The following is a 288,358-nucleotide window of genomic DNA, read 5'->3' on the forward strand; positions in this document are numbered from 1 at the left end:
GACATCACACCTCTGGCTGGGGTGCAATGTTCCTGTGGCAACGGAAGCCTCAGGGGCGCCACACACCTCTCCATCACCTTTACTGAAACAGGACATTATCAAAAGATGGCAGTGAAAGTCACTGTGATAAGGGACCTAAGCACATCTACTTTATTATACTTAGCTTCAGTGGTGAAAAGGAAGCAGAGTGTAAGCAACCTCAGCCCCAGATTAATATCCATTTGAAATTCCCCAATATATGCTCGGAGGCTCAAACAAATCATTAAAGAAATAAAGAAAAAAAGAAAAAAAAATTGTTGACCGTAAGTTAGAGTACAGCGGTTAATGGTAACAGTAGAGAAGTTTAAACTGAAGAGCATTAGAAAAGAGGTTAGATTATTGAATTAAATATTATGTCATACAGATAGAAATTCACTTAGTTTCTGACTACCCCTCTTCCATCCTTACATGACTCAATAGCATTCCATAAAGGAATTCATATAAAACAACCCAACGTTGTAATGTCTTCTCTATCCTTAGTGGATTATTTTTCATCACTCTTGCCTTTTACTGCCTGTATGGTAATTCTATGGAATAACTTTTAAAATATTTTTTTTTTCTTAATAAAATATCAGGATAATTTTTATACTCATTAGCTCGCTTTTTTCTATATCTGAATTGTTGGTCTCCCACAGAATTGTTTAATGAATTATTCATAGAATCATAGAATGGTAGAGCTTGAAGGAACCTCAAGGGCCATTGTGTCCAACCCCCCTGCGAGTGCAGGCTTTCCTAAATCATTCCAGCTATATGTTTATCTAGTTTCCATTTGAAGATTTCCATTGATGGAGAGCTCATTACCTCCTGTGGTAGCCTGTTCCACTCCCTGACTGCCCTCATTGACAGAAAGTTTTTCCTAATGTCTAATCTGAATCTCCTTCCTTTAAGTTTAATCCCATTGCTTCTTTTATTTCCTTGTGTAATGAGAATAGGGTAGTTCCCTCTGTACTGTGACTTCCTTTCAGATATTTGTAGATCGCTATTAAGTCTCCTCTCAGCCTTCTCTTTTTCAAACTAAGCATTTCTAGTTCTTTTAGCTTTTAGTCGTCATAGGTTAGATATGGTTTGCAGACATTCTACCATCTTGATTGCTCTTCTCTGGACGTTTCTCCAATATATCAATGTCTTCTTGAATTGGAGCACCCAGAACTGTATACAGTATTCCAGGTGGGGTCTGCCCAGGGCAGAGTATAGGGGAATAAAGACCTCTCTTGATCTAGATTCAATGCTTGTCTTGATACATCCCAGAATTTTGTTGGCCTTTTTAGCTGCAGCTCCATGTTGAATCTGGGATCCACTATTATGCCCAAGTCCTTTTCCTCTGTGCTATCACCTAGTTCTATTCCTCCCATACTATATATGCTTTTTACATTTCTTTTACCCAGATGTAGGACTTTGAATTTGTGCCTGTTAAAAACCATTCTGTTCTCCTCAGTCCATTGTTCGAGTGTGTCTAGATCCTTTTGAATACGCTCTCTTTCCTCTCTGGTGCTGGCTACTCCTTCTATCTTAGTATCATCTGCAAATTTTATGAATATCCAATAATTCCATTATACAGATCATTTATAAAGATACTAAACAGCACTGGCACCAGGACAGAGCCTTGAAGCACCCCAGTTTTGACTTTCCTCCAGTTTGATGTGTAGCCATTTAATATTACTCATTGCGCCAGATCATTAAGCCAGTTGTGAATCCATCCAACAGATTTTTTGTCAATTCCATACTTGATCATTTTTTCAATTCCAAACAAGGCGATACATCTATAATGGTAAGCTGGCTTTTCCAAATGATTTTCTTATATTTTTTAATGGGTACCCATGAAAAAAAATTGATTCTTTAATAGGAAAGGGTTTTTTTTTAATAGGAAAGGGTTCTTTACAGTTAGAGTAGTCAGAATGTGGAATGCTGTAATGCAAGAGGCAGTAATGGCAGAAGCTATAACAGCTTTTAAAAAAAAGGGCTGGATGATTTCCTCAGTACACAACAATGTTGGTTATAAATGAATTAATGACAAAATATAATATTGGTGGAAGAAGGTTGAACTAGATGCACCTAGGTCTTTTTTCAACCTATGTAACTATGTAACTATACGTACTGGAAATATGGATATGTGAAGGAGGCCTTAGAGTGATATGAGGAGTGCTCAGCCAACTCTGGAGGCAGTTATCACCTCCAGTAATATACTGCAGAGAAATAACAACCAGCATCTATTAATAAAAGTAAGTGTGAACAGGTGCAAGCTGCAGTGAGTGTACTATAAACCATCCAAAGAGAGCAGCACTACACTGTATAAAGTAGATGTGTGCACATATTGAATTTGTGAACATCTTTATGCATGCAGTGTGTACGCTTTAGTTTGTTCACAGCATTCCATAACATAAACAATATAATGTAAATAAAAATACTGCAAATGTGATAAAATGACTACTGATAACTCAGTCCAATGTTGGTAATTTATAATTGAAGAATTACATTAGAGACTTTGTTACAGGCCTTTGATATTGCTATGCTTGTGGTTAGAATATGATATCTTGAATCATTCTCTCAATGAACAGGTGAATGGAAATCAATGAAATGTGAATGTTTTATGTTAAGAATGAGTGACAATATATATGCAGTATAGGATTGCATCAGACTTTTACTTTAAACAGCTGTAATAAACAGATCCCCCACTGACAGCATCATTACTGCCTACGGTGGAAGAAATCAGAAGGCATTAGGCTGGCTGTGACAATTTCTGCTAATTCCAAGAAAATGACTACATTTTCAATGTAATGATTTCTGTGAATTGATCTGACAACTAAAAGAGACTTATACTCTCCTAGATAGCTCTATTTCAGCGTGATATGGAAAGTGATGAATACTGTAGATAAGTGGTATGTACAATGACCTAAATCACTAAGTGGAAGGGTATTGAGTACATCACCAGACTACACATTATGTTAAATTAAGGCTTTAGAAACATTTTTTATATCTAAGGTTCTTAGCAATAAAAAATACTCATGCACACACAGCAAACAAAAAAAAGTTTTGTAGATATTTAAAATTCTAAAGTTATTTGTTCATATGACTGAATTTGTATTCTATAACTGCATTTATTTCTCAACATACATTACAATTGTAACAGTGCTCCCAGCATGTGGAACACACCGAAACAGAGGCACACACCTCAAAAATATTCGTTATTGGTCTAGGTGCAGGAAATGTCTTCAGAGAAAACCACATATATCAGCAGTTTTCACCCACTGCACATTGCACATACCGACAGGTGTGCTGGCCCATGTTTTTGCTTTAGTTCTTTGTACATAGGTGTTGTGCTCCCTCCCTTCTTTGGACTCTACACCTTGTCTATTTTAACTTTCCACAGGCAGCTGTAAGACTTAGGGCTGCTTTACACGCTACGACATAAAGCATTGTCGTTGGGGTCATGAAATTTGTGACGCATATCCGGCCGCGTTAGCAATGTCATTGCGTGTGACACCTATGAGCAATTTTGAATCATTGCAAAAACATTCAAAATCGCTAATCGGTGTCATGGGGTCCATTCCCAATTATAGTTGCAGCTGCAGGTATGATGTTGTTTGTCGTTCCTGCGACAGCACACATCGCTATGTGTGACACCGCAGGAACGAGGAACCTCACCTTACCTGCGTCCGCCGGCAATGAGAAAGGAAGGAGGTGGGCAGGATGTTGCATCCCGCTCATCTCCGCCCCTCCGCTTCTATTGGCTGGCCGCTTAATGATGTCACAGTGATGCAGAACTCACTTCCCCCTTGAGGGAGAGATTTTTCGGCAGTCACAGCAACGTCGCTGAACAGGTATGTGCATGTGACGCTGCCGCAGCGATAATGTTCGCAACGGTAGCGATCACCACATATCGGCCGTACGACGGGGGCGGGTGCTATCGCGCTCAACATCGCTAGCAATTGCTAGCTATGTTGCAGCGTGTAAAGCGGCCCAAAGTTAGGCTAAGGTTCTTGTCAGTGTCCATTGATTTTTAGACCTGCTGTCACATAGTTAGGCAAATTACTAGTTAGTAACCAACTTAATTGGGTATGCCTTGTTAAAATGGGATGAATTTTTCACATTTTTGATAAAAAAAAATTTCAATTAAGTATTGTATATTAATTTCATGAATTACAACTATCTAATTCCTTACTGCGTGGTTTTGTATACTGTCTTTATTTATAACAGGGAAAAGGGAAAAGAGAAACATAAAATGAGGTGTAACAAACATTGAAATTACTTATTGTACAAATTTTGACAATGTTTAACAAACAATAGGCTTTAGATATAATTTGAAAGGTACAATTCAACAAAAAAAGAAGGAAAATCTAAGCATAGAAGAAACCAGGTGAAGAAAAAAAAATACAACTCCAGAATTCCTAGCAACTATTACTATGCCAAAGAATCAAACTGCAAATATAAGGCAAAATTTGCAAACAGTAAGAAAATTCAAACAACTAATATATGTAAAAAAAACAAACAAGAGAATAACATCAATGGTCGTAGATCTTAAGGATTGCGTTAAATTTAAGAGACCACAGATACCACCTCTCAGCATACAGTCATATGAAAAAGTTTGGGCACCCCTATTAATGTTAACCTTTTTTTTATAACAATTTGGGTTTTTGCAACAGCTATTTTTATATATCTAATAACTGATGGACTCAGTAATATTTCTGGATTGAACTGAGGTTTATTGTACTAACAGAAAATGTGCAATCCGCATTTAAACAAAATTTGACCGGTGCAAAAGTATGGGCACCCTTATCAATTTCTTGATTTGAACACTCCTAACTACTTTTTACTGACTTACTAAAGCACTAAATTGGTTTTGTAACCTCATTGAGCTTTGAACTTCATAGGCAGGTGTATCCAATCATGAGAAAAGGTATTTAAAGTGGCCACTTGCAAGTTGTTCTCCTATTTGAATCTCCTATGAAGAGTGGCATCATGGGCTCCTCAAAACAACTCTCAAATTATCTGAAAACAAAGATTATTCAACATAGTTGTTCAGGGGAAGGATACAAAAAGTTGTCTCAGAGATTTAAACTGTCAGTTTCCACTGTGAGGAACATAGTAAGGAAATGGAAGAACACAGGTACAGTTCTTGTTAAGCCCAGAAGTGGCAGGCCAAGAAAAATATCAGAAAGGCAGAGAAGAAAAATGGTGAGAACAGTCAAGGACAATCCACAGACCACCTCCAAAGACCTGCAGCATCATCTTGCTGTAGATGGTGTCAATGTGCATCGGTGAACAATACAGCGCACTTTGCACAAGGAGAAGCTGTATGGGAGAGTGATGCGAAAGAAGCCATTTCTGCAAGCACGCCACAAACAGAGTCACCTGAGGTATGCAAAAGCACATTTGGACAAGCCAGTTACATTTTGGAAGAAGGTCCTGTGGACTGATGAAACAAAGATTGAGTTGTTTGGTCATACCAAAAGGCGTTATGCATGGAGGCAAAAAAACACGGCATTCCAAGAAAAGAACTTGCTACCCACAGTAAAATTTGGTGGAGGTTCCATCATGCTTTGGGGCTGTGTGGCCAATGCCGGCACCGGGAATCTTGTTAAAGTTGAGGGTCGCATGGATTCAACTCAGTATCAGCAGATTCTTGAAAATAATGTGCAAGAATCAGTGACGAAGTTGAAATTACGCAGGGGATGGATATTTCAGCAAGACAATGATCCAAAACACCGCTCCAAATCTACTCAGGCATTCATGCAGAGGAACAATTGCAATGTTCTGGAATGGCCATCCCAGTCCCCAGACCTGAATATCATTGAACATCTGGGGGATGATTTGAAGCGTGCTCTCCATGCTCAGCGACCATCAAACTTAACTGAATTGGAATTGTTTTGTAAACAGGAATGGTCAAAAATACCTTGATCCAGGATTCAGGAACTCATTAAAAGCTACAGGAAGCGACTAGAGGCTGTTATTTTTGCAAAAGGAGGATCTGCAAAATATTAATGTCACTTTTATGTTGAGGTGCCCATACTTTTGCCCTGGTCAAATTTTGTTTAAATGCGGATTACACATTTTCTGTTAGTACAATAAACCTCATTTCAATCCAGAAATATTACTCAGTCCATCAGTTATTAGATATTTGAAACTGAAATAGCTGTTGCAAAAACCCAAATTGTTATAAAGAAAAAAGGTTAACATTAATAGGGGTGCCCAAACTTTTTCGTATGACTGTATCTAGAAAAGTTACCGTCCTTCAGGGCTATGTTGTACTCATAGATGTTATATAAGGAAACCCTATCTATTACTTCTTTTATTAAGGGGACATCTGTTTCCTTCCATTTGGACGCTAGTAAAGATTTAGTGACCAAAAGAATATGGCAAGTAATTTGTCTACACCGCTTTTTCAACTCCTCCAAATCAATAGATAGGAGAACTAGCTGAGAGGTCAAATGAATTCTAACCGAGGTCACCATATATATATAAGATGTTCTGTGTCTTTTCATAGGGTACCCAACAAAGGACAATTCCAAAAAATATGGGAAAAAGAGCCAGTACAGCCACAACCCCTCTAACAAAGACTTGAATTAGAACATAAGATGACATTCACTCTCTAAGGCATATAATACCATCTACTAAGTAATTTATAGTGTGTTTCCTGCAAATTGGCACATGCACAATTCGTATGAGTGTGTTTCAAGGTAGTTTGCCATTGTTTTAGCAAGAATAAGCAACCCAGATCTCTTTCCCAAGATTTTAAAATGCTATGTTAGGCACCAAACCAACACAACTGATTACCCCAAGAACACCCTCCTCACAGTAAAACATGATAGTGGCAGCATCTTTCTATGAATGTTTTTTTACAGAAGGGGTAGGCAAAATAATCCGAGTAGAGGGGAAGATAGATGGTGCAAACTGCAAGGTCAGTTTTATCATATAGTGAACATAGTAAATTAAAAAACTTAAAAAATAATTGTGGAATTGCACTATTTATTTTGCAATTTCTTTGGATTTGGATTTTTTTTTCCCATTCTTCAGTACAATATGTGGCAGAATAAATGGTGTCATTCAAAACTACAAATTGTCACAGAAAAAAAAAAGTTATCACATGGCTATATTGATGGAAAAAAAAGTTATGGCTCTTGGAAGAAAGGCAGGGAAAAAAAGAAAATGAAAAATGGAAAATTGTTGGATGATGAAGGAGTTAAAAATCCTCTTTACGTTATCCAAATTCACCTTTGAAAATTTTTATATTAACTATATTTTTAAACTCATTAACACCAGAAACTGATTTACAATCACTGACTTATTGTGTACCGCTTTCATAAATTTGCTTTATTATAGCTACATGAGTCATAAGAACCTGTAGATTGGTGATGATTTATTGACTTCTATAGCAAAGTTTTCTGGGCATGCTCTGAGGCCTCTCCAGAATTAATTGTGCAGGGACGGGGAGGATTTCTGCTTTGACAAACAAAAATTCTGGGTGTTGTATTGAACAGAAATAAGTTAACGTTTAGTGCTTAAATCCATCAGGACACCACCAGCAGCACTAACAACACGTTCTGAGAGAATTGTGGCTGCAGGGCATGGCAAAACCTCCATGGCATGACAGGCGATCTCAGGCTACTTTTCCATTTTTGAGACCAAAATACTAAAGGGTTCCCCCCTAATGGCATCGATATTGACCTCTAGATACTCCAGCACCATCCTCTCTATTTCTTCACTCTATTTCAGACTTGTACTATGTTCTGTTGATGCATGAGATCCTCTAAAAACTGTGTGCCACATCTGACAGATATAGCTTCTGCCACTTAAGCTGGTGCTGTTAATATTTCTAAGATCATGACTTTACGTTCCTGTGGTTAGAAGTGTAGAACTGCAATGCACACTGTGTGCCTCACTGCTGTCTTGGGGAAAACAACCATTAAGATTGTGTAAAAGCTTGTTTTGATACTACAGCATGAGCATATCCCTTTGTAAATCCTAGATGATATGATTAATGAGCGCAAAAGCGTCGTTATTGTATCATCGGTGTAGGCTCTGACTTTTTCATAATTACGCTGCCGTGACAGGTACGATGTTGTTCCTCGTTCCTGCGGCAGCACACATCGCTGTGTGTGAAGCCGCAGGAGCGAGGAACATCACCTTACCTGCCGCCGGCGGCTATACGGAAGGAAGAAGGTGGGCGGGATGTTTACATCCTGCTTATCTTCACCCCTCCGCTTTGATTGGCCGCCTGCCGTGTGACGTCGCTGTGATGTTGTACGACCCGCCCCCTTAGGAAGGAGGCGGGACGCCGGCCAGAGCGACGTCGCAGGATAGGTGAGTGCATGTGAAGCTGGCGTAGCAATAATGTTTGCTACGCCAGGAATCACAAGATATCGCTGCTACGACAGGCGCGGGGACTATCGCGTGCGACATCGCAGCATCAGCTTGCAATGTCGCAACGTGCAAAGCCCGCCTAACAGAGTGGTAACCCAGTAGTCAGCACTATTTCTAATCATAGCAATTCTGGAATTATTTTGCAGATAATTCAGCAAGAAAGCACTCATGTGTCGGGTTCTTCAATGAGGTCAAAGTCCATGGTGTGTTGATGGTGAAGTAAAACTCAAGCTTGCTTCCTCCATCCCTCTCCACCAACTACAAACAACAGAGACGGTACAAATATTTTTTTCAACCCCTGACTGTTGCATGCCCTTCACCTCTTCCTCCTTATCCTCCTCCATTTCTTTCTCTACTCCGGCACTTCTTCTAACAGTATACGAGATACCATGAACCTCCTTCGATTGCTGTACTCCATCCTCCCATTTTAACTACCTATGCAACGCCAGTCTGGACCTTAGAGATATTGGTATCCTTCTGCATCTACCTCTGCTTCCTCCTTTTACTCTGTGACCACAATCTCCTCTCACAGATCATTCAAAGTATGCTCCAACATGTAGATGACTGAAATAGTAATGTTGATGATGGCATTGTCAGATCTAACCATCTTAGTAGCCTTTTCAAAATTCTCACAAATGGACTGCGTTGGCCTAGGCTATTAATCATACTGCACCATTTCTTGTCACTGCTGCCACACTTGCTGCAACATGTGCAGAGTGGAATTACACCATGTCGGCGCATTGCATATCAACCAGTAAACCAGAAAGCAGAAATACTTCTGTAGCGACGTCAGTCAAATAGCTGCGAGGTGCAAACGATGGAAGTGAGCTCGCAGCGACCATGCCTTATGTGGTAGCACATCCAGGACAGGGTAGTGGCTTAGAAATTGCTGCACAACAAGGTTGAGGATGTGAGAGCTATGTAAGGCATGGTTGAGGTTACGTGTATAGGTGTATAGGGCTGCCACCAGGTTATTACTGTTATTGCACATGGCCTTTCTAGCTCCAGATTCAATGGAGACAGCCATTGCTCAAACTCAGTCTGGATAGCCGTCCACAACTCAGCAGCTGTGTGACTGTGTTCTCCAATGCATTTTAATTTCAACACTGCCTGATTGAGTTGAGCCCTGGCAGCACTGTACGGAGGTGGGGGATTCTCTCTGTACTGTTGGAATGCATCTTACATTACAGGAGAAGTTGAGGGCACAGGTGGAGACTTTTGAGGAGGTAGAGGAGGCAAAAGCAGTAGATGAAGTGGTAGATATAGAGGTTGTCCCGCAAACCTTGGGGATTCAAAGACTTGTGGAGCAGCTGCTTGCCCATCTGCCCCCGCAGCCACCAATGTTACCCAATGCCCAGTTAGCAAGATGTAACACCCCTGGCCATGCTTTCTCATCCAGATGTCAGTGGTGAAGTGCACCCAGAGAGACACAGAGGTTTTCAAGCAAAGGGTGATGTTGTTGGTAATGTGCTGGTGTAGCACAGGCAAAGCTTTACTGGAGAAATAATGCTGACTGGGAAGCTGGTGCTGGGGAACTGCCACAACCATAACGTTTTGAAAATAGGATTTATATGGCCAACAGTTTAGATATGGTGAAGTTCAAGTGCTTAACTTTCGCATGTGTAATAGGAAATCTTTCATGTTTATGACAACTGCTGGAATGAGGGCTAGCTACTGTGCTGAGAGAGGGTGGAGTAGGGTGTACACAGCAAGAGATGAGCAAGCCTGTTCGATAAAGTTTTGCCAATTTCAAATTCGGTATAAGCCTTACCCTCCTTTGTCTCAGGATCAGTAACACGAGCACTTTCCCCAGAAGTCAGCAATGTTCAGTTTTGATTGATAACTGCTCGTATTTTCCAAAAATGTTTTAATAATATCATAGCAACAACCCAATTTATCGGCATTAGGCTAATGGGTACAAAGAGACTCATGCAAAAAAGTAAAATTTATTTTTTTAATTAATCATCTCATTAGTTAAAACAACAAATACATGCATTTAAAATAACAGGGGGAAAAAATCCTACGAGGAAGCACCAAAATAATTGATGCCAGGAGAAGCTAAATAATTACAATACAAGGCAATGCTCTTATTAGGTGCAAATATAAAGAATGTACAAAAGTATGTTCATATTTCATAACAAAGCATTAATTCCTTACAATACTGCTGCAAAATGTGCAGAATTACAAGAATTTGTATTTATATGGGTAATATCCCTTTAAAGTGCACCTGTATATAAAGTGCCAAACATATATTTTTATGAGGACAATATTCCTCTAAAGTGTAGCTGCATATAAAGTGCCATCTATATAGACAATATTCCTTAGAGGTACAGTATAAGGAACAGCATGTACATTAGCAAAGAGATAAATGCAGTCTAAACGGGCAGTATTTCTTTAAGACACAATTTGTATATGAAGAATAATATATAGTAATAACAACTGTACAAACTGTATTAAATTAGATGAACACCCCCAATGGCTATGTAGCTCCTAAAAAACAAAAATGGCAGTTTAAAAGCAGTACATGCCTGTCAGAATGTATAACAATACCTTGATATAGATGAAATAAAGAGCTCCTGGCTAGTGATGGGTGCACTTCCCCACGATGTTTGTGTTTGGGAGACTCGCCCAAACTGTTTATAAAGTTCGAGTTCGGGTTCTGAGATAATGCAAACTTGTGTTCGAACCCCGAGCTTGAACTTTATAGTTATGGGATGGGGCAGGGAGTCTGTAAAATAAAGAATATAGTTAATAATAAAGATTGTCATATACTTACCGCTCCCATGACGCATATTGCAGACCCGCTCAGCCGAAGTTTCCCGGCGGCCTCTGCTATCGAGTCCGATCATTAACTTCCAGGGATATTCACTGCACTGCTCATCACTCAGTAGTCTATGGCTGTTTTTAGCCGTGTTCGCAGTGACGTCAGGGTTCACTCGAGACCATGAGCTATGGACTCGATTGAACTTTACCTGTCACTGTGTGAGTCTCGCATCGATATCACCTGCACAGAGCACAATCTCCTGACAGGAGTGGGTTGGCCGCATGTATTTCCATACAACTGAAGCGCTCCTGTCAGGACAGTGTGTGCCGTGCTGGGTGATACCCTCAGTGTTAGCCTGCTTCTCACTCTGTAAAGAGCGATGAAGCAGAACTGGCATGGCTCTCCTTGTTTCTCGCTCTGTATAGATGTTTGTCTGCACACTGCAATGAAGAAGAGCTGACATTGCTCTCTCTGTGGACTACGTCAGACTAAGGAGTTTTTTTATAATAAAGATGGAGTCTCTAATTTTTTTTTTATTTCAAATAAAAAAATCTGTGTTTTTTTTTTTTTTTTACTGTTTAGACATAGTCCATAGGGAGAGCCATGTCAGCTCTGCTTCATCGCTCTGTGCAGACAAGCATCTATACAGAGCAAGAAGCAAGGAGAGCCATGTCAGCTCTTCTTCAATGCTCAGTACAGAGCAAGAAGCAGGAAAAGCCATGTCAGCTCTGATTCATCACTCCGTACAGAGCGAGAAGCAGGGAGAGCCATGTCAGTTCTGCTTCATCACTCTATACAGAGCGAGAAGCAGGCTGACAGTGGGGGTATGATTCCACTTGGGTATGACTCCTGCAAGTCTCACATCGGTATCACCCAGCGTGGCGCACAATCTCCTGACAAGAGCACTTCAGCTGCATGGAAATACATGCAGCCGACCAACTCCTGTCGGGAGAGTGTGTGCTGTGCAAGGTGATACCGAAGTGAGTCTCGCATAGTGACAGTCAAAGTTCAATTGAACCCATGGCTCATGGACTCAGGAGAACCCTGATGTCACCGCGAACACGGTCGAACACAGCCGAAGACTGCCGAGTGATGAGCAGTGCAGTGAATACCACTGAAAGTTAATGATCTGACCCAAGAGCAGAAGCGGCCGGGAGACAGGGGCTGAGCAGGTCTGCAGAACACGTCACGGGACCTGTAGGCATAATCATAATGTTTTTTAATAATGTGCTTTTTTTCCAGCCCCTGGACCCGAACTGGATCCGAACTGTAACACAAGCTTTCCAGCTGAGACGCACATGTACGGTTATGTAATGTCAGGTCAGAAAGAGGAGGAGTGGGACAACATAGATCCTGATAATGAAGTTGTAGATCCCACTTGGTGTGAACCCAGAGGCACACAGCTGTGTGGTTCAGCAGAAGAGGAGGAGAAGGAGTAGGGGGAGGAGAAAGAAGATGGGGAGGTTAAGTTGGTGATTCCAGCACAAAAATCTAGTGATGAAACCTTATGAAACCATGAGAAGCACTGCAACCTCAACCACAACTCTGGCTCTGGCCAGCAGCAGCCACAGGTCTACATTTCGCAAAGATCACAAAGGATGACTCAACTTTTGCGATCTGCCAACATTGTAAACCATGACTCAGTAGAAGCAAAAATTCAACTAATTTGACTACTCCATGCATGAACAGGGACATGTGCAATCAACATGCATTGCTGTGGGAATCTTACTGCACTTAAATGTGGACTACTGCTGGGTCTACCCAACCACTGGCTACCAAATCAACTGCATCTGCTGCGTCTTCCTCCTCCGGCATCACTGTCAAAAGTATACCCACACAGGTCTCTGACCACAGAACCTCCACTTGTTTACCTGCTACAGTTAGGGTGAGTGAGAGCCTGTCAGCTGTTACTGAAGTGACCGTGCCTGGTGTTTTTGACCCATGTGAGACACCAAGGCCACATTGTGTGTTTTGTATGGACCATACCACCCCTTTGTGCAAAGATACTCTAGGCAAATAGGGGAGGGCAATTGACTTACTGCCTGCCTGCAATTTTTTACATACCAAAACTCCAAGATGGTCTCAAAGTTATGTCTTCTCTGTAGTGCCAGGGATCTGCACGCAAAATGCCTATACCTGTCACTCATGCATCACTAGATTTTTAAAATGAAAATGTCAGGCCACATTCTGTATGTTGCATGGACCATACATCACTGCTGTGCAAACACACTATGGGGAAATGAGGGGAGGGGGGCAATTGGTGCCACTGTCCCACTGTCTGCCTGAAAGGTTTTTAAATCAAAATACTCTAAGAAGGGTCTCCAGGTTTTATCTTGTTTGTACTGGCAGGGGTATGGGAGCAGCAGCCCTACACCTGTCTCTCATCCACCTCTATATTTATTTTGTCAATAGTCTAGGAAGCTAATGGCTATGCCAAATCACAGTGGGGCTGCACTGTAAAATATATTTTTGCTCTTTATTGGAAGCTCTTCCACCCAAGTAAAGGTGTTTTCTCTGCCTTACGTATGGCCTCCCATTGAATTCAATTGGGTTCTAAAGGTTCATTGAACGGCATGTGGTAGTGACGCTTTTTTTGCTAGGAGGTGTAGATTGGGTGCAGGAATATAGTGTAAAATTTCAGCACCAAATCTGCGTCTCTTGGCAACTAAATGCAGTTTTCTGCCAGAAATGCAGGTCTGTGAAGTCTGTTAGAGTTCATTGACGTCCCCTGAGGTTAGGTTACCTGTGGTAACAGGTGAAGAACCATGTACTGTCACATCTAATGGATGCGGCAATTCTGGTCAGCTACAGACTGCTATTTTTAGGCTGGGGAGAAATAACAATGGGTCTCCCCAGCCTGAGAATACCAGCCCCCAGTTGTCGGGTTTTATCTTGGCTGAGTATCAAACTTGGGGGACAGAACACCATTTTTTAAAATTATTTATTTAAATAATTTTCAAGAAAAGCCACATGCGCATTCCTTTTTTTGATACACAACCAAGATAAGCACACGGCTGGGGTCTGCAGCCTATAGCCATGGGCATTATCTGTTCTGGTATCAATGGGGGATCCTAAGCCAATTTTATTTATTTATTTTATACCATAATAGACCCATAGACAGGGTCTGTGATTCCAACCAATCACAGACACTGTTTGGGAGTGGAGTATGACTGTAGCCAATCAGAGGCGCTGATGGGCAGGTAAAGCAGTGAATATAGATGAGGGATAATCAGCGGCCCCGGAAATACTGCCACTGGATCAGTTACAGCCGTGAGAGACTTGGTAAGAATGTCGTACTTTAACCCTTTTGCTTCCTTTTTCCAGGGATTTCCCTGGTCAATTACAGCCAAGCAAATACTTTACATTGCTGTGATGGGGTCGTGAGTAGGTTTTCTGCAAACGAGCACTTGCCGAACATTGCCAACTTTTGAGCAAAGCGTGTGGTAAGCCGAGTCAGAATGAACTGGCTAAGGCTCTGAAATTGGTGAACGCGAACTGAACAGGTTCGCTCATTTCTACTACCCTGTTCTCCTCCTCCTGGACCTCTCCTCTGCTTTAGCACTGTGAACCATTCCCTCCCACTACAGATTCTCTAATCTCTCAGTATTGGTCATATCTTTGAACTTTTTATACCTTCCTGACCGGACATTCAGCATCTTCCTTTCTCACACAACTTTCTCATCTTGTCCACTATCTGTCAATGTCCCCCAAGGTTTCATTCTTTGACCCTTCCTCTTTTCCTCTACACCTTCAGCCTGGGAGACCTAAAAGAGTCCTATGGTTTTCAGTATCATCTCTATGCTGATGATCAACCTCTCTGGACCCACTATCACCTCCTTATTAACCTGAATCCCTCAATGTCTGTCTGTTATTTCATCCCTTTTTATCTGCTCAACTTCTAAAACTTAATGTGGACAAAATAGAATTCATCATCTTTCCTCCATTTCACTCATCCCCCCTCAATATACCTACTTATAGTAGTCAAGGGCTGCTCACTCTCTTCAGTTCCCAAATCTCGCTGCCTAGGGGTTACCCTTTACTCTGTTCCCTCCTGCAATCCACATTTCCAAGCCCTTTCAACCTCCTGTCAACTCCAATTCACAAATATTTCACTGATACCTTTACCAAGATTCTGCAAAAATATTAGTGCATGCCCTCATCATCCTCCGGCTTGACTACTGCAATCTACTGCTCTGTGCAGTCCCTTGTAACACTGTTGAGCTGTTCCAATCTACCTTAAACTCTGCTATCTCACGAATCCACCTCTTCCTCCGCTATTGCTCGACCTCTCCACTTTGCCAATCTTTTCACTGGCTTCCCATTGCCCAAAGACTACATGTCAAAACCCTAACCATGTCATCCAAAGCCATCCACAACCTGTCTCCTCCATATATCTGTGACCTAGTCTCTTAGTACTTACCTCCACGCAACCTCCGATCCTCACAAGATCACCTTCTTTACTCCCCTCTTATCTCCTCTTCCCACAATTACATACAATAGTTCTCCCATGAATCCCCCATATTCTGAAACTCTCTACCCTAACATATTAGACTCGTGCCTACTGTTGAATCCTTGAAAAGGAAGCGGAAGACCTACCTCTTCCAACCAGCTTACAATCTGAAGTAACCCTTAGTCCACTATATCGCTCTACCATCACCTGGCGTATCCTCATCCCCACCCATCCCCTATAGACTGTGAGCTCTCACAGGCAGGGTCCTCTTTCTTCCTTTACCAGTCTGTGTCTTATATTGTTCATGATCATTTTACATGTTTTTTTATTATGTATACTCCTTCTCACATGTAAAGCATAATGAAATAAATGGCACTATAGTAATTTATAATATAAATAATAATATATATATACGTTTTAAAACTCTTGGCTGATTAATAAAAAATACACGTAGCCACATTGGCAGTATGTTACTTTCTGTCAAAATCCCAAAGCTGCATCTGTCAGCTTGGGTAATCATTAATGATGATAGCTAGAGTTAATGTGTTATGAATTAAATAAGATTCACTGAATGCATTTCTCTCAACTAGAAAGTAATGCCAAGTTATACTTTGTCAGCTGAACAAGGGATGGTAAAGAGAGGAGGCATACATCAGCAACAAGGTCACACAATGTTCTTGAACTATATAAGAGCTTGATGCATCACAGCTTGACCAAGAATAATTTTCTCCTGTGGCAAAATATTTCTGGCTTTAGATGTGACCTGAGTTCTGTGTCATCAAAATCATTTGTGGTGTTTTATACAGAATCTCAATTCCATACATTAACCTATGTGCTCTAGGTCTCTATGGAGCAATGTGTTGCCAACTTGTGTTGCAAGTGAACAGTGATAGAAAACTTGTACAACAAGACTAAAAGTCCTTTGGGTCACAACAACTTTATTCTATTGATGTTCTAGAAAATATCAGTGTTTTCACTCCCTCCAACCCAATATTATATTACTTTTATGTCTATGAAGCATTTTCAAGTAATGTGCTTAGTTATTTGTGAGTTCTTGTGTTGATAGGCAAATCTCTCTCATTTTTCTGTAATTCACAAATACTCTAATATCTCATTTTGTATGTGCAACTGTCATCCATTGGGTACTGTATCTGCAAGCTATTTTTAATTGATTGAAAAAAAGAAAAACACTTTTGTTAGTAAATGAAACTGGTCAACCAAAAATAACTATGATAATGGAAATTAAAATATAGAATTATTTACTGAACATAAAGAGGCTGTCCAAGAAAATGCCTGAACAAAGGCAATATGTATATATAAACTAAATGTTGTGGTTAATCTTTCACTCCTTTCAATTCCTCCAACACCATCCAATGCTACTTGACTGCTGTTTTTCATTTCCTCCAGATGTGAAATTCCAAATACCCCCAAAAATCCATGCAACCAATCACTGGCTGCAAAGGAAAGTGATTGGCTACAGCAGTCTGTGGGGTACTTGGGATATCATTAGTCATGAGATACGTGAAGGATTGAAATCAAGGCAATCATTCAGAAATCGGTGGTCTACAGCAAACTCAAATAGACTGCAATTAATCTTGATCAAGGATCTGCAAAAAAACAACAAAAAACCCAGCGTGGACAATCAGGAGGGGCAGTCACAAGAAGTATAAAGGCCCCGTCACACTAAGCAACATCGCTAGCAACATCGCTGCTAACGAACAACTTTTGTGACGTTGCTAGCGATGTTGCTGTGTGTGACATCCAGCAACAACCTGGCCCCTGCTGTGAGGTCGTTGGTTGTTGCTGAATGTCCTGGGCCATTTTTTAGTTGTTGCTGTCCTGCTGTGAAGCGCACATCGCTGTGTGTGACAGCGAGACAGCAACAACTAAATGTGCAGGCAGCAGGAGCCGGCTTCTGCGGAGGCTGGTAACCAATGTAAACATCGGGTAACCAAGAAGCCCTGTCCTTTGTTACCCGATATTTACCTTTGTTACCAGCCTCCGCTGCTCTCACTGTCAGTGCCGGCTCCTGCTCTGTGCACATGTAGCTGCAGGACACATCGGGTTAATTAACCCGATGTGTGCTGTAGCTAGGAGAGCAGGGAGCCAGCGCTCAGTGTGCGCTGCTCCCTGTTCTCTGCACGTGTAGCTCCGTGCACTGGTAACCAAGGTAAATATCGGGTTGGCTACCCGATATTTACCTTAGTTACCAAGCGCAGCATCTTCCACGCGGCGCTGGGGGCTGGTTGCTGGTGAGCTCACCAGCAACTCGTGTAGCGACGCTCCAGCGATCCCTGCCAGGTCAGGTTTCTGGTGGGATCGCTGGAGTGTCGCAGTGTGACAACTCACCAGCAACCTCCTAGCAACTTACCAGCGATCCCTATCGTTGTTGGGATCGCTGGTAAGTTGCTTAGTGTGACTGGACCTTAAAACAAAGAGGCCAGCTAAGCAATGCATTATAAGCTTGTATTCTTAAAACAAAAGTGTGATCCCTGTATTTTGGGATAGACTATTTAAAAAAATAAATAAATAAATCAAATGAAATAATTTAAAGCACACAGCACTTTTCAAATAGTCTGATATTATACATGTACACATTAATACAACAACCAGTTGCAGGAGCTTGTTACTAGGTAAAGATTCACCCTAGATTTTCTGTTCCCATCCTATTTTATCAAGACATTTTTTTAAAGTGAAATTTACAAGATCGCAAAATTTAAGTTGCTCCATAAAGTACTGCAGCGATTTGATCACTTGGTGAAGCAAAGCCAGTCAGGGGCCTATCACTGGCAATATAAAACACAGGAGCCAGGCAAGGAACGCTATTTTTATTCTTGTACTGTGTGTGGATAAAAGGGCACAGAGCACACAGGATAGGGATAGAAAAATACATAATTTGATTGTGGTGTACTAATTCACAGCTGATTTACCAGACTGAAAATTGTAGTGATAGACCTAGTCTATGAAGAAAATTCTAAGATTCTAAAGATTTACAGTGAACTCTTGTAGTGTTTCATCATCACCACTTAGTGTGTGACTATGAATTAATACAGCTGTGTATCTGGCAGCATCAGAAATAGAGATGAGCTATTAAATTCAAATTCTCCAACTTAGTTGAATTGTCCAAGAAATTCCCAATACTTGAAAGATTACAATTTCTCTTAAAATACACGGGTGGAAGAGGAGACTGAGAACCTTGCTGAAAATACGGGCTTACACTTTACAGGTAGGAAACAGAGAGAGGACCCTGCTTACCCGTAAAGTTCACATTCTACAGAAGAGGGAGCGTTTACACTGCACAAGCAAAAGAGAAAGGACCCCACAGGTTAGAGATGAGCAGATTTTTTTTAATTTAAATTTGCTGACTTTGCCAAATTTTTCCCTAAAATATTATTTGCAGTGAACACATTTTTATCATGTTCTTTATTTGGTGTCGTATTTGTTAATAAAAACTGGGTGGAATCCTGCCCACAGCAATAATTGATGGCTTTCAGGGTACACTGTGCTTAAAGTGCACCAATCACAGGATTTTCCTATATAAACTAGAGCCAGTGCTATACTGGCACCATTGGGCTGATTCTATACATATCTTTAAGCCAGCTTTACACCTTACAATTAGGTGTGCAATCTCGTATGCGATGTGACACGCCCAGGTTGCATATGGGATCTTATGAGATTGCACGTAGGTCGTTCATTTGCTGTCACACGTGCGTTAGTAGTCTATGTTAAATTGATCAATTTTGTGTGCGATCCTTTAGATCATGTGTTCTGTGACGTATGCATTGGGCACCCTTTTTTTTTTTTTTTTTTTTATTGACTTGCCAAGCGTGTGTAATGTGTAGGGATGCGTTTTTACTATGTCATCTGCCATTCAGCTCTGCTACTTGGCCGCTGACAGCAGACACAGACAACCATGTAGCAGAGCTGAATGGCAGATGACAGCAGACACAGAAAGAGCCGCACGATCAGAATGAACTCAGGTTAACTTCACCCGACTTCATTGTCATGCTGCGGCTCTGTCTGTGTCGCATCCTGATTAGGAAGGACTCACCGGTGACCGCTAAACTCCTGAGTAACTGAATTGAGCAGCCCTCTCTCATATACTCACCGATCCCCGATCACCGGCGCGGAGCTGCATGGCTTTCTCACTGCTCCGGCGGCTTTTACTATTTTGAAAAAGCCGGCCGCTCATTAAACAATCTCGTATTCCCTGCTTTCCCTGCCCACCGGCGCCTATGATTGTTTGCAGTGAGACACGCCCCCACGCTGAGTGACAGGTGTCACACTGCACCCAATCACAGCAGCCGGTGGGCGTGTCTATACTGTGCAGTGAAATAAATAATTAAGTAATTAAAAAAAACGGCGTGCGGTCCCCCCCAATTTTAAAACCAGCCAGATAAAGCCATACGGCTGTAGGCTGGTATTCTCAGGATGGGGAGCTCCACGTTATGGGGAGCCCCCCAGCCTAACAATATCAGTCAGCAGCCGCCCAGAATTGCCGCATACATTAGATGCGACAGTTCTGGGACTTGTACCCGGCTCTTCCCGATTTGCCCTGGTGCGTTGGCAAATCGGGGTAATAAGGAGTTATTGGCAGCCCATAGCTGCCAATAAGTCCTAGATTAATCATGTCAGACATCTCCCCGAGATGCCTTCCATGATTATTCTGTAAGTGACAGTAAATAAACACACACACCCGAAAAAATCCTTTATTAGAAATAAAAACACAAACCTATACCCTGGTTCACCACTTTAATAAGCCCGAAAAAGCCCTCCATGTCCGGCGTAATCCAGGATGCTCCAGCGTCGCTTCCAGCTCTGCTGCATTGAGGTGACCGGAGCTGCAGCAGACACTGCCGGTCCTGTCACCTCCACGCAGCAAATGAAGACAGCCGCGCGATCAGCTGAGCTGTCACTGAGGTTACCTGCTGTCACTGGATCCAGCGGTGGCCGCGGGTAACCACAGTGACACCTGTCACCCAGCATGGGAGTGTGTCTCACTGCAACCAATCATAGGCGCCGGTGGGCGGGGAAAGCAGGGAATACGAGATTGTTTAATGAGCGGCCGGCTTTTTCAAAATAGTAAAAGCCGCTGGAGCAGTGAGAAAGCCGTGCAGCGCCGCGCCAGTGATCGGGGATCAGTGAGTATGAGAGAGGGGGTAAGAGGGATAGCCTGACATGGACAGAAAGAGAGGGACAGAGATAGTGACCGACTGACAGAGATTAGTGAATGACAGACATTGTGAGGCGCTTCAGAACGCAGCTTTTCAGCTGCGCTCTGAAGCGGACCTTTTTTAAGCTGCGGTGCAGAGCGCACACCTGCGCACATAGTCTCAGACATCACAATCGTATGAGGGATGTCACACGTTTCAATTGACTAGGTTCATACAACAAAACGTCCAATGTGTGAGGAATAAACGACGTGTATGCGATCACTGTATTTTCGTTCAATCTTGATTGCACGTAGGTGTCACACGCTAAAGCCCACTTTACACATTGCAATTAGTTGTACAATCGCATTTGCGATGTGACACGCCCAGGTTGCATACGGGATCTATGAGATTTCACGTTGGTCGTTCATTTGCTGTCACACGAGCGTTAGTAGTCTATGTTAAATTGGTCAATTGTGTGTGCGATCCTTTAGATCATGTGTTCTGTGACGTATGCATTAGGCACCTTATTTTTTTTTTTTATTTATTGACTTGCCAAGCGTGTGTAATGTGTAGGGATGCGTTTTTACTATGTCATCTGCCATTCAGCGCTGCTACATGGCCGCTGACAGCAGACACAGACAGCCATGTAGCAGAGCTGAATGGCAGATGACAGCAGACACAGACAGAGCCGCAATGTCAGAATGAACTCGGGTGAACCTCACCCGACTTCATTGTGATGCTGCGGCTCTGTCTGTGTCGCGTCCTGATTAGCGGTCACCAGTGAAGACTCACCGGTGACCGCTAATCTCCTGAGTAACTGAAGTTACCAGCCCTCTCTCATATACTCACCGATCCCCGATCCCCGGCGCTGCACGGCATTCACACTGCTCCGGCGGCTTTTACTGTTTTGAAAAAGCCGGCCGCCCATTAAACAATTTCGTATTCCCTGCTTTCCCCGCCCACCAGCGCCTATGATTGGTTACAGTGAGACACGCCCCCACTCTGAGTGACAGGTGTCACACTGCACCCAATCACAGCAGCCGGTGGGCGTGTCTATACTGTGTAGTGAAATAAATAATTAAATAATTAAAAAAAACGGCGTGCGGTCCCCCCCAATTTTAAAACCAGCCAGATAAAGCCATACGGCTGAAGGCTGGTATTCTCAGGATGGGGAGCTCCACGTTATGGGGAGCCCCCCACCCTAACAATATCAGCCAACAGCCGCCCAGAATTGCCGCATACATTAGATGCGACAGTTCTGGGACTGTACCCGGCTCTTCCCGATTTACCCTGGTGCGTTGGCAAATCGGGGTAATAAGGAGTTATTGGCAGCCCATAGCTGCCAATAAATCCTAGATTAATCATGTCAGGCGTCTATGAGACACCTTCCATGATTAATCTGTAAGTTACAGTAAATAAACACACACCCGAAAAAATCCGTTATTAGAAATAAAAACACACACATATACCCTGGTTCACCACTTTAATCAGCCCCAAAAAGCCCTCCTTGTCCGGCGTAATCCAGGATGATGCAGCGTCGCTTCCACCGCAGCTGCATGGAGGTGACCGAAGCCGCAGCAGACACAGCCGCTCCGGTCACCTCCACACAGCAAATGAACACAGCCGCGCGATCAGCTGCTGTCACTGAGGTTACCCGCGGCCACCGGTGGATGCAGCGGTGGCCGCGGGTAACCTCAGTGACAGCAGCTGATCGCGCGGCTGTCTTCAGTTGCTGTGTGGAGGTGACAGGAGGGGCGGTGTATTCTGCAGCTTCGGTCACCTCCATGCAGCTGCGGTGGAAGCGACGCTGGATCATCTTGGATTACGCCGGACAAGGAGGGCTTTTTGGGGCTGATTAAAGTGGTGAACCAGGGTATATGTGTGTGTTTTTATTTCTAATAAAGGATTTTTTCGGGTGTGTGTTTATTTACTGTAACTTACAGATTAATCATGGAAGGTGTCTCATAGACGCCTGACATGATTAATCTAGGACTTATTGGCAGCTATGGGCTGCCAATAACTCCTTATTACCCCGATTTGCCAACGCACCAGGGTAAATCGGGAAGAGCCGGGTACAGTCCCAGAACTGTCGCATCTAATGTATGCGGCAATTCTGGGCGGCTGTTGGCTGATATTGTTAGGGTGGGGGGCTCCCCATAACGTGGAGCTCCCCATCCTGAGAATACCAGCCTTCAGCCGTATGGCTTTATCTGGCTGGTTTTAAAAATGGGGGGAACCGCACGCCGTTTTTTTTAATTATTTAATTATTTATTTCACTACATAGTATAGACACGCCCACCGGCTGCTGTGATTGGGTGCAGTGTGACACCTGTCACTCAGAGTGGGGGCGTGTCTCACTGTAACCAATCATAGGCGCTGGTGGGCGGGGAAAGCAGGGAATACGAAATTGTTTAATGGGCGGCCGGCTTTTTCAAAACAGTAAAAGCCGCCGGAGCAGTGTGAATGCCGTGCAGCGCCAGGGATCGGGGATCGGTGAGTATATGAGAGAGGGGGATAGACTGACATGGACAGAGAGTGAGGGACAGAGATAGTGACGGACTGACAGAGATTAGTGCATGACAGACATTGTGAGGCGCTTCAGAACGCAGCTTTTCAGCTGCGCTCTGAAGCAGACCTTTTTTAAGCTGCGGTGCAGAGCGCACACCTGCGCACATAGCATCAGACAACAACATCGTATGAGGGATGCCACACGTTACAATTGACTAGGTTCTTGCAACAAAACGCTCAATTCTAGAGAATGATACGATGTGTTTGCGATCAACGGTTTTGCGTTCAATCCTGATCGCATGTAGCTGTCACACGCAGATACGTCACAAACGATGCCGGATGTGCGTCACTTACAACTTGACCCCAACGACGGATTGTGAGATATATTGAAGCGTGTGTAGCGGGCTGAATACGTCACGAGCGATGCCGGATGCGCGTCACTTACAACTTGACCCCGACGACGGATTGAAAGATTTATTGAAGCGTGTAAAGCAGGCATTAGTTGACAGGATGTATAGTTTTTGAAATACAGGCAAGTAAATTTATAGAAATGCACTGCTTTTTGATTGGCAGCAGCTGCCAAATAGGTAATATGTGGGTGTGTTTTTTCTCTCTATTCCTGCCCCTGTGTGCTGCCTAACCTCTGTAGATGCTAGACAGTATGGGCTCCTTCCAGGTATGAATCATTTTTGTCATGTGATAGAGGCACGTTAGAAATGCAGCTCATATGGTCTAATATCTACAGAGGCCAGGCAGACAAACAGGGGCAGGAATAGATAGCAAAACCCGACCCATATATTAGCTCGGCAGCTGCTGCCAATCAAAAAGCTGTACATTTCTGTAACTTTACTTGCCTGTATTTCAGAAACTATACATCCAATCTCACAACTAAAGGTATGTATAGAATCAGCATGATAGTGTCAGTATAGCACTGGCTTTACTTTATAAAGGAAAATCCCAATGATTGGTGTGCTTTACACAGAAAGATGCCTATTAGAGTTGAGTATTGGGTTATACTAAGCTAATAATTATGGTGAATTAAAGGGCAGAAGATTGACTTGTCCTCTAGTGATAATTTGCTGATAAAAAAGGGATTTAAATAAAAATAAAGCAAGCAGCCTAGTAAGTGTCACTTTATTGGGAGTAAGCTCTCTCCAACTACATTGTCCTGTTTTTGGAACAAGTGAGAAGAAATCTGATGACAGATTCTCTTTAAATTCCACTAAGTCTGAATTTTACTGAATAAACATTTTTCTAATTTGGAAATATATATTTGTATGCTTAGTGGGTTTAAGAGTAGTCAGTAATTAGTAGAGTTGAGCGCGGTTCGTGGTTTGCGGTTCTCCAGTTCACGGGTCGAGTGATTTTGGGGGGTGTTCTAGTTAGAACTCAAACACCAGCTTTTTAGTAAAAGTTCAGCAGTTCGAGTTACATTCGAGAACGGTTCTATCAGCAAAAGCAGGGCTTTTTACAGCTACAGTGTGCAGGGAGCCATCGCTGGCAGCCTGCGGTAAGCTAGTAACCAAGATAAATATCGGGTATCCAAGCAAAGCGCTTTGTTTAGTAACCCGATATTTATCCTAGTTACGTGTGCAGGGAGCCGACACTTCCCCGCTCAGCTCGCTCCGCCCCTCCTGCACTCGGCATGTACACACACACTCACACACACACACACACACACTCACCTGTCCCCAGCCATACAGTCCCCGGCACTGAGGTCCTCAGCGCACATGGCCCCAATAGCTCCACCTACTTCGAACTCCGCCACCCACACACATGGCCCCGCTAGGCTCCACCCACTTCGCACTCCGCCGCCCGCACACATGGCCCCGCTAGGCTCCACTGACTTGCACTCAGCACACATTACCCCACTTGGCTCCGCCCACCTGGCACTCTGCACACATTATACCCCGCTTGGCTCCTCCCACCTGGAACTCTGCACACATTACCCCACTTGGCTCCACCCACCTGCACTCTGCAAACATTACCCCACTTGGCTCCACCCACCTGGCACTCCTCACACATTACCCCGCTTGGCTCCACCCACCTGCACTCTGCAAACATTACCCCACTTGGCTCCACCCACCTGGCACTCCTCACACATTACCCCGCTTGGCTCCACCCACCTGGCACTTTGCACACATTACCCTGCTTGGCTCCGCCCACCTGGGACTCTGCACACATTACCCCGCTTGGCTCCACCCACTTGGCACTCTGCACACATTACCTCGTTTGGCTCCATTCACCTGCACTCTGCACACATTACCCCGCTTGGCTCCACCCACCTGCACTCCGCACACATTACCCCGCTTGGCTCCACCCACCTGGAACTTTGCACACATTACCCTGCTTGGCTCCGCCCACCTGGGACTCTGCACACATTACCCCACTTGGCTCCACCCACCTGGCATTCCACACACATGACCCCGCTTGGCTCCACCCACCTGGCACTCTGCACACATTACCCCGTTTGGCTCCATTCACCTGGGACTCTTCACACATCACCCCGCTTGGCTCCGCTCACCTGGCACTCTGCACACATGGCCCCGCTTGCCTCCGCAAACCTGGCACTCCACAGACATAGCCCCGCTTGGCTCCGCCCACCTTGCACTCCGCACAGATGGCCTCGCTCGACTTACCTGCGGTGATGAAGTCCTGCCCTCCCGACCTCAGCTCTGTCACTGTCCTCCATTGCCGCCGCTTGTCACATCTCCTCCTCTCGCTGCCGACCAGGGACTGTCACTAGCAGTGACGTCACAGGCTCCCGCAATACTTGGCTGTGAAGGTCGTTGAAGTTAGTGACAGCTCTGCTATCAGCAGTGCAGGAGATCATCACCGCAGGTGTACCTCGCTCCTGACAGCAGCACTTGTCATGCCCTGCAGTGACCTGGGCTGACCTATTGATGTTAGCTCAGGTCACTGCATTGCTCTCCCAGCCAATGAAGAACATTCTGTTCTTCATTGACTGGGACAGTGTGGATCGTCATGGGAACCCCTTGGATTACAGCAGAACTGGATTTGTTTTTCTTTCTAATAAATTGGTGAAAGAGGGAATGTTTTGGGCAGTGTTTTTTCAAGTAAAAATGTGTTTGTCGTCTATTTTTTTTTTGTTACTGACTGGGTTGGAGATGTCGGGTATCTGATAGACGCCAGACATCACGAACCCCAGGGCTTGATGCCAGGTGACATTACACATTTGGTATTAACCCCATATATTGCCCCGTTTGCCACCCCACCAGGGCATGGGATGAGCTGGGGCAAAGCACCAGGATTGGTGCATCTAAAGGATGCGCGACTTCTGGGGCGGCTGCGACCTGCTATTTTTAGTCTGGGGAGAGTCCAATAACCATGGACCTCCCTCGTCTGAGAATATCAGACCCCAGCTGTCCGCTTTACCTTGGCTGGTGATCCAATTTTGGGGGGACCCCCACGTGTTTTTTTTTTATTATTATTTATTTAATTTAAAATAACAGCGTGGGGTGCCCTCAGTTTTGGATTACCAGCCAAGGTGAAGCTGCCAGCTGTGGTCTGCAGCCTGCAGCCATCTGATTTACCCTAGCTGGCTACAAAAATAGGGGGAACCCCACGTAATTTTTTTTCATTTTTTTGGCTAAATACAAGACTAAGCACATGAAAGGCACCAAAGGGTGCAAAATTACAAAATGCAGGAGAGTGGGACATGATGTGTCTTTCTGCCATTATAATGACAGAAAATACTGATATGAAGTGTACAAGCAAAAGAAAATCACCAGAGCGCTCTACGCTGTGAAAAGCAGTAGAAAATGGCACTGGAGTGAACATGTGACTGCCTCATGTAGGTTGAAGCTATGGATCTGTACCGCCCTGGGGGATCGGCTGCTGTCCGCCGAGCCGCTCGGATCCGGGCTTGGGTTGTCGGTGGCTCGAGCGCCTCCAGACCGGGGGCCACATCGCTCTGGAAAGGGGGTGGGGGTTGGTTGTTTGGTTTGGGGTGGACCAGTTTAATGGTCGGAGCCGCAGTGACCGGTAACAGTTTGTGACGCCACCAACGGGTCATGGTGAGGTGATGGGCACCACCGCTGCGGTGAGGGTGCGGGGGCTCGTCTTGGATCGGTGGTGGGTCGCAGCTAGGTGTTGACCCCTCCGTGGGTAGGGGGTTTGTTGGTCCCGGGGCCAGGTGGCAGGAGCGGGGGTTGTAGGACGCAGGGGCTCGCTTGCGGGACGGTACCTGATGGCACTGGTGTACTCACGATTAAACCACACAGAGTCAATAGTAAACCAAGTTCGATGTAGATCGGTGCCCGCAGCCAGCTGCGTGTGTCCCCAGTGAGGTTGGTGATGTCGCTTTTCTCCTGCACCTTTAAATTTGCTATAGTGACTCCTGTGCTTCAGAAATGGTAGTGCGCTCCCCAGCTTTTGGGTACCGGAGGAGCCCTTTTGCCCGCAGTCGCTGGCCCTTTGGATCTCTGGCCCTTGGCGGTGGCTCTTATCCGGAATCGGTGGGCTGTTGCCGTCTATCGGGACTTTGGGTGGAAATGAACCCCTGAGATCCAGACCACAATCAGTAGATTTGTCTGTGCCCAGTTGCTTCTGGGCTAAAAAGGGGTCTGAGTACCCTGCCTGGTGCTCCGGTTGACTTGTTAGATTCACGGTTCGGGTCCGAAGGGTCACCACCCTCTTCTCGATCCCTACGGTTCCGCAGTTCAGTCCCTAACCGGACTCCTGCAGACGACCACCACCATCTGCCTGCCTGACCGTTCCAAGGGGTCCTAGGCTCCGTCCCAGGTCCCTGACTCTCAGCTCGTCACTTTAACTCCTCTCACTACTCCTCTCTCCACTCGACCCACTTGTCCTTTCCCTGCCTCAGGCCAGCAGACTCCTCGGAGGGCGTGCCTATCCACCTGGCTCCGCCCACCTGGTGTGCCTGGCTAGACCTGAGGGAGGCGGTCAGGACTTGTTGGCTGCTGGTGCCTCACTGAGGTGGGGGTGTGTGTGGTGCTGTGTTGTTACCTGTGACCCCTGGGGGTCCAGGGCGTAACAGATCCTGGGTAAATTTATGTATTTTCCCTTCTTCAGTTTTTTTGCAGTACACAAACAAACGGAAGGCATACGGATGACATACGGACCGTATATGGAACAGAAACGGATACCACACTGATGCACCAGTAAAAAAAACAAACAGTTTTTTTGCGGACTGCAAAAATGGATCGGTCATTTGAATGAAGCGTTATTCTGGTCTGCCGTTTATAAACAGCAGGCAGAAATAAGTGAATAGCGCCCCCCAGCGTCAGAAAATCTTCGGGGTTTCAGGGGGTAGCTGAGACCCTGGAGATCATGTTTTAGGCGGATTTTTCCGGTTGCCGCTCACATGGTCACCGGTATACAGTGTATGGCGTTGATCACGTTACAGTAAATGACAGCGTCGGTAAAAAATTATTTATCTCCCATCTGGCATGAACAAACATGATAAATCTCCTCCCCGGTCCCCTCCGGTCCCCCGGTGTCGCCAAAGTGCCCCCCTGACCCCCTCCCGGAAATCCAAGATGGCCGCGGGCACAGCAGCACGCCGGCCGCATTCATTCTACTCCTCTGATTTCTGTCTCATGTGCCATGACACATGCGACAGAAAACTCCTCCCCAGGCCCTGCCAGGTCACCCCCCTATAACGCCAACCGGTGTTCCCCGATGTCCCACGGTACCTGTGCAGCGTTGATGCCGCACGGCCTTCTCCTTAACAATAGACGCTGCCGCATGCACAGAGCGGCTGTCAGCTGAGCTTCCTGTGTTCAGACAAAGTGAGTGGTGGTTATGCATCTGTAAGCTAAATGGGCGGCACAGTGGCTCAGTGGTTAGCACTGCAGTCTTGCAGTGCTGAAGTCCTGGGTTCAATTCCCACCAAGGACACCATCTGCAAGGAGTTTGTATGTTCTCACCATGTTTGTGTAGGTTTCCTCCGGGTACACTGGTTTCCTCCCACACTTCAAAGACATACAGATAGGGAATTTAGATTGTGAGCCCCAATGGGGACAGTGTTCCCAATGTATGTGAAGTGCTATGGAATTAATAGCGCTATATAAATGAAGAAATTATTATTATTATTATTACTGCTATGCCCTGCTCATGAGGTAAGGAACATAGTTGATCAAGAGAGCTATACTACATTTCCAAATGGAGGTATGTGCTATTTCTGCTGCCCTGCTGAACGACTACCAAACATGAGAGTCCGTTATACGCCACAAGAAAACACATCTCAATAGCGAGCTCTGTTGTTTAGTATTCATTCAGCTGGATAACTGGACTTAAAGGGGTATTCCATCTCCAAGATCCTATCCCCAATATATAGTAGGTGGAAGAGAAATAATATCAGCAAATACTAATATTTGGAAATGTAGAATAGTTCTCCTGATTAGGCATGCCCTTACCTCATGAGCAGGGCATTGCAGCTTTGGTAGCAACACTTACGACATGGACTCTGCTGCTGTTGACCCGGGGAGAGTGGGTGCCAATTCATTGCACCCACACTCCTCACATGGAGGGTCTACACTCCTAGAAAATGGGGGATACGTTCCCTGAGCGTGTCCCCCCACATTCTAGACGGTCCAGAGTCGTCGTGGGACCCCCTTATTTTTTTTCTTACAATAAATTGGTGAAAGAGGGAATGTTTTGAAGAGTGTTTTTTCAAATACTTTTTTTGTCTATTTTTTTTGTTAGTACTGACAGCTTGTGATGTCGGGTATCCGACAGATGCCATGACATCACAAACTGCTGGGCTTGATGTCAGGTGACCTTACAGCTAGTATCAACCCCATTTATTACCCCGTTTGCCACCGCACCAGGGCACGGGATGAACTGGGGTGAAGCGCCAGGATTGGCGCATTTAGTGGATGCACCACTTCTGGGGCACCTGCGGCCTGCTATTTTTAGGCTGTGAAGGGCCAATAACTATGGACCTTCCAACCCTGAGAATACCAGACCACAGCTGTTCGCTTTACCTTGGCTTGTGATCCAATTTGGGGGGGACCCTACTTTTTTTATAAATATTATTATTTATAAAAATAATTATAAAAAGAGCCTGGGGTGACCTCCACATTGGATCACCAACCACGGTAAAGCTGCCAGCTGTGGTTTTCAGGCTACAGGCTTCTGCTTTACCCTAGCTGGCCATCAAAAATGGGGGGACCCGACGTCATTTTTTTAAACTATTTTTTTAAATAAAATATGTATTTTTATTGCCAGCCAAGGTAATGCTAGGCAGATGGGGGTGGCATCCCGTAGCTGTCTGCTTTATCTGCGCTGAGAATCAAAAATACCACGGGGCGCTACGTCATTTTTTAATGATTTTTTTTTACAGTTCTGTCATGTCAGGCAATCAAAATACAGGAAAGCCCCTTTTTTTTTTAGTTATTTAAATAAATAATTAAAAACATATATATATATGGGCTCTTGCTGCATTTTTTGTATTGCTAGCTTTGGGTAATCCAAGCAGCTACTGGCTGCTAACCGCCACTGCTTGGTGTTACCTTCACTGGTAATGGAAAATCCAGGGAAGCATTTTTTACTTTTTTTTGCCAAAAAACTAAAAAAAAAAAAATGACGTGAGCTTCGCCATATTTTTGTACGCTAGCCAGGTACAGCAGGCAGGTACGGGCTGCCCCCAACCCCCAGCTGCCTATTTGTACCCGACTGGGAACTTAAAATATAGGGAAGCCCTTTTTTTAATTATTTCATGAATTTCATGAAATAATTAAAAAACAAATGAACTTGGGCTTCGCCATATTTTTCTGTCCAGCCAGGTACAACTAGGCAGCTGGGGATTTGAATCCGCAGCACAGGATAGCCCGAGGTTTCTGGATTCCTCTGCTGCGAATTGCAAACCGCAGCTGCCCCAGAAAATTGCGCTTTCATAGAAGCGCCATCATCTGGCACTGTATCCAACTCTTCCATCAGCCCTTGAGCCGGGTGGCTTGCTGGGTAATTATCATGAGTTAATACTGGCTTTGTATTACTAGCTAGTATTAAGCCAGAGATTCTTAATGTCAGGCAAGTTTGACCCGGCCATTAAGAATCTCCAATAAAGGGTTAAAAAAAGACACCACACACAGTTAAAATACTTTAATAGAAATAAATACACAGACACATTAGAGCCTCCATGTGTATTACTCCCTCTTATCCCTCCACGATCCATGGTCTTCTGTCTTCTTTCTCCTTCAACACATTCAGCTCTGCTACGTCAGCAGCGGTGCATGTGAGAAAGGACGCTACTTCCCATGCAGCCTGAGTGATCAGAGGCTCCGTGCTGAATAGCGGTGACGTCACTACTGACAGGTGCGTTGCTATAGCAACGGTGATCTCCGTTATTAACCAGCTGTGGCAGCCGGTGAATAAGGGAATGGGGAAGCACACCGGGAATCCGACCGTGTGCCAGAGCATCTCGCCAGTACACGGAGATACACAAACGATCACCGCGTACTGGAGAGATGCACTGACAGGACCTAGGACAGGACATGACGTCTAGTCATGTGACCAGTCTGTAGCCAATGAGATAACAGACACGTGACTGGTCACATGCTATTTTGATGACATCACGTAGGTCCTGTCAGTGCTGCTGGTTACCGGGAGGATGCAGCGATTATCGGGAGGAATAGCGGCAGGAGACAGAGTGCAGGACGCATCAAGGGGACCGGTAAGTGTTATGGCAATGTTTATTAACTGTATGTGTACATTTATAATGTGTTTTTATGTGTTTGTGATTGCCTCTCATTGTTTCCTATGGGTTCGAGTGGTTCGCTGAACCGAACTCGAACGAGACCTCCTTTCGGCGAACTAAGCTTGACCCGAACCGCGACCGATTCGCTCATCTCTAGTATTTAGTGCTGCCAATTTTTTTCTTGTTTGTTGTGGTTCGAAGGTCTTACGTGTATATAATATATAATGGAAAGAGTCAAGATATGGTTTGAACTTTTACTGTAATATACTATAATAAATTGTGAATTTTCGGGTTTCACGGTCAGACAGCAAGCAAAAAAATAATAAAAGGAGACTAATTATTTTTCATTTTTATAATTGGATGAGTATAACCCCATCAATGCACACTGTGCCTTCAGAATTTACAATAGTCACAAACCATCCAGCCTCCAGCTTGAATTGAAGGTTAAAATTGGCATTTATTGGAATAATTATAACATGCTATTGCAATACAACAAATATTTAACCAAAATAAGTTTCCAACGTAACAAATATTCTTTATTCTGGCATAGAAAATGAGTGAAAAGTCGTTCCCAAATACATAAATATGAAACTGTGATTTGGAATAGGGCAGTAGGAACATGTCTCAACAAAAAGGAGTACAGGAAACCCTAATGGGTGAAACATATGAGCTTTAATATGCAACACTTAACATTATCATTAACATATCTTAAAACCATTAGTAAATTAACTCAAAGAAATACTATTAATGTGGCATTACAGTTATTTTTAATTCAAACATAATGAAACACTAGTATTGAAGGTGAAAATCTAATATGCTTCTCTATTGTGTATGGTTGGTTTTCTATTAGCTCCATGAATGTGAATGGGTGTTTGTTCAATTGCATATATCATGAAAGTGGAGAGGTTTCTTTGTGTGTGAATGAAATGTTGAGCTGCATTAGATACTGTATGTTGGATATTAGATAACAGAGAAATGTAATTTAAATGTTCCCTTTTAGATGTATTGCTGCCTGGGTGCAGGTTTTTCATTATCTTTTTACAGCAACTTCAATGTTGCTTTTTTATCCTACTGAAGGAAAGGACTGTCTGCAAGTAAAAACTGTCAATTACACGAGCTTCATGAAGGGTTCATTATGATTTAAGTTGATAAAAAATGAGTTCACTAAGCCAAGCAATTTAAGCAATAACAATTAATTTAATGAAGAGGTAATAAAACAATGCAGCGGGAAGGAGCAGCAATAAGGTTAAAATAATCAATAAGATACAATAAATCTCAAGTACAAAACAGTATTACTAAGCTTCAAGTATCTGGAGTGTTCGCATTACCAAGCAGAAAGGATTCAGGAGATGGAATGAAGATAAAGCATATCTGTCTACTCACTTCCACCAGAGATGTTCAAAAATTAGTCAATTACATTAAAAGTTTCATGACTACAATCTTAGCTTTGCATTCAGTTGGATGTTAAAGGGGTTGCTTGGTCTAACTCCACAAGTCTGCAGTCGCTCTATGTGTCACTCTTTGTGACTACAGACTTGAGATCCCTCACATCGCCCACACTGTGCACTCTGAGCATTTTCCGATGTCAGAGCAGGGAATGGTGATCACGTGGCCACGTGTGTGCGATATGCACACTCCTGGTCAGAATCTAACTACAGGAGCATGGTCTTTGTTATTGCATTTGTATTGATAACCTATCCATAAAATATAAGATTGATGGGGGTCCAACACCCAGCAACCCAACCGATTAGCTTTATACCACCTTCAAATAAGGGCTATATTGTAGTACCAGAGCATGGCCACTACATATTGTTGTTCTTTGTAGCTCCATTCCATTTGTTTACATCTGCCTGTGTTATATTGGTAGATAGGTTAGAAAAACATTTACTTTATTATTCAAAAAAACACTATTAAAAAATATTAATATTGCAAGATACCGATGTACCCTTTAACTTTACTCTTGGTTTCATGTAACCCATATCTCCGATATGACGCCCTTCCCTTCTGAGCTTTGCACTGTACCTCAAAAGAAGTTTCTGACTACATATAGGATATTCAAAACAAGAATGCCGCGGAGACACCATCACATGTTTCTCAACGCTGGCAGGACCTTCCTGGTGAAAGACCTGGCTAGTTTCCTGCCAGCATTGAGAAACATTTGATGGTGTCTCCGCAGCATTCTTGTTTTGCATATTTTCCCAGGGGCCCTTGTTCTAGTGTCACTGCATTGAGAAACACATGATGGTGTCTCCGCGGGGTTGGATTTTGATCTCCCTGAGGTCAGCCATCCTTACCTATGTATACAAATAGGATATTAGTGAAAACTGTGGAAAAAGAAAGCGCAATAGGGTCTTACCCCAATATATATAGGGTGAAGCAAAGAATAATCCTACTCACCAATTCGGGTTGTGACAGTCACAACACCTATAGCAGCATGTAACACCAAGTCCCGGCAGCGGTCCCCATGAGGCAGATAACAGAGAGTAGTAGAGAATGGGTTTCACAGTCGCGCCAAAAGACTACTGGATTCTTCTCAGATTAATGTTTCTTTTATTTCATAACAGGTCAAGTCTACGCGTTTCAGGAGAACACAGCTCCCTTCTTCAGGACAAACCAGCAAAGAATCATCAAATCCCTTTTGATTTGATGATTCTTTGCTGGTTTGTCCTGAAGAAAGGAGCTGTGTTCTCCTGAAACGCGTAGACTTGACCTGTTATGAAATAAAAGAAACATTAATCTGAGAAGAATCCAGTAGTCTTTTGGCGCGGCTGTGAAACCCATTCTCTACTACTCTCTGTTATCTACAAATAGGATATTGACATACTCAGGAGAAATTGCAAGACAAAAATTATAGTTCATTTTCACCTATTATCCTTGTAAAAATAAAAAATATGTTCCCTCAGCATATTTTTTGTGAATATAAATATGCAAAATATATATATATATATATATATATATATATATACACTGCAGTTGAAAAGTTTGGGGTCACTTAGATATTTCCTTATTTTTGAATGGAAAGCACATTTTTTTTCAATGAAGCTAACATTAAATTAAACAGAAATACACTCTATACATTGTTCTTGTGGTAAATGACTATTCTAGCTTCAAACGTGTGGTTTTTAATACAGTGTTTACATATGTGTATAGAGGCCCATTTCCAACAACCACCCCTCCAGTGTTCTAATGGTATATTGGGTTTGCAAATTATGTTAGAAGGCTAATGGATGTTTAGAAATCCCTTGAAAACCCTTGTGCAAGTATGTTTGCACAGCTGAAAACAGATTTGCTGATTAGAGAAGCTATAAAACTGACATTCCATTGAGCTAGTTGAGAATCTGGAGCATTGCATTTATTGGTTCCATTAAACTCTCAAAATGGCCAGAAAAAAGAACTTTCATGTGAAATTCGACAGTCTATTCTTGTTCTTAGAATCAAAGGATATTCCATGCAAGAAATTGCCAAGAAACTGAAGATTTCCTACAACGGTGTGCACTACTCTCTTCAGAGGAGAGCACAAAAAGGCTCTAACCAAAGTAAAAAGAGAAGTAAGAGGCCAAGTAGACAAGTATATTAGAGTCACTAGTTTGATAACTCGACACCTCACAAGTCCTCAACTGGCAGCTTCATGAAATAGTACCTTCAAAACGTCAATGTCAACGTCTACTGTGAAGAGGCGACTTCGGGATGCTGGCCTTCAGGGCAGAGTGACAAAGAAAAAGCTATATCTGAGACTGGCTAATAAAAGGAAAAGATTAATATGGGCAAAAGAACACAGACATTGGACAGAGGAAAATTGGAAAAAAGTGTTATGGACAGACGAATCAAAGTTTGAGGGGTTTGGGTCACTCAGAAGAACATTTGCGAGACGCAGAACAACTGAAAAGATGCTGGAAGAGTGCCTGATGCCATCTGTCTAGCATGGTAGAGGTAATGCGATAGTCTGGGGTTGCTTTGGTGCTGGTAAAGTGGGAGATTTGTACAAGGTAAAAAGGATTTTGAATAAGGAAGGCTATCACTCCATTTTGCAACACAATGCCATACCCTGTAGACAACACTTGGTTTTTACGGCCCAATATTATAAAATTCTGTGTAGCTCCAAAGATTTCAAGATGCTCCATACACCCTTAAATAAATTCCTTGAGGGGTGTAGTGTCAAAAATGGTGTAACATGTGGAGTAAATTTCTGCTGGTTTGAAACCTTGGCAGCTCTGCAAATGCAACATGGTGTCCACAATTTATTGAAGACAGTTAAGCATTCCAAAAATCAAATAGCACTCCTTCCCTTCTGAGCCCGGCCATGCGCCCATACCAGAGTTTCAAATGATTGATTGTTCTCAGTGAGAGAAACAAAATTAAAATTTTGCAGTTGTGATACCTTTTAATGACTAACTAAAATAATTTTAGTTAGCCATTAAAAGGTATCACAATTACAAAATTGTATTTTTGTTTCTCTCACTGAGAGCAATCAATCATTTTTCAACTGGCTAACATGGTACCAAAACATTTTTCTTTTAAGAGTTTCAAATCACACATGAGGTATCACTGTACTCAAGATAACTTGCACAACAAATTATGTGGTCCATTTTTTACTTTTCAGAGACCAATTTTTTAAAATTCTGTATAGCAGCTACGGGATCAACATGCTCTCCACGCCCCTAGATAAATTCCTCAAGGGGTGTAGCTTTCAATGTGGGTTACACATGGGGGTTTCCACTATTTAGGCACATTAGGGTCTCTGCAAAGTTGACATGTTATCCGCTATCTATTCCAGCAACTTTTACTGTTTAAAAGTCAAATGGCGCTCTTTTCCTTCTTAGCCCTGCCATGCTCACAAACAGAAATTGCCCATAAATTGGATATCAGTGTACTATTGTACTATTGTGTTACTGTCTATTTAGTTTTTTCCTGTTACCCTTGAGAAAATGCAAAATTTGGGGCTAAATCAATATTTTTTTCACGACGCAAAGTTATAAAATTCTGAGAAACACCTCTGGGTTCAAAATGCTTACCACACCTGTATATAAATACCTTTAGGGGTGTAGTTTACAAAATGTTGTCATTCTGTGAGGTTTCCAATGTTTAGGCACATCAGGGGCTCTGCAAACACTACATGGTGTCCACTATCTATCACAGCCAATTTTGCTTTACAAAAGTCAAGTGGCGCTCCTTTCCTTCTGAGCTCTGCCATGTGCCTAAATATTATTTCCATCACATATGGGGTATCAATGTACTCAGGAAAAATTGCACAACAAGTTGAATTTTTTTCCTTCCACAATGCTGTAATTCCTATGAAGCACCTGAAGGATGAATAAACTTATTAAATGTGTTTTTAAGCACTTTAAGTGGTGTAGATTTTAAAATGGTGGTTTTACAATAATGTCACTTTGGGGGGGGAAGTTGTCACACAAGCTCCCCCAAGATACTTCCAATTTGATGTGGACCCTAAAAAATGTGTTTGTAAATTCTGTTGGATAAATGAGTAATTGTTAAAAAACCTTTAACTTTTGTAACGTCCTAGCAAAAAAATAAAAAATATATATCAAAAAGGATGCTAATGTAAAGTAGACATGTGGGAAATGTAAGTTCTTAACTATTTTTGTGGTATAGCTATCGAGTTTAAGGGCATAAAATTAAAAGTTTTAACATTGTGAAATTTTCAAGTTTTGGGTAAATGTTTTGATATTTTTATATTTAAATGATATCATCCAAAATTTACCACTAACAATGTGAATTACAATGTGTCACAAAAAATTCTCAGAATCACTGTGATATGTGTGAGCATTCCAGAGTTGCAACCACATAAAATGACTCTGGTCAGATTATGAAAATGAGGGTTGGTCATGAATAGAGATGAGCAAACCAGCCACGGTTCGGCTCGAGCTCGGTTCGGCGAACCGAGGTCCCGTTCTAGTTCGGCGAACCGAGGTCCCGTTCGAGTTCGGTTCGGCAAACCACTCAAACCAATAGCAAACAATGGGAGGCAATCACAAACACATATAAACACATTATAAATGTACACATACAGTTAATAAACATTGCCATAACACTTACCGGTGCCCGCGATGCGTCCTGCACTCTGTCTCATGTCACTATTCCTTCCGATGATCGCTGCGTCCTCCCGATAACCAGCACTGACAGGACCCTCTGTGACGTTGTCAAAATAGCCATGTGACCAGTTACGTGGCTTTTTATCTCATTGGCTACAGACTGGTCACATGGCTTTGACGTCATGTCCTGTCCTAGGTCCTGCCATTGCACTCTCTGGTACACGGTGCACGTTTCTGTATCGCCGTGTACTGGCGACATGCTCTAGCACACGGTCGACTCCCCATTCTGATTCCCCATTCCGTTAGGGACCGGCTGACACAGCCGGTCATTAACGGAAATCACCGTTGCCATAGCAACGCAGTTAGCGGTGATGTCACCGCTAACCGCGGCTCCGGGAATCACATGATCGGAGCACCATTGCTATGGTAACGCGTCTGTCAGCGTTACCGCTGTTACCGCTAACAGCCAGCAGCACTGATCACTCACGGAGTGAAGGCTGCACGGGAAGCAGTGTCTTCCCCCATGCAGCAGTAATGGAGCAGAGCTGCATTTGTTGAACGAGAAAGACAAAAGACCATAGATCGTGGAGGGCTGACAGTGAGTAATAAACATGGAGTCTCTAATGTGTCTGTGTATTTATTTCTATTAAAGTTTTTTTTCTCTGTGTGGTGTCTTTTTTTAACCCTTTATTGGAGATTCTTAATGGCCGGGTCAAACTTGCCTGACATTAAGAATCTCTGGCTTAATGCTAGCTAGTAAAACAAAGCCAGTATTAACTCATTATTACCCAGCAAAGCCACCATCACCAGGGCTGTTGGAAGAGTTGGTTACAGCGCCAGATGATGGCGCTTCTATGAAAGTGCCATTTTCTGGGGCGGCTGCGGACTGCAATTTGCAGCAGAGGCGCCCAGAAACCTCGGGCTAAGCTGTGCTGCGGATTCCAATCCCCACCTGCCTAGTTGTAACTGGCTGGACACAAAAATGGGGCGAAGCCCACGTCATTTGTTTTTTAATTATTTCATGAAATAAGTGAAATAATTAAAAAAACGGGCTTCCTTATATTTTTGGTTCCCAGCCGGGTACAAATAGGCAGCTGGGGGTTGGGGGCAGCCTGTTTCTGCCTGCTGTACCTGGCTAGCATACAAAAATATGGCGAAGCCCATGTCATTTTTTGGTGGGTAAAAAACTCCTGCATACAGTCCTGGATGGAGTATGCTGAGCCTTGTAGTTCCGCAGCTGCTGTCTGCTCTCCTGCATACACTAGTGAATATGCATACTGAGCCTTGTCGTTCTGCAGCTGCTGTCTGCTCTCCTCCATACAGACAGACAGCAGCTCCAGAACTACAAGGCTCAGCATACTCCATCCAGGACTGTATGCAGTAGTTTTTTGCCCCCTGAAAAAATTATGTGGGCTTCGCCATATTTTTGTATGCTAGCCAGGTACAGCAGGCAGCTACGGGCTGCCCCCAGCCCCCAGCTGCCTATTTGTACCCGGCTGGGAACCAAAAATAAAGGGAAGCCCTTTTTTTATTATTTCATGAATTTCATGAAATAATTAGAAAACAAATGACGTAAGCTTCGCCATATTTTTGTGTCCAGCCAGGTACAACTAGGCAGCTGGGGATTGGAATCCGCAGCACAGGTTGTCCTGAGCTTTCTGGCCCCTCTGCTGCGAATTGCAGTCTGCAGCCACCTCAGAAAATGGCACTTTCATAGAACCGCCATCTTTTGGCACTGTATCCAACTCTTCCAGCTGACCTGGTGAAGGGTGGTTCATAGGGGTAGCTGAGACCCTACGCTGGGGGGCGCTATTCACTTATTTCTGCCTGCTCTTTATAAATGGCAGATCAGAATAAGGCTACATTAACACGACCGATCCATTTTTACGGTCTGCAAAAAAACCAGTCCTTTTTTTCACGGGTGTATCTGTGTGGCATCCGTTTCCGTTCCGTAGACGGTCCGTATGTCATCTGTTTGTCATCCGTGTGCCTTACGTTTTTTTTGCGTACTGCAAAAAAACTGAAGGAGGGAAAATACATAAATTTACCCAGGATCCATAGCTTCAACCTACATGAGGCGGTCACATGTTCACTCCAGTGCCATTTTCTACTGCTTTTCACAACGTAGAGCTCTCTGGTGATTTTCTTGTGCTTGTACACTTAATATCAGTCTTTTCTGTCATTATAATGGCAGAAATACACATAATGTCCCACTCTTCTGCATTTTGTAATTTTGCACCCTTTGGTGCCTTTAATGTGGCACTAAGGGGTGCTTAGCTTTGTATTTAGCCAAAAAATGAAAAAAATGACGTGGGGTTCCCCCTATTTTTGTAGCCAGCTAGGGTAAAGCAGATGGCTGCAGCCTGCAGACCACAGCTGGCAGCTTCACCTTGGCTGGTAATCCAAAACTGAGGGCACCCCACGCTGTTATTTTAAATTAAATAAATAATTTAAAAAAAAAACACGTGGGGGTCCCCCCAAAATTGGATCACCAGCCAAGGTAAAGCAGACAGCGGGGGTCTGATATTCTCAGACTAGGGAGGTCCATGGTTCTTGAACTCTCCCCAGCCTAAAAATAGCAGCCCGCAGCTGCCCCAGAAGTGGCGCATCCGTTAGATGCGCCAATCCTGGTGCTTCGCTCCAGCTCATCCCGTGCCCTGGTGTGGTGGCAACCTGGGTAATATATGAGGTTAATACCAGATGTGTAATGTCACCTGGCATCAAGCCCTGGGGTTCGTGATGTCTGGCGTCTATCAGATACCCGACATCACCAACCCAGTCAGTAATAAAAAAAAATAGACGACAAATATTTTATTTGAAAAAACACTCCCTCTTTAACCAATTTATTAGAAAGAAAAACAAATCCAGGTCTGCTTTATTCCAAGGGGTTCCCATGACGATCCACACTGTCCCAGTCAATGAAGAGCAGGATGTTCCCCATTGGCTGGTAGAGCAGTGCAGTGACCTGAGCTAACATCAATAGGTCAGCCCAGGTCACTGCAGGGGATGACAAGTGCTGCTGTCAGGAGCGAGGTACATTACCTGTACTGATATCCTGCACTGCTGACAGCACCTGTCACTGACTTCAATGACCGCCACCTTCACAGCCAAGTATCGCGAGCGGCCCGTGACGTCACCGCTAGTCAGTCTCGGGTCGGAAGCGAGAGAAGGTGATGTGACAAGCGGCGGCCATGGAGGACAGTGACAGCGCTGAGGTCGGGATGGCAGGACTTCATCACCGCAGGTAAGCCGAGCGGGACCATGTGTGCGGAGTGCCAGGTGGGCGGAGCCTAGCGGGGTAATGTGTGCAGAGTGCCAGGTGGGCAGAGCCTAGCGGGGTAATGTGTGCAGAGTGCCAGGTGGGCGTAGCCTAACGGGACCATGTGTGCAGAGTGCCAAGTGGGCGGAGCCTAGCGGGACCATGTGTGCAGAGTGCCAGGAGGGCGGAGACCAGCGGGGTAATGTGTGCAGAGTGCCAGGTGGGCGGAGCCTAGCGGGGTAATGTGTGCAGGGTGGCAGGTGGGCAGATCCTAGCGGGCTTATGTGTGCAGAGTGCCAGGTGGGGAGAGCCTAGTGGGACCATGTGTGCAGGGTGGCAGGTGGGCGGAGCCTAGCGGGCTAATGTGTGCAGAGTGCCAGGTGGGCGGGGCCTAGCGGGACCATGTGTGCAAAGTGCCAGGTGGGCGGAGCCTAGTGGAGCCATGTGGCGCTGAGGACGTCAGTGTCGTGGACTGCATGGCTGGGGACAGGTGAGTTTGAGTGTGTGTGTGAGTGTATGTGTGTGTACATGCCACATGCAGGAGGGGCGGAGCGAGCTGAGCGGGGAAGTGTCGGCTCCCTGCACACGTAACTAGGATAAATATCGGGTTACTAACCAAAGCGCTTTGCTTGGATGCCCGATGTTTATCTTGGTTACCAGCTTCTGGCAGGCTGCCAGCGATGGCTCCCTGCACACTGTAGCTGTAAAAAGCCCTGCTTTTTGATGCTAGAACCGTTCTTGAACGTAACTAGAGCTACCGAACTTTAGCAAAAAGCTCGAAATCTAGTTCGATCTAGAACAGCCCCCAAAATCACTCGAACCGCGAACTGGAGAACCGCGAACCGCGCTCAACTCTAGTCATGAACATCCAAAGTAGCTTGAGCTTTAAAGGGTTAATCAAGGACATGTGAGGCAAAGCTGTCTAGACTGACAGAAAGTAAGTTCTCTGGACCATCTGGTCCTGCCCACAGTACATCAATGTTACAAAATTTAGGAAAGAAGGATTATTAGTGGTTGTATTGCACTAGCGGTCAAAAGTTGATGCTGTGCGTAATTCCAGAAACATGGTTGACTCATTCAATGCATTTTGCGGCTCCCTCGCTTCTTTATTAGAAAAAAGGAAAACCAAGAACTGTGTGTTTTTCTTATTTCTCATGAAGGAGTGAGATAGCTTTGAAATGTGTTAAAATAATAAACCACATTTTCTGGAATAACACACAGCATCATCTTTGACTAGTAGTGCAGTACAACCACTAATCATCTTTCCTTCTTACTCATTGGCTTTCTGAACTTATGGATCTGAATCAGCAGTCAGTTATATGCCTTATTTCATCCACCAAGGTGAGCACGTATGATAATCTAGTTTCCCCTTTTTTTCTCAGATAAAACCCATCTCTAAGTTTCTCTCTCCTAGTTAAAACAAAATTAATTATTATTATTAATTATTTTGAAGGAAAGGTTTAAAAAATTGGTCAATAAGTTGAATGTTATAATGTTTTTTTGTCCAGAAAGACTACCGTCTAAGGTAATAATGTGGACACATTGGTAACATGACTTTATCAAGTCACAAGTAACTAGAATCTTTAAAGCTATAATGTAAAAATAACACAACTCCATATTGAATGCCAATATCATATACAAAGGAAATTATTTTCTTTAGTAACTGACATATGACAAACCCTTCAAATATGTTGTGACTACCAGAGCCAGATTGCATTCTCAAGTTCTGAAAGGTTTAAATGATTTCTGTCAACAATATATTTATACAATTTCAACTTACATGCATTTTTACCTGGTAGCTTATGTTATTACAAAATCATGCAGGGACATTTCACTAAAAACGATAATAATAATAATTATAACAATAATGTTAAATAGTAAATTGTACGATAGTTAATAAATATTTTAAAATGTGTGGTCTATTCTCTTCACCATTTCAAAAGTATGTAAATACAAATATTTCAATAGAAATATGAGCAACAGCAAAATTCAGACTTTTTCCTTTGTTAGAATGTAAACTAATTATTATATTGTGATTAAACCTGAAAGGGTTATGGCATGGACTGAAATGCACTTACAGCTTCCTCTAGGAAATACACAGTGTCCACCAGGCAGAAACAGCAGCATGGCTGCTAGATAGTATCATTTGTTCTCAATGGATATGAGTAGTGATAAGCAATCCTGTGGATATTCAGTTTCGCAGAACCAGCACGGACCAAAAAAAACAAAACAGGTTCAGAAGCCAAATGTGACCCCAAACTTGACCCAAAACAACGAACCTCATACAAGCCAATAGGGAGCCCAAGTTCGGGGCTGTAAAATGGTCGTAATAAGATCTAGGGGGCTGAAAAAGGAATATAAATGGGGGTAAGAGCATGCGTATTGCCCTGCAAACAAATGTGGATATGTAATTGACTTAAAGGGCTTCTGTCACCAAAGCAATTAGCTACATAGCATGTAAATGAAGAAACTAAAAATTTTAACAGTGTCTCCACAGAGATGGATTTCAGAGATTCTCCACAGACCAACAATTTAAATAAATGCCCTTACAAAGCCTGTATTCCCGGTTCACCCACACAGTCAAGAAATAGGGATAGCTACTTGTCAGTGACTAATAAAGAGTTGCTAGTGAATGATCTAAATTGCTATTGCTACTTGTTACAGCCTGTTCTCAATTTAAGGATAGCGATAAACCTGGCTCAACTATATTCTAAAGTTGGGGTGCTCTGGAGGAAGTAGTACAATATTAGAAAAAGAGCTCCGGCACACCACAAGAAAAGGCAAAACAAGATCCAGGATGATGCAAAAAAATGGTTTATTGAAACAAAGGAGTTTTTTTTCACTCAAGTCTGTCTCCAATGTTTCAGTCCCTGTAGGACTTTTCTCAAGGACTAGTTCAGACTGATGACATAAATAAGAAAAAAGGACATGATGTTACAGAAAGCAAAATAAACATGATTACATAAAGACAATTGTACAAAAATAAATAAAAACATATATTACAAAGAAGGATATTACATCTCATAGAGGGTGAAACAATGTCTACAATTATTTGCATTGGTGTCCCTATACATTATATGGCAATATTCTTCAAAATGAGACCACTTAGAAAAATTACGTATCAGGTGGTATGATAGAAATGACAAGATACAATGTTATGAATAAAACGTACCTAAATGTCAAATATGATATTAAGGCTACACCAATAGGAACAGCGTACAGACATCTATGGGTAGGGGGAGACTATACTCACAGTCTAAATGAAAAAAAAGAAGATTATAAAACCATATCAAGATAATCCTGTCAGTATACACATGACATTGAAAAAGAGGGCTGGATATCTGTCTATGCATATATATGAAGATGCGAACGATTTCGCCTATCATTGGTAGTGCATGGGGTCCATAAATTGGCATAGTTTAGAAATATGCATAAATACGTTTTCATTATGATGAAAAAGGGGGACTTAATGTATAAATATGTAAGTCAATTATGAAGGTAAGTACCTTAAGTCATGAGATGAATTATTGTCGCTGTGTTTCACACTCGTTAATCTTTATCAAGAGAGTATATATGGCATGAGAGGAACCTTATGTTAAAGGATAGGAGGGGAACAGTATAAGGACATGATGATATAACAGGTACAACATGATCATGCATAAAAAGAAAAAATTAAGGACACATTACCCTCTGATCAGATATACCAGTCTAATTAACAATGGAATATAGGTTTATAGGTTATTCTTAAAAAGAAATCTGTGTAAGGAAAGGAAGACTTTTAGATGTGAGTTAAAGCATAAGATCAGTAAGAACTAAGCAGGTGAAATACCTTGTAATAAGTCAGTATCAGGGCTGGTGCAAGGAGATGGTGTGATCTGCAAGCATGGAACAGGGAATTTGCTGTCTATAATAAGCATACTGTGCAGAAAAGTGCTGAAAAAACGGGCATACCTCTAATGAATACAGGAGGAAGGTCCAGGCTGGTGTGAGCACTTGTGCTGTGGTGGCCGTTTGCTATATAGTGAAGCTGCTGCACAGCTGCGTCTACTTCCTTGTTAGGAAGTGGAACGCAGTGTGACAAGGTGGAACGTACGACCGCGCATGCGTAGACGCGATCCGGATCGCGCCTGCGCATAGCGCGGAGACGCAGTAATGTTCACATGGAGACAGGAGGTATGGCAGGAGGTGGCATCTATGAAGCGCTGGCCCGCGCTTGCGCAGAGGGGATGCTATGGGAGATCCAGGTGCTGGGAGGCAATACAAACACACATACTGACCAAGGGTGCAGACTCTACGTGGAACTATAGTGGTGATCTATAGTCTAATGTAGAGAAGGTGAATCAGTGAGTCTACTGTGCAGGATAGGCAAATCACGTGGTAAAGGGAACCTAAAAAAATAAAAAGAGGAATTAATAATTGAATTGAAAAATGGAGGAGCAGAATAGTAACATGAATATTGAAAGTTGTGACCTTGTCACTACAAGTAAAAAATATAACATGGTATAATGATGTAAGAACAAGACTGAATAACATATAGAATTATATAAAATGATGTCAGAAATGATAGTCATAACAAGATGTTTATAGAATCCAGAAGTCTGGGGGTAACCACCTACGTACATACAATTTATAACTGAACCTCATACTCACGGTTTAACCCCTTGGGTTCTAATGTGCCAAGAGTATGGATCCAAAAAGCTTCTCTTTCCTTCAGTTTATGAATCCTATCACCACCCCTATGCATACTGGGGATATGATCAATGACTTGAAATCTTAATTGGGCCACTGTATGATTGGCAGCTATAAAATGGTGTGGAATCGGAAGAAGGGTCTGTCCGCATCGTATGGTGGATTTGTGTTTGCTTATGCGGTCTCGGACATGCTGGGTGGTCTCTCCAAGATATCCGAGACCGCACGGGCATTTGATAAGATAAATGACAAATGATGATTCACAGGTGAAGAATTCCTTGATGTGAAAAACCTTCCCTGTATGTGGGTGTGTGAATGTTAGACCCTTAGTGAGGTTGTTGCATTGGAAGCAATGTAGGCAAGGAAAGTTGCTCACTTTGGGAGTACCCAAAAAAGTCTGGTGTGAACGGGTTGCGATTGACTCAATGTCTGCCCTGACCACGTTGTCCATAAGGTTTCTGGGTCTTTTATGGCAAAAAAGCGGAGGTGTAAAAAATTCAGTAATAGATGGATAAGCTTTCTGCAAGAGTGGCCAATGTTTAGAAATGATGCCCTTAACTCCTTCACGACCATGGATGGAAAGATCCGTCATGGTGCCTGGGCCTTAACGACCAAGGACGGCTCTTTCCGTCATGGCGGAATCGCGGCACCGGAGCCTCCAGTGACTGCAATCGGCTAACACAAACCGCAGATTCGGGGAGGAGGGGACCTGTTCCTGACCTCAGGAGGGGTGGTGCCTCCTCCCCGGACCTACGGAGGCTGTGATTGGCTGACGAACGCCGCTCAACCAATCACAGCCACTGTAATGTTCCAGCCATTTAAAGTGACTGAAACATTGAAATCCAGCCCTGACCAGTGCAGCTGTAGCACTGGCCATTGGCTGGAGCTGGGTGACCTCACTGGATCACCCTCCCCCAGCTCCAGTAGCTCTGATTGGAGAGATCGGCCTTGTGACCGATCTCTCTAATCACAGTGGACCTGTTGCCGGTGACCGCCCCCATCAGCTTCACTTCCCTGCAGCACGCCAGCACAGTGAGTGTATACAGTGCAATGGCAATAAGACAATCTCCGGTCCCATGCTGTTATGTGACCGGAGCATGGGACCCGGAAGTTGCCGCGCTGCCATTCCACTGTATGAAACCGGCGAAAAGCCTCCCGATCCGCCGCCGCCGCCACCCTCCATCTGCCACAGTGCCACTGCTCCCCCCGATCTGCTGCCCGGCCCCTCCCACTCGTGACCGGTGTCCGTTCCGTCCCCTCCGTGGTGTGCTGCTCGCCCCCTCCCCTATGTGATGTGCTGCACGCTCCCCCCATCTCTCACCCCCGTGGTCAGCTACTTGCCCCCTCCCCTGTCACCCCCATGATGTGTGCTCCCTCACCTGTCACCCCCGTGATGTGTGCTCCCTCACCTGTCACCCCCGTGATCTGTGCTCCCTCACCTGTCACTGCCGTGATCTGTGCTCCCTCACCTGTCACTGCCGTGATCTGTGCTCCCTCACCTGTCACCGCCGTGATCTGTGCTCCCTCACCTCTCAACCCCATGATCTGTGCTCTGCTCACCTGTCTCTCCGGTGATCTGCGCTGCGCTCCCTCACCCACCTCTCACCCTCCCCGATCTGCTGCCTCCTTCATCTCCTGTGATCCTGCTGCCTAGATCCATCCAGTAGGGTAACTATCCCCAATCTCACCTCCCACTCTCCTTCCCTCCCATCCCCCTTCCCCCCATCCTCTGCCGCTCCTGCATCCACTGCACCCTCTCCCATCCGCCCCCACCCGATCCCAGACGCCGCTGTCTCACATTCACAGACGCTCCCTTTATATGCCGCTGCCCCCCCATCTGCCGCCACCCCATCTCCCGCGTCCCCAATCTGCCGCTGTTCTGATCCATCCTGTAAGTATTGTTCGTGGCTCTTTTCTAACTATCCCCAATCGCATCTCCCACTTCCTCTCCCCCCTCCCCCACCCGCTTGCCGTCAAGTGCTGATCAGGTACGTAATTGTTGCTCTAGTTTTTGCTTTTTTTTGTGCACCCCAAATAAAAAAACAAAACAAAACTTGAACAATTAGGTACCTGATCAGCAATCGTCCTGCAGTTGTACTCTACTTTGGACAGGACATCTTTTTTCCATCCCACCTAGTCCCCCCCCCCCTTTTTTGCAGAACATTTGTGCGTGCGTGCGCCCTATTTTTTTTTCTATGCCATGGTGGTCTAGTTTCCAAAATGGGGTCACATGTGAGGGAGCTCCACTGTTTCGGCACATCAGGGAGTCTCCAAACACAACATGGAATACGCTAATTATCCCAGACTATTTTGCGTTTGAAACGTCAAATGGCGCTCCTTGCATTCTGAGCCCTGCTGTGCGCCCAAACATTTGATTTACACCATATATGATATGTCTGTGTACTCAGGAGTAATTGCACAATACATTTTATGGTGCAATTTTTCCTGATACCCTTGTGAAAAAAAAACTACCTGGTTGAAGTAACAATTTTATGGTAAAAAAAGATTTTTTTATTTGCCCGACTCAACTCTATTAACTTTTGTGAAGCCCACAGAAGTTCAATAAACATCTAAATAAATTCCATGAGGTGTCTAGTTTCCAAAATGGGGTCACATGTGGGGGAGCTCCACTGTTTCGGCACCTCAGGGGAAGTCCAAAGGCAACATGGTGTGGCTAACGATTCTAGCTAATTTTCTGTTCAAAAAGTCAAATGACGCTCCTTCCCTTCCGAGTCCTACCGTGCGCCCAAACAGTGTTTTTTCGCCACAAATGAGGTATCTGCGTGCTCAGAATAAATTGACCAACAAATTTTGGGGGTTCATTTAATCCTGCTACCCTTGTGAATATGCAATATTTGAGGCTAAATTAACATTTTTGTTGCAAAAAGTAAAATGTTCATTTTTTCCTTCCATATTGCTTTAGTTACTGTGAAGCACCTGAAGGGTTAATAACCTTCTTGAATGTGGTTTTAAGTAGCCTGAGGGGTGCCGTTTTTGGAATGGTGTCACTTTTGGGTGTTTTGTGTCATGTAGACCTCTCAGAATTGCTTCAAATGTGATGTGGTCTCTAAAAAATGTGGCTTTGTAAATTTTGTTGTAAAAATGAGAAATTGCTCATAAACTTTGAACCCCTATAACTTCCTTAATTTTTTTTTTTTTTCCCCCAAATTGTTCTGATGTAAAGTAGACATGTGGGAAATGTTATTTATTAATTATTTTGTGTCATATGTCTTGTTGGTTTTAGAGCATAAAAATTAAATGTTTGAAAATTACAAAATGTTCAAAATTTTCGCAAAATTTCCATTTTTTTCACAAAGAAATGCAAAAAATACCTGCCAAAATTTACCACTAACGTGAAGCCCAATATAACACAAGAAAACAGTGTCAGAATCACCGGGATCCGTTGAAGCATTCCAGAGTTATAACCTCATATAGTGATATTGGTCAAAATTGCAAAAAATGTCCGGGTCTTTAGGGTCAAAATAGGCTTGGGGCTGAAGGGGTTAAAGATGGGTGAAAAGGGATGATATGTTTGAACACATGCAATGTGAGGTTAGTTGTCATCAAATCGATTAGTGGGGGTGGTGGGGGACCAGTTGTGTGCAATGGAGTGAGGATAGCCCCTCTATGTGAACTTATTGCCCATCTCCTGGAACTGTGAGATACGTTTGTTAGGGTCCGAGACTATTCGTTCTATCCTCCTATGGTGGGAGATGGGTACTGCCTTTTTGGTATGAGAAGGATGGCAGCTAGAGTAGAGTAGCAGGCTATTTCTATCCGTGGGCTTGACAAACAAATCTGTGCTGATCTTATTCTCAGGTGATAATATGATCATAGTGTCCAGGAAATTAATCTGGATAGGATCACTATGCATAGTGAAGAATAAACCTGGTCTATAAGAGCAGATATCATGGTAAAAATGGTTAAGGGAGTCAATGTCACCATGCCATACGACAAAAATGTCATCAATAAATCTTTTCCAGATGATGTTATGTTGTGCCCATAGGGGATGATTGTAGATGTACCTGTGCTCAAAATATGCCATATAAATATTCACATAAGCAGGCGCCATATTCGAACCCATCGCTGTGCCCCACTGCTGCATATAGAACTGATCCCCAAAAAGGAAAAAAATGTGACCTAATACTATATGGAGTAGGTCCATACAGAAGGAATGCTGAGCTGGAGGAAGGGTACCTTGTTGTTCTAAGAACCAGTCTACTGATTGAATGCCATCGGTGTGCTCAATGCTGGTGTAAAGGCTATTTACATCCAAGGTAGCCAATAGGCAACCAGATGGAATAAAAGTCAAACCCCTTATTTGTGTCAAAAATCGGACGTGTCTTTAAGGTAAGATGGTATCAAAGGAATCAATGGTGTGAGAATCCTGTCAATCGTGATAGCTAGGGGAGAAAGGATGGATTCCGTCGAGGCCTCAATGGGGTGCCCGGGAGGTCTCTGGAGATCCTTATGAATTTTTGGCCATATATAAAAGACCAGTGTTACTGGGTTAACTTTCATGAGGAATTCTGCCAACTTGTTGTCAATGTTGCCATGAAGAAGATGATAATCAACCTTGTCTTTAATGAGGCTACGTATGCTAGTAGTGGGATCTCGTGGAATGGGTAGATACGTGGATCTATCGCTAAGTTGTCTCTGTATCTCTGATGAGTAGTATGATTTATCCAGCACAACAATGAAACCGCCCTTATCGGTGGGTTATATTACAATCTCATTGTTGCTCTTTAGTACCTGGATGGCCATGTGTTCTTCATTCGTGATGTTGTTCCTAGTTTTGTATGTACCCTTCTCTATATCCTTAAGCATGGTGTTGATGTCTTGAGAGACTAATGATATATAGGTCTCTATAGGGTGGTACATTTTTGGGGGGCTGAAAGTACTAGGTAATCTTAGATCAAGGTTACGAAGTTGTAGAGTGTTGGAATTCTGAGTGGTGCTAATAGGTATAGTAACCTCATTAGGAGATGCAAAGTGTGCCTTCAGACGTAATGTTCTGAAAAAATGCCTCATCTCTTGGTCAAGTTGAAAGGAATTGAATTTGGGAGTGGGGCAAAATGACAAACCTTTTTGTAAAACACGGGATTCAATGTGTGACAAGTTGTTGGAAGAGATATTATACACCAAGTTTTGTGTACCTGAGACCGCGTCTGTATGCGGTTCGGTGGGCCTGATTTTCCTCTTGCCTCTCCTCGTTTTTCTCCTATAGGTTGGCGATTTTCTAAAAAATTGGAGGAGTAGGTGGAATGAAAGTCACTGTCAGAGCTGGAGGAGGCCGAGTATCTGTAATAGTTTGTGCGGCGTGAGGGATTCCTGTCCAAAAAGCGCCACCTGTATACTCTGTCTCTAATGTAGTCTTCTTGGTCTCTAAGAAACTTGAGTCTCTTTTCTTGTAATGTTTTTTGGAATCCCTCGATGGTTTCTTTCGATTTTTGTTTGAGTCTTTCCCACTCAGTATTAGGTAGAGTGTTGGACAGTTGATCCTCGATGGATTTAATCTTGGGTTCTAGTTCGGTGATTTCTTTCTGGAGATATTCAATGGTTAGGACTATGATGTCCATAGAGCACTTGTTCAAAATACTCTCGTCTTTGGAGCAGTATTCAGGATTATCTGAAAAAATCGTGGGTCGTAGAGATACCCTCAGAACTCTTGGGATTCTCTGTACCTTGTGATATTCAGCCAGAGGGGCACAATGTAGATTCAATGCTGTGTGTTATCTCAGCTCCTTCTCATAGTCGCGTGTATGCAGTTCTTCAGATGGTACCGGCAAAAAAGAGCGAGGTGTGGTTACTCTGGAGAAAATACTTGTCACTTCGTCCTTATCATAAGAAAAAGTCGTGAACGACATATGTGCAGCAAAAATTGGGTTTATAGGAGCACAGGAAAAAATTATACCAAGGATAGCGATGAACCTGGCTCAACTATATTCTAAAGTTCGGGTGCTCTGGAGGAAGTAGTCCAATATTAGAAAAAGAGCTCCGGCACACCAGAAAAAAAGGTAAAACAAGATCCAGGATGATGTAAAAAAGTGTTTTATTGAAACAAAGGAGTTTTTTTCACTCAAGTCTGTCCCCAATATTTCAGTTCCTGTAGGACTTTTCTCAAGGACTAGTTCAGACTGATGACATAAATAAGAAAAAAGGAGATGATGTTACAGAAAGCAAAATAAACATGATTACATAAAGACAACCATCTGGTTGCCTATTGGCTACCTTGGATGTAACTAGCCTTTACACCAGCATTGAGCACACCGATGGCATTCAATCAGTAGACTGGTTCTTAGAACAACAAGGTACCCTTCCTCCAGCTCAGCATACTTTCTGTATGGACCTACTCCATATAGTATTAGGTCACAATTTTTTTCCTTTTTGGGGATCAGTTCTATATGCAGCAGCGGGGCACAGCGATGGGTTCGAATATGACGCCTCCTTATGCGAATATTTATATGGCATATTTTGAGCACAGGTACATCTACAATCATCCCCTATGGGTACAACATAACATCATCTGGAAAAGATTTATTAATGACATTTTTGTCATATGGCACGGTGACATTGACTCCCTCAACAATTTCTACCATGATATCTGCTCTTATAGACCAGGTTTATCCTTCACTATGCATAGTAATCATATCCAGATTAATTTCCTGGATACTATGGTCATATTATCACCTGAGGGTAAGATCAGCACAGATTTGTTTGTCAAGCCCACGGATAGAAATAGCCTGCTACTCTACTCCAGCTGCCATCCTTCTCATACCAAAAAGGCGCTACACATCTCCCAACATAGGAGGATAGAATGAATAGTCTCGGACCCCAACAAACGTATCTCACGGTTCCAGGAGATGGGCAATAAATTCACATCAAGGGGCTATCCTCACTCCTTTGCACACAACTGGTCCCCCACCAACCCCACCGATCGATTAGATGTCAACTAACCTCGCATTTCATGTTTTCAAACATATCATCCCTTTTCACTCATCTTTAAGGGCATCATTTCTAAACATTAGCCACTCTTGCAGAAATCTTATCCATCTATTATTGAATTTTCCACACCTCCGCTTTTTTGCCATAAAAGACCAAGAAACCTTATGGACAACCTGGTCAGGGCAGACATTGGGTCAATCGCAACCCATTCACGCCAGACTTTTTTGGGTACTCCCAAAGTAGGCAACTTTCCTTGCCTACATTGCTTCCAATGCAACAACCTCACTAAGGGTCTAACATTCACACACCCACATACAGGGAAGGTTTTTCACATCAAGGAATTCTTCACCTGTGAATCATCATTTGTCATTTATCTTATCAAATACCCGTGCGGTCTCGGGTATGTTGGAGAGACCACATAGCATGTCCGAGACCGCATAAGCAAACAAATCCACCATACGATGCGGACAGACCCTTCTTCCGATTCCACACCATTTTATAGCTGCCAATCATACAGTGGCCCAATTAAGATTTCAAGTCATTGATCATATCCCCAGTATGCATAGGGGTGGTGATAGGATTCATAAACTGAAGGAAAGAGAAGCTTTTGGATCCATACTCTTGACACATTAGAACCAAAGGGGTTAAACCGTGAGTATGAGGTTCAGTTCTAAATTGTATGTACGTAGGTGGTTACCCCCGGACTTCTGGATTCTACAAACATCTTGTCATAATTTTATATAATTCTATATGTTATTCAGTCTTGTTCTTACATCATTATACCATGTTATATTTTTTACTTTTTTACTTGTAGTGACAAGGTCACAACTTTCAATATTCATGTTACTATTCTGCTCCTCCATTTTTCAATGAAATTAATAATTCCTCTTTTTATCTTTTTAGGTTCCCTTTGCCACGTGATTTGCCTATCCTGCACAGTAGACTCACTGATTTACCTTCTCTACATTAGACTATAGATCACCACTATAGTTCCACGTAGAGTCTGCACCCTTGGTCAGTATGTGTGTTTGTATTGCCTCCCAGCACTTAGATCTCCTATAGCATCCCCTCTGCGCAAGCGCGGGCCAGCGCCTCATAGATGCTACCTCCTGCCACACCTCCTGTCTCCATGTGAACATTACTGCGTCTCCGCGCGGTGCGCATGCGCGACCTGGAACGCGTCTGCGCATGCGCGATCCGGAACGCGTCTGCGCATGCGCGGTCGTGTGTTCCACCTGGTCACACTGCATTGCACTTCCTAACAAGTAAGTGGACGCAGCTGTGCAGCAGCTCCACTATATAGCACACGGCCACCACAGAACAAGTGCTCACACCAGCCTGGACCTTCCTCCTGTATTCATTAGAGGTATGCCCGTTTTTTCAGCACTTCTCTGCACAGTATGCTTATTATAGACAGCTAATACCCTGTTCCATGCTTTCAGATTACACCATCTCCTTGCACCAGCCTTATACTGACCTATCACAAGGTATTTCACCTGCTTAGTTCTTACTGATCTTTTGCTTTAATTCACATCTAATAGCCTTCCTTTCCTTACACAGATTTCCCTTTGGGAATAACCTATAAACCTATATTCCATTGTTAATTAGACTGGTATACCTAATCAGAGGGTAATGTGTCCTTAAATTTTTCTTTTTTATGCATGATCATGTTATACCTGTTATATCATCATGTCCTTATACTGTTCCCCTCCTATCCTTTAACATAAGGTTCCTCTCATGCCATTTATACTCTTTTGATAAGGATTAACGAGTGTGACACACAGCGACACTAATTCATCTCATGACTTAAGGTACTTACCTTCATAATTGACTTACATATTTTTACATTAAGTCCCCCTTTTTCATCATAATGAAAATGTATTTATGCATATTTCTAGACTATGCCAATTTATGGACCCCATGCACTACCAATGATATGCGAAATCGTATGCATCTTTATATATACGCATAGACAGGTAGCCAGCCCTCTTTTTCAATGTCATGTGTATACTGACAGGATTATCTTGATATGGTTTTCTAATCTTCATTTTTTTCATTTAGACTATGAGTATAGTCTCCCCCTACCCATAGATGTCTGTACGCTGTTCCTATTGGTGTATCCTTATTATCATATTTGACATTTAGGTACGTTTTATTCGTAACATTGTATCTTGTCATTTCTATCATACCACCTGATATGTAATTTTTCTAAGTGGTCTCATTTTGAAGAATATTGCCATATAATGTATAGGGACAACAATGCAAATAATTGCAGACATTGTTTCACCCTCTATGAGATGTAATCTCCTTGTTTGTAATATATGTTTTTATTTATTTTTGTACAATTGTCTTTATGTAATCATGTTTATTTTGCTTTCTGTAACATCATGTACGTTTTTCTTATTTATGTCATCAGTCTGAACTAATCCTTGAGAAAAGTCCTATAGGGACTGAAACGTTGGGGACAGACTTGAGTGAACAAAACTCCTTTGTTTCAATAAAACACTTTTTTGCATCATCCTGGATCTTGTTTTACCTTTTCTTGTGGTGTTGCGGAGCTCTTTTTCTAATATTGCTCCCAATTTAAGTGAAACACATTTGTAAATATTGTTAGTTATAAGTGCCTGCTAAAAATTTGCTAGTGAACTAGATAAAAAGGTCTTGGCAGTTTTCATCGCCTGCTCAAAATTACGCAGTCAATCTCATTTGTAGTTATTTTTTAGTTAGTACTGCCCGCTGTCAATTTGCTAGTGAAGTAGGTAAAAAGGTCTTGGCAGTTTTCATTGCCTTGCCAAAATTATGTAGTTAATCACAGTTCTAGGTACTTTAGTTAGTAGTGCCTGCTATAAATTTGCTAGTGAACTAGGTAAAAATTTCTTGTCACTTTTCAGTGTCTGCTCAAAAAACGCAGTGAACAAAATTTCGAGTTATTGTTACTTTCAGTGCCTTCACAATATTGCCAACTCAGGCAGGAAATAAATGAATTATCTTTTGTGTCAGTTGTCTGACAGGTGTGGTGTAGGGTTGTGAAACATCTGTTTGAAAGGAGAAGGGTACATTAACCATGGAAAATCATGATGAGGTTGTGGTGGAAAAGTAAATAGGCGATATGTTCGATGTGCATGTGTGGGAAGTTCTGTTAGTTAAAGCTCTAGCATGCAAACACCAGCTCATCCTATCCCAAGAGAAATGAAAACAACTTTTGTTACTGGACAGCCTACTCCACTAGAAGTCTTTGGCAGCTGCACATAGTATCAACTTTTAAATAAGGCTTATAAACAACATGTGCTAGAGTGGATGGCATGAGCTGCATCAAGTGGCCTCTCGTCCTCTTCCTGCACCTAAACATCACACACAGTTCATTCCTCAGATGTGCCAGCCCAGTTACACTTGTTTGTGCCCGCATCATAAATCTCTAACCAGTAAACTGAGTGTGATGAACCACACATAAGTGAGTCTGCAGCGCTGTTCACACATTCTATCCCATGGGCATCAGAGGTCTACTCCCAACTTTTGCAGACTCAAGAGGAGGAAAGCATCTGCACAGATGCCCAAAATCTTTGTCAGTTGTATAGTGGACTGAACGAGGTAGGGTCCCAGCAGGATCCCGACCCTTATCAACTAACATTAACTCCAAGGGATAGAGGGGATGATGATGAGACTCAGATACCTGAGGCATATGCCTATTGTCCTGTGATGTCAGCTCAGGAAGAAGAGGACTGGGACAACATAGAGCATGATGATGATGTTCTAGATCCCACTTGGTGTGAACCCAAAGGCATGCAGCTGAGTAGCTAGGTAGATGAAAAGGAGGAAGACGAGGATGATACGTTGGCGATTCACACACAAACATGTAGTGATGCAATCATGAGATGCACTGCATCCTAATCTGGCTGTGGCTTTGGCCAGCAGCGGTTACGGGTCTGCAGTTTGCAGGAAAGGTTGACTAACCTAGGCCTTTTTTGAGACCTCAAAAGATGACCCAACTTTTGTTATCTGCCAACATTGTAAACAATGGGGAGATAAGGTATGCAACACCAGTGACTATGTAAGGGGAATACATGAAATAGCAGAAACTGCTGTGTGAATACTGACTTGAAAAATCCAATAGCTACATGTAAGAGTGAAAATGTGAAAAATGGAATCTGCATTACTGCCATGAACATATGAATAAAGAGAAATGTAGCTACTGAATTGATCAATGCAATAGAGCCCCAACACTACGCCAAAGTATTTCTCTACGTTGGGGTCCCTAGCTTGTGTGTGTCCTCTCATGCAGTTAAAAAACTTACCGTGTATGGGAAGCTGAGACCCAGGCTATATATGCGTATGATATGGATTGGCAATAGGTGTGTGGGGAGGGTTCACAAACGAAAAAAACTACTAACAATAACAAATAACGTTTGGAACACCATTCTAAGTCTGAACTGGGTGCAAAAACCTAAAAAAACATCACTATGGGGAGATAAGGTATGCAACACCAGTGACTATGTAAGGGGAATACATGAAATAGCAGAAACTGCTGTGTGAATACTGACTTGAAAAATCCAATAGCTACATGTAAGAGTGAAAATGTGAAAAATGGAATCTGCATTACTGCCATGAACATATGAATAAAGAGAAATTTAGCTACTGAATTGATCAATGCAATAGAGCCCCAACACTACGCCAAAGTATTTCTCTACGTTGGGGTCCCTAGCTTGTGTGTGTCCTCTCATGCAGTTAAAAAACTTACCGTGTATGGGAAGCTGAGACCCAGGCTATATATGCGTATGATATGGATTGGCAATAGGTGTGTGGGGAGGGTTCACAAACGAAAAAAACTACTAACAATAACAAATAACGTTTGGAACACCATTCTAAGTCTGAACTGGGTGCAAAATTCAATATTCACACAGCAGTTTCTGCTATTTCATGTATTCCCCTTACATAGTCACTGGTGTTGCATACCTTATCTCCCCATAGTGATGTTTTTTTAGGTTTTTGCACCCAGTTCAGACTTAGAATGGTGTTCCAAATGTTATTTGTTATTGTTAGTAGTTTTTTTCGTTTGTGAACCCTCCCCACACACCTATTGCCAATCCATATCATACGCATATATAGCCTGGGTCTCAGCTTCCCATACACGGTAAGTTTTTTAACTGCATGAGAGGACACACACAAGCTAGGGACCCCAACGTAGAGAAATACTTTGGCGTAGTGTTGGGGCTCTATTGCATTGATCAATTCAGTAGCTAAATTTCTCTTTATTCATATGTTCATGGCAGTAATGCAGATTCCATTTTTCACATTTTCACTCTTACATGTAGCTATTGGATTTTTCAAGTCAGTATTCACACAGCAGTTTCTGCTATTTCATGTATTCCCCTTACATAGTCACTGGTGTTGCATACCTTATCTCCCCATAGTGATGTTTTTTTAGGTTTTTGCACCCAGTTCAGACTTAGAATGGTGTTCCAAACGTTATTTGTTAACATTGTAAACAATGACTCAGTAGAGGGAAAAATTCAAATAATTCAAAACATTGTTACGCTTTTGCTCGTCACTGTCTTTATTTGCTGCACTTGCCATGATTAGAAGTTTGAAGATGAAGCAATATTTTTGTTGAAAAAAAGTCAAATTTAATTCTCAGGATCCAATAATTTAAAATTATGTGAAGCCCCTGTAGATTCAAGATGGTCTTCACACTCATCAAAGAATTCCTTAAGAGGGGTAGCTTCCAAATTGGGGTCACATGTGGGAGTTTCTGCTGTTTTTGCACCTCATGGACTCTGCAAATGCAACATGACATTCACCATGTATTTCAGCCAAATTTAGGGTCCAAAAATCAGACATCGCTACTTCCTTTCAAAGTCCTGATGTGTGCCGTAACACATTTCCAACCACAAATAGAGTATCTGTGAATGCAATTGCACATCAAGCTATGCTGTCTACTTTTTCCTTTTACCCTTAAAAAATGTAAAATGTGGGGATTAAGTGAAATTGTAGTAAAAAAACATTTTTTCTAATTTCTTATTTCCTGGTTGAACTATTTCATCTGAAACACCTAAAGAGTTAAATACAGTTGAACCTTGCTTAACGAGTAACCCACTTAATGAGAATTTCGCTTAACAAGCAAAGCTTTCTGCAAATTTGTAACCCACTTTACGAGAAAGCTTTGCTGTATGAGCAAAATCCTCACCGCACTCACTTCCGGTTTCGTACATCCACTGCGTTCTAACCCACACTTGCAGTCCACACAAACACACACATGTACGCACAAACACACACAAACACACACGCATGCACACACATACAGTATTATGCTCACCTTACCTTCCGTTCCACCGTCGGCCTCATGGTTCTTGTAGTTCCCGGGTACATCGCGATGTCCTCGCGGCGAACTACAAGTACCATGAGGCCGGCGGTGGAACGGAAGGTAAGGTGAGCATATAATATGTGTACCTTCCGTTTCATCGCCGGTCTCCTGGGTCCTGTAGTGCGCCGCTCCACTCCAGCACTCCAGGCATCCAGGCATCGGCATCCATAGCGACGAAGCAGGAACTTCCTGGTTCCTGTCACCGCCACTCAAAGGCAGTGCGCTGGCTAATAAGAGGCAAGCGGCTCTGCCTTTGATGTCAGCGCTCTGGCAGAGGAAGTTCCGCCCTCGTCGTTATGGTTACCCGATACACAGCCTGCACCGGAGAACAGCAAGTCCCAGGAGACCGGCGATGAACAGAAGGTAAGGTGAGTATATAATATGTGCATGTGCATGCGTGCTTGTGTGTTTGTGTGAGTTTGTGTGTGTTTGTGTGAGTTTGTGTGTGTTTGTGTGAGTTTGTGTGTGTTTGTACGTGTTTGTACGTGTTTGTATGCGTTTGTGCATGTGTGAAATGATAGAATAGGGGACCAGGAAGGGACATTTAACAAGTTGTGGAACGAATTATCTGCATTGCAATGATTTCCTATAGGAAATCTTGCTTTGCTGAATGAGTAACTTGATTAACAAGCACAGTCCCAGAACGGATTGTTCTCGTTAAGCAAGATTCCACTGTAAGCACTTTCTGAATGTGGTTTTAAATCCATTTTGGGGATTGCATATGTTAAAGTGCTATCTTGTTTGCCAGTTCTCTGACATATAAAAATCTCAAAGTCAGTTCAAGTGAAGTGGTTCCTAATAGGTTTTATAAATTGGAAAAATGAAATATTGCTGATTAAGTGTTAAGCATTGTAATAAATTAACAAAAATAATAATTTAAAAATGATGCTGATGTAAAGAAAACATTTTATATGGTACTTATTAACTAGTTTGCGGGTTTAGACTATTAGTTTGAAAAGCATAAATATTAAAAATTGGCAAAAATATTTTTTTTGTAATTTTTGTCAAATTTTAGATATTTTTATAAACGCAAATCATATTAACCAAAATTTATCACTAACATGAAGAACACTGTGTCATGAAAAATCAGACTCAGAATTACTCGGATATTTTGAAAAACTCCAGAGGTACTACCACATAAAGTTACACTGGTCAGATTTGAGAACTGAGGTTTGGTCATTAACGTACAAAATGGCTTGGCCCATAAAGGGGTATTCCCATCTCCAAGATTCTATCCTAATATATAGTAGATGTAATAATAATAATAATAATAATAATAATAATATTAGCAAATACATTCAATTAAAAATGTAGAATAGCTCTTCTCATTCACTATGTTGTTACCTCATGTTCAGGGAATTGCAGGACCTTAGGTATTCATAGTTAAGACCACGCATATAGTCACATCCAGTTAATTGCTAGTGGTCATAACCATGGATATCAAAGTCCTTCAATGCCATGAACATGAGGTAAGTGACAATGAAACAGAAGAACTATACTACATTTCTAATTGGAGATATTTGCTATTATTATTATTATTATTATTATTATTACACCATTTACATATTTGGATAGGAGCTTGGAGATGGGAATACCCCTTTAAGGAGTTAAGAATACTTATCACAAAATGTTTTCCCTACTCTCTGCTTTTTTAAAAGGTTTTATATGTTTATTTATTCATCCATTTTTTTGAGAGAGGGTGAGATACTTATGTGCAGTCTATACTTTCTAATATGTTTGTAAACAGTAAAAGTTTTTTTCTGGTGTTTATAGAATGAGTGTGATGGGATAAGCATGTTTTAGACATTTTTCTCCTTAGACTTTTCAGCATTACTTAAAAACAGAGTGAAAATGCTTGTGGCAAAATATCAAGAACGTCACTCTTTTTTAAACACTTTAAATAAAGGTTTTAAAATAGTATTAGAAAGTCCTACAGTATTCATAACTTTTTTACTGTTAAGTGCAAATATTACATATTTTTTATTATTTAAATAGAATTGTAAGTGCCATATAATAGCATAATGGTAAAAAATGCAGAAATATGCACCACAGAGTTGTCAAAAACCAATATATGTAAAATTAAATTGATTTACAAGTCGGGAAAATTATAATAAATTAAATATTTACAACAGTGACAAACATAATCATGTGCATATTTTCCAAGAGAATAATCGCAATTTTAAAATCTATTAAGTTTAAAATTAATTTTCTTTATAATTGAAAATGCCTATGGGATTTGTAAGTTACTAATGTCTTTTTTTTAGATTGCAATAAATATACAAAGAATAGAATTGACGAATAGAAAATCAACAAAGTCAAGAAAATTAGTTTTACAGTTTTCTTTTTTTTAACATTTCAAACTCTGAATGACCTTTAAGAAGTATTACGTTTTGAAGCATAATAAAATTCAATAAATTACATAAAATGCCATAATTGAATATAATTGTTTTTCTGAATATTGAAAAAATTCATGTTCATTTGCAAAGAAAACCATTTCTTGGATTATGATGCTACCCAATGCCTTTATCATGGAAAAGTCATAGTTATCTGTAAATATTATTTTGGTCCTAATCAGAAAATCTTTAGGATTGCACTGATTATAGAGGCGTAGCTAGGGGTTCCGCTCAGGGAAACATCTGAATGGGCCGCTAACCGGTAACACTAATTACAACTACAGTGGCGCAGCCTAATAGTGGGTACAGGAAAACATCAGCAGTTGGCCTCACTGTTACTGGAAATAAATCTCTACTCAAAGGCTAACACTGATATTACCACCATAAGGTGACCATATAGATACCAGTCCCAATTTTAGATAGAGACGTACAGCTGACATTCTTTCCTATTGAGTAGTTCACTCTTTCCATCTTTTATTTATCTAATCCAGACCGACATTACAACTGCTTCTAGCCATGATTCACCTACAGAGATTACAAAAAAGACACATTTGACTTCTGTTATTTCCAGCATCATCCCCATCTATTCTCAACCTGCACAAACTCCTCATCCTGGGGAGTTGCTTCTATATGTATCCCTATAAATACATCTGCTATTTGGCACAACAACAGGGTTCCTGCTACTGCACCACATAGTAATGTCATCCATGTGACCCTTAAAAAGTAATAATGTGTTATTTGTGCCTTCTAGATGGTAAAATTAACTCTTGGAAAATAGTAATGCCTTGTTCAAATGCCCTGGAAAACAATTCCCACATTTTACCTCTAGAAGATAATAATGCCCCCAGTGTGCCTTTGACTGTCACAATACCCTCAGAGACCCTATGTCAATAATGGTTCTTAATTATCCACTTAACATTTAACAATGTCAACGTGAGTCCACCTCATTTACTGCTCTCTCATACAAAGTATGATGCCCCTATACCTCCCCAATACACAGCATGATTGGCACACCTATACACAGTACAATGCGCCCACAGCTCCCCGATGCAAAGCATGATTTCCCTTTAGCTCTGTTTGCCCAGTATTATGGCCTACAGCTCTCTATATACAGTATAATGTCCCTACATATCCTCTATCTACAGTATAATGAGCCCACAGCTCCACTATACAGTGTATGGTGAGCCCAAAGCTCCCCTATACACATTATAATGTCCCCAAATCTCCCATATACACAATATAATGAACTCACATCTCCCCTATAAACAGTATGATGGGCCCACAACTCCGCTAAACACAGTAAGATGAGCCCACATCTCCCCTATACACAGTATAATGAACCCACAGCTCCCCTATGCAGAGGATAATGTTTCCTCAGCTCTCTATGAACAGTATGATGGGCCCACAGCTCCACGATACATAGTAAGATGAGCTCACATCTACCCTATACACAGTATAATGAGCCAACAACTCTCCTATACACAGTATAATGAGTTTTGCTATATAATGATAATTATATAATATAATGAGCTCTACTCTAAACAGTGTAATGAGTCCACAAATCCTCTACACACAGTACGGTGGGCCCACAGCTCACCGATGCATAGTACGATGTTCCAACTGCTCCCCCTCTTCACTGGATAATTACCCCACAATTTATAATGCTCCCAAGAGGAGGTGTGCCGCCCCCGTGCCAGCAGCCGGGCTGCTCGGATCCGCGATGGCTCGAGGAGTCTCCGGACCCGGGGGTCGTGCGGCCACTCAATGAAAGGGGGACTATGTACAGGGGGATTAGAAGTTTGTGACGCCACCCACGGTGCATGGTAAGATGGTGTACCACCGCTGCTGTTGGTGGGGAAGCCCGGTGGCGATGGTATAGCAGCAAGGTGTTTAACCCCTCCGTGGGTAGGGTGTTGTGCCCCGGGGCCCGGTGATGGTGGAGAAGGGGAGCCGTGGGCTGTAGGCCTGGGAGACAGGGAGCAGAGAAACGTACAGTGGTTGTCAAGGTGCTGGATGAGGCTGTGCTGATTTGTGAGGCCAATGAGCACACAGGCTGTGATTTAACCAAATGTCCTGCAGTACCACTGCCGCTGAGGGGGAGCATGTCCAGGTGACTGTTCCCAGTGATGTTACTAGTGTGCTTTGGTCTAGTCCGACCCTCGGGGAGCCCCCACTTCCACTTCCACTTGCTGTCTGGGAGCTCCAACTCCCCAGCCTGCTCTCCTCCTAAGAGCTACTTGAGAGCCACCACTCTCCCTGCTCCCCAGCCGACGATTAACTAGTCACCTCCCACCCAGTCTGCTTAACCCTTCGGTGGATACTAGAGGTGGGGAGAGAAAAGGCGCAATAGGGTCTTACCCGGTATACCAGGGGTAATATGAAGAAAATAGGTACACTCACCTGATGGGGTTGTGCCAGTCACAACTCCTTAAAACGCATGTGAGTGTCCGCGTGGTTCAAGCAGCGGCCCCGTGAATACATAGTAAAAATATACATGCGAAGAGAAAACGGGTATATGCCACGCTTAAAAACCACTGAGGCAGAACTGATATAAAAATGTCTGTTTTATTACAGCATTCCAACGCGTTTCAGAGACAAGGACCGTCTCTTTCTTCAGGGAAAAAGAAATCATGATGAATCGTGATGATTTCTTTTTCCCTGAAGAAGGAGACGGTCCTTGTCTCTGAAACGCGTTGGAATGCTGTAATAAAAAAGAAATTTTTATATCAGTTCTGCCTCAGTGGTTTTTAAGCGCGGCATATACCCATTTTCTCTTTGCATGTATATTTTAACCCTTCAGTGGGCAGCCCTTTCCTCACTGGACCTGCCCCCTGTTGTGTGTGTGTGGGATTTGCATGCTGGTCTTAGCACATCACTGGGTGACACCTGGAAACAAGGGAGAGATGGATGCTGCACGGAAAGGAAAATTGTGCAACACCCTGTGATGGCCTGATAGGCCAGGGCATCACATTCCCCCTTGGTAAAACGTAGCTCATCCCCGAGCTACAGGACACATCAGGGTTTATTTAAAACTGCTCCTGTAAGGAGGAAAAAAAAGGATAACATGGTATAAACAGTTTCCATCCCTCACAGGGGAGGCACAATTCCCAACACTGCAAAAATACCTAGAGTCCACACTCCCAATATCCCGGATCCCGTTAACCCGCAACACAAACAACCTGACCCACTGCATACCTATGGTAGGTCTGTGAACAGGCTAAGATCCCAGACTACTTTGGTAACAGTCCTGAGCAACCTGGTAGCCGTTGACCCTTCCACCGACACTTACCGGGGTCTCCTGGTGCCGTCTACCAGTACAGCACCGTCCAAGGCCCTGGCAGTCTTTCTCCTGTAACAACGGGTGGAAAAAGGTTCAACAAGGAGGGAACAGTTTACTTGTAAAATAACTTGTCTGTCACTTTCCATCAGGAACCTTTCAGCCGGTCCCTGACAGCCTCCTGCATTTGAACACTGGAGAACGTTCAACAAAGGTGGCAGTCCATATACAACTTTTAAAACTTTTTATGAACTTGCGGGTAGATGTACCGACTGCTCCGCAGCTGGGTTGCAGGGCCCGGGAGCTCCACCTCTGAGGATGGGCCCGGTGAGGCGGCCAGGTCTGGTCTGGCTAGTGTCTGGATGATCGCTGCCGTGACTGGAATGAGGGTCATAGTCTGGATTTCTGCAGCTGGAGCTTCTTGTTGATGCACTGAAGGTTCCGCTGTCGGGGTTGGTGTGGGCAGCTCGGCATCCGCCAAGGATGGGGTAGTTGATGGTGGAGCGCTCACTGTGAGCGGAGACGGTCCGGATCCCTCAGCTGCTTTGGCCAGATTTGGGCAATCGATAGGGACTGGGAGTGAGAGTTCAATCTCACGGGCTCGCACTGCCACCGCCAGGCTCCTCATCTCTTCCCTCCAGTGGTTCAGTATAAAAAGGAGCTGCGTCCGCATTCTCCTGCACAGCTGTTGCATCTCCTCCTCTATCCATGTCGCGGTCCCAGGGACAGCATGTTCTGGGGACCAATCTTACTCCACCATCTTGCCACTGCATTTTCCAGGAATCTTGTTGCTGAGTTCTGGCATCCCTGCTCCACTTCCGCTCTCTTTACATTCCTTCACCCTGGTCGGGTGGAGGCAGCGCCACCGTGCTTCCATCGCCTGATGCCTACATCTTCGCGCGCCCCCTCGGTCTTTTTGCAGCACTCTCTCGTGTGCTGTGGCGCTCTGGGAACTTCCGGTTCTTGCCTCACATGTAAGATAAAGGGCGGAGCTTAGGCTTCACGCGCTTTCTTGGAGAAGACAACATTTTGGCGAGAAAAGATGGCGCACAATGGCGGAATTGGCAGGAAAAGGACTCTTGAATCACAGTTTTTGGCTTTCAAGGCGCACGTCACCCAGGTAAGTGGGTCCTGCTCATATCCTGTTCTTGATGCCAGATTTTGAGGTGTGCCGCCCTCGTGCCTGCAGCTGGGCTGCTTGTATCTGGATCCAAAGTGGCTCAAGGGGTCTCTGGACCCGGGGGTTATGTGGCCACTCAATGAAAGGGGGACTATGTACAGGGGGATTAGAAGTTTGTGACGCCACCCACGATGCGTGGTAAAATGGTGTATCACCGCTGCTGTTGGTGGGGAAGCCCGGTGGCAGTGGTATAGAAGCAAGGTGTTTAACCCCTCCTTGGGAAGGGTGTTGTGCCCCGGGGCCCGGTGATGGTGGAGAAGGGGAGCCGTGGGCTGTAGGCCTGGGAGACAGGGAGCAGAGAAACTTACAGTGGTTGTCGTGGTGCTGGATGAGGGTGTGCTGATTTGTGAGGCCAATGAGCACACAGGCTGTGATTCAACCAAGTGTCCTGCAGTACCACTGCCACTGAGGGGGAACACGTCCAGGTGACTGTTCCCAGTGATGTTACTAGTGTGCTTTGGTCTAGTCCAACCCTCGGGGAGCCCCCACTTCCACAGCCCCTCACTCTCTGAGGCTGCTCTCTCAGGCTGTCTGGGAGCTCCAACTCCCCAGTCTGCTCTCCTCCTGAGAACTACTTGAGGGCCACCACTCTCCCTGCTCCCCAGCTGATAACTAATTAGTCACCTCCCACCCAGTCTGCTTAACCCTTCGGTGGGCAGCCCTTTCCTCACTGGACCTGCCCCTGGTGTGTGTGCGTGGGATTTGCATGCTGGTCTTAGCACATCACTGGGTGACACCTGGAAGCAAGGGAGAGATGGATGCTGCACAGAAAGGAAAATTGTGCAACACCCTGTGACGGCCTGGTAGGCCAGGGCGTCACATAACCCTCAAACTTTAAAATGACCTTGCCTTAGTTTTAAAATGGCATAATTGCCCGACATTTTGAGACCCTCAGAGATGTTTCTACAATGAATGAAAGGCCCATCTAGAGTACGAGTGCCCGCCCCACACACTATATGAGATATGAGGACCCCACAAAGTAGTAACGGAATGGTATAATGGTCCCACATTGGCTCTTAAATTGCATAATGGCCCATTATTAGTTCTATACTCTATAATGGCCCCACATTAGCCCTCAAAGTTTATAATTGCCTCTGCATTAGCCCCCAAACTGTATAACGGTATAATGTTATCCCCCAAACTCTATAATGACTCCTATATTAGCCTGCAATCTCTATAATGGTCCCTAAATTAGCCCCCAAACTGTATCATGGCCCCATATTATCCTCCAAATTGTATAATGGTGCCTATATAAGCCCCCAAACAACATAATAGCAACACATTGGCCCCCAAAATATTTAATGGCCCAACATTAGCTCCTAAATTGTAATATGGCTGCAGAATAGTTCCAAATTCTATAATGGCCCCACATTAGCCCCATAACTTTTTAATTGGTCCCTATATTAGGCCCCAAACGTTATAATGGCCCTCTCATTACCCCCAAAATGTAAAATGGCCCCATTTTAGCCTCTACTCTATAATGGTCCCCTATTAGCCCCAAAACTATTATTGACCACTTTAATAGCTCCAAACATTATACTGGCCTCCATATTAGCCCCCAAAATTTATAATGACTTGACATTGGTCCCTAAACTGTATAATGCCCCAATATTAGCTTCCAAACTCTATAATGGACCAATATTAGCCTGCCAAAACTATATAATGCCCCCATACTCTATGAGGGCCCCAAATAGACATCCTTACAATGTATGAGGGCCTCTTCCACATTTTTAAGGGCCCCTACAGTAGCTCCCACACTACTTGTTGGTGCTCCATTGTTTTTTATGTCCCAACAGTCGACCACAAGTTTTAGTTAAAATAAAAAACATCATATACTTACTTAATCCAGGATCCTGATGAGTCCATAGGCACTGCAACACGCTGTCATAGCTGTCACAGTGCTGACACATATACAGGATATCAGAGAACCTATGTGTAATTATGTCAGGAGTCTGACATCCTGTGTGTGCTTTGGTGTCTTATCTGCATTTCCTTCTGGTCTATAGACTGTAGGTTTAAAGTGCCCTGTGGTCTGTTGAATTGATAGTGTAGTGCAAGAAGATTCTGCCTCACTGCTCTTTCACAGAGCTTAAGTATAATGATGCTTTGCATGCTGATATAGTTAAGGATAGTGGTAGCTCCAGGTGGGCCAGTCCAAGTGTAGGACCTGGAATGACTGAACCCTCTGCCCCCTAGTAGCTACACTACTGACTGATTATGTAAGTGCATATAACTTAGTCAAAGATTTTTTTGGAGAGAGCAAATGGGGAGGTTTTTTTGGCATGACTAGTTTGCTATCACTCTCGCTCTGTTGTAGACAAATTTCTTCTGAAATGAGGAGAGGTAGGAATAATGATAATATAATATAAAGCTTTTTCAAGCCTGGTCAATAAAGCGTTAACTTTCTATAATACTTTCAGAAAGCTGTGTTACTGAGAGAAACTTGATATTCTATGCCTAACCAAGAAAAGTTTGTCAGGTGTCAAGACTAATCTGTGTTTAGCGAGGATTTGGCATCATGGTTTATACAGCTTGCTCCATGGATTGGATATATTGACAATGTTGTGCATATTCACAAAATCCAGATTTTCTGAGATGGCAATGAAAAATCTCCATAAATGGTAGGGATGCATAGTCAATTGCAGTTGCACACAATCTTAAAGTCGCCTCTCAGAAGACATTAAAGCAATTGAGAGCAGGCTCAACTATATCCCCAAAAATCTGCAGATATAGAAACTCATTGACTCAATGTCAAGCACAGCGAGGACAGAGGCATCTCAACTATCTTTTAAAAGGTACTTAATTTGTTTTGTACTAATTGATAAAAATGTAAAGTTTGATACATAGTAGAAAAAGAAATAAAGTTCAATATATCTACATTTAAAATTATTTAAACTGTGCAAAAAAACAAAACAAAAAGCAACAACATTTTGTGAGAAAAGTTAGATGTCCAGTTTTACCTCTCTGTTTTATTATTTAATATAATTCCCCTATTTCACCCCCACACCCCCGAAAAAAATCTAAAGTAACACTAGGTACAACCCCAAAAAAACAGTAGGAGTAGCAATAGGACACAGTATTGGCGTGGATTGTTTGTCCATTAAATTTAAGTGATTCAATTGGTATGTAAAAAAAATAGTCTGTGGCATACACGTTATGTGAGACCTATTATTGTAATTTTTTTACTTCTGTATTTTTCATCAAAAATCCCACTTTCCTTAAAACAATCTACACAAAACTGCTATGTAAAGCTAAAAAACAACAGCAAAAGGTCACAGTATTGGTGTTGCATGCATGTATGGCAAATTAGAATATAATAGATGTGAAAAAAAATCAGAAGATTGTGATCAGTAATATTATTATTACATTGCCTTTCATTCCGTGTGAATAAAAAATAGGTGTAATTGAAATACAGCAGGCCAGCCTCCATATAATCCTACTGATCAAACAAAAGCAGCTGGCAACAGGCAATTGCCCTATTTACAGTATCCCTTTCAATTAAATCTGTATTATTCTCTTCACACATTATTGTTCTTCACTTCCATACTATCACATATACTATCTATAAGAATAAAATCAGAATTTTATGGCTTTTCCTCACTATTCTTTCATTGTCCACATTCAACACGAATTGGCAGCTACATTCCTTGCTTCTGCTTTTATACAGCAAATGATAATCACTCATGATTGTCCGTGCTAAATAATGTGACCTGATAACTACAAGGCATTAGGGAAAGCCCACATGGCTGTGCCTGTGATCATGTAAGCCTTCTCTTACTGATGCAATCCAGTAATGCGTAAAATGTTAGATGGCATTTTAGGAACCTAGCACAAAATTTATCACAAATTGTTCAAAACTGCTAGGTTCAGAAAATTCTCAAAGAACCTACACAAATCACTATTTATATCATGTAATTTTTAACAGTTACCATGAACAGGCTATTTACCCGATCCTAGGGATTACCCTGGTCTTCACTCTTTAACCCTTCTACACACATGCCCCTGTATTAAGGCCATAGAGTCAGCTGCTGACCAATGGTACAGGATGGCAGAAAGAATGGTAATCAGGTCAGAACAAGTAGGTGTGTATAGTGACAAAATTGTAAGGCAGGTGAATAGTCGTTAAACAAACTAAAGTAAGAAGCAGGAATATCCACTGGAAATGCAAGCATGGCTCATTGAAGTTCACACTAGTGAATTATACCTGGCAGTAGACAGTAGCATATCAGGAGCCTAACTAGCTTTCAGTGCTGCCCATTACACTAGATGGAGCTAACACTGGCAGAAGTTAACTCTCTAGTTCCCAGCCTGGAAAAAACTACAAGTCCCAGAAGACGCAGAACTGGAATTGTTGACCACAGTGAGAGTCTGACAAACCTTTTACACAGAAGAAGGGATTGGAAGTGTTAGTACTAGAAGTGAGCGAACCGGCCGCGGTTCGGCTTGAGTTCGGTTCACCGAACCGAGGTATGGTTCGAGTTCGGGTCGGCGAACCGGTTCGGTGAACCGCTCAAACCCCATAGGAAACAATGGGAGGCAATCACAAACAGATAAAAACACATTATAAATGTACACATACAGTTAATAAACATTGCCATAACACTTACCTGTCCCCATGATCCGTCCTGCACTCTGTCTCCTGCCGCTATTCCATCCGATGATCGCTGAATCTTCCCGGTAACCAGCACTGCCAGCAGTGATGCAGGACCTATCGTGACGTCAAAATAGCCATGTGACCAGTCACGTGTCTATTATCTCATTAACTACAGACTGGTCACATGACTATGACGCCGACATGCTAGGACCTGTCATTGCATCTCTCTGTTATGCTCCAGCGATCCCACCAGCAACCTGACCTGGCAGGGATCGCTGGAGCGTCGCTACACGGGTTGCTGGTGAGCTGTCAGGCAGATCTCACCAGCAACCAGTGACCAGCCCCCAGCCAGCAGTGACGCGTGGAAGTGATGCTGCGCTTGGTAACTAAGGTAAATATCGGGTAACCAACCCGATATTTACCTTGGTTACCAGCGCACACCGCTTAGCGCTGGCTCCCTGCACTCCTGGCCAGAGATTAGATCCCGTGATCCCAACGTATTGTTACCCCTCTATAAATCACTTGTAAGGCTACATCTGGAATACGGGATCCAGTTTTGGGCTCCACATTTTAAAAAGGACATTCAGAAGTTAGAGTCAGTTCAAAGGCGGGCAACTAGACTATTACAAGGAATGGAAGGCCTCCCATATGATGACAGGTTGAAAAAGTTAGATATGTTTAGCTTAGAAAAAAGACGTCTCAGAGGAGATCTCATTTATATGTATAAATACATGTGTGGTCAATATAAAGGACTGGCACATGACTTATTCCTTCCAAAGACAGTACTAAGGACTAGGGGGCACTCACTGCGAGTGGAAGAAAAGCGATTCCGAAACCTAAATAGGAAAGGGTTCTTTACAGTTAGAGCAGTCAGACTGTGGAATGCCCTACCACAAGAGGTAGTAATGGCAGATACTATAACAGCTTTTAAAAAAGGGCTGGATGATTTCCTCAGTACACAAAACATTGTTGGTTATAAATGACTTAGTGACTAAATGTAGAACTGGTGGAGGAAGGTTGAACTAGATGGACCTAGGTCTTTTTTCAACCTAAGTAACTATGTAACTATGTAACACATCGGGTTAATTTTACCCGATGTGAAGTCTGGCTATGTGTGCACGGAGCAGGGAGCTGGCACTGACAACGTGACAGCGGCGGACGCTGGTAACGAAGGTAAACATCGGGTAACCAAGGAAAGGGCTTCTTGGTTACCCAATGTTTACCGTGGTTACCAGCATCCGCAGAAGCCGGCTCTTGACAGCCAGTCAATAACGGAGATCACCGTTGCCATAGCAATGCACTTGGTAGCGGTGACGGGGACGTCACGCTACCAGCAAGCAGCGGCACCGGAATCACGTGATCGGAGCACCATTGCTATGGCAACCCGTGCCACCGCTTAGAGCCGGGAGCCTGTGGTCACTCTCACAGAGTGATTTCTGCACGGAGCACAGTGTTTTCTCCCATGCAGCTGTGCTGTCTGATGGAGCAGACAGAACTGCATGTGTTGAAGGGGAAAGAAGACCGAAGAGCAGGATCGTGGAGGGGTGACAGGGGGTAACAAAGATGGAGTCTCTAAGTGTGTCTGTGTATTTATTTCTATTAAAGTATTTTTTCTCTGTGTGGTGGTTTTTTTTAACCCTTTATTGGAGATTCTTAATGGCTGGGTCAAACTTGCCTGACATTAAGAATCTCTGGCTTAATACTAGCTAGTAAAGCATAGCTAGTATTAACTCATTATTACCCAGCAAGCCACCCGGCTTCAGGGCTGCTGGAAGAGTTGGATACAGCGCCAGAAGATGGCGATTCTATGAGAGCGACATTTTCTGGGGCGGATGCGGACTGCAATTCGCAGCAGAGGGGCCCAGAAACCTCCGGCTAACCTGTGCTGCGGATCCAATCCCCAGCTGCCTAGTTGTACCCGGCTGGACACAAAAATGGGGCGAAGCCCACGTCGTTTTTTTTTTTTTTAATTATTTCATGAAATTCATGAAATAATTAAAAAAAGGGCTTCCCTATATTTTTAATTTACAGCTGGGTAGAAATAGGCAGCCGAGGGCAGCCGTAACTGCCTGCTGTACCTGGCTAGCATACAAAAATATGGCGAAGCCCACGTAATTTTTTTTTTTTAGTTTTTTGGCAAAAAAAATACTTCCCTGGATTTTCCATTGCCAGTGAAGGTAACACCAAGCAGTAGGGGTTAGCAGCCTGTAGCTGCTCGGCTTACCCTCAGCTAGCAATACAAAAAATGCAGCGGGAGCCCATATATATATTTTTTTAATTATTTATTTAAATAACTAAAAAAAAAAGGGCTTCCCTGTATTTTGATTGCCTGACATGACAGTGCTGTAAAAATAAATCTTTAAAAAAATGACATAGCACTCCGCGATATTTTTGATTCTCAGCGCAGATAAAGCAGACAGCTACGGGTTGCCACCCCCATCTGCCTGGCGTTACCTTGACTGGCAATCAAAATACAGGGAAGTCCATTCATTTTTTTTTATTTTTTATTTAAAAGAATAGTTTAAAAAAAAATGACGTGAGGTCTCCCCATTTTTGATAGCCAGCTAGGGTAAAGCAGAAGGCTGTAGGCTGAAAACCACAGCTGGCAGCTTTACCGTGGTTGGGGATCCAATGTGGAGGTCACCCCAAATTTTTTTTTATAATTATTTTATAAATTTTTATAAATAATAATAATTACAAAAAAAAAGTAGTATGGTACAAAAGTTGGTATTTGCTGATATTATTGCTATTCCACCTACTATATATTGGGGATAGGATCTTGGAGATAGAATACCCCTTTAAGTCCAGTTATCCAGCTGAATGAATACTAAACAACAGAGCTCACTATTTAGACATGTTTACTTGTGGCGTATAACGGACTCTCATGTTTGGTAGTCGTTCAGCAGGGCAACTATAAAAGCAAATCCCTCCATTTGTAAATGTAGTATAGCTCTCCTGATCAACTATGTTCCTTACCTCATGAGCAGGGCATTGCAGTAGCTTACAGATGCATGGTTACCACCACTCACTGTGTCTGAACACAGGAACTTGAGCTGACAGCCGCTCTGTGCATGCGGCAGCGTCTATTGTGAAGGAGGGGGCCGCGGGGGATCAATGCTGCACAGGTATCGTGGGACATCGGGGAACACCGGTGGTGTTAGAGGGGGTGACCTGGCAGGCCCTGGGGAGGAGTTCTCTGTCGCATGTGTCATGGCACTTGTAATAGAAATCAGAGGAGTAGGGTGAATGCGGCCGGCGCGCTGCTGTGCGCGCGGCCATCATGGATTTTACGGGAGGGGGTCAGGGGGCGCACTTTGGCGACACCGGGGGACCGGGGAGGAGATTTATCTCCCATCTGACATGTTTGTTCATGCCAGATGGGAGATAAATAATTTTTTAACGGCGCTGTCATTTACTGTAACATGATCACTGGTATACGGTGTATACTGGTCATCACGTGAGCGGGGACTGGACAAACCGACCTGAATCATGATCTCCAGGGTCTCAGCTACCCCTGAAACCCCGGAGATTTTCTGACGCTGGGGGGCGCTATTCACTTATTTCTGCCTGCTGTTTATAAACGGCAGATTAGAATAAGGCTACATTCACACGACCGATCCGTTTTTGCGGTTTGCAAAAAATGGTCCGTTTTTTTCACGGGTGCATTCGTGTGACATCCGTTTCCGTTCCGTATTGTTAGGTCCGGGTGGTGGATCCACTGGGCCATGCACCCCACCGGAGGCCTGGGTGCACGTTAGCCGAAGCACTAGCGTGGCAGGGACTGCGTCCCACAGGGGACGGGTAGAACAGTCACTGGGGCTTCAGAGTTCCTGGAGACAGTGCAGGAATCCGGCACCGGTGCCGGGTAGGAATGTCAGGCAATAGTATGATCACTGGACATGGCACAAGGGGGACCTGAGCACCTAGCTTTGAAGACAAGGCTTACAAGACACATTGATCAAGCCCCGCCCACATGGCAAGGCCAGTCTTATATACCCAGCACAGCCTCATGTCATATTCTGCTGCAGCAGTGCTGGGCCCATAAGACCAGGTGAGTGGGCGCGGCCTGACACTATACAGAAGCATGAGTCAGACACATGAGACTGGGGACAGGACACAGGAGAGCACGAGCGGGAGCGGCAGCCGTGACCGGTGGACACGTGGACCGGATCAGTGGGTAAGGAGCGGTGCCATGCAGGTGCGACCGGACCAGTGGGTAAGGAGCGGTGCCGTGCAGGTGCGACCGGATTAGTGGGTAAGGAGCGGTGCCGAGGCATCGGGAGCGTGACACGTATACGGTCCGTATGTCATCTGTTTGTCATCCGTGTGCCTTCTGTTTTTTTGGCGTACTGCCAAAAAACTGAAGGAGGGAAAATACATAAATTTACCCAGGATCCATAGCTTCATCCTACATGAGGCGGTCACATGTTCACTCCAGTGCTATTTTCTACTGCTTTTCACAGCGTAGAGCGCTCTGGTGATTTTCTTGTGCTTGAACACTTCATATCAGTCTTTTCTGTCATTATAATGGCAGAAAGACACATAATGTCCCACTCTCCTGCATTTTGTAATTTTACACCCTTTGGTGCCTTTCATGTGGCACTAAGGGGTGCTTAGCTTTGTATTTAGCCAAAAAAATGAAAAAAAAAATGACGTAGGGTTCCCCCTATTTTTGTAGCCAGCTAGGGTAAAACAGACGGCTGCAGCCTGCAGACCACAGCTGGCAGCTTCACCTTGGCTGGTAATCCAAAACTGAGGGCACCCCATGCTGTTATTTTAAATTAAATAAATAATTAAAAAAAAAAAAAAAAACACGTAGGGGTCCCCCCAAAATTGGACCACCAGCCAAGGTAAAGCAGACAGCTGGGGTCTGATATTCTCAGACTAGGGAGGTCTACTGTGATTGGACACTCCCCAGCCTAAAAATAGCAGACCGCAGCCGCCCCAGAAGTGGCGCATCCATTAGATGCGCCAATCCTGGTGCTTCGTCCCAGCTCATCCCGTGCCCTGGTGTGGTGGCAAACGGGGTAATATATGGGGTTAATACCAGATGTGTAATGTCACCTGGCACCAAGCCCTGGGGTTTGTGAGGTCAGGCGTCTATCAGATGCCCGACATCCCCAAGCCAGTCAGTAATAAAAAAAAAAAAATATAGACGACAAACACATTTTTATTTGAAAAAACACTCCCCAACACATTGCCTCTTTCACCCATTTATTAGAAAGAAAAACAAATCCAGGTCTGCTGTAATCCAAGCGGTTCCCATGACGATCTATACCATAGTCACTGTCCCAGTCAATGAAGAGCAGGATGTTCCCCATTGGCTGGGAGAGCAATGCAGTGACCTGAGCTAACATCAGAAGGTCAGCCCAGGTCACTGCAGGGCATGACAAGTGCTGCTGTCAGGAGCGAGGTACATTACCTGCGCTGATCTCCTGCACTGCTGATATTGCACACTGACTTCAATCACCTTCACAGCCAAGTATCGTGAGCGGCTCGTGACGTCACCGCTAGTGACAGTCTCAGGCTGCAGTGACAGATGTGAAGCGGCAGCCATGGAGGACAGTGTCAGCGCTGAGGTCGGGAGGGCAGGACTTCATCATCGCAGGTAAGCCGAGAAGGGCCTTGTTTGCGGTGTGAGGTGGGCGGAGCCTAGCGAGGTAATGTGTGTGGGTGTGAGGTGGGCAGAGCCTAGTGAGGTAATTTGTGCGGGTGTGAGGTGGGCGGAGCCTAGCGGGGCTATGTGTGTGGTGTGAGGTGGGCGGAGCGTAGCGGGGTAATGTGTGCGGGTGCGAGGTGGGTGGAGCCTAGCGGGGTAATGTGTGTGGGTGTGAGGTGGGCGGAGCCTAGCAAGGTAATGTGTGTTGTGCGAGGTAGACGGAGCCTAGCGGGGCTATGTGTTCGGTGAGAGGTGGGCGGAGCTTAGTGGGGCTATGTGTGCGGGTGCAAGGTGGGCGGAGCCAAGCGGGGCCATGTGTGCGGTGTGATGTGGGCGGAGCCCAGCAGGATATTGTGTTCGGGTGCGAGGTGGGCGGAGCCTAGCGAGGTAATGTGAGTGGTTGTGAGGTGGCCAGAGCCTAGTGGGGCTATGTGTGCGGTGCAAGGTGGGCGGAGCTTAGCAGGGCCATGTGTGCGGGCGGTGGAGTGCGAAGTGAATGGAGCCTAGCGGGGCAATGTGGCGCTGAGGACGTCAGTGCCGGGGACTGCATGGCTGGGGACAGGTGAGTGTGAGTGTGTGTGTGTGTACATGCTGAGTGCAGGAGGGGGCAGAGCGAGCTGAGCGGGGAAGTGTCGGCTTCCTGCATGCGTAACCAGGGTAAATATCGGGTTATAACCAAAGCGCTTTGCTTGGATACCCGATGTTTATCTTGGTTACCAGCTTCTGGCAGGCTGCTAGCGATGGCTCCCTGCACACTGTAGCTGTAAAAAGCCCTGCTTTTGCTGCTAAAACCGTTCTCGAACGTAACTCGAACTGTCGAGCTTTTAGCAAAAAGCTCGAGTTCTAGTTCGATGTAGAACACCCCCCAAAATCACTCGAACCGCGAACTGGAGAACCTCGAACCGCTCTCAACTCTAGTTCGTACTAGAGTCGAGAGGACTTGAAATTTAAAGTTTGGTGTTCGCACCAAACACAAACTTTACAAAAAACGGTGTTGGCGTTTGGATGCTTTACATATGCAAACCATTAGAGCAAGCATTGCAGTGCTCTGGTGCGCTTGGTGTTTAGCCCAGTGCTAGAATGGCTCACACTGGGGATATGATCAGAGTTATTGGATGTAGTGTGTACAAACAAAAGGGAAAAAAGACATGCCCTCCCTCTCCCTGAAAAGCTCTGCTTATGGCTGACAGTATGTGGTTGAGAGCTGAACTGCCGAACCAGTGACTTCCAATGAATTTTGGGTCAAATTTGGATACAGAACAGAACTTTATGTAAAATGCAGATGAACCCGCAGAACCTGACCTTCCACAGGTCTGCTCATTTCTAGCTAGCACAAATACACGTCACAAACATGATATAATCAAAGCTTGATATTAATATATAAACTTAACTTTTACTAAATAATTTAAAAGGTTTAAAGGACCAAAGGCAGACATACAAATATTTTGTGCACATTAATAAATCAAAGTCACAGTTACACTGCACAATTCTCAAATATATATACTACAGTCACTATTTTCCAAGAGGAATGTCCAGAAAACACAATTAGACTGAAGCTTCCTTCAAAACACGGTTCTTTAGGGCTAACAATGGGCTGCTGCAAAGAAAAAAAATATTGTTGTACAATTGTTTGTTTAAACTAATTCAAGAATTGGACAAATAGTGAGCAGCAAAAACACTGAGCAATAGACAGATCTCACACACTACATCATGCAAAACCGAAGGGGGAGTCAAAATGTATGCTGTTATTCTTCCAGAGAGGAGGGGGGGGCAAGTTTCGCAGTCACACGTTACCTCTTGACAACAAAAGTCTGACCTCAGTGCTGTATGGTGCTCCTAAACCTCCCTATGCTTTTGTTGGTGGACTTATCAGGGGAGTATTTCGGCCAATAGAGCACCAGCGTCCGTAATCACAATGGATGAATATCAGAATTAATCAATTGCGCCCATACCTTAAATCAAGTTGAGGAAGTGGGACATATTTCCATAGCTGGTACTGAATGTCCCCTGCCTGTAGACTCATTGGTCTCTAGGCCTCTAGAACTGGAACTGGAAGCACATACTGTTATGGGACTGCCAAATGGTAGGAAATAGGTAAGCTATCTAGCAGTCAGGGCCCACCGTGCAGAATAATCTGCTGCTGGCTAAGGCAAGGAAAGGGATACTGTACCACAAGAGTGGTACTGTCACTGTTACCTCACAGTGACACTAAAGCCCCCGTCACATTTAGCGACTTACCAGCGATCCCGAAAACGATGCGACCTGATAAGGATCGCTGGTAAGTCACTGGGAGGTCGCAGGTGAGATGTCACACAGTCAGATCTTACCAATGACTCAGTAACGATCCAGGTCGCAGTAGCGACCTGTATAGCGATCTCTGCTGTCATTAGGACCCTGTCACACAGTGTCAAACATAGCGATGCGTCCTGCCCAGCAGGACATCGCCTTTGAAGAAAATGGTCCAGGACATTCAGCAACGACCGTCGACCTCACAGCAGGGGCCAGGTCGTTGCTGGATGTCACACACAGCGACATCGCTAGCAAGATTGCTGTTGCGTCACCAAACCCGTGACTCAGCAGCGATGTCGCTTAGTGAGACGTGGTCTTAAGACTAAGTGCAGTGTTCACTGTTAACTCACAGATAAATGGCAAATGCCAAAATGATAAGAAGGGAGGACCTGTAGCTCCTGCCCAATTACAGGAACTACAAAGCATATGCGGATGGTTACCCCAACCGCTGTCCACTAACCAACACCTCTGTTACCTCAAAGAGGAGATGTAACTAATAGTGCAGCAAGTGTGTGAATGTGAATAATATGAAGAGTGGACCAGTGGCTCCTGCCCAATTACAGGAACTACAAAGCATATGTGCATGGTTACCCCAACCACTGTCCACTAACCAACATCTCTGTTACCTCAAAGAGATGTAACTAATAGTGCAGCAAGTGTGTGAATGTGAATAATATGAAGAGTGGACCAGTGGCTCCTGCCCAATTACAGGAACTACAAAGCATATGTGGATGGTTACCCCAACCACTGTCTACTAACCAACATCTCTGTTACCTCAAAGAGATGTAACTAATAGTGCAGCAAGTGTGTGAATGTGAATAATATGAAGAGTGGACCAGTGGCTTCTGCCCAATTATAGGAACTACAAAGCATATGCGGACGGTTACCACAACCGCTTTCCACTAACTAATACCAGTGTTACTTCACACTGATGTGGATGCAAACACACTTCAAGTTGGTAGGAAAACCGTTACAGGTCACGGTCGGAGATCTCTTATTGCTATCCTTTATTACAGTTCATAGGGAAAGTAATGTGTACGGAGTGTGTGGGTGCAAACAGTACTATCCGTACTGCTTAGGCTAAATGATAGTCCCTTCCTGAACTCCTTGTGCTAACCACACAGAGGGAGTTAGTGAGCTCTCTATGCTAACCGCTCAGACGAATTAGAGAGACACTGAGAGCAGTGAGTAATTGCCCTGCCTAACCCTGCTTTACTAAGGTAGATGGAAGCAGGCTCTAGTGTAATACTAGTTGGTACTGAGACTTTACCTATCCCGTTCCACTAAAGTGCAAGGAAGCGGGTAGTATTGGACATCACACATGAGGCGTCTACCCCATGCATGAACCAAGTACGACTGAGTGCCGAACAGCGTGCTGCAGGGATCTTTATAGATGAAGCACCTCCCACAAGATGGAGGAGCTCCGAGCTAAATCCACCAATCATCAACAAGTTCGTCAAGAATTACGTCACCCGCGGCCAATCAGAAGCCAGCATGTCATGGTCATGTGACCCTGTGCCAGCGATGACGTCCCCACGGCCAATCACCAGACAGTATGTCATCGTCATGTAATCACGCATCAGCAATGACGTAACTTGCAGCCAATCAGAAGCTGACACATCATAGTCATGTGATCCCAGTTCACAACCAATTGATGATCCCACGTGGTGTGCATGCTCAGAAGGAGCAAAAGGTGACTTAGAACAAAAGCCTGCTTGCAAGCTCTCACATGCCCAGAAGCCCCATTACAGGACTTAGCCTCAGCCGCAAGAACCTCACCGACGGCCCGTAACACATACCCTTGGAGAGGGAAAAACTTCCTCCCCGTGGATCGCAAAAAGGTCTCTGGCATGTTCTCCTTGTGTAGCTGTAATAGATGTTAATACACCCGTAGAGATTGATTTACTTCTCGTAGACCGCACAGATGAAGCGCATATCTTGCACTTGTGCCAATGCTGACATCATCAGTAGAACCACACGGCTAATAATATAGAGACTTCCTGGGAAGCTAAACCACCCCTTGGAGAGGTAGGTGAATTGGTTCCCCATAGACCAAATTACAATATCCAAAGGTTAGGGGTTAAAGGCATGCCAAAGTTAGCATGATATACAACATACAGTATGTCATATGGCAGAATTAAAAGTTATTGAAAGTGGCCCCAATATTAAAAATGTGTATAATTAACACTACTAACCCCTCACTTGTCAATGACCTTTTGAAAGTTTGAAAGTGTACAGGATGTGTATACTGCTGCAAGTAATAGTTTGTACACCTATCAAATTGCCAATACAGCAATATAAACAATTATCGGAATGTAAGTCCCATCTAGATAGGATTCACAAATGTGAACAGTAACTTCCAAAAGGTAGAATTTGGGGCAAGATTAAATAAAATAGGCTGCAAAAACACAAAAGTAAAGCTGATTTGTTGTCAGAAATAGAGCTTTAATATGGAGATAAATTGACATGACAATATAGGACATATTGAGGGGAAATGATGACACTGATGAACCAGGGGACCTACATGACTCTAAAGGCTGCTTTACACGAGTTGATCTATTGTGCGATGCATCGTTGGGGTCACGGATTTTGTGACGCACTTCCGTCATTCGTAACGACATCTCCTCATGTGAAAGCTCCTTGCGAGTTCAACCGATGCCTAATCGTTTGAAATTCGGCCATCGTGTACTCATCGTTTAATTCCATAAAATCGGTCAGTTTAGTCTTAATGAACGACACATTGCAAAGTGTGACACCGTGTAATCGGCCATCCTCGTAGTTGTTTGTGACGTCAGTAAACGTTCAGGGCGTATTTGTGGTTTTAAATAATCACGCCTAATCTAATCGGATTGGTTGTAGCAGATGCGTTTTGATTGGTTATTACTGTTATAAAAGACGGCGCTGTAGTCATGTGTGAACATTCATCCTTGGCGTCATGCACAGTGTTTTATAGTGCATTACTCCTAATTTTTCTTACGTTAGTTTGTTCGCTGGATTTTCCGACCTCACTCCTTGTATACCTTTTTTGTGGTAAGTTGTTATATGCCAATCTTTCCTTTTTTGATCAAAATCGACATTTGGCATCATTATAATGTGTGTGTTTTATATATTTTAAGGTAACAGGATGTTCAGCAATGTCGAAACTGACATTTTATCTGTGGGTCTCCTTATGACCGAGATATTGCAGGAGGAGGAGGAAATGGACCAAAATACACGTATGAATCCTCGCCCCAAAAGATTATGGTCACGTCAATGGCTGCTTCGAAGGGATGAGATATCCCACGTGCGTCTAGTTCATGATTTACAGGAACGCAATCCGCATGATTACCGCAACTATCTACGTATGTCGGAACAATCTTTCTCATTAGTCCTGACGCGTATCAGCCCATACATAAAGTGCAGAGATACTTTCATGCGTAAGGCTGTTCCTGCGGAAGAAAGGTTGCTGGTGACTTTGCGCTATCTTGCCACAGGCCGTAGCCTCACTGATTTACAATATTCTGCCGGTATTTCGAGATCCCTATTAAGTTCATTAATTCCGGAGACTTGTCAGGCAATAATACATGCGTTAGCAGATTTCATGCCTTTCCCCAAGACTAGAGATGAGCGAACCGGTCGCGGTTCGGCTCGAGGTTGGTTCGCCGAACGGACCTCCCGTTCGAGTTTGGTTCGTCGAACGTTCGACGAACCGAACTCGAACTGCATAGGAAACAATGGCAGGCAATCACAAACACAGAAAAACACCTAGAAAACACCCTCAAAGGTGTCCTAAAGGTGACAAACAACTCAAACACATTGGAAAGTGACAAGGACATATACTCATGCGAAAACAAAACAGCTGGACAAGGAAAAAGAGGAGGACACACAGATATAGGCATGGCACGCCCTTCTAAAATCATGTAAAACACCGCAAAGTGACTCCAAGCGGAGTCTCCCTTTTTTCCAAAAATTGGGCCACACACACACCCACCCCTTCAGTGGAAGCAGTTGTGCCCTAGTTGTACACTTCACAGCTACATTTGCATCAAGCACATTCAAAAATACGCCATTCTTATCCGTCCCCAGGATGACACCGGGGTAGGTAGCAAAGTCTTTCCTGATCCCAGCTCTGTTCATCTTGGCTTCTTTTAAAAACAATGTAAGCAAGGGTTACCCCAAGCGGAGTCTCCCTTTTTTCCAAAAATTGGGCCCCACACACACCCACCCCTTCAGTGGCAGCAGTTGTGCCCTAGTTGTACACTTCACAGCTAGATTTGCATCAAGCACATTCAAAAATACGTCATTCTTATCCGTCCCCAGGATGACACCGGGGTAGGTAGCAAAGTCTTTCCTGATCCCAGCTCTGTTCATCTTGGCTTCTTTTAAAAACACAGCAAGCAAGGGTTACTCCAAGCGGAGTCTCCCTTTTTTTCCAAAAATTGGGCCCCACACACCCACCCATTCAGTGGCAGCAGTTGTGCCCCAGTTGTACACTTCACAGCTACATTTGCATCAAGCACATTCAAAAATACGTCATTCTTATCCGTCCCCAGGATGACACCGGGGTAGGTAGCAAAGTCTTTCCTGATCCCAGCTCTGTTCATCTTGGCTTCTTTTAAAAACACAGCAAGCAAGGGTTACTCCAAGCGGAGTCTCCCTTTTTTTCCAAAAATTGGGCCCCACACACCCATCCATTCAGTGGCAGCAGTTGTGCCCTAGTTGTACACTTCACAGCTACATTTGCATCAAGCACATTCAAAAATACGCCATTCTTATCCGTCCCCAGGATGACACCGGGGTAGGTAGCAAAGTCTTTCCTGATCCCAGCTCTGTTCATCTTGGCTTCTTTTAAAAACACAGCAAGCAAGGGTTACTCCAAGCGGAGTCTCCCTTTTTTTCCAAAAATTGGGCCCCACACACCCACCCATTCAGTGGCAGCAGTTGTGCCCCAGTTGTACACTTCACAGCTAGATTTGCATCAAGCACATTCAAAAATACGTCATTCTTATCCGTCCCCAGGATGACACCGGGGTAGGTAGCAAAGTCTTTCCTGATCCCAGCTCTGTTCATCTTGGCTTCTTTTAAAAACACATCAAGCAAGGGTTACTCCAAGCGGAGTCTCCCTTTTTTCCAAAAATTGGGCCCCACACACACCCACCCCTTCAGTGGCAGCAGTTGTGCCCTAGTTGTACACTTCACAGCTACATTTGCATCAAGCACATTCAAAAATACGCCATTCTTATCCATCCCCAGGATGACACCGGGGTAGGTAGCAAAGTCTTTGCTGACCCATGACTTGTTCATCTTGGCTTCTTTTAAAAACAATGTAAGCAAGGGTTACTCCAAGCGGAGTCTCCCTTTTTTCCAAAAATTGGGCCCCAGACACACCCACCCCTTCAGTGGCAGCAGTTGTGCCCTAGTTGTACACTTCACAGCTACATTTGCATCAAGCACATTCAAAAATACGCCATTCTTATCCGTCCCCAGGATGACACCGGGGTAGGTAGCAAAGTCTTTCCTGATCCCAGCTCTGTTCATCTTGGCTTCTTTTAAAAACACATCAAGCAAGGGTTACTCCAAGCGGAGTCTCCCTTTTTTCCAAAAATTGGGCCCCACACACACCCACCCCTTCAGTGGCAGCAGTTGTGCCCTAGTTGTACACTTCACAGCTACATTTGCATCAAGCACATTCAAAAATACGCCATTCTTATCCATCCCCAGGATGACACCGGGGTAGGTAGCAAAGTCTTTGCTGACCCATGACTTGTTCATCTTGGCTTCTTTTAAAAACAATGTAAGCAAGGGTTACTCCAAGCGGAGTCTCCCTTTTTTCCAAAAATTGGGCCCCACACACACCCACCCCTTCAGTGGCAGCAGTTGTGCCCTAGTTGTACACTTCACAGCTACATTTGCATCAAGCACATTCAAAAATACGCCATTCTTATCCGTCCCCAGGATGACACCGGGGTAGGTAGCAAAGTCTTTCCTGATCCCAGCTCTGTTCATCTTGGCTTCTTTTAAAAACACATCAAGCAAGGGTTACTCCAAGCGGAGTCTCCCTTTTTTCCAAAAATTGGGCCCCACACACACCCACCCCTTCAGTGGCAGCAGTTGTGCCCTAGTTGTACACTTCACAGCTACATTTGCATCAAGCACATTCAAAAATACGCCATTCTTATCCATCCCCAGGATGACACCGGGGTAGGTAGCAAAGTCTTTGCTGACCCATGACTTGTTCATCTTGGCTTCTTTTAAAAACAATGTAAGCAAGGGTTACTCCAAGCGGAGTCTCCCTTTTTTCCAAAAATTGGGCCCCACACACACCCACCCCTTCAGTGGCAGCAGTTGTGCCCTAGTTGTACACTTCACAGCTACATTTGCATCAAGCACATTCAAAAATACGCCATTCTTATCCATCCCCAGGATGACACCGGGGTAGGTAGCAAAGTCTTTGCTGACCCATGACTTGTTCATCTTGGCTTCTTTTAAAAACAATGTAAGCAAGGGTTACTCCAAGCGGAGTCTCCCTTTTTTCCAAAAATTGGGCCCCACACACACCCACCCCTTCAGTGGCAGCAGTTGTGCCCTAGTTGTACACTTCACAGCTACATTTGCATCAAGCACATTCAAAAATACGCCATTCTTATCCGTCCCCAGGATGACACCGGGGTAGGTAGCAAAGTCTTTCCTGATCCCAGCTCTGTTCATCTTGGCTTCTTTTAAAAACACAGCAAGCAAGGGTTACTCCAAGCGGAGTCTCCCTTTTTTTCCAAAAATTGGGCCCCACACACCCACCCATTCAGTGGCAGCAGTTGTGCCCCAGTTGTACACTTCACAGCTAGATTTGCATCAAGCACATTCAAAAATACGTCATTCTTATCCGTCCCCAGGATGACACCGGGGTAGGTAGCAAAGTCTTTCCTGATCCCAGCTCTGTTCATCTTGGCTTCTTTTAAAAACACAGCAAGCAAGGGTTACTCCAAGCGGAGTCTCCCTTTTTTTCCAAAAATTGGGCCCCACACACCCACCCATTCAGTGGCAGCAGTTGTGCCCCAGTTGTACACTTCACAGCTAGATTTGCATCAAGCACATTCAAAAATACGCCATTCTTATCCATCCCCAGGATGACACCGGGGTAGGTAGCAAAGTCTTTGCTGATCCCAGCTCTGTTCATCTTGGCTTCCTTTAAAAACAATGTAAGCAAGGGTTACTCCAAGCGGAGTCTCCCTTTTTTTCCAAAAATTGGGCCCCACACACCCACCCATTCAGTGGCAGCACTTGTGCCCTAGTTGCAAACAGGATGTTTTGATTTGCATCAAGCACATTCCAAATCAACAAGCATTTACTCTCCCCAGGATGACACAGGGGTAGTAAATTCCTTCTGGATCCATGACTTGTTCATTTTGATGAACGTCAGTCTGTCCACATTGTCACTGGACAGACGCGTGCGCTTATCTGTCAGCACACACCCAGCAGCACTGAATACACGTTCAGAGACAACGCTGGCAGCTGGACACGACAAAATCTCCAAGGCGTAAGTTGCGAGCTCTGGCCATTTTTCTAGGTTTGAAGCCCAAAAGGAGCAAGGCTCCAGTTGCACAGTCATGGCATCGATGTTCATTTGGAGATACTCCTGTATCATCCTCTCCAGCCGTTGACTATGTGTCAGACTTGTTGTCTCTGGTGGCCTTGCAAAAGAGGGTCTAAAAAAATTATGAAAAGATTCCATAAAATTGCTGTTACCAGCACCAGATACGGTCCTACTGGTAAGGGTAGACTGTTGAAGATGACGAGACCGTCCCATGTTTGTCAAGTTAAAACTGGGAGATTCACTCCCTGCACCTGCACGGTTGTTTGGTGGAAAAGCCGAGCTAAGATCTAGTAACAGCTTCTGCTGATACTCCTGCATACGTGCGTCCCTTTCTATGGCTGGAATTATGTCACAAAATTTGGACTTGTACCGGGGATCTAATAGTGTGGCAATCCAGTAGTCATCATCACTTCTAATTTTGACAATACGACTGTCATGTTGGAGGTAGTGCAATAAAAAGGCACTCATGTGTCTTGCGCAGCCATGCGGACCAAGTCCACGCTGTGTTTGTGGCATAGAGGTGCTACCCGTTCTTTTTTCCTCTGACATCTGACCCCAACCTCTTTCAACTGAAATTTGACCAAGGTCTCCCTCATCCACTGAGTCTTCCATGTCCATGGACAGTTCGTCCTCCATTTCTTCATGTTCTCCTGCACCTTGCTCAACATTTCGCCTGCTACTATGCGCCCTTGTCGATCCCTGTCCCCCTTGGTCCCATGCCTGCTGCGTTGGTGATGATGAACGTCTGGACCTTGGTGATGTTGTTGTCCCTTGCGCATATGAATCCTCCTGTAGTTCCTCCCCTTCATGTTGTCCCACCCCCTGACTCCGAATAGTGTTTAGCGTGTGCTCCAGCATGTAAATGACTGGAATCATCATGCTGATAATGGCATTGTCAGCGCTAAACATATTCGTCGCCATGTCGAAACTGTGCAGAAGGGTGCATAGGTCCTTGATCTGAGACCACTCCATCAGGGTGATCTGCCCCACCTCTGCATCTCGTTGGCCCAGGCTATACGTCATGACGTATTGCACCAGGGCTCTGCGGTGCTGCCACAGTCGCTGTAACATGTGGAGAGTTGAATTCCAGCGTGTCGCCACATCGCATTTCAGGCGATGAACCGGCAGGCCGAAAGACTTCTGGAGCGATGCAAGTCGCTCAGCTGCGGCGCTTGAACGGCGGAAGTGAGCAGACAGTTTTCGTGCCCTGTTCAGAAGGCCATCTAGGCCGGGATAGTGTGTTAAAAATTGCTGCACGACAAGGTTCAACACGTGAGCCATACAAGGTACGTGTGTCACCTTGCCCAGGCGAAGGGCCGCACCCAGGTTTGCAGCATTGTCGCACACGGCCTTACCAGGCTGCAGGTTGAGTGGAGACAACCATTTATTAAACTCGGACCGCAGAGCTGACCACAACTCCTCAGCTGTGTGACTCTTATTACCAAGACATGTCAAGCTAAAGACCGCCTGATGCCGTTGCGCTCTGCTGCCAGCATAGTAATGAGGGGTGCGTGATTCCTTCTGCGCAGTGAGAACGCTGGTGGCCTGACCAGGCAGGCTTGGGGCGGAGGTGGAGGACCCAGATGAGGTGGAGGATGCAGAAGCAGTGGCGGAACTTGGACAGACAGAGGATTGACACACAAGTCGTGGGGACGGCAAGACTTGTGCAGCAGACCCTTCACCATCTATCACCATAGTTACCCAGTGCCCAGTCAGCGACATGTAACGTCCCTGTCCATGCTTACTGGTCCAAGTATCGGTGGTGAAATGCACCCGTTCACACACAGAGTTTCTCAAGGAAGCGGTGATGTTGTGTGCGACATGCTGGTGTAGCGCGGGCACACCTTTCTTAGAGAAGTAGTGGCGACTAGGCATCTGGTACTGGGGCACAGCGGCAGACATAAGGTCTCTAAAATCCTGTGTGTCCACTAGGCGGAAAGGCAGCATTTCGGTAGCCAACAGCTTACAGAGGGATAGAGTCAACCTCTTAGCTTTGTCATGGGTCGGAGGAAGTGGCCTTTTATTTGACCACATCTGAGGGACAGAGATCTGGCTGCTGTGTGTAGACGGTGTTGAGTAGGGTGTCCCTGGAAAAATGCAGGTTTGTGAGGAAAGTGCAGGCGGAGACATGATGTTGCCTTCATCCAACGTTGGTGCTATCGATGTCTGAGAGAGCTGTACACACTCACTTGTTTCCCCTTCCAAACCAACTGACGACCTTACAAGCAAACTGCCTGTTGCGGTTACAGTGGTGGAAGTTTTGCGTGGAAAAACAGGTGTGACAGCTGTCCCCACAGTCCTAGAAGATGAAGAGCGCGCGGATGCACTGGAAGGGGCGGGCGGTGGATGGTTCGCTCCGCTAGGCCGCATTGCAGCACGGTGAGCTTCCCACCGGGACTTATGATATTTAGTCATGTGACGATTCATGGAAGAAGTTGTCAAACTGCTGAGGTTTTGACCTCTACTAACAGAATCATGACAAATGTTACATATCACATGAGTTGGGCGATCTTTTTCGATGTGAAAAAAGGACCAGGCTAGGCAAGGCTTAGAGGCCATGCGACCTGTTGATCCACCCCGAATAATGCTCATAGGCAGAGTGGTGGCTGAGGATGCAGTTGTAGACGTGCTACCAGTGCTCCGACTCTGTCCAGGAAGGTGCAAGGTAACTTCGTCGTCGGTTGCATCCTCCTCCACCGCCTCTGTTGACCTCCTCGAGTGCCTGACTGGGGGTTGACAGTAGGTGGGATCTAGAACGTCATCATCAATTGTTGTGTTTGCACTCCCCTCCCCCTCAGACCGAGCCTCTTCTTGCCCTGACCGAATATTTAAGTTGTCATCCCAATCGGGTATCTGCGTCTCATCTTCATCAGTATGTTCCTCATTGTCTATAACCACAGGTGTTACAGTTTGTGACAAAGGGTCAACATTATGCTCAGAAACTTGGTCCTCACGGCCTGAATCAGAGTCACAAAGGTTCTGGGCATCACTGCAGACCATTTCCTGTTCTGTACTCACTGTAGCTTGGGAGCAGACCTCTGATTCCCAGGCTATAGTGTGACTGAACAGCTCTGCAGACTCAGCCATCTCAGTTCCACCATACTGTGCAGGGCTGATGGAGACTTCAGAGCTGGGAGAAATCAAGTGTGATTGGGATGACAACTCAGAGGACTGGTGTTTTTTGGATGCGGTACTTGAAGTGGCTGAGAGGGCACTTGTTGGACCACTTGAGATCCATTCAAGCATTTTCCTTTTTTGCCCATCATCTACCTTTGTTCCTCTTGTTCGTGTCCGTAAAAAAGGGAGCACATCGGATTGTCCACAATAAGTAGTAGACATCTTACTTTTGCTAGTAGATGGTCTATCTGCAGCAGATGATAATGGAGCTTTGCCACCTTCCCCACTGACAAAACCTTTTTTGCCTTTTCCACCACGCCTCTTCCCCTTTCCACCAGCATCTGTCATTTTGCCACTCATGTTGATTGCGACAAGATTGTGGACTGAAAATGTGGTAGTAAAAATTGAGAGGTGGTGAAGATTGCAGTGGTGGTCTAGCTTTATTAACAGCAGAATAATAAAGAATAAATATCCCTGACAATGTAACTTAGTTATAATTAGTTGGAGTGTGCAACGCAGGCAGACGTGCTGCAAATGTCTTGGCACTAGTGGGACTAAAGCAAAGTCCAATAGCCACGTATAGGATGCCACTAGGTACACTGAGTGTGTGCTAGTATAATGGCTTAGTTATAATTAGTTGGAGTGTGCAACGCAGGCAAATGCGCTCTGCAAATGTCTTGGCACTAGTGGGACTATAGCAAAGTCCAATAGCCACGTATAGGATGCCACTAGGTACACTGAGTGTTTGCTAGTATAATGGCTTAGTTATAATTAGTTGGAGTGTGCAACGCAGGCAGATGCGCTCTGCAAATGTCTTGGCACTAGTGGGACTATAGCAAAGTCCAATAGCCACGTATAGGATGCCACTAGGTACACTGAGTGTTTGCTAGTATAATGGCTTAGTTATAATTAGTTGGAGTGTGCAACGCAGGCAGATGCGCTCTGCAAATGTCTTGGCACTAGTGGGACTATAGCAAAGTCCAATAGCCACGTATAGGATGCCACTAGGTACACTGAGTGTGTGCTAGTATAATGGCTTAGTTATAATTAGTTGGAGTGTGCAACGCAGGCAGATGCGTTCTGCAAATGTCTTGGCACTAGTGGGACAAAAGCAAAGTCCAATAGCCACGTATAGGATGCCACTAGGTACATTAAGTGTTTGCTAGTATAATGGCTTAGTTATAATTAGTTGGAGTGTGCAACGCAGGCAGATGCGCTCTGCAAATGTCTTGGCACTAGTGGGACTATAGCAAAGTCCAATAGCCACGTATAGGATGCCACTAGGTACACTGAGTGTGTGCTAGTATAATGGCTTAGTTATAATTAGTTGGAGTGTGCAACGCAGGCAGATGCGCTCTGCAAATGTCTTGGCACTAGTGGGACTATAGCAAAGTCCAATAGCCACGTATAGGATGCCACTAGGTACACTAAGTGTTTGCTAGTATAATGGCTTAGTTATAATTAGTTGGAGTGTGCAACGCAGGCAGATGCGCTCTGCAAATGTCTTGGCACTAGTGGGACTATAGCAAAGTCCAATAGCCACGTATAGGATGCCACTAGGTACACTGAGTGTGTGCTAGTATAATGGCTTAGTTATAATTAGTTGGAGTGTGCAACGCAGGCAGATGCGCTCTGCAAATGTCTTGGCACTAGTGGGACTGTAGCAAAGTCCAATAGCCACGTATAGGATGCCACTAGGTACACTGAGTGTGTGCTAGTATAATGGCTTAGTTATAATTAGTTGGAGTGTGCAACGCAGGCAGATGCGCTCTGCAAATGTCTTGGCACTAGTGGGACTATAGCAAAGTCCAATAGCCACGTATAGGATGCCACTAGGTACACTGAGTGTGTGCTAGTATAATGGCTTAGTTATAATTAGTTGGAGTGTGCAACGCAGGCAGATGCGCTCTGCAAATGTCTTGGCACTAGTGGGACTATAGCAAAGTCCAATAGCCACGTATAGGATGCCACTAGGTACACTAAGTGTTTGCTAGTATAATGGCTTAGTTATAATTAGTTGGAGTGTGCAACGCAGGCAGATGCGCTCTGCAAATGTCTTGGCACTAGTGGGACTATAGCAAAGTCCAATAGCCACGTATAGGATGCCACTAGGTACACTGAGTGTGTGCTAGTATAATGGCTTAGTTATAATTAGTTGGAGTGTGCAACGCAGGCAGATGCGTTCTGCAAATGTCTTGGCACTAGTGGGACTAAAGCAAAGTCCAATAGCCACGTATAGGATGCCACTAGGTACACTAAGTGTTTGCTAGTATAATGGCTTAGTTATAATTAGTTGGAGTGTGCAACGCAGGCAGATGCGCTCTGCAAATGTCTTGGCACTAGTGGGACTATAGCAAAGTCCAATAGCCACGTATAGGATGCCACTAGGTACACTGAGTGTTTGCTAGTATAATGGCTTAGTTATAATTAGTTGGAGTGTGCAACGCAGGCAGATGCGCTCTGCAAATGTCTTGGCACTAGTGGGACTATAGCAAAGTCCAATAGCCACGTATAGGATGCCACTAGGTACACTAAGTGTTTGCTAGTATAATGGCTTAGTTATAATTAGTTGGAGTGTGCAACGCAGGCAGATGCGCTCTGCAAATGTCTTGGCACTAGTGGGACTATAGCAAAGTCCAATAGCCACGTATAGGATGCCACTAGGTACACTAAGTGTTTGCTAGTATAATGGCTTAGTTATAATTAGTTGGAGTGTGCAACGCAGGCAGATGCGCTCTGCAAATGTCTTGGCACTAGTGGGACTAAAGCAAAGTCCAATAGCCACGTATAGGATGCCACTAGGTACACTAAGTGTTTGCTAGTATAATGGCTTAGTTATAATTAGTTGGAGTGTGCAACGCAGGCAGATGCGCTCTGCAAATGTCTTGGCACTAGTGGGACTATAGCAAAGTCCAATAGCCACGTATAGGATGCCACTAGGTACACTGAGTGTGTGCTAGTATAATGGCTTAGTTATAATTAGTTGGAGTGTGCAACGCAGGCAGATGCGTTCTGCAAATGTCTTGGCACTAGTGGGACTAAAGCAAAGTCCAATAGCCACGTATAGGATGCCACTAGGTACACTAAGTGTTTGCTAGTATAATGGCTTAGTTATAATTAGTTGGAGTGTGCAACGCAGGCAGATGCGCTCTGCAAATGTCTTGGCACTAGTGGGACTATAGCAAAGTCCAATAGCCATGTATAGGATGCCACTAGGTACACTGAGTGTTTGCTAGTATAATGGCTTAGTTATAATTAGTTGGAGTGTGCAACGCAGGCAGATGCGCTCTGCAAATGTCTTGGCACTAGTGGGACTATAGCAAAGTCCAATAGCCACGTATAGGATGCCACTAGGTACACTAAGTGTTTGCTAGTATAATGGCTTAGTTATAATTAGTTGGAGTGTGCAACGCAGGCAGATGCGCTCTGCAAATGTCTTGGCACTAGTGGGACTATAGCAAAGTCCAATAGCCACGTATAGGATGCCACTAGGTACACTGAGTGTTTGCTAGTATAATGGCTTAGTTATAATTAGTTGGAGTGTGCAACGCAGGCAGATGCGCTCTGCAAATGTCTTGGCACTAGTGGGACTATAGCAAAGTCCAATAGCCACGTATAGGATGCCACTAGGTACACTGAGTGTGTGCTAGTATAATGGCTTAGTTATAATTAGTTGGAGTGTGCAACGCAGGCAGATGCGCTCTGCAAATGTCTTGGCACTAGTGGGACTATAGCAAAGTCCAATAGCCACGTATAGGATGCCACTAGGTACACTGAGTGTGTGCTAGTATAATGGCTTAGTTATAATTAGTTGGAGTGTGCAACGCAGGCAGATGCGCTCTGCAAATGTCTTGGCACTAGTGGGACTATAGCAAAGTCCAATAGCCACGTATAGGATGCCACTAGGTACACTGAGTGTGTGCTAGTATAATGGCTTAGTTATAATTAGTTGGAGTGTGCAACGCAGGCAGATGCGTTCTGCAAATGTCTTGGCACTAGTGGGACTAAAGCAAAGTCCAATAGCCACGTATAGGATGCCACTAGGTACACTAAGTGTTTGCTAGTATAATGGCTTAGTTATAATTAGTTGGAGTGTGCAACGCAGGCAGATGCGCTCTGCAAATGTCTTGGCACTAGTGGGACTATAGCAAAGTCCAATAGCCACGTATAGGATGCCACTAGGTACACTGAGTGTGTGCTAGTATAATGGCTTAGTTATAATTAGTTGGAGTGTGCAACGCAGGCAGATGCGTTCTGCAAATGTCTTGGCACTAGTGGGACTAAAGCAAAGTCCAATAGCCACGTATAGGATGCCACTAGGTACACTAAGTGTTTGCTAGTATAATGGCTTAGTTATAATTAGTTGGAGTGTGCAACGCAGGCAGATGCGCTCTGCAAATGTCTTGGCACTAGTGGGACTATAGCAAAGTCCAATAGCCACGTATAGGATGCCACTAGGTACACTGAGTGTTTGCTAGTATAATGGCTTAGTTATAATTAGTTGGAGTGTGCAACGCAGGCAGATGCGCTCTGCAAATGTCTTGGCACTAGTGGGACTATAGCAAAGTCCAATAGCCACGTATAGGATGCCACTAGGTACACTAAGTGTTTGCTAGTATAATGGCTTAGTTATAATTAGTTGGAGTGTGCAACGCAGGCAGATGCGCTCTGCAAATGTCTTGGCACTAGTGGGACTATAGCAAAGTCCAATAGCCACGTATAGGATGCCACTAGGTACACTGAGTGTTTGCTAGTATAATGGCTTAGTTAAAATTAGTTGGAGTGTGCAACGCAGGCAGATGCGCTCTGCAAATGTCTTGGCACTAGTGGGACTATAGCAAAGTCCAATAGCCACGTATAGGATGCCACTAGGTACACTGAGTGTTTGCTAGTATAATGGCTTAGTTATAATTAGTTGTAGTGTGCAATGCAGGCAGACGTGCTCTGCAAATGTCTTTGCACTAGTGGGACTATAGCAAAGTCCAATAGCCACAGATAGGATGCCACTAGGTACACTGAGTGTTTGCTAGTATAATGGCTTAGTTATGAGTTGGAGTGTGCAGAGGACAAGAGGGTACAGTGGCAGGATTGTGGTGCTCTGGGTAGAGGAATGGAAGCCTGCCTTTCTATTCCCTCCTAATGGTGAAATGCAGGGAGGAAATCCCTGACCTTGGCTGCACAGACGCTGGCGCTGTTTTCAGGACCTGTCACCTTAACTCTGACCCTGCCGGTTTGAGCCCTTAAAAGGACTGCTATAAAGTGCTCTCCCTATGCTGTCTAACGCTGTGTATGCAGCGCATACAGCTGTATCAGCGATAGGACTCAATACGGAGCTGCGACAGTGATGTCTGACACCAAAGACGCAGAAGGCAGATAATGGCGTCCGTGAAGAAAATGTCCGGTTTTATAATGCAGGGACATGTGACATGCAGATCCTATCACACATGCCGTTGCTTCTCTGGCTCAAAGTCCACTTAGCTGTGTGTGTGTCTGTGATTGGCTGACATGCTGGCCCGCCCCACAAGACGCGCGCGCTTAGGGAAGGAAGACAAGAAAAAAAAAAAAAAATGGCGATCGCCATTATAGAAACAGCAGTGATCTGAAGGCGCTGTTCACGCACACTATACACTGAAATGTGATAATAGTTTGATTCACAGAGTGACTTACACTATTACAGCAGAAACCAAGCTATGATTTAGCTGTTTTTTGGCTGCTAGAACCGTTCTCGAACGTTTCTAGAACTATCGAGCTTTTGCAAAAAGCTCGAGTTCTAGTTCGATCTAGAACATGCCCCAAAATCACTCGAGCCTAGAACTGGAGAACCACGAACCACGAACCGCGCTCAACTCTACCCAAGACAACTTCAGAATGGTCTGATATAGCTCATAATTTTGCGACGAGGTGGCAATTTCCCTGCTGTGGTGGTGCGATTGATGGCAAGCACATAAGAATAATTAAACCCCCAAATAGTGGATCTTTTTTTTATAACTATAAAGGTTTCTTTAGTATAATTTTATTTGCAGTTGTTAATGCAAATTATGAATATTTAACAGTGGATGTAGGAATAAATGGCCGTGTTTCCGATGGTGGCGTTTTAGAACAAACTGATTTTGGCAAGCGTTTATTTAGTTCACAATTACCTTTGCCTCCAAATTCTGGAAATGAAAATAATTTAAATTTTGTTTTTTTAGGGGATGAGGCATTTCCTCTTCAAAGCCATCTCCTGCGTCCTTATCCCCAGACTACTTTGAGTCCCGAGCGTCAAAATTTCAATTTCCGTCTCTCAAGGGCACGTTTGGTTGTTGAGAATACGTTTGGAATTATGGCAAGTCGGTTTCGTGTATTCTCAACACCAATAAATCTCAAACTCGAATCCATTGATAGTGTAGTTCTTGCCAGCTGTGTTCTACATAATTTTTTACGCAAAAAGGATGCAGCAGCCTACATGCCCCCAGGGTATGTAGACAACATTGGCAGTGATGATTCCGATGTTGTCCCAGGAGTTTGGCGTTGTAGTGATCCACAGTTGCCATCCCTGCCGACACCTCAATCTTTTGGTCGTGTCCGGCATGATGCCATAATCAATCGGGATCGTTTTTGTGATTATTTGAATGCGTCATAATATTATTTTTTTTTCATAATTTGACCATTTTTTTTTTTTATTTTTTTTTTTTTTTTAGTTTTATAATAGAAAAGGCATTTCTGAACATTAGAGTGTGTTAACAAAGTCGGAGAACATTACCTTTTGGGTAAACTAAATTTTTTATTTAAAACAAAGAAACAAACATAATTAAATTAAAACTTGAAGTAAAGTAAGAAATAACTATCAACAAACAAATTCACTTTGTTATAAATATATGAATACAAATATATTTCTAAAATACATACATGACATGATTTCAAAGCATTACAACTTTATTCTATGTTTCACAAATAAACACTGCCATCACTTCCTTTCACTACAAGGCAGGCTTGATTTTTCACTTCCGGTTTAAAAATCGCATAAACAAACATGTCTGCAAACATGCGAGCAACTGTCTGGGGAGATGCAGAAATCCATCTTCTTGTCACCGAAATGGATGCAAGAGACTATGATTGTCTACTTATATCTGAACGTCCAAGGGAGCATAAAAAAAAAGTTCTACGCAAGATTAAGAAATCTCTTCGGAAGAAATTTGGCCTACACCGCTCAAAAGCGCAGATCAGGAAGAAAATGGCTGATCTGAAATATCGTGGCAAGGAACGTCTACCAGAAATTAGAGCACAAAATAACAATACTCGAGGTATATTTTATCAAGACATGAGTGGTTTTTTGTCTTTGGCCAATTTTTCAAAAAACCATGTGTATAATATCAATCATACATGTGTTTACATAATATGCCATGTTAGTCATGTGTTTTTTGCTAAATAAATTTTTGGTTTTCTCATTTTTGAAAGGATCATCACATGTTGCGGACCAAGGGAGCGCAATAAACAATAATCCAGGAACTTCATCTGAACCAATTCCTGATTTGGATCAAAATGAGGTATCAGAGCAAGGTTTGTTTTTATTTTAACTTGCCAGTTTTTGTTTTTTTTTTAAAAAAAGGAAATAACCAAATAGTGAACTATTATGTCACTCCCTAGAAAACATTGAAGATCATCCTCCTATTGCTGCAACACGTGTTCATGCTGTTGGTTGGACACTCAGCTCTGATTCAGATTCTGCGTCTGTGCAAGTTAGATCAGGTTATTATTTGTTTTTTTAAATTTTTTGATGTTAAAATGTTTTCATCTCCAAATGTTTATTTTTTTTTTACTAATTTTTTTTTTAAATTTTTTTTTGTTTTTTAACCAGATGATCGACCAAATCTTGAAGAAGTGTATCAGTCAGCATGCAGATTATACCAGACAGCACAAGATCATGTACAATTGTTAAAAACATACATGGATGATAATGCATAATTTTGTTTGGTTATTTTAATTTTAAACCGTTTGCAGTCACAACATGTAATGATGTTTTGACCATGTTATTTTTGTGTACATAAGGCATAAAAATATTTTCATAATGGGTAGTTAAAACACTATATAATAAAAAAATTTAAAAAAAAGATTTTGATTTTTTTTTTTTTTTTTTAAAAGAAAAACACATGACAATTATTTTGTTCTAAACCAAACATTTAATGTGAAATATATACAGCGAAAATTATGTGAGACTGAAAAAGCAAAATATTTACAGTTTGTAGACAAATATTTTCTTTGTCTTATTTTGAATGCAAATTGCGTATCAAATTTTAAAAAAAAAAAACCTAAAGAAAAAAAAATTACCGACGCCTTTTGCTTTTAACTTTTCGAGGTGGTGACAATGCAACAGATTCCCCAAGGGTTGTAACATCAGCAACAACAGATGTATTTTCTGGCAAAAAATCTTCTTTTAATACTGTAGCCGATGTAAGGCGATTTTCTTGTGCCGCATGTAGGACTTGGGCGATGATTCTTTCAGCATGTAATTTTTGATTCTTTTCCAGTATTTTGCAAACATCATCAACATAATGCGCAAATCCAGATACAGGTGGACGGTCATGTTTCTCAAGTATTGACCGACAAAGAGACGCCAACTCGTTTCCACGTGACAATAAAGTTGGTCTTCTCATTCTCCTTGGTAATTGCCTTAACAAAGGTCTTGATGTGGCAGGTGTTTGTTCACACGATGTTAAAGATGGATTCTGTGAGCTATTTGGAGTTTCCTGCTCTTGAGAAGTGCTTTCAGTAGCATAATCCTACATTTGTAACAAGAAAAAAAAAAAACAATTAGAAAGATGTGTGAAAACATTAGAGAGAAGATACAACATATTTTGGAACTACAATAATGGAAAAACAAAATATCATGTAACCCTTTTTTGTTTACAATTTTTTCTGTTGGTTATTTATGTTGGTACATAAAAAAAAATTAAAAAAAAAAAAAAGCAGATCATACAACACCTTAAAAAAATTTATAAAAAAAAAAAAAAGGATCATAGTGTGTAAAGATAAATTCAGGAATAAAGGTAAATATACCAATTGTGTCGCTGACTCGCTGCCAATTGCCCCATTTTCTGACTCCTGAATGGAAAGCATACTTGTTGATGACCTTGGAATCTCTTGATCTCTTGTGAAGTCAAGTAGATCAAAATACCACAGCCGTGGGACATAAAGATCGGCAGTCGCAGCCCCTGAACGTCGTGACTCCTCGACTTTATTTAGTTCCTTTTTATATACAGTGCGTATTCCTTGTATTTTTTTCTTGATAAGATTTACATCCACAGGCTCATTAGGAAAATGGTTTTTAAAGATAGTAATCAGATCCGCATAAGCTGCTTGTTTGATGCGTTTGTTACTATATTCAGGCGATTTTATTTTCCAAAGACAGGTTAATGTGCGATATTTTTCAATGAAATCACGCAAAAATAATTCGTTTTGATGAGCCGTCATCTGTGAAAGATTATATGAGAACATTTTATTTGACACTGTTATAATAAACATGTAATATGTTTTTATTTTTAAAATAACAAAAAAGAGAAAAAAAACAAAACATTATTATGTTTCAAAAAACATAATACACGATAAAACCTACACAAATAACAATAAAAAATAAACATTAAAAAAAAAATAAATTGTGAACGGCTAAATGACACAATAAATAAACCATACAAAAACTAATATAACCCACCTTTGGAGGATAGATACTCTGAATTCGTCATAAACCAGACCACAAACAAGATTGATGCTAAGGACACACGAGGCAACAAAGACAGGCGCAGAAGCGAAACTATATATATGGTATGTAACCAATCAACCACATTAGCAGAACTGGATTGAGCAGGTCAGAAGAATTCAGGGCGTGCAACAATCCAGACAACGTCACGGAGGGCTGTATAGTTTGCCTAATTACGCCCATACAAAAGACAGATTGACCAAAGGAAAACATGTGTGAAGCCTTTTGGACGTCCGCCATGGCCAATCAATATATCGATGAGCGCTTTGTGGTCGTTTGACAACACTCAACGTGTGACGCATGGACAAATACCTATCTGCGATACAAACAAAAAAAAAAAAAAAGACTTTGCAAAATAAATCGCACGATGGATTGACTCGTGTAAAGCAGCCTTTAGTCTCACCCTACATACTGCACCTACCTAGTAACAGATCTTAACACCCTAGGTTCAAGGTACTCCATTTCCATGATGGCCGATCCTGGGATTCCTCTCCATCTCGCCTGCTGATGAAAAGCAACTAGAGGTAAGAGTCTTATTATGGCTCAGGGGAGCTTGTTTCTTCCGTGTGTAGATCCATTTGCTCTCCTGTTGTAAAACGTTATTTGATGGGAAAACTAATCAAATCGATGCCCACAAAGGGAAGATCAGAAACATCCCCACCATGCATAACATTGATATGCTTTGCTAATGGAGTCTCTCTTTTGTTTGCTATGTCCCTTAGATGTTTGCCAATTCCCATTATGAACTGTCTAATCATTTTGCCCACATACTGCAGACCACAGCATAACTTAGCTTTATAAATAACACCCTTAGATCAATAATTTATAAAAACTCGAATATCAAATTGTGTGCTGTGACAGTGCTGGAGAAGGTCTTGTTAGTCTGAATATGTGAACATGCAACAGATCCATGGAATTTCCAACAACTCTTGAGGTTTGAACCTAGCCAGGTGGTTTTCTTTGGAGGGACAAAGTGACTTTGTATCATTCTATTGCCAATGAATCTACACATCCTGTAGGTGCATAGAGGATATGGTCCAACAGCATCACTGATGTCCCCATCCATGCTTAGAATTGGTCAATGCCTAGAGAGAATAGCACATACTTCTCATGCACTGTCATCAAAAGTTGCAATGAATCAAAATTTTCTGGAATAAGTAGCGGACAAGCTCCCTTGACTTTGCTTCTTTGAAAGTGCTATTCAGTATAGAATCCAGACAGCCTCTCTCTTTAAAATGCAGGGGCAAATTGTCACCCTGTTCCTTGAAATAAGAGGGTGACGACCAATTGTGCCATATTCTAAGATATTTGCCATTTGGTATGCAACTCCTCAGTGGCTTTCGGGTGGCTACTCTCCCTCAAAAGGAGGGCATTAGTTGACGTGAGCTTCCTGTTGATTTTAGTAGTTACTGTACTGTCAGTATTCCTTGTACCCAGAATATCCAGGAAAACCAATTCCTTTGGGTCCCTTTAGGCTGTAAAATATAAGCGTAGCATATTGTTATTGAGTTTTATCACAAGATTTGTGAATGTGATGCTATTTCCATGCCAGATCACAAACACATCATCTATAAAACGTGTCCAAAAGACGACCTTGTCCAACTTCAGGTTGGAATATTCTCCAAAGACTACATTTTTTTCCCGCCAGCATAGCAGCAGTGCCCCCATCAAAAAGAAAGCAATTTCTAGTTAGATAGAACTGGAGTAACCGGAGAACCAACATATTATGCTTAACAAACTGGCACCCTATACTTTTGAGGAAATGTTCTGCTGCCATTAATCCATCCACATTAGCAATTGATGAGTAAAAATCATCAACATCAATTCTTCCCAAAACCATATCATTTAGGCAGTACTATATCCTCACATTTTCTGAGAACATCAGTTGAATCCCAAGTATACGAGTTGAGGGCTATAACAAATCTTTTGAGAATGTGGTCAATATCAATACCAGCAGTTTGGCACAGACCTCCCACACCTGAAACAATAAGTCTCCCCTTTAGGGGTGAGAGGCCTTTATGGACCTTTGGAAGAATAAAAAGTAGCCAACACTGGTTGTGTGGGATAAATGAAGTCAAATTTATTTTTCTCAATCAATTTCTGATCCAGATCTTCCTTCAAAATATCTTTTAGTTGGATCTTATGTGATAAGAGAACTAACAGAGTTAAATAGATGGGTACAGTGCTCAAAAAGGGACTAACATGTAATCTCAACAGTATTTTAAAATGTACAATTTTTATTAATATTCATTAAAATGTACCCACAAACAGACACACAAACATATAAATGAGAATGGATCACGTTATCCTTGTAAATAACCAAGGAGTTTTATATAGACACTCACTTTAGGAAAGGGAAGGGAAACTAATATAGCCCTATAAGGGTAGTGTATCCCTACCTAACAACGGAGGGTATGACACCATAAGTTACCGGGCGCCCCCGTTCCACGTCGGCTCTCCCTCTCCCTGACCCTGATATAGGGATGGGATGGAAAGCCCTATAGTGGTGCTTGCACAGTACAATATATATGAGTTCCCAAATGGAATACTCCTCCCTGTATTGTTTTCCTTAGATCAAGAAGGTATCAATTTACTGATCTATAACCAGGAATTCCTATTCATGATACTAGCACTGTACAAGATGTATAGACTTCTATTCCTAATAAATTATCTTTATGCAAGGTAGTGATCCATAAGAGTTATTTACAACCACATATGTTACAGGGTGGTATACCCCAAAACTATATTACAGTCACCTAGAGTCATATCACAAGGGGCTCAGATAATCTCCCCATTATACCCCAGGAGCTGAAAGAAAAATGGGATACAGACACCCCTGCAAATTACTGCAAAATAGAAAAGGTTGCTCCAACCATATTCTATATAATATAGTATACCAGGGAGAAAAGAGGAATTACTTCCCTGAGAAGCAGGAATCCAGGCCTGCCAGGCCTCAACGCGTTTCTCCTCTCCCTTCAGAGGTTCATCAGGAGGCTAAGGGGAGACGGCAGCGGGTCCTGTTCAATAACAATCCATGGCTGTAAGCAGCGTTCACGTGCATGAATGAGGTATTTAAAGCATGACAGCGGGGGAAGGGGCGGTCACATGAACCAATCATCAAAAGGGCTTCAGTGTCTGCAAGTTTCTACTGCACATGCCTGAAAAAATCAAACACTAGATGCCTGACACACACACTGAGCATGCTCCATAGACCACAAGACATAGGGCACACAGAGGTCCAGGGGAGTGTCAGTGGTGAACTAAGCATCCAGTCATAACATGATAGGAGTGGCCACATGAAAATGTTTAACCATTGAAGCCACATACAAGCGCGATCACATGACAACGCAGCCAGAGGGCTTCAATGTCTACAGGTTAACACTGCGCATGCCTAAGAAAAGGCGAGCGTTAGGAATTTATAGCGCTCACTGCGTATGCCCAATTATCACATAGAGCACGGGGCATTAAATAGAAGCACAGATGCCCAGGAGAGTGCCAATAATGCAGGCCACATCCACACACATCAACACTGGTATGGAAATGTGAAAAACGTTTTAACAGGTGCGATCACGTGACCAAATAACGTGTCTGAAAAGCGCCACTGCTTCAACACAGTAGGCAATAAATGTCTAAAAATGTCTTCTGCATATGCCCAGCAGCCTGTGGATAACAAGCGCGAGGAAAAAAACATGTCATATAACAATTGTGACAAAGGGGAGGAGCCAACAAATGTAGATAGCATAATGCTGCAAAAATTAATGGATCAAAAACCCCTCCCCTGGGGGGGTCATGTTGTAAATGCCTGGTGTAGAAAATTATTATTATATCAATTATGACAAAGGGGAGGAGCCAACAAGTATAAACAGCATAATGCTGCAAAACTTAATGGATCAAAATCCCCTTCCCTAGAGGGGGTCATATTGTAAAGGCCTGGTGTAGAAAAATAATGTTAATGGGGCCTTACCGATTTTATCAACACAGGAAGGATGGAGTATATACATTCAACCATACTGACTGGGACCAAAAACAGAACAATCTTCAAACTTATTATAACCCTATAAACTACACCAAGCTGCCCCTGCAGACAGACCTAGACACTATTGAAAGACACTAAAATCAACCCCTTACCCTTACACATGCCTATAAAGAGTCTCTTAATGGCAATAAGAAAAGAGACCATAGCTCAATGAAAAATTCCAGAGCTAAACTGCCGTGACTCACAAATTTCGAGTCGATAACGGGGGCGTATAAGGTTCTATCATAAGTATTCAACCCAATAACAACACTGTCCAGAAGGTTAAAACACTAGCCCAGTACTACAGCAAAGATCACACGCAACACTCAGAGGGCTCCCTTAAACAGAACCAGACAATTATAGAAAGGGGGAGAAGGAAAGCCTTTCATTAAGACCCAAGGGCATCTGGGACCTAAGGCGGAAAATTCACTGACTCTCCTTCTGTAGGATTCTCCTATCCAAATCACCACCCCTAAGGTTAGGGCGAATGACTTCCAATATCACAAACGTTACGCACTTTTCATTCCCACCATGGCTCTCCCAGATATGACGAGACAGGGGTGTATCTCTCTTCTGTCGGATGTCACCGATATGCTCACCAATACGTCTTCAGACCTCTCTTATCGTTTTGCCCACATAGTTTAGGGGGCAACTACAGGTGGCCATATAGACCACTCCACTTGATTTACAATTGGCGAAGTTTCTTATCTCATACTGCTTACCGGTAATGGCGCTGAAGAAAGATTTTGTAACTGTAATCCAGATGCAGTACTTTCCACACCGGTAGCAGCCCAATGGCTTTCTATCCAGCCACGTGCCTGGTGGAGTTGTTCTCGTGTACAAACTATGCACCAACTGGTCCCTTAGTGAGGCCCCCCTTCTATGGGTTATAGAAGGACGAGTGGTGAGCACATCCTGGAGATCCGGATCCACTAGAAGGATACACCAGTGCTTATTGAAGATAGAGCGCACCTGTTCAGAACGAGAGTCAAAGGTACCAATGACTCGAATGGGTTCTTTATCATTGTTACTTGTTTTTGTTTGTAACAAAGACTCCCTTGTGCCCTCTAAAGTGTTTTTAAAAGCACCTCGTAGTATATTGTCCGGGTATCCTCTATCTTGGAATCTCATTCTCAAGTCTCCAGCTTGCGTATGAAAATCCTGCTCCTGGGAACAATTGCGCCTTAGGTGCAAATATTGTCCCTTTGGAATTCCACTCCTGAGGGGGCATGGATGGAAACTATCCCACCTCAGGAGACTATTTGTGGAAGTTGGTTTTCGATACGTTTTTGAGACAAGGGATCCAGACTCATCAATTGTAAATGTGACATCCAAGAAAGACAGAGTGTTTTCATGAATTTCACTTGTGAAGGATAATCTGAACTGATTAGAATTTATGCAACTCATGAACTCCCTAAATTCGTCCCTACTGCCAGACCAAATAATAAAAACATCATCAATGTATCTCCCCCAGAACTGGATCAATGGGATCCACCAGGGGGAATCATCGGTGAAGATGGCACTTTCCTCCCACCAGCCCAGGAGCAGATTTGCATACGACGGGGCACATGAACTCCCCATCACGGTGCCCCTGTGCTGGTGGAAGTACTTGCCATCAAAAACAAAAAAATTTTGAGTAAGGACGAATTTCAAGAGTTCCAAAACCATCTTGCTGTGAGGTCCTAGATACACTGCTCGTGAACGCAGATAATGTTGTACAGCCTCCATACCCTTATCATGGGGTATGGAGCTGTACAGAGCCTCCACGTCAATGGAAGCCAGATACACTCCCCTATCCAGAGTGAGTCCCTCCAGCTTGAGCAGTAGATCTCCTGTATCGCGGATGTATGATGGAAGGCTCAAAACAAATGGTTTTAGAATCTTGTCGACATACACGCTGACATTTTGTGTGATGGATCCTACGCCAGAAACTATAGGGCGTCCCTGTAGGGGTGGGTACCCCTTATGAATCTTGGGGAGTGCATAAAAGGTTGCCATCAGAGGTTTTACGGGGGTCATAAATTCATATTCATTCTTGGAGATGAGATGATTCTCCAAAGCTTGAACCAGAATATTATCCAGTTCCATAACAAAAGAGTCAGTGGGGTCCGCCTTAAGAATATTATAAGTATTGCGATCATTAAGCAGGGAATAACACATAGTGCGATATGTCTCATGGTCCATAACCACCAAGTTCCCCCCTTTATCTGAGGGCTTGATGATTATGTCAGGGTCATCTTTGAGAGTCCGTAAGGCCTTCCGTTCTCTCTCGGATGGATAGATTATCCACCACAGTACCCCCTCTAATACGTTGAATATCATCCTCCACCAACTTGAGAAAAATATCCACGCTCGGGAGATCACTACTAGGTGGAAAGTTTTGGCTTTTCTTCCTCAAGTCAGTAAAGGGACCCCAGCCTCTGTTACGTATTCCTTCCTCCAATAGATCTGCCAGCACATTGACACCCTCAAGATCAGAGATTTCAATGCCAAGCTGTTTGCATTTTTCTCGATCATTGTTCTTAAAGAATTTGTGCCACCTAAGTTTCCTAATAAACAGATGGAGATCTTTCGTCCAACCTAAACAATCAAAAGGCAAGGTCGGTACAAAATTAAGTCCTTTGCGTAGGACAGAAACCATATCCTCTGTTAGGCTGAGGGTTGACAGATTGATAATGTGCATGGTACTAGAGTTATTTATTTCTTTTGCTCTCGTCTCCGCAAATCGTGTGTTTTGGTTGTCCCTCCCTCTAAAAAAGAGGGGGACACAAAAGAAGAGGAGGAGGAAGAGGCAGAGACACCGGGAGCAAGCTGGGGGTACACCAGAGATGCACCACTTGGAAAATTTTGTGCTCCCACTGCACCTTCTGATGATTGTGGGTAACGGTCCCCTCTTTGATTGTAGCATCTTAGTCTGGAATAACGTCTCCCCTGATAATTTCTACCTCTGGTTTTGTTCTTATTCCTGAAAAAATCAGACCGCTCTGAGTCAGAGACATTCTGATCTGATGAGGAAATGTCCGAATAAAGCCTCTGTTGAGGTGGAGGATTAGACTTGTGATCAAAATTATAAGCCTTTTTATCCTTGAAATCACTCAAGTCACACAATAATTGCTTGTGCTTACGTTTTTTTAGGTTGTTTTGGTATTTTTCAATGTTGTTTTGAAGGATTGTCTCCTTTTTACCAAAATCAGCCTAACTTTTGAACTCCAAAGCTTTCTTCCGAAGCTCATCCAATTCAGATAGTGTTTTGGTATAATTTTGCCTTTCCTTCTCAAGGATAAGGTTCATGAAACACAGAGAGGAAGAGACAGATTCTCTCTCCCACGCTGCCAAAAATTCTGGATCTTGTAACTTTGGCGCGGGTGAGATATTGATTCGCAAACCTCTTGGCACTATATTATGTTTGATATAATTTTCGAAAGCTTTGGTTTCCCACCATGCCCTTGATTTTTCAAAATACAAGTCTTGCAGTTCTTTAAAGACCTGTTTCAAAGAGGGGGAATCGGAGTCAACAGAGCTACATTCATCTGTTGAAAAGACCTGAGCTGCATCCTTCAACCAACTGTCGGCATTAAGTGGGCCTGATAGAAAACTCGCCATAAGTGAATTAATCCAAGAACTAACAGAGTTAAATAGATGGGTAGAGTGCTCAAAAAGGGACTAACGTGTAATCTCAACCCTATTTTAAAATGTACAATTTTTATTAATATTTTTTAAAATGTACCCACAAACAGACACACAAACATATAAATGAGAATGGATCACATTATCCTTGTAAATAACCAAGGAGTTTTATATACACACTCACTTTAGGAAAGGGAAGGGAAACTAATATAGCCCTATAAGGGTAGTTCATCCCTACCTAACAACAGAGGGTATGACACCATAAGTTACCGGGTGCCCCCGTTCCACGTCGGCTCTCCCTCTACCTGACCCTGATACAGGGATGGGATGGAAAGCCCTATAGTGGTGCTTGCACAGTACAATATATATGAGTTCCCAAATGGTAATACTCCTCCCTGTATTGTTTTCCTTAGATCAAGAAGGTATCAATTTACTGATCTATAACCAGGAATTCCTATTCATGATACTAGCACTGTACAAGAAGTATAGACTTCTATTCCTAATAAATTATCTTTATGCAAGGTAGTGATCCATAAGAGTTATTTACAACCACATATGTTACAGGGTGGTATACCCCACAAGTATATTACAGTCACCTAGAGTCATATCACAAGGGGCTCAGATAATCTCCCCATTATACCCCAGGAGCTGAAAGAAAAGTGGGATACAGACACCCCTGCAAATTACTGCAAAATAGAAAAGGTTGCTCCAATCCAGGCCTGCCAGGCCTCAAAGCGTTTCTCCTCTCCCTTCGGAGGTTCATCAGGAGGCTAAGGGGAGACGGCAGCGGGTCCTGTTCAATAACAATCCATGGCTGTAAGCAGCGTTCACGTGCATGAATGAGGTATTTAAAGCATGACAGCGGGGGAAGGGGCGGTCACATGAACCAATCATCAAAAGGGCTTCAGTGTCTGCAAGTTTCTACTGCACATGCCTGAAAAAATCAAACACTAGATGCCTGACACACACACTGAGCATGCTCCATAGACCACAAGACATAGGGCACACAGAGGTCCAGGGGAGTGTCAGTGGTGAACTAAGCATCCAGTCATAACATGATAGGAGTGGCCACATGAAAATGTTTAACCATTGAAGCCACATACAAGCGCGATCACATGACAACGCAGCCAGAGGGCTTCAATGTCTACAGGTTAACACTGCGCATGCCTAAGAAAAGGCGAGCGTTAGGAATTTATAGCGCTCACTGCGTATGCCCAATTATCACATAGAGCACGGGGCATTAAATAGAAGCACAGATGCCCAGGAGAGTGCCAATAATGCAGGCCACATCCACACACATCAACACTGGTATGGAAATGTGAAAAACGTTTTAACAGGTGCGATCACGTGACCAAATAACGTGTCTGAAAAGCGCCACTGCTTCAACACAGTAGGCAATAAATGTCTAAAAATGTCTTCTGCATATGCCCAGCAGCCTGTGGATAACAAGCGCGAGGAAAAAAACATGTCATATAACAATTGTGACAAAGGGGAGGAGCCAACAAATGTAGATAGCATAATGCTGCAAAAATTAATGGATCAAAAACCCCTCCCCTGGGGGGGTCATGTTGTAAATGCCTGGTGTAGAAAATTATTATTATATCAATTATGACAAAGGGGAGGAGCCAACAAGTATAAACAGCATAATGCTGCAAAACTTAATGGATCAAAATCCCCTTCCCTAGAGGGGGTCATATTGTAAAGGCCTGGTGTAGAAAAATAATGTTAATGGGGCCTTACCGATTTTATCAACACAGGAAGGATGGAGTATATACATTCAACCATACTGACTGGGACCAAAAACAGAACAATCTTCAAACTTATTATAACCCTATAAACTACACCAAGCTGCCCCTGCAGACAGACCTAGACACTATTGAAAGACACTAAAATCAACCCCTTACCCTTACACATGCCTATAAAGAGTCTCTTAATGGCAATAAGAAAAGAGACCATAGCTCAATGAAAAATTCCAGAGCTAAACTGCCGTGACTCACAAATTTCGAGTCGATAACGGGGGCGTATAAGGTTCTATCATAAGTATTCAACCCAATAACAACACTGTCCAGAAGGTTAAAACACCAGCCCAGTACTACAGCAAAGATCACACGCAACACTCAGAGGGCTCCCTTAAACAGAACCAGACAATTATAGAAAGGGGGAGAAGGAAAGCCTTTCATTAAGACCCAAGGGCGTCTGGGACCTAAGGCGGAAAATTCACTGACTCTCCTTCTGTAGGATTCTCCTATCCAAATCACCACCCCTAAGGTTAGGGCGAATGACTTCCAATATCACAAACGTTACGCACTTTTCATTCCCACCATGGCTCTCCCAGATATGACGAGACAGGGGTGTATCTCTCTTCTGTCGGATGTCACCGATATGCTCACCAATACGTCTTCAGACCTCTCTTATCGTTTTGCCCACATAGTTTAGGGGGCAACTACAGGTGGCCATATAGACCACTCCACTTGATTTACAATTGGCGAAGTCTCTTATCTCATACTGCTTACCGGTAATGGCGCTGAAGAAAGATTTTGTAACTGTAATCCAGATGCAGTACTTTCCACACCGGTAGCAGCCCAATGGCTTTCTATCCAGCCACGTGCCTGGTGGAGTTGTTCTCGTGTACAAACTATGCACCAACTGGTCCCTTAGTGAGGCCCCCCTTCTATGGGTTATAGAAGGACGAGTGGTGAGCACATCCTGGAGATCCGGATCCACTAGAAGGATACACCAGTGCTTATTGAAGATAGAGCGCACCTGTTCAGAACGAGAGTCAAAGGTACCAATGACTCGAATGGGTTCTTTATCATTGTTACTTGTTTTTGTTTGTAACAAAGACTCCCTTGTGCCCTCTAAAGTGTTTTTAAAAGCACCTCGTAGTATATTGTCCGGGTATCCTCTATCTTGGAATCTCATTCTCAAGTCTCCAGCTTGCGTATGAAAATCCTGCTCCTGGGAACAATTGCGCCTTAGGTGCAAATATTGTCCCTTTGGAATTCCACTCCTGAGGGGGCATGGATGGAAACTATCCCACCTCAGGAGACTATTTGTGGAAGTTGGTTTTCGATACGTTTTTGAGACAAGGGATCCAGACTCATCAATTGTAAATGTGACATCCAAGAAAGACAGAGTGTTTTCATGAATTTCACTTGTGAAGGATAATCTGAACTGATTAGAATTTATGCAACTCATGAACTCCCTAAATTCGTCCCTACTGCCAGACCAAATAATAAAAACATCATCAATGTATCTCCCCCAGAACTGGATCAATGGGATCCACCAGGGGGAATCATCGGTGAAGATGGCACTTTCCTCCCACCAGCCCAGGAGCAGATTTGCATACGACGGGGCACATGAACTCCCCATCACGGTGCCCCTGTGCTGGTGGAAGTACTTGCCATCAAAAACAAAAAAATTTTGAGTAAGGACGAATTTCAAGAGTTCCAAAACCATCTTGCTGTGAGGTCCTAGATACACTGCTCGTGAACGCAGATAATGTTGTACAGCCTCCATACCCTTATCATGGGGTATGGAGCTGTACAGAGCCTCCACGTCAATGGAAGCCAGATACACTCCCCTATCCAGAGTGAGTCCCTCCAGCTTGAGCAGTAGATCTCCTGTATCGCGGATGTATGATGGAAGGCTCAAAACAAATGGTTTTAGAATCTTGTCGACATACACGCTGACATTTTGTGTGATGGATCCTACGCCAGAAACTATAGGGCGTCCCTGTAGGGGTGGGTACCCCTTATGAATCTTGGGGAGTGCATAAAAGGTTGCCATCAGAGGTTTTACGGGGGTCATAAATTCATATTCATTCTTGGAGATGAGATGATTCTCCAAAGCTTGAACCAGAATATTATCCAGTTCCATAACAAAAGAGTCAGTGGGGTCCGCCTTAAGAATATTATAAGTATTGCGATCATTAAGCAGGGAATAACACATAGTGCGATATGTCTCATGGTCCATAACCACCAAGTTCCCCCCTTTATCTGAGGGCTTGATGATTATGTCGGGGTCATCTTTGAGAGTCTGTAAGGCCTTCCGTTCTCTCTCGGATGGATAGATTATCCACCACAGTACCCCCTCTAATACGTTGAATATCATCCTCCACCAACTTGAGAAAAATATCCACGCTCGGGAGATCACTACTAGGTGGAAAGTTTTGGCTTTTCTTCCTCAAGTCAGTAAAGGGACCCCAGCCTCTGTTACGTATTCCTTCCTCCAATAGATCTGCCAGCACATTGACACCCTCAAGATCAGAGATTTCAATGCCAAGCTGTTTGCATTTTTCTCGATCATTGTTCTTAAAGAATTTGTGCCACCTAAGTTTCCTAATAAACAGATGGAGATCTTTCGTCCAACCTAAACAATCAAAAGGCAAGGTCGGTACAAAATTAAGTCCTTTGCGTAGGACAGAAACCATATCCTCTGTTAGGCTGAGGGTTGACAGATTGATAATGTGCATGGTACTAGAGTTATTTATTTCTTTTGCTCTCGTCTCCGCAAATCGTGTGTTTTGGTTGTCCCTCCCTCTAAAAAAGAGGGGGACACAAAAGAAGAGGAGGAGGAAGAGGCAGAGACACCGGGAGCAAGCTGGGGGTACACCAGAGATGCACCACTTGGAAAATTTTGTGCTCCCACTGCACCTTCTGATGATTGTGGGTAACGGTCCCCTCTTTGATTGTAGCATCTTAGTCTGGAATAACGTCTCCCCTGATAATTTCTACCTCTGGTTTTGTTCTTATTCCTGAAAAAATCAGACCGCTCTGAGTCAGAGACATTCTGATCTGATGAGGAAATGTCCGAATAAAGCCTCTGTTGAGGTGGAGGATTAGACTTGTGATCAAAATTATAAGCCTTTTTATCCTTGAAATCACTCAAGTCACACAATAATTGCTTGTGCTTACGTTTTTTTAGGTTGTTTTGGTATTTTTCAATGTTGTTTTGAAGGATTGTCTCCTTTTTACCAAAATCAGCCTAACTTTTGAACTCCAAAGCTTTCTTCCGAAGCTCATCCAATTCAGATAGTGTTTTGGTATAATTTTGCCTTTCCTTCTCAAGGATAAGGTTCATGAAACGCAGAGAGGAAGAGACAGATTCTCTCTCCCACGCTGCCAAAAATTCTGGATCTTGTAACTTTGGCGCGGGTGAGATATTGATTCGCAAACCTCTTGGCACTATATTATGTTTGATATAATTTTCGAAAGCTTTGGTTTCCCACCATGCCCTTGATTTTTCAAAATACAAGTCTTGCAGTTCTTTAAAGACCTGTTTCAAAGAGGGGGAATCGGAGTCAACAGAGCTACATTCATCTGTTGAAAAGACCTGAGCTGCATCCTTCAACCAACTGTCGGCATTAAGTGGGCCTGATAGAAAACTCGCCATAAGTGAATTAATCCAAGAACTAACAGAGTTAAATAGATGGGTAGAGTGCTCAAAAAGGGACTAACGTGTAATCTCAACCCTATTTTAAAATGTACAATTTTTATTAATATTTTTTAAAATGTACCCACAAACAGACACACAAACATATAAATGAGAATGGATCACATTATCCTTGTAAATAACCAAGGAGTTTTATATACACACTCACTTTAGGAAAGGGAAGGGAAACTAATATAGCCCTATAAGGGTAGTTCATCCCTACCTAACAACAGAGGGTATGACACCATAAGTTACCGGGTGCCCCCGTTCCACGTCGGCTCTCCCTCTACCTGACCCTGATACAGGGATGGGATGGAAAGCCCTATAGTGGTGCTTGCACAGTACAATATATATGAGTTCCCAAATGGTAATACTCCTCCCTGTATTGTTTTCCTTAGATCAAGAAGGTATCAATTTACTGATCTATAACCAGGAATTCCTATTCATGATACTAGCACTGTACAAGAAGTATAGACTTCTATTCCTAATAAATTATCTTTATGCAAGGTAGTGATCCATAAGAGTTATTTACAACCACATATGTTACAGGGTGGTATACCCCACAAGTATATTACAGTCACCTAGAGTCATATCACAAGGGGCTCAGATAATCTCCCCATTATACCCCAGGAGCTGAAAGAAAAGTGGGATACAGACACCCCTGCAAATTACTGCAAAATAGAAAAGGTTGCTCCAATCCAGGCCTGCCAGGCCTCAACGCGTTTCTCCCCTCCCTTCGGAGGTTCATCAGGAGGCTAAGGGGAGACGGCAGCGGGTCCTGTTCAATAACAATCCATGGCTGTAAGCAGCGTTCACGTGCATGAATGAGGTATTTAAAGCATGGCAGCGGGGGAAGGGGCGGTCACATGAACCAATCAGACAAAAGAGCTTCAGTGTCTGCAAGTTTCTACTGCACATGCCTGAAAAAATCAAACACTGGATGCCTGACACACACACTGAGCATGCTCCATAGACCACAAGACATAGGGATTACAGAGATCAAGGGGAGTGTCCATGGTGAACTAAACATCCAGTTATAACATGATAGGAGTGGCCACATGAAAATGTTTAACCATTGAAGCCACATACAAGCGCGATCACGTGACAACGCAGCCAGAGGGCTTCAATGTCTACAGGTTAACACTGCGCATGCCTAAGAAAAGGCGAGCGTTAGGAATTTATAGCGCTCACTGCATATGCCCAATTATAACATAGAGCACGGGGCATTAAATAGAAGCACAGATGCCCAGGAGAGTGCCAATAATGCAGGCCACATCCACACACATCAACACTGGTATGGAAATGTGAAAAGCGTTTTAACAGGTGCGATCACGTGACCAAATAACGTGTCTGAAAAGCGCCACTGCTTCAACACAGTAGGCAATAAATGTCTAAAAATGTCTTCTGCATATGCCCAGCAGCCTGTGGATAACAAGCGCGAGGAAAAAAACATGTCATATAACAATTGTGACAAAGGGGAGGAGCCAACAAGTGTAGAAAGCATAATGCTGCAAAACATAATAGATCAAAATCCCCTTCCCCTAGGGGGGTCATATTTTAACGGCCTGATGTAAAAATTATTACAAAAATTGTGACAAAGGGGAGGAGCCAACAAATGTAGATAGCATAATGCTGCAAAAATTAATGGATCAAAAACCCCTACCCCTAGAGGGGGTCATATTACAACGGCCTGATGTAAAAGATTATTACAACAATTGTGACAAAGGGGAGGCACCAACAAATGTAGATAGCATAATGCTGCAAAAATTAAACCCTGAGGGGGGTCATATTATAACGGCCTGATGTAAAAAATGATTACAACAATTGTAACAAAGGGGAGGAGCCAACAAATGTAGATAGCATAATGCTATCTACACTTGTTGGCTCCTCCCCTTTGTCACAATTGTTATATGACATGTTTTTTTCCTCGCGCTTGTTATCCACAGGCTGCTGGACATATGCAGAAGACATTTTTAGACATTTATTTCCTACTGTGTTGAAGCAGTGGCGCTTTTCAGACACGTTATTTGGTCACGTGATCGCACCTGTTAAAACGTTTTTCACATTTCCATACCAGTGTTGATGTGTGTGGATGTTGCTTGCATTATTGGCACTCTCCTGGACATCTGTGCTTCTATTTAATGCCTCGTGCTCTATGTGATAATTGGGCATACGCAGTAAGCGCTATAAATTCCTAACGCTCGCCTTTTCTTAGGCATGCGCAGTGTTAACCTGTAGACATTGAAGCCGTCTGGCTGCGTTGTCATGTGATCACGCTTGTATTTGGCTTCAATGGTTAAACATTTTCATGTGGCCACTCCTTTCATGTTATAACTGGATGCTTAGTTCACCACTGACACTCCCCTGGACCTCTGTGTGCCCTATGTCTTATGGTCTATGGAGCATGCTCAGTGTGTGTGTCAGGCATCTAGTGTTTGATTTTTTCAGGCATGTGCAGTAGAAACTTGCAGACACTGAAGCTCTTTTGTCTGATTGGTTCATGTGACCGCCCATTCCCCTGCCGCCATGCTTTAAATACCTCATTCATGCACGTGAACGCTGCTTACAGCCATGGATTGTTATTGAACAGGACCCGCTGCCGTCTCCCCTTAGCCTCCTGATGAACCTCTGAAGGGAGAGGAGAAACGCGTTGAGGCCTGGCAGGCCTGGATTCCTGCTTCTCAGGGAAGTAATTCATCTTTTCTCCCTGTTATACTATATTATATAGAATATGGTTGGAGCAACCTTTTCTATTTTGCAGTAATTTGCAGGGGTGTCTGTATCCCATTTTTCTTTAAGCTCCTGGGGTATAATGGGGAGATTATCTGAGCCCCTTGTGATATGACTCTAGGTGACTGTAATATAGTTTTGGGGTATACCACCCTGTAACATATGTGGTTGTAAATAACTCTTATGGATCACTACCTTGCATAAAGATAATTTATTAGGAATAGAAGTCTATACATCTTGTACAGTGCTAGTATCATGAATAGGAATTCCTGGTTATAGATCAGTAAATTGATACCTTCTTGATCTAAGGAAAACAATACAGGGAGGAGTATTCCATTTGGGAACTCATATATATTGTACTGTGCAAGCACCACTATAGGGCTTTCCATCCCATCCCTATATCAGGGTCAGGGAGAGGGAGAGCCGACGTGGAACGGGGGCGCCCGGTAACTTATGGTGTCATACCCTCCGTTGTTAGGTAGGGATAAACTACCCTTATAGGGCTATATTAGTTTCCCTTCCCTTTCCTAAAGTGAGTGTCTATATAAAACTCCTTGGTTATTTACAAGGATAATGTGATCCATTCTCATTTATATGTTTGTGTGTCTGTTTGTGGGTACATTTCAATGAATATTAATAAAAATTGTACATTTTAAAATACTGTTGAGATTACATGTTAGTCCCTTTTTGAGCACTCTACCCATCTATTTAACTCTGTTAGTTCTCTTATCACATAAGATCCAACTAAAAGATATTTTGAAGGAAGATCTGGATCAGAAATTGATTGAGAAAAATAAATTTGACTTCATTTATCCCACACAACCAGTGGTGGCTACTTTTTATTCTTCCAAAGGTCCATAAAGGCCTCTGATCCCTAAAGGGGAGACTTATTGTATCAGGTGTGGGAGATCTGTGCCAAACTGCTGGTATTGATATTGAACCCATTCTCAAAAGATTTGTTATAGCGCTCAACTCGTATACTTGGGATTCAACTGATGTTCTCAGAAAATGTGAGGATATAGTACTGCCTAAATGATATGGTTTTGGGAAGAATTGATGTTGATGATTTTTACTCATCAATTGCTAATGTGGATGGATTAATGGCAGCAGAATATTTCCTCAAAAGTATAGGGTGCCAGTTTGTTAAGCATAATATGTGGGTTCTTCGGTTACTCCAGTTCTATCTAACTAGAAATTGCTTTCTTTTTGATGGGGGCACTGCTGCTATGCTAGTGGGAAAAAAATGTAATCTTTGGAGAATAATTCCAACCTGGAGTTGGACAAGGTCGTCTTTTGGACACGTTTTATAGATGATGTGTTTGTGATCTGCACAAACCAAAAAGAAAAACTCCTAAAAACAGTTTTTTATTCTAATCAATATTAAAATTATAGATATAAAATCACTGCTCATTTAAAATAACTACAGTGATATATTATAGTGAGTGTAATAGGGTGATAGACTCGATTGGTGGGGACAGTGTAAACAGTTTCCTGTTCTCAGGGTAGGGGCAACCTTAGTAGTTGCGCTAGTTTGTTCAGATACAGCAATACGTGGTTCAGGGGATGACCTATCTCTCCCTCCCTTTCTCCTACCTACCAACGGAGGTGTACCATGAATTATTGGGTACCCCCCGCTCCACGTCGTCTCTCCCTAGTATCTCCCTTCAAGCTAGTTGCTCAGATCCGGGGAGACCCACCACCAAAGAGAATATGTGCAAATAGTTACAGTACTTAGAGATAATTTAGATATTTTTAAAAAAACTTTTTCTAGATATTAGATGGATCTCAGATCAAAACAGAGTTCTTATATATACATGGATATAAAGTCCCAGCAGGGAATGGCTTATCTGCCGAGACCATCCAGTATTTAGTCCCAAACTAAGTTTATATATACATATGGATATAGAGTCCCAGCAGGGAATGACTTATCTGCCGAGACAATCCAGTATTCTATCCCGACGCGTTTCCCCCCTATATTTTTTCTAGGGGTTCATCAGGGGACTGATCTGGATTAGATCTCTAGAAAAAAAAAAAAAACAACATATCCAAGACATAGTATCATATTCTATTCCAATAACCCATAGAAATATAAAGCAAAATGTGGAACTACCGATATCAGCAAATGGAGGGGGCATACCTTATATCTTAATGACTGATGGTCGCATCGACAGTGTGGCATCAACCGCCCATCGTAGGGGCATTCACTCCGTAGTGAGACACTGCTCTCAATATTCTGCAGGTCCCATCACATCAACTAGCAAAAATAACATATAATAATATACTTTTTGCTCCCTTCCAATCAGCCATAGAGTTCTCAAAAGGCTATGGAACTCCTAGCATTATCAGCAGAAAAGAGACATACCTTATATCTAAGAGAGTATCAGTCACAGACACAGCGTGGCATCCCTCGCCCATAATAGGGCACTCAGTCTATAGGGAAAAGACGCCGCTGTCCCGCAAGTCCATTGGTATCAGCCAGCATGTCACACAACTTCCCCCTCTCTTTCAATGTCTTATACATTTTGGGAACTTGTAGTTCCCGCCTCCCAGTGACACGCGCCGGAAGTGCCTAATGTCTCACCTCCGCTTCCGCTCTCTGGGACTCTATTGTGACGCGCCATAGCAACCAACCGGAGGTGTTCCAAAGATCACCTCCGTAGTTGCACAGTATAGTGCGTTCCATGACACGCAAACCGGAAGTAGTCATCCGGCGTCACTTCCGGTATGCATCCTTTCAATTCCTCCTCGCAATCTGCCGGCCGCAATACCTCGCTGGAAGCATTCTGTGACGTCATTTCCAGTGTGCGGCTCCTATATGTATCCCCACATATGCTGCATACAGCAGTTCCTAGTGAAAATTAATTTGTGTTATTAACCTAGTGTTAGTGAAAACCTGCACCTCATTGCACCAATATAAATTAGATATATGAAAATAGATACAGCTACTGACAGCAGATATCACTGTCAGGCAATTCTGCAAACAAAATAATTGAATATTATTCAGGCTACATATGTACTTTTAATACCTCTCGGGTATAGCTTTATATGCTCATTTGATGCTTTTTAGATAAAACTGGTATAACTGAGAACCTCATTCAGTCCATTTGGGCTGACTGTTTCAAGTAGGAATGTCCACCGTGCCTCTCTCTGAAGGATTTTAATATCCCAATTTCCTTTCCTGATTGGTCTCGGGACAACTTCAATTCCCTGAAATCGTATGCTCTTTAGATCTCCTCCATGGCACATATTTACATGCCTTGCTATAGGCGTCTCTCGTTTGTGAATTATATCGCCTACGTGTTCCCCTATACGGACACGCAGCTGCCGTTTAGTCTTGCCGATATAGCTGAGCGGGCATGTACAGGTGCATCTATATACTACACCATCCGTCCTGCAGTTCGTGAAGTCCCTGATATAAAAGACTCTTCCTGATTGATGGTTGCTGAAGGTTTTACTCTGGTCAATATACGGGCAGAACTTGCAGGACCCACACCTAAACGTCCCATGAGGCTTTCTTTCTAACCATGATCCTGGTGCTTTCTCCGCCACATAGTGGCTATGGACCACAAAATCTTTAATGGTTTTGCCTCTTCAGTAGGTGACACTCGGGTGTGGTGTAACATATTCACATATGTCAGGGTCCGATCTCAATATCCCCCAGTGTCGTCTTAGTATATGCATGATCTTATTGTTTTCATCATCGTAGGAGCCAATCAGTCTAGTTATCTTATCTTGTCCAGATTTTGGCTTAGGGGCTAACAATGTGGCCCTCTTTTGGCCCCAAGCAGATCTAAAAGCTGTCTGAATGACGTGTTCAGGGTACCCCCTTTCTCTGAAATTATCTCCAAGCCCAACTGACCTCTGTTGGAAGTCATATAGCGAGGAGCAGTTTCTCCTAAACCGGAGAAACTGCCCCTTTGGTATGCCCCTACGTAGAGTCTCAGGATGGTGACTCTGCCACCTCAGCAAACTATTTGTTGCCGTTGGTTTGCGATAGACTGTCGTTCCCAGAGTCCCATCAACATTTTTTGTCAAAAGGATGTCTAGGAAAGGCAGTCTATCACCCCCCACCTCACAGGTGAACTTGAGTCCAAAGTTGTTATTATTCAAATGTGCCACAAACTTCAGAAAAGATGCTGCATCCCCCCTCCAGAGGACGAGGATGTCATCTATGTAACGCCCCCAGAAGATAATCTGGGGGTTCCACGTGACATCCTCGTCCCCAAAAACCACAGCATCCTCCCACCAGCCCAGGTATATGTTTGCAAAAGTGGGAGCACAAGGGCTCCCCATTGCAGTACCCCTGAGCTGGTGGTAGAACTTGTTATGGAAAGTAAAGTAATTATGAGTGAGCACAAAGGTGAGGAGTTTGATTATGAACCTATTATGTTCTCTATATTGTACCCCTCTTGTCTCCAAGAAATGCTCAACCGCTCTGATGCCATAATCATGTGGTATACAACTATATAGTTGTTCCACATCAATTGATGCAAGGATGGTATCCTCATCAATATGTATACCATCTATTTTACTCAGCAAATCTGATGTGTCTCTGATGAAAGAGGGCTGTATGTTCACAAACTCCCTCAGGACTTTATCCAAGTAGATACTGGGGTTTTGGCCCATAGCATCAATACCTGACACTATGGGCCGTCCCCTCAGGGGATGTATCCCCTTGTGGATTTTGGGTGTAGAGTAAAAGGTTGCTATTGTCACCTCCCTTGGAGCTAGAAAATCCATTTCATCCTTCGATATGAGAGTCAACTCAAACCCTTCCTGTACAATTTCAGTAAGGGCTATCATAAATTCAGATGTAGGATCTCCTGATAGGACCGCATATGTGGCTCTATCTGAAAGTAGCTGGAGGCACATAGAGCGGTATTGTTCCGTATTCATAACCACAATATTGCCCCCCTTATCGGAGGGCTTTATTGTTATGGCTTTATTCTGGTCAAGGGACATAAGGGCTTCTCTTTCTCTTTGTGTGAGATTACTTTTACTGCTGGTTAGTCCAGGTCTTATTTTACGTATCTCCTTTGTCACCAATGATGAGAATATATCAATACTTGTGCACTTGTGGTTATGAATACGGAACAATACCGCTCTATGTGCCTCCAGCTACTTTCAGATAGAGCCACATATGCGGTCCTATCAGGAGATCCTACATCTGAATTTATGATAGCCCTTACTGAAATTGTACAGGAAGGGTTTGAGTTGACTCTCATATCGAAGGATGAAATGGATTTTCTAGCTCCAAGGGAGGTGACAATAGCAACCTTTTACTCTACACCCAAAATCCACAAGGGGATACATCCCCTGAGGGGACGGCCCATAGTGTCAGGTATTGATGCTATGGGCCAAAACCCCAGTATCTACTTGGATAAAGTCCTGAGGGAGTTTGTGAACATACAGCCCTCTTTCATCAGAGACACATCAGATTTGCTGAGTAAAATAGATGGTATACATATTGATGAGGATACCATCCTTGCATCAATTGATGTGGAACAACTATATAGTTGTATACCACATGATAATGGCATCAGAGCGGTTGAGCATTTCTTGGAGACAAGAGGGGTACAATATAGAGAACATAATAGGTTCATAATCAAACTCCTCACCTTTGTGCTCACTCATAATTACTTTACTTTCCATAACAAGTTCTACCACCAGCTCAGGGGTACTGCAATGGGGAGCCCTTGTGCTCCCACTTTTGCAAACATATACCTGGGCTGGTGGGAGGATGCTGTGGTTTTTGGGGACGAGGATGTCACGTGGAACCCCCAGATTATCTTCTGGGGGCGTTACATAGATGACATCCTCGTCCTCTGGAGGGGGGATGCAGCATCTTTTCTGAAGTTTGTGGCACATTTGAATAATAACAACTTTGGACTCAAGTTCACCTGTGAGGTGGGGGGTGATAGACTGCCTTTCCTAGACATCCTTTTGACAAAAAATGTTGATGGGACTCTGGGAACGACAGTCTATCGCAAACCAACGGCAACAAATAGTTTGCTGAGGTGGCAGAGTCACCATCCTGAGACTCTACGTAGGGGCATACCAAAGGGGCAGTTTCTCCGGTTTAGGAGAAACTGCTCCTCGCTATATGACTTCCAACAGAGGTCAGTTGGGCTTGGAGATAATTTCAGAGAAAGGGGGTACCCTGAACACGTCATTCAGACAGCTTTTAGATCTGCTTGGGGCCAAAAGAGGGCCACATTGTTAGCCCCTAAAGCTGGTGTCACACATAACGACGACGACAACGACGTCGCTGCTACGTCACCATTTTCTGTGACGTTGCAGCGACGTCCCGTCGCTGTCGCTGTGTGTGACATCCAGCAACGACCTGGCCCCTGCTGTGAGGTCGCCGGTCGTTGCTGAATGTCCAGCTTCATTTTTTGGTCGTCACTCTCCCGCTGTGACACACACATCGCTGTGTGTGACAGCGAGAGAGCGACGAAATGAAGCGATCAGGAGCCGGCACTGGCAGCTGCGGTAAGCTGTAACCAGCGTAAACATCGGGTAACCAAGGGAAGACCTTTCCCTGGTTACCCGATGTTTACGCTGGTTACCAGCCTCCGCTCTTGCTGCCAGTGCCGGCTCCTGCACTGTGACATGTGGCTGCAGTATGCATCGGGTAATTAACCCGATGCATACTGTAGCAAGGAGAGCAAGGAGCCAGCGCTAAGCAGTGCGCGCGGCTCCTTGCTCTCTGCACTGTGACATGTAGCTGCAGCACACATCGGGTTAATTAACCCGATGTGTGCTGCAGGAGAGCAAGGAGCCAGCGCTAAGCGCGGCTCCCTGCTCTCTGAACATGTAGCACAGCGACCTTATGATCGCTGCTTCTGCTGTGTTTGACAGCTAAGCAGCGATCATAACAGCGACTTACAAGGTCGCTGTTACGTCACCGAAAATGGTGACGTAACAGCGACGTCGTTGTCGCTGTCGTTTAGTGTGACACCAGCTTAAGCCAAAATCTGGACAAGATAAGATAACTAGACTGATTGGCTCCTACGATGATGAAAACAATAAGATCATGCATATACTAAGACGACACTGGGTTATATTGAGATCGGACCCTGACATATGTGAATATGTTACACCACACCCGAGTGTCACCTACAGAAGAGGCAAAACCATTAAAGATTTTGTGGTCCATAGCCACTATGTGGCGGAGAAAGCACCAGGATCATGGTTAGAAAGAAAGCCTCATGGGACGTTTAGGTGTGGGTCCTGCAAGTTCTGCCCGTATATTGACCAGAGTAAAACCTTCAGCAACCATCAATCAGGAAGAGTCTTTTATATCAGGGACTTCACGAACTGCAGGACAGAGGGTGTAGTATATAGATGCACCTGTACATGCCCGCTCAGCTATATCGGCAAGACTAAACGGCAGCTGCGTGTCCGTATAGGGGAACACGTAGGCGATATAATTCACAAACGAGAGACGCCTATAGCGAGGCATGTAAATATGTGCCATGGAGGAGATCTAAAGAGCATACGATTTCAGGGAATTGAAGTTGTCCCGAGACCAATCAGGAAAGGAAATTGGGATATTAAAATCCTTCAGAGAGAGGCACGGTGGACATTCCTACTTGAAACAGTCAGCCCAAATGGACTGAATGAGGTTCTCAGTTATACCAGTTTTATCTAAAAAGCATCAAATGAGCATATAAAGCTATACCCGAGAGGTATTAAAAGTACATATGTAGCCTGAATAATATTCAATTATTTTGTTTGCAGAATTGCCTGACAGTGATATCTGCTGTCAGTAGCTGTATCTATTTTCATATATCTAATTTATATTGGTGCAATGAGGTGCAGGTTTTCACTAACACTAGGTTAATAACACAAATTAATTTTCACTAGGAACTGCTGTATGCAGCATATGTGGGGATACATATAGGAGCCGCACACTGGAAATGACGTCACAGAATGCTTCCAGCGAGGTATTGCGGCCGGCAGATTGCGAGGAGGAATTGAAAGGATGCATACCGGAAGTGACGCCGGATGACTACTTCCGGTTTGCGTGTCATGGAACGCACTATACTGTGCAACTACGGAGGTGATCTTTGGAACACCTCCGGTTGGTTGCTATGGCGCGTCACAATAGAGTCCCAGAGAGCGGAAGCGGAGGTGAGACATTAGGCACTTCCGGCGCGTGTCACTGGGAGGCGGGAACTACAAGTTCCCAAAATGTATAAGACATTGAAAGAGAGGGGGAAGTTGTGTGACATGCTGGCTGATACCAATGGACTTGCGGGACAGCGGCGTCTTTTCCCTATAGACTGAGTGCCCTATTATGGGCGAGGGATGCCACGCTGTGTCTGTGACTGATACTCTCTTAGATATAAGGTATGTCTCTTTTCTGCTGATAATGCTAGGAGTTCCATAGCCTTTTGAGAACTCTATGGCTGATTGGAAGGGAGCAAAAAGTATATTATTATATGTTATTTTTGCTAGTTGATGTGATGGGACCTGCAGAATATTGAGAGCAGTGTCTCACTACGGAGTGAATGCCCCTACGATGGGCGGTTGATGCCACACTGTCGATGCGACCATCAGTCATTAAGATATAAGGTATGCCCCCTCCATTTGCTGATATCGGTAGTTCCACATTTTGCTTTATATTTCTATGGGTTATTGGAATAGAATATGATACTATGTCTTGGATATGTTGTTTTTTTTTTTTTTCTAGAGATCTAATCCAGATCAGTCCCCTGATGAACCCCTAGAAAAAATATAGGGGGGAAACGCGTCGGGATAGAATACTGGATTGTCTCGGCAGATAAGTCATTCCCTGCTGGGACTCTATATCCATATGTATATATAAACTTAGTTTGGGACTAAATACTGGATGGTCTCGGCAGATAAGCCATTCCCTGCTGGGACTTTATATCCATGTATATATAAGAACTCTGTTTTGATCTGAGATCCATCTAATATCTAGAAAAAGTTTTTTTAAAAATATCTAAATTATCTCTAAGTACTGTAACTATTTGCACATATTCTCTTTGGTGGTGGGTCTCCCCGGATCTGAGCAACTAGCTTGAAGGGAGATACTAGGGAGAGACGACGTGGAGCGGGGGGTACCCAATAAATCATGGTACACCTCCGTTGGTAGGTAGGAGAAAGGGAGGGAGAGATAGGTCATCCCCTGAACCACGTATTGCTGTATCTGAACAAACTAGCGCAACTACTAAGGTTGCCCCTACCCTGAGAACAGGAAACTGTTTACACTGTCCCCACCAATCGAGTCTATCACCCTATTACACTCACTATAATATATCACTGTAGTTATTTTAAATGAGCAGTGATTTTATATCTATAATTTTAATATTGATTAGAATAAAAAACTGTTTTTAGGAGTTTTTCTTTTTGGTTTGTGCTACAATTACTCCTATCAATATATGGTAGTTTTGGTTATATATAGTGTTTGTGATCTGGCAAGGAAATAGCATCACTTTCTCAAATCTTGTGATGAAACTCAATAGCAATACGCTATGCTTATATTTTACAGCCTAAAGGGACCCAAAGGAATTGGTTTTCCTGGATATTCTGGGTACAAGGAATACTGACAGTACAGTAACTACTAAAATCAACAGGAAGCTCACGTCAACTAATGCCCTCCTTTGGAGGGAGAGTAGCCACCCGAAAGCCACTATTTTAAAATAGGGTTGAGATTACATGTTAGGATTTTATGTAATGGCAAGGGATTTGACTGTAGATTTGTGTAGTTTGTTCTATCATTCAAAATCATCAGATACATGTCTCTATATTGCACGGATTACCTCCCTCATATGAACTTGTTATTATTATGGTACATGATATAAACAAGATATAAAATGAAATAAAGTTTGAATTCTTGTTGAAATTTATGAGTTTTTTTTAGTTCCACACACAAACACTTTATGATAAAAAATAAGAGCTAGTAAATGTATTCTTAAAGGGTTAAGAATACCCTCAAGATAAGTATATTTGGAAAGTGCTTGTATAAAGAAAAAACTTTTAAATGTAATGCTTATTAAGATCTTCCCCTATGTTGATAATTAACTGGTTAACAACATATGATTCACACATTTTTATCATAGGTCACTAATCTAAGTATGCAGTGAGCTGACATGTGGCATGGAATACAGCCTGCTTTTGCCTCCAACTACAATGACTGGAGCTTTCTATATTAACTGTAGTTTAATAACATAAATGCCACTGTTAATCACACACAGCGGCATTTAAATGAAGCCATAGCAGGTGTGTTTGCCGCAGTTCTCATTGGCCCCTGAGACATGATAGTAGGAAACCAATGGTTTACTATAGCGATTCGCTTGCTTAAAGCCACTGTAACTGACATCTTGGTCCTACTGTGAAGCTCAGAAACAAGCTATGCTCCATAGGAGAGCCATGGTTTTTCTATAAGCTGCAATACTATGGGATCAAAGATTGTGGGTTAAAATGCTCTAAGACGAAAGTATAGAATGAAAATGAAGAAAGGTTTAAATAATACATTTTAATAAATTAAAAGTATATGCAAGTTTATATCTTCTACCTTTCATCCCTTCAAATATACAAAAATACAATTTTATTTATCAACCTGTCCAAAGAAAAACTTCGGTTTATTAAAATCTAAGATTAGTCAAACTGTACATTAAATGGCAAAAATAAAAAAAAAATATCAGAAGTTCAGTTTGCCATTTTTTGTTTGTTGTACTTCCCCAAAAGAAGAAATAAAGCAATCAAAACATAATATATAACCCAAAATTGTATAGTAAAGTATGTCAACTTAGGGCAAAAAAATATAGTGCTCATATAGCAACATCACCAAAAATGGAGGTTTTATGTGTCAGAAAATGGTGATAAAAGCGAATTTCAGAATATTTTTTCGCTGTAAAAATAATTAAGAAAAATTTAACTAGTTTGGTCTTGCTTTAACTGTACTGACCTAGAGAGCCATGTTGCAATCACTTTTATTGTTCCACGGAATGAACTCCATTAGAAAAAAAAAACCCAAAACAATGTCAGAATTAGATTTTTTTCCCTATTTTCCAATATATTGTATTACAAAATGAATAGCACCATTCAAAATTACAATCCACCTTATAAAAGCAAGTCCTTATATGTGTCACTCTCAGACTGGTGAATGTCCGGCACACAACGTAACAGATGCGAATGGACCGATAACTGTCTGGTGCGCGCTGTAACACATGAGAATCAATGGGGAAGGTAATAGAGAGGAAGGCCCTGATTATAGAGAGCAGGGGTTGGGACACTTCCTGACACTAACACATGACTGTCCCCTAACTTCCCTAAAAGAGTCCTTCCCCTGTTCGCCATCATGTGCTTGCTCTTTAATAGAGTTGAGCGTGGTTCGTGGTTCGTGGTTCTCCAGTTCGTGGTTCGAGTGATTTTGGTGGCTGTTCTAGATCGAACTAGAACTGGAGCTTTTTGCTAAAGCTCGATAGTTCTAGTTACGTTTGAGAACGTTTCTAGCAGCAAAAAGCCAAGCTAATTACTAGCTGGCTTTCCGCTGTAATAGTGTAAGTCACTCACACTATTATGAAATTTCAGCGTATAGTGTGCGGGAACAGCGCATTCAGGTCACTGCTGCTGGGATAATGGCGATCGCCATTTTTTTTTTTTCCTTGTCTTCCTTCCCTAAGCGTGCGCGTGTAGTCAGATAAGCAACGGCATGTGTGATAGGATGTCCATGTCACATGTCCTAGCATTATAAAAATGGGAATCTGGCCGTCAGGACGCCATTATCTGCCTTCTGCGTCTGGGTGTCTGTCACTGCTGGCATAGCTCCTGTCTCCGATACTGCTGTGAACGCTCTACACACAGCGCTATACAGAATAGGGATAGAAGTTTCTTTTAGCCCTTGTAAGGGCTAATAACAGCAGGCTCAGAGCCATAGGTGACAGTCAGGTCCGTGGAAACAGATTTTAACAGCTACAGATAAGAGCGTCTGTGTAGCTAAAGTCAGGGACTTCCTCGCTGCATTTCACCATTAGGAGGGATATAAAGTGAGGCTTCCCTTCCTCTGCACAGAACCACAACCCTGCCACTGTACCCTCCTGCCCTTTGCACACTCCAGCTCAATGTTACTAAGCTATTATACTAGTAAACACTGAGTAAACTTAGTGGCATCCTAAAAGTGGCTGTTGGACTTCCATTAGTGTCCCACTAGTGCAAATCTATTTGCAGCACCTCTGCATTGCACACTCAAGCTCATTGTTACTAAGCCATTATACTAGCAAACACTGAGTAAACTTAGTGGCATCCTAAAAGTGGCTGTTGGACTTCATTATTGTCCCACTGGTGCAAAGCTATTTGCGGCACCACTGCATTGCACACTCAAACTCATTTTACTAAGCCATTATACTAGTAAACACTGAGGATACTTAGTGGCATCCTAAAAGTGGCTGTTGGACTTCATTATTGTCCCACTAGTGCAAAGATATTTGCAGCAAAACTGCATTGCACACTCAAACTCATTTTACTAAGCCATTATACTAACAAACACTGAGTAAACTTAGTGGCATCCTAAAAGTGGCTGTTGGACTTCATTATTGTCCCACTGGTGCAAAGATATTTGCGGCACCTCAGCATTGCACACTCAAACTCATTGTTACTAAGCCATTATACTAGCAAACACTGAGTAAACTTAGTGGCATCCTAAAAGTGGCTGTTGGACTACATTATTGTCCCACTGGTGCAAAGATATTTGCAGCACCACTGCATTGCACACTCAAGCTCATTTTACTAAGCCATTATACTAGCAAACACTGAGTAAACTTAGTGGCATCCTAAAAGTGGCTGTTGGACTTCATTATTGTCCCACTGGTGCAAAGATATTTGCGGCACCTCAGCATTGCACACTGAAACTCATTGTTACTAAGCCATTCTAGTAGCAAACTATGCTGCCAGTTTAAGGGCCGTAGTTTCATTGTCAGGGATAGGTATTGTTGTTTATTCTGCTGTTAATAAAGCTAGACCACCTCTGCAATCTACACCACCTCTCAATTTTTACTACCACATTTTAAGTGCACAATCTTGCCGCAATCAAAATGAGTGGCAAAATGACAGATGCTGGTGGAAAGGGGAAGAGGCGTGTTGGAAAAGGAAAAAAGGGTTTATCCATGAGTAAGGTGGCAAAGCTCCATTAACATCTGCTGAAGATAGACCATCTTCCAGCAAAAGTAAAATGTCTACTACTTACCGTGGACAATCCGATGTGCTCTCTTTTTTATGGACACGAACAACTGGAACAAAGGTAGATGATGGCCAAAAAAAGGAAAATGCTTGAATGGATCTCAAGTGGTCCAACAAGTGCCCTCTCAGCCACCTCAACTACCGCATCCAAAAAACACCAGTCCTCTGAGTTGTCATCCCAATCACACTTGCTTTCTCCCAGCTCTGAATTCTCTATCCGCCCTGCACAGTATGGTGGAACTGAGATGGCTGATTCTGCAGAGCTGTTCAGTCACACTATAGCCTGAGAATCAGAGGTCTGCTCCCAAGCTACAGTGAGTACAGACCAGGAAATGGTCTGCAGTGATGCCCAGAAGCTTAGTGACTCTGATTCAGGCCATGAGGACCAAGTTTCTTAGCATAAATTTGAGCCTTATTCACAAACTGTATAATCTGTTGTTATAGACAATGAGGAACATACTGATGACGATGAGACGTAGATACCAGATTGGGATGACAACTTAAATATTGGTTCACGTCAGGAAGAGGCTCGGTCTGAGGGGGAGGGGAGTGCAAACACAACGCTTGATGAGGAAGTTCTAGATCCGACATATTGTCAATCCACAGTCAGGCACTCGAGGAGGTCAACAGAGGCGGTGAAGGAGGATGCTACTGACGACGAAGTTACCTTGCGCCTTCCTAGACAGAGGCGTAGTACTGGTAGCACGTCTACAACTGCATCCTCAGCCACCACTCTGCCTCTGAGCACTAGTCGGGGGGGCTCAGCAGGTTGCATGCCCTCTAAGCCTTGCCTAGCCTGGACCTTTTTTGACATAGCAAAAGATCGCCCAAATCATGTACTATGTAAAATTTGTCGTGATTCTGTTAGTAGAGGGCAAAACCTCAGCAGTTTGACAACTTCTTCCATGAATCATCACATGAATTAATATCATATGTCCCAGTGGGAATCTCACCGTGCTGCAATGCGGCCTAGCGGAGCGGACCATTCACCACCTGCCCCTTCCAGTGCACCGCGCGCTCTTCATCTTCTAGGACTGTGGGGACAGCTGTCACACCTGGTTTTCCATGCACAACTTCCACTACTGTAACCGCAACAGGCAGTTTGGTTGGTAGGTCGTCAGTTGGTTTGGAAGGGGAAACAAGTGCGTGTGTACAGCTCTCTCAGATATCGATAGCACCAACATTTGATGAAGGCAACATCATGTCTATGCCTGCACTTTCCTCACAAACCTGCATTTTTCCAGGGACACCCTACTCCACACCGCCTGCGATGTGCCGACACGCTGGAATTCGACTCTCCACATGTTTCAGCGACTGTGGCAGCACCGTCAAGCCCTGGTGCAATACGTCATGACGTATAGCCTGGGCCAACGAGATGCAGAGGTGGGGCAGATCACCCTGATGGTGTGGTCTTAGATCAAGGACCTATGCACCCTTCTGCACAGTTTCGACATGGCGACGAATATGTTTAGCGCTGACAATGCCATTATCAGCATGACAATTCCAGACATGACATGCTGGAGCACACGCTAAAGACTATTCGGAGTCAGGGGGTGGGACAACAGGAAGGGGAGGAACTACAGGAGGATTCATATGCGCAAGACACAACAACATCACCGAGGTCCAGATGTTCATCATCACCAACGCGGCAGGCATGGGACCATGGGAGACAGGGATCAACAAGGGCGCATGGTAGCAGGCGAAATGTTGAGGAAGGTGCAGGAGAACATGAAGAAATGGAGGACAAACTGTCAATGAACATGGAAGACTCAGCGGATGAGGGAGACCTTGGTCAAATTTCAGTTGAAGGTTGGGGGGAGATGTCAGAGGAAGAAAGAACGGTTAGCACCTCTATGCCACAAACACAGCGTGGACTTGGTCTGCATGGCTGTGCAAGACACATGAGCACCTTCTTGCTGCACTATCTCCAACATGACCCTCGTATTGTCAAAATTGGAAGTGATGATGAATACAGGCTTGCCACACTATTAGATCCCCGGTACAAGTCCAAATTTTGTGACATAATTCCAGCCATAGAAAAAGACGCATGTATGCAGGAGTATCAGCAAAAGCTGTTACTCGATCTTAGCTCGGCTTTTCCACCAAACAACCATGGTGCAGGGAGTGAATCTCCCAGTTGTAACTTGACAAACATGGGACGGTCTCATCATCTTCAACAGTCTACCCGTACCAGCAGCACCATATATGGTGCTGGTAGCAGCAATTTTATTGAATCTTTTCATAATTTTTTTAGACCATTCTTTGCAAGGCCACCAGAGACAACAAGTGTGACACATAGTCAACGGCTAGAGAGGATGATACAGGAGTATCTCCAAATGAACATCGATGCCATGACTGTGCAAATGGAGCCTTGCTCATTTTGGGCTTCAAATCTTGAAAAATGGCCAGAGCTCTCCAGTTACGCCTTGGACATTTTGACGTGTCCAGCTGCCAGCGTTGTCTCTGAACGTGTCTTCAGTGCTGCTGGGTGTGTGCTGACAGATAAGCACACGCGTCTGTCCAGTGACAATGTGGACAGACTAACTTTCATCAAAATGAACAAGTCATGGATCCACAAGGAATTTACTACCCCTGTGTCATCGTGGGGAGAGTAAATGCTTGTGGATTTTGAATGTGCTTGATGCAAATCTACCTGTGAAGTGTACAACTGGGGCACAAGTGCTGCCTCTGAAGGGGTGGGTGTGTGTGTGGCCCAATTTTTTGAAAAAAGGGAGACTCTGCTTGGAGTAACCCTTGCTTACATTGTTTTTAAAAATGATCCAAGATGAACAGAGCTGGAATCAGGAAAGACTTAGCTACTTACCCCGGTGTCATCCTGGGGACGGTTAAGTATGGCGTATTTTTTAATGTGCTTGATGCAAATCTAGCTGTGAAGTGTACAACTGGGGCACAAGTGCTGCCACTGAAGGGGTGGGTGTGTGTGGGGCACAATTTTTGGAAAAAAAAGGGAGACTCCGCTTGGAGTAACCCAATTACAAACCTGTCACAAGTCTCCTAATGACAGGAGACACTCATGACTGTATCACTTTTTCTACGAAGGACCTCAGGACCCTCAAGACCGGACTTGTCCGGATAACAGATACAGAACAATGCCTCCACTTCCTTGCATTTATTTCCATTGTCACCTAACCTTCAAGGTTACCAATGAAACAAACTGGTGGCATAATAACATAGTCTCCTGAGACACAACTCATCTTCTAATCGATGACCTGTGGAAAACATCAAGGATATTTAGTACTGGGTGTAGATGAAGCCGAACGGATGTAGGGTTAATAACGTTCACTATTCAATATGGACCGATAAACCTAAAGGCCAGAAGCCAAGATAAACTTCTGTACTTGATCTTCTTAGAAGACAGCTATACCTAGTCATTCACACACACACAGGTCCGGACCTAAATGCTTATTATCTCCTTTAAAGACTGACTCCCTATGACTTGCAAACCTTGCCCTCAAAAACAGGTCACTAAATGGGAGTGACCAAACCCTTCTATCACCTCTCCTAGGGAGGATGAAACCTCACCCCTCTCTTTGGCAGCACCATGGACAACTTGGTTTGAAAATAAGTTAATATGATGGAAATGTATACACCCAGGTTGTCTACTTCTCCATAACTTGGTGAAAGCTGTTTTTTTATCAGATATCACATACATAATTGGTATTGATAAACAAACTTCAATGTAATAACCCTTTAGACCACAGTAGAAAAATGTCCCAGTTCCATGAACCGCATGCAACCTAGTCTGAGGGGAGATCCCCCAACTGCAGGGGTCATCAAATTGCACCTGTGAGATTTCCTCCCTAGGGAGAATAACAGGAGACCACAACGGAGTGACCTTTGACTCTGCCTTGTCCTTCATACCACACATCCAATCCCTCACCACCTCCTGCCGTCTTCAACTTAAAAATATTTCCAGAATCCGTCCTTTCCTCAACTCGCAATCTACAAAAATGCTAGTCCATGCCCTCATAATCTCCCGTCTCGATTACTGTAACATCCTCCTCTGTGGTCTCCCTGCTAACACGCTCGCCCCTCTCCAGTCCATCCTTAATTCTGCTGCCCGTCTGATCCACCTCTCTCCCCAATACCACCCCGCTTCTCCTCTCTGCAAGTCCCTCCACTGGCTCCCAATCTTCCACCGCATCCAATTCAAGCTACTAACACTGACCTACAAAGCTGTACATAGTCTGTCTCCTCCATATATCTCTGAACTAATCTCCCACTACACTCCAACACATCCCCTCCGGTCCTCCCAAGATCTCCTTCTCTCCTCCTCTCTCATTCGCTCCTCACGCAACCGACTCCAAGACTTCTCTCGAGCATCCCCAGTCTGCCTATGCCTGCTTAACAGACCCTGACAGACATGACTCCAAACTGCAGGATCATGCCATTGGGTGTCAGTGGCCCATTTCTCAAACTCTGATTAGTACTCCTCAGCCGGCTGTGCCCTCTTTGTTAGACTACAGAGTTTAGACTGTGCAAGGAAGATGCCATCAGTGTCCCCAGAAATAAATGCCAAAACCACAACAAACTGACCATAATGCCTGCTAATCTGTTGGCATAGAGAAGGCCCAGGGCTGAAAATCTCCCTGTAAAAGAGAATACAATCCCCACTCGCCGTTCCTCACTAACTGAGGAAAGAGGGTAAAGCTTGAAATATAATTTCTAGCCTTCCGAAACAACATAAATTTGTCCCTCCCCCTATAAAACCTGTCTTGTAGTGCTATCTTGGGTTCAGATGAAGTCTGGACGTGAGCCGAGCCTAGCAGACCCACGATTTGCTGCAGCTGTTGCAACACCTGGGATCGCAGATTCATCACTTCTTGTGATAGACTCGGCACCAGGTGTGCCAAAGCTGCAGCCTAGCCACACTATATATATAACATTAAATATATCATATATATATATATATATATATATTTTTATATATATATATATATATATATATATATATATATATATATATATATATATATATAAAAAATATATATATATAAATATATAAATATGTAATATCACTGCCCCTATGTGTGACATTAAATATATTATATATGTAATCTTACTACCCCTATGTGTATTTTAAACATAAGGAACCTAAGGTTGACAAGCACTAGAGATGGGCATATAGGGAAATATTCGGGTTTGGATTATTCGAGCGAAATAATTTTTAGTATTCACGTATTCGTCATGAATAACGGACCCAATGCAAGTCAATGGGAAACTCAAATTATTTTCAGGAGATCCTTGGAAGTCGGTCTGGGAGGGCTGTAAAAATGATAAAATGGATGGAAAAGGGTGGTTACTGAATGGTAACAGCATGGAGAAGTTGTCTGGATACATTCCTGACTCACATTTTGTTTGTCGGAATAACATTGTCAGAGTATAATGTGGATTAAAAGCCTGAAAATGACACTTACTGACATTCCCTGAGGCTGTCAAACTAATTCTGTGTTCTTAGGCTTCAAGCGTCTCATTTTTTCCTCCAAACATAACAATGGCCATTATAGCTAAGCAAATTAATTTTAGTTTCTTCAGACCACAGGACATGTCTCCAAGAATTAAGATCTTTGTTCCTTTGTGCATTTGCAACATCAATCTGGCTTTTTTATGTTTGTTTTGTTGTACTATCTTCTTCCAGGCCCATATTTATACAGTACTTGTTTCACTGTGGATAATGACATAATCTTACCAGCTTGCTGGTATATCTGTTTATGTTTATGACACGCCCAGCTCCAAGCTCGGGTGTACGGGTAGTCCAGGGATGTCAGCGGTGGCGGGGTCCGGCTCCGTGACCCTGGAGGTGTCTTTTAAAGAATAAAGGGGATGATGATGGGAGTTGTATTTTTAAAGATTTTAAAGTTTGTGACTCCACTTGTGGTTTTGCGGCTATGTGAGCCGCCGCTGCGCTGTAGGTTTCCCAGGGCAGGTGATGTACTGGTTCAAGCTTGACAGCATTTTTAGTCCATACACAGTATACTGGGATCCCCAGTGATAGGCAACCACTGATCCCAAATAAGTCCGAGGCCAGTACCAGTGTGACGCCCTGGACTAGTCAGGTAGTCACAGGTAGGCCCTTACACAAACACCTTACCCTAAAAAGGTACCAGCAGCTAAACTTAAAACCCTGAGTCACCCCTCTCAGGTTCTGATATCCACACCCGGGGGGCGGGGCCAGGCAGTTGGCCACGCCCACCGAGGAGTTCGGATGGCCTGAGGCGGGAAAAACAAGCAGATTAGTGACAGGAGTGGAGGGGAGTGGTAGCAAAGAGGAGACGTCTGTCAGGGATCTGGGTCGGAGCCCGGATACCTTGTGGCCAGGAGACAAACGGTGGTGGCAGCCTGCAGGAGCTGGGATTACAGCCAGTGAAACAGTAAGGGACTGGGACCGGGTAATGGCCCGCCGGTACCGAACCGGGGAACCGATTGGAAACTGGAGCACCAGGAGGGGTACTCAGACCCAGTACGAGGCCCAGAAACCACTGGACCAAGTCGAATTCACTGATTGAGGTCTGGACTTTAGGTCCTTTCCCACCCAAGACCCGACTGAAGACAACAGCCCTACCAGAGGGATAGAAAGCCACCGCCCAGGCATCGAGATCCCACGGGCCAGCATCTGCGGGCAAATGGGCTCAACCGGCACACACAAAGCTGGGGAGCGGACTACCGTTGCTCAGGCATAGGAGTCATCATTTCTACCAAAAGTGAGGTGCAGGAGAAAGGTGGAAACCACCAACCTGAAAAAGAGGAAAAGCGCAGCCGGCTGCGGGCACCGTCCACCATCTTGTTTGGTTTACCAGAGACTCCAGTGTGTCTGTAATAGTGAGTACAACAGTGCCCTCGGGCCGCGCACCACGCCGAACCGCACTGACACACCAGCACGCATCCATCACCCCTCCTCAGCACCCTCGCTCGGGCCCCCGGGACCAAAGTCCCATGGAGGGGTCAACACCAAGCTGCGCAACACCATCCCCGGGAGGGTAGTCAATTGCATCAGTGGTGTCCATCCATTCACCACAACCCGTGGGTGGGGTCACGGACTTAACAACTGCGGCCTCGGCCGTGGACCTTCCCCCCTCCGAACACCACCCCTCACATAGCGCCAGCATTCCCCTTCAGAGAGATGTGGCCCCCGGGTCCGGGAGGAGCTCAAGCCACCCATCGACAAGCACAGATCCAAGCAGCTCAGCAGCCGGCCAAGCACCAGGGCGGTACACCAGTACACCCTTTCTTTGTCTTTCCTGGCCGTCTCTCTGCGCTGACTTTCTCCCTGCCTGGTCCTGCGCCTCCACATAGTGACCTGAGCCAGGGGGTGTGGACCTGCAAAGGGACTTCTGCCTGCCTGGCTCCCTCTGGGGACCTTCAAAGGGATTTCTGCCTGCCTGGCTCCCTGGTCCTCTGTGTCCCCCTTTCAGCGAGTTTGTGTGCTGCTTGTGGCTCAAACGGGCGTACAGCCACCCTGGCCTCCAGTGTTACTAGGAAGTCCTGAAGTATCTTCCTAGCCTAGGGACCGCGACCCCATTTGCGACCAATCCTTCCACTTTGAGCTGTTGCCTGTGACAGTGACTATAGGGGTGTCTGACACACTTCCTTTAAGTCACTAGGATTCTTTCTTCCATCTCTCCAGAGTTGAACAGGACCCCTAGGGTTCTCACTCCTAGTCGGTCTCCTCCCTCCTCCTGACTTACTGACTGACTCTCCTAACTGCCATTTTTCATACTCAACTCTGCCCACTTACCTCAGACACCTCAGCCACTAAGCTCCTTCCCCAGCTTGTATCAGACCAGTGCACAGGGCTTAAGTGCATTATCAGACTACTGGTTGACGAGCCTTAATGGTACCTGCCCCGGCCCTGATCTAATGTGTGAGCTAACAATTGAGTGTCTGCAGGTTTTTAGTACATGAACCGGCAGATGGCCTCTTTCTTACTCAGGACTGAGATGCAGTATCTCTGTAGTGAAGGCAGCCTCAGGGGCGCCACATTTACTTGTTTATTCTTCTGGCAGCTTCCGCTAAGAAGACGCTCACCACTATAGTGTAAACTACAGAGGAAAGATGGTAGGCGTAAGAATCCTCGCACTCAGTAATGTGAGGTTTTAGTGCTCTTCAAGAATGTAGAATCCAATGGTATTGTATACTTTTGACACAGAATCTCACATTTTTGGTAGATTTGAATAAGGTGTAGTTTATTGACACACTGAAAAAGATAAAATAAGATTACCAACATTTTCCTAAAGTTGCTTTGTCTAGAAAAATTTGGCACCTTCATAGGCAGAACAAAAATGTGTGCATGCACCCTTATGTGCTTCCAATATAAAAGCAGTACATAAATCACACCGGGCCAATTATCCATATAAGGACTACAGTTTTTGTTTAAGGTGCCTGACTACACTAAGTGATAGTGCCATTATTGTTTTCGAACAATCCGGACAGTATAAATATAACATGGATTAACTTGACTTTAGTTGGTCAGTTACCTTATCGATTCTAAACAACAATTCAGCACAAGGATACTTCTATTAAGGGGTTGTAACAATTCTTCTTGGATTAACCTATTACAAATAATCCTAAGTATTGGAATGCTTTATTCTAATGGCACTCTTACGCAAAAAGTTAATTGAGGTACTTTATAAGCTCTATGATTGAAACCTCTATTGAAAAGTACAGAACTGAATATAGTTAGCATATTTTTAGAGTGGAGAATTAAGCTGTTAGGCTTAATATAATGGTTCCTTAGAGTTCAAGTTCAGTTCACTTCTGCAGTTAACTGCAGATTTGACTTTTCTAAAACTTTTGTGATGGATCTTGCATACTGTTTAGCTTGTGATCTTAAAATAAAGCTTTACATTTATTATATAAGATGTTGTATGTGCATTTTAAGAGCACCAGTACTAATATGTCTAACATATATGATCCAATCACTTTTTTGTGGATTATGTAAATATATTCTCAACTTGAATAGCATTTGCATTAACTAAGGGGTGCTTCACACACAGCGAGATCGCTGCCGAGATCGCTGCTGAGTCACGCTTTTTGTGACGCAGCAGTGACCTCATTAGCGATCTCGCTGTGTGTGACACTGAGCAGCGATCTGGCCCCTGCTGCGAGATCGCTGCTCGTTACACACAGCCCTGGTTCGTTTTCTTCAAAGCCGCTCTCCTGCTGTGACACACAGATCGCTGTGTGTGACAGCGAGAGAGCGACAAATGAAGCGAGCAGGGAGCAGGAGCCGGCGTCTGACAGCTGAGGTAAGCTGTATCCAAGATAAACATCGGGTAACCAAGGTGGTTACCCGATATTTACCTTAGTTACCAGCCTCTGCAGCTCTCACGCTGCCTGTGCTGCCGGCTCCGGCTCTCTGCACATGTAGCTGCTGTACACATCGGGTTAATTAACCCGATGTGTACAGCAGCTAGGAGAGCAAGGAGCCAGCGCTCAGTGTGCGCGGCTCCCTGCTCTCTGCACATGTAGCTGCATTACACATCGGGTTAATTAACCCGATGTGTACTGTAGCTAGGAGAGCAAGGAGCCAGCGCTCAGTGTGCGCGGCTCCCTTCTCCCTGCTCACACTGGTAACTAATGTAAACATCGGGTAACCATACCCGATGTTTACCTTAGTTACCAGTCTCCGCAGCTTCCAGACGGCGGCTCCGTGCAAGCGCAGCGTCGCTTGCACGTCGCTGCTGGCTGGGGGCTGTTCACTGGTCGCTGGTGAGATCTGCCTGTTTGACAGCTCACCAGCGACCATGTAGCGATGCAGCAGCGATCCTGACCAGGTGAGATCGCTGGTCGGATCGCTGCTGCATCGCTAAGTGTGAAGGGACCCTAAGGCCTGCTTGAGTGGAGATATTAGCCCTAGTTAATTAATGCAATCCCAACATCCAGATAGTGCTACATCACACAAATAGTAATTAAAACTAGGGATTTAGTTTAAAGCATTGTTAACATTTTTGAACTGGAATATTATAAACAATGGGTGAAATACTAGTTTTTCGTTTTATAAGATGCACCCCAAAAATAGAGATAAAAAGGTAAAAAAAAATGGGGTCCATCTTATAGTCTGGTGATGTGTTACCATAAGGGGGCGACAGCAGTGGTGGAGCAGTGGTCACAGATGGCAGTGACGGTGCTGGAGTAGGGCAATGCTGGCTGCTGTGTGGCCATCTGTGCTGGCTGCTGTGTGGCTCGCTTTGCTGGATGCTGTGTGGCCAGCCGTGCTAGCTGCTGTGTGGCCGGCCATGCTAGCTGCTGTGTGGCCGTTCGTGCTGGCTGCGGTGTGGCCGGCCATGCTGGCTGTGGCAAGGGCCTGTGGAGCAGGGCAGTGCGGGGGTGAGATGCTCTGTCGGCGGTGGCACCTACGCAGATTGAGATCTTGGTTCAATGACAATGCGAGAGCTCCATCTGTGCACTCTCCGACTTCTGGCGGTATTATTTGAAGATCACACCGCCGACAGAGCATCTCATTTTCTGCACTGCCTTGCTCCACACAGCGCCCACCGCAGCCATCACAGCCCCATACCACCAACAGAGCATCTCATCTGCCGCAACCAGGACAGCCCTGCATCGCCGACAGAGCAGCTCATGCGCCGCAACCAGCACAGCCTAGCACCGCCGACAGAGTATCTCACCCCTGACAGAACATCTCACCTGCCGTAGCCAGCACAGCTCCACACCGCTGACAGGGCATCTCATCCACCACACCACCCTGCTCCACACCTAGCCCACCGCAGCCAGCACAGTGCCCATTCTCCACCTACCGGTAAGCTACATTCAGATTTTCAGACGCACCCCCTTATAATCCGAAAAATATGGTAAGTATTGAACACGTCACCAATTTTCTAAGTAAATATATTTCTAAAGCTATTCCCATGAATTCCTCACCAGATGTCACTAACAATCCACACAGACAAAGAAATCAAACTATAGCTGTCCATAAATTTAGTGATGTGGAGTAATGAGAAATAATAGAGGGAAGAAGTAATGAACATCCAAAAATGTATTTAATAATTCATACAAGCCTTTGTTGGTGATGGCAGCTTCAAAACACCTTCTGTTTGGAGACACTAGTCAGATGTATTGCTCAGGTATGATTGTGGACCAATTCTTCCACACAAACACTCTTCAAATCCTGAAGGTTTAGTAGGCTCCTTTTTTGAATGCTTCCATAAATATTCTATTGGATTCATGTTGAGTGAATGGCTGACCCATTCTATCATCAGCTTTGATTTATTTCTCTGAAACCAATTGAAAGTTTCCTTGGCTGTGTATTTTGGATCACTGTCTTGCTCTAATGTCCACCCTTGTGTCATCTTCATCATCCTGGCAGATGGCAGCACATTTTTATCTAAAATATCTTGGTATATTTGTCCTTTTATCCTTCCTTCAATTATATGAAGACTGTTAGTGCTATATGCAAAATAAAAAACAAACCCCAGAATAACAGTCCCATACTGTGATGTTCCCACGTAAAACCTTCACTGTCGGTACAGTGGTTTTGAGATGATATGCAGTGCTTTTGGCCTCTAAACATGATATGTGCTATAACATTCAAAGAGTTCAATTTTGATCTCAATTGATGAGACTATATTCTCCCAGCATTTCACAGGTTTGTCTAAATATTGAAAAGCAAACAATGCATTTGATTATGCTGTTTGTTCAGAAATGGAGTATTGCGTGGTGAGAATCCATACAGGTCTTGGAGGTTGAGTGTATTATTGTATTTTTTGGAATTTAAGACACACCTAACTTTAAGACACACCCAGGTTTGCATAACAGAAAATAGGAAAACAAAATATTAATATTAATACTGGGGGATATAAACATGTGGAGGGTGTAATGTTGTTTGGCTTCATTTGTGCTCCTTACTTCCTTCTCTAGGGAAGAAAAGGTGGATAATGAATTATTCTAAAGTGGTAGAGCTATATTAGGAAGGTTGTACAAAAAAAGAAAGGGCATTATATATTGTCCCCAATAGTGACATTACAAGGTCACAATACAGTTTACATTGGTTGTCTTGTACCAATATTCATAAAGAGCACAAGAACATTTATTGCAGAATAAACTATGTGCCTGATGTCTTATTGACTAATGTCTTTTATTTATGCCACTTAAATTTCTTATATATAATTTAGCCAGCTGTACACTTTTGTAAAAGTTATTCTAATATCCACAATATAAAGGATGCCTATTGCAGATTCTATAATCTGTGCTCTTCATAACCATACATAAATGTGAGCAAGCAAGGGTAGCATCACAAATATGATGCTCAGACAGAACACAATATGGAAATGTAGGAGAATGGCCTTTTTATGGGAGACTGAGGGACACTTTGCACACTACGACATCGCAAGCCGATGCTTGCGATGCCAAGCGGGATTTGCGTCGCAGCAGCGATATCATGGTGATAGTTGGCGTAGCGAACATTATCATTACGTCAGCTTCATATGCACTCACCTGCCCTGCGACGTCGCTCTGGCCGGCGACCCGCCTCCTTATAAAGGGGGCGGGTCATGCGGCGTCATAGCGACGTCACACGGCAGGCGGCCAATAGAAGCGGAGGGGCTGAGATGAGCGGGACGTAAACATCCCGCCCACCTCCTTCCTTCCGCATAGCTGGCATGAGCCGCAGGACGCAGGTAGGAGATGTTCCTCACCCCTGCGGCTTCACACACAGCGATGTGTGATGCCTTTGGAACGAGGAACAACATCGTAACATCAGTCATTTCCAAATTATGGAAATGACCGACGCTACACCGATGATACGATTACGACGATTTTGCGCTCGTTAATCGTATCAAAAAGGCTTTACACACTACGATATCGCCTGCAACGCCGGATGTGCGTCACTTTCAACTTGACCCCACCGACATCGCACCTGCGATGTCGTAGTGTGCAAAGTGCCCCTGAGACTCTTCTGGTATGTGTAAATCAATTTGTTGTCTGTGTGACAGTTTTATTATTCTTCAGCCTGTGCGCCAAAGATCCTTTCTATTAACCCTAGTAAGCGGAGTTCAGTTTCTCCCGCTCAGCATTAATTGCACAGACCAGACTGAGAGAACACTGTGCAGCCACTTAGTTATCTCAGCGACATGGTAGAGCATTAAACAGTGCTGTGGTCCTATGACTTAACAAAGCAGTCAAGGAGGTCTGGCACTGGTAACCTTACTAACTGCAGACTATTAGATACACATGCATTTTGGCAAGATGTTATTTTAAAAAAAAGTAAGAAAAATATGGTACCTGCTAATTCCAAGTCACTCTGAAGCTCTCCACAGATGGTCCTTGGGTCTTTGAAAACTCTTCTGATAATTCTCTTCTCCCTGTCTTTGAAATTTTGTAGGGAGCACCTGGTTATAGCCAGCTTATGGTGAAATCATATTTTTTCCGCTTGTGGATGATGGCCCCAACAGTGCTCACTGGATCTCTCAATAGGTTAGAAGTTCTTCATAACCAATGCCGTCAGTATGTTTTGCAACAAAAAGGTTGCAAATATCTTGAGACAGCTGACTGGTTTTACCCATTATGAGTTGTTTCTTGTGTGGCACCTTGGCAATGAGACACTTTTTTAGGTCATTAGTTGATATTTTTCACTATGTAGCAGGATTACTTTCTAATCACTGATAGATTTCAGATGGTGTCATGACTTTACATGACTTTTCTTTATGTGTTTAATACTTTTTCCTGTTTAATTTCTCAATATTATATATTATTTAATTTATGTACATCTATGATTTCATTTCTTTACCTGTGAGGTTTCAATGTGTTGTTACCGACATCTGGTGAGAAATTCATGCCAATAGCAGCTTTAGAAATATATTTACTTAGCAAATTGCTGGCGTTTAATACCTATTTCACATGCTTTATGTATACTAAGTCAAAGCCAGTAGCGCATGAAGAGTCCATTGTGTCCCACTGTAAAATTTCCAACTGGGTCCCCCATGCATGTTGGAAAGATGTTTCGGCCCTTGTAGAGTTCTAAAGCCTATAAAGACATACGTGTTGTCCCCCTCATTATGTTGTAATGTCACATATCCTGGGATCCTTCCTGGTACATTTGCTCCCATCCTAGTATATATGTCCTCCATCCTAGGATGTGCTGTGTCTTCTTCTGTAGCCAGTGCAGGAGCCAGCAGCTGACAGTGGCGTGCTTGCTATGGGCGATGCATGATGTGACTGCCATGCAATGCCAATGCTTGACACATTCATGTCAGCTGACTATGAAACTAACTTTCTAGTCTATGTCATTAAATGCCACTCTGGTATCTACTTGTAGGAGAAACTATCCAGCATGTATGGGATAGGATAGCGAGCCACAAATTGAACATTGGATGGGGCAAGATCTGGTTACTACTACCTCACTATTTCATTGCTGCTAGACACACAGTGTCTCAATTAAGTTATCATGTCACAGAGCAACTTCTGTAATCCAGACTGGGAAGAAATTATATACAGTTATTAAACTCTAGAGATACCTTTTGTATTCATACACTTGAAACTTTGACTCCTAAGGGCTTCAATGGGATATTTGATCTCTTAATTAATGATGGGCAGACCCGGACTGTAAAAGTCCGGATCTGTGCGGGTTCAAAAAAACCTGAGCACTGACCCTGGGCCCAGAGTTCTCAGGGAACTTTGAATGACGATCCAGGTATAAAAAAAATTAAGAAAAAAAGAAAGAAAATAAGAATAAAGCAAGAACTTCATACTTACCGGTCTCCTCATGACTGTACACTGCTTCCGGGGCCGCTCATTCTACTTCCAGGGCCTTTCATAATCTTCATGCATATGAACTGCTTCTCCTACCCACCGGCAGTCTCCATGACTGATTGGTTGCAATCAGACAACGCCCCCAACCTATGTGACAGCGTATTTCACTGAAACCAATCAGAGGCACTGTGTGTGCGTCTATATTAGTGTGAATACAAATAAGTAAAAACACTGGCATAGTGTCCCCCCATATTATGATATCCAGCCATGTTAAAGCATACATCTACAGGCTGCAGCCCCCTGCCGTGTGCATTATCTTGGCTGTGTAACAAAATAAAAAGCATGCAGCTTTTTAAAAAAAATATTTAAATAAATAATTTAAAATGTGCAGTCCCCCCAATTTTGATACCAAGTCATGATAAAGTTGACAGCTGGAAGCTGGTATTCTAAGGCTGGGGAGGCCCATGGTTATCGGGCCCCCTTAGCCAAAAAATAGCAGCCTTTCAGCCACCCAGGATTGTCGTATCCATTAGCTGTGACAACACAGAAACTTTACTCGGCTCATCCCAAATGCCATGGTGCAGTATTAATAAGGTGTAATAAGGGATTAATAACAACTCAAAGCTCCCACTAAGCCCTAATGTGAGGCATCTATGAGACCCCCTATTACTAATCTGTAAGTGAAAACAAAGCACAGAAACAATTCTTTATTTGAAATAAAATACAAAAAACATCCTCTTTCACCCCATTATGAACCCCCCAAAACACCCAGATCTGATTTAGTCGACACAAGGATTTGCAGATTGGATGCATGAATATAGGGGAAAAAAAATACCACCATATTTACATCTCTTGGCAGAAAATTATATTTTTTGCCGGGAAATGCAATTCTGTGAATTCAGTGAGAGTTTATTGAGGTCCCTTGAGGTCAGGTTACCTGCGTTCACAGGTGGAGGGCTGTGGGAACCTCCAACTGTAACTGCACCTAACCTGAGTAACGTCACTGCTTATCACTGTGGCTCATCCTCGGCCTGAAGTTCCCAGCAGGCGGTAATTTTTCCATGGGAACTCACTGTGCATTTGGATGTAGCAGAGCTGAGATCATTGTGGAACCTTTTAGTGCGGACTACATGGGACTTGGGTATTTTGGGGGGTTAATAAATTGGTAAAAGAGGGAGTTATTTATTATTTTTTTAATATAAAGAATTTTTCTGTGTTTGTGTTTATTTCTTGTTACTTATAGAATTAGTGGTGGGGGGTCTCATACAGTAGACCCCCTATCCATCACTAATCTAGGGATTTGTGGCAACTGTGAGCTAACACTAATCCCTTATTATCTTGATTGCTATCACACCAAGGTATTCGGGCCAGGATCATCGCATCTAATGAATGCGGCAATCCTGGGTAGCTGCAGGCTGCTAATTTTAGGCTGGGGGTGCACAATAGCCATGAAAATACCAGCCCATAGCTGTCAGACTAGGTATCAACATTGGGGGGACAACACACTGTTTTTTTTTTAATTATTTATTTATTTATTTAAATAAGTTAAAAAAAAAAGTTGCATGCGGTTCCTTGTATTTTGATACCCAGCCCAGATAAGCACACAGCTGGCAGGTGCAGTCTGTAGTCATGGCTTTATCTATGCTGGTATCAATAGATGGAGGACCCTACAGAAATTGGTTATTTATTTATTCATTTAATACCACAATAGATGCAAGCACACAGTTTCCAAGCATTCACAGATGGTGTCTGGGGGCGGGGTCTGACTGCAGCCAATCAGAGACGCTGGTGGACAGAGAAAGCAGTGAATATGCACTAAGGATAATTATCATCTTGGAAGTAGCGCTGCAGGTGCAGTGAGACTCAGTATGTATGTACTGCTTCAACCCTTTTATTTCCTTTCTTTTACAGTTCCATTTTACAACACAACACTTTTTCTTCCCACTGAATTTAAAAGTATTGGTTAGGATAGATGATCAGATCAGCTAGGATCCGCAATCTCTGGTGGGATCGGCAATTCTGAACCGATCCCATCCTTGGCAGGATCGCTTAGCTCTAGTTATCCTGATAAAGTGGTTTTAAAGACTTTGAAAGTCATACATAATAAAATCACATCAAGTCTACTTTGTATCCAGTATGATTCTTTTGGATCTCCATCAGCAGCCCAGATGAACCACCTACTGCTCTTCTGGCATTTCTCATTATTACACATAACTTGAAACGTAACCATTGTATAATTTTTATTTCATGAATCAATAGCACACATTAAAATAAGCAACTTTGTAATATATCTTAGCAGACAAATTTTATTCTTTCTCTGCCAGAATTGATCAGTCATTATCAAATTTGTATTGAGGGATAATTTTCCCATTATTGAGATTAGGGATGGCAGTTGTTGCTAATGAGATTCTATAACAACAGAAGGAGGAAGGGGGCTATAGGCAAAGGGAAGAGCTAGAGATAAAGCTCCACCCCGTCTCCCCATGTCTATCTACATAGAATATTATCAGTGACAATTGCCATATCCTGTCTGTGTAATAGGAAAGTCTTCCCTGAATTACAGATTTTACCTCAGAATTGAGAATTTTGATAATGAATGCACAATTCTGGGAGGGAAATAAACATTTTTTTTCTGATATGATATTTTACAAGTTTGTTCATTTTCATCTGTACTATTAATTTATGATGTTGTTTGTGCCCGATCATAGTTTCCCGTGAGTTGGAGCGTATTTAATTGCATCTGGTACTAAAGGGGTTAAGGTTTATTTCTATCCAGCAGTGATATAACAGGTAGTTGTAATCTTAGCAACAGCTACTCGCTTCTGCTAAATGTTTTCACTCCTGACTCCGTCCCATGCTGGCTATAGCTCATACCTATGCTGTTCACGTGGAAGGAACCAATCTCTCAAGAGAGCTGTGGTGTCACTTCAGTTGCAGCTGCGTAGTTCCTGCTGGAGTGTAAGGCTATGTGCCCACGCTGTGGAAAATGCGCGGATTTTGCCGCGGATTTTTCGCGGAAAATCCGCGGATTTTCCAGAAATCTGCAGCACAGCTACTCCCCAGCCATTTCTATGGCATTTGGGAAATGCTGTGCCCACGCTGCGGATTTTTCCGCAGCGGAAATCGTGCGGATTTTCGTGCGGAAAAATATGCAGCATGTCAATTATTGTTGCGGATTTCTCCGCAGGGTCCCATATACTTACCTGCCTTGATAGAGACCCGAGTCACTTCTCCGTCCGGTGTACAGCAGCGCGGTGGATCCAGCCAGGTACAGGAAGGAAGAGGTGGGCAGGGCCTGCACGAGCTCCGGTCATGTGACAGCCGGAGCTAGTTCAGGCCCGCCCACCTCCAGCACAGTGAACCAGACGCTGCCTGACAGTGACCCGGCCGCCGGAAAGCAAGGTGCTGCATGATGGAGGTAAGTATGAGCACCCCGATCACTGCAGCACTTGTTCTGCATTGAGGATGCAGTGCTGAAGCCATGATACTGTATCCTCAATGCAGAATGCCCGCACCATATCCGCACGACATTCCGCAGCATGGAAACAGACAAAAGTTGTAGTGCTGTTTCTTGGGAGCACCTGCGGAATGTCCTGCGGATATATCCGCAGGACACTTTCCCCGTGGGCACATAGCCTTAATGTTTCTGTCTTTCCCCACCTGTTTGTCTTTCCTGCTTCATGTTATCCTATTACAGTAGCAAGAGTAGCTTGTCACTGGCCTTTACTTTGGAGGGTGACTTCAGAGCCACTGAGGGCCTAGGCCCATGATCGGTGTATGGGTGATAAAAACAATCTAGAGACATTAGGGAATGCAGTGATCAGCCTCAGGTGAGTGTTAGGAGGTTACTACACCCCCTCTCCCAAGCACCAGGGCCCTCCATTGCATTGTTACCCTGCTTCTCCCTTTGTTATGCGGCTCACTGGGTGTATTCGCAGACCCAAAGCAGCAGGGGTAGTAACATTGTGACATAATTTATGTCATTAGAAATTTAGAAATATAGAAATAAAAATAGAAATTTAGAAATATATTTACTTAGAAAACTGGAGACATGTTCAATACTTATTCTACCCGCTGTAAGTCTAATGTAGCTCAAATATGTTTTCAGCAAACACATTATTGAATTGTCAATGATGAAGTGAAAAAGAACGTAAATTATTGTAAAGGGCATGTATCCAATTTGGGGCAAGTATCAGCACAAACGAGCAATGATTGATATAGGCTTACTGATTGAAAATAGTTTTCAACTCATTAAATTACTACTTAAGTAGTAATTAATATGCTTTGTCAGACAAGTTTCTCATTCAGTTCTAGATTAACAGCAGTGTTTTTCCGTGAAACATCTAATGAAAGTCTTACTTGGGTTTGTAATTAACATGTAACCTTTAAATATAAATTGAATTTTACACTCACGTGTTAATAGACTACTAATAAATATACTCATTCTATAACTAACAAGATCATACTGACTTATTATGCTGTGTAGTTGAACATTTTTTAGAAAAGTATTTATCAAATATAGCAAATGTTTTAAAACTTGTGTGTACATACATATATATATATATATATATATATATATATGTATATATATATATATATATATATATATATATATATATATATATATATAAATATATATACATATAAATATATATGTATATATATATATATATAAATATATATACATATAAATATATATGTATATATATATATATAAATATATATACATATATATATATATATATATATATATGTATATATATATATATATATATATATACATATATATATATATATATATATCCCTTTCACGACCGGCCGATTTTTCGCTTTCCGTTTTTTTTTTTCGCCATTCTTTTTCTGAGAGACGTAACTTTTTTATTTTTCAGTCAATATGGTCATGTGAGGGCTCATTTTTTGCGGAACGAGCTGTACTTTTAAATGAAACCATCAGTTTTACCATATTGTGTACTAGAAAATGGCAAAAAAATTCCAAATGCTGAAAAATTGCAAAAAAAGTGCGATAGCACTATGGTTTTTGAGATATTTTATTCACTGTGTTCACTATATGGTAAAACTGATGTGTGGGTGTGATGCCTCAGGTCAGTGCGAGTTCGTAGACACCAAACATGTATAGGTTTACTTTTATATAAGGGGTTAAAAAAAAATCGGAAGTTTGTCCGAAAAAAGTGGCGCACGTTTTACGCCATATTCCGTGACCCGTAGCGTTCTCATTTTTCGGGATCTTAGGCTCAATGACGGCTTATTTTTTGCGTCTCGAGCTGACGTTTTTAACGGTACCATTTTTGCGCAGATGCTACGTTTTGATCGCCTCTTATTGCATTTTGCGCAAAAGTTGTGGCGACAAAAAAACGTCGTTTTGGCGTTTGGAATTTTTTTGCCGCTACGCCGTTTACTGATCAGATTAATTGATTTTATATTTTGATAGATCGGGCGTTTCTGAACGCGGCGATACCAAATGTGTGTATATTTTTTATTTTTTTAACCCTTTAATTTTCAATGGGGCGAATGGGGGGTGATTTGAACTTTTAGGTTTTTTTGTTTTTTTTTAATTTTTTAAAACTTATTTTTTTACTTTTTTTTTTTATTTTACTAGTCCCCCTAGGGGGCTATTGCGATCAGCATTCCGATCGCTCTGCAGTATCTGCTGATCACAGCTGGAAGGCTGTAAACAGCAGATACGCTGTCTTTCTCTTTTGCTGTGCCCCGGGCACAGCGAAAGTGAAACCAATTCATGTGTAGTACAGGAGTCATCACATGACCCTGTACTACCATGACAACTATCGGGAGTCACGTGATCGCGTCACGTGACTTCCGGTTTCGGCGGTAAGTAAAAACTTTACCGCGATTGCGCTTATAATGGCGCTGTCATGTATTGACAGCGCCATATAAGGGGTTAATCGGCACGAGCAGATAACGATTCTGCTCGTGCCTAGCAGGCACACATCTCAGCTGTGAAAATCAGCTGAGATGTGTGCCGATCGCGGCATGCTGCCGCCGGAGGACCGCGGGCAGTAAGATTATGTCATTTAGGACGTAATTTTACGGCCCGCGGTCGTTAAGGGGATATATATATATATATATATATATATATACCCACACACACACTATTTTTGCTTTTTATCCTCACTAGTCAAAGGGAATATGAGAGATTATGAATGCTGTTAAAGTTTCATGGGAAGACACCTGTCAGTCTCTAGCTTGGCAAGATCGGGAGAGCCAGGCAGAATCAGCATATGACTGCTGAGTGATTTTCACAGCTATGTATGGCTGAATTTTTTTCATTTATGTAATTCGTATAGTGTTTAACAATAATCATAGCAATATAGCTAAATTAGTTTTTTTGCTATTAACCCCTTAGCACAAAATCAGATACAAGTGATTGCGGGTATAATCGCATGTGAAGAGCGCTCAGGACCTGAACTTTCTCCACATGTGGTAGATATTGGCTAAAATAGATAGTCAGTGTCTGAAATCAATAGGAATGAACAAATTTGAATAGTAAAGTTTGCTTTTTTCCCCTTCTTTTGCAGCCCCCTAGACCATACTATGACCATTTTACAGCGCACAAGTTCGAGTCTCCATTGACTTACATGGGGTTCGGCTTCTGAGGTAACATTCGGGTCAAATCCGGGTTGAAAAAAAACTTTTATTTAAAGTCAAACTGAATTTGGTAGACCCAAACGTTCACAGGTCGGCTCATCTCTAACCAGCAGCAGTCAGAGCTGAGTTCTGATTACTTGAATTAACCATTTAAATGTTGCTTTTCAATCTGAAAGTGGTGTTAAAAGCACCACTCCAGTGTTTTTTTTTTTATTGCAAAACTGGAGTGGTGCATTGAGGCCAGAGTTCCACTTGTGTATGACTCATGCAGTCTCGTATTGGTATCACACGGCACGGTGCACACTCTCCAGACATGAGTGCCTCAGCTGCATGGAAATACATGCAGCCGACCCGCTCCTGTCAGGAGAATGTGCGCCGTGCCGTGTGATACCAATACGAGACTCACACGAGTCATACGCGAGTTTAATCATACCCTAAATGGAAGTCTCCTGCCCCTTGTATTATATAGACTTTCTGGCAGCTTTATCTTCCATCACTGCCTCTCTCATCAGTCTTCAGCGATTTGTGACCTTGCCAGGTGCTCCAGTGTTTCATGGAGCGCACTGGAGGTCACAGCTTATTATATTCCTGTATATATGGGAGCATTGTTCTTTCCTCATTCTGACCTTGTTCTGACTCTCTTAGTAATGCACTGGGAGATAATGATATAAGGTCTGACTTCTGGTCAGTCAGAAGTTACAGTCACAAGATGGCAATGCAGGACCGGAGCAGCATCGGTAAAAGGTGAAACTGCCGGAGTATATTACCAGTACAGGGGCTTAGATTTAAAACACCACTCCAGAGCTGAAAAGAAACACAATAGTATTCACATTTTTTTATTCAGAAATTTTATAGAAAAGATTTCTAATTTTATAGAGTATATTTTTTAAAATCAAATATCTTGCCATATAGGGGCTTGTTTTTTCCAAGATGAGTTGTACTATAAGTTTTACCATACAGTTTACTGGACAACCGCAAAAATAAAAATTGCAAAAAAAGTGTGATTGTGCTATTGTATTGGCATATTTTATTAAATGTGTTCACTATATAGTAATACTAAACTGGTTATGTGATGCCTGAGGTCGGTACAAGTTTGTAGACACGAAATACAGTATGTATGTTTACTTTTAGCTAAGGGGTTAAAAAAAATTCAGAAGTTGGTCCAAAAAAGGGTACATTTTTTGCGTTATTTCCGTGACCCATAGCGTTCTCATTTTTCAGAATAACCACAATAACAAAGAGGCCATAATGTACAATTGGACACCAAGGATACGCCAAAAGGTGATCCCCGGGTGGGTACAATCTTCAGAAGGCATATCAAAACAGGAAAACAGGAAGAATATGAACCAATATGAAATAGGAAATAATAATTGATTTAAATTATTTTATTAATAAATTGCAAAAAAATAAAATTACAAACAGGACAGGTAACTTAGAGGTTATAAATGACCTATACATGTGTTGACAAGGACAGGGAATGCAAAAAATTCAAAAAGGCTTGTGAAGGGGTTAATTTTCTTTGTTTTTTTGGACTTTTTGCATTCCCTGTCTTTGTCATCACATGTATGGGTCATTTATAACCTCTCAGCTACCTGTCCTGTTTGTAATTTTATTTTTTTGGAATTTAGAGAGAGGGGTGAAGGGACACCTCCTAGACTCACTTCAAGCTGTTACTTGAGCTCCCTAGCATCCCTATATGGGGTGTTTCAACCCGTCGGCGATCTGGATACCTAATCCCTCACTATCCCTACAAACACCTTGGCTAGTGAAATGGCCGGTGAGAGACACTAGCCCCATCACTGTATTAATAAACAAGCAGGGAAAGGTAGACAGACAGGGGGATATGTCACAAAACAAACATGATAGCTGCAACAGCATGACTCCAACAACTGGAAAGACAGAAAAAGACCAGCAGCTCCTAGAGACGTACAGTTATCAAGGTGGTCAGGAACAGAAGATTATATTTCTGGCGGAAGCTGAAAGATGGAGAGGCTACTTAAAGGAGATGGGAGGGTTAACACACCGGCTGCACATAAGGTGATTAGCAAGGAGCTGCAAGGAGGAAAAATTGACATTTAACTCCTGAAGTGCCAACAGAAAGCAAATACATTTAATATGCTGATCAACCCAATAATGAGTGAGGCTCAGACCACAGGACAGTCATGCATCTCTCAACCGTGAGAGACACTCATGACAATACTGTTACATCCTAGATTGTGAAGGGGTTAAAAAGCCATCCTACTCTGCACTCATTACCTGTATTAATTACACCTGTTTGAACTTGTTCCCTGTATAAAAGACACCTGTCTAAATACTTAATCAATCACACCACACCAACCTCTCCACCATGACCAAGAAAAAAAAGGACTGTCTAAGGAAACCAGAGACAAAAATGCAGACCTGCATCAGGCTGGGATGGGCTTCAGGACAATAGGCAAGTAGCTTGGTAAGAAGGTACCAACAGTTGGCGCAATTCTAGAAAATGGAAGAAACACAAGATGACCATCAATCTTACTCGGTCTGAGGCTCCATGCAAGATCTCGCCTTGTGGGGTAAGGACGAGTCTGAGAAAGTTATGATTCAGCCCAGAACTAAAAGGGAGGACCTGGTCAATGACCTGAAGAGAGTTGGGACCACAATCTCAAAGATTGTTGTTAGTAACACACTACACCATCATAGATTAAAATCCTCCAAGGCACACAAGGTTCCCCTGCTCATGCCAACAGATGTCCAGGCCCATTTGAAGTTCCCTAATGACCATGTCAATGAGCCAGAAGAGGCATGGAAGAAGGTCATGTGGTCACATAATACCAAAATAGATCTTTTTGGTATTAATTGCACTTGCCATGTTTGGAGGAAGAAGGATGAGTACAACCACAAGAACATCTTTCCAACTGTGAAGCATGTGGGGGAAACCTCATAGTTGGGGCTTTGCTGTAAAGGGGTCAGGATGACTGCACTGTGTGATGGAAGGATGGATGGGGTCATGTATCGCAAGATGTTGGTCAACAACCTCCTTCCCTCAGTAAGAGCACTGAAGATTGATCATGGCTGGATCTTCTAGCATGATACTGATTCAAATCACACAACCAGGGCAACTAAGGCGTGGCTCCGAAAGAAACATTTCAAGGTCCTGCAGTGTCCAAGCCAGTCTCCAGATCTGAATCCAATAGGAAATCTTTCGAGGGAGCTGAAAAGAGATAAAAAGAGAAAATACAGTAGTTTGACAAAAAATAGCTTCACCCAACCACCAGTCATAAGTGGAAAAAAAGATTTTGGGTTATTTATATTCTCTGAAGAAAAGGCTAGAAAAGCAAAAAATCTGCCGGGGTATGTAAACTTTTGAGCACAACTGTATGTCTGTAAATTGCAGTATAATTCTATATCCCTGTATTCTAGAGGTGAAGAAAAAATCAAATATTTTTTTCCTATAAAATTAGTAAAAATAATAACAAAACAATTGCAAAAATGTCATTTTAAGTCTTATTAGAACTTGAGCCCACAATCTCTATAATTGCAAACACCAGCTAAAGCAATGAGCCACTGGTTGAATTGACATTACTGGGAGACTCTTGGGTACTCTTTCTGCATTGCAGGCGCTGACTCAACAGTTAATTTACACTGGTACATAGAGATACATCTGTACATAGCTATGTATCTTTAGGTCTCTATTCTAGAGGGAGAATAAAAGAGAGATTTTTTTCCTACCTATACAATTACTAAAAAGCAATACAAACATTACAGTAGTGTAATGTGTAGTGCATTTATAAAAAAAAAAATTAGAAACATCATAAATCAGCAAATAACATATTTGGTGTCCCTATAATCATAAAAAAAAATAAACAGCTGCACTCTGTAATTTGGACATCATTACAGTTAAAGAAAGAAATTTGAAAATTAAGAAATTAAGAAAAAGAAATTTGAACACTTGGCGCATAAAAAAGGCCAGTTTATATTAGCCCAGCAGGCAGCATCAATGTGTATCTCTTTTTGCTGGATCCTACCTACCATGCTTAAGCGTTTCAAAGAGCAGTTGTTTATTTGTATGTTTCATGTTCAGTTTGCACCTGTTCACATTTGCCTGTTAGGAAGTGCCATCAGTTTTTCCATTTTAGATTTTAGGCTCATGCCTTCTGACTGAGCACTTCTTTCCCACCATCTTGGGGCAATTTTTAATTTCCTATTAGCAGGTTCCTGTCCACCCATAAAATTCTAGTGTTTTTCTGCCCGTGTTGAGGTGCTGTGATTGTCACTCAGCAATGAAAGATAAGTCTTGACACTATCTTCTACACTCACTTAAAACTTTTATATGTGCTAACTGTGACAATTTTTAAGTTTATTTCCATAACAGTAATGCATGTCCAAACTCCTGTATTCGCTGTTCGCAGACCTTAGCCTTTCTAACTGCAGCTGTTTATTTGTTACAGTATTTTTCATGTTCAGTATGCACCTGTTCACATTTGTCTGTTAGACATTGGAATAATTTTTTTCATTTCTCACACACAACACAACAATCAGAATATTCATGGTGATCGTTAAAGGGCATACAAAAAATTGCACGATTGATTATTTTTCTTTATTAAATCCATAAAAAATGTAATAAAAATGTAATTGTGAGTCTCTGTTCACAAGTAGCGCAAATTCTGAGTTTTTTCTACTGCTTTTTTTCTGCACCTTTTCTGCAGGTGTCCGCACTACATAACGCAATACCAATGTTCTCTGATAATTGGATGTTTGCTGCATTTCCTTTATGCATTTTCCCCTTTGTTTTTGTGCAGATGTGAATCCGCGTTTTTTAATGCTATTTTAATACTACAGAAAACCTTTGATTATGTAAATAAAAATTCAATGGTATTTTTTTTTTTATCTTTGTGTTTTTTTGTAAGCTTCACATAGAAGCTTATAGAGAAAAAAAAAGAAAACTGAAGTAACACAATTCAGCAGTGTATGTATACAAAAAAGGGCAGAGATTTCATGAAACCACATCGACTTTGCTTGGACATTTAGTCTGTGTTCACATATAGTGTAAATGCTATGTTTTTCTGCTGCTTATTTTCGCACAGGAATTCTGCTGTGTTTAACTGTCCAAGCAAAGTAGATATGCTTTGATAAAAACTGTGGCCACTGTATATCTGAAGATGCAGCTCACTTGTGCCGTTTTTGGGCTTTTTTCTCTAGATGCTTCTATGTGGAGCCTAAAAAAATGCATGTAAAAAACTGCAGTTTCTTTCTGAAAGGTCAGAATCAAAGCTTTTCTGTACTATTACAAAACAAATAAAACTACGGCTTCACATCTGCATCAAAATATATCAAATGAGAGGAAAAAAACATAAAAAATTGAATAATCGGAGAAGATTGTTATTGCAGTTTGGTGCAGACTCCTGCAGAAAACAATGAACACAGTAGCTATGCAACGTGTGAGCACGGCTTTACAGACACGAAAAAAGGCAGATATTGTGCAGCAAAGCTTATATTGAGATGTGAATGTTCTGGCCGCTATGACTATGATTGAATGGACAAAACTGCCAAATAGAGATTAAGATGACGCACAGATGATGACTCACCAGCCCTAGAATAACAAAAGCTGCCCCAGGGATGCTAGAAGGTAAGAGATTCCTAGACCTCCAGTCCAGCCTTCAGACACCACTGACCTGAATGTGGGACCAGAGTCCTGTAAAATGATCTGCTCATTTCTAGTCCCAACCACCCTGAATACAGTCATAGGGTGCGCTAACATGAGCGTATGAATCGGACTAGTGTAATGCGAGAAAATCTCACATTGCACGCAGACCATTATTAGTCAATGAGGCAGAGCAGTTGGTCAGCTTTTTTCACATCCAGATTCTAGATGAGAGAAAAGTCACAATATGCTGCAATTTGCTGCTGAAATCGTCTAAGATTCGCGAATACAAGTAAATGGGTGTGAGAAAAAAACTGACGTCACATGGACCATCGTAGTGACATCCATTTTTCTGGATACAATCCTACCATATACCAGAGAACACTGTAAATGGTCCTGTAAATGACTGTAAGTCACTAATGGCTGCTAAGATAAAAAACGGATTGAACACGGACAGCACATAGATGACGAGTGATAAAAAACAGTCCTACTCTCCTGGATGAGAATGGGACCGTTTTTTCATATATTCGTGTGACTCCAGCCTTACAGTCCCAGACCTATGCCCTGTAGTCCCACGTGTCTGCTGAATGTCCTTCACTGGAAGAAGAGACTGGATTTACCTGTTTCAAAACCTTTCGTAGAGAATATTCACACTGAAACAAAGCTTAGGTTTAGGATAATTTACTTTAGTCCAGTACAAAGAAGGGTTAGTGGCAGGATTCAACTTTTGAAATGTAGGGAACTTGAATGGATATATAAATTAACTGCATTGACACCAAATGGCCTTAACATTGAATTTAAAATTAATGCTATCATATAATACCGTTGCTTTCGTCTACTTTACTTAGTGTCATGTAACTGTTCTTATCAGCAGTATAATTCATTGTAAGTGCTATTATAATATTATTATTTTTATTTTTCCTTTTTTCACAGATGATTGTGCACCTTTTAGAAGATGACCCATCCACTTTTATTGCTTTAACATTTATAATATCTTGATGTTAAAATATCATCTACTACCTGAATAATTAATATGATTTATTGTCCTGGAAAATGCTTATTTCGACTGTTAATTATATGACCCCATTATAATAGTTTTTTTTTCTGGCATAATATTTGTACTTTATTCCACAATATATAGTTATAAGTAGAGTTGAGCGCGGTTCGAGGAACGAGGTTCTCCAGTTCTAGGCTCGAGTGATTTTGGGGGCTGTTCTAGATCGAACTAGAACTCGAGCTTTTTGCAAAAGCTCGATAGTTCTAGATACGTTCGAGAACGGTTCTAGCAGCAAAAAAACAGCTAATTCCTAGCTGGCTTTCCGCTGTAATAGTGTAAGTCACTCTGTGACTCACACTATTATGACATTTCAGTGTATAGTGTGCGGGAACAGCGCATTCAGATCACTGCTGTATGGATAATGGCGATCGCCATTTTTTTTTTTTTTTTCCTTGTCTTCCTTCCCTATGCGCGTGCGTGTGGTGGGGAGGGCCAGCATGTCAGCCAATCCCAGACACACACACAGCTAAGTGGACTTTTAGCCAGAGAAGCAACGGCATGTGTGATAGGATGTCCATGTCACATGTCCCTGCATTATAAAAACGAGTATCTGCCCGTCCGGACGCCATTATCTCTTCTGTGTCCTTGGTGTCAGACATCACTGGCGCAGCTCCGTCCTGAGTCCTATCGCCGATACTGCTATATGCACTCCATACACAGCGCTGGACAGCTTAGGGATAGCACTTTCTATCAGTCCTTTTAAGGGCTCGTACGGGCAGGGTCAGAGCCATAGGTGACAGGTCCTGAAAACAGAGACAGCGTCTGTGTAGCTAAGGTCAGGGATTTCCTCGCTGCATTTCCCCATTAGGAAGGATAGAAAGGCAGGCTTCCTTTCCTCTACCAGAGCCCCACAACACTGGCACTGTACCCTCCTGTCCTCTGCACACACCAACTCATTATAACTAAGCCATTATACTAGCAAACACTGAGTGAACCTAGTGGCATCCTAAACGTGGCTATTGGACTTTTGTATAGTCCAACTAGTGTAAAGATATTTGCAGCACGTCTGCCTGCATTGCACACTCAAACTCATTATAACTAAGCCATTATACTAGCAAACACTGACTGAACCTAGTGGCATCCTAAACGTGGCTATTGGACTTTTGTATAGTCCCACTAGTGCAAAGATATTTGCAGCACGTCTGCCTGCATTGCACACTCAAACTCATTGTTACTAAGCTATTATACTAGCAAACACTGAGTGAACCTAGTGGCATCCTAAACGTGGCTATTGGACTTGTGTATAGTCCCACTAGTGCAAAGATATTTGCAGCACGTCTGCCTGCATTGCACACTCAAACTCATTATAACTAAGCCATTATACTAGCAAACACTGATTGAACCTAGTGGCATCCTAAACGTGGCTATTGGACTTTTGTATAGTCCCACTAGTGCAAAGATATTTGCAGCACCTCTGCCTGCATTGCACACTCAAACTCATTGTTACTAAGCCATTATACTAGCAAACACTGAGTGAACCTAGTGGCATCCTAAACGTGGCTATTGGACTTTTGTATAGTCCCACTAGTGCAAAGATATTTGCAGCACGTCGGCCTGCAATGCACACCCAAACTCATTGTTACTAAGCCATTATACTAGCAAACACTGAGTGAACCTAGTGGCATCCTAAACGTGGCTATTGGACTTGTGTATAGTCCCACTAGTGCAAAGATATCTGCAGCACATCTGCCTGCATTGCACACTCAAACTCATTGTTACTAATCCATTATACTAGCAAACACTGAGTGAACCTAGTGGCATCCTAAATGTGGCTATTGGACTTTTGTATAGTCCCACTAGTGCAAAGATATTTGCAGCACGTCTGCCTGCATTGCACACTCAAACTCATTATAACTAAGCCATTATACTGACAAACACTGATTGAACCTAGTAGCATCCTAAACGTGGCTATTGGACTTTTGTATAGTCCCACTAGTGCAAAGATATTTGCAGCACGTCTGCCTGCATTGCACACTCAAACTCATTGTTACTAAGCCATTATATTAGCAAACACTGAGTGAACCTAGTGGCATCCTAAACGTGGCTATTGGACTTTTGTATAGTCCCACTAGTGCAAAGATATTTGCAGCACGTCTGCCTGCACTGCACACTCAAACTCATTATAACTAAGCCATTATACTGGCAAACACTGACTGAACCTAGTGGCATCCTAAACGTGGCTATTGGACTTTTGTATAGTCCCACTAGTGCAAAGATATTTGCAGCACGTCTGCCTGCATTGCACACTCAAACTCATTGTTACTAAGCCATTATACTAGCAAACACTGAGTGAACCTAGTGGCATCCTAAACGTGGCTATTGGACTTTTGTATAGTCCCACTAGTGCAAAGATATTTGCAGCACGTCTGCCTGCATTGCACACTCAAACTCATTGTTACTAAGCCATTATACTAGCAAACACTGATTGAACCTAGTGGCATCCTAAACGTGGCTATTGGACTTATGTATAGTCCCACTAGTGCAAAGATATTTGCAGCACGTCTGCCTGCATTGCACGCTCAAACTCATTATAACTAAGCCATTATACTAGCAAACACTGAGTGAACCTAGTGGCATCCTAACCGTGGCTATTGGACTTTTGTATAGTCCCACTAGTGCAAAGATATTTGCAGCACGTCTGCCTGCATTGCACACTCAAACTCATTTTTACTAAGCCATTATACTAGCAAACACTGAGTGAACCTAGTGGCATCCTAAACGTGGCTATTGGACTTTTGTATAGTCCCACTAGTGCAAAGATATTTGCAGCACGCCTGCCTGCATTGCACACTCAAACTCATTGTTACTAAGCCATTATACTAGCAAACACTGAGTGAACCTAGTGGCATCCTAAACGTGGCTATTGGACTTGTGTATAGTCCCACTAGTGCAAAGATATTTGCAGCACGTCTGCCTGCATTGCACACTCAAACTCATTGTTACTAAGCCATTATACTAGCAAACACTGATTGAACCTAGTGGCATCCTAAACGTGGCTATTGGACTTTTGTATAGTCCCACTAGTGCAAAGATATTTGCTAGACGTCTGCCTGCATTGCACACTCAAGCTCATTGTTACTAAGCCATTATACTAGCAAACACTGAGTGAACCTAGTGGCATCCTAAACATGGCTATTGGTCATTTGTATAGTCCCACTAGTGCAAAGATATTTGCAGCACGTCTGCCTGCATTGCACACTCAAACTCATTATAACTAAGCCATTATACTAGCAAACACTGATTGATCCTAGTGGCATCCTAAACGTGGCTATTGGACTTTTGTATAGTCACACTAGTGCAAAGATATTTGCAGCACGTCTGCCTGCATTGCACACTCAAACTCATTATAACTAAGCCATTATACTAGCAAACACTGATTGAACCTAGTGGCATCCTAAACATGGCTATTGGACTTTTGTATAGTCCCACTAGTGCAAAGATATTTGCAGCACGTCTGCCTGCATTGCACACTCAAACTCATTGTTACTAAGCCATTATACTAGCAAACACTGAGTGAACCTAGTGGCATCCTAGACGTGGCTATTGGACTTTTGTATAGTCCCACTAGTGCAAAGGTATTTGTAGCACGTCTGCCTGCATTGCACACTCAAACTCATTTTTACTAAGCCATTATACTAGCAAACACTGAGTGAACCTAGTGGCATCCTAAACGTGGCTATTGGACTTTTGTATAGTCCCACTAGTGCAAAGTCATTTGCAGCACGCCTGCCTGCATTGCACACTCAAACTCATTATAACTAAGCCATTATACTGGCGAACACTGATTGAACCTAGTGGCATCCTAAACGTGGCTATTGGACTTTTGTATAGTCCCACTAGTGCATAGATATTTGCAGCACGTCTGCCTGCATTGAACACTCAAACTCATTGTTACTAAGCCATTATACTAGCAAACACTGAGTGAACCTAGTGGCATCCTAAACGTGGATATTGGACTTTTGTATAGTCCCACTAGTGCAAAGATATTTGCAGCACGTCTGCCTGCATTGCAGACTCAAACTCATTGTTACTAAGCCATTATGCTAGCAAACACTGATTGAACCTAGTGGCATCCTAAACGTGGCTATTGGACTTATGTATAGTCCCACTAGTGCAAAGATATTTGCAGCACGTCTGCCTGCATTGCACGCTCAAACTCATTATAACTAAGCCATTATACTAGCAAACACTGAGTGAACCTAGTGGCATCCTAACCGTGGCTATTGGACTTTTGTATAGTCCCACTAGTGCAAAGATATTTGCAGCACGTCTGCCTGCATTGCACACTCAAACTCATTTTTACTAAGCCATTATACTAGCAAACACTGAGTGAACCTAGTGGCATCCTAAACGTGGCTATTGGACTTGTGTATAGTCCCACTAGTGCAAAGATATTTGCAGCCCGTCTGCCTGCATTGTACACTCAAACTCATTGTTACTAAGCCATTATACTAGCAAACACTGAGTGAACCTAGTGGCATCCTAAACATGGCTATTGGTCATTTGTATAGTCCCACTAGTGCAAAGATATTTGCAGCACGTCTGCCTGCATTGCACACTCAAACTCATTATAACTAAGCCATTATACTAGCAAACACTGATTGAACCTAGTGGCATCCTAAACGTGGCTATTGGACTTTTGTATAGTCCCACTAGTGCAAAGATATTTGCAGCACGTCTGCCTGCATTGCACACTCAAACTCATTATAACTAAGCCATTATACTAGCAAACACTGAGTGAACCTAGTGGCATCCTAAACGTGGCTATTGGACTTTTGTATAGTCCCACTAGTGCAAAGATATTTGCAGCACGCCTGCCTGCATTGCACACTCAAACTCATTGTTACTAAGCCATTATACTAGCAAACACTGAGTGAACCTAGTGGCATCCTAAACGTGGCTATTGGACTTGTGTATAGTCCCACTAGTGCAAAGATATTTGCAGCACGTCTGCCTGCATTGCACACTCAAACTCATTGTTACTAAGCCATTATACTATCAAACACTGATTGAACCTAGTGGCATCCTAAACGTGGCTATTGGACTTTTGTATAGTCCCACTAGTGCAAAGATATTTGCAGCACGTCTGCCTGCATTGCACACTCAAACTCATTATAACTAAGCCATTATACTAGCAAACACTGATTGAACCTAGTGGCATCCTAAACGTGGCTATTGGACTTTTGTATAGTCCCACTAGTGCAAAGATATTTGCAGCACGTCTGCCTGCATTGCACACTCAACCTCATTGTTACTAAGCCATTATACTAGCAAACACTGAGTGAACCTAGTGGCATCCTAAACTTGGCTATTGGACGTTTGTATAGTCCCACTAGTGCAAAGATATTTGCAGCACGTCTGCCTACATTGCACGCTCAAACTCTTATAACTAAGCCATTATACTAGCAAACACTGATTGAACCTAGTGGCATCCTAACCGTGGCTATTGGACTTTTGTATAGTCCCACTAGTGCAAAGATATTTGCAGCACGTCTGCCTGCATTGCACACTCAAACTCATTTTTACTAAGCCATTATACTAGCAAACACTGAGCGAACCTATTGACATCCTAAACGTGGCTATTGGACTTTTGTATAGTCCCACTAGTGCAAAGATATTTGCAGCACGCCTGCCTGCATTGCACACTCAAACTCATTGTTACTAAGCCATTATACTAGCAAACACTGAGGGAACCTAGTGGCATCCTAAACGTGGCTATTGGACTTGTGTATAGTCCCACTAGTGCAAAGATATTTGCAGCACGTCTGCCTGCATTGCACACTCAAACTCATTGTTACTAAGCCATTATACTAGCAAACACTGATTGAACCTAATGGCATCCTAAACGTGGCTATTGGACTTTTGTATAGTCCCACTAGTGCAAAGATATTTGCAGCTTGTCTGCCTGCATTGCACACTCAAACTCATTATAACTAAGCCATTATTCTAGCCAACACTGATTGAACCTAGTGGCATCCTAAATGTGGCTATTGGACTTTTGTATAGTCCCACTAGTGCAAAGATATTTGCAGCACGTCTGCCTGCATGGCACACTCAAACTCATTGTTACTAAGCCATTATACTAGCAAACACTGAGTGAACCTAGTGGCATCCTAAACGTGGCTATTGGACTTTTGTATAGTCCCACTAGTGCAAAGATATTTGCAGCACGTCTGCCTGCATTGCACACTCAAACTTATTGTTACTAAGCCATTATACTAGCAAACACTGAGTGAACCTAGTGGCATCCTAAACGTGGCTATTGGACTTTTGTATAGTCCCACTAGTGCAAAGATATTTGCAGCACGTCTGCCTGCATTGCACACTCAAACTGATTGTTACTAAGCCATTATACTAGCAAACACTGAGTGAACCTAGTGGCATCCTAAACGTGGCTATTGGACTTGTGTATAGTCCCACTAGTGCAAAGATATTTGCAGCACGTCTGCCTGCATTGCACACTCAAACTCATTGTTACTAAGCCATTATACTAGCAAACACTGATTGAACCTAGTGGCATCCTAAACGTGGCTATTGGACTTTTGTATAGTCCCACTAGTGCAAAGATATTTGCAGCACCTCTACCTGCATTGCACACTCAAACTCATTGTTACTAAGCCATTATACTAGCAAACACTGATTGAACCTAGTGGCATCCTAAACGTGGCTATTGGACTTTTGTATAGTCCCACTATTGCAAAGATATTTGCAGCACGTCTGCCTGCATTGCACACTCTAACTCATAGCTACTAAGCCATTATACTAGCAAACACTGAGTGAACCTAGTGGCATCCTAAACATGGCTATTGGACTTGTGTATAGTCCCACTAGTGCACAGATATTTGCAGCACGTCTGCCTGCATTGCACACTCAAACACATTGTTACTAAGCCATTATACTAGCAAACACTGAGTGAACCTAGTGGCATCCTAAACGTGGCTATTGGACTTTTGTATAGTCCCACTAGTGCAAAGTTATTTTCAGCACGTCTGCCTGCATTGCACACTCAAACTCATTGTTACTAAGCTATTATACTAGCAAACACTGAGTCAACCTAGTGGCATCCTAAACGTGGCTATTGGACTTTTGTATAGTCCCACTAGTGCAAAGATATTTGCAGCACGTCTGCCTGCATTGCACACTCAAACTCATTATAACTAAGCCATTATACTAGCAAACACTGATTGAACCTAGTGGCATCCTAAACGTGGCTATTGGACTTTTGTATAGTCCCACTAGTGCAAAGATATTTGCAGCACGTCTGCCTGCATTGCACACTCAAACTCATTGTTACTAAGCCATTATACTAGCAAACACTGAGTGAACCTAGTGGCATCCTAAACGTGACTATTGGACTTTTGTATAGTCCCACTAGTGCAAAGATATTTGCAGCACGTCTGCCTGCATTGCACACTCAAACTCATTGTTACTAAGCCATTATACTAGCAAACACTGAGTGAACCTAGTGGCATCCTAAACGTGGCTATTGGACTTTTGTATAGTCCCACTAGTGCAAAGATATTTGAAGCACGTCTGCCTGCATTGCACACTCAAACTCATTATAACTAAGCCATTATACTAGCAAACACTGATTGAACCTAGTGGCATCCTAAACGTGGCTATTGGACTTTTGTATAGTCCCACTAGTGCAAAGATATTTGCAGCATGTCTGCCTGCATTGCACACTCAATTTCATTGTTACTAAACCATTATACTAGCAAACACTGAGTGAACCTAGTGGCATCCTAAACGTGGCTATTGGACTTTTGTATAGTCCCACTAGTGCAAAGATATTTGCAGCACGTCTGCCTGCATTGCACACTCAAACTCATTATAACTAAGCCATTATACTAGCAAACACTGATTGAACCTAGTGGAATCCTAAACGTGGCTATTGGACTTTTGTATAGTCCCACTAGTGCAAAGATATTTGCAGCACGTCTGCCTGCATTGCACACTCAAACTCATTGTTACTAAGCCATTATACTAGCAAACACTGAGTGAACCTAGTGGCATCCTAAACGTGGCTATTGGACTTTTGTATAGTCCCACTAGTGCAAAGACATTTGCAGCACGTCTGCCTGCATTGCACACTCAAACTCATTGTTACTAAGCCATTATACTAGCAAACACTGAGTGAACCTAGTGGCATCCTAAACGTGGCTATTGGACTTTTGTATAGTCCCACTAGTGCAAAGATATTTGCAGCACCTCTACCTGCATTGCACACTCAAACTCATTGTTACTAAGCCATTATACTAGCAAACACTGATTGAACCTAGTGGCATCCTAAACGTGGCTATTGGACTTTTGTATAGTCCCACTATTGCAAAGATATTTGCAGCACGTCTGCCTGCATTGCACACTCTAACTCATAGCTACTAAGCCATTATACTAGCAAACACTGAGTGAACCTAGTGGCATCCTAAACATGGCTATTGGACTTGTGTATAGTCCCACTAGTGCACAGATATTTGCAGCATGTCTGCCTGCATTGCACACTCAAACTCATTGTTACTAAGCCATTATACTAGCAAACACTGAGTGAACCTAGTGGCATCCTAAACGTGGCTATTGGACTTGTGTATAGTCCCACTAGTGCAAAGATATTTGCAGCACGTCTGCCTGCATTGCACACTCAAACTCATTGTTACTAAGCCATTATACTAGCAAACACTGATTGAACCTAGTGGCATCCTAAACGTGGCTATTGGACTTTTGTATAGTCCCACTAGTGCAAAGATATTTGCAGCACCTCTACCTGCATTGCACACTCAAACTCATTGTTACTAAGCCATTATACTAGCAAACACTGATTGAACCTAGTGGCATCCTAAACGTGGCTATTGGACTTTTGTATAGTCCCACTATTGCAAAGATATTTGCAGCACGTCTGCCTGCATTGCACACTCAAACTCATTGTTACTAAGCCATTATACTAGCAAACACTGAGTGAACCTAGTGGCATCCTAAACGTGGCTATTGGACTTTTGTATAGTCCCACTAGTGCAAAGATATTTGCAGCACGTCTGCCTGCATTGCACACTCAAACTCATTATAACTAAGCCATTATACTAGCAAACACTGATTGAACCTAGTGGCATCCTAAACGTCGCTATTGGACTTTTGTATAGTCCCACTAGTGCAAAGATATTTGCAGCACGTCTGCCTGCATTGCACACTCAAACTCATTGTTACTAAGCCATTATACTAGCAAACACTGAGTGAACCCAGTGGCATCCTAAACGTGGCTTTTGGACTTTTGTATAGTCCCACTAGTGCAAAGATATTTGCAGCACGTCTGCCTGCATTGCACACTCAAACTCAATGTTACTAAGCCATTATACTAGCAAACACTGAGTGAACCTAGTGGCATCCTAAACGTGGCTATTGGACTTTTGTATAGTCCCACTAGTGCAAAGATATTTGAAGCACGTCTGCCTGCATTGCACACTCAAACTCATTATAACTAAGCCATTATACTAGCAAACACTGATTGAACCTAGTGGCATCCTAAACGTGGCTATTGGACTTTTGTATAGTCCCACTAGTGCAAAGATATTTGCAGCATGTCTGCCTGCATTGCACACTCAAACTCATTGTTACTAAACCATTATACTAGCAAACACTGAGTGAACCTAGTGGCATCCTAAACGTGGCTATTGGACTTTTTTATAGTCCCACTAGTGCAAAGATATTTGCAGCACGTCTGCCTGCATTGCACACTCAAACTCATTATAACTAAGCCATTATACTAGCAAACACTGATTGAACCTAGTGGCATCCTAAACGTGGCTATTGGACTTTTGTATAGTCCCACTAGTGCAAAGAAATTTGCAGCACCTCTACCTGCATTGCACACTCAAACTCATTGTTATTAAGCCATTATACTAGCAAACACTGATTGAACCTAGTGGCATCCTAAACGTGGCTATTGGACTTTTGTATAGTCCCACGAGTGCAAAGATATTTGCAGCACCTCTACCTGCATTGCACACTCAAACTCATTGTTACTAAGCCATTATACTAGCAAACACTGATTGAACCTAGTGGCATCCTAAACGTGGCTATTGGACTTTTGTATAGTCCCACTATTGCAAAGATATTTGCAGCACGTCTGCCTGCATTGCACACTCTAACATATAGCTACTAAGCCATTATACTAGCAAACACTGAGTGAACCTAGTGGCATCCTAAACATGGCTATTGGACTTGTTTATAGTCCCACTAGTGCACAGATATTTGCAGCATGTCTGCCTGCATTGCACACTCAAACTCATTGTTACTAAGCCATTATACTAGCAAACACTGAGTGAACCTAGTGGCATCCTAAACGTGGCTATTGGACTTGTGTATAGTCCCACTAGTGCAAAGATATTTGCAGCACGTCTGCCTGCATTGCACACTCAAACTCATTGTTACTAAGCCATTATACTAGCAAACACTGATTGAACCTAGTGGCATCCTAAACGTGGCTATTGGACTTTTGTATAGTCCCACTAGTGCAAAGATATTTGCAGCACCTCTACCTGCATTGCACACTCAAACTCATTGTTGCTAAGCCATTATACTAGCAAACACTGATTGAACCTAGTGGCATCCTAAACGTGGCTATTGGACTTTTGTATAGTCCCACTATTGCAAAGATATTTGCAGCACGTCTGCCTGCATTGCACACTCTAACTCATAGCTACTAAGCCATTATACTAGCAAACACTGAGTGAACCTAGTGGCATCCTAAACATGGCTATTGGACTTGTGTATAGTCCCACTAGTGCACAGATATTTGCAGCACGTCTGCCTGCATTGCACACTCAAACACATTGTTACTAAGCCATTATACTAGCAAACACTGAGTGAACCTAGTGGCATCCTAAACGTGGCTATTGGACTTTTGTATAGTCCCACTAGTGCAAAGATATTTGCAGCACGTCTGCCTGCATTGCACACTCAAACTCATTGTTACTAAGCCATTATACTAGCAAACACTGAGTGAACCTAGTGGCATCCTAAACGTGGCTATTGGACTTTTGTATAGTCCCACTAGTGCAAAGATATTTGCAGCACGTCTGCCTGCATTGCACACTCAAACTCATTATAACTAAGCCATTATACTAGCAAACACTGATTGAACCTAGTGGCATCCTAAACGTCGCTATTGGACTTTTGTATAGTCCCACTAGTGCAAAGATATTTGCAGCACGTCTGCCTGCATTGCACACTCAAACTCATTGTTACTAAGCCATTATACTAGCAAACACTGAGTGAACCCAGTGGCATCCTAAACGTGGCTTTTGGACTTTTGTATAGTCCCACTAGTGCAAAGATATTTGCAGCACGTCTGCCTGCATTGCACACTCAAACTCATTGTTACTAAGCCATTATACTAGCAAACACTGAGTGAACCTAGTGGCATCCTAAACGTGGCTATTGGACTTTTTTATAGTCCCACTAGTGCAAAGATATTTGCAGCACGTCTGCCTGCATTGCATACTCAAACTCATTATAACTAAGCCATTATACTAGCAAACACTGATTGAACCTAGTGGCATCCTAAACGTGGCTATTGGACTTTTGTATAGTCCCACTAGTGCAAAGATATTTGCAGCACGTCTGCCTGTATTGCACACTCAAACTCATTTTTACTAAGCCATTACACTAGCAAACACTGAGTGAACCTAGTGGCATCCTAAACGTGGCTATTGGACTTTTGTATAGTCCCACTAGTGCAAAGATATTTGCAGCACGTCTGCCTGCATTGCACACTCAAACTCATTGTTACTAAGCCATTATACTAGCAAACACTGAGTGAACCTAGTGGCATCCTAAACGTGGCTATTGGACTTTTGTATAGTCCCACTAGTGCAAAGATATTTGCAGCACGTCTGCCTGCATTGCACACTCAAACTCATTATAACTAAGCCATTATACTAGCAAACCATTATACTAGCATCCTAAACGTGGCTATTGGACTTTTGTATAGTCCCACTATTGCAAAGATATTTGCAGCACGTCTGCCTGCATTGCACACTCTAACTCATAGCTACTAAGCCATTATACTAGCAAACACTGAGTGAACCTAGTGGCATCCTAAACGTGGCTATTGGACTTTTGTATAGTCCCACTAGTGCAAAGATATTTGCAGCACGTCTGCCTGCATTTCACACTCAAACTCATTGTTACTAAGCCATTATACTAGCAAACACTGAGTGAACCTAGTGGCATCCTAAACGTGGCTATTGGACTTTTGTATAGTCCCACTAGTGCAAAGACATTTGCAGCACGTCTGCCTGCATTGCACACTCAAACTCATTGTTACTAAGCCATTATACTAGCAAACACTGAGTGAACCTAGTGGCATCCTAAACGTGGCTATTGGACTTTTGTATAGTCCCACTAGTGCAAAGATATTTGCAGCACCTCTACCTGCATTGCACACTCAAACTCATTGTTACTAAGCCATTATACTAGCAAACACTGATTGAACCTAGTGGCATCCTAAACGTGGCTATTGGACTTTTGTATAGTCCCACTATTGCAAAGATATTTGCAGCACGTCTGCCTGCATTGCACACTCTAACTCATAGCTACTAAGCCATTATACTAGCAAACACTGAGTGAACCTAGTGGCATCCTAAACGTGGCTATTGGACTTGTGTATAGTCCCACTAGTGCAAAGATATTTGCAGCACGTCTGCCTGCATTGCACACTCAAACTCATTGTTACTAAGCCATTATACTAGCAAACACTGATTGAACCTAGTGGCATCCTAAACGTGGCTATTGGACTTTTGTATAGTCCCACTAGTGCAAAGATATTTGCAGCACCTCTACCTGCATTGCACACTCAAGCTCATTGTTACTAAGCCATTATATTAGCAAACACTGAGTGAACCTAGTGGCATCCTAAACGTGGCTATTGGACTTTTGTATAGTCCCACTAGTGCAAAGATATTTGCAGCACGTCTGCCTGCACTGCACACTCAAACTCATTATAACTAAGCCATTATACTGGCAAACACTGACTGAACCTAGTGGCATCCTAAACGTGGCTATTGGACTTTTGTATAGTCCCACTAGTGCAAAGATATTTGCAGCACGTCTGCCTGCATTGCAGACTCAAACTCATTGTTACTAAGCCATTATACTAGCAAACACTGAGTGAACCTAGTGGCATCCTAAACGTGGCTATTGGACTTTTGTATAGTCCCACTAGTGCAAAGATATTTGCAGCACGTCTGCCTGCATTGCAGACTCAAACTCATTGTTACTAAGCCATTATACTAGCAAACACTGATTGAACCTAGTGGCATCCTAAACGTGGCTATTGGACTTATGTATAGTCCCACTAGTGCAAAGATATTTGCAGCACGTCTGCCTGCATTGCACGCTCAAACTCATTATAACTAAGCCATTATACTAGCAAACACTGAGTGAACATAGTGGCATCCTAACCGTGGCTATTGGATTTTTGTATAGTCCCACTAGTGCAAAGATATTTGCAGCACGTCTGCCTGCATTGCACACTCAAACTCATTTTTACTAAGCCATTATACTAGCAAACACTGAGTGAACTTAGTGGCATCCTAAACGTGGCTATTGGACTTGTGTATAGTCCCACTAGTGCAAAGATATTTGCAGCCCGTCTGCCTGCATTGTACACTCAAACTCATTGTTACTAAGCCATTATACTAGCAAACAGTCAGTGTACCTAGTGGCATCCTAAACATGGCTATTGGTCATTTGTATAGTCCCACTAGTGCAAAGATATTTGCAGCACGACTGCCTGCATTGCACACTCAAACTCATTATAACTAAGCCATTATACTAGCAAACACTGATTGAACCTAGTGGCATCCTAAACGTGGCTATTGGACTTTTGTATAGTCCCACTAGTGCAAAGATATTTGCAGCACGTCTGCCTGCATTGCACACTCAAACTCATTTTTACTAAGCCATTATACTAGCAAACACTGAGTGAACCTAGTGGCATCCTAAACGTGGCTATTGGACTTTTGTATAGTCCCACTAGTGCAAAGATATTTGCAGCACGCCTGCTTGCATTGCACACTCAAACTCATTGTTACTAAGCCATTATACTAGCAAACACTGAGTGAACCTAGTGGCATCCTAAACGTGGCTATTGGACTTGTGTATAGTCCCACTAGTGCAAAGATATTTGCAGCACGTCTGCCTGCATTGCACACTCAAACTCATTGTTACTAAGCCATTATACTATCAAACACTGATTGAACCTAGTGGCATCCTAAACGTGGCTATTGGACTTTTGTATAGTCCCACTAGTGCAAAGATATTTGCAGCACGTCTGCCTGCATTGCACACTCAAACTCATTATAACTAAGCCATTATACTAGAAAACACTGATTGAACCTAGTGGCATCCTAAACGTGGCTATTGGACTTTTGTATAGTCCCACTAGTGCAAAGATATTTGCAGCACGTCTGCCTGCATTGCACACTCAAACTCATTGTTACTAAGCCATTATACTAGCAAACACTGAGTGAACCTAGTGGCATCCTAAACGTGGCTATTGGACGTTTGTATAGTCCCACTAGTGCAAAGATATTTGCAGCACGTCTGCCTGCATTGCACACTCAAACTCATTTTTACTAAGCCATTATACTAGCAAACACTGAGTGAACCTATTGACATCCTAAACGTGGCTATTGGACTTTTGTATAGTCCCACTAGTGCAAAGATATTTGCAGCACGCCTGCCTGCATTGCACACTCAAACTCATTGTTACTAAGCCATTATACTAGCAAACACTGAGGGAACCTAGTGGCATCCTAAACGTGGCTATTGGACTTGTGTATAGTCCCACTAGTGCAAAGATATTTGCAGCACGTCTGCCTGCATTGCACACTCAAACTCATTGTTACTAAGCCATTATACTAGCAAACACTGATTGAACCTAATGGCATCCTAAACGTGGCTATTGGACTTTTGTATAGTCCCACTAGTGCAAAGATATTTGCAGCACGTCTGCCTGCATTGCACACTCAAACTCATTATAACTAAGCCATTATTCTAGCCAACACTGATTGAACCTAGTGGCATCCTAAATGTGGCTATTGGACTTTTGTATAGTCCCACTAGTGCAAAGATATTTGCAGCACGTCTGCCTGCATGGCACACTCAAACTTATTGTTACTAAGCCATTATACTAGCAAACACTGAGTGAACCTAGTGGCATCCTAAACGTGGCTATTGGACTTTTGTATAGTCCCACTAGTGCAAAGATATTTGCAGCACGTCTGCCTGCATTGCACACTCAAACTTATTGTTACTAAGCCATTATACTAGCAAACACTGAGTGAACCTAGTGGCATCCTAAACGTGGCTATTGGACTTTTGTATAGTCCCACTAGTGCAAAGATATTTGCAGCACGTCTGCCTGCATTGCACACTCAAACTGATTGTTACTAAGCCATTATACTAGCAAACACTGAGTGAACCTAGTGGCATCCTAAACGTGGCTATTGGACTTGTGTATAGTCCCACTAGTGCAAAGATATTTGCAGCACGTCTGCCTGCATTGCACACTCAAATTCATTGTTACTAAGCCATTATACTAGCAAACACTGATTGAACCTAGTGGCATCCTAAACGTGGCTATTGGACTTTTGTATAGTCCCACTAGTGCAAAGATATTTGCAGCACCTCTACCTGCATTGCACACTCAAACTCATTGTTACTAAGCCATTATACTAGCAAACACTGATTGAACCTAGTGGCATCCTAAACGTGGCTATTGGACTTTTGTATAGTCCCACTATTGCAAAGATATTTGCAGCACGTCTGCCTGCATTGCACACTCTAACTCATAGCTACTAAGCCATTATACTAGCAAACACTGAGTGAACCTAGTGGCATCCTAAACATGGCTAATGGACTTGTGTATAGTCCCACTAGTGCACAGATATTTGCAGCATGTCTGCCTGCATTGCACACTCAAACTCATTGTTACTAAGCCATTATACTAGCAAACACTGAGTGAACCTAGTGGCATCCTAAACGTGGCTATTGGACTTGTGTATAGTCCCACTAGTGCAAAGATATTTGCAGCACGTCTGCCTGCATTGCACACTCAAACTCATTGTTACTAAGCCATTATACTAGCAAACACTGATTGAACCTAGTGGCATCCTAAACGTGGCTATTGGACTTTTGTATAGTCCCACTAGTGCAAAGATATTTGCAGCACCTCTACCTGCATTGCACACTCAAACTCATTGTTACTAAGCCATTATACTAGCAAACACTGATTGAACCTAGTGGCATCCTAAACGTGGCTATTGGACTTTTGTATAGTCCCACTATTGCAAAGATATTTGCAGCACGTCTGCCTGCATTGCACACTCTAACTCATAGCTACTAAGCTATTATACTAGATAACACTGAGTGAAACTAGTGGCATCCTAAACATGGCTATTGGACTTGTGTATAGTCCCACTAGTGCACAGATATTTGCAGCACGTCTGCCTGCATTGCACACTCAAACACATTGTTACTAAGCCATTATACTAGCAAACACTGAGTGAACCTAGTGGCATCCTAAACGTGGCTATTGGACTTTTGTTTAGTCCCACAAGTGCAAAGATATTTGCAGCACGTCTGCCTGCATTGCACACTCAAACTCATTGTTACTAAGCCATTATACTAGCAAACACTGAGTGAACCTAGTGGCATCCTAAACGTGGCTATTGGACTTTTGTATAGTCCCACTAGTGCAAAGATATTTGCAGCACGTCTGCCTGCATTGCACACTCAAACTCATTATAACTAAGCCATTATACTAGCAAACACTGATTGAACCTAGTGGCATCCTAAACGTCGCTATTGGACTTTTGTATAGTCCCACTAGTGCAAAGATATTTGCAGCACGTCTGCCTGCATTGCACACTCAAACTCATTGTTACTAAGCCATTATACTAGCAAACACTGAGTGAACCCAGTGGCATCCTAAACGTGGCTTTTGGACTTTTGTATAGTCCCACTAGTGCAAAGATATTTGCAGCACGTCTGCCTGCATTGCACACTCAAACTCATTGTTACTAAGCCATTATACTAGCAAACACTGAGTGAACCTAGTGGCATCCTAAACGTGGCTATTGGACTTTTGTATAGTCCCACTAGTGCAAAGATATTTGAAGCACGTCTGCCTGCATTGCACACTCAAACTCATTATAACTAAGCCATTATACTAGCAAACACTGATTGAACCTAGTGGCATCCTAAACATGGCTATTGGACTTGTTTATAGTCCCACTAGTGCACAGATATTTGCAGCATGTCTGCCTGCATTGCACACTCAAACTCATTGTTACTAAGCCATTATACTAGCAAACACTGAGTGAACCTAGTGGCATCCTAAACGTGGCTATTGGACTTGTGTATAGTCCCACTAGTGCAAAGATATTTGCAGCACGTCTGCCTGCATTGCACACTCAAACTCATTGTTACTAAGCCATTATACTAGCAAACACTGATTGAACCTAGTGGCATCCTAAACATGGCTATTGGACTTTTGTATAGTCCCACTAGTGCAAAGATATTTGCAGCACCTCTACCTGCATTGCACACTCAAACTCATTGTTACTAAGCCATTATACTAGCAAACACTGATTGAACCTAGTGGCATCCTAAACGTGGCTATTGGACTTTTGTATAGTCCCACTATTGCAAAGATATTTGCAGCACGTCTGCCTGCATTGCACACTCTAACTCATAGCTACTAAGCCATTATACTAGCAAACACTGAGTGAACCTAGTGGCATCCTAAACATGGCTGATGGACTTGTGTATAGTCCCACTAGTGCACAGATATTTGCAGCACGTCTGCCTGCATTGCACACTCAAACACATTGTTACTAAGCCATTATACTAGCAAACACTGAGTGAACCTAGTGGCATCCTAAACGTGGCTATTGGACTTTTGTATAGTCCCACTAGTGCAAAGATATTTGCAGCACGTCTGCCTGCATTGCACACTCAAACTCATTGTTACTAAGCCATTATACTAGCAAACACTGAGTGAACCTAGTGGCATCCTAAACGTGGCTATTGGACTTTTGTATAGTCCCACTAGTGCAAAGATATTTGCAGCACGTCTCCCTGCATTGCACACTCAAACTCATTATAACTAAGCCATTATACTAGCAAACACTGATTGAACCTAGTGGCATCCTAAACGTCGCTATTGGACTTTTGTATAGTCCCACTAGTGCAAAGATATTTGCAGCACGTCTGCCTGCATTGCACACTCAAACTCATTGTTACTAAGCCATTATACTAGCAAACACTTAGTGAACCCAGTGGCATCCTAAACGTGGCTTTTGGACTTTTGTATAGTCCCACTAGTGCAAAGATATTTGCAGCACGTCTGCCTGCATTGCACACTCAAACTCATTGTTACTAAGCCATTATACTAGCAAACACTGAGTGAACCTAGTGGCATCCTAAACGTGGCTATTGGACTTTTGTATAGTCCCACTAGTGCAAAGATATTTGAAGCACGTCTGCCTGCATTGCACACTCAAACTCATTATAACTAAGCCATTATACTAGCAAACACTGAGTGAACCTAGTGGCATCCTAAACGTGGCTATTGGACTTTTTTATAGTCCCACTAGTGCAAAGATATTTGCAGCACGTCTGCCTGCATTGCATACTCAAACTCATTATAACTAAGCCATTATACTAGCAAACACTGATTGAACCTAGTGGCATCCTAAACGTGGCTATTGGACTTTTGTATAGTCCCACTAGTGCAAAGATATTTGCAGCACGTCTGCCTGCATTGCACACTCAAACTCATTTTTACTAAGCCATTATACTAGCAAACACTGAGTGAACCTAGTGGCATCCTAAACGTGGCTATTGGACTTTTGTATAGTCCCACTAGTGCAAAGATATTTGCAGCACGTCTGCCTGCATTGCACACTCAAACTCATTGTTACTAAGCCATTATACTAGCAAACACTGAGTGAACCTAGTGGCATCCTAAACGTGGCTATTGGACTTTTGTATAGTCCCACTAGTGCAAAGATATTTGCAGCACGTCTGCCTGCATTGCACACTCAAACTCATTGTTACTAAGCCATTATACTAGCAAACACTGAGTGAACCTAGTGGCATCCTAAACGTGGCTATTGGACTTTTGTATAGTCCCACTAGTGCAAAGATATTTGCAGCACGTCTGCCTGCATTGCACACTCAAACTCATTATAACTAAGCCATTATACTAGCAAACACTGATTGAACCTAGTGGCATCCTAAACGTGGCTATTGGACTTTTGTATAGTCCCACTAGTGCAAAGATATTTGCAGCACGTCTGCCTGCATTGCACACTCAAACTCATTGTTACTAAGCCATTATACTAGCAAACACTGAGTGAACCTATTGGCATCCTAAACGTGGCTATTGGACTTTTGTATAGTCCCACTAGTGCAAAGACATTTGCAGCACGTCTGCCTGCATTGCACACTCAAACTCATTGTTACTAAGCCATTATACTAGCAAACACTGAGTGAACCTAGTGGCATCCTAAACGTGGCTATTGGACTTTTGTATAGTCCCACGAGTGCAAAGATATTTGCAGCACCTCTACCTGCATTGCACACTCAAACTCATTGTTACTAAGCCATTATACTAGCAAACACTGATTGAACCTAGTGGCATCCTAAACGTGGCTATTGGACTTTTGTATAGTCCCACTATTGCAAAGATATTTGCAGCACGTCTGCCTGCATTGCACACTCTAACTCATAGCTACTAAGCCATTATACTAGCAAACACTGAGTGAACCTAGTGGCATCCTAAACATGGCTATTGGACTTGTGTATAGTCCCACTAGTGCACAGATATTTGCAGCATGTCTGCCTGCATTGCACACTCAAACTCATTGTTACTAAGCCATTATACTAGCAAACACTGAGTGAACCTAGTGGCATCCTAAACGTGGCTATTGGACTTGTGTATAGTCCCACTAGTGCAAAGATATTTGCAGCACGTCTGCCTGCATTGCACACTCAAACTCATTGTTACTAAGCCATTATACTAGCAAACACTGATTGAACCTAGTGGCATCCTAAACGTGGCTATTGGACTTTTGTATAGTCCCACTAGTGCAAACATATTTGCAGCACCTCTACCTGCATTGCACACTCAAACTCATTGTTACTAAGCCATTATACTAGCAAACACTGATTGAACCTAGTGGCATCCTAAACGTGGCTATTGGACTTTTGTATAGTCCCACTATTGCAAAGATATTTGCAGCACGTCTGCCTGCATTGCACACTCTAACTCATAGCTACTAAGCCATTATACTAGCAAACACTGAGTGAACCTAGTGGCATCCTAAACGTGGCTATTGGACTTGTGTATAGTCCCACTAGTGCAAAGATATTTGCAGCACGTCTGCCTGCATTGCACACTCAAACACATTGTTACTAAGCCATTATACTAGCAAACACTGAGTGAACCTAGTGGCATCCTAAACGTGGCTATTGGACTTTTGTATAGTCCCACTAGTGCAAAGATATTTGCAGCACGTCTGCCTGCATTGCACACTCAAACTCATTGTTACTAAGCCATTATACTAGCAAACACTGAGTGAACCTAGTGGCATCCTAAACGTGGCTATTGGACTTTTGTATAGTCCCACTAGTGCAAAGATATTTGCAGCACGTCTGCCTGCATTGCACACTCAAACTCATTATAACTAAGCCATTATACTAGCAAACACTGATTGAACCTAGTGGCATCCTAAACGTCGCTATTGGACTTTTGTATAGTCCCACTAGTGCAAAGATATTTGCAGCACGTTTGCCTGCATTGCACACTCAAACTCATTGTTACTAAGCCATTATACTAGCAAACACTGAGTGAACCCAGTGGCATCCTAAACGTGGCTATTGGACTTTTGTATAGTCCCACTAGTGCAAAGATATTTGCAGCACGTCTGCCTGCATTGCACACTCAAACTCATTGTTACTAAGCCATTATACTAGCAAACACTGAGTGAACCTAGTGGCATCCTAAACGTGGCTATTGGACTTTTGTATAGTCCCACTAGTGCAAAGATATTTGCAGCACGTCTGCCTGCATTGCACACTCAAACTCATTGTTACTAAGCCATTATACTAGCAAACACTGAGTGAACCTAGTGGCATCCTAAACGTGGCTATTGGACTTTTTTATAGTCCCACTAGTGCAAAGATATTTGCAGCACGTCTGCCTGCATTGCACACTCAAACTCATTATAACTAAGCCATTATACTAGCAAACACTGATTGAACCTAGTGGCATCCTAAACGTGGCTATTGGACTTTTGTATAGTCCCACTAGTGCAAAGATATTTGCAGCATGTCTGCCTGCATTGCACACTCAAACTCATTTTTACTAAGCCATTATACTAGCAAACACTGAGTGAACCTAGTGGCATCCTAAACGTGGCTATTGGACTTGTGTATAGTCCCACTAGTGCAAAGATATTTGCAGCACGTCTGCCTGCATTGCACACTCAAACTCATTTTTACTAAGCCATTATACTAGCAAACACTGAGTGAACCTATTGACATCCTAAACGTGGCTATTGGACTTTTGTATAGTCCCACTAGTGCAAAGATATTTGCAGCACGCCTGCCTGCATTGCACACTCAAACTCATTGTTACTAAGCCATTATACTAGCAAACACTGAGGGAACCTAGTGGCATCCTAAACGTGGCTATTGGACTTGTGTATAGTCCCACTAGTGCAAAGATATTTGCAGCACGTCTGCCTGCATTGCACACTCAAACTCATTGTTACTAAGCCATTATACTAGCAAACACTGATTGAACCTAATGGCATCCTAAACGTGGCTATTGGACTTTTGTATAGTCCCACTAGTGCAAAGATATTTGCAGCACGTCTGCCTGCATTGCACACTCAAACTCATTATAACTAAGCCATTATTCTAGCCAACACTGATTGAACCTAGTGGCATCATAAATGTGGCTATTGGACTTTTGTATAGTCCCACTAGTGCAAAGATATTTGCAGCACGTCTGCCTGCATGGCACACTCAAACTCATTGTTACTAAGCCATTATACTTATACTAGCAAACACTGAGTGAACCTAGTGGCATCCTAAACGTGGCTATTGGACTTTTGTATAGTCCCACTAGTGCAAAGATATTTGCAGCACGTCTGCCTGCATTGCACACTCAAACTTATTGTTACTAAGCCATTATACTAGCAAACACTGAGTGAACCTAGTGGCATCCTAAACGTGGCTATTGGACTTTTGTATAGTCCCACTAGTGCAAAGATATTTGCAGCACGTCTGCCTGCATTGCACACTCAAACTGATTGTTACTAAGCATTATACTAGCAAACACTGAGTGAACCTAGTGGCATCCTAAACGTGGCTATTGGACTTGTGTATAGTCCCACTAGTGCAAAGATATTTGCAGCACGTCTGCCTGCATGGCACACTCAAACTCATTGTTACTAAGCCATTATACTAGCAAACACTGATTGAACCTAGTGGCATCCTAAACGTGGCTATTGGACTTTTGTATAGTCCCACTAGTGCAAAGATATTTGCAGCACCTCTACCTGCATTGCACACTCAAACTCATTGTTACTAAGCCATTATACTAGCAAACACTGATTGAACCTAGTGGCATCCTAAACGTGGCTATTTGACTTTTGTATAGTCCCACTATTGCAAAGATATTTGCAGCACATCTGCCTGCATTGCACACTCTAACTCATAGCTACTAAGCCATTATACTAGCAAACACTGAGTGAACCTAGTGGCATCCTAAATGTTACGGTTGCTGCGAGCACTGGAGACTATGTCCAGATTTCTTGCTACTGCACATGTGCGAGTGCTGGAGACTAAGTCCAGATTTCTTGCTACTGCACATGTGCGAGCGCTGGAGACTAAGTCCAGATTTCTTGCTACTGCACATGTGCGAGCGCCGGAGACTAAGTCCAATCTTGGAGCCATTGCACATGTGCGGGTGACATCATCGCTGACACGAGATCACATGTCTCTGACACCTTCTATGCCGATTGGTCGCTGGTCATGTGCTTGTGACATCTTGCTCGGTGATAGGCCAGCATGACGTCACTCCTGTCGTTCTGGCAGCGGATTGGCTCTGGTGTCCTCCATCTTGGATGAGGCACAGAGTCTATATAAGACCCTGACACACGCCGCATGGTGCTCAGTCCTCTTGGTTCATGCATATGAGTAGACGCTCTGTGCGCGTTCCTCTAGGCATTCCTCTGTCTATGCTAGGTGAGCGCTACCGGCAGGGTAGCGTTCTTATACCTTACAGCTTCGGCTGCTGTCCGTATCCTTACCTCTTAGGGGAGCGGACATAGGCAGGTGCCTGAGGCACATGGTCTGGCTGGGCCTTGTGATTCTACTCGTAGGTGGACGTTGCCGCTAGGGTAACGTTCCTTATACTGCGTCTGGCAGTTGTTCGTATCCTCGCACACTAGGGGAGCGAACAGAGGTAGGAGCTTTGTGCGGCTTACGCTGCTGTTCGTCTCTTTTGCACCACTAGAAGAGTGGACCTAGGCAGGTGCCATATCTAGTGGTTCGTGTCCTCGCACACTAGTGGAGCGAACGCAGGTAGGAGCTTTGTGCGGCTTATGCTGCTGTTCGTCTCTTTTGCACCACTAGAAGAGCGGGCCTAGGTAGGTGCCATTTCGCACACATTGCCTTTGTCTCTGTGATTATTAACAGAGATCATTCCACACACCCTCCAAGTAAGGGAGGAATTGCTTTACTTACTTGTTATATTTACTTACTTATTATATCCTTCTGTGAGTTAACAGAGGTATTGCACTCTGCCATAGTCTGCAGCAAAGTCTTTGCACGGTGGACCCTGACTGTCTGATACTCCTTTCGGTTATTATCAGACAGCCCCCCGTAACATTAGGACTGAGCCAAGGGTCTGGCAGTTATGGCAGAATATCAGCAGTTACACCGTTACATACAAGTACTTGAGTCACGGCTCAAGAGTATAGAGGATAAACCTCAGACCATGGTGACATCTGCACATGATCCTCGACTTGCTCTGCCAAACAGATATTCTGGCGATGCCAGATCATGTCGTGGTTTCATTAGTCAGTGTCAGATACATCTAGAGGTCAACTCTTCTCGCTTCTCTACGGAGAGGTCCAGAGTAGGCTTTATCATCTCCTTACTTCAGGACAAAGCCTTAGAATGGGCGACTCCCCTATGGGAGCGCTCTGATGTGGTTACTCTGAGACATCAAGACTTTCTTGATGCTCTTAAGGCGGTATTCATGGGTCCGCAGGTTACCCATGATGCGGCTCTGAGACTGTTAGATCTATCTCAGGGTTCGTTATCCACTAGTTCTTATGCCATTGCTTTTAGAACTCTGGTGGCAGAACTAGATTGGCCAGAGAAGGTGTTGATTCCTATCTTCTGGAGAGGGTTGGCAGGCTATGTCAAGGATGCCCTTGCTACTCGTGAGGTCCCTGCTTCTCTGGAGGACTTGATCACAGTAGCAACGAGGATCGATGTACGCCATAAGGAACGTAGACTCGAGGTCTCTTCCTCACGCCCTAAGCACCGGGCTATTCCAGTTGTTGAGGGTCCACTACCATCTTCCTCAGCATCTGAAACATCTCCCACTCCTATGGAGTTAGGTCATACGTTCTCCAGACTACGCAAGTCTGGTCCTCCTATATGTTACGTATGTCGTCAGGCTGGGCACTATGCCAACAAGTGTCCTAGTCGTCAGGGAAACTCCCTGGCCTAGTAACCATTAGAGGGGGGTTACTAGAGACGTCTTCTGCACCCTCTAAGTGTTGTATCCCAGGTCAGCTCTCGTTATCTGAGAATACATGGCCTATTATGGCTTTTGTGGATTCTGGAGCTGACGGGATTTTTGTGTCCTCAGGATTTGTAAAGGGACACAATATTCCCTCTATCATGTTAGAGGCGCCTATTCCTGTCCGTGTTGTTAATGGAACTATGTTGTCTGACTCCATTACATTGAGGACAGTTCCCTTGCGCCTTTCCCTGTCTCAGGGTCACATAGAGGAGATTTCTTTTCTTGTTTTGCCTGAGGGTATAGACGACGTCCTTCTGGGTCTTCCATGGCTTCGGACTCATGCTCCTCACATTGACTGGGAGTCTGACAGCATTATTAGTTGGGGTTCGAAATGTCAGTCCCGATGTCTTCCCTTACCACCTAAGGTCGTTGCGGTTGCATCAACTGATCTCTCTCCCATACCTACACCCTATTTGGATTTCGCTGACGTGTTCTCCAAACAGGGTGCTGAGGTTCTTCCACCCCATAGGCCGTATGACTGTGCCATAGACCTTATCCCAGGTTCGGTTCCACCTAAAGGCAGGGTTTACCCCCTGTCGATACCTGAGTCGGAGGCCATGTCGACCTATATAAGAGAGAGTTTAGAGAAGGGGTTCATTCGTAAGTCTGTCTCTCCCGCGGGAGCTGGGTTTTTCTTTGTTCGGAAGAAAGAGGGTGATTTGCGTCCCTGCATAGATTACAGGGGTCTCAACGCAATCACAATAAAGAACAAATACCCATTACCTTTAATTTCGGAGCTCTTTGACAGACTGAGAGGAGCTCAAGTTTTTACGAAGTTGGATCTGCGGGGTGCGTATAACTTGGTACGAATTCGAAAGGGTGACGAATGGAAGACCGCTTTTAACACCCGAGACGGTCACTATGAATACCTCGTCATGCCTTTTGGGTTATGTAATGCACCCGCAGTATTTCAGGACTTCGTAAACGATGTGTTCAGGGATTTACTGTTATCCTCAGTAGTGGTGTATCTGGACGACATCCTGATTTTTTCTCCTGATCTGGAGACTCATCGTCAGGATGTTGTTCGTGTCCTTTCCCGTTTAAGGGAGCACTCATTGTTTGCTAAACTCGAGAAATGTGTATTCGAGCAGTCCTCATTGCCTTTTTTGGGTTACATTATCTCACAAGAGGGTCTGGCTATGGATCCTGCAAAGCTCTCTGCTGTCCTGCAATGGTCCGAACCTCATTCCTTGAAGGCGGTGCAACGCTTCTTAGGATTCATAAATTATTACAGGCAGTTCATACCCCATTTTTCTACTTTGGTGGCCCCTTTGGTGGCCTTGACTAAGAAAGGTGCTAATCCCAAAGCCTGGTCTACTGAGACATCTCAGGCTTTTGAGGCAGTAAAAAGACACTTTTCAACTGCTCCCGTTCTTCAAAGACCCGATGAGAATAAGCCCTTCCTCTTAGAGGTTGATGCCTCTTCAGTGGGTGCTGGTGCGGTCTTGTATCAAAAGAACGGTGCAGGTAGAAAAAGGCCGTGTTTCTTCTTTGCTAAAACCTTTTCACCGGCAGAGAGAAACTATACCATTGGGGATAGGGAACTGCTCGCCTTGAGATTAGCCTTGGAGGAGTGGCGTCACTTGCTGGAAGGAGCGAAACATCCTTTCCAGGTCTATACAGACCATAAGAATCTGACGTACTTACAAACCGCTCAGCGTCTGAATCCTCGCCAAGCCCGCTGGTCCTTGTTTTTCTCCCGCTTTCACTTCTCCATCAACTATCTGTCTGGGAGTAAGAATAACAAGGCAGACGCCCTGTCTCGCTCTATGCTTTCTACCCAGGAAGAGATTGACGAACCTCGTCTTATCCTTCCCTCCAGGGTTTTTCATACGCTCTCCCCTGTGACGTTAGACCAAATCCCACCGGGCAAGACCTTTGTTCCGCCTGATCGACAGAATGATATACTGTCATGGGCCCACACCTCAAAGGTGGGTGGGCATTTTGGTATTAGGCGGACACGAGAGTTACTGGAGAGGTGGTATTGGTGGCCACACTTAGCCAGCCACGTCAAGAGATATGTCGGTTCCTGCTACTCGTGTGCTCGCAACCGTCCATTACGGCAGAGACCGGTTGGGCTCTTGCATCCTTTACCAGTGCCAGATAGACCATGGGAGGTGGTAGGCATGGACTTTGTGGGTGATCTTCCATGTTCACAGGGACATAGATTTGTGTGGGTCATTACGGACCATTTCTCCCGGATGGTTCATCTCGTACCGTTATCGAGAATCCCATCTTCCAGGGTACTAGCCAAACTATTCCTCAAGCATGTCTTTAGGCTTCACGGGATGCCAGATCGTATCATTTGTGATAGAGGCCCGCAATTTACTTCCCGTTTCTGGCGAGATCTTTGTAGCCTTCTGCAAATTGAGTTGAATCTCTCTTCGGCATACCATCCGGAGACTAATGGTTTGGTTGAACGTACCAATCAATCTATGATTATATACCTTCGACACTTTGTTGCTGAGAACCACGATAACTGGTCCTCCCTCCTACCCTGGGCAGAATTTGCCCTTAACAATTCGCTGGCTGAGGCCACTGGGCAGACACCGTTCGTACTCAATAATGGGCAACACCCTAGGGTACCGGTACCGTTTCCCGCTGCTGCACCTCCTCCTCTTGTGGCCGACTGGGCAACTAATGCCAGAGAGGTTTGGGATCGGACTCAAGAGTCGATCCAAGCAGCTAAGGACCGTATGAAGACGGTGTCCGATCGGTTTCGTCGCCCGGCTCCTGTCTTTTCTCCAGGGGACTTTGTGTGGCTCTGCAAAACACGTGAGACTTAGAGTGAGCTCTGTCAAATTTGCTCCTCGCTTCCTGGGTCCTTATGAGGTTCTTCGACAGGTAAATCCTGTAGTCTATCAATTGAAGTTACCTGTCCATCTTAGGATTCATGACAAATTCCATGTCTCACTGCTAAAGCCGGCTATTTTACCTCAAGCTCGTGAAGTGCACTCTCCTGCCTCTGATTCCTCTCGCTCTAGCTATGAGGTCCGAGCCATAGTTGGTTCTAAGATGGTTAGAGGGCGCAGGTTCTTCTTGATAGATTGGGAGGGCTATGGTCCGGAACATCGCTCTTGGGAGCCTGAGGAGGCTGTCCATGCTCCCGACTTAGTTGCCGATTACCTGCGTCGCCGGGAGGGGGGCCCTTGAGGGGGAGGTACTGTTACGGTTGCTGCGAGCACTGGAGACTATGTCCAGATTTCTTGCTACTGCACATGTGCGAGTGCTGGAGACTAAGTCCAGATTTCTTGCTACTGCACATGTGCGAGCGCTGGAGACTAAGTCCAGATTTCTTGCTACTGCACATGTGCGAGCGCCGGAGACTAAGTCCAATCTTGGAGCCATTGCACATGTGCGGGTGACATCATCGCTGACACGAGGTCACATGTCTCTGACACCTTCTATGCCGATTGGTCGCTGGTCATGTGCTTGTGACATCTTGCTCGGTGATAGGCCAGCATGACGTCACTCCTGTCGTTCTGGCAGCGGATTGGCTCTGGTGTCCTCCATCTTGGATGAGGCACAGAGTCTATATAAGACCCTGACACACGCCGCATGGTGCTCAGTCCTCTTGGTTCATGCATATGAGTAGACGCTCTGTGCGCGTTCCTCTAGGCATTCCTCTGTCTATGCTAGGTGAGCGCTACCGGCAGGGTAGCGTTCTTATACCTTACAGCTTCGGCTGCTGTCCGTATCCTTACCTCTTAGGGGAGCGGACATAGGCAGGTGCCTGAGGCACATGGTCTGGCTGGGCCTTGTGATTCTACTCGTAGGTGGACGTTGCCGCTAGGGTAACGTTCCTTATACTGCGTCTGGCAGTTGTTTGTATCCTCGCACACTAGGGGAGCGAACAGAGGTAGGAGCTTTGTGCGGCTTACGCTGCTGTTCGTCTCTTTTGCACCACTAGAAGAGCGGACCTAGGCAGGTGCCATATCTAGTGGTTCGTGTCCTCGCACACTAGTGGAGCGAACGCAGGTAGGAGCTTTGTGCGGCTTATGCTGCTGTTCGTCTCTTTTGCACCACTAGAAGAGCGGGCCTAGGTAGGTGCCATTTCGCACACATTGCCTTTGTCTCTGTGATTATTAACAGAGATCATTCCACACACCCTCCAAGTAAGGGAGGAATTGCTTTACTTACTTGTTATATTTACTTACTTATTATATCCTTCTGTGAGTTAACAGAGGTATTGCACTCTGCCATAGTCTGCAGCAAAGTCTTTGCACGGTGGACCCTGACTGTCTGATACTCCTTTCGGTTATTATCAGACAGCCCCCCGTAACACTAAACATGGCTATTGGACTTGTGTATAGTCCCACTAGTGCACAGATATTTGCAGCACGTCTGCCTGCATTGCACACTCAAACACATTGTTACTAAGCCATTATACTAGCAAACACTGAGTGAACCTAGCGGCATCCTAAACGTGGCTATTGGACTTTTGTATAGTCCCACTAGTGCAAAGTTATTTTAAGCACGTCTGCCTGCATTGCACACTCAAACTCATTGTTACTAAGCCATTATACTAGCAAACACTGAGTCAACCTAGTGGCATCCTAAACGTGGCTATTGGACTTTTGTATAGTCCCACTAGTGCAAAGATATTTGCAGCACATCTGCCTGCATTGCACACTCAAACTCATTATAACTAAGCCATTATACTAGCAAACACTGATTGAACCTAGTGGCATCCTAAACGTGGCTATTGGACTTTTGTATAGTCCCACTAGTGCAAAGATATTTGCAGCACGTCTGCCTGCATTGCACACTCAAACTCATTGTTACTAAACCATTATACTAGCAAACACTGAGTGAACCTAGTGGCATCCTAAACGTGGCTATTGGACTTTTGTATAGTCCCACTAGTGCAAAGATATTTGCAGCACGTCTGTCTGCATTGCACACTCAAACTCATTTTAACTAAGCCATTATACTAGCAAACACTGATTGAACCTAGTGGCATCCTAAACGTGGCTATTGGACTTTTGTATAGTCCCACTAGTGCAAAGATATTTGCAGCACGTCTGCCTGCATTGCACACTCAAACTCATTGTTACTAAGCCATTATACTAGCAAACACTGAGTGAACCTAGTGGCATCCTAAATGTGGCTATTGGACTTTTGTATAGTCCCACTAGTGCAAAGACATTTGCAGCACGTCTGCCTGCATTGCACACTCAAATTCATTGTTACTAAGCCATTATACTAGCAAACACTGAGTGAACCTAGTGGCATCCTAAACGTGGCTATTGGACTTTTGTATAGTCCCACTAGTGCAAAGATATTTGCAGCACCTCTACCTGCATTGCACACTCAAACTCATTGTTACTAAGCCATTATACTAGCAAACACTGATTGAACCTAGTGGCATCCTAAATGTGGCTATTGGACTTTTGTATAGTCCCACTATTGCAAAGATATTTGCAGCACGTCTGCCTGCATTGCACACTCTAACTCATAGCTACTAAGCCATTATACTAGCAAACACTGAGTGAACCTAGTGGCATCCTAAACATGGCTAATGGACTTGTGTATAGTCCCACTAGTGCACAGATATTTGCAGCATGTCTGCCTGCATTGCACACTCAAACTCATTGTTACTAAGCCATTATACTAGCAAACACTGAGTGAACCTAGTGGCATCTCAAACGTGGCTATTGGACTTGTGTATAGTCCCACTAGTGCAAAGATATTTGCAGCACGTCTGCCTGCATTGCACACTCAAACTCATTGTTACTAAGCCATTATACTAGCAAACACTGATTGAACCTAGTGGCATCCTAAACGTGGCTATTGGACTTTTGTATAGTCCCACTAGTGCAAAGATATTTGCAGCACCTCTACCTGCATTGCACACTCAAACTCATTGCTACTAAGCCATTATACTAGATAACACTGAGTGAAACTAGTGGCATCCTAAACATGGCTATTGGACTTGTGTATAGTCCCACTAGGGCACAGATATTTGCAGCACGTCTGCCTGCATTGCACACTCAAACACATTGTTACTAAGCCATTATACTAGCAAACACTGAGTGAACCTAGTGGCATCCTAAACGTGGCTATTGGACTTTTGTTTAGTCCCACTAGTGCAAAGATATTTGCAGCACGTCTGCCTGCATTGCACACTCAAACTCATTGTTACTAAGCCATTATACTAGCAAACACTGAGTGAACCTAGTGGCATCCTAAACGTGGCTATTGGACTTTTGTATAGTCCCACTAGTGCAAAGATATTTGCAGCACGTCTGCCTGCATTGCACACTCAAACTCATTTTTACTAAGCCATTATACTAGCAAACACTGAGTGAACCTAGTGGCATCCTAAACGTGGCTATTGGACTTTTGTATAGTCCCACTAGTGCAAAGATATTTGCAGCACGTCTGCCTGCATTGCACACTCAAACACATTGTTACTAAGCCATTATACTAGCAAACACTGAGTGAACCTAGTGGCATCCTAAACGTGGCTATTGGACTTTTGTTTAGTCCCACTAGTGCAAAGATATTTGCAGCACGTCTGCCTGCATTGCACACTCAAACTCATTGTTACTAAGCCATTATACTAGCAAACACTGAGTGAACCTAGTGGCATCCTAAACATGGCTATTGGACTTTTGTATAGTCCCACTAGTGCAAAGATATTTGCAGCACCTCTACCTGCATTGCACACTCAAACTCATTGTTACTAAGCCATTATACTAGCAAACACTGATTGAACCTAGTGGCATCCTAAACGTGGCTATTGGACTTTTGTATAGTCCCACTATTGCAAAGATATTTGCAGCACGTCTGCCTGCATTGCACACTCTAACTCATAGCTACTAAGCCATTATACTAGCAAACACTGAGTGAACCTAGTGGCATCCTAAACATGGCTATTGGACTTGTTTATAGTCCCACTAGTGCACAGATATTTGCAGCATGTCTGCCTGCATTGCACACTCAAACTCATTGTTACTAAGCCATTATACTAGCAAACACTGAGTGAACCTAGTGGCATCCTAAACGTGGCTATTGGACTTGTGTATAGTCCCACTAGTGCAAAGATATTTGCAGCACGTCTGCCTGCATTGCACACTCAAACTCATTGTTACTAAGCCATTATACTAGCAAACACTGATTGAACCTAGTGGCATCCTAAACGTGGCTATTGGACTTTTGTATAGTCCCACTAGTGCAAAGATATTTGCAGCACCTCTACCTGCATTGCACACTCAAACTCATTGTTACTAAGCCATTATACTAGCAAACACTGATTGAACCTAGTGGCATCCTAAACGTGGCTATTGGACTTTTGTATAGTCCCACTATTGCAAAGATATTTGCAGCACGTCTGCCTGCATTGCACACTCTAACTCATAGCTACTAAGCCATTATACTAGCAAACACTGAGTGAACCTAGTGGCATCCTAAACATGGCTATTGGACTTGTGTATAGTCCCACTAGTGCACAGATATTTGCAGCACGTCTGCCTGCATTGCACACTCAAACACATTGTTACTAAGCCATTATACTAGCAAACACTGAGTGAACCTAGTGGCATCCTAAACGTGGCTATTGGACTTTTGTATAGTCCCACTAGTGCAAAGATATTTGCAGCACGTCTGCCTGCATTGCACACTCAAACTCATTGTTACTAAGCCATTATACTAGCAAACACTGAGTGAACCTAGTGGCATCCTAAACGTGGCTATTGGACTTTTGTATAGTCCCACTAGTGCAAAGATATTTGCAGCACGTCTGCCTGCATTGCACACTCAAACTCATTATAACTAAGCCATTATACTAGCAAACACTGATTGAACCTAGTGGCATCCTAAACGTCGCTATTGGACTTTTGTATAGTCCCACTAGTGCAAAGATATTTGCAGCACGTCTGCCTGCATTGCACACTCAAACTCATTGTTACTAAGCCATTATACTAGCAAACACTGAGTGAACCCAGTGGCATCCTAAACGTGGCTTTTGGACTTTTGTATAGTCCCACTAGTGCAAAGATATTTGCAGCACGTCTGCCTGCATTGCACACTCAAACTCATTGTTACTAAGCCATTATACTAGCAAACACTGAGTGAACCTAGTGGCATCCTAAACGTGGCTATTGGACTTTTGTATAGTCCCACTAGTGCAAAGATATTTGAAGCACGTCTGCCTGCATTGCACACTCAAACTCATTATAACTAAGCCATTATACTAGCAAACACTGATTGAACCTAGTGGCATCCTAAACGTTGCTATTGGACTTTTGTATAGTCCCACTAGTGCAAAGATATTTGCAGCATGTCTGCCTGCATTGCACACTCAAACTCATTGTTACTAAACCATTATACTAGCAAACACTGAGTGAACCTAGTGGCATCCTAAACGTGGCTATTGGACTTTTTTATAGTCCCACTAGTGCAAAGATATTTGCAACACGTCTGCCTGCATTGCATACTCAAACTCATTATAACTAAGCCATTATACTAGCAAACACTGATTGAACCTAGTGGCATCCTAAACGTGGCTATTGGACTTTTGTATAGTCCCACTAGTGCAAAGATATTTGCAGCACGTCTGCCTGCATTGCACACTCAAACTCATTTTTACTAAGCCATTATACTAGCAAACACTGAGTGAACCTAGTGGCATCCTAAACGTGGCTATTGGACTTTTGTATAGTCCCACTAGTGCAAAGATATTTGCAGCACGTCTGCCTGCATTGCACACTCAAACTCATTGTTACTAAGCCATTATACTAGCAAACACTGAGTGAACCTAGTGGCATCCTAAACGTGGCTATTGGACTTTTGTATAGTCCCACTAGTGCAAAGATATTTGCAGCACGTCTGCCTGCATTGCACACTCAAACTCATTGTTACTAAGCCATTATACTAGCAAACACTGAGTGAACCTAGTGGCATCCTAAACGTGGCTATTGGACTTTTGTATAGTCCCACTAGTGCAAAGATATTTGCAGCACGTCTGCCTGCATTGCACACTCAAACTCATTATAACTAAGCCATTATACTAGCAAACACTGATTGAACCTAGTGGCATCCTAAACGTGGCTATTGGACTTTTGTATAGTCCCACTAGTGCAAAGATATTTGCAGCACGTCTGCCTGCATTGCACACTCAAACTCATTGTTACTAAGCCATTATACTAGCAAACTCTGAGTGAACCTATTGGCATCCTAAACGTGGCTATTGGACTTTTGTATAGTCCCACTAGTGCAAAGACATTTGCAGCACGTCTGCCTGCATTGCACACTCAAACTCATTGTTACTAAGCCATTATACTAGCAAACACTGAGTGAACCTAGTGGCATCCTAAACGTGGCTATTGGACTTTTGTATAGTCCCACTAGTGCAAAGATATTTGCAGCACCTCTACCTGCATTGCACACTCAAACTCATTGTTACTAAGCCATTATACTAGCAAACACTGATTGAACCTAGTGGCATCCTAAACGTGGCTATTGGACTTTTGTATAGTCCCACTATTGCAAAGATATTTGCAGCACGTCTGCCTGCATTGCACACTCTAACTCATAGCTACTAAGCCATTATACTAGCAAACACTGAGTGAACCTAGTGGCATCCTAAACATGGCAATTGGACTTGTGTATAGTCCCACTAGTGCACAGATATTTGCAGCATGTCTGCCTGCATTGCACACTCAAACTCATTGTTACTAAGCCATTATACTAGCAAACACTGAGTGAACCTAGTGGCATCCTAAACGTGGCTATTGGACTTGTGTATAGTCCCACTAGTGCAAAGATATTTGCAGCACGTCTGCCTGCATTGCACACTCAAACTCATTGTTACTAAGCCATTATACTAGCAAACACTGATTGAACCTAGTGGCATCCTAAACGTGGCTATTGGACTTTTGTATAGTCCCACTAGTGCAAAGATATTTGCAGCACCTCTACCTGCATTGCACACTCAAACTCATTGTTACTAAGCCATTATACTAGCAAACACTGATTGAACCTAGTGGCATCCTAAACGTGGCTATTGGACTTTTGTATAGTCCCACTATTGCAAAGATATTTGCAGCACGTCTGCCTGCATTGCACACTCTAACTCATAGCTACTAAGCCATTATACTAGCAAACACTGAGTGAACCTAGTGGCATCCTAAACATGGCTATTGGACTTGTGTATAGTCCCACTAGTGCAAAGATATTTGCAGCACGTCTGCCTGCATTGCACACTCAAACACATTGTTACTAAGCCATTATACTAGCAAACACTGAGTGAACCTAGTGGCATCCTAAACGTGGCTATTGGACTTTTGTATAGTCCCACTAGTGCAAAGATATTTGCAGCACGTCTGCCTGCATTGCACACTCAAACTCATTGTTACTAAGCCATTATACTAGCAAACACTGAGTGAACCTAGTGGCATCCTAAACGTGGCTATTGGACTTTTGTATAGTCCCACTAGTGCAAAGATATTTGCAGCACGTCTGCCTGCATTGCACACTCAAACTCATTATAACTAAGCCATTATACTAGCAAACACTGATTGAACCTAGTGGCATCCTAAACGTGGCTATTGGACTTTTTTATAGTCCCACTAGTGCAAAGATATTTGCAGCACGTCTGCCTGCATTGCACACTCAAACTCATTATAACTAAGCCATTATACTAGCAAACACTGATTGAACCTAGTGGCATCCTAAACGTGGCTATTGGACTTTTGTATAGTCCCACTAGTGCAAAGATATTTGCAGCACGTCTGCCTGCATTGCACACTCAAACTCATTGTTACTAAGCCATTATACTAGCAAACACTGAGTGAACCTAGTGGCATCCTAAACGTGGCTATTGGACTTGTGTATAGTCCCACTAGTGCAAAGATATTTGCAGCACGTCTGCCTGCATTGCACACTCAAACTCATTTTTACTAAGCCATTATACTAGCAAACACTGAGTGAACCTATTGACATCCTAAACGTGGCTATTGGACTTTTGTATAGTCCCACTAGTGCAAAGATATTTGCAGCACGCCTGCCTGCATTGCACACTCAAACTCATTGTTACTAAGCCATTATACTAGCAAACACTGATTGAACCTAATGGCATCCTAAACGTGGCTATTGGACTTTTGTATAGTCCCACTAGTGCAAAGATATTTGCAGCACGTCTGCCTGCATTGCACACTCAAACTCATTATAACTAAGCCATTATTCTAGCCAACACTGATTGAACCTAGTGGCATCCTAAATGTGGCTATTGGACTTTTGTATAGTCCCACTAGTGCAAAGATATTTGCAGCACGTCTGCCTGCATGGCACACTCAAACTCATTGTTACTAAGCCATTATACTAGCAAACACTGAGTGAACCTAGTGGCATCCTAAACGTGGCTATTGGACTTTTGTATAGTCCCACTAGTGCAAAGATATTTGCAGCACGTCTGCCTGCATTGCACACTCAAACTTATTGTTACTAAGCCATTATACTAGCAAACACTGAGTGAACCTAGTGGCATCCTAAACGTGGCTATTGGACTTTTGTATAGTCCCACTAGTGCAAAGATATTTGCAGCACGTCTGCCTGCATTGCACACTCAAACTGATTGTTACTAAGCCATTATACTAGCAAACACTGAGTGAACCTAGTGGCATCCTAAACGTGGCTATTGGACTTGTGTATAGTCCCACTAGTGCAAAGATATTTGCAGCACGTCTGCCTGCATGGCACACTCAAACTCATTGTTACTAAGCCATTATACTAGCAAACACTGATTGAACCTAGTGGCATCCTAAACGTGGCTATTGGACTTTTGTATAGTCCCACTAGTGCAAAGATATTTGCAGCACCTCTACCTGCATTGCACACTCAAACTCATTGTTACTAAACCATTATACTAGCAAACACTGATTGAACCTAGTGGCATCCTAAACGTGGCTATTGGACTTTTGTATAGTCCCACTATTGCAAAGATATTTGCAGCACATCTGCCTGCATTGCACACTCTAACTCATAGCTACTAAGCCATTATACTAGCAAACACTGAGTGAACCTAGTGGCATCCTAAACATGGCTATTGGACTTGTGTATAGTCCCACTAGTGCACAGATATTTGCAGCACGTCTGCCTGCATTGCACACTCAAACACATTGTTACTAAGCCATTATACTAGCAAACACTGAGTGAACCTAGTGGCATCCTAAACGTGGCTATTGGACTTTTGTATAGTCCCACTAGTGCAAAGTTATTTTAAGCACGTCTGCCTGCATTGCACACTCAAACTCATTGTTACTAAGCCATTATACTAGCAAACACTGAGTCAACCTAGTGGCATCCTAAACGTGGCTATTGGACTTTTGTATAGTCCCACTAGTGCAAAGATATTTGCAGCACGTCTGCCTGCATTGCACACTCAAACTCATTATAACTAAGCCATTATACTAGCAAACACTGATTGAACCTAGTGGCATCCTAAACGTGGCTATTGGACTTTTGTATAGTCCCACTAGTGCAAAGATATTTGCAGCACGTCTGCCTGCATTGCACACTCAAACTCATTGTTACTAAGCCATTATACTAGCAAACACTGAGTGAACCTAGTGGCATCCTAAACGTGGCTATTGGACTTTTGTATAGTCCCACTAGTGCAAAGATATTTGCAGCACGTCTGCCTGCATTGCACACTCAAACTCATTGTTACTAAGCCATTATACTAGCAAACACTGAGTGAACCTAGTGGCATCCTAAACGTGGCTATTGGACTTATGTATAGTCCCACTAGTGCAAAGATATTTGAAGCACGTCTGCCTGCATTGCACACTCAAACTCATTATAACTAAGCCATTATACTAGCAAACACTGATTGAACCTAGTGGCATCCTAAACGTGGCTATTGGACTTTTGTATAGTCCCACTAGTGCAAAGATATTTGCAGCATGTCTGCCTGCATTGCACACTCAATTTCATTGTTACTAAACCATTATACTAGCAAACACTGAGTGAACCTAGTGGCATCCTAAACGTGGCTATTGGACTTTTGTATAGTCCCACTAGTGCAAAGATATTTGCAGCACGTCTGTCTGCATTGCACACTCAAACTCATTATAACTAAGCCATTATACTAGCAAACACTGATTGAACCTAGTGGCATCCTAAACGTGGCTATTGGACTTTTGTATAGTCCCACTAGTGCAAAGATATTTGCAGCACGTCTGCCTGCATTGCACACTCAAACTCATTGTTACTAAGCCATTATACTAGCAAACACTGAGTGAACCTAGTGGCATCCTAAACGTGGCTATTGGACTTTTGTATAGTCCCACTAGTGCAAAGACATTTGCAGCACGTCTGCCTGCATTGCACACTCAAATTCATTGTTACTAAGCCATTATACTAGCAAACACTGAGTGAACCTAGTGGCATCCTAAACGTGGCTATTGGACTTTTGTATAGTCCCACTAGTGCAAAGATATTTGCAGCACCTCTACCTGCATTGCACACTCAAACTCATTGTTACTAAGCCATTATACTAGCAAACACTGATTGAACCTAGTGGCATCCTAAACGTGGCTATTGGACTTTTGTATAGTCCCACTATTGCAAAGATATTTGCAGCACGTCTGCCTGCATTGCACACTCTAACTCATAGCTACTAAGCCATTATACTAGCAAACACTGAGTGAACCTAGTGGCATCCTAAACATGGCTAATGGACTTGTGTATAGTCCCACTAGTGCACAGATATTTGCAGCATGTCTGCCTGCATTGCACACTGAAACTCATTGTTACTAAGCCATTATACTAGCAAACACTGAGTGAACCTAGTGGCATCCTAAACGTGGCTATTGGACTTGTGTATAGTCCCACTAGTGCAAAGATATTTGCAGCACGTCTGCCTGCATTGCACACTCAAACTCATTGTTACTAAGCCATTATACTAGCAAACACTGATTGAACCTAGTGGCATCCTAAACGTGGCTATTGGACTTTTGTATAGTCCCACTAGTGCAAAGATATTTGCAGCACCTCTACCTGCATTGCACACTCAAACTCATTGTTACTAAGCCATTATACTAGCAAACACTGATTGAACCTAGTGGCATCCTAAACGTGGCTATTGGACTTTTGTATAGTCCCACTATTGCAAAGATATTTGCAGCACGTCTGCCTGCATTGCACACTCTAACTCATAGCTACTAAGCCATTATACTAGATAACACTGAGTGAAACTAGTGGCATCCTAAACATGGCTATTGGACTTGTGTATAGTCCCACTAGGGCACAGATATTTGCAGCACGTCTGCCTGCATTGCACACTCAAACACATTGTTACTAAGCCATTATACTAGCAAACACTGAGTAAACCTAGTGGCATCCTAAACGTGGCTATTGGACTTTTGTTTAGTCCCACTAGTGCAAAGATATTTGCAGCACGTCTGCCTGCATTGCACACTCAAACTCATTGTTACTAAGCCATTATACTAGCAAACACTGAGTGAACCTAGTGGCATCCTAAACGTGGCTATTGGACTTTTGTATAGTCCCACTAGTGCAAAGATATTTGCAGCACGTCTGCCTGCATTGCACACTCAAACTCATTTTTACTAAGCCATTATACTAGCAAACACTGAGTGAACCTAGTGGCATCCTAAACGTGGCTATTGGACTTTTGTATAGTCCCACTAGTGCAAAGATATTTGCAGCACGTCTGCCTGCATTGCACACTCAAACTCATTGTTACTAAGCCATTATACTAGCAAACACTGAGTGAACCTAGTGGCATCCTAAACGTGGCTATTGGACTTTTGTATAGTCCCACTAGTGCAAAGATATTTGCAGCACGTCTGCCTGCATTGCACACTCAAACTCATTATAACTAAGCCATTATACTAGCAAACACTGATTGAACCTAGTGGCATCCTAAACGTGGCTATTGGACTTTTGTATAGTCCCACTAGTGCAAAGATATTTGCAGCACGTCTGCCTGCATTGCACACTCAAACTCATTGTTACTAAGCCATTATACTAGCAAACACTGAGTGAACCTAGTGGCATCCTAAACGTGGCTATTGGACTTTTGTATAGTCCCACTAGTGCAAAGACATTTGCAGCACGTCTGCCTGCATTGCACACTCAAACTCATTGTTACTAAGCCATTATACTAGCAAACACTGAGTGAACCTAGTGGCATCCTAAACGTGGCTATTGGACTTTTGTATAGTCCCACTAGTGCAAAGATATTTGCAGCACCTCTACCTGCATTGCACACTCAAACTCATTGTTACTAAGCCATTATACTAGCAAACACTGATTGAACCTAGTGGCATCCTAAACGTGGCTATTGGACTTTTGTATAGTCCCACTATTGCAAAGATATTTGCAGCACGTCTGCCTGCATTGCACACTCTAACTCATAGCTACTAAGCCATTATACTAGCAAACACTGAGTGAACCTAGTGGCATCCTAAACATGGCTATTGGACTTGTGTATAGTCCCACTAGTGCACAGATATTTGCAGCATGTCTGCCTGCATTGCACACTCAAACTCATTGTTACTAAGCCATTATACTAGCAAACACTGAGTGAACCTAGTGGCATCCTAAACGTGGCTATTGGACTTGTGTATAGTCCCACTAGTGCAAAGATATTTGCAGCACGTCTGCCTGCATTGCACACTCAAACTCATTGTTACTAAGCCATTATGCTAGCAAACACTGATTGAACCTAGTGGCATCCTAAACATGGCTATTGGACTTTTGTATAGTCCCACTAGTGCAAAGATATTTGCAGCACCTCTACCTGCATTGCACACTCAAACTCATTGTTACTAAGCCATTATACTAGCAAACACTGATTGAACCTAGTGGCATCCTAAACGTGGCTATTGGACTTTTGTATAGTCCCACTATTGCAAAGATATTTGCAGCACGTCTGCCTGCATTGCACACTCTAACTCATAGCTACTAAGCCATTATACTAGCAAACACTGAGTGAACCTAGTGGCATCCTAAACATGGCTATTGGACTTGTGTATAGTCCCACTAGTGCACAGATATTTGCAGCACGTCTGCCTGCATTGCACACTCAAACACATTGTTACTAAGCCATTATACTAGCAAACACTGAGTGAACCTAGTGGCATCCTAAACGTGGCTATTGGACTTTTGTATAGTCCCACTAGTGCAAAGATATTTGCAGCACGTCTGCCTGCATTGCACACTCAAACTCATTGTTACTAAGCCATTATACTAGCAAACACTGAGTGAACCTAGTGGCATCCTAAACGTGGCTATTGGACTTTTGTATAGTCCCACTAGTGCAAAGATATTTGCAGCACGTCTGCCTGCATTGCACACTCAAACTCATTATAACTAAGCCATTATACTAGCAAACACTGATTGAACCTAGTGGCATCCTAAACGTCGCTATTGGACTTTTGTATAGTCCCACTAGTGCAAAGATATTTGCAGCACGTTTGCCTGCATTGCACACTCAAACTCATTGTTACTAAGCCATTATACTAGCAAACACTGAGTGAACCCAGTGGCATCCTAAACGTGGCTATTGGACTTTTGTATAGTCCCACTAGTGCAAAGATATTTGCAGCACGTCTGCCTGCATTGCACACTCAAACTCATTGTTACTAAGCCATTATACTAGCAAACACTGAGTGAACCTAGTGGCATCCTAAACGTGGCTATTGGACTTTTGTATAGTCCCACTAGTGCAAAGATATTTGCAGCACGTCTGCCTGCATTGCACACTCAAACTCATTGTTACTAAGCCATTATACTAGCAAACACTGAGTGAACCTAGTGGCATCCTAAACGTGGCTATTGGACTTTTTTATAGTCCCACTAGTGCAAAGATATTTGCAGCACGTCTGCCTGCATTGCACACTCAAACGCATTATAACTAAGCCATTATACTAGCAAACACTGACTGAACCTAGTGGCATCCTAAACGTGGCTATTGGACTTTTGTATAGTCCCACTAGTGCAAAGATATTTGCAGCATGTCTGCCTGCATTGCACACTCAAACTCATTTTTACTAAGCCATTATACTAGCAAACACTGAGTGAACCTAGTGGCATCCTAAACGTGGCTATTGGACTTTTGTATAGTCCCACTAGTGCAAAGATATTTGCAGCACGTCTGCCTGCATTGCACACTCAAACTCATTTTTACTAAGCCATTATACTAGCAAACACTGAGTGAACCTATTGACATCCTAAACGTGGCTATTGGACTTTTGTATAGTCCCACTAGTGCAAAGATATTTGCAGCACGCCTGCCTGCATTGCACACTCAAACTCATTGTTACTAAGCCATTATACTAGCAAACACTGAGGGAACCTAGTGGCATCCTAAACGTGGCTATTGGACTTGTGTATAGTCCCACTAGTGCAAAGATATTTGCAGCACGTCTGCCTGCATTGCACACTCAAACTCATTGTTACTAAGCCATTATACTAGCAAACACTGATTGAACCTAATGGCATCCTAAACGTGGCTATTGGACTTTTGTATAGTCCCACTAGTGCAAAGATATTTGCAGCACGTCTGCCTGCATTGCACACTCAAACTCATTATAACTAAGCCATTATTCTAGCCAACACTGATTGAACCTAGTGGCATCCTAAATGTGGCTATTGGACTTTTGTATAGTCCCACTAGTGCAAAGATATTTGCAGCACGTCTGCCTGCATGGCACACTCAAACTCATTGTTACTAAGCCATTATACTAGCAAACACTGAGTGAACCTAGTGGCATCCTAAACGTGGCTATTGGACTTTTGTATAGTCCCACTAGTGCAAAGATATTTGCAGCACGTCTGCATGCATTGCACACTCAAACTTATTGTTACTAAGCCATTATACTAGCAAACACTGAGTGAACCTAGTGGCATCCTAAACGTGGCTATTGGACTTTTGTATAGTCCCACTAGTGCAAAGATATTTGCAGCACGTCTGCCTGCATTGCACACTCAAACTGATTGTTACTAAGCCATTATACTAGCAAACACTGAGTGAACCTAGTGGCATCCTAAACGTGGCTATTGGACTTTTGTATGGTCCCACTAGTGCAAAGATATTTTCAGCACCTCTACCTGCATTGCACACTCAAACTCATTGTTACTAAGCCATTATACTAGCAAACACTGATTGAACCTAGTGGCATCCTAAACGTGGCTATTGGACTTTTGTATAGTCCCACTATTGCAAAGATATTTGCAGCACGTCTGCCTGCATTGCACACTCTAACTCATAGCTACTAAGCCATTATACTAGCAAACACTGAGTGAACCTAGTGGCATCCTAAACATGGCTATTGGACTTGTGTATAGTCCCACTAGTGCACAGATATTTGCAGCACGTCTGCCTGCATTGCACACTCAAACACATTGTTACTAAGCCATTATACTAGCAAACACTGAGTGAACCTAGTGGCATCCTAAACGTGGCTATTGGACTTTTGTATAGTCCCACTAGTGCAAAGTTATTTTCAGCACGTCTGCCTGCATTGCACACTCAAACTCATTGCTACTAAGCCATTATACTAGCAAACACTGAGTCAACCTAGTGGCATCCTAAACGTGGCTATTGGACTTTTGTATAGTCCCACTAGTGCAAAGATATTTGCAGCACGTCTGCCTGCATTGCACACTCAAACTCATTATAACTAAGCCATTATACTAGCAAACACTGATTGAACCTAGTGGCATCCTAAACGTGGCTATTGGACTTTTGTATAGTCCCACTAGTGCAAAGATATTTGCAGCACGTCTGCCTGCATTGCACACTCAAACTCATTGTTACTAAGCCATTATACTAGCAAACACTGAGTGAACCTAGTGGCATCCTAAACGTGGCTATTGGACTTTTGTATAGTCCCACTAGTGCAAAGATATTTGCAGCACGTCTGCCTGCATTGCACACTCAAACTCATTGTTACTAAGCCATTATACTAGCAAACACTGAGTGAACCTAGTGGCATCCTAAACGTGGCTATTGGACTTTTGTATAGTCCCACTAGTGCAAAGATATTTGAAGCACGTCTGCCTGCATTGCACACTCAAACTCATTATAACTAAGCCATTATACTAGCAAACACTGATTGAACCTAGTGGCATCCTAAACGTGGCTATTGGACTTTTGTATAGTCCCACTAGTGCAAAGATATTTGCAGCATGTCTGCCTGCATTGCACACTCAATTTCATTGTTACTAAACCATTATACTAGCAAACACTGAGTGAACCTAGTGGCATCCTAAACGTGGCTATTGGACTTTTGTATAGTCCCACTAGTGCAAAGATATTTGCAGCACGTCTGCCTGCATTGCACACTCAAACTCATTATAACTAAGCCATTATACTAGCAAACACTGATTGAACCTAGTGGCATCCTAAACGTGGCTATTGGACTTTTGTATAGTCCCACTAGTGCAAAGATATTTGCAGCACGTCTGCCTGCATTGCACACTCAAACTCATTGTTACTAAGCCATTATACTAGCAAACACTGAGTGAACCTAGTGGCATCCTAAACGTGGCTATTGGACTTTTGTATAGTCCCACTAGTGCAAAGACATTTGCAGCACGTCTGCCTGCATTGCACACTCAAATTCATTGTTACTAAGCCATTATACTAGCAAACACTGAGTGAACCTAGTGGCATCCTAAACGTGGCTATTGGACTTTTGTATAGTCCCACTAGTGCAAAGATATTTGCAGCACCTCTACCTGCATTGCACACTCAAACTCATTGTTACTAAGCCATTATACTAGCAAACACTGATTGAACCTAGTGGCATCCTAAACGTGGCTATTGGACTTTTGTATAGTCCCACTAGTGCAAAGATATTTGCAGCACCTCTACCTGCATTGCACACTCAAACTCATTGTTACTAAGCCATTATACTAGCAAACACTGATTGAACCTAGTGGCATCCTAAACGTGGCTATTGGACTTTTGTATAGTCCCACTATTGCAAAGATATTTGCAGCACGTCTGCCTGCATTGCACACTCTAACTCATAGCTACTAAGCCATTATACTAGATAACACTGAGTGAAACTAGTGGCATCCTAAACATGGCTATTGGACTTGTTTATAGTCCCACTAGTGCACAGATATTTGCAGCACGTCTGCCTGCATTGCACACTCAAACACATTGTTACTAAGCCATTATACTAGCAAACACTGAGTGAACCTAGTGGCATCCTAAACGTGGCTATTGGACTTTTGTTTAGTCCCACTAGTGCAAAGATATTTGCAGCACGTCTGCCTGCATTGCACACTCAAACTCATTGTTACTAAGCCATTATACTAGCAAACACTGAGTGAACCTAGTGGCATCCTAAACGTGGCTATTGGACTTTTGTATAGTCCCACTAGTGCAAAGATATTTGCAGCACGTCTGCCTGCATTGCACACTCAAACTCATTATAACTAAGCCATTATACTAGCAAACACTGATTGAACCTAGTGGCATCCTAAACGTCGCTATTGGACTTTTGTATAGTCCCACTAGTGCAAAGATATTTGCAGCACGTCTGCCTGCATTGCACACTCAAACTCATTGTTACTAAGCCATTATACTAGCAAACACTGAGTGAACCCAGTGGCATCCTAAACGTGGCTTTTGGACTTTTGTATAGTCCCACTAGTGCAAAGATATTTGCAGCACGTCTGCCTGCATTGCACACTCAAACTCATTGTTACTAAGCCATTATACTAGCAAACACTGAGTGAACCTAGTGGCATCCTAAACGTGGCTATTGGACTTTTGTATAGTCCCACTAGTGCAAAGATATTTGAAGCACGTCTGCCTGCATTGCACACTCAAACTCATTATAACTAAGCCATTATACTAGCAAACACTGATTGAACCTAGTGGCATCCTAAACGTGGCTATTGGACTTTTGTATAGTCCCACTAGTACAAAGATATTTGCAGCATGTCTGCCTGCATTGCACACTCAAACTCATTGTTACTAAACCATTATACTAGCAAACACTGAGTGAACCTAGTGGCATCCTAAACGTGGCTATTGGACTTTTGTATAGTCCCACTAGTGCAAAGACATTTGCAGCACGTCTGCCTGCATTGCACACTCAAATTCATTGTTACTAAGCCATTATACTAGCAAACACTGAGTGAACCTAGTGGCATCCTAAACGTGGCTATTGGACTTTTGTATAGTCCCACTAGTGCAAAGATATTTGCAGCACCTCTACCTGCATTGCACACTCAAACTCATTGTTACTAAGCCATTATACTAGCAAACACTGATTGAACCTAGTGGCATCCTAAACGTGGCTATTGGACTTTTGTATAGTCCCACTATTGCAAAGATATTTGCAGCACGTCTGCCTGCATTGCACACTCTAACTCATAGCTACTAAGCCATTATACTAGCAAACACTGAGTGAACCTAGTGGCATCCTAAACATGGCTAATGGACTTGTGTATAGTCCCACTAGTGCACAGATATTTGCAGCATGTCTGCCTGCATTGCACACTCAAACTCATTGTTACTAAGCCATTATACTAGCAAACACTGAGTGAACCTATTGGCATCCTAAACGTGGCTATTGGACTTGTGTATAGTCCCACTCGTGCAAAGATATTTGCAGCACGTCTGCCTGCCTTGCACACTCAAACTCATTGTTACTAAGCCATTATACTAGCAAACACTGATTGAACCTAGTGGCATCCTAAACGTGGCTATTGGACTTTTGTATAGTCCCACTAGTGCAAAGATATTTGCAGCACCTCTACCTGCATTGCACACTCAAACTCATTGTTACTAAGCCATTATACTAGCAAACACTGATTGAACCTAGTGGCATCCTAAACGTGGCTATTGGACTTTTGTATAGTCCCACTATTGCAAAGATATTTGCAGCACGTCTGCCTGCATTGCACACTCTAACTCATAGCTACTAAGCCATTATACTAGATAACACTGAGTGAAACTAGTGGCATCCTAAACATGGCTATTGGACTTGTGTATAGTCCCACTAGTGCACAGATATTTGCAGCACGTCTGCCTGCATTGCACACTCAAACACATTGTTACTAAGCCATTATACTAGCAAACACTGAGTGAACCTAGTGGCATCCTAAACGTGGCTATTGGACTTTTGTTTAGTCCCACTAGTGCAAAGATATTTGCAGCACGTCTGCCTGCATTGCACACTCAAACTCATTGTTACTAAGCCATTATACTAGCAAACACTGAGTGAACCTAGTGGCATCCTAAACGTGGCTATTGGACTTTTGTATAGTCCCACTAGTGCAAAGATATTTGCAGCACGTCTGCCTGCATTGCACACTCAAACTCATTATAACTAAGCCATTATACTAGCAAACACTGATTGAACCTAGTGGCATCCTAAACGTCGCTATTGGACTTTTGTATAGTCCCACTAGTGCAAAGATATTTGCAGCACGTCTGCCTGCATTGCACACTCAAACTCATTGTTACTAAGCCATTATACTAGCAAACACTGAGTGAACCCAGTGGCATCCTAAACGTGGCTTTTGGACTTTTGTATAGTCCCACTAGTGCAAAGATATTTGCAGCACGTCTGCCTGCATTGCACACTCAAACTAATTGTTACTAAGCCATTATACTAGCAAACACTGAGTGAACCTAGTGGCATCCTAAACGTGGCTATTGGACTTTTGTATAGTCCCACTAGTGCAAAGATATTTGAAGCACGTCTGCCTGCATTGCACACTCAAACTCATTATAACTAAGCCATTATACTAGCAAACAGTGATTGAACCTAGTGGCATCCTAAACGTGGCTATTGGACTTTTGTATAGTCCCACTAGTGCAAAGACATTTGCAGCACGTCTGCCTGCATTGCACACTCAAATTCATTGTTACTAAGCCATTATACTAGCAAACACTGAGTGAACCTAGTGGCATCCTAAACGTGGCTATTGGACTTTTGTATAGTCCCACTAGTGCAAAGATATTTGCAGCACCTCTACCTGCATTGCACACTCAAACTCATTGTTACTAAGCCATTATACTAGCAAACACTGATTGAACCTAGTGGCATCCTAAACGTGGCTATTGGACTTTTGTATAGTCCCACTATTGCAAAGAAATTTGCAGCACGTCTGCCTGCATTGCACACTCTAACTCATAGCTACTAAGCCATTATACTAGCAAACACTGAGTGAACCTAGTGGCATCCTAAACATGGCTAATGGACTTGTGTATAGTCCCACTAGTGCACAGATATTTGCAGCATGTCTGCCTGCATTGCACACTCAAACTCATTGTTACTAAGCCATTATACTAGCAAACACTGAGTGAACCTAGTGGCATCCTAAACGTGGCTATTGGACTTGTGTATAGTCCCACTCGTGCAAAGATATTTGCAGCACGTCTGCCTGCATTGCACACTCAAACTCATTGTTACTAAGCCATTATACTAGCAAACACTGATTGAACCTAGTGGCATCCTAAACGTGGCTATTGGACTTTTGTATAGTCCCACTATTGCAAAGATATTTGCAGCACGTCTGCCTGCATTGCACACTCAAACTCATTGTTACTAAGCCATTATACTAGCAAACACTGAGTGAACCTAGTGGCATCCTAAACGTGGCTATTGGACTTTTGTATAGTCCCACTAGTGCAAAGATATTTGAAGCACGTCTGCCTGCATTGCACACTCAAACTCATTATAACTAAGCCATTATACTAGCAAACACTGATTGAACCTAGTGGCATCCTAAACGTGGCTATTGGACTTTTGTATAGTCCCACTAGTGCAAAGATATTTGCAGCATGTCTGCCTGCATTGCACACTCAAACTCATTGTTACTAAACCATTATACTAGCAAACACTGAGTGAACCTAGTGGCATCCTAAACGTGGCTATTGGACTTTTTTATAGTCCCACTAGTGCAAAGATATTTGCAGCACGTCTGCCTGCATTGCACACTCAAACTCATTATAACTAAGCCATTATACTAGCAAACACTGATTGAACCTAGTGGCATCCTAAACGTGGCTATTGGACTTTTGTATAGTCCCACTAGTGCAAAGATATTTGCAGCACCTCTACCTGCATTGCACACTCAAACTCATTGTTACTAAGCCATTATACTAGCAAACACTGATTGAACCTAGTGGCATCCTAAACGTGGCTATTGGACTTTTGTATAGTCCCACTAGTGCAAAGATATTTGCAGCACCTCTACCTGCATTGCACACTCAAACTCATTGTTACTAAGCCATTATACTAGCAAACACTGATTGAACCTAGTGGCATCCTAAACGTGGCTATTGGACTTTTGTATAGTCCCACTATTGCAAAGATATTTGCAGCACGTCTGCCTGCATTGCACACTCTAACTCATAGCTACTAAGCCATTATACTAGCAAACACTGAGTGAACCTAGTGGCATCCTAAACATGGCTATTGGACTTGTTTATAGTCCCACTAGTGCACAGATATTTGCAGCATGTCTGCCTGCATTGCACACTCAAACTCATTGTTACTAAGCCATTATACTAGCAAACACTGAGTGAACCTAGTGGCATCCTAAACGTGGCTATTGGACTTGTGTATAGTCCCACTAGTGCAAAGATATTTGCAGCACGTCTGCCTGCATTGCACACTCAAACTCATTGTTACTAAGCCATTATACTAGCAAACACTGAGTGAACCTAGTGGCATCCTAAACGTGGCTATTGGACTTTTGTATAGTCCCACTAGTGCAAAGATATTTGCAGCACCTCTACCTGCATTGCACACTCAAACTCATTGTTACTAAGCCATTATACTAGCAAACACTGATTGAACCTAGTGGCATCCTAAACGTGGCTATTGGACTTTTGTATAGTCCCACTATTGCAAAGATATTTGCAGCACGTCTGCCTGCATTGCACACTCTAACTCATAGCTACTAAGCCATTATACTAGCAAACACTGAGTGAACCTAGTGGCATCCTAAACATGGCTATTGGACTTGTGTATAGTCCCACTAGTGCACAGATATTTGCAGCACGTCTGCCTGCATTGCACACTCAAACACATTGTTACTAAGCCATTATACTAGCAAACACTGAGTGAACCTAGTGGCATCCTAAACGTGGCTATTGGAGTTTTGTATAGTCCCACTAGTGCAAAGATATTTGCAGCACGTCTGCCTGCATTGCACACTCAAACTCATTGTTACTAAGCCATTATACTAGCAAACACTGAGTGAACCTAGTGGCATCCTAAACGTGGCTATTGGACTTTTGTATAGTCCCACTAGTGCAAAGATATTTGCAGCACGTCTGCCTGCATTGCACACTCAAACTCATTATAACTAAGCCATTATACTAGCAAACACTGATTGAACCTAGTTGCATCCTAAACGTCGCTATTGGACTTTTGTATAGTCCCACTAGTGCAAAGATATTTGCAGCACGTCTGCCTGCATTGCACACTCAAACTCATTGTTACTAAGCCATTATACTAGCAAACACTGAGTGAACCCAGTGGCATCCTAAACGTGGCTTTTGGACTTTTGTATAGTCCCACTAGTGCAAAGATATTTGCAGCACGTCTGCCTGCATTGCACACTCAAACTCATTGTTACTAAGCCATTATACTAGCAAACACTGAGTGAACCTAGTGGCATCCTAAACGTGGCTATTGGACTTTTGTATAGTCCCACTAGTGCAAAGATATTTGAAGCACGTCTGCCTGCATTGCACACTCAAACTCATTATAACTAAGCCATTATACTAGCAAACACTGATTGAACCTAGTGGCATCCTAAACGTGGCTATTGGACTTTTGTATAGTCCCACTAGTGCAAAGATATTTGCAGCATGTCTGCCTGCATTGCACACTCAAACTCATTGTTACTAAACCATTATACTAGCAAACACTGAGTGAACCTAGTGGCATCCTAAACGTGGCTATTGGACTTTTTTATAGTCCCACTAGTGCAAAGATATTTTCAGCACGTCTGCCTGCATTGCATACTTAAACTCATTATAACTAAGCCATTATACTAGCAAACACTGATTGAACCTAGTGGCATCCTCTACGTGGCTATTGGACTTTTGTATAGTCCCACTAGTGCAAAGATATTTGCAGCACGTCTGCCTGCATTGCACACTCAAACTCATTTTTACTAAGCCATTATACTAGCAAACACTGAGTGAACCTAGTGGCATCCTAAACGTGGCTATTGGACTTTTGTATAGTCCCACTATTGCAAAGATATTTGCAGCACGTCTGCCTGCATTGCACACTCTAACTCATAGCTACTAAGCCATTATACTAGCAAACACTGAGTGAACCTAGTGGCATCCTAAACATGGCTATTGGACTTGTGTATAGTCCCACTAGTGCACAGATATTTGCAGCATGTCTGCCTGCATTGCACACTCAAACTCATTGTTACTAAGCCATTATACTAGCAAACACTGAGTGAACCTAGTGGCATCCTAAACGTGGCTATTGGACTTGTGTATAGTCCCACTAGTGCAAAGATATTTGCAGCACGTCTGCCTGCATTGCACACTCAAACTCATTGTTACTAAGCCATTATGCTAGCAAACACTGATTGAACCTAGTGGCATCCTAAACGTGGCTATTGGACTTTTGTATAGTCCCACTAGTGCAAAGATATTTGCAGCAACTCTACCTGCATTGCACACTCAAACTCATTGTTACTAAGCCATTATACTAGCAAACACTGATTGAACCTAGTGGCATCCTAAACGTGGCTATTGGACTTTTGTATAGTCCCACTATTGCAAAGATATTTGCAGCACGTCTGCCTGCATTGCACACTCTAACTCATAGCTACTAAGCCATTATACTAGCAAACACTGAGTGAACCTAGTGACATCCTAAACATGGCTATTGGACTTGTGTATAGTCCCACTAGTGCACAGATATTTGCAGCACGTCTGCCTGCATTGCACACTCAAACACATTGTTACTAAGCCATTATACTAGCAAACACTGAGTGAACCTAGTGGCATCCTAAACGTGGCTATTGGACTTTTGTATAGTCCCACTAGTGCAAAGATATTTGCAGCACGTCTGCCTGCATTGCACACTCAAACTCATTGTTACTAAGCCATTATACTAGCAAACACTGAGTGAACCTAGTGGCATCCTAAACGTGGCTATTGGACTTTTGTATAGTCCCACTAGTGCAAAGATATTTGCAGCACGTCTGCCTGCATTGCACACTCAAACTCATTATAACTAAGCCATTATACTAGCAAACACTGATTGAACCTAGTGGCATCCTAAACGTCGCTATTGGACTTTTGTATAGTCCCACTAGTGCAAAGATATTTGCAGCACGTTTGCCTGCATTGCACACTCAAACTCATTGTTACTAAGCCATTATACTAGCAAACACTGAGTGAACCTAGTGGCATCCTAAACGTGGCTATTGGACTTTTGTATAGTCCCACTAGTGCAAAGATATTTGCAGCACGTCTGCCTGCATTGCACACTCAAACTCATTGTTACTAAGCCATTATACTAGCAAACACTGAGTGAACCTATTGACATCCTAAACGTGGCTATTGGACTTTTGTATAGTCCCACTAGTGCAAAGATATTTGCAGCACGCCTGCCTGCATTGCACACTCAAACTCATTGTTACTAAGCCATTATACTAGCAAACACTGAGGGAACCTAGTGGCATCCTAAACGTGGCTATTGGACTTGTGTATAGTCCCACTAGTGCAAAGATATTTGCAGCACGTCTGCCTGCATTGCACACTCAAACTCATTGTTACTAAGCCATTATACTAGCAAACACTGATTGAACCTAATGGCATCCTAAACGTGGCTATTGGACTTTTGTATAGTCCCACTAGTGCAAAGATATTTGCAGCACGTCTGCCTGCATTGCACACTCAAACTCATTATAACTAAGCCATTATTCTAGCCAACACTGATTGAACCTAGTGGCATCCTAAATGTGGCTATTGGACTTTTGTATAGTCCCACTAGTGCAAAGATATTTGCAGCACGTCTGCCTGCATGGCACACTCAAACTCATTGTTACTAAGCCATTATACTAGCAAACACTGAGTGAACCTAGTGGCATCCTAAACGTGGCTATTGGACTTTTGTATAGTCCCACTAGTGCAAAGATATTTGCAGCACGTCTGCCTGCATTGCACACTCAAACTTATTGTTACTAAGCCATTATACTAGCAAACACTGAGTGAACCTAGTGGCATCCTAAACGTGGCTATTGGACTTTTGTATAGTCCCACTAGTGCAAAGATATTTGCAGCACGTCTGCCTGCATTGCACACTCAAACTGATTGTTACTAAGCCATTATACTAGCAAACACTGAGTGAACCTAGTGGCATCCTAAACGTGGCTATTGGACTTGTGTATAGTCCCACTAGTGCAAAGATATTTGCAGCACGTCTGCCTGCATTGCACACTCAAACTCATTGTTACTAAGCCATTATACTAGCAAACACTGATTGAACCTAGTGGCATCCTAAACGTGGCTATTGGACTTTTGTATAGTCCCACTAGTGCAAAGATATTTGCAGCACCTCTACCTGCATTGCACACTCAAACTCATTGTTACTAAGCCATTATACTAGCAAACACTGATTGAACCTAGTGGCATCCTAAACGTGGCTATTGGACTTTTGTATAGTCCCACTATTGCAAAGATATTTGCAGCACGTCTGCCTGCATTGCACACTCTAACTCATAGCTACTAAGCCATTATACTAGCAAACACTGAGTGAACCTAGTGGCATCCTAAACATGGCTATTGGACTTGTGTATAGTCCCACTAGTGCACAGATATTTGCAGCACGTCTGCCTGCATTGCACACTCAAACACATTGTTACTAAGCCATTATACTAGCAAACACTAAGTGAACCTAGTGGCATCCTAAACGTGGCTATTGGACTTTTGTATAGTCCCACTAGTGCAAAGTTATTTTCAGCACGTCTGCCTGCATTGCACACTCAAACTCATTGTTACTAAGCCATTATACTAGCAAACACTGAGTGAACCTAGTGGCATCCTAAACGTGGCTATTGGACTTTTGTATAGTCCCACTAGTGCAAAGATATTTGCAGCACGTCTGCCTGCATTGCACACTCAAACTCATTATAACTAAGCCATTATACTAGCAAACACTGATTGAACCTAGTGGCATCCTAAACGTGGCTATTGGACTTTTGTATAGTCCCACTAGTGCAAAGATATTTGCAGCACGTCTGCCTGCATTGCACACTCAAACTCATTGTTACTAAGCCATTATACTAGCAAACACTGAGTGAACCTAGTGGCATCCTAAACGTGGCTATTGGACTTTTGTATAGTCCCACTAGTGCAAAGATATTTGCAGCACGTCTGCCTGCATTGCACACTCAAACTGATTGTTACTAAGCCATTATACTAGCAAACACTGAGTGAACCTAGTGGCATCCTAAACGTGGCTATTGGACTTTTGTATAGTCCCACTAGTGCAAAGATATTTGAAGCACGTCTGCCTGCATTGCACAATCAAACTCATTATAACTAAGCCATTATACTAGCAAACACTGATTGAACCTAGTGGCATCCTAAACGTGGCTATTGGACTTTTGTATAGTCCCACTAGTGCAAAGATATTTGCAGCACGTCTGCCTGCATTGCACACTCAATTTCATTGTTACTAAACCATTATACTAGCAAACACTGAGTGAACCTAGTGGCATCCTAAACGTGGCTATTGGACTTTTGTATAGTCCCACTAGTGCAAAGATATTTGCAGCACGTCTGCCTGCATTGCACACTCAAACTCATTATAACTAAGCCATTATACTAGCAAACACTGATTGAACCTAGTGGCATCCTAAACGTGGCTATTGGACTTTTGTATAGTCCCACTAGTGCAAAGATATTTGCAGCACGTCTGCCTGCATTGCACACTCAAACTCATTGTTACTAAGCCATTATACTAGCAAACACTGAGTGAACCTAGTGGCATCCTAAACGTGGCTATTGGACTTTTGTATAGTCCCACTAGTGCAAAGACATTTGCAGCACGTCTGCCTGCATTGCACACTCAAATTCATTGTTACTAAGCCATTATACTAGCAAACACTGAGTGAACCTAGTGGCATCCTAAACGTGGCTATTGGACTTTTGTATAGTCCCACTAGTGCAAAGATATTTGCAGCACCTCTACCTGCATTGCACACTCAAACTCATTGTTACTAAGCCATTATACTAGCAAACACTGATTGAACCTAGTGGCATCCTAAACGTGGCTATTGGACTTTTGTATAGTCCCACTATTGCAAAGATATTTGCAGCACGTCTGCCTGCATGGCACACTCTAACTCATAGCTACTAAGCCATTATACTAGCACCACTGAGTGAACCTAGTGGCATCCTAAACATGGCTAATGGACTTGTGTATAGTCCCACTAGTGCACAGATATTTGCAGCATGTCTGCCTGCATTGCACACTCAAACTCATTGTTACTAAGCCATTATACTAGCAAACACTGAGTGAACCTAGTGGCATCCTAAACGTGACTATTGGACTTGTGTATAGTCCCACTAGTGCAAAGATATTTGCAGCACGTCTGCCTGCATTGCACACTCAAACTCATTGTTACTAAGCCATTATACTAGCAAACACTGATTGAACCTAGTGGCATCCTAAACGTGGCTATTGGACTTTTGTATAGTCCCACTAGTGCAAAGATATTTGCAGCACCTCTACCTGCATTGCACACTCAAACTCATTGTTACTAAGCCATTATACTAGCAAACACTGATTGAACCTAGTGGCATCCTAAACGTGGCTATTGGACTTTTGTATAGTCCCACTATTGCAAAGATATTTGCAGCACGTCTGCCTGCATTGCACACTCTAACTCATAGCTACTAAGCCATTATACTAGATAACACTGAGTGAAACTAGTGGCATCCTAAACATGGCTATTGGACTTGTGTATAGTCCCACTAGTGCACAGATATTTGCAGCACGTCTGCCTGCATTGCACACTCAAACACATTGTTACTAAGCCATTATACTAGCAAACACTGAGTGAACCTAGTGGCATCCTAAACGTGGCTATTGGACGTTTGTTTAGTCCCACTAGTGCAAAGATATTTGCAGCACGTCTGCCTGCATTGCACACTCAAACTCATTGTTACTAAGCCATTATACTAGCAAACACTGAGTGAACCTAGTGGCATCCTAAACGTGGCTATTGGACTTTTGTATAGTCCCACTAGTGCAAAGATATTTGCAGCACGTCTGCCTGCATTGCACACTCAAACTCATTATAACTAAGCCATTATACTAGCAAACACTGATTGAACCTAGTGGCATCCTAAACGTCGCTATTGGACTTTTGTATAGTCCCACTAGTGCAAAGATATTTGCAGCACGTCTGCCTGCATTGCACACTCAAACTCATTGTTACTAAGCCATTATACTAGCAAACACTGAGTGAACCCAGTGGCATCCTAAACGTGGCTTTTGGACTTTTGTATAGTCCCACTAGTGCAAAGATATTTGCAGCACGTCTGCCTGCATTGCACACTCAAACTCATTGTTACTAAGCCATTATACTAGCAAACACTGAGTGAACCTAGTGGCATCCTAAACGTGGCTATTGGACTTTTGTATAGTCCCACTAGTGCAAAGATATTTGAAGCACGTCTGCCTGCATTGCACACTCAAACTCATTATAACTAAGCCATTATACTAGCAAACACTGATTGAACCTAGTGGCATCCTAAACGTGGCTATTGGACTTTTGTATAGTCCCACTAGTGCAAAGATATTTGCAGCATGTCTGCCTGCATTGCACACTCAAACTCATTGTTACTAAACCATTATACTAGCAAACACTGAGTGAACCTAGTGGCATCCTAAACGTGGCTATTGGACTTTTTTATAGTCCCACTAGTGCAAAGATATTTGCAGCACGTCTGCCTGCATTGCACACTCAAACTCATTATAACTAAGCCATTATACTAGCAAACACTGATTGAACCTAGTGGCATCCTAAACGTGGCTATTGGACTTTTGTATAGTCCCACTAGTGCAAAGATATTTGCAGCACCTCTACCTGCATTGCACACTCAAACTCATTGTTACTAAGCCATTATACTAGCAAACACTGATTGAACCTAGTGGCATCCTAAACGTGGCTATTGGACTTTTGTATAGTCCCACTAGTGCAAAGATATTTGCAGCTCCTCTACCTGCATTGCACACTCAAACTCATTGTTACTAAGCCATTATACTAGCAAACACTGATTGAACCTAGTGGCATCCTAAACGTGGCTATTGGACTTTTGTATAGTCCCACTATTGCAAAGATATTTGCAGCACGTCTCCCTGCATTGCACACTCTAACTCATAGCTACTAAGCCATTACACTAGCAAACACTGAGTGAACCTAGTGGCATCCTAAACATGGCTATTGGACTTGTTTATAGTCCCACTAGTGCACAGATATTTGCAGCATGTCTGCCTGCATTGCACACTCAAACTCATTGTTACTAAGCCATTATACTAGCAAACACTGAGTGAACCTAGTGGCATCCTAAACGTGGCTATTGGACTTGTGTATAGTCCCACTAGTGCAAAGATATTTGCAGCACGTCTGCCTGCATTGCACACTCAAACTCATTGTTACTAAGCCATTATACTAGCAAACACTGATTGAACCTAGTGGCATCCTAAACGTGGCTATTGGACTTTTGTATAGTCCCACTAGTGCAAAGATATTTGCAGCACCTCTACCTGCATTGCACACTCAAACTCATTGTTACTAAGCCATTATACTAGCAAACACTGATTGAACCTAGTGGCATCCTAAACGTGGCTATTGGACTTTTGTATAGTCCCACTATTGCAAAGATATTTGCAGCACGTCTGCCTGCATTGCACACTCTAACTCATAGCTACTAAGCCATTATACTAGCAAACACTGAGTGAACCTAGTGGCATCCTAAACATGGCTATTGGACTTGTGTATAGTCCCACTAGTGCACAGATATTTGCAGCACGTCTGCCTGCATTGCACACTCAAACACATTGTTACTAAGCCATTATACTAGCAAACACTGAGTGAACCTAGTGGCATCCTAAACGTGGCTATTGGACATTTGTATAGTCCCACTAGTGCAAAGATATTTGCAGCACGTCTGCCTGCATTGCACACTCAAACTCATTGTTACTAAGCCATTATACTAGCAAACACTGAGTGAACCTAGTGGCATCCTAAATGTGGCTATTGGACTTTTGTATAGTCCAACTAGTGCAAAGATATTTGCAGCACGTCTGCCTGCATTGCAGACTCAAACTCATTATAACTAAGCCATTATACTAGCAAACACTGATTGAACCTAGTGGCATCCTAAACGTCGCTATTGGACTTTTGTATAGTCCCACTAGTGCAAAGATATTTGCAGCACGTCTGCCTGCATTGCACACTCAAACTCATTGTTACTAAGCCATTATACTAGCAAACACTGAGTGAACCCAGTGGCATCCTAAACGTGGCTTTTGGACTTTTGTATAGTCCCACTAGTGCAAAGATATTTGCAGCACGTCTGCCTGCATTGCACACTCAAACTCATTGTTACTAAGCCATTATACTAGCAAACACTGAGTGAACCTAGTGGCATCCTAAACGTGGCTATTGGACTTTTGTATAGTCCCACTAGTGCAAAGATATTTGCAGCACGTCTGCCTGCATTGCACACTCAAACTCATTATAACTAAGCCATTATACTAGCAAACACTGATTGAACCTAGTGGCATCCTAAACGTGGCTATTGGACTTTTGTATAGTCCCACTAGTGCAAAGATATTTGCAGCATGTCTGCCTGCATTGCACACTCAAACTCATTGTTACTAAACCATTATACTAGCAAACACTGAGTGAACCTAGTGGCATCCTATACGTGGCTATTGGACTTTTTTATAGTCCCACTAGTGCAAAGATATTTGCAGCACGTCTGCCTGCATTGCATACTCAAACTCATTATAACTAAGCCATTATACTAGCAAACACTGATTGAACCTAGTGGCATCCTAAACGTGGCTATTGGACTTTTGTATAGTCCCACTAGTGCAAAGATATTTGCAGCACGTCTGCCTGCATTGCACACTCAAACTCATTTTTACTAAGCCATTATACTAGCAAACACTGAGTGAACCTAGTGGCATCCTAAACGTGGCTATTGGACTTTTGTATAGTCCCACTAGTGCAAAGATATTTGCAGCACGTCTGCCTGCATTGCACACTCAAACTCATTGTTACTAAGCCATTATACTAGCAAACACTGAGTGAACCTAGTGGCATCCTAAACGTGGCTATTGGACTTTTGTATAGTCCCACTAGTGCAAAGATATTTGCAGCACGTCTGCCTGCATTGCACACTCAAACTCATTGTTACTAAGCCCTTATACTAGCAAACACTGAGTGAACCTAGTGGCATCCTAAACGTGGCTATTGGACTTTTGTATAGTCCCACTAGTGCAAAGATATTTGCAGCACGTCTGCCTGCATTGCACACTCAAACTCATTATAACTAAGCCATTATACTAGCAAACACTGATTAAACCTAGTGGCATCCTAAACGTGGCTATTGGACTTTTGTATAGTCCCACTAGTGCAAAGATATTTGCAGCACGTCTGCCTGCATTGCACACTCAAACTCATTGTTACTAAGCCATTATACTAGCAAACACTGAGTGAACCTAGTGGCATCCTAAACGTGGCTATTGGACTTTTGTATAGTCCCACTAGTGCAAAGACATTTGCAGCACGTCTGCCTGCATTGCACACTCAAACTCATTGTTACTAAGCCATTATACTAGCAAACACTGAGTGAACCTAGTGGCATCCTAAACGTGGCTATTGGACTTTTGTATAGTCCCACTAGTGCAAAGATATTTGCAGCACCTCTACCTGCATTGCACACTCAAACTCATTGTTACTAAGCCATTATACTAGCAAACACTGATTGAACCTAGTGGCATCCTAAACGTGGCTATTGGACTTTTGTATAGTCCCACTATTGCAAAGATATTTGCAGCACGTCTGCCTGCATTGCACACTCTAACTCATAGCTACTAAGCCATTATACTAGCAAACACTGAGTGAACCTAGTGGCATCCTAAACATGGCTATTGGACTTGTGTATAGTCCCACTAGTGCACAGATATTTGCAGCATGTCTGCCTGCATTGCACACTCAAACTCATTGTTACTAAGCCATTATACTAGCAAACACTGAGTGAACCTAGTGGCATCCTAAACGTGGCTATTGGACTTGTGTATAGTCCCACTAGTGCAAAGATATTTGCAGCACGTCTGCCTGCATTGCACACTCAAACTCATTGTTACTAAGCCATTATACTAGCAAACACTGATTGAACCTAGTGGCATCCTAAACGTGGCTATTGGACTTTTGTATAGTCCCACTAGTGCAAAGATATTTGCAGCACCTCTACCTGCATTGCACACTCAAACTCATTGTTACTAAGCCATTATACTAGCAAACACTGATTGAACCTAGTGGCATCCTAAACGTGGCTATTGGACTTTTGTATAGTCCCACTATTGCAAAGATATTTGCAGCACGTCTGCCTGCATTGCACACTGAAACACATTGTTACTAGCCATTATACTAGCAAACACTGAGTGAACCTAGTGGCATCCTAAACGTGGCTATTGGACTTTTGTATAGTCCCACTAGTGCAAAGATATTTGCAGCACGTCTGCCTGCATTGCACACTCAAACTCATTGTTACTAAGCCATTATACTAGCAAACACTGAGTGAACCTAGTGGCATCCTAAACGTGGCTATTGGACTTTTGTATAGTCCCACTAGTGCAAAGATATTTGCAGCACGTCTGCCTGCATTGCACACTCAAACTCATTATAACTAAGCCATTATACTAGCAAACACTGATTGAACCTAGTGGCATCCTAAACGTCGCTATTGGACTTTTGTATAGTCCCACTAGTGCAAAGATATTTGCAGCACATTTGCCTGCATTGCACACTCAAACTCATTGTTACTAAGCCATTATACTAGCAAACACTGAGTGAACCCAGTGGCATCCTAAACGTGGCTATTGGACTTTTGTATAGTCCCACTAGTGCAAAGATATTTGCAGCACGTCTGCCTGCATTGCACACTCAAACTAATTGTTACTAAGCCATTATACTAGCAAACACTGAGTGAACCTAGTGGCATCCTAAATGTGGCTATTGGACTTTTGTATAGTCCCACTAGTGCAAAGATATTTGCAGCACGTCTGCCTGCATTGCAGACTCAAACTCATTATAACTAAGCCATTATACTAGCAAACACTGATTGAACCTAGTGGCATCCTAAACGTCGCTATTGGACTTTTGTATAGTCCCACTAGTGCAAAGATATTTGCAGCACGTCTGCCTGCATTGCACACTCAAACTCATTGTTACTAAGCCATTATACTAGCAAACACTGAGTGAACCCAGTGGCATCCTAAACGTGGCTTTTGGACTTTTGTATAGTCCCACTAGTGCAAAGATATTTGCAGCACGTCTGCCTGCATTGCACACTCAAACTCATTGTTACTAAGCCATTATACTAGCAAACACTGAGTGAACCTAGTGGCATCCTAAACGTGGCTATTGGACTTTTGTATAGTCCCACTAGTGCAAAGATATTTGCAGCACGTCTGCCTGCATTGCACACTCAAACTCATTATAACTAAGCCATTATACTAGCAAACACTGATTGAACCTAGTGGCATCCTAAACGTGGCTATTGGACTTTTGTATAGTCCCACTAGTGCAAAGATATTTGCAGCATGTCTGCCTGCATTGCACACTCAAACTCATTGTTACTAAACCATTATACTAGCAAACACTGAGTGAACCTAGTGGCATCCTAAACGTGGCTATTGGACTTTTTTATAGTCCCACTAGTGCAAAGATATTTGCAGCACGTCTGCCTGCATTGCATACTCAAACTCATTATAACTAAGCCATTATACTAGCAAACACTGATTGAACCTAGTGGCATCCTAAACGTGGCTATTGGACTTTTGTATAGTCCCACTAGTGCAAAGATATTTGCAGCACGTCTGCCTGCATTGCACACTCAAACTCATTTTTACTAAGCCATTATACTAGCAAACACTGAGTGAACCTAGTGGCATCCTAAACGTGGCTATTGGACTTTTGTATAGTCCCACTAGTGCAAAGATATTTGCAGCACGTCTGCCTGCATTGCACACTCAAACTCATTGTTACTAAGCCATTATACTAGCAAACACTGAGTGAACCTAGTGGCATCCTAAACGTGGCTATTGGACTTTTGTATAGTCCCACTAGTGCAAAGATATTTGCAGCACGTCTGCCTGCATTGCACACTCAAACTCATTGTTACTAAGCCCTTATACTAGCAAACACTGAGTGAACCTAGTGGCATCCTAAACGTGGCTATTGGACTTTTGTATAGTCCCACTAGTGCAAAGATATTTGCAGCACGTCTGCCTGCATTGCACACTCAAACTCATTATAACTAAGCCATTATACTAGCAAACACTGATTGAACCTAGTGGCATCCTAAACGTGGCTATTGGACTTTTGTATAGTCCCACTAGTGCAAAGATATTTGCAGCACGTCTGCCTGCATTGCACACTCAAACTCATTGTTACTAAGCCATTATACTAGCAAACACTGAGTGAACCTAGTGGCATCCTAAACGTGGCTATTGGACTTTTGTATAGTCCCACTAGTGCAAAGACATTTGCAGCACGTCTGCCTGCATTGCACACTCAAACTCATTGTTACTAAGCCATTATACTAGCAAACACTGAGTGAACCTAGTGGCATCCTAAACGTGGCTATTGGACTTTTGTATAGTCCCACTAGTGCAAAGATATTTGCAGCACCTCTACCTGCATTGCACACTCAAACTCATTGTTACTAAGCCATTATACTAGCAAACACTGATTGAACCTAGTGGCATCCTAAACGTGGCTATTGGACTTTTGTATAGTCCCACTATTGCAAAGATATTTGCAGCACGTCTGCCTGCATTGCACACTCTAACTCATAGCTACTAAGCCATTATACTAGCAAACACTGAGTGAACCTAGTGGCATCCTAAACATGGCTATTGGACTTGTGTATAGTCCCACTAGTGCACAGATATTTGCAGCATGTCTGCCTGCATTGCACACTCAAACTCATTGTTACTAAGCCATTATACTAGCAAACACTGAGTGAACCTAGTGGCATCCTAAACGTGGCTATTGGACTTGTGTATAGTCCCACTAGTGCAAAGATATTTGCAGCACGTCTGCCTGCATTGCACACTCAAACTCATTGTTACTAAGCCATTATACTAGCAAACACTGATTGAACCTAGTGGCATCCTAAACGTGGCTATTGGACTTTTGTATAGTCCCACTAGTGCAAAGATATTTGCAGCACCTCTACCTGCATTGCACACTCAAACTCATTGTTACTAAGCCATTATACTAGCAAACACTGATTGAACCTAGTGGCATCCTAAACGTGGCTATTGGACTTTTGTATAGTCCCACTATTGCAAAGATATTTGCAGCACGTCTGCCTGCATTGCACACTGAAACACATTGTTACTAAGCCATTATACTAGCAAACACTGAGTGAACCTAGTGGCATCCTAAACGTGGCTATTGGACTTTTGTATAGTCCCACTAGTGCAAAGATATTTGCAGCACGTCTGCCTGCATTGCACACTCAAACTCATTGTTACTAAGCCATTATACTAGCAAACACTGAGTGAACCTAGTGGCATCCTAAACGTGGCTATTGGACTTTTGTATAGTCCCACTAGTGCAAAGATATTTGCAGCACGTCTGCCTGCATTGCACACTCAAACTCATTATAACTAAGCCATTATACTAGCAAACACTGATTGAACCTAGTGGCATCCTAAACGTCGCTATTGGACTTTTGTATAGTCCCACTAGTGCAAAGATATTTGCAGCACGTTTGCCTGCATTGCACACTCAAACTCATTGTTACTAAGCCATTATACTAGCAAACACTGAGTGAACCCAGTGGCATCCTAAACGTGGCTATTGGACTTTTGTATAGTCCCACTAGTGCAAAGATATTTGCAGCACGTCTGCCTGCATTGCACACTCAAACTCATTGTTACTAAGCCATTATACTAGCAAACACTGAGTGAACCTAGTGGCATCCTAAACGTGGCTATTGGACTTTTGTATAGTCCCACTAGTGCAAAGATATTTGCAGCACGTCTGCGTGCATTGCACACTCAAACTCATTGTTACTAAGCTATTATACTAGCAAACACTGAGTGAACCTAGTGGCATCCTAAACGTGGCTATTGGACTTTTTTTTAGTCCCACTAGTGCAAAGATATTTGCAGCACGTCTGCCTGCATTGCACACTCAAACTCATTATAACTAAGCCATTATACTAGCAAACACTGATTGAACCTAGTGGCATCCTAAACGTGGCTATTGGACTTTTGTATTGTCCCACTAGTGCAAAGATATTTGCAGCATGTCTGCCTGCATTGCACACTCAAACTCATTTTTACTAAGCCATTATACTAGCAAACACTGAGTGAACCTAGTGGCATCCTAAACGTGGCTATTGGACTTTTGTATAGTCCCACTAGTGCAAAGATATTTGCAGCACGTCTGCCTGCATTGCACACTCAAACTCATTGTTACTAAGCCATTATACTAGCAAACACTGAGTGAACCTAGTGGCATCCTAAACGTGGCTATTGGACTTTTGTATAGTCCCACTAGTGCAAAGATATTTGCAGCACGTCTGCCTGCATTGCACACTCAAACTCATTGTTACTAAGCCATTATACTAGCAAACACTGAGTGAACCTAGTGGCATCCTAAACGTGGCTATTGGACTTTTGTATAGTCCCACTAGTGCAAAGATATTTGCAGCACGTCTGCCTGCATTGCACACTCAAACTCATTATAACTAAGCCATTATACTAGCAAACACTGATTTAACCTAGTGGCATCCTAAACGTGGCTATTGGACTTTTGTATAATCCCACTAGTGCAAAGATATTTCCAGCACCTCTGCCTGCATTGCACACTCAAACTCATTGTTACTAAGCCATTATACTAGCAGACACTGCTGCCAGTTTAAGGGCCGTAGTTGCATTGTCAGTGATAATTATTGTTGTTTATTCTGCTGTTAATAAAGATAGACCACCGCTGCAATCTACACCACCTTTCAATTTTTACTACCACATTTTAAGTGCACAATCTTGTCGCAATCAAAATGAGTGGCAAAATGACAGATGCAGGTGGAAAGTTTAAGAGGCGTGATGGAAAAGGAAAAAAAGTGTTTGTCTGTGGGGAAGGTGGCAAAGCTCCATTAACATCTGCTGAAGATAGACCATCTACCAGCAAAAGTAAGATGTCTACTACTTACCGTGGACAATCCGATCTGCTACCTTTTTTACGGACACGGACAACTGGAACAAAGGTAGATGATGGCCAAAAAAGGAAAATGCTTGAATGGATCTCAAGTGGTCCAACAAGTGCCCTCTCCGCCACCTCAACTACCGCATCCAAAAAACACCAGTCCTCTGAGTTGTCATCCCAATCAAACTTGCTTTCTCCCAGCTCTAAAGTCTCCATGCGCCCTGCACAGTATGGTGGAACTGAGATGGCTGAGTCTGCAGAGCTGTTCAGTCACACTATAGCCTGTGAATCAGAGGTCTGCTCCCAAGTAACAGTGAGTACAGAACAGGAAATGGTCTGCAGTGATGCCCAGAACCTTTGTGACTCTGATTCAGGCCGTGAGGACCAAGTTTCTGAGCATAATGTTGACACTTTGTCACAAACTGTAACACCTGTTGTTATAGACAATGAGGAACATACTGATGACGATGCAGATACCAGATTGGGATGACAACTTAAATATTCGGTCAGGGCAAGAAGAGGCTCGGTCTGCGGGTGAGGGGAGTGCAAACACAACAATTGATGAGGAAGTTCTAGATCCCACCTACTGTCAACCCACAGTCAGGCAGTCGAGGAGGTCAACAGAGGTGGTGGAGGAGGATGCAACTGATGACGAAGTTACCTTGCGCCTTCCTGGACAGAGTCGGAGTACTGGTAGCACGTCTACAACTGCATCCTCAGCCACCACTCTGCCTATGAGCACTTGTCGGGGTGGATCAACAGGTCGCATGGCCTCTAAGCCTTGCCTAGCCTGGTCCTTTTTTGACATAGCAAAAGATCGCCCAAATTATGTGATCTGTAAAATTTGTCATGGTTCTCTTAGTACAGGTTAAAACCTCAGCAGTTTGACAACTTCTTCCATGAATCGTCACATGAATAAATATCATATGTCCCGTTGGGAAGCTCACCGTGCTGCAATGCGGCCTAGCGGAGCGAACCATCCACCGCCTGCCCCTTCCAGTGCATCCGCGCGCTCTTCATCTTCTAGGACTGTGGGGACAGCTGTCACACCTGTTTTTCCACCCACAACTTCCACCACTGTAACCGCAACAGGCAGTTTGCTTGGTAGGTCGTCAGTTGGTTTGGAAGGGGAAACAAGTGCGTGTGTACAGCTCTCTCAGACATCGATAGCACCAACGTTGGATGAAAGCAACATCATGTCTACGCCTGCACTTTCCTCACAAAGCTGCATTTTTCCAGGGACACCCTACTCAACACCGTCTACACACAGCAGCCAGATCTCTGTCCCTCAGATGTGGACAAATAAAAGGCCATTTCCTGCGACCCATGACAAAGCTAAGAGGTTGACTTTATCCCTCTGTAAGCTCTTGGCTACCGAAATGCTGCCTTTCCGCCTGGTGGACACACAGGATTTTAGAGACCTTATGTATGTCGCTGTGCCCCAGTACCAGATGCCCAGTCGCCACTACTTCTCCAAGAAAGGTGTGCCCGCGCTACACCAGCATGTCGCACACAACATCACCGCTTCCTTGAGAAACTCTGTGTGTCAACGGGTGCATTTCACCACCGATACTTGGACCAGTAAGCATGGACAGGGACGTTACATGTCGCTGACTGGGCACTGGGTAACTATGGTGATAGATGGTGAAGGGTCTGCTGCACAAGTCTTGCTGTCCCCACAACTTGTGTGTCAATCCTCTGTCTGTCCAAGTTCCGCCACTGCTTCTGCCTCCTCCACCTCATCTGGGTCCTCCACCTCCGCCCCAAGCCTGCCTGGTCAGGCCACCAGCATTTTCACTGCACAGAAGGAATCACGCACCCCTCATTACTATGCTGGCAGCAGAGCGCAACGGCATCAGGCGGTCTTTAGCTTGACATGTCTTGGGAATAAGAGTCACACAGCTGAGGAGTTGTGGTCAGCTCTGCGGTCCGAGTTTAATAAATGGTTGTCTCCACTCAACCTGCAGCCTGGTAAGGCCGTGTGCGACAATGCTGCAAACCTGGGTGCGGCCCTTCGCCTGGGCAAGGTGACACACGTGCCTTGTATGGCTCACGTGTTGAACCTTGTTGTCCAACAATTCTTAACACACTATCCCGGCCTAGATGGCCTTCTGACCAGGGCACGAAAACTGTCTGCTCACTTCCGCCGTTCAACCGCCGCAGCTGAGCGACTTGCATCGCTCCAGAAGTCTTTCGGCCTGCCGGTTCATCGCCTGAAATGCGATGTGCCGACACGCTAAAATTCGACTCTCCACATGTTACAGCGACTGTGGCAGCACCGTCGAGCCCTGGTGCAATACGTCATGACGTATAGCCTGGGCCAACGAGATGCAGAGGTGGGGCAGATCACCCTGATGGAGTGGTCTCAGATCAAGGACCTATGCACCCTTCTGCAGAGTTTCGACATGGCGACGAATATGTTTATCGCTGACAATGCCATTATCAGCATGACAATTCCAGTCATTTACATGCTGGAGCACACGCTAAACACTATTCGGAGTCAGGGGGTGGGACAACAGGAAGTGGAAGAACTACAGGAGGATTCATATGCCCAAGACACAACAACATCACCAAGGTCCAGACGTTCATCATCACCAAGGCGGCAGGCATGGGACCATGGGGGACAGGGATCAACAAGGGCGCATGGTAGCAGGCGAGATGTTGAGGAAGGTGCAGGAGAACATGAAGAAATGGAGGACAAACTGTCCATGGACATGGAAGACTCAGCGAATGAGGGAGACCTTGGTCAAATTTCAGTTGAAAGAGGTTGGGGGGAGATGTCAGAGGAAGAAAGAACGGTTAGCACCTCTATGCCACAAACACAGCATGGACTTGGTCCGCATGGCCGCGCAAGACACATGAGCGCTTTCTTGCTGCACTACCTCCAACATGACCCTCGTATTGTCAAAATTAGAAGTAATGATGACTACTGGCTTGCCACACTATTAGATCCCTGGTACAAGTCCAAATTTTGTGACATAATTCCAGCCATAGAAAGGGACGCACGTATGCAGGAGTATCAGCAGAAGCTGTTACTCGATCTTAGCTTGGCTTTTCCACCAAACAACCGTGCAGGTGCAGGGAGTGAATCTCCCAGTTGTAACTTGACAAACATGGGACGGTCTCATCATCTTCAACAGTCTACCCGTACCAGTAGCACCGTATCTGGTGCTGGTAACAGCAATTTTATGGAATCTTTTCATAATTTTTTTAGACCGTCCTTTGCAAGGACACCAGAGACAACAAGTCTGACACATAGTCAACGGCTGGAGAGGATGATACAGGAGTATCTCCAAATGAACATCGATGCCATGACTTTGCAAATGGAGCCTTGCTCATTTTGGGCTTAAAATCTTGAAAAATGGCCAGAGCTCTCAACTTACGCCTTTGAGATTTTGTCGTGTCCAGCTGCCAGCGTTGTCTCTGAACGTGTCTTCAGTGCTGCTGGGTGTGTGCTGACAGATAAGCGCACGCGTCTGTCCAGTGACAATGTGGACAGACTGACGTTCATCAAAATGAAAGTCATGGATCCACAAGGAATTTACTACCCCTGTGTCATCCTGGGGAGAGTAAATGCTTGTGGATTTGGAATGTGCGTGATGCAAATCAAAACATCCTGTTTGCATCTAGGGCACAAGTGCTGCCACTGATGGGGTGTCTGTGTGGCCCAATTTTTGGAAAAAAGGGAGACTCCGCTTGGAGTAACCCTTGCTTACATTGTTTTTAAAAGGAGCCAAGATGAACAAGTCATGGTTCAGCTAAGACTTTATCTACCTACCCCGGTGTCATGCTGGGGACGGTTAATTATGGCGTATTTTTGAATGTGCTTGATGCAAATCTAGCTGTGAAGTGGACAACTGGGGCACAACTGCTGCCACTGAATGGGTGGGTGTGTGTGGGGCCCAATTTTTGGAAAAAAAGGGAGACTCCGCTTGGAGTAACCCTTGCTTGCTGTGTTTTTAAAAAGGAGCCAAGATGAACAGAGCTGGGATCAGGAAAGACTTTATCTACCTACCCCGGTGTCATGCTGGGGACGGTTAATTATGGCGTATTTTTGAATGTGCTTGATGCAAATCTAGCTGTGAAGTGTACAACTGGGGCACAACTGCTGCCACTGAATGGGTGAGTGTGTGTGGGGCCCAATTTTTGGAAAAAAGGGAGACTGCGCTTGGAGTAACCCTTGCTTGCTGTGTTTTTTAAAAGGAGCCAAGATGAACAAGTCATGGTTCAGCTAAGACTTTATCTACCTACCCCGGTGTCATGCTGGGGACGGTTAATTATGGCGTATTTTTGAATGTGCTTGATGCAAATCTAGCTGTATAGTGTACAACTGGGGCACAACTGCTGCCACTGAATGGGTGGGTGTGTGTGGGGCCCAATTTTTGGAAAAAAGGGAGACTCCACTTGGAGTAACCCTTGCTTGCTGTGTTTTTTAAAAGGAGCCAAGATGAACAAGTCATGGTTCAGCTAAGACTTTATCTACCTACCCCGGTGTCATGCTGGGGACGGTTAATTATGGCGTATTTTTGAATGTGCTTGATGCAAATCTTGCTGTGAAGTGTACAACTGGGGCACAACTGCTGCCACTGAATGGGTGGCTGTGTGTGGGGCCCAATTTTTGGAAAAAAAAGGGAGACTCCGCTTGGAGTAACCCTTGTTTGCTGTGTTTTCAAAAAGGAGCCTAGATAAACAGAGCTGGGATCAGGAAAGACTTTATCTACCTACCCCGGTGTCATGCTGGGGACGGTTAATTATGGCGTATTTTTGAATGTGCTTGATGCAAATCTAGCTGTGAAGTGTACAACTGGGGCACAACTGCTGCCACTGAATGGGTGGGTGTGTTTGTGGCTCAATTTTTGGAAAAAAAGAGAGACTCCGCTTGGAGTAACCCTTGCTTGCTGTGTTTTTAAAAAGGAGCCAAGATGAACAGAGCTGGGATCAGGAAAGACTTTATCTACCTACCCCGGTGTCATGCTGGGGACGGTTAATTATGGCGTATTTTTGAATGTGCTTGATGCAAATCTAGCTGTGAAGTGTACAACTGGGGCACAACTGCTGCCACTGAATGGGTGGGTGTGTGTGGGGCCCAATTTTTGGAAAAAAAGGGAGACTACGCTTGGAGTCACCTTGCGGTGTTTTACATGATTTTAGAAGGGCGTGCCATGCCTATATCTGTGTGTCCTCCTCTTTTTCCTTGTCCTGCTCTTTTGTCTTCGCATGAGTATATGTCCTTGTCACTTTCCCATGTGTTTGTGTTGTGTTGTGAGTTGTTTGTCACCTTTTGGAAACCTTTGAGGGTGTTTTCTAGGTGTTTTTATGTATTTGTGAATGCCTGCCATTGTTTCCTATGCGGTTCGAGTTCGGTTCGTCGAACGTTCGACGAACCGAACTCGAACGGGACCTCTGTTTGGCGAACCGACCTCGAGCCGAACCGGGACCGGTTCGCTCATCTCTAGTTATAAGAGGGTCTGGTGGGATCATTGAGCCCATGAGGTCTTAATGATTCCCACCTTTATACTCCAGGTAGCCTGATTTTCCCTTATCAGAGGGAAGTCTGGTGTCTATTGACATTATTTGAGGACATGCTTGGCACTAACTGTGGTAATCAGGTTATTTTACTATGCATTTCTTCTTATGCCAACATATAAGCCTGATTAAATCCTATATATGACTGGGGTATGTAATAATAAAGGAGACCACAATTTTATAGCCTTATAAAATGCCACTTGTACTTTATTGTAGCAAGGTGCAGCAGACAACTGGAGGTTGATATTATTAAGTTGTGACAGTCCATGGGTATTAGGCCATTCCCAGCCTAGCTTTCAGCAACCCCAGAAGTGGCGCAACTGGAGGTTGATATTATTAAGTTGTGACAGTCCATGGGTATTAGGCCATTCCCAGCCTAGCTTGCAGCTACCCCAGAAGTGGTGCATCCATTAGATCTGAAAGTTCTGGCACTGTACCTTGCTCTCTCCTATTACCCTGGTGCATTGGCCATCATTGTATTGGTTCATGGAATTGATGCAAGCTGTGATTTTACAGCTGGCATTAAGCCCTGGTTTTAATAACGGTTGGATGTCTAACAGGCACCCCTATTACTAAGTATTTGTAAATATAAAAAAACACCAAAAATGTTTTTGTTAAAAAACCACACCCCATCTTAAGCCCTCATTCCCCAATTTATAAAAAAAATAAAAAAGCCTTGAAGTTCCACCACAATCTACATAGCTGTCCCATGACGTTCCACAAAAGTGAAGCTGAAAGACATAAAAAAAAATGAAAAAACTAAAGACTGGACACAGTTCCTCATTCACCAATTTATATATAAAAAAAAGTCTGCTGTAATGCACATGGAGGTTCCATGAGCTACTGTGTGACCAACTTGCAGTGAACTGGGGTGACCTTATGAAGTCAACACACTTCACTGCCAGCATCATTTCTCACACAGCACAGTGTGAGACCTAGCAGCGGCTGCTGTCCCAGCCTTCGGGATTCTTTCTCTGATGTTCTTCATAGGCTTGGTTACTGAGCCTGCGAACATCAGAGGACCTCCACATGGATTACAGCAGACCTGTTTCGGATTTTGATGGGGAGTAAACTGGTGAATGAGGGTATCTCTTGTCTATATTTCTTTACTAATTCTCTCTTTTTATGTCTCTCATGGGCGCTTTTGTGGAACGTCATGGGACCTCCATGTGGATCTGTCTGTCTGTCTATCTTGCTATCTATCTAGCTATCTATCTATTTAGCATTTATCTATCTATATCTATCTATTTATCTATCTAGCATTTATCTAGCTTTGCATATCTTTTGCACATAAACAAAACTCATTCAGTATCATGCTTTTTTTTTCTGGTACTGGTCACATGGATGTGAGAAGTCACATGGACATGTAAGTACACAAAGATGGCACATGGATGACACACACAGATGGCCATAGGGATGTCCAAAACAGACCCTACAATGCATACGTTTTATACAAGAATGTGTGAAGGAGGCTCAAGGCAGACAATACTTTGTCCATGCTTTAGCCACAAGTGGTGAGGGATCCTGAAACAGCCGAGCGGACTAGCGCCTATTGCACAACTGTACCAAAAGAGGATGTGAGTTACAGAAACAGCACCCATTCAGTTCTATGGAAATTATGGAGACAGGCCCTTTAGCTGTTTTTATAGTCCAACCTTCTATAATAGCGCATAAATCCCAACTTTTCTGGCTGATACAGGTATTCCTTTAATTTTTCACTAATTGACTGAAACACATTTTTCAGTCAGTTTCAATTTAACATTTAAGGTTTATATTCCTTTTTTAGGCAAAATAAATTACCATAAGCCAGTTAGACAGCACAATCTTCTTCCCATTGAGAAATAGATGTAGGAAGAAATTTCCCATGTTTCCAATAACTAAAAACCATTTCTTCCATTTCAGAACATGCAGTCATGGTGAGCTGAATCTAATTACTATGCTTATCTGGAATAACTTCAGTCTGCTCGTATAGAAGTCGATAATGAAATAATGTTTCGCTTTCTTTGCTCAAATAAAAATAAATGACTTACCTAAGCCATGGTAGGCTTCATCTGATGTATAACTTTTCATTTTATCCTGTTACATTTTATATTAATTTTTTTATGGAAATAAACTAAATGAATTAAGGTGAATTTCAATAAAATGTTGATTTCTTGCTTTTGAGTTCTTAGCTGCCATATTTTTACAGGTATGTTTCTTACAGAATTTTCAAGTAAAGAATATGGACTTAGAAGTTTTTAATTATAGTTTAACACTTGTTTATTAGCTTTGATGTTTGTTTTTATATAAAAGCTTGCATGTTGCATTAAAAATACTAAAAATGTTGGAGAGACACAGCAGCAGGATAGCCTGGGATAATGATGGAGAGTTGTGATGATCTGGTAAAATAGTTTAATTTAATTTCCTAAGTATGTGTAACCTGGAGATTACATGAAAATCACCTGTTTTTACAATATATATAGCTTACCCCTAATAATGTTCACTCCGCAGCTTCAGTGTGGCTGCCCAATGATTCCGTTGTTTTGACAGAGAACATGGCATTATAGCCGAAACGCGTAGTCTTTAACATAGCTACATTACAGTCAGACTACTGCTCCGTTTACTTTTTAACTATGTTTCTAATAAAAGGTATTTACTATACAATGTAATATACAACTGCCTGTTTGGTGGAACTTTTCTTCCTTTTTTGACTTTTAAAAAGTAAGATTTAAATCAATCTGTCATCACTGAAGACAGGAAAAATTTCCAAAATTTTGACACGATTGAGTTTCATAGAACATTTTTAACCTATTACATGAAATGAAGGTTAATAATATAACTTTCATTACAAAATATTCATTTTTACTCAAATTAGATGATACAAAAAGTAATACACCCCATATAAAAAACTACATCTAGTAGTAGTAAAAAAAAAAAAAAAAAGAGAATTCCAGCTCACCACATGGATATATTGAAGTGACGGTGCAGGGAGGGTCGGCAAGTCCAAATTCAGCACAAAGGAAAAACTCCAGCATCCATGTCTTTGTAAAAATAAAACTTCGCCTTTATTTATCAATGAAAAAGAAAGACAGGTTTTGAACGCTGGAGCATTCTTAATCATCTGCTCACATCATATACATCGAGGGTTTAAAAAGAGGAACAACCGGATATACCACATAACAAGACACATCTGAACAGGGTAACTAACATAATGCAATTTAGATACACAGCATACAAGGGGTTAATGAGAGGTTAAAAATGGCAAAAAAAAAAAAAAGGAAAGGGCATTCCCTCAATAAATATTATTTAACTCGTTCTTTAAATTCATACCAGAAGATGCTCTCGTGTTCAGTACAAAAATCAATTTTGCTTCTTTAATATGAAGGGCTCTAGTGCGATCTCCCCCCTTCTAGAAACATGGACCTCCTCAATGGCACTGACCCTAAGAGAGTCAGTGCTGCCATTATGTACTTGTATAAAATGTTGTGATGCGCCAGACGGACTCCTCCTAGTAATATTGCTGGTATTGTAAATGTGCTCAGAGATCCTTCATCTCAAAGGGCGGATCGTAGAGCCCACGTATTGCATTTGGCACGTTAACCCCTTCACGATCATGGACGGATCTTTCCGTCATGGATCGTGTCCCGGTAAGCCCCGCCCCCTGCCGCGGGCAGGTGGCGTGGATCGGCACACATATCAGCTGTTTTCAACAGCTGACATGTGTGCCTACATGTTCCGAGTGGAATCGCATTCCACTCGGAACATTAACCCCTTAGATCTCGCTGCCAAAGTCTGGCAGCTAGATCTATATGCGCGCGGCCATGTTTTCTACTTACCGCCTCCCCCTCCGGACGTCACGTGAGTGATCACGTGACGTTCGGTGGTTGCCATCATAGCACAGGGTCATGTAATGGCGCCTGCTGCTAAGAAGTTTCACTTTCCTTTTTCCTCGGCACGGAGCAGAGGAAAAAAGAAAGTGACTATTTCTGCTGTTTACAGCGGTATAGCTGTGATCAGCAGATAGCGATCAGTGATCGGATTGCTGATCGCTATAGCCCCTTAGGGGGACTAGTAAAATAAAATAAAAAAGTAAAAAAAGTTTTAAAAAATTAAAAAAAACCTAAAAGTTCAAATCACCCCCCTTTCCCCCCATTGAAAATTAAAGGGTTAAAAAAAAATTAAATATACACATATTTGGTATCGCCGCGTTCAGAAATGCCCGATCTATCAAAATATAAAATCAATTAATCTGATTGGTAAACGGCGTAGTGGCAAAAAAATTCGAAACGCCAAAATTACGTTTTTTGGTCGCCGCAAGTTTTACGCAAAATGCAATAACAGGCGATCAAAACGTAGCATCTGTGCAAAAATGCTACCATTAGAAACATCAGCTCGAGACGCAAAAAATAAGCTGTCACTGAGCCACAGATCCCAAAAAATGAGAACTCTACGGGTTTCGGAAAATGGTGCAAAACGTACGCCACTTTTATTGGACAAGCTTGTGAATTTTTTTTAACCCCTTAGATACAAGTAAACCTATACATGTTTGGTGTCTGCAAACTCGCACCAACCTCAGGCATCATACCCACACATCAGTTTTACCATATAGTGAACACCGTGAATAAAAGATCCCAAAAACTATTGTGCCATCACACTTTTTTTGCAATTTTTCCACACTTGGAATTTTTTTGCTGCTTTCCAGTACACCATATGGTAAAACTTATGGTTTCATTTAAAAGTACAACTTGTCCCGCAAAAAACAAGCCCTTATATGGCAAGATTGATGGAAAAATAAAAAAATTACGGCTCTCGGAAGAAGGGGAGCAAAAAACAAAAACGCAAAAACGGAAAGTGCCCCGGGGCTGAAGGGGTTAAAGTAATCAAATACACTACAAAGCTGGATCCACAGTTCAAAAATAACTAATTTCAAAAAACTATTTTGTAGCGCAACAAAAAAATTCCTTGCATTGTCCATGTACTTACATAGACCACATAATCTCTGAGCACGTTTATATGAACCATTAACAGAGAGCCAATATTTTTTTACCAGGTGCAGAACACTTATTAACATGGTCACTCGGTGACAAAATAGAGCCGATCGGACGATTCCTTCTGGAAACAAAACGGACACCATTACAAAGAACATCCTTAATTGTCGTATCTGTGTACAAAACCGGTAGAAACTTTTTAACAATACCAACAAGTAGTCTAAACTGTACTTGGTGGAAAAAACTACCGCATTATTAGTTTCGGAATGGTTTCAGACTTTTTCATCCAAATATTGTTCCCTGCTTTTTTTATTAGTTTTTTCTTGGCTTTTTGGAGGGTAATATTAGAATAACCTCTGTTCGTAAATCTGCCCTCAATAACCTTACATTCCTCAACATAGGCCTCCTCGGTCGTGCAGCAACGTCTCGCTCTAATAAATTCACCTGTAGGAATGTTGTGAATAACATGCCGCGGATGTCAACTGCATCCATGTAACAGGGAATTACCAGTGGATTTTTTTCTGAAGAGAATGCAATCCACCTTATCAGTAGGGGGGTGTGAGGAGAAACAGATATCCAAAAAGGAAATCATATTTTTATTATACTCGAACGTGTATAGTAGGTCTGGGATATAAATAGCAGGACACTGCGCTGGGACAAGCAAGTGGACATAGTTGCTGGTCGTGTTTGAAAATGCGCAAAGAGAATATCAGGGTGGGAGGCAACCGCGAATGCCTTTTGGACAAGGGATTGACCAGCACATAGCTGAGGGGAGGATGCAGTGGGGTCACCCAAAGAGAACGACTGTGGACCCGGGCAGTTGGTCCACCTAGTCCACCAGGAGGAATGGCAGTACAAGCAGTAATAGACATACAGAACACAATCTGATCTCAGTTTGGGATCAAGTTAGAAAACATTCTTATTTTTTAACTCTCAAACAGGCAAAGCAGATGCAGGCAGTGCAAGGCTTAGCTAGAATGGGTAGGAGGAACAGATATACATCAAGAAGTAGATGTACAGAACCCCCTTGATCTCAGTTTGGAAACAATTTGAAAAACACTCCTAATTAGGAATGGGTGATCCCAAACTGTAAAGATCGGGGATCGTTTCGATCACATAGTGATCGTGTACACGAGCCCGATCATGAGCTTTCCTGAGAAGCTCGTGTTACAGATAGGGTCCAGATCAGGTCCAGGGACTGAAAAAAAGAAGCACATTATTAAAAAACATTATGATCATGCTGACAGGTCCCACGACCGTCCTGCAGACGCTGCCTCCTGGCGCTTCTGCTTCCGTGTTCATTCGATCCATGCTATGCCGCCCGGTAACCAGCACTGACTACTAAAGAACCTTCAATGACGTCATAGCCATGTGACCCAGTCACGTGGGAATGCTATATTACTTCATTGGCTACAGACTGATCACATGACTATGACGTTTCAAAGCTCCTGGTAACTGAACTTTGACAATCACTGTGCTAGTGTTGCATCGGCATCACCCAGTACGGCCGCACACTCTCCTGACCGGAGCGGTCGGCGCTTGTGTCCGGAGAGTGTCGGTACGTTCGGGGAGATGACCATGCGAGACTGCACAAGTCACACGTAAGTGGAACTCCAGTCTCAGTGTCAGCCTGCATCTCACTCTGTATAGCCGCTGCTCTACAGATTGATGTAGCAGTGTTGATGTGGTGCCCCTGACCTGGTCAAGCGCCACTGAGTATTGCATACCTGCCTGGGTCAGTACAAACAGGTAATTCCAAAGGCTGACTAGGGTGTGGACACACACAGACACGTAGTACCCAGGACACACACACAGCTTTTAGGGGACCCCTGGGCAGACCCAGGAAGGGGGCATAGCCCTCGCATCCCAGCTAGTGGTGGGTAGTGGGACTGGGAGCTAGAGTGTGCAGTGGCAGTCAAAGGAGAAGGAGTGGAGCAGCCGCACCTGAGGTGTAGAGCTGAAGAGCAGGACACTAGTCAGACCCTGCACCTGTAGTGGCTGTTGACGGAGGAGAGCACTGCCACACAGTTGCTTTGAAAGACACTAGAATAGAGGGAGAAGTACGGAGTTGAGTACGGGAACTCCTGGAAGTGGAAGCACACACGAGGTACAGGTCCCTAGAGCCAGACATCCATTTAAAGGTCTAATGAATCCTGTTGGTGGGGTGGAAAAGAAGTCCCAGACCAACCAACACAGAGCCCGCAGCATCAACAGCAACAAAGGGGCCCATAAGGAGGATTGAGCCTGGAGCCATCTTATCCTTGGTCCACGCTGTCAGCAAACGGGTCAGAAAGGGGAGAATGGCAGCAGCGACTTCCCTGGGTGCATCCCGCAGTACTACAAGTCAGAGGTGGTCCGAAACAAAGGCGAGTCAGCAGTAAACCCTACATCATCCTGAGAAATACCTGGTTCCACCTGGTTCATCATAGCATCACCCGGGTTAGCTCACGTTACCACCAGAAAAGTGAGTGAAAACCCTGAAAGACATTGCTGTTTGTGTGTGAGTTCTTCTGGGACCTGTGGTACTACACACTAACAACTGAGCCTCTGGGGCCAGCCTCACTCTCGAGAGGCCATAACACCAGACTGCATTTACCATCAGCCCAAGACGCTCCCTAAACTGCAGTGGCGGTCAGCCCCTGACCGCAAAACCGAGAGTGGCGTCACAAATCACATCAAAGTTAACCTTACCTACCTGTGGCCAGAAGATTCCTAACACGTGAAGACCCTGAGGCGACCGGCAGATGAGAATGAGGCTTCACCTTGACATTGCTTATTGCTCTGTCTGCTTCTCACACTATATAGCCTGTCTGTACAGAGTGATGAAGCAGAATTGACATTACTCTCCCTGTGGATTATATCAGACTAAGGATTTTTTTATAAAAAAAGGTGAAGTTTTTAAATGTTTTTTTTGGTTTTATTTCTAATAAAAAATGTGTTCTTTGTGTTGCGTTTTTCTTTTACTGTTTACTAGAAATTCATGGTAGCCATGTCTAATTTGGAATGACACCATGAATTTTAGGCTTAGTACCATCTGAGAATATAAAGCTGATATTAACCCCTTTATTACCCAGCGTGCCATGCAGTTCCAAGGCCACTGGACTAGCCGGGTAAAGCGCCTGGAAATAGCGCTAAGGAACAATGCGCCATTTCCAAGGGCGGCTGCGGGCTGTCGAGAATCCCAGCCCCCAGCTGCCTGGCTTTATCTGACTGGTGATCCAAATACAGCGGTAGACCATGCATTTTTTTTTTAAAAAAATTTAAATTAAAAAAAAATAATGGGCTTCCCTGTATTTTGATTGCCAGCCAAGTTAAAGCAAGGCAGATGGGGTGAGGGTGACAGTCCATAGAGAATCAAAAATACCGCGGAGCGCTACATCATTTTTTTAAATTATTTATCATTATACAACTATATATATATTGTGTGTATGTGTATGAGTGCTTTATATATATATATATATATATATATATATATATATATATATATATATATATACAGTTAGGTCCAGAAATATTTGGACAGTGACACAAGTTTTGTTATTTTAGCTGTTTACAAAAACATGTTCAGGAATACAATTATATATATATAATATGGGCTGAAAGTGCACACTCCCAGCTGCAATATGAGAGTTTTCACATCCAAATCGAAGAAAGGGTTTAGGAATCATAGCTCTGTAATGCATAGCCTCCTCTTTTGAAAGGGACCAAAAGTAATTGGACAAGGGACTCTAAGGGCTGCAATTAACTCTGAAGGCGTCTCCCTCGTTAACCTGTAATCAATGAAGTAGTTAAAAGGTCTGGGGTTGATTACAGGTGTGTGGTTTTGCATTTGGAAGCTGTTGCTGTGACCAGACAACATGCGGTCTAAGGAACTCTCAATTGAGGTGAAGCAGAACATCCTGAGGCTGAAAAAAAAGAAAAAATCCATCAGAGAGATAGCAGACATGCTTGGAGTAGCAAAATCAACAGTCGGGTACATTCTGAGAAAAAAGGAATTGACTGGTGAGCTTGGGAACTCAAAAAGGTCTGGGCGTCCACGGATGACAACAGTGGTGGATGATCGCCGCATACTTTCTTTGGTGAAGAAGAACCCGTTCACAACATCAACTGAAGTCCAGAACACTCTCAGTGAAGTAGGCGTATCTGTCTCTAAGGCAACAGTAAAGAGAAGACTCCATGAAAGTAAATACAAAGAGTTCACATCTAGATGCAAACCATTCATCAATTCCAAAAATAGACAGGCCAGAGTTAAATTTGCTGAAAAACACCTCATGAAGCCAACTCAGTTCTGAAAAAGTATTCTATGGACAGATGAGACAAAGATCAACCTGTACCAGAATGATGGGAAGAAAAAAGTTTGGAGAAGAAAGGGAACGGTACATGATCCAAGGCACACCACATCCTCTGTAAAACATGGTGGAGGCAACGTGATGGCATGGGCATGCATGGCTTTCAATGGCACTGGGTCACTTGTGTTTATTGATGACATAACAGCAGACAAGAGTAGCCGGATGAATTCTGAAGTGTACTGGGATATACTATCAGCCCAGATTCAGCCAAATGCCGCAAAGTTGATCGGACGGCGCTTCATAGTACAGATGGACAATGACCCCAAGCATACAGCCAAAGCTACCCAGGAGTTCATGAGTGCAAAAAAGTGGAACATTCTGCAATGGCCAAGTCAATCACCAGATCTTAACCCAATTGAGCATGCATTTCCCTTGCTCAAATCCAGACTTAAGACGGAAAGACCCACAAACAAGCAAGACCTGAAGGCTGCGGCTGTAAAGGCCTGGCAAAGCATTAAGAAGGAGGAAACCCAGCGTTTGGTGATGTCCATGGGTTCCAGACTTAAGGCAGTGATTGCCTCCAAAGGATTCGCAACAAAATATTGAAAATAAAAATATTTTGTTTGGGTTTGGTTTATTTGTCCAATTACTTTTGACCTCCTAAAATGTGGAGTGTTTGTAAAGAAATGTGTACAATTCCTACAATTTCTATCAGATATTTTTGTTCAAACCTTCAAATTAAACGTTACAATCTGCACTTTAATTCTGTTGAAGAGGTTTCATTTCAAATCCAATGTGGCGGCATGCAGAGCCCAACTCGCAAAAATTGTGTCACTGTCCAAATATTTCTGGACCTAACTGTATATATATATACAAGCTGTACTACCCGGCTTCGCCCGGGTTAAGAACTGCTGTTAACAAAATAGAATGTATTAATAAAAATGTATTCTGCATACAAAAACCACAAAACAAATAGATATAAATGTAATTATGTCTGTCTCCCCATCTGTATATATCTCTCTGTCTCTCTCTCTACCTCTTTGTCTGTCTGTCTCTTTCCCTGTCTGTTTCTGACTGTCTCTGTCTCTTTCTCCGTCTGTCTCAATCTTTTTCCCTGTCTGTCTATCTATCTCTGTCACTTTCCCTGTCTGTCTCTTTCCCTCTCTTTCCCTGTCTGTCTCTTTCCCTCTTTCCCTCTGTCTCTTTCCCTGTGTCTGTCTCTTTGTCTGTCTCTTTACCTGTCTTTGTCTGTCTCTTTCCCTGTCGGTCTCTTTCCCTCTCTTTCCCTGTCTGTCTGTCTCCCTGTGTCTGTCTCTGTCTCTTTGTCTGTGTCTGTCTCTTAACCTGTCTCTCTCTTTCCCTCTCTTTCCCTGTCTGTCTCTTTCCCTGTCAGTCTGTCTCTTTGTCTGTGTCTGTCTTTGTGTCTGTCTCTTACCCTGTCTATGTCTGTTTCTTACCCTGTCTGTGTCTGCCTCTTTCCCTGGCTGCATTGTGACACGCCAACATTCCATTTAAGGGCGTGGCTGCACATTCTTCTGAAATTGTGGCTGCACTGTGACTCCCAGCTCCATTCGCTTTAATGGAGGCAGTTTTTTTGGTGAATAACTGTAACGCGCGGGGTTAAAATTTCCCCTCAAAACATAGCCTATGACGCTCTCGGGGTCCAGAAGTGTGTGTGCAAAATTTTGTGGCTGTAGCTGCGACGATGTAGATGCCAATCCCAGACATACATACACACATACACACACACACACACACACACACACATATACACATATTCAGCTTTTTTATATATATATATATATATATATATACACAGCTCTGGCCAAAATTTTCAGTATTTATGATTTTCACCCTTATAGGTATATCTTTGAGTAAAATGTAAATTACTCTATTCTATAAACTAATATTTTCAGAGAATAAATACAAAATTTATTGCTTGGAAATTCTGAGATGTGTTGTCATTAGTTTATAGAATAAAAGAACAATTTACATTTTACTCAAAAATATAAAGAGAAAAATCAGAAAACTGGAGATTTTGCAGTGGTCTCTTAATTTTTGCTGTATATATACTGTGTATATATATATATATATATATATATATATATATATATATTTTCATTCACGCACAATATATAGTTGTATAAAAATAAATAGATAATTTTAAAAAAAATTATGTAGAGCTCTGCGGTATTTTTGAATCTCAGTGTACATAAAGCAGACGGCTAGGGACTGCCACCCAAATATGCCTAGCTTTACCAAGGCTGGCAATCAAACAGGAAAGCCAATTTTTTCTTTAGTTATTTAAAAAAATAATGAAAAAAAATGTGTGGGCTCCCGCTGCATTTTCTATTGCTAGCTAAGTGTAATCCAAGCAGCTACTGGCTGTTAACCCACACTCCTTGGTGTTACCTACACTGGCAATGGAAAATTAATTTTTTTGCCAAAAAGCTAAAAAAAAATGACGTGGGCTTCGCCATATTTGTGTATGCTAGCCAAGTACAGCAGGCAGGTATGGGCTGCCCCCACCCCCAGCTGCCTATTTGTACCCAGCTGGGAACCAAAAATATAGGGAAGCCCTTTTTTTAATTATTTCATGAATTTCATAATATAATTAAAAAAATGACGTGGGCTTCGTCCAATTTTTGTGTCCAGCCAGGCACAACTAGGCAGCTTGGGACACAGCGCAGGGTGGCACAAGCTTTCTCCTCCCTCTCGCTGCGAATTGCAGTCTGCAGCCGCCCCAGAAAATGGTGCTTTCATAGAAGCGCCATCTTCTGGCGCTGTATCTAACTCCTTTAGCCACCCTGGTGCCGGGTGGCACGCTGGGTAATAAGGGGTTAATACAAGCTTTGTTTTACCAGCTAGTATTAACCCCTTCACGACCACGGGCAGTAAAATTACGTCCTATTTTAACGTGACTTAACGACCAGGGACGTAATTTTACTGCCTAAACTTCATTTGATTGCTGTGGCCATAGCAACGGCTTTCAAATGATGTCCCCTGCTGTTTCTTACAGCAGGGGACCTTTGCTTCACCCCAGGGGGTGTGGCATCGCAACCCCCCATCGACGATCGTTGTGATTGGCTGTTCAAATCTGAACCACCAACCACAACATTCGCTCTGATTTCAGCAAAAATAATGCCCGAATTAGTGCGATACTATGAGATCCTGCTATGATCTATTGTAGCAGCTACAGCAGATCATAGGTGGATCTCAAACATGCCGCCCCCAGCCCCTGCAGCACTGATTGGAGCGATCGTGCTATGACGCGCAATCGCTCCAATCAGTGTGCAGTGGGGCGGTCTGATCTGCAGGTGGCCGCCCTCCCCAGGCCTGTGCTGGTCTGGGGAGCCTCCCCCAACATGTCTGCAGCGTGGAGTGGCTGCTACTTGTGGTACCACGCCACCGCTACCGCCGCAGACGCCGCCTCTGATGGCACCGCTTCTGCGCCTGCTCCACGTGAGTATTCCACTCCCGTTATGGCCCCTGCGCGCTCCCGTTATGGCCCCTGCGCGCTCCCGTTATGGCCCCTGCGTGCTCCCGTTATGGCCCCTGCCCGTGCCCCCCCAGATCTGCCCCCCCACGCCCCGATCTGCCCCCCGACATCCCGATCTGCTCCCCCTGCGATCTGCCTGCCTCCTCTGTCATCTCTATTATGCTTCTTTCCTTCCTTCTTTCCTTGCTTCTCCGGTATCCCCCTCTGCTCTCCCGCGCCCCCCTCTGCTCTCCCCCTCCCCTTGACGTCCACTTACCTGCCTTCACCGGGTCGTCCGATTTCTTCACTGGCCCGATCACATCTGCCTCCATCTCTGGGTCCTTCTTCTTGGGTCTTCTGCTGAGCTGTCCAACGTCCTGCCTGCGGCTCCTGTACAGCTGTCTATCTCGCTTGCCTTCTGTTCCTCCTGCTACTCCTCTGGGTACTGTGAGTATAACTTTTTTTTTTTTTTTTTTTCCCTGTATCCTGTCCATTTTTACACCTCATCTGTCCGTGCGTCCCGCCGAGCACTGATCACGGATGCAGATAACGGATCTGCATCCGTGGTCAATTTTTGGCGTGACTTTTTTTTTCCGTATCCCCAACGCGTTTTATATCGCATCTGTCCATAAGTCCCGCCAATTGCTGATCAGGGATGCAGATAACGTATCTGCATCCCTGCTCAATTTTTGGCGTGACTTTTTTCCGTATCCCCGACGCTTTTTGTATCGCATCCGTCCGTGCGTCCCGCCGAGCGCTGATCAGAAATGCAGATAACGGATCTGCATCCCTGCTCAATTTTTAGCGTGACTTTTTTCCGTATCCCGACGCTTTTTGTATCGCATCCGTCCATGCGTCCCGCCGAGCGCTGATCAGGGATGCAGATAACGGATCTGCATCCCTGTTCAATTTTTGGCGTGACTCTTTTCCGTATCCCCGACGCTTTTTGTATCGCATCTGTCCGTGCGTCTCGCCGAGCGCTGATCAGGGATGCAGATAGCGGATCTGCATCCCTGCTCAATTTTTGGCGTGACTTTTTTCCGTATCCACGACGCTTTTTGTATCGCATCTGTCCGTGCGTCCCGCCGAGCGCTGTTCAGGGATGCACATAACAGATCGGCATCCCTGCTCAATTTTTGGCGTGACTTTTTATTTTTTTCCGTATCACCGACGCTTTTTGTATCTCATCCGAATGTGCGTCTTGCAGCAGTCGATCAGTGCACCGCGTCTGTGCGTTTGAAAAGTCAAATGGTGTTCGTTCTCTTCTGAGCCCCACTATACGCCCAAACAATTACTTTCCACCACATATGAGGTATCTGCGTACTCAGGAAAAATTGCACAAGACGTTTTATGGTGCAGTTTTTCCTGATACCGTTGTAAAAAAAAAAAGCTACCTGATTGATGCAAACATTTTGTGGTAAAAAAAAAAAAAAATTTCACAGTTCAACGTTATCAACTTCTGTGGAGCCCCTGGGGGTGCAAGGGGCTCACCAAACATCTAGATAATTTCCTTGAGGGGATGGGGTCACTTGTGAGGGAGCTCCACTGTTTAGGCACCATAGGGGGTCTCCAAACGTGACATGGCGTCCGCTAATGATTCCAACCAATTTTGCTGTCAAATGGTGCGCTTTCTCTTCTGAGCCCTGCCATGCGCCCAAACAATTACTTTCCACCACATATGAGGTATCGTCGTACTCAGGAGAAATTGCACAATACGTTTTATGGTATATTTTTTCCTGATACCCTTGTGAAAAAAAAAGCTACGTGGTTCAAGTAACAGTTTTGTGGTGAAAAAAAAAAATTGTATTCATGGCTCAACATTATTAACTTGTGTGGAGCCCCTTGGGGTTCGCTAAACATCTAGATAAATTCCTTGAGGGGTCTAGTTTCCAAAATGGGGTCACCTGTGGGGGAGCTCCATTGTTTAGGCACCTCAGGGGGGTCTCCAAATGCAACATTACGTCAGCTAATGATTCCAACCAATTTTGCTGTCAAATGGTGCTCTTTCTCTTCTGAGCCCCGCCATGTGCCCAAACAATTACTTTCCACTAGATATGAGGTATCGTCGTACTCAGGAAAAAATGCACTATAAATTTCATGGTGCATTTTTTACTGATACCGTTGTGAAAAAAAAGCTACCTAGTTGAAGCAACAGTTTAGTGATAACAATTTTATTTTTTTCTTTTCACGGCTCAACGTTATAAACTTCTGTGAAGCCCCCAGGTGTTCAAAGTGCACACCAAACATCTAGAAAAATTATTTGAGGGCTCTAGTTTCCAAAATGTGGTCACTTTTGGGGGAGCTCCATTGTTTAGGTACCTCATGGGGTCTTCAAACCCGACATGGCGTCCGCTAATGAGTGCAGCTTATTTTGCACTCAAAAATTCAAATAGCGCTCTTTGCCTTCTGAGTCCTCCCGTGTGCCCAAACATTTGATTTCCACCACATATGAGGTATCTGCGTATTCAGGAGAAAATGCACAATACATTTTATGGTGCATTTTTTACTGATACCCTTGTGAAAAAAAAGCTACCTAGTTGAAGCAACAGTTTTGTGGTAAAAAATTTTTTCTTTCTTTTCATGGCTCAACGTTATAAACTTCTGTGAAGCCCCCAGGGGTTCAAAGTGCTCACCAAACATCTCTAGCAAAATTATTTGAGAGCTCTAGTTTCCAAAATGGGGTCACTTGTGGGGTAGCTTCATTGTTTAGGCACCTCAGGGGGTCTTCAAACCCGACATGGCGTCCGCTAATGAGTGCACCTAATTTTGCAGTCAAAAATTCAAATGGCGCTCCTTGCCTTCCGAGCCCTGCCGTGTGTCCAAACATTTGATTTCCACCACATATGGGGTATCTGCGTACTCAGGAGAAAATGCACAATACATTTTATGGTGCATTTTTTCCTGATACCCTTGTGAAAAAAAAAGCTACCTAGTTGAAGCAACAGTTTTGTGGTAAAAATGTTTTTTTTTCTTTTCATGGCTCAACGTTATAAACTTCTGTGAAGCCCCCAGAGGTTCAAAGTGCTCACCAAACATCTAGAAAAATTATTTGAGGGCTCTAGTTTCCAAAATTGGGTCACTTGTGGGGTAGCTCAATTGTTTAGGCACCTCAGGGGGTCTTCAAACCCGACATGGCGTCTGCTAATGAGTGCAGCTAATTTTGTGTTCAAAAATTCAAATGGCGCTCCTTCCCTTTCAAACTCTGCCGTACGCCCAAACAATTGATTTTTACCACATATGGGGTATCAGCGTACTCAGGAGAAAATGCACAATAAATTGTATGGTGCACTTTCTCTTTTCTCCCTTGTGAAAATTTAAAATTTTATGACTAAAGTAACATTTTTGTGTTTAAAAAGTAAAATTTTCATTTTTTCCTTCCACATTGCTTTGGTTGTTGTGAAGCTCCTAAATGGTTAATAAACTTCTTGGATGTGGTTTTGAGCAGAGTGAGGGGTGCAGATTTTATAATGGGGTCACTTTTGGGTATTTTCTGTCACCTCGGCCTCTCAAAGTCACCTCAAATGTGATGTGGTCCCTAAAAAAAATTTGTTTGTAAATTTTGTTGGAAAAATGAGAAATTGCTGATGAACTTTGACCCCTTCTAACGGAAAACAATTTTGTTTCGAAAATTGCGCTGATGTAAAGTAGACATGTGGTAAATGTTATTTAGTAACTATTTTGTGTGACATATTTCTCAGATTTATAGGCATAAATTTCAAAATTTGAAAATTGCGAAATTTTCAAAATTTTTTCAAAATTTCCTACATTTTCACAAATAAACGCAAAAAATATCGGCCTAAATTTACCACTGACATGAAGTACAATATGTCATGAAAAAACAATCTCAGAATCGCCAGGATCCGTTGAAGCGTTCCAGAGTTATAACCTGTCAAAGTGACACTGGTCAGAATTGGAAAAAATGGCCCGGTCATTAGGGTGGTTTAGTGGCCGGGGCTGAAGGGGTTAAGCCCAAGATTCTTAATGTCAGGCCAAGTTTGATCCGGCCATTAAGAATCTACAATAAAGCTTTGAATAAAGACACTACACTGAGAAAAAATACTTTATTAGAAATAAAAACACAGACACACTTAGTGACTGCATCTTTATTAATCCCTCTCACCCCTCCATGATCGTGATCTTCTGTCTTCTTCAACCGATGCAGCTCTGCTATATCAGAAAACACGGGGGGAGAACACTTTTGCTCCCCGTGCAGTTTAATCACTCAATGTGTGAGCAAAGGCTGCAGGTTGGTAAGCTTTAACATCACCGCTGCCACCATTGCCATAGTAACCTAACGAGCGGGTTACTATAGCCACAGTGATCTCCGATCACCTGATTCCTGGCGCCGCTATTCACCGGATGCATTACAGTGTGTGGCAGCCAATCCCTGCGTGTGAGCTGACTCTGTAAAGCGCACCAACATACAGTTAGGGAGAGCCGAGCATGTGCCCGGGCATCTCGCCGGTACATGGCGTTCGCCAAGTATACAGAGAATACTGAGATGCTAGGACAAGCACTGCGTACAGGCGACCTCCGAGTCACTGACACTCCAGGACCTTGCATGACGTCATAGTCATGTGACCAGTCTGTAGCCAATGAGATAATACAACATTCACACGTGAATGGTCACATGCTATGACGTCACAGAAGGTCCTTTGGTTACCGGGTGACACAGCGATGATCGTACTCGGAAGCAGAAGCGACGGGAGACAGAGTCTGCAGGACGTTTCGCGGGACCTGTAAATATAATGACAATGTTAATTATTAACTATATTCTTTATTTTACTGGCCCCCCACCCCATTTCATAGCTTTTAAGTCCAAGATCGGTGATTGGACGCAAAATCATGTTATCTCGATCCCAATTCCAATCTGTAAAAAATGATCGGGCGAGTCTCCCCAATTCTGACCATTGGGGGATCGCCCATCACTACTCTTAATTAGAGATAAGCGAACTAGTCGTGGTTCGGCTCGAGCTTGGTTCGCCGAACGGAGATCGCGTTCGAGTTCGGTTCGGTGAACCGCTCGAACCCCATAGGAAACAATGGCAATCACAAACACATAAAACACCTAGAAAACACCCTCAAAGGTCTACAAAAGGTCACAAACAACTCACAACACAACACAAACACATGGGAAAGTGACAAGAACAAATTCTAATGCAAAGACAAAACAGCGTTATGAGGAAAAAGAGGACGAGACACAGATATAGGCATGGCATGCCCTTCTAAAATCATGTAAAACACCGCAAGGTGACTCCAAGCGGAGTCTCCCTTTTTTCCAAAAATTGGGCCACACAGACATTCCTTCAGTGGCAGCACTTGTGCCCCCGTTGAAAACTTCACAGGTAGATTTGCATCAGTCACATTCAAAAATACGCCATCCTTAACTGTCCCTAGGATGACACTGGGGTGGGTAGCAAAGTCTTTGCTGAACCATGACTTGTTCATCTTGGCTCATTTTTAAAAACACCGCAAGGGTTACTCCAAGCAGAGTCTCCCTTTTTTCCAAAAATTGGGCCACAGACACCACTTCAGTGGCAGCACTTGTGCCCCAGTTACAAACTAGACAGATACATTTTTATTAAGCACATTCAAAAATACGCAAGCAAGCCTTAACTGTCCCCAGGATGACACCGGGGTGGGTTGAAAAGTCTTTGCTGAACCATGACTTCTTCATCTTGGCTCATTTTTAAAAACACAGCAAGGGTTACTCCAAGCGGAGTCTCCCTTTTTTCCAAAAATTGGGCCACAGACACGCCTTCAGTGGCAGCGCTTGTGCCCCAGTTGTACACTTCACAGGTAGATTTGCATCAAGCACATTCAAAAATACGCCATCCTTAACCATCCCCAGGATGACACCAGGGTAGGTAGCAAAGTCTTTGCTGATCCCAGATCTGTTCATCTTGGATCATTTTTAGAAACACTGCAAGCAAGGGTTACTCCAAGCGGAGTCTCCCTTTTTTCCAAAAATTGGGCCACACAGACACCCCTTCAGTGGCAGAACTTGTGCCCCAGTTGTACACTTCCCAGGTAGATTTGCATCAAGCACATTCAAAAATATGCCATCCTTAACTGTCCCTAGGATGACACCGGGGTAGGTAGCAAAGTCTTTGCTGAACCATGACTTGTTCAGCTTGGCTCCTTTTTTTTCAAAACATTTTTTATTGATTTTCCATATTTTATAAAAACCATAACAAAATGAGTATGATTAAAGGGAAGGACAATCAATTGACAGAGTATGGTATAGAAGAAGAAAAAAAAGGGGTACAACCCCCTCTTGCTAGTCCGGATTGTTCTTCCATGAAAAATGACATATAATGAAACCGAACTAGAAAGTCAAAATAAACCACATGTAATATAGTCTCTCAAACCCCTGGGTCATTCTTTAGTGGTTCCAAAATCAATGATGTGTCTTAATACTTCCTTGACGTCTCGCCTCCTCCTTCCTCTCGAGCCCCCACTAAGTGAGCCTTAGGTTGCCCAAGCTACCCTGGATTTCATTCAGGAGATACCGCTCTGTGTGTATGAAAGGTGTCACCAAGTTATTGATTTCTCCCCGTGTGAAGTGGTGTTCAATAACATTTTTCCATGTCCCAAAGAACGTGGCTGTCTTTTTATCCTTATCCCTTTCCGCTTCCAATTTTTCAAGCTTCAGAAGAGCATGCAATTCCCCAATAACCTCCTTTGTAGATGGACCCTCTCTCTGTATCCAGTGTCTTAAGATACACCTTTTAGCTATCATGGCCAAGTCATGTATGATTGCAAATGTCCTTTTATCCCGAGCATTTGATCCCCCTTTGATTCCACCCTCAAAGAAATGGAAAATCCACACCATTAATTCTGGTCTGCAATATATCCCCCATGTTGTTTGGGCCAACATTCTTACTCGATTCCAGAACCTCTGCACTTCCTTACATTCCCAGAGTCCATGTAACATATCTGTTTTCTCTGTTTGACATTTTGGACAACGTGCATCTCTACCCGGAATATTGAAACCTACAATAGCCCTATGTAAAATCCTAAACTGGGTATCTCTCCAACCCTCGTTGGTGATGTGTTTCCGCATTTGGACCCACCCTTTCAATATATTTCCCACCACTTCTTGACCTTTCAGTTGTTTCTCCCATGCTAATAAGGTACGACTATCCTCCCGAGATATTAATATCTCCCTAAGTGTTCGGTAAATTTGGGATACATTTACATTTGTAACCTCACATTCCAGGAGCTCATCAATCGGACTTATGTTCAGTTCCCTTCCAATCTCGCCAAGATCTCTGAATACTCCAAACTTCAATTGCTCATACTGGATAATGTGAATGCTATTGAGGTCATATTTATCGAGCACTTCCCTTCCTGTCATCCACCGTCTATCCTCCACATTCATAATATCTTGCTTTCTCTTGATGCCCTTCTCTTTCCATCCCAAAAAATAACTTGTTGTCTCGTCCCTGAGGGAAATTTGGGGATGCCCAGGGATTTAAATACTTAGACACTAGAGTTGAGCGTGGTTCTAGGTTCGAGGTTCTCCAGTTCTAGGCTCGAGTGATTTTGGGGCCTGTTCTAGATCGAACTAGAACTCGAGCTTTTTGCAAAAGCTCGATAGTTCTAGAAACGTTCGATAATGGTTCTAGCAGCAAAAAAACAGCTAATTCCTAGCTGGCTTTCCGCTGTAATAGTGTAAGTCACTCTGTGACTCACACTATTATGAAATTTCAGTGTATAGTGTGCGTAAACAGCGCCTTCAGATCACTGCTGTTTGTATAATGGCGATCGCCATTTTTTTTTTTTTTCCTTGTCTTCCTTCCCTAAACGCGCGTCTTGTGGGGCGGGCCAGCATGTCAGCCAATCCCAGACACACACACAGCTAAGTGGCCTTTTAGTCAGAGAATGTGTGGCATGTGTGATAGGATGTCCATGTCACATGTCCCTGCATTATAAAACCGGACATTTTCCTCCAGCACGCCATTATCTGCCTTCTGCGTCCTTGGTGTCAGACATCACTGGTGCAGCTCCGTCCTTTGTCCTATCGCCGATACTGCTGTATGCGCTCCATACACAGCGCTGGACAGCTTAGGGATAGCACTTTCTATAAGTCCTTTTAAGGGCTCGTACCGGCAGGGTCAGAGCCATAGGTGACAGGTCCTGAAAACAGAGACAGCGTCTGTGTAGCTAAGGTCAGGTATTTCGTCGCTGCATTTCCCCATTAGGAGGGAATAGAAAGGCAGGCTTCCTTTCCTCTACCCAGAGCCCCACAACCCTGGCACTGTACCCTCCTGTCCTCTGCACACTCCAACTCATTATAACTAAGCCATTATACTAGCAAACACTCAGTGTACCTAGTGGCATCCTAAACGTGGCTATTGGACTTTTGTCTAGTCACACTAGTGCAAAGATTTTTGCAGCACGTCTGCCTGCATTGCACACTCCAACTCATTATAACTAAGCCATTATACTAGCAAACACTCAGTGTACCTAGTGGCATCCTAAACGTGGCTATTGGACTTTTGTCTAGTCCCACTAGTGCAAAGACATTTGCAGCACGTCTGCCTGCATTGCACAATCCAACTCATAACTAAGCCATTATACTAGCAAACACTCAGTGTACCTAGTGGCATCCTAAACGTGGCTATTGGACTTTTGTCTAGTCCAACTAGTGAAAAGACATTTGCAGCACGTCTGCCTGCATTGCACACTCCAACTCATTATAACTAAGCCATTATACTAGCAAACACTCAGTGTACCTAGTGGCATCCGAAACGTGGCTATTGGACTTTTGTCTAGTCCCACTAGTGCAAAGATATTTGCAGCACGTCTGCCTGCATTGCACACTCCAACTCATAACTAAGCCATTATACTAGCAAACACTCAGTGTACCTAGTGGCATCCTAAACGTGGCTATTGGACTTTTGTCTAGTCACACTAGTCCAAAGATATTTGCAGCACGTCTGTCTGCATTGCACACTCCAACTCATAACTAAGCCATTATACTAGCAAACACTCAGTGTACCTAGTGGCATCCTAAACGTGGCTATTGGACTTTTGTCTAGTCCCACTAGTGCAAAGATATTTGCAGCACGTCTGCCTGCATTGCACACTCCAACTCATTATAACTAAGGGGCACTTTGCACACTGCGACATCGCAGGTGCGATGTCGGTGGGGTCAAATTGAAAATGACGCACTTCCGGCATCGCATGCGACATCGCAGTGTGTAAAGCCTGGATGATACGATTAACGAGCGCAAAAGCGTCGTAATCGTATCATCGGTGCAGCGTCGGCGTAATCCATGATTACGCTGACGCGACGGTCCGATGTTGTTCCTCGCTCCTGCGGCAGCACACATCGCTGTGTGTGAAGTCGCAGGAGCGAGGAACGTCTCCTACCGGCCTCACTGCGGCTTCCGTAGGATATGCGGAAGGAAGGAGGTGGGCAGGATGTTTACATCCTGCTCATCTCCGCCCCTCCGCTCTGATTGGCCGGCTGCCGTGTGACGTCGCAGTGACGCCGCACGACCCGCCCCCTTAACAAGGAGGCGGGTCGCCGGCCACAGGAACGTCGCACGGCAGGTGAGTGTGTGTGTGAAGCTGGCGTAGCGATAACTTTCGCTACGCCAGCTATCACCACATATCGCTGCTGCGACGGGGGCGGGGACTATCGCACTCGGCATCGCAGCATCGGCCTGCGATGTCTTAGTGTGCAAACCCCGCCTAAGCCATTATACTAGCAATTACTCAGTGTACCTAGTGGCATCCTAAACGTGGCTATTGGACTTTTGTCTAGTCACACTAGTGCAAAGATATTTGAAGCACGTCTGCCTGCATTGCACACTCCAACTCATAACTAAGCCATTATACTAGCAAACACTCAGTGTACCTAGTGGCATCCTAAACGTGGCTATTGGACTTTTGTCTAGTCCCACTAGTGCAAAGACATTTGCAGCACGTCTGCCTGCATTGCACACTCCAACTCATTATAACTAAGCCATTATACTAGCAAACACTCAGTGTACCTAGTGGCATCCTAAACGTGGCTATTGGACTTTTGTCTAGTCCCACTAGTGCAAAGACATTTGCAGCACGTCTGCCTGCATTGCACACTCCAACTCATTATATCTAAGCCATTATACTAGCAAACACTCAGTGTACCTAGTGGCATCCTAAACGTGGCTATTGGACTTTTGTCTAGTCCCACTAGTGCAAAGATATTTGCAGCACGTCTGCCTGCATTGCACACTCCAACTCATAACTAAGCCATTATACTAGCAAACACTCAGTGTACCTAGTGGCATCCCAAACGTGGCTATTGGACTTTTGTCTAGTCCCACTAGTGCAAAGATATTTGCAGCACGTCTGCCTGCATTGCACACTCCAACTCATAACTAAGCCATTATACTAGCAAACACTCAGTGTACCTAGTGGCATCCTAAACGTGGCTATTGGACTTTTGTCTAGTCCCACTAGTGCAAAGATATTTGCAGCACGTCTGCCTGCATTGCACACTCCAACTCATAACTAAGCCATTATACTAGCAAACATTCAGTGTACCTAGTGGCATCCTAAACGTGGCTATTGGACTTTTGTCTAGTCCCACTAGTGCAAAGATATTTGCAGCACGTCTGCCTGCATTGCACACTCCAACTCATTATAACTAAGCCATTATATTAGCAAACACTCAGTGTACCTAGTGGCATCCTAAACGTGGCTATTGGACTTTTGTCTAGTCACACTAGTGCAAAGATATTTGCAGCACGTCTGCCTGCATTGCACACTCCAACTCATTATAACTAAGCCATTATACTAGCAAACACTCAGTGTACCTAGTGGCATCCTAAACGTGGCTATTGGACTTTTGTCTAGTCCCACTAGTGCAAAGACATTTGCAGCACGTCTGCCTGCATTGCACACTCCAACTCATTATAACTAAGCCATTATACTAGCAAACACTCAGTGTACCTAGTGGCATCCTAAACGTGGCTATTGGACTTTTGTCTAGTCACACTAGTGCAAAGATATTTGCAGCACGTCTGCCTGCATTGCACACTCCAACTCATAACTAAGCCATTATACTAGCAAACACTCAGTGTACCTAGTGGCATCCTAAACGTGGCTATTGGACTTTTGTCTATTCCCACTAGTGCAAAGATATTTGCAGCACGTCTGCCTGCATTGCACACTCCAACTCATTATAACTAAGCCCTTATACTAGCAAACACTCAGTGTACCTAGTGGCATCCTAAACGTGGCTATTGGACTTTTGTCTAGTCCCACTAGTGCAAAGACATTTGCAGCACGTCTGCCTGCATTGCACACTCCAACTCATTATAACTAAGCCATTATACTAGCAAACACTCAGTGTACCTAGTGGCATCCTAAACGTGGCTATTGGACTTTTGTCTAGTCCCACTAGTGCAAAGATATTTGCAGCACGTCTGCCTGCATTGCACACTCAAACTCATTGTTACTTACTAAGACATTATAATACCAAAAATTGAGTAAACTTAGTGGCATACAAGAAGTGGCTGTTGTACTCCATTAGTGCCCCACTGGTGCAAATCTATGTGCAGCACCTGTGCAGGACACCCTCCTGCTCTGTTTTTAATAAGCTATAATGATAGCAAAAAATACTGCCATTTAGTGGCATCATAGAACTGGCTGTTGGACTCCTTTATTGTGCCCCACTGGTGCCAAGCTATTTCTAGCACCTGTGCAGGACACCCTCCTGCTCTGTTTTTAATAAGCTATAATGATAGCAAAAAATACTGCCATTTAGTGGCATCATAGAACTGGCTGTTGTATTCCATTAGTGCCCCACTGGTGCCAAGCTATTTCTAGCACCTGTGCAGGACACCCTCCTGCTCTGTTTTTAATAAGCTATAATGATAGCAAAAAATACTGCCATTTAGTGGCATCATAGAACTGGCTGTTGTATTCCATTAGTGCCCCACTGGTGCCAAGCTATTTCTAGCACCTGTGCAGGACACCCTCCTGCTCTGTTTTTAATAAGCTATAATGATAGCAAAAAATACTGCCATTTAGTGGCATCATAGAACTCACTGTTGTATTCCATTAGTGCCCCACTGGTGCCAAGCTATTTCTAGCACCTGTGCAGGACACCCTCCTGCTCTGTTTTTAATAAGCTATAATGATAGCAAAAAATACTGCCATTTAGTGGCATCATAGAACTGGCTGTTGTATTCCATTAGTGCCCCACTGGTGCCAAGCTATTTCTAGCACCTGTGCAGGACACCCTCCTGCTTTGTTTTTAATAAGCTATAATGATAGCAAAAAATACTGCCATTTAGTGGCATCATAGAACTGGCTGTTGTATTCCATTAGTGCCCCACTGGTGCAAAGCTTTTTCTAGCACCTGTGCAGGACACCCTCCTGCTCTGTTTTTAATAAGCTATAATGATAGCAAAAAATACTGCCATTTAGTGGCATCATAGAACTGGCTGTTGTATTCCATTAGTGCCCCACTGGTGCCAAGCTATTTCTAGCACCTGTGCAGGAAACCCTCCTGCTCTGTTTTTAATAAGCTATAATGATAGCAAAAAATACTGCCATTTAGTGGCATCATAGAACTGGCTGTTGGACTCCTTTATTGTGCCACTTGTGCCAAGCAATCTCAAGCACCTCTGCATTCTACCCTCATGCACATTTAGCTATGCTAATTTTATAGCAAACTCAGGGAATTCCTTGCTGCATTTGATCATTAGGAGGGATAGAAAGTGAGGCTTCTTTTACTGTCCTGGTACCCACAGAACACGGCCCCTGTACCCATCTGTCCACTTTTGCCACGCTATTTAATTTGCCCAAAGAGCTGACTCTTTTTCTGCCATCCTAATATTGTCTGGAATACTAAGTTAGTGTTCCTTTGCTGCCAAGCAAGGTACAACACATGTGCATTCTACACTCTTTTCCATTTCTGGAATGCAATTATTAACTGCAGGTAGTCCAGCCAATCTGTGACGAAGGTGCAGGCGTGGATATAATGTAGCCTGCATCCAATGATGGTTCTCTCGATGTCTGACAGCTCAACAATACCTTCTGTTTCCACTTCCAAAACAAGTGATGACCTGCCAATCACACTCCCTGTTGCAGGTAAAGGAGTGGAAGTTCAGTGTGAAAAACCATGTGTGACTGCTGTCCCCACAGTCACAGATGATGAAGAGCACGCAGATGCACTTGATGGGGCAGGCGGTGGTTGCACAGGCACGCTAGGCTGCATTGTAGCACAGTGAAATTCACATTGAGACTTATGCTTCATTTTAAGTCGTGTATAGGGTGGGCTCCACAGTATGCAGCAAAACCAGGCAACAGGAAAAGGACTCTAGGCAGTTGGGTTGATAAATGATTGTTTAACTTTACCAAAACAAACAATAAGAACCATGCATACAATTTAAATAATTGAACAATATATTCTGTTGCCTACTACCTGCTAATCCCTCTGTGTAGCAGTAATTGTGTGTTTGTGCGTGTGTGTGCGAACACGACTTACCAGTGGCGCATCACAAGAGCTTCCAAGTTACCTACCTAAACATAGACAAAACACATTACCCCCCCTGAATACCCTTGTTAGCTGAAGCCTCACAGATAATGCAGATGATAACAGTGTGAATGCAAACCACACAGCTCTGCAACACAGTCATGGAAATCTTGAAAAGCAACAGTCAATGCAAACATGTGTTGCTGTCCCTCTATGATTTAAACTGTATGTGACAATTTGACAGTGCAGAGGCAGCAAGTCTTATTGTCTATAAATAGTCGGCCTACCCAGAACAGATATGTGTTTTGCTAATAAAACAAAGTGTTGCGTGCCCGCATTATTGTCTGGGCACAGCCTACCGTACCCGGGTACTCTGATGTCCAGTTGCCAGAAATACAGACTTTACGCTCCTCTCACGGTAAACAGTATAGACAGCACTGTAAGAATGTTGGTCTGTGGCACAGGATGCTGCTCACTGGCATTACGGGGCTCATCATCAAAGTACAACATGACTCACCTCACAATTGAACGAAGTGTTTCCGCGGTGGCTCCTTGCTGTAACACACACCTTTAGCTTTTCCTTCTGTTCATAGACAGCATCTCCAAGTCCACACCCGAAGAGCAATTTGATATTGCTATAGTGACCAAACAAAGGCAGATCCAAAATAACAGCAGCCCCTTGTGTGTAGTCTGCAACAATGCATGCAATGGCAAATTAGTATGTTGCATTGACAGTGGCTAAAGCTGAGCAATACACCTTCACGCTATCAATTCATATCCATGTGACACTTCATGGAGGAACTACTCAAAGGTGTGAGTTTTTGCCTTCTACTTACAGATTGTTGACAAATCTTACAGATTCCATGACTTGGGTGATCCTTTGCGATGTCCAAAAATTCACAGGCTAGGCAAGGCTTACAGCCCATGCGACCTGCATAGCCAACACGACTTCTGCTCAGAGTCAAAGTTGTGGTCCAGGATTCGGTTGTTGACGTGCTTCCAGTACTTTGTCTCTGGCCAGGAAGACACAACGTAACCTCGTCGTCAGTAGCATCCTCCTCCACCTCCTCTGCTGACCTCATCGACTGGCTGACTTTGGTTTGACAGTAAGTGTGGTCTCCAACCTCATCAATAACCCTGTGTGTTTTCATTCCCCTCGTCCTGAGTCCTCCGAGACAACCTCTTCCTGCCCTGACCGAATAGTAAAGTTGTCATTCCAATCAGGTATCTGTGCTCCTCATCATGTTCCCCATTGTCTCCACCAGGAGGATTTACTTTTTGGAAATGAGGGTGTAGATTAGGCTCAGCACCTTCTTCATCGGGGCCTGGATCCCACTCACAAAGCTTCTGGCCATCTGCGCAGATCATTTCCCCTGTCTCATGGAACTCGCTACCTCAACACGTCAGATTATCTGCTACACCCGCAAGCTTCAAACTGAATCTGAAAACTCATCTGTTCAGAAATGACTATAACCTTCAATGACACCACCACCATACGTACTTGACGCTCAACCTAAACCACTCCTACTGTCTCCTCCCAAAAATCCTTTAGAATGTAATCCCGCAAGGGCAGGGCCCTCTTCCCTCTGTACCAGTCTGTCTATAGTTACTTGTATATGTATTCTGTATGTAACCCCCTTCTCATGTACAGCACCATGGAATCAATGGTGCTCTATAAATCAATACTAATAAAAATAATAATAACTTCCTTGTCTGTACTCATTGCAGCTTTGGAGCAGACCTCTGATTCCCAGGCTATAGTGCGACTGAACAGCTATGCAAACTCAACCATCTCTGTTACCCCATACTCAGCAGGGCTGGTGGAAACTTGAGAGCTGTTAGGAAGCAAGTGCGATTGGATTGACACCACAGAGGAATGGAGTATTTGGGATCTTGAAATTGGGGTGGAGGAGAGGCCACTTTATGGAGCACTTGAGATCCATTGAAGCAGCTGCTGTTTTGGCCTCATCTACATTTGTTAGCGATGGTTGTGTCAGTGAAAAAAAGGATCATATCAGATTTTCCATGGGAAGAAGTACACCTGTTCTTTTGGATGGTATTTGTTGTTACAAAACCTGTAACCTGAAGCCTGCTGCGGTTTCATTTGCGCCCAGGCGTCAGCTGCCATTTAGGGCTGTACCTTGGGTTATCCAGCTGGCTACTTTCTCCTCCACGTCTAAGTGTGGAGAGGCAGCTAGTGCGCATGCGTGTGCCGATTTACCCCAGCCGCAGCCTAACTACAGTGTTTCGCCTAGTGAGTATGCTCTGCCTGACTGTGCCATTGCTAAGGCTAAGTCTTCATTTCGGGATACAGCGCATGCTCCCACACTTAGTGCGAAAAGCCTCTTTGCACAGGTACTTGCATTCCGTGCCAGGTCTAAGTCCTGTTTTGTGCCTAGACACCATGCTAAAGCTGATAGTCTTTTTTCAGAGACTGTATTTCATGCTACTGAGCATGCTCAGGCACTTACTGCATCAGAGACTAGGTCCGGTAATGAACTCTTTGGCCCTGCCCCTGATGTGGGGGTCCCATATAGACCAAAGGGCATCAGGTGTCCTGACGATGTGGCCAGGCCACTCCCAAATAGCTTGCAGAGGCCCACCCCTATGACTTGTCACCGCATTATTGATGGTCAGACGATGACTGGTGAGGTGTTTGGGTCATGGCAGCCATGAGGTCATCATTGAAGTTGCGGTTCCAAATAGGACGCTAGTTATGCCACTCATGACGTGTCACTCTGCTTTTGTCTCCAGGAGGTGCATTGTGGTTCACCCTGGTTTGGGGCGGACCCAGGTTATGAAAGGGGCTGGAGCCAACAAGGAGGTGCGCAGTCTTCTATTATGCTCCGAAAGAGCACACCTCCATGTGTTGAACCCATTGCGGCTTTAGGCCAGAGGTAGGCAGGGATAGGGTGTCGATGCAGGCCACCACTACAGTTGGTAACGCAGAACGGTTAAGACCAGCTCCTGTCTTACCAGTCCTGCTTGTGCAGCCCAGTGGCATTAACAGGCCTGCTGCTGCTGATGCGCCTGCTGTCCACAGGTGTGGCCCCTACGCACACGGTCAGCGTACTCAATGGCCCCTGTGTTGTTAACAGGGAGTTCCTGGGCTGGGTGGGCATGTGGACCCTGTGACGCTAACAGGGCTCCCAGTCTCCAGATCCGAATGGCGTCTAACTCGGTTCAGGCTACTATTAGTTTCATAGCCACACAGCTCTGTATCCTCCACCTAACCTTCCAGTTGCCAACCTCTCCTTTTCCATCTGGGAGCACGGTGGACACTGACTGCTGATGGGGATATATACCTTTCTCTTTCTTTTCTTATTAATTTTCGTTATATAGCGGTAACATAGTATATACCACCTTATCCAAATCTGCCAGTCCCACTGTAACAGATGGTGTTTCTTCAGCAAATGTTACTGTTGCATAACCACCAAATCCACAGACCAAAACTTTTTTCCCCTTTCCAACACACCTGTTCCCCTTTCCACCAGCATCTGTCCTTTTTCAACTCATTTTGGTATATGACCAAAAGTGCAACTCTGCAGGGACACCGTACTCAACGCCATCTCAGCACAGCAGCCAGCCCTCGGTCCCTCAGATGTGGACAAGTAAAAGACCATTTCCTCCTATCCATGACAAAGCGTTGAGATTCACTCTGTGCAGCACTGGTGTTTAGTGGAAAAGCAGATCTAAGATTTCGTACCACATTCTGCAGATACTCCTGTATACGTGCGTCCATTTCTATGGCAGGAATTATTTCGCCAAATTTTGTCTTGTACCGGGGATCTAACAGTGTGGCAACCCAGTAGTCAGGATTACTTTGAATTCGTACAATCTGAGGGTCATGTTGTAGGTAGTGCAGCAAGAAGGCGCTCATGTGTCTTGTGCATCCAGGAGGACCAAGTCCTTGGTGTGTTGGTGGCAGAGAGGTGAGAATCGTGCCTCCTTCCTCTGCCCTCTCCCCACAACCTCGCACAACCGAAATGTGAGCAAGCTCTCACTCATCTGCTGAGTCTTCCATGCCCATCGCCAGTTCGTCCTCCATTTCTTCATGGGCTCCTGCACCTTCCTCAACACATTTTGCTGATACTATGCGCCCTTGTTAATCCCTCTCCCTCACCATGACTGCCGCCTAGGTGCCACTGACCATCTGGACCTCGTAGATCTTGTTATCCCTTCCGCATATGACTCCTCCTGTACTTCCTCCCCTTCCTCTTGTCCCAACACCTGACTCCGAATAACAATTACAGTGTGCTCCATCATGTAGATGACCAGAATTGTCACGCTGAGAATGACTTTGCCAGTGCTAAACATCTTCGTCGACATTTGTAAACTGTGTAGCAGGGTGCATAGGTCCTTGATCTGACACCACTCCAGCAGCGTGATCTGCACCACCTCTGGATCAAGTTATCCCAGGCTATATGTCATAACGTATTGCAGCAGGGTTCGGCGGTGCTGCCACAAACGCTGCAACATGTGCAGATTCAAATTCCTGCGTGTCGGCACATCGCATTTCAGGCATTTAACCACCAGACTTAAAGACTTCTGTAGCGACGAAAGTTGTTGAGCTGCTGTGTGCGCACGATGGAAGTGAGCACAAAGTGAGCATGCCCGCTGCACAAGGCCATGTAGGCCGGGATGGTGTTTTAAAAATTGCTGGAGAATTAGGTTCAACACGTGAGCCATACAAGGCACGTGTGTCACATTGCCCTGACGATGGCCCGCAGCCATGTTTGCATCATTGCCGCACACGGCTGTTAAGTCACCAACGGAGTCTGCTCCGTCAATTTGTACTCCGGTTGCCAGGTGACAACGAGTTCCTTTCATACATAGTGCTGATGATGGGAAAGGAGTCGATGCCAGCGGCGCAGGTGGACGCAGGTTATGCTCACCCACTGGGCTGCATTACCTTGACAGATGCAGAATCTCTGGCTGAATGGAGCTGGTGGGTATCTCACAGATGAAATACCATCATTCAGCTACAACCAATGGGAAGACACCACACCCTTTTTTATGCCCATCCTGTCTGCAGACCACTGCCAGACATAGCTATGAACCTCTGGTTACTTTTACCCCCAGTTCAGTTTTATGATTTTGTGTGCTTGTTACCTGACTACTTTTCCCGCTTGCTGTTTATGTACCTTGTTGGCCGATCCGCATTTCACCTCTGCTTGTTTTCTGATTAAGTCCTGGCTGTCCCATTCTGTTCCTGTTCCTCAATTAATGTTTTGACCCTGCCTGACTACTATTCTCTGGAACTGCAGCCTTCCACAGGTATTGATCACCTTGGGCCCTGTGTAATTCCTAATCCCTGTATAGGGGTTAAAGGGTTTCAGGGTTCTAGGGGTCCTGCTTGGTGAGTGGCTTCCCTCTAGCCTATCATTTGCAGCCCATCTGAGTGTGCGGATCAAGGAAGGCATTACACCGTGCTCTCTGCAGAAGGCCATGTGGGCCAGGATAGTGCTTTAAAAATTGCTGGACAACCAGGTTCAACACGTGAACCACACAAGGCACGTGTGTCACATTGTCACAGCGAAGGGCCGCACCCATGTTTGCATCATTGTCGCACCCGGCCTTCCCTGGCTGCTGGTTGAGTGGAGACAACCATTGATGAAACTCGGTCTCCAGAGCTAACCGTCCACAACTTCTCAGCGGTGTGACTCACATTTCCCATACATTTCAAAGTAAACCTTTGACCGCCTGATGGCATTGAGCTCTGCTGCCAGCATAGTAAGGAGGTGTGTGGTATTCCTTGTGCGCAGTTACAAGGAAGGGTGGCCTGACCACACAGGGTTTGCGCCAAGGTGGAGGACCCACACGAGGTTGAAGAGGCAGAAGCAGTGTATTAACTTCTACATACAGAAGAAGGATTGACACAACTCGTGGGGACGGCAAAACTTGTACAGCAGACCCTTCTCCATCTCTCCCCACAGTAACCCATTGCCCAGTCAGCGACATGTAACGCCCCTGTCCATGCTTACTGGGCCAATTATCTGTGGTGAAATGCACCCTGTCACACAGAGTTTCTCAAGGAATCAGTGATGTTTAGTGCGACATGCTGGTGTAGCGCGTGCACGCCTTTGTTGGAGAAGGAGTGGCGCCTGGGCATCGGCTCTTGGGGCACTGCGATGGGCATAAGGTCTCGAAAATCCTCGGTTAAAAAGGTTGGAAAGGCAGCATTTTGGTAGCCAACAGTTTCCAGATGCTGAAAGTCAACCTCTAAGCCATGTCATGCCCTTCTAAAAGCATGTAAAACACAGTAAGGGGACTCCAACCACAGTCTCCCTCGTTTCCACTAACTGGGCCACACACACCCCACTTGACTGGCATCAGTTGACCCAATTTTCAAGATGAAAAAGATGCTTTGCATGAAGCACTCTCAACAATACGCATGCCTTTCCCGTCCCCTGGCTGACCCAGGGGAAGAAAAGTCCTCTGAGAGCCATGACTTGTTCATCTTGGTTCTTTTAGAAACACAGCGAGGGGACTCCAACCACAGTCTCCCTCGTTTCCACTAACTGGGCCACGCACACCCCACTTGACTGGCATCAGTTGACCCCCCTTTTGAAAAAGAAAAAGATGCTTTGCATGAAGCACTCTCAAAAATACGCATGCCTTTCCCGTCCCCTGGCTGACCCAGGGGAAGAAAAGTCCTCTGAGAGCGATGTCCACATTGTCAGTGGACAGGCACGTGTGCTTATCTGCCAGCAGACCCCCAGCAGCACTGAAGACAGGTTCCGAGATAACGCTGGCTGCAGGACACGACAAGATCCCCAAGGCGTACGTGTCGAGCTCAGGCAATTTATCCAGATTAGAAGCCTAAAATGAGCAGGGCTCAAGTTGCACAGTAATGGCATCGATGTTTCCTTGCATATACTCATATATGTGTCTCCTCCTCTTTTTCCTTGTCCAGCTCTTTTGTTTTCGCATGCGTATATGTCCTTGTCACTTTCCCATGTGTTTGTGTTGTGTTGTGAGTTGTTTATCACCTTTTGGACACCTTTGAGGGTGTTTTCTAGGTGTTTTTATGTGTTTGTGATTGCCTGCCATTGTTTCCTATGCAGTTCGAGTTCGGTTCGTCGAACGTTCGACGAACCGAACTCGAACGGGAGCTCCGTTCGGCGAACCGACCTCGAGCCGAACCGGGACCGGTTCGCTCATCTCTATTAGACACCTTCCAGGCAAGTCCCAGTCTCTTTCTAACTAGTCTCCAAGTTAACATGGTGTCTCGGAATATGATAGAGTTTCTTATGTGACCCTCAGTCCTAGACAATGGGGCGTGGAGAATGGACTTCAGGTCCCATGGTGTTGCGTATTTGTTCTCCATGTCATGATCTGAGTGTTTACTTGTTCCTCTCAACCAGTCGATCATGTGTCTCATAATACACTCCAGGTTATACCCCCTAACGTCCAGGAAATTGATTCCTCCCTCCTCCACTGACTTCATCAATGTGCGTAATTTTATTCTGGGTTTCCTTCCCCTCCACACAAAATCCGCATATGCTGCATTGAGTCTGTTAACATCTTTTAGTTTTAATAGTAGCGGAATTGTCTGAAAGGGATACAGCAGCCTAGGAAAGCTCATCATTTTTATCAAGTGGCATCTTGCCAGCAATGGTAAGGGTTAGCCTTTCCATCCCCTTAGTTGTGTTATGATTTTCCTGATCAGCGGGCCATAATTCATTTAATAAATTGTTTCCACCGTTCTCCCTATCTGCACTCCCAGATATTTGATTGATGTCGGTGCTATAGGGATCCCACATATACAACCATCTCTCAGATTTCTCCCAACAATACCGTCACCTCCCCTCAAGAACAAGATCTCACACTTCTTTTTGTTTAACTTAAAGCCTGAGAATGATCCAAATTTTTCAATCATGTCAAGGGTTTGGGGTAAGTCCACGCCTGGGTTTCCCACATACAGTATCACATCATCAGCGAAAAGCGCTATCTTCATTTCTGCCCCCCTTATTTTGATCCCTTTGAAGCTGTTAGGACCCTGGAGAACTCTAGATAATGGCTCAATTGCCAGGTTAAATAGTAGGGGAAATAGCGGGCAGCCCTGCCTCTTCCCCTTCATCAGGGGGAACACTTCCGACAGGAAGCCCGGGGTATGTATCCTTGCTCCCGAGTTGGCATATAAACTTCTGATGTAAAGTCTCATTTTACCGGTAATTCCTATGGCCTCCATCACCTTATCTAGCCAGTTCCAATTAACATTATCGAACGCTTTCTCAGCGTCGAGTGTAACTAAAGCAGGTTTTGCCCCTCCCTCGGCACGCCCCAATCTAACCGCATCTACCACTAAGATCGTCTTCCTGATGTTGGTAACCGCATTTCTCCCTTTGATAAACCCTACCTGATGGTCGGAGATTATCCTAGGCAAAATCAGTGCTAGTCTATCGGCCATGATTTTGGACATTATTTTTAAATCATGATTAATGAGCGATATGGGTCTGTAACTAGAGGGATCATCTAGGTCTTTGTTACCCTTCGGGAGTAATTTAATGTATGCTATGTTGGCATTTCTAGGGATTTCTGTTCCTCCCAGGATTGCATTAAAAACTGAGGTTAAGTCCGGTGCAATTAGATCCCTAAGTGCTTTATAAAATTCGCTATTAAAACCGTCAGGTCCTGGCGCTTTATTGGTGTTAAGCTCCCCGATTGTTCTTGTTACCTCCTCTACTAAAATGTCCGCATTCAGGGCTCCCAGCTCTTCCTCCATTAAGCTAGGCATTTGAGCTTGTCTTAACTAATCGTCCCCGTCAGTGAAATCATTGTTTCCTGACCCATATAGCTTTCTATAGTATTCCCCCAGCACCTTGTTGATATCTTTGGGATCTGTGGTTACCCCCCCTCCATTTGTTTTCATTTTGGAGATTACCGTTGTTTTTCTGCTACCCCTTGTCAAATTTGCCAACATTCTCCCTGCCTTATTGCCGAATCTATGAAGATCAGCTTCCTTGTGAGACCAAAAGAGTTGTTCCTTTTTTTTGGCCCACTCGTCAAAGCCCCTCTTTGCCTCCAACCATCTGTCCCTTGCCGAACTAGACCTATCTACCAGATAATTTGTATATGCTAGCTGCACTGCTTTACTATGGGAGTTATATTTCTCGTTCGTCCTCCTTTTCATCATTGCCGCATATCCCACCAAACGTCCCCTCAAAACCGCTTTTGCCATTTCCCAGAACAATACTGGAGTTTCCCTGTGTTCCTTGTTGTCCTCTGTGAACTCTTCCCATCACTCTCGCAGTATCTTGTGAAAATTATCCTGTCTGAGGAGGAACGACGGGAATCTCCATATAATGTCAGAACCTCTCCTGAAATTCTCTCTGATGTCCACTCTCACTGGACTGTGATCAGAGATCACCATGTTCTCAATCACGCAGTTTTTTGCTCCATTCACAAGATCCCGAGATATCCAAATCTGATCTATGCGCGACCAGCTGTCATGTGGGTAGGAGAAGTGTGTATATTCCCTATCGTGTGGGTGGGTTAGCCTCCATATATCTTTTAGCCCTATATCTTCTAATGATACATCCCTGTTTACCATTCTCTTGTCCCCGGGACACTTCTCCCCTGCCCCCTCCCCTCTCCTTCTGTCTTCAGCCGAGTTCGGTACTGTGTTGAAGTCTCCCGCCACTATGATGTTGAGTGCCTCATCTGAGAGTATGATAGCTTTCATATTATCATGAAACATAATCTGATGCAAGTTTGGACCATACACATTGTAAATACTGAGTGTGCCCGCTGGACTAGTAATTGTTAGATGTTGCCACCTGTGACGGGGTGTACAGCAGAGCAAGGAGAGACAACAGGCCGAGGATGATCCAACAGGTTTACTAACAGGAATACAAGAACAGCACACGATAAGTCCACGTAAAACAGATTTGGGGTCCCTTCCCGACAATCCTCGGGCCGGATTGCAAAGCAATCGTCCTTACAGTAGTCCAAAGAGTTCCACACAATCCCACGGGCCGCCACACAGGCCTAGCTCCGTCCGTGTCCACAGCCACACAGGCTGGAGCTCCTGCTCCCTTCAAGTTTCAGCTCACTCTGCCTGAATCTCCCAGGTAAGCAGAGTTTACACTAGTTGGACTCTAGGCCCACCTCCCCCTACTCCCAGGGATGGAAGTGCCTCAAGAGGATATAACCTTGCATTTTAGGGGGTGATTACCTACAACAATAGAAATGTACACAGAAGTAGTTCAAATAAGACAATGAACCCAGCTTGAAATAGGAATCTGTACAGCATATACAGTGAGAGGGTAAATTACATCTTCACAATCCCTCCCCCTCCCAACTTGTGTACATACTAGGGACCTCTACAGGTCACTGGTTAAGTACACACAGGCAGAGCGTTACTTACATGTGGCTTCATGCAGCCACGAATTGGCATCGTAGCTCTCCCACATCATTGCCCAGGAGAACAGCTGCAGGCAGACCACCCATCACCCCAACCACGCATCGCCTGACCCCAAAACCAAAGTTCAGATCCACAGTGGCTGTGGGAATAGTCCTCCATTGTCCACCAGCCAGTTCAATAACAATCCCAGGTCCTCTATGGATTGCCTCAGGCCGAACCACTCGGGGATCAGCCAGTGTGAGGAAAGCACCCGAGTCACAGAATCCAACAAGTCTCTGTCCATCCAGCACAACCTCCTGCAAGTGCTTACCTCGATGAGCAGAAGTCGTCATAACTGCAGGTCGCACCCCGTAAACTCCTGGTGGTGCAACATGGGGGGCTGAGTCACTAGGCCAGTCCTCACATAACGGTGCCACATCTTCCTCCATGGCACTTGGCTGTAAATAATTAACAATCCGATTGGGTGCAGGATCAGTCCTCATTTGAACAGCTGGGCAGGAGACTTGCCGATGCCCTGGCTGTCCACATTGATAGCATCTGAGCTGGGTCTCCCTACATCCAAGGCGTCCTCTTGGGTAAGGGGTAGGGGAACTTGGAGGCCGGCTCCCACCTGAAGGTGCTGTAGGGGTTTGAGGATGATTCCTCCATGGCCTGGCTGGGCATGAGGCCTGCAAATGCCCGGGATGCCTACAAACATAACACCTGTGCTCTGTTACTTCCTCTCCCCGGCGTATTCCAGAAAGTGCAGTAGAAGCAACTGGAGGCACATTAACACGGGTATCAACATGTGGTGGCTTAGAGGAACGGGGAACAATGGGGACAGAATAACTGGGGGCATCCGGTGTTGTGGAGCTGTTAGGCGTCTCTCCATCCTCCAACAGAACCCTCCACTGAGGCTTGATGGTGAGAGCCTCATCAGCGAGAGCAGCAGCTTCCTCCACTGTCGCTGGTTTTCTCTCACGCACCCATTCCCGGATCTCAGCGGGGCACTGGGCAAAGAATTGTTCTTTTAGGATGACCTGCAGGAAGGTCTCCCAAGATAAGGCCTCCTCTGCCTCCAGCCAGCGATTACATATTTGTTTGAGTCTATGAGCATATATCTTAAAAGACACTTCCCCATCACAGGCTAAAGCACGGAACTGAGTCCTGTAAGTGTCTGGGGTCACAGCATAATGTTTTAGAATAGTCTGTTTAATCTCCGCATACTCACAGTTCCACCGAGGGTCCATAGCTCTATAGGCTTCAGCAGCTCCCCCCTCTAGGAGCCCAACCAGATGCCGGACACGCTCCCTGTCCGGGACTTCCATTAATCGACACTGATGCTCAAAGTCCTGGAAGAAGCCCTCAATGTCGCCTGCAGCCTCATTGAACGGCTTAAAGTCTTTGCGGGACACCCTGGGAAGTTCCCTTATGATGGGTGCTGGGGTTACAGTCTGTCTGGAACCTCTCGCGGCTTCCACAGCGAGCTGCTTATCCAGCAATGCCATCTCCTCCATCCTGCGCTCCTTCTCTTCAGCTCCACGCATGGCCTCCCTCTTATCTTCTATGGTGGCCTCATCTCCAAGCAGTGCCATCTTTTCCTTGTACCACACAATCCATTGACTTTTTTGGGTATTTACCTCCAGCTCCCGTCTTTCCTCCCTTTGCTGTGAGGATCCTTCCTCCACGTCATTTTGCGAGCAGACTCCTTCTAGCGCCTCAATCAGCTGCTCCTTGGAGAGTCCTTTGAAACGAACTCCTACTTCACGGGCCTTTGATTGCAGGCTCCCCAAAGTCCAGGTCTTGTACTCTGCAGTGCTGGTTCCTGATGTTAAGCCATTGTCCTCCATTCCTTCTGCTCTGGTCCCACCGCTGCCACCAGTTTGTGACGGGGTGTACAGCAGAGCAAGGAGAGACAACAGGCCGAGGATGATCCAACAGGTTTACTAACAGGAATACAAGAACAGCACACGATAAGTCCACGTAAAACAGATTCGGGGGCCCTTCCCGACAATCCTCGGGCCGGATTACAAAGCAATCGTCCTTACAGTAGTCCAAAGAGTTCCACACAATCCCACGGGCCGCCACACAGGCCTAGCTCCGTCCGTGTCCACAGCCACACAGGCTGGAGCTCCTGCTCCCTTCAAGTTTCAGCTCACTCTGCCTGAATCTCCCAGGTAAGCAGAGTTTACACTAGTTGGACTCTAGGCCCACCTCCCCCTACTCCCAGGGATGGAAGTGCCTCAAGAGGATATAACCTTGCATTTTAGGGGGTGATTACCTACAACAATAGAAATGTACACAGAAGTAGTTCAAATAAGACAATAAACCCAGCTTGAAATAGGAATCTGTACAGCATATACAGTGAGAGGGTAATTACATCTTCACACCACCTTCCCTGATCATCCTCCTCATGAGCCACTACTTCATGGCTGAGCTGTTTGTTTATCAAAATCAATGTGCCCGCCTTCCTACCTTGCGCCGGTGCCCCATAAACTGAACCTACCCAGAATTTCTTCATACGAAAAAAAATCCTCCCTCCCCAAATGGGTTTCTTGTAGTAGAGCAATATCTGTTTTTAATCTTTTCAGGTGCCTTAGAATCATTGCTCGCTTGTTGGGTGATCTTAGACCTTTAACGTTCCATGTTGTTAAATGTACCATTTTTGCCTAAGTAGACTACTCTTACCATTTCCATCCCTCAAGACCCCAGCATCAGTGAAGACGAGACGGCTAACTCTAAATTCACAGATGGCTTCTCCAGAATGACACTTCCTTTCCCCAACTTGTCAATATAACCCAGAACAACAAAGAAAAAACAAATAACGGACAATTATGCAACATGTCCCTTTTGAGGGCGTGTTGGCGCTTTTCGCCATGTTAGTGACTTCCCCTTTTCCTAGCCAACATATGAAGCTCCCTAGTCACCCCCCTTAGCAAACATATCCTGTATTTTATCCCCCGCATAATATGCATTGACCGCAAATACTATGTCAGTATTAATGCAATATGGTAAATATTGAAAAACCTTCGTGAGATATTCCTTGGTTGAGGAAAACAAAAAAGAGAAACAAAAACAGGGTGAACCCACGCACAAATCATATGTCCGGATTCTTCTCCGGTCGCTGGTCCCTGAGACCCAACCTAGGACTGTGCTGCTGGATTGGACTTAGTCTCCTCTCTCCTCCGACCTCACTTTGTACTTGCCCTCTGTGTTGTTCCGTCTCTCTTCCCAAGCTTGTGGGGTATCCTCTTCCGTTGGTGCCTCCTCCGCTGGATCCCCTGTCCTGTCCTCCCGTCCGGTTCTTGTCTTGCTCTGACATGAGGGTGTTTTCCGCTTCCTTGTGATCTTTATAGTATGAGAACGAGCCATTAGGGTTTCTGACTTTTAGTATAGCTGGGTAGAGCAGCTGGCATTTTACTCTTTTGTTGTACAAGAATGTGCATATTTTACTGAATTATTTCCTTCTCTTAGAAACATCAGCAGAGTAGTCTCCGAAGATTAGCAGTCTGTTGCCTTGGTATTGTAGTGGGCGTTTTCGGTCTCTGAAAGCCCTCAGTATTTCCTCTTTGTGTTTGTAGTCGAGATATTTGACTACCACCGGTCTGGCTCTTGGTGCAGGTTTATTACTTGAATTTTGTCCATCCCCTTTGTTCACCTCCTGTTGCTTCAGTAGTCCCACACTGTGGGCCCTCTCCACTCTAAACTTTGTTTTTATGCCTAGGGCCTGTGTTAGCTCCTGCTCACATATGCTGTCTAGCTGTCCCACAGATACCGATTCTGGCAGACCCACAATACGCGGGTTGTTGCGTCTTGATCTGTTTTCTAGATCTTCTGCCTTGTTTTGTAAATATTCATTGGATTTCACTAAATTTGCAATTTACTCCTGCATGCTCTGGATTACATCCTCAGAATCAGAAATTCTCTGTTCTGTGTCTGTTAGTCTATTAGCGTTGTCGTTTAACTGCTTTTGTATATTGGCAAGTGAATTTTGTATAGCTGCCTCAATGGCCACTTTTATTTCTTTAGACAGGCGAGAGGCCACTTCTATTGCCAGTTTTTTATAATCCACAGTGAACTCTTGCGGTTGCTCATTATGACCTGCAGGTGGTGATGTTCCCTTAGATTTTCTTGTCTGTGCTGATCCTCTGTCTTCTCCCAGTAATTTTCCAGATTGTAATATCTTTGTGCTTGCACGTTTTTTGTTTACTTTAAAAGGGGTATTAATGATTTTATTTAACTTTTGGTAAGATTGGCCAGATCTGTTCCCCCTACACTGCTGGCCTGCATTTTCCTCCTGCCCTCCTAATCCTCCATGCACCCCTTCAGCGCTGCCTTCTTCTTCCTCTATCTCTGCTCCTTCTATGTCTCCTGCGTCTTCCCATTGCGATACTCCCTCCTCTGACCCCTACATCCACTTCTCTGCAGCATCAGTGATCTCTGCCTCCTCATTTACATCCTCCATTTCTCTCCCTCTCAGGCCCAGAGTTGCTGTTTCTCTTGCCTTGTTTTCTGCCTCCTCACCCAGCAGACTTGCTGGCACCATGCTTATCTCCTCCATGCCCTGCAGACATTCAGCGTTGCTGCTCCTCCAGGATCCCTCTCCACTGCTGGCACTCCGTAGCAGGTACCGCTCCATGCCTGCCGACCTCCTGGTCCCTGCTGTGTTACTTGCGATGCAGCCACGTGAACGGGGGAGCTTTATTCTGACTGATTCCACGAGGGTTAGCAGGAGCTTCTTCTTTATGCCTCCACCTCAGCCAGGACCGGGTCCGGAAGTGCTTGGCTCCTTTTTAAAAACACAGCAAGCAAGGGTTACTCCAAGCGGAGTCTCCCTTTTTTCCAAAAATTGGGCCACAAAGACACCACTTCAGTGGCAGCACTTGTGCCCCAGTTGTTTACTTCACAGGTAGATTTGCGTCAAGCACATTCAACAATACGCCAACCTTAACCGTCCCCAGGATGACACTGGGGTAGGTAGCAAAGTCTTTGCTTATCCCAGATCTGTTCATCTTAGATCATTTTTCGAAACACTGCAAGCAAGGGTTACTCCAAGCGGAGTCTCCCTTTTTTCCAAAAATTGGGCCAAACAGACATTTCTTCAGTGGCAGCACTTGTGCCTCAGTTGTGCACTTCACAGATAGATTTGCATCAAGCACATTCAAAAGTACGCCATCATTAACTGTCCCCAGGATGACACTGGGGTAGGTAGCAAAGTCTTTGCTGAACCATGACTTGTTCATCTTGGCTCCTTTTTAAAAACACAGCAAGGGTTACTCCAAGCGGAGTCTCCCTTTTTCCAAAAATTGGGCCACACAGACACTTCCTTCAGTGGCAGCACTTGTGCCCCAGTTGTACACTTTACAGATAGATTTGCATCAAGCACATTCCAAATAAACAAGCATTTACTCTTCCCAGGATGACACAGTGGTAGTATAGTCCTTGCGGATCCATAACTTGTTCATTTTGATGAACGTTAGTCTGTCCACATTGTCACTGGACAGACGCATGCGCTTATCTGTCAGCACACACCCAGCAGCACTGAAGACACGTTCTGAGACAACGCTGGCAGCTGGACACGACAAGATCTCGAAGGCGTAAGTGGAGAGCTCAGGCCATTTTTCAAGATTTGAAGCCCAAAATGAGCAAGGCTCCATTTGCAAAGTCATGGCATCGATGTTCATTTGGAGATACTCCTGTATCATCCTCTCTAGCCGTTGACTATGTGTCAGACTTCTTGTGTCTGCTGGCCTTGCAAAGGATGGTCTAAAAAAAATTATGAAACGATTCAATAAAATTGCTGTTACCAGCACCAGATATGGTGCTGCTGGTACGGTTAGACTGTTGATGATGAGACTGTCCCATGTTTGTCAAGTTACAACTGGGAGATTCACTCTGTGCACCACGGTTGTTTGGTAAAAAAGCCGAGCTAAGATCGAGTGACAGCTTCTGCTGATATTCCTGCATACGTGCGTCCCTTTCTATGGCTGGAATTATGTCACAAAATTTGGACTTGTACCAGGGATCTAATAGTGTGGCAAGCCAGTAGTCATCATCACTTCTAATTTTGACAATACGAGGGTCATGTTGGAGGTAGTGCAGCAAGAAGGCGCTCATGTGTCTTGCGCAGCCATGAGGACCAAGTCCACGCTGTGATTGTTTTTAATATGCTGGTGTTTAATTCGTGAAAAATTCCATAACAGTCAGTGTGTGGCAATAAAAGGCAATGCAAGGTCCAACGTTTCGGCTCGTATGAGAGCCTTCACCAGGGACATGAAATACCGTATAGTATAAAGGAAGAGTCCTGCACACACAATGTATGAATAGAGACAATGTAAGTTATAGGAGAAGCACAAGGCTACTTCTCCTATAACTTACATTGTCTCTATTCATACATTGTGTGTGCAGGACTCTTCCTTTATACTATACGGTATTTCATGTCCCTGGTGAAGGCTCTCATACGAGCCGAAACGTTGGACCTTGCATTGCCTTTTATTGCCACACACTGACTGTTTTGGAATTTTTCACGAATTAAACACCAGCATATTAAAAGCAACCCTTGACTGGATATTCTCTTTTTCTCCATCTGTGTGCCGGGGTTTTCTATATTATTGGACAACTTTTTTCTCCCGAGCACCAGTTCCTTTAGTAGTAGAGCGCAGCTTATCTCTTCTCAGCACGCTGTGATTGTGGCATAGAGGTGCTAACTGAAATTTGACCAAGGTCTCCCTCATCTGCTGAGCCTTCCATGTCCATGGACAGTTCATCCTCCATTTCTTCATGTTCTCCTGCACCTTCCTCAACATTTTGCCTGCTACCATGCTCCCTTGTTGATCCCTCTCCCCCATGGTCCCATGCCTGCCGCCTTGGTGATGAACGTCTGGACCTTGGTGATGTTGTTGTCCCTTGCGCATATGAATCCTCCTGTACTTCCTCCCCTTCCTGTTGTCCCACACCTGACTCCAAATAGTGTTTAGCGTGTGCTCCAGCATGAAAATGACTGGAATTGTCATGCTGATAATGGCATTGTTAGCGCTAAACATATTCGTCGCCATGTCGAAACTGTGCAGAAGGGTGCATAGGTCCTTGATCTGAGACAACTAACTCCATGAGGGTAATCTGCCCCACCTCTGCATTTCGTTGGCCCAGGCTATACGTCATGTCGTATTGCACGAGTTCTCAGCGGTGCTGCCACAGTCGCTGTAACATGTGGAGAGTCGAATTCCAGCGTGTTGGCACATCGCATTTCAGGCGATGAACCGGCAGGCCGAAAGACTTCTGGAGCGATGCAAGTCGCTCAGCAGCGGCGGTTGAATGGCGGAAGTGAGCAGACAGTTTTCGTGCCCTGTTCAGAAGGCCATCTAGGCCGGGATAGTGTGTTAAAAATTGCTGGACAACAAGGTTCAACAAGTGAGCCATACAAGGCACGTGTATCACCTTGCCTAGGCGAAGGGCCGCACCCAGGTTTGCAGCATTGTCGCACACGGCCTTACCAGGCTGCAGGTTGAGTGGAGACAACCATTTACCAAACTCAGTCTCCAGAGCTGCCCACAACTCAGCCGCTATGTGACTCCTGTTGCCGTTGCTCTCTGCTGCCAGCATAGTAATGAGGTGTGCGTGATTCCTTGTGCGCAGTTACAACGCTGGTGGCCTGACCAGGCAGCCTTGGGGCAGAGGTGGAGGACCCAGACAAGGTTGAGGAGGCAGAAGCAGTGGAGGAACTTGGACAGACAGAGGATTGACGCACAAGTCGTGGGGATGACAAGACTTGTGCAGCAGACCCTTCACCATTTATCACCATAGTTACCCAGTGCCCAGTCAGCGACATGTAACGTCCCTGCCCATGCTTACTGGTCCAAGTATCAGTAGTGAAATGCATCCGTTCACACACAGAGTTTCTCAAGGAAGCAGTGATGTTGTGTGCGACATGCTGGTGTAGTGCAGGCAAACCTTTCTTAGAGAAGTAGTGGCGACTGGGCATCTGGTACTGGGGCACAGTGACGGACATAAGGTCTCAAAAATCCTGTGTGTCCACCAGGCGGAAAGGCAGCATTTCGGTAGCCAAGAGCTTACAGAGGGATAAAGTTAACCTATTAGCTTTGTCATGGGTCGCAGGAAATGGCCTTTTTTTTGTCCACATCTAAGGGACAGAGATCTGGCTGCTGTGTGTAGACGGTGTTGAGTAGGGTGTCCCTGGAAAAATGCAAGTTTGTGAGGAAAGTGCAGGCGTAGACATGATATTGCCTTCATCCAACGTTGGTGCTATCGATGTCTGAGAGAGCTGTACACACGCACTTGTTTCCCCTTCCAAACCAACTGATGACCTACCAAGCAAACTGCCTGTTGCGGTTACAGTGGTGGAAGGTGTGCATGGAAAACCAGGTGTGACAGCTGTCCCCACAGTCCTAGAAGATGAAGAGCGCGCGGATGCACTGGAAGGGGCAGGCGGTGAATGGTCCGCTCCGCTAGGCTGCATTGCAGCACGGTGAGCTTCCCACTGGGACATATGATAATAATTCATGTAACGATTCATGGAAGAAGTTGTCAAACTGCTGAGGTTTTTGCCTCTACTTACAGATTCCCTACAAATTTTACAGATCACATAATTTGGGCGATCTTTTGCTATGTCAAAAAAGGACCAGGCTAGGCAAGGCTTAGAGGGCATGCGACCTGCTGATCCACCCCGACTAGTGCTCAGATGCACAGTGTTGGCTGAGGATGCAGTTGTAGACATGCTACCAGTACTCCGACTCTGTCCAGGAAGGTGCAAGGTAACTTCGTCGTCAGTTGCATCCTCCTCCACCGCCTCTGTTGACCTCCTCGAGTGCCTGACTGTGGGTTGACAGTAGGTAGGATCTATAACTTCCTCATCAAGCGTTGTGTTTGTACTCCCCTCACCCTCAGACCTAGCCTCTGCCTGCGCTGACTGAATATTTAAGTTGTCATCCCAATCTGGTATCTGCGTCTCATCGTCATCAGATCCTCATTGTCTCTACCAACAGGTGTTACAGTTTGTGAATAAGGGTCAACATTATGCTCAGAAACTTGGTCATCACGGCCTGAATCTGAGTCACAAAGGTTCTGGGCATCACTGCAGACCATTTCCTGGTCTGTACTCACTGTAGCTTGGGAGCATACCTCTGATTCCCAGGCTATAGTGTGACTGAACAGCTCGGCAGACTCAGCCATCTCTGTTCACCATACTGTGCAGTGCGGATGGAGACTTGAGAGCTGGGAGAAAGCAAGTGTGATTGGGATGACAACTCAGAGGACTGGGTTTTTTTGGATGAAGTAGCTGAGGTGGAGGAGAGGGCACTTGTTGGAGCACTTGAGATCCATTCAATCGTTTGCTTTTTTTGTGCATCATCTACCATTGTTACAGTTGTTCTGGTCCGTAAAAAAGGGAGCACATCGGATTGTCCACGGAAAGTAGTAGACATCTTACTTTTGCTGGAAGATGGCCTATCTTCAGCAGATGTTAATGTAGCTGTGCCACCTTCCACACAGACACAAACTTTTTTTCCTTTTCCAACACTCCTGTTCCCCTTTCCACCAGCATCTGTCCTTTTGCTACTCATTTTGATAGCGACAAGATTGTCCACTTAAAATGTGGTAGTAAAAACTGACAGGTGGTGTAGATTGCAGAGGTGGTCTAACTTTATTGACAGCTGAAGAAACATCACTGACTATGCCTGATAATGCAACTATGGCCCTTAAAGTTTCAGCAGTGTTTGCTATTATAATAGCTTAGTAAAAATGAGCAGGAGGGTGGAATGCAGAGGTGCTGGAAATTGCTTGGCACCAGTGGGACACTAATGGAGTACAACAGCCACTTTTTGGATGCCACTAAGTTTCAGCAGTGTTTGCTATTATAATAGCTTAGTAAAAATGAGTAGGAGGGTGGAATGCAGAGGTGCTGGAAATTGCTTGGCACCAGTGGGACACTAATGGAGTACAACAGCCACTTTTTGGATGCCACTAAATTTCAGCAGTGTTTGCTATTATAATTGCTTAGTAAAAATGAGCAGGATGGTGGAATGCAGAGGTGCTGGAAATTGCATGGCACCAGTTGGACACTAATGGAGTACAACAGCCACTTTTTTGGATGCAACTAAGTTTCAGCAGTATTTGCTACTATAATAGCTTAGTAAAAATGAGCAGGAGGATGGAATGCAGAGGTGATGGAAATTGCTTGCCACCAGTGGGACACTAATGGAGTACAACAGCCACTTTCTGGATGCCACTAAGTTTCAGCAGTGTTTGATATCATAATAGCTTAGTAAAAATGAGCAGGAGGTTTGAATGCAGAGGTGCTGGAAATTGCTTGGCACCAGTGGGACACTAATGGAGTACAACAGCCACTTTCTGGATGCCACTAAGTTTCAGCAGTATTTGCTACTATAATAGCTTAGTAAAAATGAGCAGGAGGATGGAATGCAGAGGTGATGGAAATTGCTTGGCACCAGTGGGACACTAATGGAGTACAACAGCCACTTTTTGCATGCCACTTAGTTTCAGCAGTGTTTGCTATTATAATAGCTTAGTAAAGATGAGCATGAGGGTGGAATGCAGAGGTGCTGGAAATTGCTTGGCACCAGTGGGACACTAATGGAGTACAACAGCCACTTTTTGGATGGCACTAACTGGCAGCACTCTTTTCAATTAAAATGGCTTTGCAAAAATGTGCAGAAGGGGAGAATGCAGAGGTGGTGTGACTTGCTTGGCACCAGTGGTACAATAATGGAGTAGAGCAGTCACTCTTTGGATGGCACTAACTGGCAGCACTCTTTTCAATTAAAATGCTTTTGCAAAAATGTGCAGGAGGGGAGAATGCAGAGGGGGTGTGACTTGCTTGGCACCAGTGGTACAATAATGGAGTAGAGCAGTCACTCTTTGGATGGCACTAACTGGCAGCACTCTTTTCACTTAAAATGGCTTTGCAAAAATGTGCAGGAGGGGAGAATGCAGAGGTAGTGGGAATTGCTTGGCACCAGTGACACAATAATGGAGTACAACAGCCACTCTTTGGATGGCACTAACTGGCAGCACTCTTTTCAATTAAAATGGCTTTGCACAAATGTGCAGGAAGGGAGAATGCAGAGGTGGTGGGACTTGCTTGGCACAAGTGGCACAATAGTGAAGTACAGCAGCCACTGTTTGGATGGTACTAACTGGCAGCACTCTTTTCAATTAAAATGGCTTTGCAAAAATGTGCAGGAGGGGAGAATGCAGAGGTGGTGGGAATTGATTGGCACCAGTGACACAATAATGGAGTACAACAGCCACTCTTTGGATGGCACTAACTGGCAGCACTCTTTTCAATTAAATTGGCTTTGCAAAAATGTGCAGGAGGGGAGAATGCAGAGGTGGTGGGACTTGCTTGGCACCAGTAGAACACTAATGGAGTACAACAGCCACTTTTTGGATGGCACTAACTGGCAGCACTCTTTTCAATTAAAATGGCTTTGCAAAAATGTGCAGGAGGGGAGAATGCAGAGGTGGTGGGACTTGCTTGGCACCAGTGGCACAATAATGGAGTACAGCAGCCACTCTTTGGATAGCACTAACTGGCAGCACTCTTTTCAATTAAAATGGCTTTGCAAAAATGTGCAGGAGGGTACAGTGGCCAGGTTGTGGGTCAGTGTAGAGGAAAGGAAGCCTCACTTTCTATCCCTCCTAATGGTGAAATGCAGCAAGGAATTCCCTGAGCTTAGGTAAACAGACGCTGTTATCTGAAGCTCTATACAGCATTTCCACGGACCTGACTGTCACCTATGGCTCTGACCCTGATGAAATTAGCCCTGAAAAGGGTTGAAATAATCTTCTGTCCCTAATCTGTAGAGCGCTGTGTGTATAGCGTACACAGCAGAACCGGCGACAGGAGCTGCGTGAGCGGTGCCTGTCACCCAGACACAGAAGGCAGATAATGGCACCCTGAGGGAAAATTTCCGTATTTATAATGCATGGACATGTGACATGGACAGCCTATGACACTTGCCCTTGCTTGCTGGGCAAAAAGTCCACTTAGCCGTGTGTGTGTCTGGGATTGGCTGACATGCTGGCCCGCCCCACTACACGCGCGCTTAGAAAAAAAAAAAATGGTGATCGGCATTTTCTCAGCAACACAGATCTAAAACCCGTCCTCCCCGCACACTATACACTGAAATTTGATAATAGTTTGAATCACAGAGTAACTCACACTATTACAGTGAAAAGCCAGCTAGTAATTAGCTAGGCTTTTTGCTGATAGAACCGTTCTCGAATGTAACTCGAGCTGCTGAACTTTTAGCAAAAAGCTTGAGTTCTAGTTCTATCTAGAACACCCCCCAAAATCACTCGAACCGCGAACTGGTGAACCGCAAACCACGAACCGCGCTCAACTCTACTCCTAATTCATGATTCTCAAACAGGCAAATGAGATGCAGGCAGTGTGAGGCAAAGCTAAAATAGCAAGGAGGAATGGCATTACAGCAAGCAATAGATGTACAGAACCTACTCATTTTTGAAAACTCTCAATTCTTGAGTCTCAAACAAGCAAAGTAGATGCAGACAGTGCAAGGACAAGCTAAAATGAGCTACAGAAAAGTGAGCATTAACAGTACAGAAGACACTCTGATCCAAGTTTGGGATCAATTTTAAAAATACTATAAATTCTTGACTCTCAAACAGACAAAGGAGATACAGACAGTGCGAGGCCTAGGTAAAATGGGCAGGAGAAATGGTAATACAGCAAGGAGTAGACATATACTCTGATCCCAGTTTGGAATCAATTTTAAAAATACTCTTAATTTCTGACTCAAAAACTAGGCAAGACTATGCATTCAGTATATGTATTTAAGAAATTCTTTGAGGTAGATCTCTAAAAAGATTTATTACGCCATAATACACAACCTTGGAAAAGTTACAGTAGGGGTGGGATTATGGCCATGTTGAAGTGGTGAAAAGGGAGGAGAAGGACGCAAATAAGAAGAAAACAAGGATTGTCTACCCTTGTTTGGGAATGAAGCTGTGCATGGGAATATACCCCAATAAAAGGAACATTTCGACTGACTTTAGGTTCGACTGCTGTCAGCCGTTGAGTGTCAGAACTCTGGCCTAATCAATGCTTTATTCATTTTGATAAGAATCAGCCTGTCAGCATTATTAGTTGTCAAACAGATGCATCTATCAATTATTATGACCCAAAGGCACTAACAATCTGCTCAGACAAAATGCTAGCAGCAGAGCAGGCCAGCACCTTCAAGGCTTAGAGGAACAGTTCATACCAAGTGTCCAGCTTGGATACCCAACAGTTGTACGACAATGTGGAATCACAGAGACTAGTTCTAAGGTTAGCTATGTAACCATTTACTATCTGCCAAAACATTTCACTCCTTGTCAGAGTAACCAGGGTGATAGGACTATGTAATGAAACTTTCTCAGACGTTTAATAGTGTTCTCCTGCCTCTGCTATTCCTGCTAGGTGTCTCCCTTCTCCCTAATCGTTGGTTATTCAAACAACTGTGACCTCTGCCACCCTCACTTTTAAGGCCACGTCTCACTTAGCAACATCGCTAGCAACATTGCTGCTGAGGCACGACTTTTGTGTCGTAGTAGCGATCTTGCTAGCGATGTTGCTGTGTGTGACATCCAGCAACAACCTTGCCCCTGCTGTGAGGTCGCTGGTTGTTGCTGAATGTCCTGGACCATTTTTTAGTTGTTGCTCTCCCGCTGTGAAGCACACATCGCTGTGTGTGACAGCGAGAGAGCAACAACTGAATGTGCAGTGAGTAGGGAGCCGGCTTCTGCTGACGCTGGTATTCAATGTAAATATCGGGTAACCAAGAAGCCCTTTCCTTGGTTACCCGATATTTACCTTCGTTACCAGCGTCCGCTGCTCCCAGGCTGTCAGTGCCAGCTCCCTGCACACATAGCCAGATTACACATCGGGTAATTAACTCAATGTGTACTCTGGCTAGGAGTGCAGGGAGCCAGCGCTAAGCGGTGTGCTCTGGTAACCAAGGTAAATATCGGGTTGGTTACCCGATATTTACCTTAGTTACCAAGCACAACGTCGCTGCTAGCTAGGGGCTGGTCACTGGTTGCTGGTGAGATCTGCCTGTTTGACAGCTCACCAGCAACCCATGTAGCGACGCTCCAGCGATCCCTGCCAGGTCAGGTTGCTGGTGGGATCGCTGGAGCGTCGCTTAGTGTGACGGTACCTTTAGATCGAATTTTTTTGACCAATTCTTCAACTTTGGCTTTCTGGTATGGTAGCATTTTAGTAGTTCTCTTTACTGCAGGAATGAGAGATGTAAAGTTCTCCTTCCAGCATGGTTTGAGAAGGGTGCACAACCAGTAATCTGTGCTGGCTAAAATGCATATAGCGTCAGGGTCCCGAGAAAGGCAGAGTAACATAAAGTCAGTCATGTGTGCCAGACTCCAAACAGGTAAGACTTCCTTGTACCCACCAGAGATATAGGAAAGATTTTTTTTTGGTCTGCTATAGCGCTTCAGGAACCATTTGCTGATGTTTAAATGTTGTATTTTTATTTTTTATTGTTCAGCTCCTATTAATACAACGCGTTTCAGCAATCAAATATGCTTTCACCAGGTGCTTTCATCAAATATGCTTTCATCAAAATCTTTCCTATATGCCTACTCCCTATCTGGAATTTCGGTAATAGCTGCATAGGACCTCACAATCCATTAGAGAATCCAGCTGGAGAACGGAGGATCGCAAAGGAAAACCTGAATCCCAAGGTGCCGGTGGACTTCAGGAGCCTAAAGCGATACCAAAGTCTGGATCCAACAAGCACGGACATAGCAATCAGGACAGAGGATCACCCCGGACTGTCACGCTTTCACTGGGGTTGTGCGGGGGCGCACAACCTGTAAAGGTGAGCAGAATTTAATTATACCTATTTGGGATTTACCCACGGATGCTTCTCATATTGCGCCTGTATCTATTTTTATTTATTTTTGTACCCACCAGAGGGGTGACTATACTGCTCCTCTTCCTGCTCCTCCTCTTTAGTCCATCTACACTGAACAGAGAAGATAAAGTTTTTGGGGGTATTATCCTCTACAGAGCAAGCAACAATCTCCTGTTCCTCTCCCTCACCCTCCTCCTCATTATCTCCCAATCTGCACTGTGAAGATGAGATGAGGCTTGGCTGGGTAGTATCACTCGATGTATTTTCCTCCTCCATATCCACCTGTTCTGCACACAAAGCGCCCTCTTGCATTGTTAGCAGCAAGCAGTTCAGTAGACACAGACGTAGGATAGTTACACTGATTATAGTGTCATCACAGCTCACCACCTTGGATGTATACTCAAAGTTTTGGGGAAAAGGAAAGATGTCAGACATTAATGGCCACTCTTCCTTTCTTATGTGTGGAGGCTAATTGAAATATCCATAGGCATGTTGGAGCTTGCATTCAACTACAGTCTTTTGCTGCTCAGAAAGCCTTGTCAACATACAGTATGTAATGTTGAGTTCCCATGTTTGGCAGGTTGCAAATCTGTTGGTGAGTTGGCGCTTGTAACTGCTGCTGCAGAACTACCAGACTGCAGGAGCTGTTGCTGAGTTATGGAAATGGATGCACAACCAGCTCACCTTCACAAGTAGCTCAAACAAATATGGGTTTTCAGAAAGCTCTGCACCACTAAGTTCAGCATATGGGTCAAACATGATACCTTTCTCAGCTTCCCAATCTTCAAATCCGCCACCAGGTTATGCCCATTATCACACATGACCATTTCTGGTTGGAGATTTAGTGGTGGGAGTCAAAGATCTGTCTGGTTTGTTAGACTTTTCAACAACTCTGTGGTGGTGTGCTGTTTGTACCCTAAAGATATGAGTTTCAGCGGTGCCTGTTGCCTCCTTACCAAGGCAATGCTGCAGTGCTTCCAGATTGCTTAGGGATGACAATTTGGTGATGAAGAATGTCATGTAAAACTCTCGAAGGGTCCTCATCTCCCTCTTTTCCATCAGCCACAGATCGTCATGACGATTATCTGATCGACCTGGAAGTTTAGGTATTTGTGACTTTGGGTGATGGTAGAACTGCAACCAGAGGATGCAAAGAAAGACAATCCTTTGTGCTGTTGGAGGGAAAAACTTCTAAAACAGTTTTTAAGCGCTACGTTAACTCTAGAAAAATGAAAAAACATATTGCCAGAATCCTTGTGGAGTGCTGAACCCAGCACACCGTTTCGCTTGACGGGGAGATCGCCAGTATCACGACAAATTCTTATTGGTAAGTAAAATCGTGCTAGATGCGTTGTTTGGTATCTATGTAAATGTAAAATCGAGATATAAAATATGACGCTAATATCCTTCACCTGTGTGGCCCAGGGGCAAAGATATGTGAAAAGCTAGAATTAAGGAACCTTTGGGACAATCTCGGCACAGCCCACAAGAGACTGTAAAATGAGGTCACAGAGAAGGGGGGTTACCTAAGGCATAAGAGAGACTAGCTCCTTTCTGGGGGGGTCAGTCAGTACTGGAGGGCATCAGTAAGGGTGATGCTGGCCGATTATACCATCTTCTTCTCTTGGAGTCCCTCCACTCCCTAAGTTTGGACGTCACTTCTATGGCACGAGTTTAGTAAGTTTCACGTTTATACCTTTTATTTTTAATGTAACTGTCTATACTGTAATTGTATTGTTCCCCTTTGGAAATCCTTCTATATTTTTTTAAACAATGCCTATTTTCGGATTAAAGATATAAAATTTAATAGTTTCTTTCCTCATGCTTTATATACGAATCCAAAAAACCCGAAGGGCCTTATGCTATCTGTAACGGGTACCCGGACTGCCTGTGAAATGTCCGGTGGTGGCAGCGTAATTATTATTGCATACAATTATTGGAGTGCTATCATTAAGGGTACCAAGGTTTAGATATATATTCCATTATCGGGAATCGGTGATATATACATTTACCCTTGCTGTGAGACCTCCAATATTTTGCATTATCAGCTCAGCGGCCTCATCTTATGCATTGTCCTGCAGTACCAAAAGTGGCCTGCCGACAAGGGGGGCACTAGAGAGTAGTCGTGTTTGTGACAACTCAGCGAACAGCTGCGGGATATATGAATGACTCCCCCGGCTGTTGCTGACAAATTGGTGGCAGCGGTGGGATATCTGACTGACTCCCCCCGGCTGCTCGTGACAAAGAATGATGAGGAGGAGTGGGGGCAGTAACTGGCATAGGAGGTGGAAGAATCCCTGATGGAACTGGGGCCTGAAATTCTAGTAATTTGTAGCACACATAATGGTGATGATGTTCTCTTAATATTAGTAGAAGTGGGTGAGAGTAATATTGCCCGTAGTGGGGTCAGAGACATGTAATCATCTATAGAGATCCACAGTTTCTCTTTCAGATGTCAAATCCAGTCTACCGTTCTGTAGAGGAGAGCTGCTTGGTAATATAGAGCTATATCTGGAACCCCCATGACATCTCTGTTTTTGGGGAGGGAGAGAGTGCAAACGTTTATTCTCGGTTTATGTTTATCCCAGATATAGTTAGAGATGAGTGAGTTACTTTAGAGAGAAAGGTTTTGGGGATCAAGATAGGGAGCATTTGGAAAAGGTAAACAAATTTAGGTAGTATGATGCTTTTTATCAGGTTTTTCCTTCTCATCCAAGATAGGTATGGTGCTTACTACAAGAAGATTTGTGCCCTAACTGCTCATCAAAGAGGTTTGTAGTTAAGATCAAACAGCACTCTATAGGGTTTACCAATTTTGACGCCAAAGTATGTGATATGATTAGATGGCCAGTGGAAAGAGAATACATTTTTTTTTTAAACATCTTTTTCTTGAATTTTAACCGAATTTCTTTTACAATCTTCTCTTATACAAAGAGCATTTCATTGATGACATTATAATCAAAACAGTCCCGCACACCCCTCCCCCTGCTCTGCGTGCGACCAGAAGCAACTTAAAATGGTATCTTATGTAATTGGTATGTGTCCATTGAGCAGTTCAAGAAGGTACCAAGAGGTCTGTCCAAACTGAGATTTAAGTCTATCCTTAAGCACTGTAGCCAAGTTAGGTATAAATAAAGACCATGTTTCAAAGAAACGCTTAGTCAGCTTCTCCTTATTCGACAGTGCATCCAGCCAGTCCATTTTGAATATGAACATTAGTTTTGTTTGGATAAACGCTAGAGAGGGTGCTTCAGGATTTACCCAGAGATGTAGGATACTTTTCCTAGTGGCCGAGGCCCAAATAGTTAACATTGCCCTGGTACATCTCGGAAGACTTTGTTGAGCCTCCTCCAACATGTTAAAAATCGCCCACTGTGGTGTCAGAGCAAACTGAATATTGTATGTGTTTTGTAAGACTGAGTGAACGCTTCTCCATACTCCCTGTATCTGAACACAGTCCCATAAGTGGTGAAACAGGTCAGTCTCTTATGCCACATTTAGAACAAGAGTATAAGGCATTTGTGTCCATTTTTGATTGAATTTTTGGAGTAATATATGCTCTATGTAGAATCATCAAGGCCATATCTGTGTAGCTACTGGACGACAGAAATTTACGTTGCAACAGCGTGGCTTGTAAAAAATCCTTTACCTTGAACTCTGGCATGTCTACCTTCCATTTTGCTGGACCTGTTGTTTTCCCCTCCCATGTCCAAACTGTATGCAACATTGAATAAACCTGACTAGTCGAGGACGCCTGGCTTCTTGCCCTCCTAAGAAAGTTATCCACACTTCCTCCAAGATCTCACTTTGGCTTGTCAACAAGATATTTTTGTGCCAAGCTACGCGCCTGAAGAAAAAGGAAAGGCTGACCCACAAAAGCTGGAAATCGATCTGCCGCCTTCTCGTAAGAAAGCAACGACCAATCAGGCTCCATTAGATCTGCAGCATAAGCACAACCCTGCATTGACAATGTTTCATAAATCCTCAGATGGCGACCCTGGAGGAATCTCGGATTTCCAACAAAGGGTTGAAATGGGGAACTTGAAGTGTTAATTTTATCAAGTTTCCTCACCTTCCTCCACGTTTGTATAGTATGCCATAGTGTTGGATGATCCCTAACCTCACTCGGTATTTCCTCGTTCCCTAAATGCAGCAATGCTGTTAACGAGACTTGTGAACATAGCTGTTGTTCCAATTGTACATTGGCAAAGTGAGATACTCCTCGCACCCAGTCCACCACATATCTAAAATTTGCTGCTAGATTATATCTGCCCAGATCTGGAAGATTTATGCCCCCAGCCCCTTTTGGTAATTGAAGCTTGATTAAGCTGATCCTAGTACGCCCCTTGTGCGCCCAAATGAATTTTCCAAAGGATGAATTTAGTAGCTTAATATCTGATTTGCGTAGAAGCAACGGGAGAGTCTGAAATAAGAACATTATTTTGGGGAATGCTACCATTTTAATTAAGTGACATCGGCCCGAAAAGGATATTTTCAGATGTTTCCAAGATTGGAGTAGATGTATTAATGAATTTATAAGAGGCTTATAATTAATTTGATATAGTAACAAGGGGTTTGCTGGGAGCTGAATCCCCAAATATTTAATGGACCTGGTACACCACTGGAAGGGAAATAAGTTGTTATCAATTTTACCTGATTTGTACATTGCCAATGCCTCAGTTTTTTTGTAATTTACCCTGAAGCCTGAGGCCTTTCCAAAATTATTCAATGTGTTCATTATCTCTGGAATCGCTTGAGAGGGATTGGCAATAAACAATAAAATATCATCGGCAAAAGCCAAAAGTTTAATTGTTGTCCCACCGACTCTCATGCCCTGAAATATTGCTAAATTATTTAGGGTCCTCAACATTGGGTCCAGAGCCAAATGAAACAATAAAGGTGACAAGGGACACCCCTGCCTCGTTCCCCTCTGTACCTGAAATGGCTCAGAGAATGTATTATTTATAGATAGTCTGGATTTGGGTTCTGTGTATATCATCTTGACTGCTTCGCAAAACCAGGATCCCACCTGGCGACATGCCAAAAGATTATGTAAATAGGCCCAAGAGACCCTGTCAAAGGCCTTGTCCGCATCAAGGCTAACTACTATATGTTTGGTACATCTATGCTTCCTGCTATAAGAGATAGCCCCAATAGCCGTCCTGATGTTATAGGTGATGGATTTCCCGTGCACGAATCCCGTTTGGAAGGGCAGAATAAGATCTGGAATCACTTGTTGTAATCTACCAGCTAGTATTTTAGTAAAGATTTTAAAATCAGAGTTGAGTAATGAGATGGGTCTGTATCCCTCCACCTGTAGTGGGTCTTTTCCTGGCTTAGGTAAAACTATAATGTTTGCCTCATTGAACCTGTCGGGAATTATTCTATCTGTGACTATCTTATTATACACTGCACATAGATGAGGACCGATAGAGGCTCCCAAGATCTTATAATATTCGTTACTAAATCCGTCGGGCCCTGGGCTTTTGGCTAGTTTAAGAGTGCCAATAGTTTTTACTATTTCTGAAATATTTATAGGGGCGTTTAGTACTACTCTTTGTTCCTTTGTCAAGATGGGCGCTATGGTACCATGGATAAAATCAGCTTCCCCGTCAACCTCCCTCGGTTCCGCCTCATACAGCGAGCCAAAGAATGCCCTGAACTCCTCCACTATTTCCTCATCTTTTGTTACGATGGTACCATCTTTCTTTTTAATTTTGTGGATTCTAGTGGTGGTTCTAAAGGGTTTGGTTAAAGAAGCTAGTAATTTCCCAGGTTTGTTGCCCCATTTAAAGTATTTATGTTTCTGGTAGTCCAGGTTACTAAGTGCCATCTCATGGGCCAAGGTGTCCGCCGCCTCCTTGGCCTCTAAGAAATGTTGTTTTGTCGCATCCGTGTTGTTATTTTTAAAATCTTTATATGCCTGCGTGAGAAGTTTTTGTGCTGATATAGTTTGTTCCAGGAGCTTTTTTCTCTTATGGCTGACATATGATATTATCTGACCTCTTACTACTGCCTTGGAGGCAGCCCAATACAAACCAGCGTCCCCACTATGCTCGTGATTATCCTTCTCATAAAAGCTCCAGTAGTTTTGTAAAGAAGCTTTGAAATCCTCAGATTGATATAAATATGAAGGAAACCTCCACCTTCTTTCCCGTAGTATTGTGGTAGATAATAACAAATTAAAAGTAACCGGTGCATGATCCGAAATACAGATGTCTAGGATGTTGGAGGAAAGTAAATGTGGCATCAGTGCTGGGCTTAGTAGCCAATAGTCAATCCGTGTATGTGAGTCATGGACATGTGAATAAAATGTATAATCTTTATCTATTGGGTGCTGCATGCGCCATGTGTCTATTAGTCCCAATTGATTGACGAGATATTGCAAACCACTATGGAGCGCCAATAGAGGAGATGGCTGGGGACTTGACCTGTCTAAAATTCCATCACGAGCCTCATTGAAATCTCCGCCTACAATTAAATTAGTCATATCCCAACCTGTGATACTTTCGATCAATCTGGCTCTGAACTGTGGATCAGGAATATTTGGTGCATATATGTTTGCTAAGTTATAGATAGTGCCCTCTATCTTCACTTTCACCAATAATAATCTCCCCATAGGGTCCTCTGAAACCTCCAGAACTTCATAACTAATATGCTTATTGATCAATTTAGCTACCCCTCTTTGTTTTCTCGTAAATGACGCTTCTGCGCATACGGCATATTTTCTGCTGTGAAGAAATAGGTGATTGCCCTTCATCCAGTGTGTTTCCTGTAAGAAGACAATATGGCAATTTAAACGATGTAGATAATTTAAAACTTTTTTCCTCTTAATAGGAGAGTTTAACCCGTTAACATTCCAGGAGCACCAATACAGCGATTTAATCGTGGACACATTTGTGCTCTCTGTGTTAGTCATTTATCCTATTCCAGAAGGAGGAATTAATTGTAAACTTATAAACAACCTATTTGGGTTCCCTCGTCCATCCCAGCGAGTAAACGCGACAACCTATATGAGAGCTAAACTAAAGGTACGCACACAGAGCCCCCTAACCCCTTCCCATCTAAACAAAAACCTTAATCTAATGGCAATGTCACCTGCCTCTCTGGCAGTCCTGACACTGAAAAAAAAAAGGAAAAACAGAATGAACATCAGAACTGTAGCACAGTGACGTCTCCGATTTAAGTGTCTGTGTTGACTGCTGGCAAAGCTCCATTTTCCTGAAGAAGGTAATTTAAAGCCAACTTAGGATCTTCAAAAGTCCAATTCTTTCCCCCTGTAGTGAAGCGTAGAACAGCAGGATACAGTAGACTGAAGCGAATATTTTTTTCCGCCAATAGTTTGCATGCTGGATTGAAGGCTTTGCGTCTTGTTGTCAAGGCTGCTGAGTAATCTTGGAACAAAAGCAGTTTAGAGTTATTGTAGGTAAGTGAGCGATTTTTTCTAAATGCTGTCAGCAATCTGATCTTGTCTTGGAAGTCCAGGACCTTAAAAATTACTTGTCTGGGTCTGACCTCTCCATCATTTCGAAGTGGGCCCACTCTGTGGGCCCTTTCAATAGCAATTGGCCCCGACTTTAGATCCAATTTCAAAGCTCCTGGTAGCCATTCTGAAGTGAGTTTCAGTAGATCAGCTTGCCGAACCGATTCAGGGACGCCCACCAACCTTAAATTATTGCGTCTGGACCTGTTCTCAAGATCATCTACCTTGTCCAGCAATACAGCAATGTCCTTATTCCTGCTCTCCAGCATCTCTGAAATTTCCTTTACAGAGTCCTCCATGTCAGAGACCCTCTGCTCCACATCTGTTAGCCTTGAACCCTGGGCATTAACTTTGGTGACTATAATGTCTAATGAAGACTGGAAGGCTGCCAGCCGCCCATCAATCACCGGCATCAAGAGATCCGTGATGGCCTTAGCAGTGTCCTGGTGTGGGTCTGTAGTTGCCTCAGGGGAAGCACCTGGTGATGGGGGTGCATTTTGGTTTCGTCTTTGCGGTCTAATTCCTTTACTTGGTTGTGTGGCATTGCTCTTACCCACAAATGTATCCATAGTAAGAACTGTAAATATGGAGCTTCTTTAGAGACTGTGGTGACGTCACAATAACATAGGCTTAATTACATCTGTGTGGTAAACTTGGCTGTTTCACAATTATTTCCACGCTGTGTATGAGAGTGTATAGATGTTACTTGAAAAAGACCAGTCAGAAGGGCAGGAGGCAGGCCAGATGACTGATCCCACTTCTTTTTGTTTTTCACCCTCTTCTATACTGTCAGTGCTGGTGAAGTAGGGGTTAATCAAGTTGAGCTGTGATGCACTTCAGGCTTATCTGCCTCTGTTTACTGTTGCAGATTACAGGCCTTGTGCAGCAGCCATTTAAGATGAGACCTGCAGGGATGTATCTGCCCCCTTCACAGCCCCCTGTTTATCTCCTGACCTGCTCTCACAGCCGAATGTCTCCAGGGGCTCTCAGCTCCCTCCTCACTCACAGTATCTCAGGCGGTGGGCCTGTCCACGGAGCTCTGTGTGACAGGTAAACACAGCGTGCAGTCCTGTTTGCTGAGCTTGCTGCTGCTCAGTGTTTCACTATTTCTTCTGTGGCAGGGAGGGGAGTGTGTGAGAGTTCACTGAAAACTATGGCTGCCGCTGGAAGCACTTCAGTCCCCTTCCCTGTCTCCTTCTGGATGTTAGTGCCTGATATTTAACCCCTCTCTTACCAGGTCCCGGGTGCTTTCCGTTTGCAGTGGCACATCTGCAGGGGGAGCAGGGAGGATGGGCAGCGTTCCTCTGTGCAGCACAGCCCACAGCCTGCAGCCTGGTGCTTTGTGTCAAAGCACTCCTTTCTTTATGGTGCAGTATACACCTTTCCCCTCCGGAGTATCAGGAGAGCCGGGCCTGATGTGCGCCCCTTTTCCTGGCCTTATCCCTGCAGCCTTGAGATGTTAGGATGGGCCTGGATAACGTTTTTGGCCTAGGCTGCTGCAGGAGCTCATGATAAAAGCAGCTACCTCGTAGCTCCGCCTCCCGGAAGTGAGAATACATTTTTAAAGTTTATGATAGACTTTAAAGGGACATTGAAACCAATAGCCTCGGATTGTGATAGATTTATTTTGAAGTTTGACGCAAGGCCATATACGTCTAAAATATTCATAAGTGCAGGGATGCCTCTTTCAGGTTAGAACATTATTACCAAGAGATCGTTGGCAAATGCCGCCGACTTTTGGTGTATCCCTTGTAGTTTGATTCCTGTTATTTCATGGCATTGTTGGATGGTCCTTATCAGAGGCTCCATCACCATGACAAAAAAAAGAGGAGAGGGGCAGTTCTGCCTTGTTCCATTTCTGATAGCAAAGGGGGAAGTAAGCGTGTTGTTTATTTTAATCCTAGCTGTGGGGTATGTATACATTTGCATTATTGTTTGTACTATGTCAGGGGGGATGTGAAAACTCCTTACCATTTCCTGAAGGAAAGTCCAATACACTCTATGGAATGCTTTTTCGGTGTCCGTGCTTAGAAGCACCAAGGGTAATTTGGGAAGTTTAGAGAATAGAATGAGGTGCAGGATGTGCAAAGAGTTATACTTTCCTTCTCTCCCGTTAGTAAATCCCGTTTGGTCAGGTGATATGAGTGAGGGCAGAAGGGCAGCTACTGTATATGGTTGTCAAGCATGCTGGCATAAATTGTTAGATCCACATTTAGAAGTGAAATTGGTCTATAATTGCCACAACAATCCGGATCTTTATATCTACCTACAATTGACTCATAGTTATATATGAAAAAATTATATAGTTAAATTAGTCTCCAAGTGGATTGAATAAATAAATTTATTTTATTAGTAGAAAAATTATTTTTTATATTTTTTATGGTTACACACAGTGCAGATAGTGCT

Source organism: Anomaloglossus baeobatrachus, chromosome 8, assembly GCF_048569485.1.
Source record: "Anomaloglossus baeobatrachus isolate aAnoBae1 chromosome 8, aAnoBae1.hap1, whole genome shotgun sequence".
NCBI classification, from domain to species: domain Eukaryota; kingdom Metazoa; phylum Chordata; class Amphibia; order Anura; family Aromobatidae; genus Anomaloglossus; species Anomaloglossus baeobatrachus.